Source organism: Schistocerca piceifrons, chromosome 1, assembly GCF_021461385.2.
Source record: "Schistocerca piceifrons isolate TAMUIC-IGC-003096 chromosome 1, iqSchPice1.1, whole genome shotgun sequence".
NCBI classification, from domain to species: domain Eukaryota; kingdom Metazoa; phylum Arthropoda; class Insecta; order Orthoptera; family Acrididae; genus Schistocerca; species Schistocerca piceifrons.
In genome coordinates, this window is record NC_060138.1 from 144,801,497 (window position 1) to 145,041,971 (window position 240,475).

The 240,475-nt window shown below is 43.0% G+C and overlaps 1 protein-coding gene across 1 annotated transcript; it reads left to right on the forward strand.

Annotated features, from left to right (window-relative positions):
* The first annotated feature begins 11,464 nt into the window (after positions 1 to 11,464).
* Positions 11,465 to 184,925, forward strand: LOC124790933 (glutamate receptor ionotropic, kainate 5-like). The gene is made up of 10 exons (XM_047257824.1): positions 11,465 to 11,935; positions 105,862 to 106,497; positions 118,493 to 118,608; positions 126,704 to 126,871; positions 153,272 to 153,440; positions 153,489 to 153,534; positions 170,478 to 170,686; positions 172,089 to 172,363; positions 175,631 to 175,834; positions 184,832 to 184,925. Exons 1-10 carry the CDS (start codon positions 11,465 to 11,467, stop codon positions 184,923 to 184,925), a joined length of 2,388 nt encoding a protein of 795 aa, XP_047113780.1.
* Positions 184,926 to 240,475: the final 55,550 nt, after the last annotated feature.

The window sequence follows — 240,475 nt, forward strand, 5'->3', positions numbered from 1 at the left end:
AACGCGTGTAAACAATCTGTCATCGTCCCGTAATTTCTCTTGTGCCCAGTGGCAGAACTGTACACGACGTTCAGAGTCGTCGCCATGCAATTCCAGGTGCATAGAAATATGGTACGGGTGCAATCGATGTTGATGTAGCATTCACAACACCGACGTTTTTGAGATTCCCGATTTTCGCGCAATTCGTCTGCTAATGCTGTGCGGATTAGCCGCGACAGCAGCTAAAACACCTACTTGGGCATCATTTGTTGCAGGTCGTGGTTGACGTTTCACATGTGGCTGAACACTTCCTGTTTCCTTAAATAACGTAGACGGCCGCGGTGGTCTCGCGGTTCTAGGCGCTCAGTCCGGAGCCGCGTGACTGCTACGGTCGCAGGTTCGAATCCTGCCTCGGGCATGGATGTGTGTGATGTCCTTAGGTTGGTTAGGTTTAAGTAGTTCTAAGTTCTAGGGGACTGATGACCACAGATGTTAAGTCCCATAGTGCACAGAGCCATTTGAACCTTAAATAACGTAACTATCCGGCGAACGGTCCAGGCACTTGGATAATGTCGTCCAGGATACCGAGCAGCATACATAGCACACGCCCGTTGGCCATTTTGATCACAATTTCCATACATCAACATGATATCACCCTTTTCCGCAATTGGTAAACGGTCCATTTTAACACGGGTAATGTATCACGAAGCAAATACAGTCCGCACTGGCGCAGTTGATATCCGTTCGACCTATGGCAGCGCCATCTAGCGGGCCAACCAGAGCGCCATCTGGTTTCCCCCTTCAAGCTAGACGAGTTTCGTTCTTTGTAGTTTTTTCCTTAGATGCTTATTTCGTGAGATATTTCGCCCGGTCACTATCAATGGACCACCCTGTATACACAGTTTCTGTACCCCGATTAAAACTGCTTTTTGATTGGCATATTGCATTGGGGGAGGGGGGACGACGACAGTGTTGGCGCGTGCAGCCAGCCACGCTTCGCGAGGCACTGACGTACCCACAAAACAGGCAACACAATGAGTACATGAGTTTCAAGAAACAACTACGATTGGATGGCGGTTGTCCCCTACCAATCGACTCGCTAAAACGTCAATCGCATATATGAATCGGAGTATGACTGTAATATTTGCCTTCATGTGTTGAACCTTTAACATAAGATTATGCCTTCTAAAAATAAATTATGACAGATTTTAAATTATCAAATTCGGTCAATAATTATAGAAAAATTTATTTTTTTGGATAGACCTTGTATGAAATTTGAGACCAATTCCATGGAGACTTAATCGAAAACTTTACATTTCAGATACATTTGTGTTAAATGGTATAGCACACCATACCGGAGTCAGTGCCTCCTCTCAACAACACAGTCGATATTACCTTACAAACAGTTCCTTTTCACGCCCGTGTTTCCTACATGTTTACTTCTATTACCGTATACGGTACTTTCACCTGTGTCTGTTGCCACTATTGTGATCAACCGGTACACTGATATTCCTTTTCGATGAGTGTGGTCTCACGATATTATCTAATAACTTGTGTTCCTTTTGTAAACTGAGTTGCTCTTACAATTCGTGTATTGCATTTAAGCATGATTTGTATTTTCCCTTATCTAAGCGTTTCAGATATGATAAGACTGACAATGTCCACCCAGTCTTTTCCTATACTGAAAAAACTTGTACGAAATGACAATTATATTACACATCCTGGATCAAAGATCTCATGACTGATATTTCGAGAAAACGACCCAACTGTTTTGTTAGTTACAACTCGCATCCGGCATCAGATAAAGAAGTGTGGCTAATTTGGGGAGTGCTTAAAGCAGTGAATTGTCCGTCACCTTCGTTCAGAACCGCCAGTTCATGGAACGTTTTATCTTAAGGATGTGTTATTCAACTCTCACAAGTATCTTATCTTCTGAGTCTTGAGTCCGCCAATCTTATCACCTATACGTTGCGAAGCTATTTTGGATCTGAGAGTACACCGAGATTTTGCCACATGTTCCTCAGTGACATGCGTCACTTTCGCATTCAGTCTTAGTTATTGCTCTGCTCTAGGCTAGGTGACAATGTCCACTTGTGAGGGAACGGTTACACGAAGCCAGGGAAATTTGTCCAGCGAAACGTGCCACGATCGAAGTTAGGCACTTTTATTAACGAGCCATACTCTCGAAATGGAACTACTTACTCTGCTCCGAATAGACAACGTGCTGAAAGGAATCTAGTGGTTATACTTTGCTGGCACCCTCCACCTTAGCCGCCATCGTACCAAACGCAAAGAATAACAGCATATGCAGCAACAAAAGAAGACTTTCTATTGCCTGAAGTTTTATACTACCTGTTAGCAAGTTATAAACAATTAATGAACCATAACAAAGGTGTTAAAACCAAAGCGCAAAATTTGAATTTTAAGTAGCGAAGCATTATAATATTTACTGAATTATAATTTAGACATTTGGGGTGGGGGATATGGAACAACATATCCTGTAAGTGGCCGCCACGGCTTAGGTGACAGACGCTTACTTTCCTGGAGCACTTACGATTTTGAATGAATGTCGTATTTCGTTGGTACAGCGATCAGTTTTGATTTTTAAACTTGGGAGGTCGTGGGCTTGTTGGCGTGAACCTAGCCTGATACTTCAGGAAACACTGTAGAAAATAAAAGAATAGATCTTTAAATCGCAAATCGTGATGGCCAATTCTGGTCACCAAAACGCGAGAGGGCACGACAAGGAAAAGACTCGTGCAAGACCGTCAACGTTTCGCGGGCGGTACGGTTATTCATACTTTAACCACATGCTTTCAGCTGCAATATCTTCGAATTGAGATACAAGGAACTGGGTTATTATCTTAGGACAACGTTCGTCAATTCCTGTTAATGAATTATCTTCCTTTTTTTCAAAGGTAAATGGCCGAATTTTCCTCCAGACCACGAAGCACTCCAGAGAGAGACACGTTGGGTATGCATTATTTTCTCATCAGTCATTAGCGAATTCTTGTACCTAAAAGCGGAAATTTTGCTTGTTAAGAAAGACACCGAGGTGAAAATAGGATTCGTCAGTGATGACGATTTTGTCCACAACATCGGCGAATACTTGTTGTTCAGTAATCAAATTGGTGAAATTTCTTCGCCATGAATGGTCTGCTGGCAGAATTTTACGTGTCAGTTGGATATTGTAAGCAAATAGATGCAAATCGTTAATGAGAGTGCCATTCCTCTTAGAATGCGTACCTGAAATACCACTGAAGTTACACCATTTCTCTTGTACTGCGTACTGGCATGAAAATGAAACGAATGAAAACATGTTTCGCAGCGCTCTCTTCGCGATAACTAGAAACCAGCGCCGAGTGCTGAAATGAGGGTCAGCCGCGCTACCATCAGTTCATGAGGGGAACTCGGCAAGTGCCATAACACGATTTCCCAGAAACTTCGCTCAGTGGAGGAGAGGTCAAAATAAGCGAACACGTGTCTCCGTTTGTCCATAGATATTCCTGTGAAAACGACGGTCAGAGTTTTCGACTTTCTTTATGTGCCTCTCAGCGAGTAATTAATGCAACTGAAGTGGATGCACAGTGGCTAGAGCCACGGCTTCACAGTTTTTCGCACAGTGATCGAAACCCGATTATTATTTTTCATCTACATCTATATCTACATCTACATGGATACTCTGCAAATCACACTTAAGTGCCTAGCAGAGGGTTCGTCGAACCACCTTCACAATAATTCCCTATTGTTCCAATCTCGAACAGCGCACGGAGATAATGAGCACCTATTTCTGATTTCCCTCGTTTTATAATGATGCTCGTTTCTCCCCATGTCGGTCGGCGTTCTGCTCGCTTTGCTGAATGTCAGACATTTTCTGGTATTGGACAAATGATCAAACATTTTTGTTGACGCATTTTGAACCACTTTCTAGGCCACTGATGGCTTTAATAATGGGTAACAAAGGGCTACATCTACATCTGCATCTACATGGATGCTCTCCAAATCACATTTAAGTGCCTGTCAGAGGGTTCATCGAAACACTTTGACAGTTCTCTATTATTCCAATGGCCGGCCGAAGTGGCCGTGCGGTTAAAGACGCTGCAGTCTGGAACCGCAGGACCGCTACGGTCGCAGGTTCGAATCCTGCCTCGGGCATGGATGTTTGTGATGTCCTTAGGTTTAACTAGTTCTAAGTTCTAGGGGACTAATGACCTCAGAAGTTGAGTCCCATAGTGCTCAGAGCCGTTTTTTTTTTTTATTCCAATCTCTTATAGCGAGCGGAAAGTAGGAACACCTATATTTTTCCATACGAGCTCTGATTTCCCTTATTTTATCGTGGTGATCATTTCTACCTATGTAGGTCGGTGTCAACAAAATATTTTCGCATTCGGAGCAGAAAACCGGTGATTGAAATTTCGTGAGGAGATTGCGCTGCAACGACAAACCCCTTTTTTTTGTGATGTCCACTCCAAATCCTGTATGATCTCAGTGACACTCTCTCACCTATTTCTCCATAATACAAAACGTGCTGCTCTTCTTTGAACTTCCTCGATGTACTTCGTTAATCATGTAAGAATCCCACACCGCGTAGCAGTACTCCAAAAGAGAACGGACAAACCTAATGTAGGCAATCTGCTTAGTAGATCTGTTGCATCTTCAAACTGTTCTGCGAATAAAATACAGTCGTCGGTACGCCATCCGCACAACATTTTCTTTGCAATTTAAGTAGTTCGTAATTTTAATTCCTAGGTATTTAGTTGAATTTACGGCTTTTAGATTTGACTGATTTATCGTGTAACCGAAAATTTATGGATTCCTTTTAGCACTCACGTGGATCACCCCACACTGGGTCAACTGCCAATTTTCACATCCTATAGATATCTCTTCTAAATAGTTTTGCAATTTGTTTTGATCTTCTGATGACTTTACTAGACGCTAAACGGCAGCATCATGTGCAAACAACCTAAGACGACTGCTCATTATTGTCTCCTAAATATATGAAGATGGTATCTGTTCTTTCGGCCATGTCCGAAAGAACATATACCACCTTCATATAAATAAGGCTAACCGGCGATTGACCTTCTTCTGGGCTGGATGCACACGCATAGCCCAAACTCTTACGCTACTCGGTAAGATTGCCTGCCGCGAGTAATGAGTGTAATGGGCAGGGGTACTATCAATGTAGAGTGTTGACATTCAGCTGGGAACGTGGGTCTCACGGGGAGCGTGCAAGGGATTAATCCCTGCAGTCGCGCTATCCTCGGTGCCCTCGGTGGCTGAGATGGATAGAGCGTCTGCCATTAAGCAGGAGATCCCGGGTTCGAGTTCTGGTCGGGGCACACATTTTCAACTGTGCCCGTTGATGTATGTCAACTTCTGTCGACAGCTTAGGGTCTTGATTTAATTATCATTTCATTGTCTCCCAAATCGTTTATATAGATGAGGAACAGCAGAGGGCTAATAACACTACCTTGTGGAACGCTAGAAATCACTTCTGTTTTGCTCGATGACTTTCCTCAGTTACTAAAATCTGTTACCTCTCTGACAGGAAATCACCAATCTTGTTTTTCATTTACTGTGCGAATGTTTTCCAGTGTATACTGAAATAACGTTGTTCTTATTCGTCTGCTAACTGTAAGTCTGTTGAATGAATTAAAAAATAAATAAACAAATAAATAAATGCAAATTTTAATAATAATTTTAAGTTGATTTCGGTGAAATTTTTGTAGTGTATCATGACTTGTGATCAGCTGCAAGCACCAGTTTTCGGGGAAGTGATCCGTAATGTATAGTGCGCCGCAATAGCATTGGCAACGTCTGAAATCTTCAGCATTGTTAACGACGTGTCCCTCTCAAGCGAAATTCATGTGAAGAAATGTCGCTGTGGCAAACCTGTCCTCGCACGATGTTCATAGTGTTCAGAATTTCTATGTTTCGAATATTTCTACGTTCATTATCACGCAGCGAAATGCACGAAATCTCCCTGAAGAATAACCATAACATAAGAATTGAGAACTGTTATGACAATTAAATATAAAAATATCAGAATTTAAGAAGATTGTAACCCTTGCAAATACCATTCATGCATACGTTATATAATAAAGGTATGGCACTTGTCGTGGAACCCAGTTGTAATTTTACAATTAATACAACGTCCTAGTATTCCCTAACTAAACCTTCTATGGACAAGGGTAGAAATGAAACCAAAGAACAAAATAATATAAACAATAATCGGGTTTCAAACATGAGACACAAAAAAATGAGAGGCTGCAACGCTGCACACTATGGCACCAGCTGTTCCAAGGTTATTTCCCGCTGCAAGGCATTTAAATTACGTCAAAAGACTTGTCAGTCATTTCCTCAGACACGGTCGAGTAACTACGGATAAGCCTAGACACATGTTCACTTATTATCGGACACGGTCGAGTATCTACGGATAAGCCAAGACGCATGTCCGCTTATTACACTGAGCGAACATCCTCGGACAAAGGGTTATGGTATTTGCCGTGTTCTCCTCGACAGAGAAGGGACGCGTCTGTCTGTTTTCCACCGCGCATGCTCTGTTGAGACGTCATCCCTTCCGGCACTATGAGTGGCATGTAGCTCATTGCACCAGGTCATTACTTACCTTTGAAAGTGCGTGTCACGTATTGTGCAGGTGTAGACTATGAGGATTTTCCGAGGAGCAGTTGCAACGGTGACGCGGCCGAATGTATGATTTAATTTCGGCGGCAGTCGCGTACGGATCTTTGCTGCAAGCTACGGCCGTCTACGGTAAATCTGAGCGCTTGTTAACAGCTTTCCACTGTGATGCTTGTTTATTCGTTAATATCAGAAGATGCAATTATGAGTCAGCCTAATAGAGCAGCCACTTTGAAGTTCATCTTCCATCTAAACTTTATTAAACCGAACTCTTAAGAATTTGTTTCTTTTCTTGAAGAATCTGTGAAAATAAGTTGTGAAGATTTAGTCGATATCTATTTCTCGATCGTGCCTACTGCTGGGTGTGTCAGACTGATGAATACCAATTTTGTGATAAAATTCTCGAATCTAGTGGCAGAACCATTAGATTCAAGCATTCTGACGGAAACATTAGTGGAGTTAGTGTTACCCATGTCGGTTTCGTATAAGAACAGTAAGGATTTTCGAATTACCGTTCGAAGCAAATAAATGCAGCAGTCTCGTCTTAGGGAAAGTTCTTAGAAATATTCCACTAAAGTGGTCGAACTCACATGATGGCGATGGCGATGGCGAAAGTTTGGCTACCATCCAGTGCGGACGGCCTTAGTGGCCGAGCGGTTCTAGGCGCTACAGTTTGGAACCGCGCGACCGCTACGGTCGCAGGTTCGAATCCTGCCTCGGGCATGGATGTGTGTGATGTCCTTAGGTTAGGTTAGGTTTAAGTAGTTCTAAGTTCTAGGGGAGTGATGACCTCAGAAGTTAAGTCCCATAGTGCTCAGAGCCATTTGAACCATCCAGTGGAGTTTAACTGTATTTTGGTTATTTGAAGTCCAAGTGCACCAGCGGAATTTTCTGCCTTGTGGCCGTTAGTGTTCCTGTTACGTCTCCCCTAAGCGAACGTCAATATTTCAAGTGCTGACCAAGCACCGGAAACTTCTGAGCGCCTCTGGTTGTATTGCCTTTCTTATTGGTGTTTGACTGTGTATTTTAGTGGCTTATAGTCGATGGTTTGAATTTGCATGCTTTTAGTTGGGCTTTAAAGAATGGACCTTCAGCCACTTTAAAATTGTCCTGCGGATTTAAGCTGGGCATCTCACTGGTAGCAGAGCGTGGTTGCCCCTGTGCTTGCCATTCTAGTTGTTGTCAGTTTCACTCTGGTTTCTGTCTGTGTTTGGTGGTACCGTATTGCTTTGTCTGTTACGTGTTTCAGGTGCTTACCGTAATGGCAGTCAGACAGTGCCCGGGGATCAGCTTGCTAAGAAAGGACCACCTTGCTTAGGAGTGGGCAATAAGGCACCAATCGATTGAGGGCAGTCTTCCGAAATTGGTAGCCGTTTGGGCGCTGCCGTTCTTCAACCGGTTGACGTCACGTCGGCGGTGGTGGGTGAGACAGGAGTGGCAATTGAAATTTTGCTTAAGGCCTTGAAGACACTATTGTATTTTGCAAAGAACGCAACCTACGGACAGTCAACTGGACAGGGTGCGGGCACTGTTAGTGCGTTAGTCCAAGACATCTTCTTCTGGTCTTAAGGTTCTGGCAGCTCTTTGGGTGTCAACTTCAAATAGTTCAACTTCGTCATCTTGTGAGCCTTATCACAGAGCCTTCTTCAGTATAAGAGTGTTGGGGTGCCTATTACCATGTTTCCTCTGGAGCGGCTATCGCGCTATTTTCGTTGTTGATTTAGCAATGGTTTTGAATTGCTAGTCTTGTGGGACTTAGGTCGGTCCCTTCCTGGTGCAGGGATGTCGGGTAGCCAGTGGGCGTCTTCCCTCTGCACGGGTGGGACCAAGCGAGTGTTTCGCTTGCGACTTTCCTCGGCCATTGTCTTACTTTCATTAGCAGCTGGTAGCCATTTCATTTCGGCATTTGACCCCCAGGTTGGAGTTTGTGGGGAGGGGGAAGGGGGGGGGGGGGGAGGTTGAGCCGTGCGTGACTCGTGTTCGTGCCATATCTCATCTGACATCCTGTTTTTACTGTACTACTACTCTGTTATATTAATTTCAATTACTGGCGTCAGTGAGTTACCACCTTGCCTGCCCGTGAGCGGCAGCAGTGGCGCTTATCGATATAAGCCCTGGCGTATTATCTTTGCTCACTGCTATCACTTCCTGGTTCTTGTGTTGTCGAAATAAGTTCGGCTCTGCCAGTCAGTTCGAACGTGCTAGCAGTGGAGTTCGGACCTGGCAGCGTTTGAGTTTGGATGCGGCAGAAGTTCAGTTGGGGCACGGCTGCAGTTGGGTCCGGACAGCTATGACTCACCCGACGGTTGCCGATACATATCACTTGAGTGTGGACCACCTTGGTTGATCGTCAGTCGGTCGTCTGGTCGGACGACGTGTGTGTTGGCCGACGATCGCTTATAGGTTGGCTGCGTGTGCTGAATCGTGATTCGTCCTTGTTATTGCACTGTCACTGCCTCAGTCGGTTGGTGTAGATCGGCCAGGAAATCTCCGCGAGGTGCAGTGGGCCGAGCCCGCTGGCAGTCTCTATGCAGTGTCGGAGTGTGTGGGAGCTGTTCCGATTCCTACGAAGTTCGTGGCTCAACGACCCAGGACATCAAAGAGGTTTTCTGTTTTCAGTATGGTGTCAAGCATGTCACTACCCCCCGTATTATCCCCATGGGCCCTTTGCAGAGAGAGTTAATCCGCTTTCAATATTTATCATCAGAAAGCCGCCAGTAAATGGGACTCCAGTCTTCACTGGCTTAGTTTTGCCTTTAATACCGCCAGTCATGAAGCCTTACGAGCTACGCCTGCATCCTTTATCTTTTCCTATCCAGTAAATTCCCCTCTTTCGAACTTGTGGGGAATTCAAGATATTATTCCAGCCAATATTAATCCGCATGTTATCAAGGAAAACTGGAACACGGCCAGGTGAAAAATACTCAGAGCCCATAATAAGCAAGCGGAGCGTTATAATCGTAATCTGGAAACCTTTAAGGGCAGGCTGGGGGACCAAACTTGTGTCCGCAATTTCCAGGGGAGTCAGGTGCGCGGTGGGAATCTTAGTAAATTTACTCCTCGTTTTTTGGGGCCTTGCACTATCATGCGTATATTGGGCCTGGTAAGTCTGTTGGTCAAGGAAAACAGCTCAGATAAGCAATATCGGGTTCACCTTAGTCAAGTTCAAGTAGCTCAGGGTTTGGATTACCCCCTCCCTGGGTTAAGTTTGAGAGGGGGAGGATGAGCCGTTCTGGCCCTGGCTTAAGCGTTGGTTTAAACCTTGACTGTTACTCTGCGTTTGTTTTCCCGCTGTTATTGTAGTTATGCCATGGTTTTTCATCTTTCTACGTGTGGCAGCAGTGGTGTGTATCGATATTCGCACCTTGTACTATTTTTGGTCTGGTGCTTATAGTTTCCGGCTAGCCGGTGTGCGGCAGTCGGTCGGTTGGTGTGGATCAACCATGAAATTTCCCCACGGTGCAGTGGGCTGGGCCTGCTGGCAGTCTCTACGCAGTGTCGGAGTGTGTGAGCTGTTCCGATTGCGACGGGGTTCGTGGCTCACCGACCCAGGACATCAAAGTTGAGTGGTGATGTAATTACTGAAGCGAGACTGTTCACATTGTGAGGTTGGTTTTCATGGTTGGCTGTTAGGGTATTCCCGAGAGCAACAGCGAATGTTCGAGTTAGTGAAAGTTTGGCCACAATCCAGTGGAGTTTAACTGCATTTTGGTTATTTGAAGTCCAAGTGCATGAGCGGAATTTTCTGCCTTGTGCCCGTTACCCGGTTACCTGCACTGGCTGCCGACGTAAAATTCAGGCAGTGTACTTTCCTCACCGCGTTGCCGCCCTCCAACACGTGTGTGTAGTTTTGACAGCTTTGCATACTTGGTTGTGGGCGGCCATGCCTTTTACGTTTTGGCTTTGGAGTTCCTTGTGCACTGGTCGGGTGGAAAGCACGTCGTCTTGTTGGTGGGACTGTTGACTGTCTCTTTGTATGAAATATGAAAGGAATATGAAAGGAAAGTTACCGTGTGACGAATCATCAAAGTAACATATGGTAGGATTTTTCTCCGTAATTAGACGGTAAATACCCACCAAACTCACGATAACATGTTAGAACAGTAAAGGGTAGCTTCCAAAAGTGTCACGAATCAAAAACTCTGATAATAACGGATTTAGACTAAAAACGAAGACTAACATACGGTAGCAACTCTCGCAGAAAAGACTAGCTTAATCTGAAGCAAACCAGTGTGAACAATACCCATACAGTGAAGGGAAACAAGTATAATTCTGAATTATAGACATATTATAGGTAAAAGTCATAAACTGTCGAAAGTGAGGAAAATTGATTAGGAGAAACGTAAAGCGATACGCCGAGTGACGGAACGCAAAGTCCCGATAGTAGGTCGTAGTGCGCCAGCTGACACGCACAACGCGTGAGTTTCGCAAGTAGGCCAAATTGCGCTGGCCGCAGCGAACGACTCGTGTTTCCGGGCCCAACCGCGGGAGTCAGCAGCGTACGCGAGCTCACAGTCCCCACCTGGTCCCGCGAACTATGTTGCCAGCTGACGTGCGGAGCTTACCGCGGCGCTCAGTGTCGATCGGACATCGCCGGCGAAGCCACCCAGCCTACATTCGGCCTCGCTCTGTGGCGTATTGCTTTTGGGACTTACTTCTCGCAATGTGGTGCCGCACACGCATCGCGCACCAAATAAAGGTCAATCTTTAAGAACTATAACACAAATCCGCAATCCTGGATCGAGCACGCCAACTAAGTGGTGCTAACACCACACCCAAGTCGACGAAAGGGACGCTTAGTAGAGCGCAGAGCAGCACCAGTAGCAAAGTATCGCCTATAGGAATGGCGTCTGGTGCCCACGAATATGCCGTCATGTCACCGAGCCAGAAGATCGCTGCAATTGACGAGCTATTAAATGACATTGGGGCGGAATTAAAGGCCAAACACGTATCGAGTAGCGTACTGAATACAATAAGGAATAAAATATTCCCTTTGGCTTTCCAACTCACGTCAGCAGAAGCAAAGGTCGAGCTGCTGCAAGAGCAGAACAAAGATCTACTGCGCGAACTTCAGCACTCAGCTGCCGCAGTGAAGGACCTTAGAATTGAGTCTTTCACAGAACAGGTCAACAAACTCGAGGAAGACAATACAAAACTCGCTGAAATAAACCAAGAGCTCAGGGACCAAATTAGGGAACTGACAGGAAAGGTTACTGAACAGGCACAGCAACAGGCCAAGACACTAACATACGCTGCGGCACTCTCCACCGCACCCAAAGAACATAAACGCATTGAGGTGGCAAAAGCCAAGCAGGCAACCACTCTCTTCATAAAGTCTACCAACAACCAAGACACGAAAACAATAAAACAAACGTTGACAAAAAACATCAACCCAAGACGAGACAACCTACACATTAAGTCAATAAGAAACACGAAGACAGCTGTGATTGTCGAAGCACCAACACAGGAGGACTGTAGGAAAATAATAGAAAAGACGAAAGATATTGAGAATACCGCGTGTGAGGGGCCAAGAAAGCGGCAACCTTTGGTGGTAGTCTATCGAGTGACAGACACTATCTCAGATAGAGAATTTCTTGAGTGTCTATACGACCAAAATCTCAGTGACGGTTTCACAAAAGACAAATTCGACGAAGACGTGAAAATCAGATTCCGCACAGGGCCCAAAGGAAAGGGATACAACCATCAAGTGTTGGAAGTCACACCCAGAATTTATTGGCACCTCACCAAAAAAGGAAGGGTGTACATAGACTTCCAATCCCTATCTGTCAAAGACTTTACGTCAGTGAGCCAGTGTTACAACTGTTGTGACCTTGGCCATACAACCAAAGCCTGCGCAGACACAGGTACGACCTGTTCAAGGTGTGGTAAAAAGGGCCACAAACGCGCGGACTGTCGAGCATCAGAGCCCATCGATTGCATTCCCTGAGAAACAGAAACCGAATTTGCAATAAGAGCAGGGGTGGCGTCTGCCAGACCTACAAACAGCTGCTTGATAGACTAATTGACAGTACTGACTATGGCAACTGAACACCCCCTGAGTCAACCAACATGCTCCATAAATCAACTCCTGAAAAAACAAGATCATACAAATCACCATCCACCAGGCACCGAAACCATCTACGTGCAATACTCTGGCGTAAGAGGCAAAAACTATTACCTGACGACTACCCCAACAATGGTCACATTCCAGGCTTGATACACAATACAAACCTGGAGGACAGCCATCACGCAATCACTGAATACATAGACGACCTAACACACAGGACAAATGTCACCAGAAGCCGCCAAACTAATCAAAAGACGAATAATGTACTGGATGACATTCCAGACGACCCTTATGAACAGGATAGATGAACTCGAAGACGAACTGCAGAGAATAGACATGATAACCCCAAATCTTGATACCGACAGACCAGAAAACCACATCACACATGACCAACCAAAGCAACTGCACAAAACAGCGTTGCTAACGACTCAAGATCACCCATCCACTCCAGCACAACGACGCACATACGACACTACAAAATGCGAAGGACGCATCAAACCAATCAAATTCATACAAAGTGAGACCTTGAACCCAACGGTGCTAAACGCAACCGTAACGCAAGCCAGCACAACTGGAGCCCAAACGGAAAACACCGACAAATCAGACACATCAGACTGTAATCAAATCAAACGCAAAATAACTATCTCTGACTCACTGACAGAGGAAGAAGGCGACGTCTATTTCTCCCCTTACGCCAGAGATTGTAGTGTTCATAACAATGATATTCAAAACCGTAATACCGACCTTGAACAGGCCACAGCGCCGGCAGACACCACTAATGCCACACAAAAAGCAGTAGCAACAACCGCAACAAAAGTCTGCGGAGGGTCTGGCAATAGAGGCGACAGTGCGCATAACATACCAAAAGCTGTTATGGCTGTCACAGATAGCGTAGACGAGCAGTCAAGTGTGAACCAAATCACGTCAAATAAATGCAGAATGGGGGCACAAATAACCAACACATCTAATACACATCAAGACTGCACAAACGAAACACACACACAAAAAAAAAAAAACGAATCATCACAGCCTTTAGGAAACTAAAACCGCACAGAAAACCCAAACAGCCTAAGAGAGTCAAGAAAGTGAAAGCGTGTGACGACCAGTCGCGGCAATCGCAGGCTGCCTTAAAACTTAGTGATACAAAAGTGCATAACCCTGATGATACCAACAGCTTCGCAGCCCCCCAACCAACAACGTCAATGCCGACGCCCAAGGAAGTCCCCACAACAATCAACGAGGACGCGCCCCCCGCAGAGGTGCACAGCAACGCCACTACACCATCACGACACGTCACGGCTGCAGAGACGCCAACACACGCCATCGTCACCGCTAGTTTTAGTTACGACAAGTTAGATATAAATGTAAAATTAAGTAGACTAGAAAAAAGAGACATCTTAGAGACGGCACAGAGGATGCTCATCCGCACCCTACACCCGTACGGCCATTCTGTTTGTTTCCGTACATCGGAGCAAACCGATAGACTGATTCTCAAAACGGAGAATATTCCAACAGATCCAGAAAGCCTACTAGACCTGCTCATGCAGGTGTGCGCCCGCAGGGAGGAACCATTCGATATGGACAAACTTTACAAGGATCATGTAAGGGCTCGTGGGAGAACATACTTCGATTACAGTCAAACTGGCAGCAAGTGCTACGTATACTTGTAAATTCGGAGCTCCCACGGGTCCCACGTGAACTAAAAAGTGACATTCTGTGCATACCGGAGCCCTACACTAGACAACGGCATATCCCCAACTTTCCTCCAAGTGCGGTGACAGTTGCGGAGGGGACAGGCTGCATGGCATCTGTCATTATCTTAAACAAAGAAATACATCCAGTCAAAATTACAGAACTCTGTTCCGAGCACCTAGTTACAGTTGAAGTCACACACAAGGGGGATACTTGGATCATCGCGTCGCTGTACGCCCAATTCTGCCATTGCATCAAACCATACGCAGACCTCATCAGAGATGTTGGGCAATACGCTGGCAACAAGAAACTTCTCATCTATGCAGACATTAATGCCAGATCAACCCTGTGGCATTCAGACAGAACTGACGACGGAGGTAGAATGATAAATGACATCATCCAAGCAAACAGACTACACGTACTCAACAAGGAAGGACATCACCCGACTCACATCGGACACAACGGTCATTCATCAAACATAGACATCACCCTCGTTAATACTGCCGCCATCAACCACGTACGAGACTGGACATGACCAGATCACTGCTAGCGACCACAACATCGTCACACTAACCTTAAGTGGTACACCAAACGTCAACACAGAAACACAACCAAAAAGATTATTATTTGACAAAACAGACTGGGACAGAGTCAGACTAAAAATACATGACCGCATACCGCAAGACGTTACCGGCAGTCTTGATTACAGAGCACACATGCTGACAGATATCATCACACACACACACAGAACACCTGCATACCCACACAAAGAATGACAAAACACCAAAACATTCCCTTGACTACATAATTAACACGACTCAAACAAGACTCAAAACGTAAACGTAAGCTTTACCAACGAGCAATTTCAGATAGAGAAAGACAATTACGGCTGCACGACTATGGCTTGCCAAGGACAAATATAAACTTGAGCTGAATAAGACCAGGAAAGACCACTGGAATAGCCATGTAGCAGCACAAACACAACTAAAAATTTGGGGGGAACCATACAAAATCGTGACAGAGAAAATTAAGAGCCCACTGGTTCTGGAAACGCTGCGACAGGAGGGTGGTGAGATGACTAAGGGCTGGAGACGCACAGCGGAGTTCCTGCTGAGCAAACTCCTGCCTGACGACATAGCAAACACAGACACACCACAACATGTAGCACTGAGACGCGAAGTAGACACAGTATACACCACACCAACCGTCACCTGTCCATTTGCGCAGGAGGAAGCGGCGACAGCGATCTCAGTACTCAAAAACAAAAAGCCGCCTGGACCGGATGGTATCCACTCTGAGGTACTCAAACAAATTGCACCGCAGATCACCCCGTTTCTCACAACGTTGTTAAACGATGCATTAAGGCTGGGCCGTGTGCCTGCAGTGTGGAAGACCTCGAAGGCGGTTATCATCAAAAACGCTCCAGACAAAGACCCATCAGACCCCAAGTCATACAGACCAATTTGCCTTATCAATACACTCGGTAAAGTACAAGAAAAACTACTCTGCAAAAGACTACAAGCACACCGAACACTACGGGGACTGACACCACACCAATACGGCTTCAGGGAAGAGAAATCTATAGACGACGCAATTAAGAGAGCACTCCAAATAGTACACGACACACCCTCCAAATACACACTTGCAATTATGATAGATATCTCAGGTGTCTTCGACAACCTCTGGTGGCCGGCCTTGTTCAAGAGGCTCAGACACCTGCAGGTACCGGAGTCTCTGTATAATAGTTTCATGGACTATTGCAGAGACAGAGTGGTCGTTTGGCAAATGGATAACCAGAAAGTGATTAAACGAATTACAATAGGCTGTCCACAAGGGTCGATCTGCGGCCCCATCTTCTTGGACATAATTATAGAACCGCTCCTACAGTTACTAGAGGAGCACATCTTGACAGATGGAGTTGTCTCTTATGCTGATGATCTACGCGTCGTAGTTTCAGCAAACAACCGTACCCAGCTAGAAGAAAGAGCTAATGAAACTCTTCGGACAATAACCCAATGGTGCACAGATCATAAGTTAAAGATAGCAGGAAACAAAACAGCTTATACATTGCTAAAGGGTATCCTGCGCAGGAACCCAATAGTCAAAATCGGGGACACAAACATAAAAAGACTAGCAGTCACACGCTATCTAGGAGTATACATTGATGAACGACTGAACTTCCACGAACACATGCGAATATGCACACACAAAGCAGAAAAGATACTACACAAACTGGCTAGACTAAATTCGGAACAATTCAGATTACCCTTGTCAGTCACACTAACATACCATTGCGCTCTTTTCGAGTCAGTACTATGCTTTGCTGCCAGTACGTGGGCCCACAGATTAAATCTCTCAACCAACAGAACCATTGTACGTCGAGGGCAAAGAAGTGTTCTACTTCGACTAACAGGGGCATTCAACACAACATCAAATGACGCACTACGTGTCGTCATGGGAATCTTCCCCATAGATATCACCATCAGGTACCGCGCAGCAATGTACTGGCTTAGGATGGGGAGAATAGACCAGGTTCGGCAGATCACTGGTGTACCGATTGAGGCAACACGCCAACTCAGAGCATGGCGAGTGGATACCTGGCAGAGTGGGTGGACCAACAGCGATAAGGGCCGCCGTGTGTACACCTTCTTCCCTGACATCCGGGAAAGACTAAAACTAAAACATATCGATCCCAGCCGCGGTATGGTACATTTCATCACAGGACATGGCCCTTATCCCACGCACCTGTACCGCGTGAGTCTGCAGCAGACTAATAGATGCACATGCGGGGAAGAAGATTCCCCTGAACATACTTTCTTCTTCTGTGGACAACGCACGGACAGAAGACACGCAGCACACATAAATCGCCTGAACGCACAGAACGAACTACATGCCATAATACGCGACCTGGAAAGGTGGACTGAACTCAACAAACTAACTGACGAAATCTCGAACATCCAACAAATAGAATACTTGCGCAACAGACCCTAGCGAAGGCAAGTCGGTCCAAACAGACACCATGATGCCCAGGGGAACACAGATATGATTAGCACCACGAGAAATGAAGAAGAAACAGATACAGACCAGGGCACCAATACAGATATTGAAGCGTCCAGCGCGGATGATCTATAGTGTCAACCAAGCCCACCTCAAAGAACAGGTTGGAACAACCGACAAGAGGTGCACGAGTCACACACAATCCTAAAAAAAGATTGTACCTTATATGTAAATGGTTAACCGCACCTCCATGTCTAATAAGAGCTTAAAGCTAGGTACCTCTTCAAGGGACCTACGCCTTCTGTTAAGAGGCAGCGCACAGTCTGGATGGAAGGAGCTTAATTGTGGTCCCTCTCTTTTGAGCCCAACCCGACGGATACCTATGGTAGATCGGGGAAAACCACCGTTCAGGCTGTGTTGCTGGCGGGGCCGGAAGGTGCTAACTGCCACACCACGTATCATTATAAGTCTCACTGGCTCAGCGTGAATTGTTTGTACAACCAACCTACACAGCCTATACCTCAACCTCCACTACACTAATAACTTCTGATCTGAAGCTTAAAGTTAGGCACCTCTTCAAGGGACCTACGCCTCCTGGTAAGAGGCGGCGCACGGCCTGGACGGAAGGATCTTAATTGTGGTTCCTCTCTTTTGAGCCCAACCCGATGGATACCTATGGTAGATCGGGGAAAACCACCGTTCAGGTCGTGTTGTCGGCGGGGCCGGGAGGTGCTTGCGCCTGATGTACTCTACTAGGAGCCTTGTAGGCTCAACACAAGCCTTTATCGTCATTACCTTTATTACTATTACCACAAGAACCCTTTCATTAGCAACTTTGAGCCAAGCACGAAATCAGTTACCTCTCTATTGTATATCGTAAATAGTTTGGCATGCTGGACATGGAGGTCTTCGTCTTAGTTTCTAGCTTTAACGTACCATAATCTCTTCTAGTTAAGTTAGTTTTAAGGATGGTAGATGTTAAAGGCATGGTGAGCGATGGCCAGCGTCTTGAGGGTCATTCCAAGACCCGGGCCGCCACCCACAACCAGGTGACGGGCAATATTATACCTATCTCTTCTATATTCAATTCTCTTCCTTCCTTCTTTCTAAATATTTAATTTCGTTTTGTTTATTAACATCTCACTTGATTTTGTATTAGTTATAAGTTTTTCTAATGCTGCACAAAAAAAAGATATCAAATGGATGTAAACAAATAGAGCCCGCCTCCACGTGGCGGGACACGGGCAACGGTGTGAGTGGGGACGGGAGCCGGGGTGGTGTTACTTTCAGTCACACCGGACTCCGGACCCAGACACAGCGGCTAAGTGGCAACATACGACCCACCATAAGAAATTAGACGGTGGGTCATAAAAAACAAGCAGCTAGTGAAAAAAAAATCTCTCTTGGTTGGGTTGCCGGCGGATCAGATATAGTTGGGTCGACTGCCTGTCTCCCCTAAGTGAACGCTAATACTTCAAGTGCAGACCGACCCCCGGAAACTTCTGAGCGCCGCTGTCTGTACTGCCTTTTCTTATTGGTGTTTGATTGTGTATTTCAATGGCTTTTAGTCGATGGTTGGAATTTGTATGCTTTTAGTTGGGTTTTAAATTATGGGCCTTCAGCCGCTTTAAAATTGGAGGTTCCTTGCTCGTTGAGTCTTGCATTGTTTGGGCCTTCAGCCTCTTTTAAAATATTTTTTGGATAAAGTTTGGGCCTTCTTCCTTTTGAAAATTTATTGTAGTTGTGTTTTTCAATAGCGTCTTCAGCCGCTTTAAAATTTAAATTCCTTACTTCTTAAATCGTCGATTATTTGGGCTTTCAGCCAGTTTAAAATATTGTTTAAAGATAAAACCTTGGGCCATCTGCCTACTAAAAATTATTTTAGTTGTTTTAAGTAATCGGCCTTCAGCTGTATTTAAATTAAACTTCTTGTCTTTCAAGTATCAGACTGTGTGGGGCCTTCAGCCTGATTGAAGATAAGACCTTCTGCCTTGTGCTTTTTTTTAAATTAATTTTACCTGCAGTCTTAAATCATGGGTCTTCAGCCGTCTTTCAATTAAACTTGTTTGCTTTTCAAGTGTTAGATTTGTTGGGCCTTCAGCCAAATTATAGAACTTATTTACGTGAGGCCTTCTGCCTTCTAAACATTCTGTTTTGAATCTGGATTTTAAGTTAATGGCTTTCAGCCGTTTTTAAATTTAAGGCATAAGACAGTTTAGCCTATTCAGCCGAAAACTAAGTTCAAAAAAGTTTTGCTGTATTGTTTGGACAACTAAATAAATTTATAGGTGTTTGAGTGTAACTACAGCCCCTTTTGACCCCTTTCCACAATTCCAACTATCTGTTATGTCCTGCGGACGTAAGCAGGGCGTATCAGTAGGCTTTAGGGAGAGACGGGTAATATACATTATGTACAAGAGTCAACATGGGATAATAAGAGTGGACGACCAAGAACGACGCGCTTGGATTAAAAAGGGTATAAGACAGGGATGTAGTCCTTGCCCCCTACTGTTCAATCTGTTCATCGAAAAAATAATGATGCAAGCAAAAGAAAGCTTCAGGAGTGGAATTAAAATTCAAGGTGGAAGGTTATCAATGATACAATTCGCTGATGACATTCCTGTTCTGAGTGAAAGTGGAGTATAATTACATGATCTAATGAATGGAATGGACAGTCTAATGAGTACAGAATATGTATTGAGAGTAAATCGAAGAAAGACGAAAGTAATGAGAAGTAGCAGAAATGAGAACAGCGGGAAACTTAACATCAGGATTGAGGATCAGGAATCAGACGAAGTTAAGGAATTCTGCTACCTAGGTAGCAAAATAACCAATGATGGACGTAACAAGAAGGACATTCAAAGCAGACTAGCGCTTGAAAATAGGGCACTCCTGGGCAAGAAACCTCCACTAATACCAAACATAGGTCTTAATTTGAGGAAGAAATTTCTCAGAATTTACGCCTGGGGCACAGTGTTGTACAGTAGTGAAACATGAACTTTTGGAAAACGAAACGGAAGAGAATCGAAACACAGAGATGTTATGCTATAGGCAAATGTTGAAAATTAGGTAGACTGGCAAGGTAAGGAACGAGGAGGTTCTCCACAAAATCGGAGAGGAAAGGAATATTTGAAAAACACGGACAAGGAGAAAGGACAAGATGATAGGACATCTGTTAATGGTTTCCAAGGTACTGGAGGGAGCCGTAGAGGGCCAAAACTGTAAAGGAAGGCAGAGAATACATCCAGCAAATAATTGACAACGTAGGTTGCAAGTGCTACTCTGATATGAAGGTGAGAAATTTGTGACGAGCTGCATCAGACCAGTCAGAAGAGAGATGGCAAAAAAAAAAGAAAGAAATTATAATCTAGACATGTTCTGTGTATCTTGCACACTCCATCTTTTTTTGGTTACATTTTATGGCTCAAGATGATTATTTATTTGTAATAGTTTTTTATTGAATGAACTTTTTAGCCAGTAAAAACTAGTTTTTAGGAAATATACTTTGATATATGTTTCAAGTTTATACAGTTCCTCACGTTTTGGATTTTTCTGGAACTTTATTATATTGCTTGACTTCTTGGTGAAACAAAGTGGTTTATTCTTTTTATCTTGGTGCCAGCAGCCATTGTATCAGGTTCAGGAATCATGTATAGAGCTATTCGCTGAATATTGCCCTACGTTTTTCTGTATAAAAGCTGTAGTTTCAAAAATGTATTCATCTCCTCCCCACAAAATTATTTAAATGAAAATGAACCAAGCGTAAACTCCCCACAAAATTATTAATTAAATGAATTTTTTAATATTGTAACCTCTGAACAAAATTGGCTCCCATTTACAATCTGTGTGCAGAAATGCATTCACATTTAACGTTCCCACAAATTCTTTTCTCATTTAATGTTAAGTTCGAAACAGAAAAATTCCTAAACATCAAAATAATAAAAAAAAATTTAGTAACCTGGTAAATTTTATGACGACAGCAGCGCTGCGCCTCGGCCCTGTATTCTGAATAAAAAAGCAAAAATTCTTACCTCAATAAAAACAGCAAATATATCTGCTCTTACATAAAAATTTTCGACACAGCTCCGTGCAATGCTGGCATATGCTTTGTGAATCGTGAAAGGAATAATTATTCATTGGATAAAATTTTTAAATTGAAATGAACGCTTTTTTAAAAAAAAAATTACTTTAGATTATAAAAATTATCATTGGGGCATTTTTTCAAGAAATTAAATGACAATTAATATACATTACTAGATATGCGCAAGGCTGCTTCTTTACCTTCTACAACAATACTCATCCTCCAGAGTCCTGACCAGAGTCCCGAGCAGAGCAGACAGCCGACACGCGCCGACTACCTCCGACTCACGCAGACTCACGCAGACCACTGTCGACACGCGCATACTAGCGCAGACTAGCGACAAGCAACAACTAACGACATACTGCTCTCTAGTCAGAGACTCTCCTAAGTCTTGCCTATTGCAGGCAGCGCATATAGCGCATACCTCACCTGTTACATATCCCTCCACAGTGGGGGGGGGGGGGGGGGGCAAAAATTTGGCAGCGATGGTGAGTCAATTGGACTTGCCATGAGCACAGATTTTTCCTAATTAACTAAGTTTACAATCACAGAATATATACATATATATAAGTGCAGAACATGAAATAAAATATAGTGCACATGCACTGAGTACAGAACATATCAAGCAAAGACAAAATGTGTACACAATGAGTACAAAACATATTAACAAATGACAAAAAGTGCACACGCACTGTAGTACAGAACATATCAGGAAATCGCAAAATGTATAGGCATTGGGTACAAATCATATTAACAAATGACATAAAGTGCACACGCACTGTAGAAGCCTTAAACATTTTTACAACAAATAAACATATCAAGGAGTAAAATAAACTGCACACGGACTATAAAAGTCTTTAGCATATTTACATAATATATCATGGAGTGAAATAAAGTGCACACGCACTGTAGAAGTCTTTAGCATTTTTACATAACATATCATGGAGTGAAATAAAGTGCACACGCACTGTAAAAGTCTTTAGCATATTTAGGACAACTGATCTTGTTAACAAATGAAATGAAGTGCACACGCACTGTATATGTCTTTATCATTTTACAAGAATTTAAACGCACTGTATAAGTGTTTACCATTTTACAAGAACTAGGAAAGGAATGGGAAGGATTGCGTCATGGTTGTAGCACATTAGGTTGCACGCAGCTGCACTGAAGGTCCATATCTTTCTACAGAAGCACAACACCAAGTGAGACAATCTGAAGTTCTTTTCCCTGAAGTATTAATCAGTGTAGCCAACACACTGAAATGTCGTATTAATATTCCATGTTATCATTTTGGTAGTACATTAGGTACACCAAACAGTGGGACCATAATAATATCTCCATCGCTCAAGGTGGTGGACAGCATGTCGTGTCAACACCACGTTCTTGTAAGGTACACCAACGTAGAATTAGTGCAGAAACGAAATTTAGTGCTCCATGAGCATGAGGATAGACAGGACAAACGGATATTACAGTAATTTCTGGTAATTAGGTTAGAAGGTGAAGTACATTAAGTATTATGCCAGTCATCATTGATAATTACACTAGTCTATTAACTGATTTTAAGTAATTCGTGGCACTCATCGCCCAGTTACTGAACATTTCTGTACCATGTATGAAGTATTACAGAATAATGTTCATAAGTTATCTGTTTACAGAGAACATTGGCACTCACTGGCCAGATACAAATCATCAGAGGTCATCATTCAAAACAGGAGCTAATTCATATATATAGCATAAAAGTGACATAATATAGATTTAAAGTATAAGAAACAGTGGCATTCGTTGGTCAACAAGTATTCATTATTACAAAACATTTTTCATCATTCAAGTGACATATGACATATTTAAAAATAATTATTGGCACTCATTGGCCAGTTACTAAACATGTAGCAAGTATTGAATATTACAAAACATTATTCATAACTCATCTGATTGCAGTAATTATTGGCACTCATTGGCCAGTTACAAAGTATACATATAGTTTTACAAAACATTATTCAGTATCATTCAGAAGTCATCATTCAAAACAAGAGTTAATTATTGGAATAGCATTAATGCATAAGTCATCATTCAGTATTACTCAGAACTCATCATTCAAGTGACATAGGACATATTTAACATGTAACACACTGTAACTATTACTCAAGGTCTGTAGTCGACTAATACATAGACATAATGGATTCAATACAACAGAGAAATTTGTATTATATTTAGAACCAGAAATATATCTTAAACTGGTAGCATTATTTGGTTGTATGCTGGTAATAGTTGGGACTAGTAATAATTTTTTTTTTTTGCTAGCAATGCATTGCGTTGGGATCGATAATTAATTGTTGGGACATGAAAATATTTTTCCTTTTGACTTATTGCTGGAAATAAGGATTAATAACGTCATTCGTTATGAGTCAGCTGTAGCAAGGTTATGAAACAAGTAGAGTATATGTGATCACATACATGAATGATACACACAAATGGGTAAAAAAAATGCAAGTATTAGAACAGGTTTAATAACTAACTGCTTATAGCACATTAATTTCATGAATAGCTTCTCCTGGAAAAAATACAAAATGGATTATTAAACTGAAAGAAGAAACGCATATTATGCTGAAAAGTAGTGAACTTCGAATTAACAGGTAATGAAATGTATAAAAAATATATATATGTTCTCTAGCTGTCCTTTCCAAAACCTTCAGTCATCATACCATGCGACAAGACATACTGTCAAAACGAACTGCAACAAATATCTAAATAACTACATAGCATTTCTTAACTAACAGTAAATATATAAACTTCAGCATTATTTTCATCTGCAAAGAAATAATTCATTATCATTACTATCATCACCTGCAAAGAAAAACTTCATTATCCATATCACTATAATTCGATTATTATCATCACCTGTAAAGAAAAACTTCATTATCCATATTAGCATATTCTGCATCATTATTCATCACCATTCATTATCATCTACAAAAAAGTCACTTCATTATTCATTATACAACTATTCATAGTATAGAATTCCTTATTACTAGCATATTTCATCACTAAAACTAAGATGTGTAGTTCTGTCTGACAGTCTGCATCAATCACCTCGTATTCTGAAAGAAAAAATTAGTTAAGACTGCTATCATACGATGTGTATAGTATATTCTTGTTAATGCTTGTTAATTCTGATCCATTTACTCTTCGTGACGAGGTATTGCATCTTCTTTCGGTCATTCCGAAGGTGAAATTCCCATTTCTGTTTAATGTATTTCTTTTACACGTTATTTCTTTCTGAAAATAATGAACAATGATTAATGTCTTGCATTTAAATCATATACCCATGAAATAAAAGCTGATTTCTAGTGATATAATTGAGCATACAGCGTAGCATGACAGAAAACGTAATATGTCAAAAAACATAGACAGTGTTCAGATGCAAAAATGTACACTGAATCTCACAATGTAGCAGCAAAAAAAATGTAAAAATAGTCACGATGTTGAGATATCATAAGGCAAAATGTCAAAGTCAACTGGTGTTTGTTATATCTTAAAGATTACATAGTGCATACAAACAAAACAGGAAAACAATCATACATACATGAAAAATGCAAAATGTGCACGGTCTGATGTATAACGACAAGAAAAGCGACCTGCTAACCTTACCTTGCCGGGCACTTGCCAAGAAAAAATACGATAATCATCAGTAAGTAATCACATAAATATAATTGCATAAGTGGTCATAAAATGTGTAAGTTTATTTGGAAAAATGTGCACGGTCTAATGTGTAACGACAAGAAAAGCGACCTGTTAACCTTACCTTGCCGGGCACTTGCCAATAAAAAATACGATAATCATCAGTAAGTGTTCATGTGAATATAATTGCATAAGTGGCCGTAAAAAAACTCAGCAAATGGCATTACAATGTGATAAATCATAAAGTATATTCATTAAATAAAAGGTTTGACGTTGGAGACGTGGTGGTTCCCTTTGGTTTTTCTGGTTCTCAAAGTTTCGACGTGTACTACATTGGGGTGAGGAATGCTGCGAATTCGATATGGACCTGCATATAGAAGCTCAAATTTACTACACCTACCTTTTCCTCTATTAGATAAATAATGTGTGCGTACTAATATCTTCCCCAATGTGAAAGTCACGGCGTGTACAAACCTATTTTTGCTGTCTTCTCCGGCGCTCTGCGGCACGTTTGATGTTGTTCAGCACAATGTCCATTTTTTCATGGTGTCGTAGTCGACGAGATGTAGGAAAGGTTACTAATTCTTTAGTTTTGTTAGGTGGTTCAACATTTTTCAGTGTAACAGACGGAGATAGCATAGTAGATTCATTTGGTATGGAATTAATTACATCCTGGAATGAGAGTATGTGTGTGTCCCAATCAATATGTTTTTTATGGCAGTATATTCTACATAGTTTACCAATTTCTTTCATTAATCGTTCACAAGGGTTCGAAGAAGCATGGTACCTGGATATATAGATCGGAGAAATGTTTCTAGCTCGTAACATACGTGTCCATACAGCAGATCGAAACTGTGATCCATTGTCGGAAATTACTTTCAATACATGTCCTACATGAAATAGAAAATGTTTTACAAATGCTTGCGAAACAGTTTTAGCAGTAGCTTTGCGTAACGACGTGAAGGTAACAAATTTTGAAGTGAGTTCAACAGCGATAAAGATGTAGCAAAAACCTCTATTAGTTCTGGGAATCGGACCAAAATTGTCTACAGCGGCCATGTGTCTCAATTTAACAGGTACAGTGGGATGTAATGGAAGAATATGTGAAGTCGTATCTGACTTAGCTTTCTGGCAGATTTTACATGACACTAAAACTCGTCGAATACGTTTCTCCATGTTGGTAAAATAACAGTTCTGTCTCAGTATAAGAAAACATTTTCTGGCTCCGTAATGTGCGTAACTTAAATGAGTATACCAAATTAATTTGTTAACAAGTTCGTCAGGAATGCATAATAACCAATTGTTGCTGTCAGGGTGAGAGCGGAGAAACAGAATATTATTGCGTACAGTGTAATGGTTTCTAATGGTAACATTATTCCTATCTTGCCAAAGGTGTTTAATTTCTTTCCATACGTTGTCTTTATTTTGCTCTTGTGCTATGTCTTGTAATGACGACGAAATGAAATTTTCAAATGCAACTTGTTGAATGTACATGACGCTGAAATTTGCTTTGCAGAAGTTGGTTTCGATGTCTTGCTGATTGTTGCTGAGAGAACGGGATAGTGCGTCTGCTACAATATTTTGTGTACCGGGAATGTGAACAATTGTAAAATTAAATTCCTGCAAATAAAGTTTCCATCTGCTTAATCTGTCGTGTGTAAATTTAGCCGAAAGTAAAAACTGTATCGCTCTATGATCTGTGTAGACGGTAGTGTGTCTTCCATTAAGAAAATGCCGAAATCTCGTAAATGCCCAAACAACACATAATGTTTCAAGTTCTGTGACAGAATAATTGCGTTCAGCAGGTGACAGAATGCGACTCGCAAAGGCGACGTTTTTAATTACTGTAGTACCATCTTCTTCAATTTCCTGAAAAATGTGAACGCCTAAAGCGGCGTTAGAACTGTCGGTGGCAATGGAAAAATTTCTAGTAAGATCTGGATGTGATAAAAGTGGTGCGTTCAACAAAGCTTGTTTCAGGTTCACAAATTCAGAATGTGCTTGCTTATCCCAGGACCAAATAGTGTTTTTACTTGTCAATTGACATAATCTAGGGGTGTCTAAAGCAGAGTAATGAATAAATTTACGAAAAAAGTTAATTACACCCAAAAAGCTACGTAGTTGTTTCTTCGTCGTAGGAACAGTAATGTCACGTAAAGCTTGAAGTTTTTCCAGGTCAGGCCTTCTGCTGAAATTACATGGCCAAGAAATTTTACAGAAGTTTTACCAAAGTGCGATTTACTGAGATTAACTGTGAGTCCTTGTGCACGAAAAGTTCGTAACAGTTGTTCAAGAATTAGATTGTGTCCAGACCAGTTAGCTTCTCCAATAAGAATGTCGTCTACATACGTTGTGATTCTGTCTTCAAGTTCCGTCGGAAGTATTGTATTTAAACCGCGAATAAATGCTGCTGAAGAAATAGTTAAACCAAACGGTAATTTACAAAATTGATAACAATCACCAAAACAGAGAAAAGCCGTGTACTTTCTGCAGTCCGGATGGAGTTGAATTTGCCAAAATCCCGATTTCAAATCTAATGTGGAATAAATTGCAGTACCATGAAATTTTTGTAGAAGTTCTTCTAGTGTCTGTGGGCGATCTGTTTCATTAATAATAATGTCATTGATGTGACGCGAATCAAGTACGAGGCGAAGTGAACCATCCTTTTTCTTAACAATATGGAGTGGATTTATGTACGGACTAACTGCCGGTTCAATAATTCCTTGGTCAAGCATAGCTTGCAATTCTTTCTTAACTTGTTCTCTATGAATATACGGAATGGGATAATGTTTGGCTTTAAATGCGTCGTGCTGTTTAACTTGAAATTCATACATAAAACCGGACATAGTACCAGGAACGTTGTCAAAAACTGGAGCTTGCTGTAAAAGAATTTTGCGTAGTTGTGTGCGTTCGTCGTCTGTATTTGCACTGCTCTGTTTAACTTTATCAGAAATCATCTGAATAACGTCATAGTCGGCTTCGTCTGGAGTATTATAGTTGTGTTCGTGCGTATCTGTTAACAATATGGAATGACAGTCTATGTTACGTGATGCAGAAATGACCTCTGTACGATTAATTGTTTATTCTTCTGCAGATAAAGAATGCTGAAATTCTAAAGCCAGTTGTACATTTTCATCCTTTAACATGAAATAGGAGTTTGAAAGTCAATAATTGCGTCGTGTTGTACCAGAAAATTCGTACCTGAAATAACGTCTGTCGTCAATAAGGGAACAATCAAAAAATTTGAGTGAAATGTATGACCTGCAATACAAAATGATAAATGTGTCTGTAATTTTACATCTACTCCTTTACCAGATACTGCTCCTTTTACTTTAGTTTTGCCTAATGGTAACGTAGGATAGGTATTCTCTTTATTACATTCGTTGAAAGTTTCCTCATTTATGACTGACATAGGAGATCCAGAATCGATTACTGCTGAAAATTTAGATGATCCAATTTTTTCTTCGATGACAGCGTGTGAAATGGTTTTTTGAATAACTGTTCTTTCCTGCAAACGAGTGTCTCGGATGTCATCAAAAGTAATAACATTTTCGTGAACATGAGTCTCTGTGTCAAAAGTATCGCTTACGTTGCTGGAAGATGCAACCTGTACTGTATTTAGTCAAATTCTATCTGACGTGCTATTATTTTAGGGAGGATGCTGTGGCATTTCAACTATTTGTACAGTTCTGTTATTTCGTCCTGACGTATTACGTTCAGGATGATATCTACTGTCTGGTTCATTCATGATAATATGTCTTTGCGGATGATATTGCTGCTGATAAGACCGACTGTTGTTAAACGTACGCTGAAAATTGTGCTCATTATTTTTACGTCTGTCATGATAGTCATTTCTATACGGTACACTGCAATAGGAATTGAAATAGTGTGTTTTCTGTACGTACTGGTTTCCATCTTGCTGTGCGTTACTATTTGGTGGGGCCGACGTTGTACGCGTACGCGGCGAAACATTAAAGCTTGGTTCACCTTGTACATTACATTGTTGGTTAGGTATGCTAACCGGCTGGCTTTCATGCTGTTGCGGTGAAAAACGTCTATTGTTACCAAAATGTGGTTCCTGTTGCTGATAATTTTGTCGATACTGACAATTAAAATTTTGTCTGTTATTAAAGTTCTGGTGGTTGTCGTTCCTAAAGCGTCTATTACCTTGTTGTTGTTGTGGCCTTCAGTCCTGAGACTGGTTTGATGCAACTCTCCATGCTACTCTATCCTGTGCAAGCTTCTTCATCTCCCAGTACCTACTGCAACCTACAGCCTTCTGAATCTGCTTAGTGTATTCATCTCTTCGTCTCCCTCTACGATTTTTACCCTCCACGCTGCCCTCCAATGCTAAATTTGTGATCCCTTGATGCCTCAAAACATGTCCTACCAACCGATCCCTTCTTCTAGTCAAGTTGTGCCACAAACTTCTCTTCTTACAAATCCTATTCAGTACCTCCTCATTAGTTACGTGATCTACCCACCTTATCTTCAGCATTCTTCTGTAGCACCACATTTCGGAAGCTTCTATTCTCTTCTTGTCCAACCTGGTTATCGTCCATGTTTCACTTCCATACATGGCTGCACTCCATACAAATACTTTTAGAAACTATACTCGATGTTAACAAATTTCTCTTCTTCAGAAACGATTTCCTTGCCATTGCCAGTCTACATTTTATATCCTCTCTACTTCGACCATCATCAGTTATTTTACTCCCTAAATAGCAAAACTCCTTTACTACTTTAAGTGTCTCATTTCCTAATCTAATCCTCTCAGCATCACCCGATTTAATTTGACTACATTCCATTATCCTCGTTTTGCTTTTGTTGATGTTCATCTTATATTCTCCTTTCAAGACACTGTCCATCCCGTTCAACTGCTCTTCCAAGTCCTTTGCCGTCTCTGACAGAATTACAATGTCATCGGCGAACGTCAAAGTTTTTACTTCTTCTCCATGAATTTTAATACCTACTCCGAATTTTTCTTTTGTTTCCTTTACTGCTTGCTCAATATACAGATTGAATAACATTGGGGAGAGACTACAACCCCGTCTCACTCCTTTCCCAACCACTGCTTCCCTTTCATGCCCCTCGACTCTTATAACTGCCATCTGGTTTTGTGAACAAATTGTAAATAGCTTTTCGCTCCCTGTATTTTACCCCTGTCAACTTCAGAGTTTGAAAGAGAGTATTCCAGTTAACGTTGTCAAATGCTTTCTCTAAGTCTACAAATGCTAGAAACGTAGGTTTGCCTTTTCTTAATCTTTCTTCTAAGATAAGTCGTAAGGTTAGTATTGCCTCACCTGTTCCAACATTTCTACGGAATCCAAACTGATCTTCCCCGAGGTCTGCTTCTACCAGTTTTTCCATTCGTCTGTAAAGAATTCGCGTTAGTATTTTGCAGCTGTGACTTATTAAACTGATAGTTCGGTAATTTTCACATCTGTCAACACCTGCTTTCTTTGGGATTGGAATTATTATATTCTTCTTGAAATCTGTGGGTATTTCGCCTGTCTCATACATCTTGCTCACCAGATGGTAGAGTTTTGTCAGGACTGGCTCTCCCAAGGCCATCAGTAGTTCTAATGGAATGTTGTCTACTCCCGGGGCCTTGTTTCGACTCAGGTCTTTCAGTGCTCTGTCAAACTCTTCACGCAGTATCTTATCTCCCATTTCATCTTCATCTACATCCTCTTCCATTTCCATAATATTGTCTTCAAGTACATCGCCCTTGTATAAACCCTCTATATACTCCTTCCACCTTTCTGCCTTCCCTTCTTTGCTTAGAACTGGGTTGCCATCTGAGCTCTTGATATTCATACAAGTGGTTCTCTTCTCTCCAAAGGTCTCTCTAATTTTCCTGTAGGCAATATCTATCTTACCCCTAGTGAGACAAGCCTCTACATCCTTACATTTGTCCTCTAGCCATCCCTGCTTAGCCATGTTGCACTTCCTGTCGATCTCATTTTTGAGATGTTTGTATTCCTTTTTGCCTGCTTCATTTACTGCATTTTTATATTTTCTCCTTTCATCAATTAAATTCAATATTTCTTCTGTTACCCAAGGATTTCTAAGGCCCTCGTCTTTTTACCTACTTGAACCTCTGCTGCCTTCACTGCTTCATCCCTCAGAGCTACCCATTCTTCTTCTACTGTTTTTCTTTCCCCCAGTCCTGTCAATTGTTCCCTTATGCTCTCCCTGAAACTCTCTACAACTTCTGGTTCTTTCAGTTTATCCAGGTCCCATCTCCTTAAATTCCCACCTTTTTGCAGTTTCTTCAGTTTCAATCTGCAGCTCATAACCAATAGATTGTGGTCAGAATCCACATCTGCCCCTGGAAATGTCTTACAATTTAAAACCTGGTTCCTAAATCTCTGTCTTACCATCATATAATCTATCTGATACCTTTTAGTATCTCCAGGATTCTTCCAGGTATACAACCTTCTTTTACCTTTGCTATTGAAATAGCATCGCTGATCGTAATTGCTGTATGATTGTTGACCTTGGTTACTATATGAAAAATTTTTGTTTGTAAAGGAATAATCTGATTGCTGCACCTCCAAAAGCTGTAACAGATCTCTGAATGCCGAAATATTCTCTTTCTGCTGACCCGTTAAAAGTGACACTCTTAATGATCGTGGTAATTTAGAAATACATAATTGAATAAGTGCAGATTCACTGTATGGTTCACTTAAGTACTGGTTTTGTTGGACCATGTGTTCAAAAAATTGCATGACAGTGGAAAAATTTGAGTTCTCATAATTCGGTAAACTAATTAATTGATCCTTAATTCCGCACTGTGTCGTCTTCGACCAATACGCTGACAGAAATGCATTCTGAAATTCTTCAACCGAGTAGCATTGTCTCGCAATCGGTCTCATACGAGTTGTCGGTTCGCCTTCCAAAAAACTGCAAATAAATTCAAGTTTATGTGTTATGGGCCAAGCCGGTGGAAAAGCAAAGCTAAATTGTTGTATCCAATCCAAGGGGTGAATCTGTGTTCTGTCATTTTTAAATACTTTAAATTTTCTCACTGATAGAAAATGTTTGTAATCAAAATTATCGTCTCTGTATGTCTGAACAGGTTCACGATTGCATGAGAATCCACTTGTCTGTGACTCTTCGGAATCTAACTCACATACTCTCTGTAAATTACCTACATTATACAGGCTGTGTGAGTCTGACAAATGTTCTCAAAGTGGCGTCTGCTGTGATGCGTTAAACGCTGAAACATTTTTCATCTCTGTTACCTCTTGCTGTAAAGTTGACAATTTTCTATGTAATGTCTTATTAGACGAATCTATCTCACTGATTGTCTGCTGTATATTTTGGAATTCAGGTGTTTGATTAAACGAAATTGGTGAAGTATCGTCTGATTTGCTGTCATTATTACTCTCAATAACGTCAATACGACTGGCCAATTCATCATATTTTTCAGTCAGTATTTTTACCTGATCATCGTTTTTAGTGTCACAAGCATTAATCTGTTTTTGTATTTTACGTGTGGTTTCGTTCAATTTTTTAACGTCTGCTTTGATGACATCTGGATCCTGTATTAGTTCTAATTGTTCAAGTCTGTCGGTCACTGTCTGAAAGTCTTCTGTGTGCGTGTCTGTTTTTGCTTTAAGATCGGAAATCTCATCACGCAATTCGGTGTTCAACTGTTTGATAGTATTACTTTCGTCTGATACTGTAGCAATATTGTTGTCTACGTATGTTTTTGCTTTCGTAAACAATTTACGTTTATCTTCCTGTCTCTGTGCGGTAATTGTTTCCATGACTTGTCGCTTTACTTTATTCTGTTCCTGTATGAATTTACGGTAACGCGTTTCACTGTTTTGTAAATGGTGATTAAAACCTTCGTCAATTTGACTGTTCTGTTGGTCAAATTTCGCGTCTACTTTTGCATCCAGTGTGCGTGAAGGTTCTGCTGACATTAATTTAAACTCGTCGCGTAACTGTGTTGCGTTTTCAGAGCATTGTTTACCGACTGCATTAATTTCGTCTATAAGTAATTTAGTTGTATCTGCATGTCTATTATTCAATTCTTGTGCCACAGATCACTACTGTTTCTAGCACAAGCCTTAATTTCCTCACGTAATTGTTCTTTAGTATCATGACATTGCGCGGCAATGGTTGTAATCTGTTCACTAAGCTGTCTGGAATTGTTGTCTAATTTTTCATCCAACTGTTTGGAATTGTTGTCTAGTTTTTTATTAAGGTTGTCATATTTTTCATTAAGTTGTTTGAAATTTTCACTAAGTTGTTTGTGATTGTTGTCTTGCCTTTCATTCTGTTGTAGCAATACTGCCATAATTTGATCCAAGCCAAAATTAGCGACTCTATTTTCTATGCTGTTTGATGGCGTACCTGCAATTGTCACGTTTTGTGTAACCAATTGATGATTCTGTGATTCTCGAAAAGGTTTGCCAATCGGATGTGCACTGTTAGTGACTACCTCGGAATCAAATAAATCTGTCGTACTTTGAGTACACTGTCATTTTCGTTAGAAAAATTTGTCTGTTCGTTACGTAAATTTTGCAAACCGGGTGTGTCAAACTGGGAAGCGTTCATTGTAAGGAAACGTCCCGCGTCTCCAATTATCGTTAAATTAACAGAGGACACAATTGAATTTGTTTGCTCATCATCAGCATTAAAATCATTACTAGTGGTCGGTAGGCACTGATTGTCTGTAAATGGAGGATTGTCATGATTACACTGAGTGTCGCAAGTACTATCGGTCAAATTATTCGAGTTGGCTATTTCACTCATTGCACATCACGATGTACTGTTAACAGTTCTTCGCGGCATTTTTACACAAATCAAAATTAAGCACAAATGAAACAAAGACAATGCAAAAACGCAACAAACACAATTACAAGAAGAGCAACAAATTGCCGATGATCTGTGAAAGAAAGAGTGACAAATTAGTAAATGCGTTGCGCCAGATGCAAACTACATTTAAGTAAATAAGAGCAGATATATGACTAGTTATCAGAAGATTCACAAAGAAATACGATCCTGGCCGGATGTCGCCAAGTGTAACCTCCCCACAAAATTATTTAAATGAAAATGGACCAAGCGTAAACTCCCCACAAAATTATTAATTAAATGAATTTTTTAATATTGTAACCTCTGAACAAAATTGGCTCCCATTTACAATCTGTGTGCAGAAATGCATTCACATTTAACGTTCCCACAAATTCTTTTCTCATTTAATGTTAAGTTCGAAACAGAAAAATTCCTAAACATCAAAATAATAAAAAAAAATTTAGTAACCTGGTAAATTTTATGACGACAGCAGCGCTGCGCCTCGGCCCTGTATTCTGAATAAAAAAGCAAAAATTCTTACCTCAACAAAAACTGCAAATATATCTGCTCTTACATAAAAATTTTCGACACAGCTCCGTGCAATGCTGGCCTATGCTTTGTGATTCGTGAAAGGAATAATTATTCATTGGATAAAATCTTTAAATTGAAATGAATGCTTTTTAAAAAAAAAATTACTTTATATTATAAAAATTATCATTGGGGCATTTTTTTAAAGAAATTAAATGACAATTAATATACATTACTAGATATGCGCAAGGCTGCTTCTTTACCTTCTACAACAATACTCATCCTCCAGAGTCCTTATCAGAGTCCCGAGCAGAGCAGATAGCCGACGCGCCGACTACCTCCGACTCACGCAGACTCACGCAGACCACTGTCGACACGCGCATACTAGCGCAGACTAGCGATAAGCAACAACTAACGACATACTGCTCTCTAGTCAGAGACTCTCCAAGTCTTGCCTAATGCAGGCAGCGCATATAGCGCATACCTCACCTCTTACAAACTGTCAAATCTCATTTTTAGACATATCAATGCAGTAGGCCTTTTGTAACTCCTGCTCATTATTTTGGTGGGCTGTTTTTGCATTTTCACATATTATGAGCATTTGCACCCCAGAATATTATGCCAGAACTGATGATACACTGTATATGTGTGAATATGTTTTCTAGGTATGAGTCATTAGACACTGTGGCTAGTATTCATAGGGCATAGCATACTGCACTAATTCTTTTTCCAATTACTTTGATATATTCATCCCATTTTAATTGCTGATCAACATATGTACCCAAAAATTTGGTGCTAGCTATACAACTCTATGGTCTCATTAGGTACATTAAGACTTCTTCTATTAGATTTTTTACTTATATAGAAGATCAAGTTCTTGATCTTTTTATATTAGTTGTCCTATTGTTTCTTGATCAGTTATACAAGCCATAAGCTCCTTGTTAGCTTTTACTTCTAACATTTCTAATGTCCTGTCTGTAATTATCATGTTGCTGTCATCAAAAATAACACTGTTCCATCTTGTGTGACCCACAGTAGGAAGTCATTAATGTAAATGGGAAACAGTTCTGGGGCGAAAACACTCCTTTGAGGGGCTCCAACATTTAAATATTATGGATCTGGAAGATGGCCCATCATATATTTTGTGCCACCTGAAATCTGGGAGACCTCTACCCTCTGCACTCTACTTGCTGGGTAACACCTAAAAAATTTATTTACAATCCTCTCCCTCCACCCCCCCCCCCCCCCCCCCACCAATTGCCTGTGCTTCAAGTTTAGTTATAAGTATTTAATGATCAGCATTGACAAATGCTTTACTTAGGTCTAGGAACATACCAGTTACACGATACCCTTCATCTAAGCCTTTTAAAACCAGTTTTATTCATTTTACTTGAGCAGGTTCTGGTTCTATTCCCTTCCCTACACCTGCTTCTTTGCTCAAAAGATTATATCTACTTAAATAACACACAAGTCTGTAGTAATAATTTCTCTTAGTTTTTAAAAAGAAGACAGTAATGAAACTGGAGGCTATTAGATGCGAATGACTTATTTATAATATCAGTTAACGGTGGTTTTATGCTGTCTTTTAGTATACACATTGGTACCCCATCTATACCTGTGGAAATTTTATTCTTAAATATATGCACGAAAAAAAGATTAGAGTATTATGATACCGGAGAAGGATTTATAAATGATCCCACTGATTTCCTCACCAGTGATTGGTAGCAACTGGTTTTTAGTTATAGCTGTATGTTGTATTTTTTATGCTTTTTTTGCAGTTTTGCAAAGTTGACCAGCTCTGTAGGGATATAACCATCTTTACTTCTAGATTTTCATCTTTATCTGTTTTATATTTTAACTATCAGTTTTTTGCTTTACTATATTCCAAACTGCTTTGCTTCTGTTGTTTGAGATCTGCGTGTTCTTATCATTTTGAATTCTTCTTGCATTCTGCAGCAGCTTCCACGACGTCCTTTCGTATCGGCTGTAGGGAGACAGAAGCTGGTGAGGCATTTACTTACGGTAACTCCTCTTCAGTCTGATACCAACAGTTGAACTCTGGCAAAAAAGTCAAAATCTGAATCCTGTAAGCCACTTTCATATCCAATATTTAAGTTGTTCAGAATAATATAAATCACATATGTGAAACAACCCTGACACGCCGTAATTTAAAATGTCTGTTGCTGGCAAAAAAAACACCATCTGACTGATGAGGTGAATAATGACAGCAACACCTGAATCATAGCTGAAAAGTTACATAACAGCGTCCAGGATGCAAACCTTCACCTCAATGCATTTGAGGCGACTATACTTGACTGAAGCAAAATTTAGCACAAATGTTTTTGTAAGTATGAAAACATCAATATTTTTTAAAAAGTAGTTACACGTGGGGTCAATCGAACCCTCCTGCAATTCAAGGTATAATTCATTAAATTTCTGTTAAATCATCAAATTTCAGCAAACTGCAGTACATAATTTTCAAAAGTAGCAGAAATAAGGAAAATTCACATTTGATATAAAAATAAAAAAATTCCTTAACTACACTCCTGGAAATTGAAATAAGAACACCGTGAAGTCATTGTCCCACGAAGGGGAAATTTTATTGACACATTCCTGGGGTCAGATACATCACATGATCACACTGACAGAACCACAGGCACATAGACACAGGCAACAGAGCATGCACAATGTCGGCACTAGTACAGTGTATATCCACCTTTCGCAGCAAGGCAGGCTGCTATTCTCCCATGGAGACGATCGTAGAGATGCTGGATGTAGTCCTGTGGAACGGCTTGCCATGCCATTTCCACCTGGCGCCTCAGTTGGACCAGCGTTCGTGCTGGACGTGCAGACCGCGTGAGACGACGCTTCATCCAGTCCCAAACATGCTCAATGGGGGACAGATCCGGAGATCTTGCTGGCCACAGTAGTTGACTTACACCTTCTAGAGCACGTTTGGTGGCACGGGATACATGCGGACGTGCATTGTCCTGTTGGAACAGCAAGTTCCCTTGCCGGTCTAGGAACGGTAGAACGATGGGTTCGATGACGGTTTGGATGTACTGTGCACTATTCAGTGTCCCCTCGACGATCACCAGTGGTGTACGGCCAGTGTAGGAGATCGCTCCCCACACCATGATGCCGGGTGTTGGCCCTGTGTGCCTCGGTCGTATGCAGTCCTGATTGTGGCGCTCACCTGCACGGCGCCAAACACGCATACGACCATCATTGGCACCAAGGCAGAAGCGACTCTCATCGCTGAAGACGACACGTCTCCATTCGTCCCTCCATTCACGCCTGTCGCGACACCACTGGAGGCGGGCTGCACGATGCTGGGGCGTGAGCGGAAGACGGCCTAACGGTGTGCGGGACCGTAGCCCAGCTTCATGGAGACGGTTGCGAATGGTCCTCGCCGATACCCCAGGAGCAACAGTGTCCCTAATTTGCTGGGAAGTGGCGGTGCGGTCCCCTACGGCACTGCGTAGGATCCTACGGTCTTGGCGTGCATCCGTGCGTCGCTGCGGTCCGGTCCCAGGTCGACGGGCACGTGCACCTTCCGCCGACCACTGGCGACAACATCGATGTACTGTGGAGACCTCACGCCCCACGTGTTGAGCAATTCGGCGGTACGTCCACCCGGCCTCCCGCATGCCCACTATACGCCCTCGCTCGAAGTCCGTCAACTGCACATACGGTTCACGTCCACGCTGTCGCGGCATGCTACCAGTGTTAAAGACTGCGATGGAGCTCCGTATGCCACGGCAAACTGGCTGACACTGACGGCGGCGGTGCACAAATGCTGCGCAGCTAGCGCCATTCGACGGCCAACAGCGCGGTTCCTACTGTGTCCGCTGTGCCGTGCGTGTGATCATTGCTTGTACAGCCCTCTCGCAGTGTCCGGAGCAAGTATGGTGAGTCTGACACACCGGTGTCAATGTGTTCTTTTTTCCATTTCCAGGAGTGTATGTAAATAAATTTTGAACAGTGTCTTTTGGCCCCTTTCCCTTTTCAAATGTTAACGTTAATAAATCTTGTTAGTGGCTCTCCATTTTAATTATGTATGTATCCTTTGAAATGGATTTCATCTCCATTTCTTCTTCAGGTCCTTTTACGTGTGATATTTCGAACTCTCTATCATCTTCTGTTTCTTCCCCATACTCACTGTGACCTATAGGTAGATGACACAAGACATCTGACACATTATTTTCTGTTCCTCTTCAAATGTTACATCATATCTGAACGGCTGCAGAAACGTAGTCCATTTCATTAACACATTATTATGTAATTTACATTCTCGGAGGTAGCATAAGGCCTTCTGATCGATAAAGACAATTACCAGCCTACCTTGTTAGTCCAAAAAGTTTCGGTACTGGATTAACAAAAATAGATACAAGTTAAAATTTTGGTTTTAGTGCTTCAGGTGCTCTACATAGTCTCCCGCCACTTGCTTATAGTGAACAGAACGTTCATACACCTGTGTCAGATTGTCATAAACGTCCTGCTTTGGGATATTGCTCAACTCACACGTCATATTAGTAGCTTCTTCAGTCTTGGAGAACTATAAGTATAATATACCCAGTCGTTTTGTGGTAGGTTTTGTAAATAATTAAATATATATACATATATGTAAATATGATTATTTATATTATTTTGGTTTTTTATAATTTTTGTTAAATTGAATTGAGATGGACGGAAATATTTAAAAATCAGTGAATATATTTAAACCATGATAAGGTGGCATCGGATATATACTTTAAGAATTTCGTCGCCGTAAGAAGGAGGTTCGTGGGCCACGTTATTTCTGAGCTAAAATGAGATAAATACTGAAAATACAGTATACATACAATGTGGAAATTTTAGAATCATGGATTAAACAAATAATGAAATCACAACAGCGTTAATCATAACTATAATTACTGAAGTAAAAGGTTGAAAGGTTTGGTGTTTTTTAAAACTTTCTTGCTGTCTGTCAGATTGATCTATGTTTCCTCTTCTCGTCCTTCGTCTCTGATACATTTCAGGACAAGAAGACTGTGAGTCAGAATCATTTGCGAAATTTCGGTTTTGTTCTACTTTTCTGTATTTACATCTGTCTGAGTTGTCTGAATAAGTTTCTCTCTTATGTCTGTTACGTCTCAACAATTTATGTCGGTTGTGTGTTTAAATGTAACTATCACTGTGATCTGAATTGTCTGTACTGTCAACATCGTGTACACGTTTGTTTACACATATTCTTGTGTGTGCGGCATCAGGTACTTTGCTCGCTTTCGTTACAACGCATTCGTCTACAATCTGTTTGACTACTGCCGGTAGGTTTGTCCTAATGCATTCGTCAAGATGTTTGTCTTTTCTGTCAATCCACTCATGAAATTCTTCATTAATTTTAGAATAACGTCTCTCTGTCTCTAATTTGATTGTCTGGTCAATTGTCTTCGTCATGGTTTCTAAATCCGTCTCTACTTGTGTGACACGCTTAGTGATGTCATCATGAGCAGTGACGCACTTTTCTACTTTTGTCGTCACGGTGTCACACGTGCTACTTAACTGTTTGGCATTGGTTTCAAGAACGTTGATTTTGGTTTCATTATGTTTTGCTAAAACCGTTAGTTTTGAAAACTTCGTGCCCATTTCATCGATCCTTTTGTTTAAGTCAGTACTAATTTTGGTTAATTTAGCGTCATTACCATCAAGTTTTTTGTTTATTTCCTGAAATTTTTCCGTAAACTGTTTGTCATTGTTTTGTAAACTTGTATTCATCTGGTGAAATTGTTGCAAGACTGCATTGATAAATTGTGAGAAATTTACTGGTTGAACATTATCTGCCCCCGGTAAATCGTGAGAATTTACTGCTTGTGATTCAGTTTCCATATCTTGCGACTCTATGTTACTGTCTGTTGCTACGGCTAGATTGTTTAGGTTCTGTATTTCATTTGCTGTTTCGCTTGTTTGAGCATTAGTGTTTTGAGCAAGAGTAATTTGATTCTGTGCTTCTTCATTGGATACGGAACTTGCAGTAGGCGAACTGTTTATGTTATCCATTCTATTTGGCATACTACGAGTCGTGACCATACCATAGCAGAAATGTAATAAAATTTTTGAAAATTCAGTAAAGTAAATGCGTGAAATATTTTTAAACTCGTCTCTACAGCAAATGAGTACCTACAATGTTTAGCTTGTGTGTAACTGTTATTCAAACAATGCATAGAGGTGATCTATTATTGACGATGTATCTACACGCCATGTTGTCTCTACTAAGCTGTGTATCGGCCATATTGCAATAATTATCGTCGTACTTTGAAAATCTGAATAAAATTTTGAAAAAAAAATCACACTCAGCAGTAAAAATTACTTTTTTAAAGAAACTTTTGCAAAACTTCACTATGTATCGCGAGTTAATGAAAGATTGCACCAGAGTCAAATGCGATAGATATGATAAGTCTGTCCTACCTTCTCTGTTGTGGTGATTGTTGTCAAAGTCTGACCAGATTTTCCGTTATACTTTCTGGACTTAATATTCTTTCCATTCTTTCTTGGTGATTTCTCAGAGTAATGTTTGCGAAGGAAACATGACACAAAAAAAATTATTAGCTCACAAATAACGTCCTAGCCAATGTGTCGCCAATGTAAATAATTATATATATATATATATATATATATATATATATATATGATTATTTATATTATTTTGGGTTTTTTTATAATTTTTCTTGATCTGAATTGAGATGGATGGAAATATTTAAAAATCAGTGAATATATTTAAACCATGATAAGGTGGCATTGGACATATACTTTGAGAATTTCGTCGCCGTAAGAAGGAGGTTCGTGGGCCACGTTATTTCTGTGCTAAAATGAGATAAATACTGAAAATACAGTTTACATATAATGTTGAAATTTTAGGATCATGGATTAAACAAATAATGAAATCACATAGCGTTAATCATAACTATAATTACTGAAGTGCACTATGCTACTTACATTGGGAATACAATATTAATGACTAGTGATATGTAGATTATCAGCACATCGGTATATCGTCCGTGCGCAGTGGAAATTTCCTTATATAATTACTAGTATGCGGAGTATGCGCCCTGCAGTACGCAGTGACTTTTTATAAAATTAAAGGGTTTAAATTAGAGCGGCCAGTCTAACGGGCGAGGCTCTCCCTCGACTCCATTTCAGAACAGATAACAGAAGAAGAAATAATTAACAAAAGACTAGACATCCCTCTGTGTCTTACCAGCGATAACATGCGACCGCGCACAAGATAACTTGCATTGGCTTTCATGCTTTATTAAACAGGGTTCTCTGATTAAGAAAAAATAGATTTACATGCTATGGCTAAAAATGTGCCTTTAAAGTTTGTACTGATAACACCAAGGGAAACCCCCACGCATATCAGCCGCTGGTCTGCCGGTCCTTCTCACCCAGTCAGCCGGCTGCCACTAACTATAGAAACAGTTATCTCTTCCTCTTACTTAAGAAAAAACAAAAACACTTTCTTAAAATGTGGAGAGAAAGAAAACCGTATGAAAATTTGAAATGGTGCAAGATAATCGACATTTTTTTTGAAAAGTAAGTGCAAGCGTTAGGCAAAGACAGGAAGACCAAGAGCCAAGTAATAGGATTACATATGGTTCAGTCTACACATAGGACAAATGAAGACAGAAATAAGAGGAAGATTCAGGTTTGGTACCAAAATTCTAGGCGAAAGAGTATCACTGATACGATCCATTGATGACCTCACTATCTTCAGTGAAGTAATTAAAAATTGTGGTATTCGTTCAGCGGAGTATATATGCCGATGAAAGTCAGAAATGAGGATAGCGAAAGACTTAACAACAATATTGGGAATCACGAAGTAGACTGAGTAAAGGAATTCCGCTATCTTGGAAACAAAATAACACACAACACATGAAGCAAAGAAGACATAAAAAACAGACTAGCAAAGGTAAGCAGTATGTTACTAGCAACAGAAGCCTACTAGTATCAAAAATCGCTCGTAATTTTAGGAAACATTCCTGCGATTGAATGTTGTATAGAAATGACTCATGGGCTGTGGTAAAAACGGGAAAGGAGAGTACTGAATCGATTACGATTCGAAAATTAAGTGGACTGGTAAGAAATGAAGAGTTTACTCGCAGGATCAGTGAGGAGAGGAACATGTGGAAGACACTGACAATAAGATGGGATAGTCTGAGCGAACATGTGTTAACACATCAAGCATAACTTGTATGGTATCTGTAGGAGCTGTATAAAGTAAAAATTTTGAGACAAGGTAGATACTGGAATATGTCCAACAAATAGTTGAGACTGTTAGGTGTAAGTGCAGTTCTGAGACGAAGAGGCTGGTGCAGGATAGGAAGTCACAGACAGCTGCATCAAACCAGTTACAAGTTTGATGCACAAAATAACTAACAGCTGACCCTTTTCCTTATGCATTACAGACAGACACATTGACTCTTCGGCTACAGACGTGGATGCTAATCCATATACCAGGCCATGTTTATAGTTTCATAATTATTTTAAGTGGGGCGTATATGTCCTGTTGAACTCGAGGACGAATGAATGGTTCGCTAAATTTATTCTTCCTCGAATCCAGCGAGAAATTTACGTCCCACTTAAAATAATTTTTTACCAGATATGCTATCGGCAGTAATTGACTCAAATGATGACATCATCCTTCTTATTTTCATTTAAACGTTACAATAGTAAACAGTTTCAGTTACTTGGCACTGTAATGGGATAAATATAAAGAGAAGGAGAAGGCAGGGCAATCATCACAAAAAACAAACCATGAGCTTGTGAAGTTTTCCGTTTCATATCAAAACAAGGAAAATAACATAAGATTACAGCAGTCAACGAAATACATAAATGTGAAATTTTAGACACAAATAGGAACAAGAGGCACAAATAGAAGCTCCATACACACAGTGTCCATAAGGCTAAACCATTAAACGAATTTAAAAGTGTTATAGCAATAGATATGTGCACAACTCTGTCTGTTTCTAGCACACAGTGCAAAAAACACAATAAATACCTTTACTGAGTTTATCTATTGTAGACAGAAAGAACATAAAACCGCTAAAAAAGGCATACAACGCACAATTCAAACAGCGAAGCGTCATGTCTCGCATTAGGTGCCAAATAACGAGCCTGTTGGCTGCAAACAGTTGATACCTTCAATGCTAGATCGCAGCACCACACAATATGGGACTTTCATATCGCTGTGAACTTTGTATGTGGGACAAGTGTGTCCAACTGGCCACGAAAAGTTTAAGGTTCAAATGGCTCTAAGCACTATGGGACTTAGGATCTGAGGTCATCAGTCCCCTAGACTTAGAGCTACGTAAACATAACTAACCTAAGGACATCACATACATCCATGCCCCAGGCAGGATTCGAACCTGTGGCCGTAGCAGCCGCGTGGTTCCGAACTGAAGCGCCTAGAATCACTCGGCCACAGCGGCCGGCAAGAGGTTTAAGACGTGAGGTATGAATTAGTGGCACCTACCCAAAAGCAAAATTTTTGGTGCTGTGGACAGTGAGGTCACATCGATCCATGGGGATCTGCTGGACATCGAAAAGACTGAGCAGACATCTAGATCCAAGACTGCTCAACCGCCGCCACAACTTGTAATTCATTGAATTCCGCGCTTCTTTTACCAATTTAATTACGGTTTAAAGGACTCGTTCTGCACCTAATACACTGCTTCAGACGAAAGCTGTTTGTTAACCACGGCCAAAATTTTCACGTATGAACGTAGGTTCTGATGTAGCATAACAAACACTTTCGACTGCAACATTAAATTGCCTTGAATTTTGAGTTTCTTTTCATTTGAGGCATTCAATACTATTATTTACTCTGCCAGCCTGTATTCTGTAATTCAACTTCCTCTTTTTAGGGGAGTTCAATAAGTAGTGCAACACTTCTTTTCTCCGCCAATTTCAGTTTAAAAAATGCGGAATTTGCTGTGGGACATCGTGGAATGTTCTTCCTTCAGCCACTACAATTTCATGAATTTCCAGTGCATAGCGGAGCTATACGTAGCCTTCAAAGTGCCGTCTGTAATGCAGGTACGTTCCAAGCAAACAGCTGTCACTGACTTTCATTTGGCAGAAAACCAAAGCCTCGCATATATTCATAGACACTTGTAGAATGTCCACAGAGAACTGGAAGTGGACAAAAGCACGGTGAGTCTTTGGGCCAGGCGTGTGTCGTCATCGCAAGAGGGTCGTACAGATCTGGCCGATCTTCCGCGTCCCGGTCGGCTCCACACAGCGGTGGTTCTTGGAATGTTGGAATGTGCGGACACACTCGTTCAGTGATCTACAGAACACAATCAAACACGTCGCTGGTGAACTAGACGTCTCTGTTGGTATTGCTGACACACTCGTCCACCAGTTCGCCACCTAGTAGAAGACCATAAAGCGCAACGAATACAATCTGTGCGGAACTGCTTGTACGTTACAAGGCTGATAGTGAAAATTTTTGTCGAACATCGACGAGGTGATGAAACATAGGTTCACCATTTCGGACTGAAAATAAAACAGCACTCCATGGAGTGGTCCCACCCACCTCTCCGCCAAAGAAAAAGTTCAAAGCCACATCTCTAGCCGGTCAAGTCATGACGACGGTATTCAAAAAATGGCTCTGAGCACTATGGGACTTAACATCTGTGGTCATCAGTCCCCTAGAACTTAGAACTACTGAAACCTAACTAACCTAAGGACATCACACACATCCATGCCCGAGGCAGGATTCGAACCTGCGACCGTAGCAGTCGCGCGGTTCCGGACTGCGCGCCGAGAACCGCTAGACCACCGCGGCCGGGTCTTCTGAAGAGGTTATTTTGTTTAATCTCCTCCCTCGTGGTGCAACGATCAACTCTGGAGTATGTTGTGCTATCCTCTGGAAACAAAAGAAAAGACTTCAGTGTGTCCGTCTCCACAAAAATGCAAACGAACTTCTCCTTCTCCATGACAACGCGAGGCCTCACACAAGCCGGCGCATCCAGAGGACTCATCCACCCTACAGCTCGGACCTCGCACCATCCGTCTTCCATCTGTTTCGTCCAGTGAAGGATGCACTTCACGGGAAGCAGTACATGGATGACGGGGAAGTTACTGATGCTCCGACGTCGACCAGTAGAGTGGAACCATGCAGGCATACACGTCCTTCCAGTAAGGTGACGTAAGACAGTCGCACTGAATGGCGATTATGTTGAGCCGGCCGGTGTGGCCGTGCGGTTCAAGGCGCTTCAGTCTCGAACCACGCGACCGCTACGGTCGCAGGTTCTAATCCTGCCTCGGGCATGGATGTGTGTGATGTCCTTAGGTTATTTAGGTTTAAGTAGTTCTAAGTTCTAGGGGACTGATGACCTCAGATGTTAAGTCCCATAGTGCTCAGAGCCATTTGATTATGTTGAAAAATATGGTTTTATAGCCACGTAGTGGGGAATAATATGGTGTATTGGAATCCAGAATAAAACCAACCCGCTTTCACAAAAAGAAGTGTTGTATTACTTACGCCCCTCGTAACATTTATGGAATTTCACGATCACCTTTTGTTCGCAGTGACGTAGTTGTTTTTCGTGGGACAGCTTCCATGAACAAATCCCTCCAAGATGATGCTAGAGCACTGTCCATCTTATTTTTCGACAATTTCTTTAAAAAAAAAGTCTTTTACCCAAGTTACTCACTCTACACTGATCCACATATAAAAGATTATGTTTTAATTTATAATATTTAATTATCATGGGTGCAAGTCATAGCCGGCCGGAGTGGCCGAGCGGTTCTAGGCGCTACAGTCTGGAACCGCGCCACCGCTACGGTCGCAGGTTCGAATCCTGCCTCGGGCATGGATGTGTGTGATGCCCTTAGGTTAGTTAGGTTTAAGTAGTTCTAAGTTCTAGGGGACTGATGACCTCAGAAGTGAAGTCCCATAGTGCTCAGAGCCATCTGAACCATTTTCAAATCACACCTCATGTTGTCTTTGTTCGCGGCTTCATTTAAACGACTCACGACCTACCCATACAGACTTACATCTGCCAATATCTAATCTAAAAATAAATAATGTTCACAGCACATTACGACACCGCGTGCGGAGAATCCCAGAGCTACTTCTGTCTACGTTAATGTGCGAGTTATGGAACTTTATGCTAACAACAGGGAAATAGTACTGAAGTGATTTCCATGAAATAGTTCTTTCAACGGAAGGGATTGAGTCCGAGGAGTACAGTGAATGGAACAGCCCTTTCGATCGGAAAAATCAGAAACAGCTTGCGCCACGTGCACCCGAGCATTGGCCTGCAAAATGATGGGTGGGCTTCCCAAAAATCGTCACTGCTCCTTTCTGAAGCTGATCTCAGATTGTGTTCCACAAATTAACAGTAATGCAGTTTACTGACGGGCTGCCGTCGATATCTGTTTGGAATGCTGTCGAATTAAAACAGGTGCTGCTGAGGGAATTAGATTAGTAAATGAGAGATTTAAAGTAGTAGATGAGTTTTCCTACTTGGGAAGCAAAATAACTGATGATGGTCGAAGTAGAGAGGATATAAATGTAGACTGGCAAACGTTTCCGAAGAAGAGAAATTTGTTAACATCGAGTGTCAGGAAGCCTTTTTTAAAAGTATTTGCGCGGAGTGAAACATGGCAGTGTAACATGGACTATAAACGGTTTAGACAAGAAGAGAATAAAAGCTTTCGATCGGTTGGTATGACATTCTGAGACATCGAGAGATCACCAATTTATCACTGGGGGGGGGGGGGGTTAAAATCAAAGAGGAAGGTCAATAGATGAATACAGTAACCAGATTCAGAAGGGAGTAGCTTGGAGTAGATAGTGGGATATGAAGAGGCTTGTACGGAATAAAGGCTTGTACGGAATAAAGTAGCATGGAGAACTGCACCAAACCAGTCTCTGGACTGAAGACCACAACGGCAAACAGCACCACATCCCTATGCGAGAATCATCGTAACTTACACATTGCTGAGGTTATGACAAACTTTCGATCGTCGTGGTGAGACGTAATGACCCCAGTTCTTTGTTCGACGTTTCAGGTGTAGCTGGTACGATTTGACCAACATCTCATCCTGCTTAGTATTAAGGTGTACGAAAGCTGACACCGTGGTTTTGGGGAATCGAGTGGCAAGGACTGGGAGACTTTTAGGCGGTAGAGGACGTCCAGAAAAACGCAAGAGTGCGAGACACGAATTTGTGATATCCTAGATCTGAAGAAAAGAAAACAAAAGTCTGTCGTGAGAAGATGTGGCATATGAGTGTTATACAATTATCTCTTAATAACCGTCATTCGCATAGTAGAAGCACATCTGCAGCAGTTCTATGGAAAGTCATTACACCAGCGGGAAAAACGTTTTCTAAGACGCTGAAATTACTCTAACTTTTACTTCTAAGTAGAAGAAAAAATTAATTGTTATAATTATTTTTCTTGATATGCTTTGCTTCAGTAATTACAAACCAATTGTGTGCCTCGTAGCCGGCCGAAGTGGCCGTGCGGTTAAAGGCGCTGCAGTCTGGAACCGCAAGACCGCTACGGTCGCAGGTTCGAATCCTGCCTCGGGCATGGATGTTTGTGATGTCCTTAGGTTAGTTAGGTTTAACTAGTTCTAAGTTCTAGGGGACTAATGACCTCAGCAGTTGAGTCCCATAGTGCTCAGAGCCATTTGAACCATTTTTGTGCCTCGTTGCGCTCAAAAATGAGAATGAATTGTTAGTTTAGTAGTATTGTTGTAATTTACAAGCACTCTTAAACCGAGATGGACAAATTACCTTTCTTTTTCTTTTCCGAGTTACTGTGCATGACTGCTATCTGGTAACACACAGTTAGCAGAATCATTCATTTAAGAAAGATGAGTAGCCGAGTTAATGTTGACTTCTTTATAACGTTCGAACGAGTCATCTGACATCACTTAAACAACTTCCCCGTCGTTCGTGAAGAGTGGAGCTGTGTACTGAAATGAGAAGTTCCGATAGTCTATTGCAATGAGGGACGAACAACGCAGCCACACTCGTATCGCTCGGCCTCAGGCGCACCGAGTTGCAATCGATTTCTTCCGCACAGTACAGCTGTTGCCATACTTCCCTATTATTACGATCCAGGCTTTCGTGCGCCGGCACTATATTAGCTCGCCAGTTGAGCTTGCAATAAAACATCACAGATACGTTTTGTTTTCTCGGAAACGAATAAAGGGACATGTCTTTAAGTGGGTGTACGTTTTCTGCCAGCGCCGCGCACGCGATCTACAAGAATTCCTCTTCGTTTCACAACGACGCTTACGGTGTTCTGGGCCATTAAGACCATCTGGTACAATACCTGGTAAAAATGTGCAGCAATCAAGACATGGTTGGTGGTACGCACTACTGGTGTAAGGTTGCCTGGGAGTGGAAGAATCAGCTATATGATGCTTGAAGTGATCGCTGTATGAAGCAGAAATCTACAGATAGCAGTATTTGAATGATGGCCCCTATTTTGACCGGAACCGATGTTGGTATCTTCCTACATATCGGTCAGGAGGCCTGAAGATGGCGTAGTAAATTGCCGAAACTGGTAGCCAAGTAAAATAACAGTTTGGAAATTAGACGGCTGAAATATGTTTCATACTGACCAGCCGAGTCTCACAACCATCTCTGAGAAGATGGTCATGCCGAGGCCAATTACTTGTTGAACATCATTGCTATCAAGATTTTTATTAACACTTACGCTATCCATTAGGTCAACAGGACGTTGACATATTAAGACAGAACTGTTCACTTAAATAAAATTAACTAATGACGATTACTGATAATTGAACAACAAAGTTATCAAATATTTCAGTGATATCCAATAACAAAATGTTAAAATGTTAATTCAAATACTTGCTCTCAATTCTCCAAAATCATTCATGGAAACATGAAGTACGAAAATTTAAATTTGCAACAAATGTTATTCTCTTTACCAAGATATTCAAATTTTACGTGCCACTGGTTAGTATTGCTGAAACACTTACAGAAAATTTTAATGAAAGAAGCAAGATATTACTTCGCCAATTGAAATTACATAATAATCTCTTCATATGTTCTAATAAAATATCTTCAGGTAGGTAGACTGTGTTTGACTAAAGTAGATCAAATAATTCAGGTTTACCTAAAAAGGAGTTCATTAAAAGAAAACAAAAACAATGAAACTGCTTGATATAAAGCCAACACGCATTGGGATGGACCCGATGTTACCTAGGGTGGGCGCAATACGCTGCTCACCACACCCCTCCTTTTCTAAGCCCCGAGGCATAAACATACAATTGTAGCCTAATGAACAGAGAACTAATTTTTAATTGAGAAGAGATTAAGTCAAGAGATTGTACGGTGGCACCATCGACAAAATATTTGTAAAAAGTCACTAAAAGATAACAAGGTAACTGGCCAAGGCAACCAACCCCACTTACAACTGATCGTAAAGACGTTCAGCCGGCAACCGATTCTCAGCTTCAAGTCAAGCCACGAGGCGGAAACGGTAAATACGTAACCGTCGCGCAGGACGGAAAATACGGGATGTTTATAAATGAATATCGGGGTTTTAAAGCTTTATAATATTTATTACATTAAACTTACAGTTATAAATGATATGTCAAATGAAAGAGCAACTCAGACAGTTGTGTTTGGCACCAGTGCGCATGCGCAGAGCGCAATGTTTCCGCCGAAATCCTCTAGACAGCAGTAGTAGCGAAGATGGCGACTAGTGAACAGAAAGTGTTTTGTGTTTTGCAGTTTGCAAAGACCGAATCTGTAGTTATTGTGCAACGTGCTTCCCGCCTGAAGTACGGTTGTGATCCTCCAAGTGATAATAACATTCGTAGATGGTATCATCAATTTGAAGATACCGGCTGCCTTTGTAAAGGGAAGAGCACAGGACGACCAAGAGTTAGTGAAGAGACTGTTGAGCGAGTGAGAGAGTCGTTCACTCGCAGCCCAAAGAAATCAGTCCAGAAGGCTAGTCGTAAATTACAAGTTCCCATGTCGACTGTATGGAAAGTTTTTAAGAAAACGCGTACAACTATGTTCGTACTGTTTACAGTTATTACAGGCTCTAAAGCCAGCAGACCATGGATTACATGCTAACTTCGCAAACGAAATGGTGTTTCATCACGATTAAGATTTTCTGGATTGTGTTGTCTTCAGTGATGAATCGACCTTTCACCTTAGTAGACATGTAAACACTCACAATGTGCGCATCTGGGGCTCAGAAAATCCTAACAAGGTGGTAAAAATGCAACGAGATTCCCCTAAAGTGTTTTTGTGCCATATACTGGTGGAAAGTTTATGGGCCTTTCCTACTGTAACTGGCACTTCTTACCTTGATACACTAGAGTAATGGCTCTTCCCTCAGTTGGAAGAAGATGAGCCACAGAACTTCATTTTCCAGCAAGATGGTGCGTCACCTCACTGGCGTAGCAAAGTACGCGATAGATTGAACTTCACTGTACCCAAGCGCTGGATAGGCCGCAAGAGGTCCAATGACAGGGCTTGCTTTGCATGGCCTCCACATTCGCCCATCCTAACGCCATGCGATTTTTTCTTTTGGAGCTTCATCAAGGATCGTGTGTACGTGCCTCCGCTGCCAGCAGATCTCCCTGAATTAAGAAACCGGATTGAAGCAGCTGTTGCTACAATCACTGAAGATACACTTATCATCATTTGGGAAGAACTCGGCTATAGACTTGGTGTCTGCCGTGTGACAAATGGTGCTCACATTGAACATTTATAAGGTTCTTGGTAAAACTGTTTGAGTTGCTCTTTCATTTGACATATCATTTATAACTGTAATTTTAATACAATAAATATTATAAAGCGTTAAAACCCCAACATTAATTTATAAACACGCTGTATAGATGGAAGGAAGACGTGAACAGTTGCCTGATGAACCTCTCCCGCCGGCCGCTGTGGCCGAGCGGTTCTAGGCGCTTCAGTCTGCAACCGCGCGACCGCTACGATCGCAGGTTCGAATCCTGTTTCGGGCATGGATGTATGTGATTTCCATAGGTCAGTTAGTTTTAAGTAGTTCTAGGGGACTGATGACCTCAGATGTTAAGTCCCATAGTGTTCAGAGACATTTGAACCATTTTTTGAACGTCTCCCACCAAAACACAAGCTTGGCTTGGAAGTATAAGCCACCAAAATAAAAGCAACAAAATTTGTCCCAGTGGGGCGCATAAGCTTGCAGCCTCCAAATACCTAACGAAAGCGACTTGGCCATTTAGTACACAAGGTACTTGGAAAGAAAAATGTTTTATACCTCATAAGTAATGAAATTTAACATAAAAGAAATTTACGAACCCCCATTAAGTTAAAACACACGGTCAAATTATAACTCCATGACCACCACCATACAGAAGCTATTAAGTTTTGATACAAGTGACAGGCTCCTCAAATAGCCTGGCCAGACACAGGAACAGGAAACAACAACAACAACAGGTGGCTAAACCGAGTCCAGTATGGAAGTTACAGGACACAAACACGCACACAAACAGTCACAATTATTACATTCACAGTGGGGAGGAAGATCAGTCTGTACGAATGTCACGTAGTCTCGGCACCAAAACAACGAACTAAAAGTAGTTCGCCGAGCATACAAAGCCGCTGTGGGATGACAAACAATGAAAAACCTTGGAGCCGCCATGAGATGTGTGTGGATGACGACGACCCACCGCTCGCCTCCAGACCTGGGCAACCAAAGGAACAATGTGTCCAGTCCCGTTGCCAGTGCATGTCCCGCGTGTACGAAGATGCTCAGCCGGACCAACTCGCAAGTCACACTGGCAGCAAAACAAATGGCTGGCCCATTGCCCCGCAGTCCTGCGCCATTTTCACGTAGACTATACCCCGAGCTAATATTCCCCGGATGTCCGCCCTGGATGTACCGCGCCCTTTTATAGACAGTCTAAATACTTCCTCTCGCTGTACACCAGTTATCGTTGATTAACTTAGGACTAACATCACTGCGCAACAAATCACGTATGGACCAGATATTTGATAAAGGGGAATTAAGGGGATAGACAAACATGAGAGAAACTGGGGTACCTCTGTGCGCCTCATGTCTGGCGGTATTAAAGGCTAGGTACAGCCTTGGTAAGGAAAAATCCCATTTAGTTTGAGCCTCAGAGTGGAAAACAATCAGAGAGGACTTTAAGTTACAATTAACCCACTCCGCGAACGAAGGTTGCGGGTAATAAGGTGTCGCGGGGACGTGATTAATCCCTATCGGAAACAGAAGTTCCGAAACTCTTCCGAAGGGAAACAAGGTGCTTTACAGATGACAATGACCTTTGGAGGACTGAACAAAGAGAAAACCTTACTCAGATGCATAATACTTCGCCCTGTAGTAGAATCACTACAGGGGAGCAACCAGCTGAACCGAATAAAATCATCAACAACCACAAACGTATACGGCTCCTAACCTTGGGTCCGCGGAAGAGGACCGACGTAATCAATAAAAATACGCTCCATGGCGTCCTCCGCCCGTGTGGATTGAAGCAACCCCCTACGCCCATCGGAATTCGGCTTAGCCATCTTGCATTCCCAACACTGACTAACCATTTTTCTAACATCGCGAGACAGGGTGGATCATGTTAGGGACTCACGGATCTTGTCAACTGTTTTATATACTCTCAGATCACCCCCAGAATAGATTTATGATAATACACTCCTGGAAATGGAAAAAAGAACACATTGACACCGGTGTGTCAGACCCACCATACTTGCTCCGGACACTGTGAGAGGGCTGTACAAGCAATGATCACACGCACGGCACAGCGGACACACCAGGAACCGCGGTGTTGGCCGTCGAATGGCGCTAGCTGCGCAGCATTTGTGCACCGCCGCCGTCAGTGTCAGCCAGTTTGCCGTGGCATACGGAGCTCCATCGCAGTCTTTAACACTGGTAGCATGCCGCGACAGCGTGGACGTGAACCATATGTGCAGTTGACGGACTTTGAGCGAGGGCGTATAGTGGGCATGCGGGAGGCCGGGTGGACGTACCGCCGAATTGCTCAACACGTGGGGCGTGAGGTCTCCACAGTACATCGATGTTGTCGCCAGTGGTCGGCGGAAGGTGCACGTGCCCGTCGACCTGGGATCGGACCGCAGCGACGCACGGATGCACGCCAAGACCGTAGGATCCTACGCAGTGCCGTAGGGGACCGCACCGCCACTTCCCAGCAAATTAGGGACACTGTTGCTCCTGGGGTATCGGCGAGGACCATTCGCAACCGTCTCCATGAAGCTGGGCTACGGTCCCGCACACCGTTAGGCCGTCTTCCGCTCACGCCCCAACATCGTGCAGCCCGCCTCCAGTGGTGTCGCGACAGGCGTGAATGGAGGGACGAATGGAGACGTGTCGTCTTCAGCGATGAGAGTCGCTTCTGCCTTGGTGCCAATGATGGTCGTATACGTGTTTGGCGCCGTGCAGGTGAGCGCCACAATCAGGACTGCATACGACCGAGGCACACAGGGCCAACACCCGGCATCATGGTGTGGGGAGCGATCTCCTACACTGGCCGTACACCACTGGTGATCGTCGAGGGGACACTGAATAGTGCACGGTACATCCAAACCGTCATCGAACCCATCGTTCTACCATTCCTAGACCGGCAAGGGAACTTGCTGTTCCAACAGGACAATGCACGTCCGCATGTATCCCGTGCCACCCAACGTGCTCTAGAAGGTGTAAGTCAACTACCCTGGCCAGCAAGATCTCCGGATCTGTCCCCCATTGAGCATGTTTGGGACTGGATGAAGCGTCGTCTCACGCGGTCTGCACGTCCAGCACGAACGCTGGTCCAACTGAGGCGCCAGGTGGAAATGGCATGGCAAGCCGTTCCACAGGACTACATCCAGCATCTCTACGATCGTCTCCATGGGAGAATAGCAGCCTGCATTGCTGCGAAAGGTGGATATACGCTGTACTAGTGCTGACATTGTGCATGCTCTGTTGCCTGTGTCTATATGCCTGTGGTTCTGTCAGTGTGATCATGTGATGTATCTGACCCCAGGAATGTGTCAATAAAGTTTCCCCTTCCTGGGACAATGAATTCACGGTGTTCTTATTTCAATTTCCAGGAGTGTATTTGGAAACAATCAGAACAAGTGCGGTAGGCAGGCAGATTTTTAGCTGTTCATCGTGGCGCCCGTAGCGGCAGAGAATGTCTTTACGCAATTTGTACACAGGAACTCAACTGCTTTCTAATAGAATCCAACTTGGGCTCTTGCTCTTGTTGTTGTGCAAAGACAGGAAACAGTACCGGAGCCTCGATCAGCACTGATTTAACAAGACAGACCTCGTCACAGGGGAGAGAAGAACCCTATTCCTCTTCGAACATCTGCTCAAGATATCCGCTACAATGTTATCGCACCCCCTAATGTGGCACACCATCAAGCGGAAGATGGAAATTCGGACAGCCTATCTTGCAATACGCGCAATTTTACGTCGGCAAGCCAGAACCGAACTAAGGGCCTCGTTGTGTATCTCCAGTGTGTATTCACGGTGTTCGAGGTAGTATTTAAACTTCTCTAGAGCGAAGAGGACAGCCAGCGCTTCCAACTCATAAGTAATTTCTTCTCAGCTGGAGACAGGCACCTAGAGGCGTAGGCTAAGAGCCTCTGCTCGCCAATTTGCTCCCGAAGTAACACGGCGGCAACCCCTGAGTTTTGACCACAAAACGTTGACGGAAATCAGGAATGGCCAGAAGAGGGTCATTACTCAAAACTATCTTAAGCTCATCAAATACAGTCTGCTGACTATCGGTCCACACAAACCGATCGCCCTTCTTTTGGAACAGGTTTGACGGAGCGGCTAGTTCAGCAAACTTCGGAACAAATTTTCGACGACCTTAGTCATTTCAGCGAAATGAGCTACCCCTCGTTTGGAGGATGGAAACTGTTCGGGTCCTAGACTGATCAGTCCTGATCCCCTCAGCCGAGATTAGATGCCCGAGAAAAGATATCCCACAACGACCTAAGGCAACTTGAGACGGTTTGACAGTTAGCCCCCTTGCCTCATACGCTCCAATAGCAAGTATTCCAAATGCTCGGAGACGTGGCACACACACTTGAACTTTAGATCTCTGAACATGGAACCGAGTAACCTAGAAAGTACTGCCACCCCAGTAGAAACGCCAAAAGGCACACTGTTGAATTCATACAAGTTCCAGTTAGCAAAAAAGCCATTGGCTGCCTTGGATTCATCGGCAAAAGGAATCTGGGAATACATGTGGTTAAGATCGAAAACGGAAAAATAGTGAGCTCCGAAAGGCCATGAAAAACACCTATGTAGATCAGTAAGAGGGACAGACTCCAAGATTGCTTTCTGATTAAGGACATGACAGTCCACAACGGGGCTGAATCCCTCCTTTCTAATTACTCTTAGTCACCAGAAATATCGGCGATGCATACGGCGAGGTGGACAGCGGACAGCCTTAAAACCCTCACAGCCAGGAGTTTATCTACCAACTCAGGCAATACCTTCGTCCCAGGCGAAGACAGCTGGTAGGATGATTGTCTGAATGTAAGACGGCCACAAAGTAAAATCCGCTATTAAGTGGGATTACTCACACCTACTGTATCTGTCGACACTTCTGGAAAAGCACTCAACATCTGAATGAGAACCTCAGTCTGATCAGGAGATAAGGGCGCCATGTCAACCTCCGCCCCACTAATGTTAGTATTACCGTCTAGAATGGCAACACAAGCGAAATTTCACCTCAAACCGAAACACAAAATAGAATTTCCCAAAGCCATACGCCAAAACTAGTCGCACTTTACTTACAAAATCATGCCCTCATGCCCTACGAGTAGGTCGGTGCTTAATCCCTCCCCCACCAACATCTCCATGGCCAAAGAAAATTCACGGAGACGACAAAAAATGCGCAGGTATCCTATCAAAGGAAAAGCTTGACCATTATCAGTTCTAGAAGTTCTACCCATGGACATTTAACACTTACTAATGATCCGGTACCGGGAGTACCACGTACGACTCATTACGGAAAGACTGCTGCTGGAATCCAATAGCGCACAGGGCGGCTGATGATTGACATACGAGCACACAAACGGAAGAGAATTATGTGTCACTCCTGTTACTTTATCGCACGTGCACGGCAAGGTGAAAAAGGTGCCACGCCGTCCCTGCCTATGGCGTCAGCTGTCGGAACGCCTCTTCCCGTTGACCTCGCATTGTCGAGCAAAATGACAATGCCGACCACAGCGATAACACCTACCTTGGGAGAACTCCAGCTCATTAGCGGAAACGGGGCCGGAGGTAGGTTCGAGGCGAGATAACGACTTGCCACTACTGCTCCGTCCGCCCCCGGTAGCTGAGTGGTCAGTCGGCCTTCGGCGGTGCTACGGCACGGACGTCTGTTTACGTCCCTGTCGGGGAAGTTAGCGCTCGCGCCGTTGTTTACCTATTCGGCGTACTCGCATTTTCGACGACTCGATATAGAGTGGCACATGCATACCGAAGGTCGACTCTCAAGATTAGTTTTTCGAATGAATATGCGAGACCGAAAGCCTATGAGACGAAGTTAAACTTGACTACAACGAACTTATTGGAGTACACCTCTCCAAGCCGGCCGCAGTGGCCGAGCGTTTCTAGGCGCTTCAGTGTGGAACCGCGCGACCGCTACGGTCGCAGGTTCGAATCCTGCTTCGGGCATGGATGTGTGTGATGTCCTTAGGTTAGTTAGGTTTAAGTAGTTCTAAGTTCTAGGGGACTGATGACCTCAGATGTTAAGTCCCATAGTGCTCAGAGCCATTTGAACGATTTTTTGAACACCTCTCCATAGTGAGCAGTGTCGTTTACATCAAACTGATTAACGATGCAATGTGTGACAGAATCATCCGAGATACTAACCATGGACTCAAATTTCGTCACTCTGCTGGACATGTTGGAGAAGTAACTATTGATCACGCAGGGCTGGGCTTACGAAACATACTATTTAAGAACTTCCTTTCGAGGTTCCGTCTGACTTGGTCATTGACGCCTTAACGCCCATATGGAAGAGTGCTTAGCCACGTAGAGGAAAAATGGTCCAACTTCACGACTTACCCAGTTCTCAATGGGGTATGTGAAATCAGAATAGAATTGACACAACATGTACCCTCATACTTGTTCGAAATGGTTCAAATGGCTCTGAGCACTATGGGACTTAACTTCTGAGGTCATCTGTCTTCTGAGGTCATCAGTCCCCTAGAAGCTAGAACTCCTTAAACCTAACTAACCTAAGGAGATCACACACATCCATACCCGAGGCAGTATTCGAACCTGCGACCATAGCGGCCACTTCGGCAGGCCATACTTGTTCATCGGCGGATGTAGAGCAATAGTCATCTATGATGGAAAACCCAAAACATGCTCAGGCTGCGGGAAAGAGGGCCACGTCCGTTCCGAATGTATGCAGCGGAGGGTTGTGCAAGTACCAATTGGCGAACCCGTCCCTACGTCCACGTTGACGCCGCTGACACTAACGTATGCGGACGCGTTTCGAACAGATCCCATCCCGAAGAATGACCAGCTCCAACATCCGGACAGTTTACGGCAACCTAATGCAGCAGAGACCGCCACCTGTGACGAAACAACGTACACTTCTGCCACTCCGGCCCCGACGACGCCGTTAACCGACCGGAAGGGATCGGTTGGAGGTATGGAAATTGATTCTACAGTTGTCCCGACAACTGCTTTCGTCCCTGAGCACCGGGAGTCACTTCCGCACTCGCACACGGAGGCGCACACGCGCAAACAACGATCGCCGAAGCGCCACAAGAAACGACGGCTAGCGCCGTCGGATACCTGCTTAATGCAGTCCACGTCAGACGGACTTGCGTGTAACGTCGATACAGTGCATCCGATTGCGCAACGGGAAGTTCTACTTCCCTCACAGCAGTATGACGCGAATCATTCTAGACAGGGGTTGAATGCAGACACAGCGGACCGAGAGCCGACGGAAGGAGTCCCTCCACCCACCGCAACAACGCCACCGCCTTCGGTCGGCCCGGCCGGAGAACCACGACGGGAGCTGGACCTCCAGCACCGGAACTGGGCCGACGAATCCGATACTGACCCACAGACCGACGACGCACCCGCAATGGCGAGTGCTGCGTCCACCGGACGTTAACCACGCAGAAGATGCAGACTGCCGCAGAGACAACATGTCGCCGAGCAACGGCACACAAATTAACATAAGCGTTAATGTGCGCTTTACGCACTGAGGAACAGCGGCAGGCGTATCGAACACACTCTATTAATAATACAACCAGAACGCCGGTCAAATTGCAATTATTACATGTTGCATGCGTCAGACATCCACATCGTTCTGCTGCAGGAAGTATGTGTTGAGAGCTTCCCCGACCTCTGTGAGTACGATACATACATTACACCTACTACCGACGGCGGCAGCGGAACAGCGATACTTCTACGTAGTGGCATAGTAGCCGAGGACGTGGTGTACCTGCCGTCAGCGCGAGGACTGGCGCTCACAGTGCTGGGTGTACGGATCGTTAACATCTACGCTCCGTCGGGGTCCGACAGGCGGCGCGCTCGATCCCGATTTTACGCAGAGGAGATTGCAACACTATTCTTAGGTCGGTATGAACATGTCTTATTTGGAGGCGACTTCAACTGCGTGCTCGCATTAAAATATCAACACCCACGTTATAATTCATGCCCGGAGCTGCGGCAACTGATACAGGACATGAATCTCATTGATACATGGGAGACGATACATGGCGACAGACGCGGATACACCGACAAGTCAATCTGCATGTCGTCTCGATCACATTTACGTAACACATCGTCTCAAATCTGCCATCCTCGATGCGGAATTATGGTCAGTTGCCTTTTCAGATCACATAGAATATATACGCACTGTCTCCCTGAGTCGTCAACGAGTGTGGAGGAGTCGCAGTGTTTGGAAACTGAATACAGCACACATCAGGGAACCTGAGTGCAGACGCTTAATCGAAGACACTTGGCACATGTGTGAACAACGCTTCCCGGCATATCCGACGACGTTGCGGTGGTGGCTGGAATGCGTTAAGCCTACATTGCGAGGCGCGTTAATTGCATACGGAAGAGAGCAGATGATGTGGAGGCGACACACGACGGAATTTTATTTCACGATGCTCCGCGATCTTTCTGTACAAGCGCTTTCACAGGATCGTAGTGCTGCTTTAAAACGAGCGCAGGTCCGAATAATTTCCATAACGCGCCGTCGTCTCGAGGGTGTCGCAATCCACGCAAGGGACTTTGAACGAGACCGTGGAGAATCACCGTCGATTTATCACGTTATCAGAGAAAAACAACGTAGCCGCAGAACCTTAATACAGACGGTCGTACTGCCAGATAATCGCCGTATGACAAGGCAAAAAACATTGCCAACGCTTTTATGGAACACTACGGTCATCTCTATGAAGAAGCGAAACACAATCAGGCAGCTTTTCATGAGGTCCGACGAACGCTCTCTGCGTGTCTCGACGAGACGGCCAACCGGGAGTTAACAGGGGAAGTCACAGTTCACGACGTAATGGAAGCGCTTGATAAGGGAGCGTCGCACAAATCGCCGGGGCCCGACATGATTCCGTTAGAGTTTTATCGTACATTTAAAGATCTCACGACTCCACGATGGACTGCCATGTACTGCGAATTGATGTCTCCCAATGTGCCTCTTCCACCCTCCTTCGTGGAAGGAATGATCATCACCATCCACAAACCATCCGACGGCACAGGGATACAGGCCTACCGGCCACTGACCCTTCTTAATTGCGACTACAAGATCTACACCAGGATGCTTGCAACACGCTTTAAACGCGTAATACCCAAGTTATGTCACTCGACCAAACCCAGCTAGGAGGGGATAGCAATAAACAAAGGGCACTCAGCGACTACAGCGATGTTATCGCACTGGCATCAACATGTCTTCTCCGGGGTGCACTGGTATCGATAGACTTCGATCGCGCCTTTGACAGGCTGAGCCATGCTTATCTCCTAGAAGTGATGACGCAAATGAACTTTCCAGAAAGTTATGTCACCGTCGTTATGAGACTACTCCACGGAGACGCATCCAGAGTGCTCATTAGTGGACGTTTGGTGGGGCCCATCACCATCTCACGATCGGTCAGACAAGGGTGCCCGCTGTCGACGATATTGTATGCCATCGCTGTCAAGCCGCTGCTCTGCGGCCTCCGGAATCGACTCCAAGGAATGACCATAAGGCACAACAAGTACATGCGGAACATACGCAGATGGTTCAAATGGCTCTGAGCAGTATGGGACTTAACATTTATGGTCATCAGTCCCCTAAAACTTAGAACGACTTAAACCTAACAAACCTAAGGACATCACACGACAACCAGTCATCACGAGGCAGATAAAATCCCTGACCCCGCCGGGAATCGAACCGGGAACCCGGGCGCGGGAAGCGAGAACGCTACCGCAAGACCACGAGCTGCGGACCATACGCAGATGACCTAGTGTTTTTAGCACGGTTAGGTGACGAGGCAAGACCGGCCATGCATTGGATTAATTTGTATTTTATGGCTACGGGAAGTCGCCTGAACATGGCAAAGTCGGGAGGGATGAGTATCGGGAGAGGACTCCCGACAGGAAATGCAGTACCATTACAGCCGATCAACAAGATGAAATGCCTTGGAATTATCTTCACTACGCTACGGTCGCAGGTTCGAATCCTGCCTCGGGCATGGATGTTTGTGATGTCCTTAGGTTAGTTAGGTTTAACTAGTTCTAAGTTCTAGGGGACTAATGACCTCAGCAGTTGAGTCCCATAGTGCTCAGAGCCATATGTTCACTACAGACGTTCGACGCACGGCGGCACTGAGCTACAGACATGTGCAAACAATTCGTGCGAGTGTCCGAAGTCACAGGTTAAGGGCACTGCCAACACTTATCTAGCTTCTCGCATCCCCCACCTGGCACAAGTTCTTCCTATGCCGGTGGTGTTGGCGCGCCGAATCCTGGCGGCACTAGGATATTTTGTGAGCACAGGTCTGCTTTTTAAGGTCGGATACGAAACCCTCACCCTTCCTCGTAGTCGTGGAGGCCTTGAACTAGTCCACGTACGCGACCGAGCAGTGGCTATTTAAGTAACCACGATGCTAGAGATGTGGACACGACACCGGACAAGTCTGACGGGTACCTTGATAGGCGAACTGGCTCCACGTTCTCTTTCGGCACCGGTAGCAGTGTCTCACATCTTTCTATCGCTTGCCCATATGCGAACCTTTTTTGTGGAACACAGTTATGTACATATGGAACTACCGACTACCAGAACGGCAACGACATGTGATATACATCGCATCTTGACTCGACGACGGCCGAATAATGCCGTAGAGCGCCGCCAACCAACAGTTACGTGGTCAGTGGCATGGCGTACAGTTCACCACCCACACCATGATACGGGAACGCGCGCACTGTGGTATCAGGTGGTAAATGGGAAATACGTAACTCGTTCCAGGTTGCATACAATTCATATGGCGGGCGAGCCATTGTGTCCGCAGTGCAATGTTATAGACACAGAGGAACATCGCCTGATATGCGGGCCTTCGGCGGACGTAGGTGTTTGGTCCAAAAAATGATCGCCTTCCTCCTTCGGGTGGAGCCGGAAGCAATAGAACCACGGATACTACTTCTCCCAGATATGACCTGTGATCGCCGAACAAAGACAAACGCAGTGACTTGGATTCGAGGTTTGACTGTGCTTTATCTTTTGCGAGACGGCAGTAAGAATGTACTCGACTTTTGGGCCGTACTACAAGAACATCACTCACAGCTTATGAGACAGCCGAGATATCGAACATATTACGCAAATTTTTTAGGGAGTGCCTTCCTTGATCCCCCATCCAGTTGGGGTGTCCCGGGCAGTAGAATGTAATTATTGACTATAAGTATCAGAACAAGAAAGGACCAGGACAGCGGAGGGGATCCACCACCACACGTGAAGACGTACCCGACACCAACGCGAGGTATAACGGGATTAGCGAGGTACGCGCCCAAGAAGATGAGCGTGGCGCTTTATTGTTTTGTACTAACAGAAGGAGGATTTTTTCACTATTATATAAAAAAGTCCACTTATTTACGTTTCCTAGAAATATATTATTTTATAAAGGTCATCGTCTTATATAAAAAACTGATGTTTATGTTTGTTATTGTTACACCATTATGAAAAAAAGTCCACTTATAAAAAAAAAAGTGGTCAGCGCACAGAATGTCAATCTTAATGGCCCGGGCTCGATTCCCGGCTGGGTCGGAGATTTTCTCCGCTCAGGGACAGGGTGTTGTGTTGTCCTAATCATCATCATTTCATCCCCACCGACGCGCAAGTCGCCGAAGTGGTGTCAAATCGAAAGACTTGCACCCGGCGAGCAGTCTACCCGACGGGAGGCCCTAGTCACACGACATTTACAGTTACTACTGCTCTGTTTAGAAAATATAAAATAATGCATTTTTCTTTTGAGTCATCAATCTTCTAACTGGTTTATTGCGGCCAGCTACGAATTTTTCTTCTTTGCCAAACTCTTCATCTCAGAGTAGCATTCACATTCTAGGTCATCAGTTACTTGCTGAATGTATTCCAGTCTCTGTCTTCCCCTACTGTTTTTGCCCTCTACAGCTCCCTCTAGCACCATGGAAATTATTCCCTGATCTCTTAACAGATCTCCTATCATCCTCTTCCTAATCCTTGTTAGTGTTTTCCACATATTCCTTTCCTCTCCGATTCTGCCCAGGACCTCCTCATTCCTTACATCATCAGTCCGCCTAATTTTCAACATTCGAGTGTAGCACAACGCCTCAGATGCTTCGATTCTCTTCTGTTCCAGTTTTCTCGCAGTCCATGTTTCACTATCATACAATAATGTGCTCCAAACGTACATTCTCAGAAATTTCTTACTCAAATTAAGGCCTATGTCTGATACTAGCAGACTTCTCTTGGTCAGTTATCCCAATGCTACTCTGCTTTTGATGTCCTCCTTACTCCGTCCGTCCGTGTGAAACCCAGCTTGCGCTATTCATCAACGAGACTCAGAGGGCCATGGACACGGGTTCCCACGTAGATGCCGTGTTTCTTGACTTCCGCAAGGCGTTCGATACAGTTCCCCACAGTCGTTTAATGAACAAAGTAAGAGTATATGGACTATCAGACCAACTGTGTGATTGGAATGAAGAGTTCCTAGATAACAGAACGCAGCATGTCATTCTCAATGGAGAGAAGTCTTCCGAAGTAAGAGTGATTTCAGGTGTGCCGCAGGGGAGTGTCGAAGGACCGTTGCTATTCACAATATACAAAAATGACCTTGTGAATAACATCGGAAGTTCACTGAGGCTTTTTGCGGATGATTCTGTAGTATATCGAGAGATTGGATCAATGGAAAATTGAACCGAAATGCAGGAGGATCTGCAACGAATTGACGCATGGTGCAGGGAATGGCAATTGAATCTCAATGTAGACAAGTGTAATGTGCTGCGAATACATAGAAAGAAAGATCCTTTATTGTTTAGCTATAATATAGCAGGTCAGCAACTGGAAGCAGTTAATTCCATAAATTATCTGGGAGTAGGCATTAGGAGTGATTTAAAATGGAATGATCATATAAAGATGATCGTCGGAAAAGCAGATGCCAGACTGTGATTCATTGGAAGAATCCTAAGGAAATGCAATCCGAAAACAAAGGAAATAGGTTACAGTACACGTGTTCGCCCACTGCTTGAATATTGCTCACCAGTGCGGGATCCGTACCAGATAGGGTTGATAGAAGAGATAGAGAAGATCCAACGGAGAGCAGCGCGCTTCGTTACAGGATCATTTAGTAACCGCGAAAGCGTTTCGGAGATGATAGATAAACTCCAGTGCAAGACTCTGCACGAGAGACGCTCAGTAGCTCGGTACGGGCTTTTGTTGAAGTTTCGAGAACATACTATCACCGAGGAGTCAAGCAGTACAGGGTGATTCAAAAAGAATACCACAACTTTAAAAATGTGTATTTAATGAAAGAAACATAATACAACCTTCTGTTATACATCATTACAAAGAGTATTTGAAAAGGTTTTTTTTCACTCAAAAACAAGTTCAGAGATGTTCAATATGGCTCCCTCCAGACACTCGAGCAATATCAACCCGATACTCCAACTCGTTCCACACTCTCTGTAGCATATCAGGCGTAACAGTTTGGATAGCTGCTGTTATTTCTCGTTTCAAATCATCAATGGTGGCTGGGAGAGGTGGCCGAAACACTATATCCTTAACATACCCCCATAAGAAAAAATCGCAGGGGGTAAGATCAGAGCTTCTTGGAGGCCAGTGATGAAGTGCTCTGTCACGGGCTGCCTGGCGGCCGATCCATCGCCTCGGGTAGTTGACGTTCAGGTAGTTACGGACAGATAAGTGCCAATGTGGTGGCGCTCCATCCTGCTGAAATATGAATTGTTGTGCTTCCTGTTCGAGCTGAGGGAACAGCCAATTCTCTAACATCTCCAGATACTGTTGTCCAGTTACAGTAGCACCTTCGAAGAAAAAGGGACCAAAAACTTTATTGGCCTAGTCAACAGCGCCTCAAGAGAACAAATGTACAACTAAATGAAACTTTATAGCTCCCTTAATTCGCCGACAGATAGTGCTTAGCTCTGCCTTTTGTCGTTGCAGAGTTTTAAATTCCTAAAGTTGTGGTATTCTTTTTGAATCACCCTGTATATTGCTCCCTCCTACGTATATCTCGCGAGGAGACCATGAGGATACAATCAGAGAGATTAGAGCCCACACAGAGGCATACCGACAATCTTTCTTTCCTCGAACAATACGAGACTGGAATAGAACGGAGAACCGATAGAGGTACTCAAAGTACCCTCCGCCACACACCGTCAGGTGGCTTGCGGAGTATGGATGTAGGTGTAGATGTAGACTGGTTATTTTGCTGCCTAGGGAGCAGAATTCCTTAACTTTATCTATTCTGTGACCATCAATCCTGATGTTAAGATTTTCGCTGTTCTCATTTCTGCTACTTTTCATTACTTTCGTCTTTCTTCGATTTACTCTTAATTCACATTCTGTACTCATTAGACTGTTCATTCCATTCAGCACATCCTGTAATTCTTCTTCACTTTCACTCAGGTTAGCAGTGTCATCAGCGAATCGTTTCATTGATATCGTTTCACCTTGAGTTTTGATTCTATTCTTGAATCTTTCTTTTATTTCCATCATTGCTTCTTCGACGTACGGATTGAACAGTAGGGGCGAAAGACTACAGCCCTGTCTTACGCGCTTTTTAATCCGAGCTTCGTATTTGGTCCACTCTTATTACTCCCTCTTGGTTCTTGTAAATATTGTATATTACCCGTCTCTCCTTATAACTTGCCCCAATTTTTCTTATTTTACTTTGTTGAACGCTATTTCCATGTCGACAAATCCTATGAACGTGTCTTGTTTTTCTTTAATCTTGCTTCCATTATCAAACGCAACGTCAGACCTGCTTCTCTGGCGCCTTTACCTTTCCTAAAGCCAAACTGATCGTCATCTAACACTCAATTTTCTTTTCCATTGTTCTGTATATTACTCTTGTAAGCAACTTGGATGCATGAGCTATTAAGTTGATTCTGCGATATTTCTCGCTCTTGTCAACTCTTTCAGTCTTCGGAATCGTGTGGATGATACTTTTCCGAAAGTCAGATGGTACGCCGCCAGATTCACACATTCTGCACACCAACGTGAATAGTCGTTTTGTTGCCAATTCCCCCAATTATTATAGAAATTCTGACGGAAAGTTATTTATCCCTTATGCCTTATTTGATGTTAAGTTCTCCAAAGGTCTCTGAAATTCTGATTCTAATACTGAATCACCTATCTCTTCTAAGTCGATTCCTTTATCTTCTTCTATCACATCAGACAAATCTTCCCCCTCACGCAGGCCTTCAGTGTACTCGTTCCACCTATCCGCTCACTCCTCTGCATTTCATAGTGGAATTCCATGCTTACATTTCGTAAACAGAGCGGTTTTGCGATCTCCAGCAGGTGACCAGATGTGAGTTAACGCAGAAGGCAACTAAAGACACACAGAACTGTAAGTAATCACTCACTTACATAATAAGCGAAAAGTGAACTGTTTTATATTCTACTAATAATACATATCAAAACAAAAGTGTATCATAACGGTATCGTTATAGATACCGCTTATGATGCCTTCAAGAGAAAAAAGGCGAAACGCGTCTGGAGAACAAAATTCAGTGCAGCAAGAGAAGGCGAATTCTATTTACAAAGCGAAACATTAAACACTCGCTGTGCAAGGACGCACCTACAGCTCTGCGACGTTCCCTTCCTCTGCCAATCCTCGGATCATATTTTCGTATCTCAACTGGTCCTTGCGAAAGTTGCTCACCCCACCACGACTCAAGGCTCCATGACAGACGAATGCCCCTGAAACCCAAAGCCAGAAAACAACAAACTGTGCCTAGCCAAAAGCAATGCCAGTATTTTCAGTACATGTAAAAGGACCGGGCCAAATAAAGGCTGAACATCACTTGTATTAAGATTTTTATTAACACTCCTCAGCAAAATAACTTTACGAATTAGGCCAATAGGACTCTGACATATTAAGACAGAACTATTACTTATATAAAATTAAGTAACAAAAATTATTGATAATCTGTCAGCTATGTTATCACACATCTCAGTGAGATTAAATGACAAAAGGTTACAGACTTAATTAAGATACTTGCCCTCAACTCCCCAGAAGTGATTCATGGGAATATGAAGTATTAAACATTAAATTTACAACAAATGTTGATAGGTGGAGAGACAATATCGTTGATACAGGTAGTCTGGTAAAACCAGTTATAGATGTTGATCAGTGATTAATCGTGTATACGGATGGAGTTAACCGCCTCAGCGTCGGTTAGGGACTTAAGATGGTGTACTGAAGCACCGAACACCGAAGGCACTCAAACAAATAAATAACATTGTAAGGACGGCTGCAGGTCATCCGCTTTATTGCATAACACTAGTGTCTTTCGAAAGATATACAAATCTTCTGTGGCACTGGTTACTATGGTTGAAATATTTACACCAAATTTTAATAAGAGAAGCAAGCCAACGCTTCACCATTGAAGTTACATAACAATCTCATCAAAGGTTATAAGAAAACGTTCTTTAAATAGGTAGGCCTCAAACATCTTTACAAATTGTTTGACTAAAACACAACAAATAATTCAAAATTACCTAAAAAGGAGTGCACAAAAAGGAAACAAAAATAATTAAACTGGCCTGATATGAAAACATCAAGCGTCGGAAGCATGAAATTACTTAGGGCTGGCCTAGTACGCTGCTCACTACATTCATCCTTTTCTAAGCAACCAGTGGGAACACACCGGAGGCACAAACACACAGTGGTAGCCTAATGAACAGAGAAGTAATTTTTAAGTAAAACGAGTAAAAGTGAAGTCATCAGATTATGCGCTGGCAGCGTAGACAAAACACATGTGAAAAGCCGCTAATAGGTAGTACAATAACTGGCCAAGACAACCATCCCCACTTACACCTGATAGTAAAGAAGTTCATTGGACAACCGAGACACAGCTTCAAATCACTTCACGAGGTCGAAACGGTACATACTTAACCGTCGTGCGGGAATGAAAACGTAGCTGTAAGGAAGACACGAACGGCTGGCTGATGAAAATCACCTACGGAAACACAAGGTAGGCATGGAAATATAAGCTACCAAAATACAAATGGTTCAAATGGCTCTGAGCACTATGGGACTTAACATCTGAGGTCATCAGTCCCCAAGACTTAGAACTACTTAAACCGAACTAACCTAAGAACATCACACACATCCATGCCCGAGGCAGGATTCGAACCTGCGACCGCAGCAGCAGCGCGGTACTTCGTAATGTTCGAACATAATACATTTTCCAGAATTCTGCTGCATATCGACGTTAATGAACTGGGCCTGTAATTGAGTGGATTACTCCTACTACCTTACTTGAATATTAATGTTACCTGTGGAATTTTCCAGTCTTTGGGTACGGATCTTTCTTCGAGCGAACGGTTGTATATGAATATTAAGTATGGAGCTAATGCATCAGCATACTCTGAAAGGAACCTAATTGGTATGCAGTCTGGACCAGAAGACTTGCTTTTATTAAGCGATTGAAGTTGCTTCACTAGCGCGAGGATATTTACTTCTATGTTACTCATGTTGGCAGCTGTTCTTGATTCTAATTCTGGAAGATTTACTTCGTCTTCTTTTGTGAAGGCGTTTCGGAAGGCTGTGTTTAGTAACTCTGCTTTTGCAGCACTGTCTTCGATAGTATCTCCATTGCTATCGCGCAGAGAAGAAACTGTTTCTCGCCGCTAACGTAATACACATACGACCAGAATCTTTTCGGATTTTCTGCCAGGTTTCGAGACAAAGTTTCGTTGTGGAAACTGTTATAAGCATATCGCATTGAATTCCGCGCCAAATTTCGAGCTTCTGTAAAAGATCGCCAATCTTAGGGATCTTGCGTCTGTTCAAAATTTGGCATGTTTATTTCGTTGTTTTTGCAATAGTGTTCTGGCCCGTTTTGCGTACCAAGGAGGATCAGCTCCGTCAGTAGTTAATTTATTTGGTATAAGGATGTAGGTTGCAGTAGGTACTGGGTGATGAAGAACCTTGCACAGGATAGAGTAGCATGGAGAGCTGCATCATACCAGTCTCTGGACTGAAGACCACAGCAACAACAACAAATCTCAATTGCTACCGATACTATTTCTTTGAATTTAATCCACATCTGGTCTACACTTATTATTTTGGAAGGAGTGGCGATTATTTCTCAGGAAGGCGTCCTGTGAATTTTTATCTGCTTCTTTGAATAGGTGTATTTTTCGTTTATTTTTGAAGGATTTGGGGGTTACAATATTCAGTCTCGTTACGACAACCTTGTGTTGACTAATCCTTGTATCCGTTTTGATGCTCGTTATTAACTCAGGATTATTTGTTGCTTACAGGTCAAGTGTGTTTTCACAACCGTTTACTATTCGCGTGGGCCCGTGAACTAACTGCTCGAAATAATTTTCAGGGAATGCGTTTAGCACAATTTCGGATGATGTTTTATGCGTACCTCCGGAATTAAACATATATTTTCACCAACATATAGAGGGTAAATTAAAGTCACCACCAACTATAATCCTATGAGTCGGGTACGTGTCTGAAATCAAACTCAAGTTTCCTTTGAACCTTTCAGCAATTGTATCATCTGAATTAGGAGGTCGGTAAAAGGATTCAATTATTATTGTATTCCGGTTGTCAACAATGACCTCTGCCCATACTAACTCACAGGAAGTATCTACTTCAATTTCGCGACAAGATAAACTACATCTAACAGCAACAAACAGGCCACCGCCAACCGTGTCTAGCCTATCCTTTCGGAACACCGTTAGGTTCTCCGCAAAAATTTCGGCTTTAGCCAGCTTTCAGTACCTATAACGATTTGAGCATTAGTGCTTTCTATTAGCGCTTGGAGTTGTGGTACTTTCCCAACACAGCTACGACAATTTACAATGTTATACCAATGGTTCCCGTTTCTACGTTTTTCCTGTGTTCAGCCTGCACCCTTCGTAACTGAAGCCCATCTTGTATTTTCCTGAGACCCTCTAACCTAAAAATACGCCCAGTCCACGCTACACTGCCCCTGCTACCCGCGTAGCCGCTTCCTGCGTATAGTGGACACCTGAACTATTCAGCAGAACCAGAAACCCAACCACCGTTTGGCTCAAGCCGAGAGATCTGCAGCCTACACGGCCCCAGAACCGTCTCAGCCTGTGGTTCAGACCCTGCACCCGGCTCTGTACCAGAGGTCCGCAATCGGTCCTGTCTACAATGCTGCAAATGGTCAGATCTGGTTTCATCTTGCAAGCAAGACTGGCAGCCTTTACCACATCTGTAAGCCGTTCGAAACCAGACAGAATCTCTTCTGATCCAAAGCGACACACATCATTCGTACCGACGTGAGCAACCACCTGCATTTGGCTGCACCCTGCGCTCTTCATAGCATCCAGAAGGACCCGATCCACATCTGGAATGACTCCACCCGGTATGCACAAGAAGTGCACATTGGTTTTCTTTCCCTTCTTGGCAGCCATGCCCCTATGGGGCCCCATAACGCACCTAACGTTGGAGCTCCCTACTATCAATAATCCCACCCTCCGTGGTCGTCCGGATCTTGCAGGCTGAGAGGTTTTCTCTGAAACAGGACAGGCGTCAGCATCTGGCTCAGCGACAGTGTCAGCCACAGACAGCACCTGGAACCTGTTTGTCAGACAAACCGGGGAGGTCTTACGTGTGGCCGCCTGGGACGTCTTTCGCCGCCTGCTACGCTCCGGGGAGACTTCCCACTCGACCACAGGCGAGGGGTCAGCCTCAGTGCGAGCAGTAACTAGGTTGGCCACCGGTGAGGACCAATCGGAGGACTCTGTCGCGCTGGACGTCCGTTGGATCCCTAGGGCCGGCCCACAGCAGTGGTGCCCACCCACTGCAGCCTCAAACTGTGTAACCGAAGCTTTCACAGCCTGAAGCTGAGAGCAAAGTGTCATCAACTCGGCTACCATCCGCACACAACAATCGCAGTCCTTGTCCATACTAAAGACCATGGAAAACTGAACTATGCAGATAAACAGACTACCGGCACGTGTAGCGCAGCTCTACTGCAGAACCTGACGAAAACGCAGAAACTGTCTTTAATAAAGTTGATGAATACGCAGAGATTCAAAAACCTAGCTACCTAAGCAGTCAGTTGAAACTAAATATTTCGCCCCTGATTAGAAACTTGTAATGTGTCACAAAATCGGTTTACTTTCCGACGGAAACGAAAACTCGAGAACTGTGGTTATTAGATATTAAATAAACACGCAAGAAACTAAAACATTAAATCACACAGATGGTATTATAAAATTCGCTCCTGGTTAGGAACTCGTTAAAGTTACAAATTCCGTTATTTCCCTGCTGCTGCTTGTATCTCGGCCGGCTGCTTTCTCTAGTGTTGTAGATACGGATATCACTATCCTTCTCAGGTCGTGATGGATTATTAATCTCGAATTTCACTGGCGAATGTATGTATTATGGTGCATTTAAAATGAACAGCTGATTGAAAAGGTGCCTACATGACAACTGCGGGTGAGCATCACATATTATACGCACTGCTCGCTATTTTGCAGTCAGTGCTATCTTTCTATGTGATGTGTTATCCCAGCCAATTATTCCATAAGATATTAGTGAGTGGATATATGCAAAATAAGTCGGGAGGTTGATTTGTTTGTTTCCAAGACTAACAGTTACAGGAAGAGTGAAAGTCATTGAACTTAACTGTTTGAGAAAATCAGAAATATGCTTCTTCCACCTCAAGTTTTCATTAGTACACGCAACAAAAAATTTGAATCAATCTACCCGTTTACTGACTCCTGTTCATGCCCCAGATCAGTTGTTGGTATGACTCTACTTCTTGAACAGAACTGAATATAGTGTGTTTTCTCAAAACTTAGGTGTAATCAGTTTTGAGAGAGCTACATGATAATTCATTGTAAAAATCATAAACAATCTCTTAACTTGATTTCTCTAATGGGATTCATTATAACGCTAGTTTCATCTGCAAAAGGTACCGTTTCTGCCTGCTGAATGTTAATTAGAAGATAATTTACATATATAAGGAATAGGAGTGGATACTAAATTGAACCCTTTGGGACTTCCTTTGGTGATTTCTTCCCAGTCACTAAAATTTTCTTTCTTACAATATCTGTATTACTCACCACAATTTCTGTTTTTTAAGTATGATTCAAACCAGCTGTGTGTAAAACCATCAATTCCATAATACTAAAGTTTTTCTATGAGTGTAACGTGATCTACACAATTAAATACCTTGAAAAGATAACAAAAAATATTAAATTGCGAAATTTTATGTTTAAGGCTTTTAGTACGAGGGGCGTTCAATAAGTAATGCAACACATTTTTGTCTGGCAGCAGGTACGTTTTATTCAGGATTCGAATAGACCATATTATTCCCCATTCTTTTGGCTACAAAACCCTATTTTCCAGCACTCTCCGTTCAATGCGACGGGCTTACGCCACCTTACTGGGAGAGCCTTTATGCCCGCACGGTCGATGACGGAGCCAAAATCTTAGTGCATCAACAACCTCCCCATTATCCACGTATTGCTTCCTGCGGAGTGCATCGTACATTTGGCCGACAGATGGAAGCCGGAAGCTGTGAGATTCTGCCTGTAATGTGGATGAGAAAAAATAGTCCAATGAAGTGGAGAAGTTCGTTTGCCTCTATGTGGCGACGAACAGACTGAAGTCGTTTCTCCAGTTTCCTCATGGTATATCTTTAGCGTTTATCGGTGCACCAGGAGGATGGACATCAGATTAATTCCTTCAGAGTCCCAGAACCCCGTTGCCATGACCTTACTGACTGATGGCGTGGTTTTGAGCTTTTTCTTCGGAGGAGAGGTGGTATGGAGCCACTCCATGGATTGCCGTTTTGTTTTTGGTTCGAAGTGATGCACTCCATCGACAAAAATTGTTATCGTCAGCCTCGTAACGCGCAACCAATTCCGCGCAGATGTTTCTTCGTTCCTCTCTGTGGTCTCCTGTTGAGAAGTCATGATCGCAACTTCATCAAACTATAAGGGCTGTGGTGCAAATATTCCACGATATCCCACAACAAATTCAGCATTTTGTTAACCGAAATTGACAGAGAAAAAAATTTGTTGCATTCCTCATTGAATGCCCCTCGTGTTGGACGGGTGAATGTATGGACAGCATTCTCAATTTAGTAGCCCTTCTGGAATCCAAACAGCGATAACCCAAGTAAATTGTTTGTAACTTAAAGTGAGACTAATATTAAGTACATTACTTTGTCGAACATTTTGGAAATAGATGTGAGTAGGAATATTGGATTATAATTACTTAAGTGTTTCTTGTCCCTTTTCATATGAATAGGCTGAGCAGTTGCATAAGGTATTTTAACCTGTTTGGAAAAATTCTCTGTGCCAGTGATGTATTACCTATGTTGCTAAGGGCATTACTTATTACGTTAGAACAACTTTTTTCAATTCTGTTTGAAATTCCATCACCACAATATGGGCCGTTGTTTTTTAGACTTTTTATAATTCTATAAATTTCAGTGAAGGATGTTGGTGCTACTGAAAGTTGCTTGAAGTTTTGTGGAATAACATTTTTAGTAGGTAATTTAATCCTGCTTTCGGTGATACATTTAGAAATGGATTGTTAAAAGTACTTGGAACTTGTGAATTATTAGTCGCAACACTGTCATTTAATTTAATTGTTATGATACCTTGCTCACTGATTGGCTCTCCTGTTTTCCGTTTAACGATATTCCTTGTAGTTATTATCTTACTAGTCCAACATCTTTTGAAGTCTGTAGGGCAATAATTTAGCGTTAGTAAGAAAATCTTTACGTAACAAATGATAATTTACAGTCTTCATTGGGCATCTACATATCGAAGTAGGTTAGTTACCGAAAGGACTAGGCAGTGAGGTAGTACAATTGCAACTCTTCCTTAACATATTTACTCAACATGAAAATGATGCTAGTTTATGTTATGCCGGAGCCTAGGTAGCCCCTGGGGGCCGGCAACCCATATTACACCAAAGAGGACGAGGTTGTCTATGCCCAAGGTGTATCAAAAGCACCATGGTAAACACCGGCTAATTACATACAAGATAACGGAAACAGACATTCCGAGCACTACTTCCTGCATGGAGAGCTCGAGCCACGGCCTGCAGGAAGTATCACTACTCCAAAACCTGATTGGCTGGAGACAGCTATTTAGGGATTAGAACCAGACCCAAACTTCAGTTCACGCCGGGTGCCGACCTCTTGTACTGCGACCGTTCAATATTACGTCTTCGTCTCTGAATTGGACTGTTACTAGTGTGTGTGTTTGTTACCACGAACTTTCGTGGAAAAGTAGAAGTGAACTTTTGTTTGCCTGAAATAGGAGGCTTGTATTGGCATCGTTATTGTTATCTTTCGTTTGTTGTTCTGTCATCAACCTTGTGAACTTACATCAATAAAAGTTGTGTTCGTGAAAAATTGCGAATTGTCAGTCACAACAATTTATAATCCCTTATATTTAATTTTTCTATCCCTGTCGTTATATCATGTCCAGAGAGGCATAGAACATCTATCACTTCAGAAAGTTTCACAAATCCTAAGCACACAGAAGCTTGTTTTTTAGCCTCCTATTGTTCTGGTGAAACAAACTAACTTTTTTTCTGGTAACTGTTACATGTATTATAGTCCTATTCTACTGTAACTTCTTTCAAGACAGCCCGTCTATAACCTGACTATAATCTAAAATTGCGCCTCTCTGTTCCAGTAACCACAGGGATTTATCCTTACGTGCTTGTGGCCTCCCTTACCCTTTCTGAAAGATGGTCAGCTAATCTGTCCTTCCTCCGCCTATTCATGTGCAGGCCATGATTTATTAAGCCCCATCTCCCAATTGCACTAACAAGTAGAGCACAGATATAAAACTTTGTTTCAGTCAATCCTGCCAGCTCTTACACTGCAGACAGTTGTGTTAACTAAGGTTTCGTCACCGTGCTGGAAACCTCCACAAACCCCACAAAAGAATGTGCTGTTGCTGCAACTCTTTCCTAAGGATCACCTTTATTGCTATACTCTGAATTGCTAGACAGGCTATTTCCCGCTCTTCCTGCTATAAGTACGTGGTCCTATTCTTCAAAGTCTCTGCACAAAGCCCCTTTGTTCTCTGTCACCTGGCTAAGATTGGCACTAAGTTTCGTGGTGCTTGTAACCTGGTAATCTCCACCTTGCTTTTCCTTTAGTATTTGGCGCGGGACTGCTGCTTAGCAGCAGGACTTTCGCAACACGTAAGAAAAAACAGAACAAATAAACCGACAAGGCCACTACCCAGCAACATACAAAAAGCTCAGTCTATAATAATACCATATTTAGTGGTCGTTCCAGATAAAATAAACAAACTGTTTAAAAACGAGGATACCAGAATCACTTTTGGCACCACCAACAACAACCTAAAGACGAAACTGCTCATGACATCTCACAACTATCTGAAAAACTGTGCGAGTCAGGAATCTAAAGTGATATGCATTCATTGTAACAAATACTATGTTGGTCAAATGGGCATAAATTTTAAAAGCTGGTTTCTGAAACATATTGACTGCTAACAAATCAATTATAACAAACCACACAGATGAGAAAGGACCCAGCACTGCAATACATAACGATTTCAAAATACTGTACACTCCAGAGAACAGCTGGAGATTGGTCACCTTTGGGGAAATACGTATCTTCAGCCACTGCCAAATACGGAAATACAAGATCCTATAATACTGGAGATTTCAAGATATCCCATGTCTTCACAAACTTCAGTTCATTATTGTTAAAACGGAAAATACGTACCGATGAGAGTACACATGATCCTGAGTTTCAATAAGAATATCTTTGTAGTTTTTAAAATAATTTTCATATTGTCGTTATTATCGTTACATTGTCACAGTCTCTCTTATTGTAATATGTTTCGTCGACCAAATCTGAGATGCATCAGGGAAGTGTGAAGAAGACATTGCATGTGACACATAACACCAGGGTCGACGCATCGGTAGTTCGACGGCCAACTTGCTTCTACTTCATAGTAGAGTTGATCGTGATGCTGTGTTTTAAGTGTCTTTCGCAAGTTTATAACAGGAGCTGTAGCAATGGATCTAACTGAGCACACCACAAGCAGACAACCATTTCATACGAACAATAACGATGGCAGCACATGTTAAGACTGTAAGAAACATGTTTAGTATCTATGTGCACTTCTATTAAGTGTCCTTGAATTGCCTTTGTTGCTTGAAGATGAGATCTGTGCCTCAACAATAATGTTTATTAAATCATTTAAGAAACTCAACAAGAGTTTTTGACTGGTAGCAGTCTCTGAAAAACATTTTCATAGTTTTGAAAAGGTCACAGACGATTAACTGTCAATACGGCTTCAAATTTTAAATATTAGATGTTACTTAGCAGACTTTTCCAATCCTGTTGATAAAAAAAAAACAAAGATAGATTTCCCATTTCATTTCTGCACAAAATATTATTTCATTTATTATAAAAGGGTTAGTTCATATAAGTTAATTTCATTAAACTATGTTTTAAATACAATGCAGGACTTCAGTCTTGTTAAAAGGGACAGAATATTGACATCTATCATTGACATATGACACGTGTATCGACAATCTTTAGTATACAACTTGATACACTTAATTGCATTCTAATGTCTCTTCAACAGCAAAATATACCCTGCTCTCATTAGTTTGAAATATATTTCCTGCTTTTTGTTATTGCCCTTATTCAACCTGCATCTTAATACAGTATTCTGAGACTTTGTTCAGCCGCACAGTCCCTGACTGCTGCCCCCTAGACCCCTCGATTAATCCCGCGCGGCTCTGAGACTTTCCAAAATGTAATGGAATAAGTTGGGCTCAGTGCTGAGCCTTTCATTGTTGTATAAGGGGGAAAAATTTTACTATAGATCTATCACAAATAGTTATTTACGTACTGGTTTGAGTGTATTATTGCTCCATTTTCCATGTAAACAAAACATTTCATTCAATTCGTGCTACCTCGTGTACTAAGGCTGTGTTATAGCACTGTATCATTGAAACGGTGCCAGGTGCACAGTAGGTAAAAGGGAAAGAATAAATCCGCATACTGGTGTACGTTAATTGTTGTTGTTGTGGTCTTCAGTCCTGAGACTGGTTTGATGCAGCTCTCCGTGCTACTCTATCCGGTGCAAGCTTCTTCATCTCCCAGTACCTACTGCAACCTACGTCCTTCTGAATCTGCTTAGTGTATTCGTCTCTTGGTCTCCCTCTACGATTTTTACCCTCCACGCTGCCCTCCAATGCTAAATTTGTGATCCCTTGATGCCTCAGAACATGGCCTACCAACCGGTCCCTTCTTCTTGTCAATTTGTGCCACAAACTACTCTTCTCCCCAATTCTATTCAATACCTCCTCATTAGTTATGTCATCTGCCCATCTAATCTTCAGCATTCTTCTGTACCACACATTTCGAAAGCTTCTATTCTCTTCTTGTCTAAACTATTTATCGTCCACGTTTCACTTCCATACATGGCTACACTCCATACAAATACTTTCAGAAACGACTTCCTGACATTTAAATCTATACTCGATGTTAACAAATTTTTCTTCTTCAGAAACGCTTTCCTTGCCATTGCCAGTCTACATTTTATATCCTCTCTACTTCGACCATCATCAGTTATTTTGCTCCCCAAATAGCAAAACTCCTTTACTACTTTAAGTGTCTCATTTCCTAATCTAATTCCCGCAACATCACCCGACTTAATTCGACTACATTCCGTTATCCTCGTTTTGTTTTTGTTGATGTTCATCTTATACCCTCCTTTCAAGACACTGTCCATTCCGCTCAACTGCTCTTCCAAGTCCTTTGCTGTCTTCTCCATGGATTTTAATACCTACTCCGAACTTTTCTTTTGTTTCTTTTATTGCTTGCTCAATATACAGATTGAATAACATCGGGGATAGGCTACAACCCTGTCTCACTCCCTTCCCAACCACTGCTTCCCTTTCATACCCCTCGACTCTTATAACTGCCATCTGCTATCTGTACAAATTGCAAATAGCCTTTCGCTCCCTGTATTTTACCCCTGCCACCTTCAGAATTTGAAAGAGAGTATTCCAATCAACATTGTCAAAAGCTTTCTCTAAGTCTACAAATGCTAGAAAAGTAGGTTTGCCTTTCCTTAATCTTTCTTGTAAGACAAGTCTTAGGGTCAGTATTGCCTCACGTGTTCCAACATTTCTACGGAATCCAAACTGATCTTCCCCGAGGTCGGCTTCTATCAGTTTTTCCATTCGTCTGTAAAGAATTCGCCTTAGTATTTTGCAGCTGTGACTTATTAAACTGATAGTTTGGTAATTTTCACATCTGTCAACACCTGCTTTCTTTGGGATTGGAATTATTATATTCTTCTTGAAGTCTGCCGGTATTTCGCCTGTCTCATACATTTTGCTCACCAAATGGTCGAGTTTTGGCGGGACTGGCTCTCCCATGGCTGACAGTAGTTCTAATGGAATGTTGTCTACTCCCGGGGCCTTGTTTCGACTCAGGTCTTTCAGTGCTCTGTCAAACTCTTCACGCAGTATCATATCTCCCATTTCATCTTCATCTACATCCTCTTCCATTTCCTTTATGCTCTCCCTGAAACTCTGTACAACCTCTGGTTCTTTCAGTTTATCCAGGTCCCATCTCCTTAAATTCCCACCTTTTTGCAGTTTCTTCAGTACGTTAATAGGAAGATGTTAATCGAAACTCGCTAGGCCATCAGAAAGGAGAAATGCGTGAAGGCACCAATAAGTTGTGCAGTCCTAAAGCGCTGACTGCACACCGACCAGTGCGGTGCCGTGAGACGGCATCGAGAAGTCGCTGACCCGTCAGGCAGTGGAAAGAGCGGGTAGAGCCACACCTCCAGGAGGACGAGAGTTCAGCGCCCCCTGTCAACGCTGACTTACCCAGCCGCCTATCGCTGGTGGACCCCAGTCCGGTCGCAGACTTCGAGAACATCTGTACTGAGTAATAGGGAGACGATATTTAGCCTGATTTCTGTGAGTAGTAAGAGTTTGTAAATGTAACTGCACGTAGGAGGCACATGAAGCACTTCTAGCCACCTCATATCGAGATGTTATGTTTCTTTCCTTTCAGAAATAAAGTGTTCCATTAATCTGCAAATGTTATGTGCAGATCATTTAGTTACCTGCCACCGGCCGTCACAACTTCCCTCGTTCCTTGTGTGCGTCGGTGCTGACTCCGACAGTAGCCGACACAACATAAGCAACATAAACATATTCAAACAGCCCCACAAGACTCCGTTCTGGACCTCCCTGCCTTAGAAAAATCCGAGAAGCTACCGGAAATTGAACACGGACCCTTCTGGACCAAAGTCAGTGACACTAACCATTCAGCTAAACAGGCAGTCTGAGTGACTTTAAAAAAAATTGTATGATTATTTAACATGGCTGTTAGACAGCTCCGGTACGAGAATACGATAAGTATAAAACAGCCAACTGGTTTCAACAAAATTTTACTTTTATCAGGTTTCGACACGGACTGTGGGTGTCTTCATCAGAAAACCCACGAACAAATCTGAGAGCAATAATGCTCTGGCCACATAAAATACTGCATTAATAAGTTAATATTAAAAGCACATAAAATTAAAGACACTGAAACTGACATAAAGCTGGTAACTGCTAGTAAATTAATAGCTATCATAGCATTGAGCGGCGTGTACTGTGCTACGTCAGGCAGTTATAATTTTACTGTAGTTGCCAGATTTATCGCAGTTTCTGTGTCTTTAATTTTATGTAGTTTTAATATTAAATTATTAATGAAGTATTTTATGTGACGAGTGCATTGTTCCTATTAAAGTTGTTCGTTAGTTACTATGTGTAACTGCGGATTTTCTGATGACGACACCCACATCCGGTGTCGAAACTTGGTAAAAGTAAAACCTATCATAGAAATCGTATGGTAGGATACCTTCAAAAACGCAAATAAGGACTGGTGGACTGTTTAGTCAGTCAGAGGTATTACAAATTAATACCAGGGCACCTGCTGATGTGACAGGTACCTAAAAGAAAATGACAAACAAAAGACGATATTTCCACAAAAACCTTCTGGTCGGCCGGCCGAAGTGGCCGTGCGGTTAAAGGCGCTACAGTCTGGAACCGCAAGACCGCTACGGTCGCAGGTTCGAATCCTGCCTCGGGCATGGATGTTTGTGATGTCCTTAGGTTAGTTAGGTTTAACTAGTTCTAAGTTCTAGGGGACTAATGACCTCAGCAGTTGAGTCCCATAGTGCTCAGAGCCATTTGAACCAACCTTCTAGGTCTTAGACCGTGTCACGTTGTAAAATGTACCTTTGATTCGGCCACTGTTAGACGTAGCCTTCATCAGAATGTGTAGCCTGGTGAGATCCACTTGCAACAGTGACCGGCTGATTGATACGTTTTACAACGTGAGACTGCATACAACATACAAGAATTCTATTGAAATTGACTCTGGCCTCGAAAACCTATGACAATACGAAACATTAAAAGTTTAATTCTGCAAAAGCTTTTTCAGAAGCGAAAATCATGTTTCCATCGTTCATCTGGCATGTCACAGCAAACAAAAGAGATATCGACTTAGAAAGAGATACGAATCTCCTACGTAGTACGTATCAGTTTCTATACAGGAGTTACCAATAAATTAACTCAAAAGTTCCCCATGAAATTAAAGGCTCCTATGGCTTTATTGGCAGGGAGAGGCCATCTGGGGTTTTTCGGCCGCCAGCTGCAAGTCCTTTTATTAGACGCCACTTCGGCGACGTTCGCGTCTGATGAAGATGAGATAAATGATCTCTAATCCAGTCCCAAGCGAAGAAAATCCGAGGCCCGTCTGGGAATCGAAATAGAGCCAGCTACCGCGAGCTGCTGAGGCTGTTGTTATTCATTATTCACGACGATTTCTGTGAACGGGGAAATGTTCCCAGTGACATGAAAAACTCACTGGTCACATCTATACGCAGAATGGGCAGTAAAACTAATCTGCAGAGATACTGTCCTCATCCTTTACAAGTATATGTATCATTATTCTAGAACAGTTTCTACATCTTGGCATAACGGACTTCCTGCGGCGTCTCCATCAGGTTGCAGAATTTTTCTGAACAAAATCGGAATTTTTTACAAAATCTAGACAAAAGAGAAGGTCTAAAATTCAAAAATGCAATATAACAAAGCACTGCATTTTACTTTTTCAATATTTCCGCCCTCTCCTTATTAGAACCGTCCCTTCTTCCCCGTCTAGGAAACGACGAAACTGCAGGCACGTAACTCAGTAATTTCTCTTCACCATTGATTTTAATGTCGCCATAGACAAACGGTTTCTCTCAACTCGCCTATATCCCCTTGCAGTGGGATATAGGAAAGACAAGACAGACAACTTTCAACAGGTTTTCACAGTTTTCATAACGACGAAAAAAATTCACCCACTTATCATTATACTTCAGCTTATAAAACGTCTGCTCTTCTTTCTTGAGAAAAGTGTTTGAAGGTACACATTCTGCGAACATCAAATCCTCATCTACACGAAATTCATATCGAGAAGTCACTTCTGTGAATTCTGAAACTGGGCACTGTTTACCTGTTAATGAAAATGGTTTGAAAGCTTTGCACATGCTCTCTTAAAAGTCAAATCCTCTGTCAAGGTAGTCCACACCACACTGCAAGTAATCGGCCGTTTCTCCTTTGAATGGTTTGGCACAATCATCTGTTACTGACGACCGAGGATGCCACAGAGGGAGCAAACTGCACAACACTACTTAGTTGTTCTTGCAGTGAACGATTAAGCACTGTTACGCCCGGCTTCTGACTCGCTACCCGAAAACAACGGCTGTTGGCTCAGGTTTGCCAAGTTAGTGCTCTAACCAAAAGCGCTTGAACTAAAAACAAAATTTGATGTTTTAGTAACTTTTACAAGACTTCCATTCAGTTTTTAATCCACAATGAACAACTTAAAGGGGAGACTACAATATTATATGAAATGCTGTCGATTGTTTGTGATCGGGATTTTTACCTATCCCGACAAGGTGTAATCGGGTGTCGGGTTTTCAACAAGAAATTCGTGACAATCTCGCGTAAAGCAGGATACGTGACAACCTTCGTTTCCATGGGACCAGCATGGATTCCGCAATTCCGAGCTTTAAAACCTCAACCGCTGATCTGCTCTCATGACTGCGATAAACACGACGATTCGGCATTTCTTGACATTCGAAATGCGTTTCGTTTAGTACCAACCAACTTCTAGCGAAGAAAATAAGGTCGTACAAATCCTTCAACCGGGTTTCCAAATAAACTGAGAATTTCTTGCCTGGCACAACGTAGCGCGTTATTCTAGGTGGAGACTCTTCAACAGAAGCGGACGTGATTTTGGATTAGACCCATGCAAGTATGATACTGTGTGCAAGTATGATACTGTATTTTCTGTTCACGGAGTACAAAAAGTGGTTCAAATGGCTCTGAGCACTATGGAACTTAACTTCTGAGGTCATCAGTCCCCTAGAACTTAGAACTACTTAAACCTAGCTAACCTAAGGACATCACACACATCCATGCCCGAGGCAGGATTCGAACCTGCGACCGTAGCGGTCGCGCGGTTCCAGACTGTAGAGCCTAGAACCGCTCGGCCACCCCGGGCCGGCTCACGGAGTACAGTCATGGTTTATCGAAACATACAAGAGGCAGTTTCATGCTTTTCTCAAACCATCTGATTATTTACTATAAAGTAGTAAGATACAGCCGCACCTTCAAACAAGTATGAATTTGGTTCAGAAACTGCTAATCAGCACTTAATTTGGAGAAAGGCGAACTTGTGAATTTCACGAAAAGTGAAGCGCTGACAGACTTTGACTACACAGTTAACGAATCATAGTTGTAGTAAGTCCTGTCATACCTCGGTACCACGCTGTTTAGCGCCCGAAAACCTCAAACCACACACACACACATACCTCGGTATAATAATGTATTTGGGTAAGGTGTGAACGGATTACATAGACGAGTGACAGGTAAAGAAAATGTTGAACCTTCACTTACTGACAGGATGCTGGCAAATGGCGGACTACATACAAAATACTTGTAAGGGATGCACTGGAATACTTTTGAAACATGTGCAGTCAACGTTAGGACAGACTAAAAGGACCGTCGAACGCACACAAAATACGGCAGTGTAAATGGCCACTCATTTGACTTACTGGTGGGAGAATGAAGCAAAACTGAGGAAAGCTCAGCTCGTAGACACGTGCTTAAAGAAACAAAATGAAAAAATAGTAGAAATGAGACTTATTAAACTCCAACGACTTGTTTTCAGTATGGAATGTACATTTTGGTGGCATATTAGCTTACATTTCTCTTGTTGGTATGAGTAGATTCATGAATTGACTCATGTGTATCTATTTTACACCATTGACTAACTTTTAATGAATTGAATGGGTTCCATACCATTCTTCCAGTTCCTCCTCACTTGTGTTTCGTATCGTTGTAAATGATGTGGTTTAAGCAACTTATGTCATTTTGTTACTTAATAGTGATGACGATACAGTGTTATGCAAACGTAACTCCTGTCCACCTTCCAGTATCTATAAACAATGGGATCATACGTTACATATGTCTGATTGGCAATGCATATTTTCTTTCCTGTTAGTTGAATTGTGCACACAAAGAAGGGTTTAGCGTATTACCATTCGCTTTTAGCACAATTTTAGTACTGTTTCGTGCTTATATTATTACCTTTAAGAGTAACGGTTTGTCACCTAGACTTATGTATACCCCTATTTTATGCAAATGTCTGGTATTGATCTGTAATGGAAATAACCGTCTACATATAACCGCATTTGTGCTTGTTTGTTCCATAAAACTGCTAATGTCAAGGTAAATTGCATCTTAATAAAAATAAACGGAATGTAACTACTTTTAATGAAGTCATCCTCTATATAATATGTTTATAATATATTTATTTTGTACAATAGCTCACAGACTACCGATGTCTCACATTGTTTGTTTTATGTATGGTGTTTTATATAGGGCCTGAAGGTGGCGTTGACGCAACGTCGAAACTAGTAGCCAAATAAATATGAAATCTTAAATACAGCTAGAGGAGTTTCATATTTAATAAAAATTATACCATCTGATGTCCCACCATCATCCAATTTAAATATGGATGAACGAAGATTAAATATTCTTCAGTTCCCTCCAGAGGATGTGAAGTTCGAACCAAGATACGTTCAGACCCATTCTTCTCGCATTCCGTCCATGTGTAAAACACAAACGCAGTTTATTGTATCTCTGCAAAATGTTTATACTAATTCATAGAGTATTTTTAAGTCATTACATCGCTATCTGCGAGAGACCCAATGTGAAGGTATAGAATTCAGCTGAATTAAATTTCCTCATAAACGTTAGAGGTGCTAAAGTTTCTACACCTTCCTCGTCTATAAATAAGTAAGCGTGCACAAACTAAATTTACTACGATTATAATAATAGCTAAATAATACAAAAAACTGCTATTTACATATAGATGAAATCGTATAGATTTGTTAAAATGTCTGTTTTATACTTTTATTATTTATTTGAGGTACTCCTTGTCAGCGAGTGGCTAGTTGAATTCAACAGCAGAAATCTTTATATCATAGTTGGTGTAGCACGGAGCTACCAACATCGTACGGAGTGTCAAGGAGGACCTCAGAGTACCCTACCTGTGTGTCATTCCACGGATGTGAAACACAGAAATACTAGCAAGAATATAACTTACGCAAAACTTTTAGTTAGTACGAGCTTAGCACCACTCAAACCAGATATTTTTATTCATTTATATGTAATGGAAGTTGTCGATATTCAAACGTGGAAGAATTGAACGGCTATCCATTAACATGGAAACTAAAAACGCAAGACATTACCGTGCATAATACGTTGTGGGAAACTCGTTGGCATTCGTAACACCTTCCAGTCACCTCGGAATGGATAAGTACAGCTCACATATTGTTTTCAGAGGAATCTTATACCATTCTTTCCGCGAAAGAAAGGCAAATTGAGGTAAGGATGATAACGATGATGGAGAGCGATCACGCATCCTTCTCTAGAAAGTAAACCACAGATAGTAATATTGAAATCTGGTGATCTGGTGATCAAGGGAGATGCAAAAAATCATTTTCTTGCTCACAAAATCTGTTGCGGACGATGCGAGATGTGTGAAAGAGAACCCTGTCGTCTTGCAGTACAGCATCACCACCGGAGAAAAACGTTGTATCACGGGCTGGAGCTCATCAGCCAAAGCGGTTACATAATCCTTGTCTGTAATACGGCCTTGTAGAGTAACCATGGGGCACTTCGATAACCGCGATATTTGTACCCGAATTATCATCGAACGCCCATCACGTTTCACTTTTGGCACGTAAAATCGTCCACAAGTTCGTGAAACAGAGTTGTAAACGCTGCGGAAAGGTAATTCAATGCGTCTACAATGCTCGATCATGGAAATGTTAGTCGCTTGCTAGCTTGCTTGCTATCAAGTCGTCAGAGAGCATCGTTTGTTATAGTACTACAAACGGAACGCTGCGAGATTGTTTCTGCTCAAAAAAAGTATTATTGCGTGATAGTGATGCGCGGGCTTTGTTCTCAGTTTTTCTGACTCGAGAACTTGAAATGAAGTGATATTCTAATAGTGAACGACAAGTTAATGAACTTTAATTATTGGAGATATTATTGTTGGACTCAACCTTCATCAAAGTGAACAGATACAACGAAGAATGGACGTAGTATCGAAGACTGCAATACCTGATTAGCCTTGAGTAGGAAACGTTAATACGACCACACGACGATAATACTACACCGATTGTAAAAGTTGTCGTAATTGTCACGATCACCGAACTGAAAAGAATTGTAATTGATCTGATCCATCGGTCTGCGTGTGGTGTGATGAAATGAAGAAGGAACAATAAAAATTGTTCGTCAGTGATGGAAATCTCACGTCTTGCCTCCATCATTAATTGAACTGTGTGATAGCTGATGATCAAAATCAATTAACTGTGAACATTTTAATTGAAAGAGTGACTTGATGAACATTGAGCATTGAAAGGAGTGTTTTTCCAAAATAATATTACGACGCACGAAAGCAAGATAGCATTATAGATTATCTCTGGGTTTGCGTCGTGCCGTAGTGCACAATTCTGTCTAGCAACGTAACAACTACTGATACTGTACCGCAAATGAATTTTTCCTCGCTTCAGTGGTGTGAAACGACGCCGGTGATGAATTATTCACTCAATACGGCAATAACTAACTAACCGGGCATAGCAAATCATCATAAAACCATAACAGACAATTAAAATCAGCAGTTCGCATCTCTGAGAAGACTTTACGCTCTCGCAAATGGACTTTCATACATTACACGAGGAACAATTGTCTTTAGAGATTTTCAGGTGCTGTTCCACGTTATCCGACGGGGACAACCATCACTGCGCGTCGCGTCTCCATTCCACCGACCGAGCTGTAGCAGTAGCGGATCAACATCAACAGCGACAACAAAAAGGGGAGAGGGGACGTCACAATAGTACAGGTTTTATGGCTTCGGAACCACGTTTTCCTTTTAAGGGCACTTGCATCACTGATGAGTGGTTGTGTAATTCCAGCTCGCCCTCTAATTCCTTGCATACGAACCTCTCTGCGTGTTGTTTTGGTGCTGACCTGGTTCGAGAGTGTGACATCCAGTTTTGAAGTGACTTCTACAACTGTCGTCCTCTTAATTTCATCACAAACATCTTAAATGACTGTCTGTCACTATCTCCCAACACAAGCTTTAGTGCGCGCTGTGACTTAGTGGAAGATATCTTTCTGCTTTCCCTGTATGTGGTATAAAACTTCGACACCGTGCCTTTTGAAACACCAAACACTTTGGTTACATTCGTTGCGGAAGTACCCACCAAACGACCACCAGCAATTTCCCCACTTTCAAATCCACTTCAGGTCTGACAAAGCACTTCCAACAATATAAAGACACTGTTCTGACCACGACCGTCACTTGCAACGTGCTGAGGATATCGGACAGCCTCCGTTTCGTGATCAACAGTGCAACCTGCAGGCTCGGCTAGCATCTGCATTTCTAATGAAGCATACATTTCTCGTGGTGTTTCGATGTTTTGGTCGAAGCCCTGTGTTTTAATCAATGAATACCAGAAAAGTAGGAGATCATTGTGGATTGTTGTGGTCTTCAGTCCTGAGACTGGTTTGATGCAGCTTTCCATGCTACTCTATCCTATGCAAGCTTCTTCATCTCCCAGTAACTACTGCAACCTACATCCATCTGAATCTGTTTAGTGTATTCATCTCTTGGTCTCCCTCTACGATTTTTACCCTCCACGCTGCCCTCCAATGCTAAATTTGTGATCCCTTGATGCCTCAGAACATGTCCTTCTTTTTGACAAGTTGTGCCACAAACTCCTCTTCTCCCCAATTCTATTCAATACCTCCTCATTAGTTATGTGATCTACCAATCTAATCTTCAGCATTCTTCTGTAGCACCACATTACGAAAGCTTCTATTCTCTTCTTGTCCAAACTAGTTATCGTCCATGTTTCACTTCCATACACGGTTACGCTCCATACAAATACTTTCAGAAACGACTTCCTGACACTTAAATCTATACTCGATGTTAACAAATTTCTCTTCTTCAGAAACGCTTTACTTGCCATTGCCAGTCTACATTTTATATCCTCTCTACTTCGACCATCATCAGTTATTTTACTCCCCAAATAGCAAAACTCCTTTAGTACTTCAAGTGCCTCATTTCCTAATCTAGCTTCCTCAGCATCACCCGACTTAATTCGACTACATTCCGTTATCCTCGTTTTGCTTTTGTTGATGTTCATTTCATATCCTCCTTTCAAGACACTGTCCATTCCGTTCAAGTGCTCTTCCAAGTCCTTTCCTGTCTCTGACAGAATTACAATGTCATCGGCGAACCTCAAAGTTTTTATTTCTTCTCCATGGATTTTAATACCTACTCTGAATTTTTCTTTTGTTTCCTTTACTGCTTGCTCAATATACAGATTGAATAACATTGGGGAGAGGCTACAACCATGTCTCACTCCCTTCGCAACCACTGCTTCCCTTTCATGTCCCTCGACAGCCATCTGGTTTCTGTACAAATTGTTAATAGCCTTTCGCTCCCTGTATTTTACCCCTGCCACCTTTAGAATTTGAAAGAGAGTATTCGAGTTAACATTGTCAAAAGCTTTCTCTAAGTCTACAAATGCTAGAAACGTAGGTTTGCCTTTCCTTAATCTTCCGTCTAAGATAAGTCGTAAGGTCAGTATTGCCTCACGTATTCCAACATTTCTACGGAATCCAAACTGATCTTCTCCGAGGTCGGTTTCTACCAGTGGATATGTATATTTTAAAAAAAATTGAAACGTGAAACTGCAGTAATCGGAGGAGTAAACTAAACAGGTAGAAGTACTGTCTTGATGTGCACGCATTTGTTGGTTTTAAAAATCGGGAAAGGAGTAGAGACTTCTCAAAAAACAAATACACATTTTACTCGTAATTCTGACTCTAGCCCTGGCAGAATCTCTTTTCAATAGTGATCTTTATTATTTATTACAAATTTTAGTGGTGTTACTCGCAATATAATGTAATTAAAACTTCTCATAACCTGTTTCGCCTGAGTAATAGCCACCCTCCGTTCATGCTTACAGTTTAGAATCTCATACTGGTTTCGTACGCCAACAGACGTAGTTCTATCAGCCTTTAAATATTGGTAAGTTACGCATAGTTGCTGTGGTTGACACAGTTCCAAGGTACCAATTATTTTGTAAGCATGATCTGCGGTGGCTGCTAGTTAACCGAAACCGCTTATCATCTAGTTGTAATTACATTATATTGCTATTAGGATCATTAAAATTTGCAAGTCACAGAGTACTGACGTAGATGTCTCATTTTACAAGCTTTCTGCTCCGTGTATACCGTTGTGGTGATTCTCAGGGTCACCGGAAATTCATAATTTACTCGAAACCGCGCACACGACACGGCAGACGTAGTCGCTACTGCTTCCGATGACAATGACAAAAATTACATGGCAGTGGTTCAGCTTTCAGTGAGCAGCCTAGTCATCTCCATAACAAAGAGCTCGCGTTGCTTGTTACCGAATGCGTAATGCTCGGGCTGTCGTCCCTCTCGCTCCCCGTCTTATTACCGGCCACGTTGCCCTCTGCCAACTAATTTTCGTTAAAAATGGAGGAAGAGAAAGGTCTCGAGGAAGCACCTGGAAGCGCTTTTGATGTGAGAAACGGACTAGCACAGACGGAGAATCCATTCATTGTCTAAGGTTTACGTATGTAGTGCTGAATGGGCTTGGAAACTATGACACAACTTGGCAACACATTTATAATAAGGGTGGTATTCATTCTTTGTTTAACGTCCACAGTTCTCTGTAAACGTCTAAATGATCACAGTAGCAATATTAATTTTATTCTCGACTTTATCCGCCACACGAACACAACATCCTTCATTAAGGGAGTTCACGCTTTCGTCTGCTGGAATGCAGGTATGTTCAGCGCCAAAAAGCTGCAATAGTTACTTCGTATGTTTGCATTGTGTTGCCTTTACCAGCCGGTATTAACACACTTAAAGATTTATTTGATTGGTGCTTTGGTTGTCGCTGCTTGATGAGCATCCCTTCAGCGTCCTGTCAGTTGTGCGGTTGCTGTTGTTCCGGTGTTTCCTCAGTATGAGTGGCTGGCGTTGTAGAAGATCACTCTGTCTTGTGGAGAGGGGAGGGGCAGAGGTGGACAGGAAACAAGAAACAAACGGACTTTCACGGGGAAAAAGCTATCACATCAGTTCTTATTGAATGTATTTGATCAGTCTGTCGGTCATACCAGAATCTAACAGCAATATAAACTCAATGTGACTTTGTAATTGCTGTAGCAAATCGATTACCGTGGCATGCGTCAAACGAGATTGTCCCAAACTTGTGACTATGGTTATTAGGAAGTAAATGTAAATGTCGTGAGACTAGGGCCTCCCGTCGGGTAGACCGTACGCCTGGTGCAAGTCTTTCGATTGGACGCCACTTCGGCGACTTGCGCGTCGATGGGGATGGAATTATGATAATTAGGACAACACAAGACCCAGTCCCTGAGCGTAGAAAATCTCCGACGCAGCCTGGAATCGAATCCGGGCCCTTAGGATTGATATTCTGTCGCGCTGACCACTCAGCTACCGGGGGCGGACGGTTGTTAGGATGGAAAGGAGTTTCTATTTCATCACATAACTATTTTCCATGTTTTCTATAAGTTTTTCAACAGATTCCGCGTAACAAGTATCATGTTTTCGCCTTCTGGAACTACGCTGTATGCTTTAAATATTCAAGAAAGGTACTTCGTTTCTCTTTTTCGATTATTTCAGATAGTCGGATAGTCGGGCAGGCAGGAAGCTGACGAAGTGAGCTGGGAAGTAGTGTGAGTGGACTGGTGTCAGCGTATAGATAGAGAGAGAGAGAGGGGGAGGGAGAGAGAAAGAGAGACTCGAAAAGTGATGAGATGTATTGGATGTCCCCATCTATCTAGAACACTGCAAATAACCGTTTGTCCAGAAGTAAAACGGAAAAGGTATGAAGTAAATGTTGTTTAGCTATCAGGAGCATGTTAACCAGCATGACTGCCTTTCTTGTAAATGTCTTCGTTACGAAGATATGAAGTGCAATATGCCTTTTCATAAGTGGATATATATATATATATATATATATATATATATATATATATATATATATATATATGTATATACAGGGTTATTACAAATGATTGAAGCGATTTCACAGCTCTACAATAACTTTATTATTTCAGATATTTTCACAATGCTTTGCACACACATACAAAAACTCAAAAAGTTTTTTTAGGCATTCACAAATGTTCGATATGTGCCCCTTTAGTGATTCGGCAGACATCAAACCGATAATCAAGTTCCTCCCACACTCGGCGCAGCATGTCCCCATCAATGAGTTCGAAAGCATCGTTGATGCGAGCTCGCAGTTCTGGCACGTTTCTTGGTAGAGGAGATTTAAACAGTGAATCTTTCACATAACCGCACAGAAAGAAATCGCATGGGGTTAAGTTGGGAGAGCGTGGAGGCCATGACATGAATTGCTGATCATGATCTCCACCACGACCGAACCATCGGTTTTCCAATCTCCTGTTTAAGAAATGCCGAACATCATGATGGAAGTGCGGTGGAGCACCATCCTGCTGAAAGATGAAGTCGGCGCTGTCGATCTCCAGTTGTGGCATGAGCCAATTTTCCAGCATGTCCAGATACACGTGTCCTGTAACGTTTCTTTCGCAGAAGAAAAAGGGGCCGTAAACTTTAAACCGTGAGATTGCACAAAACACGTTAACTTTTGATGAATTGCTAATTTGCTGCACAAATCAGTGAGGATTCTCTACCGCCCAGATTCGCACATTGTGTCTGTTCACTTCACCATTAAGAAAAAATGTTGCTTCATCACTGAAAACAATTTTCGCACTGAACGCATCCTCTTCCATGAGCTGTTGCAACCGCGCCGAAAATTCAAAGCGTTTGACTTTGTCATCGGGTGTCTGGGCTTGTAGCAATTGTAAACGGTAAGGCTTCTGCTTTAGCCTTTTCCGTAAGATTTTCCAAACCGACAGCTGTGGTACGTTTAGCTCCCTGCTTGGCTACGCGTGAAACTTGCCCGCACGCGTTCAACCGTTTCTTCGCTCACTGCAGGCCGACCCGTTGATTTCCCCTTACAGAGGCATCCAGAAGCTTTAAACTGCGCATACCATCGCCGAATGGAGTTAGCAGTTGGTGGATCTTTGTTGAACTTCGTCCTGAAGTGTCGTTGCACTGTTATGACTGACTGATGTGAGTGCATTTCAAGCACGACATACGCTTTCTCGGCTCCTGTCGCCATTTTGTCTCACTGCGCTGTCGAGCGCTCTGGCGGCAGAAACCTGAAGTGCGGCTTCAGTCGAACAAAACTTTATGAGTTTTTCTACGTATCTGTAGTGTGTCGTGACCATATGTCAATGAATGGAGCTACAGTGAATTTATGAAATCGCTACAATCATTTGTAATAGCCCTATATATATATATATATATATATATATATATATATATATATATATATATAGGGCTATTACAAATGATTGTAGCGATTTCATATATATATATATATTGATAAGTCACTTCATCTCCTCAAAACCTGTTCAAGAACTTATACCACTCACGTAAACATGACGTTATTAAAAACGGTAAACATGATGTTATTAAAAACATAACTGACTTTGACTATCATTTATTATTGTTATTAGAATCTTAATTTTTTATGTTAGTGGTTGAGAGGTCGTAGTGGTAGAGCAGTGCCCATACTCGAGATCAATTTCTTTTTTTGTTCAAAAAGAAACACGTCGGAGGCTGTAAAATAAGGTAAATGTCGTGTGGCACCGCGGCCTGATGCAAGTCTTTCGATTGGTAACCACTTCGGCGACTTGCGTGTCCGGAACACCAACGGCATCCGGCGTTCCCCGGAAGGTCACCCATCCAAGTACTAGTTCAGCCCAACGTCGCTTAACTTCCGTGACCGGGAACCGGTGTTACCAATGTGGCGAGGCCGTTGGCGCTGTAAAATCAAAACGGCTGAAGGGATTGCCTACGGAAGAAGCTGTGGCCTCTATAAGAGAGCTGAGGCTAAATGGACATGGGCGCATACCCAAATGTCGATAGAGTGAGAACGTGTACGCTTTGATCGTCCACTGCAATCAGCAGTGCTGAAAAAATGGAGATTTCATAAAGAGCAGAGGTTGTGCATTGCATTTCCTGACGGAGTAAGGACAATGTAAATTCATCGAAGAATAGGTGTACCAAGAGCAACAAATGTCCGTTATAAGGGTTAAGCCGTGGCAGAAGGACGGATGTAGATGACACACGGTCTAGAATGCCACACGGCGTTACCATTGTTCAGCAGGTGGATGCCCTCAGTAATGAAGACCGGTGAGTTACGGTGGCAGCCATTGCCCCAGAGATTGGAGTAAGAGTCGGAATTGGAACAGACTTTCAGTAGTCTCCGCATACTTGCGCCGCTCTTGGAGGAATTTCTGTTGCATTCTCTCTTTCTGCTACACACCACTGCTCTTCTTTTGACTCCTCCATTTCTCTGCATTCAGCAATACCGAGCGCAGTAGACGGTCGACGCGTAGATGCACTCGCTCCCTCGTCACGTCGGTGCACATCCATGTCCCCCTAGCGGCGAGTATGGGGCTTCATCACTGTTAGAGAGACAATACCTTCTTTCCTATCCTTCCCTACCTTCCTTTCCCTTCCCTTCCCGATCATTAGAGTAGTTTTCATTTTACAGTCTTTGGCTCATTTCTTTTTGAGTGCCCCTTATATTTGCGATATTATTGCTAAGGGTTTCAGCCGTGTGGCTCGGCACTGCCGTGGGGTAGACCGTTCGCCTGGTGCAAGTCTTTCTAGTTGACGCCACTTTGGCGACTTGGGTGTCGATGGGAATAAAATGATGATGAGAAAGACAACACAACGCCCAGCCCCTGAGCGGAGAAAATCTCTGACCCAGCCGTGAATCGAACCCAAGCCGTTGGGTATGACATTCTGTCGCGCTGACCACTCAGCTACCAGGGGCGGACATTGCTCAGGGTGACTCTTAGTAAGAGCCTTAATGAAATTTTGAGCTCTGGCACTCATAAACGCAGCCATCGGCTAACAAATTTATGTGAACAGTTGACGGAAATAAACTTTTTAGCTTCAACGTCTTCACGCTACTTTCCGCACCTGCTGTAAACTTGTTAACTGATAAAACCATGTTTTAGTCAGGACTGCAATCTTCTGCCAAAAATTCAAATTTATTGATATATCAAGATGGGCCAGTTTGACCACTTTCGAGGTATGTCTTTTTGGTAGCTTTTTGTTATTACTTTAAATTGGTCAAATGTATTGTGCTAATGAATTTTAATGTTTGGAAAAATATTGCAGCCCCACAAAACCGCGGTTTTTAACCTATAAAGATATCATATTCCAGAAGAGTGCTGTTGAAGTCCCTGTTACGTCACACTCATTTTAGTTTTACGTGGTTTCTGTAAATGACTTGAGAATAATAATGCCCGTACAGTGTCTACAACAATCGCCTTGTCTCGCTGTGTAAATATGTGCTGATGTTTCGACTCTAATGATTTCAATGTCGACGGGTCATAAAAGTCGTTGACTATTCTTTTCTCACTGAGTTTGATGTTGGTTTTGAAATCGGACCACGTGTGTAAGAACGGCGTAGTGGAGTAGATTATATATTACATCTGAAAAGACTAAACCTGGTTTGGGTAATGAGCTTGGGAAGAGATCATTTAATAATTACGAGACTCTGATTTATTTACATACCCTTCATAAGGTGCCACAAAACTTTTGTAAACGAATGAAACACTTTACTGCATCAATCACTTATATATTTTTCCATTGAGCATTACGTTGCTCCACATCATCATCTTTAGATGGAGAACTGTGTAGTTACATTGCTGTGGAGAGCATAGACGTATTTTCGCAGCAGTAGACCAAGTCCAAGGTAGGTTATGGTACGCCTTTTGCTAGTGACAAAATTATTTTTTCAGAAAAGGCACTGTTAAAGTTAAAGAACATGAATTTGTAAGAGTGAAGTGTACTTAAAAGATAAGCAGAGTCGAAGAAATGTTGCATACTGCCTCTTGTTGTATGTTCTCTTCATTGTACATTTGTTTAAATATCACTTCAAAGATGTTATACGAGTACATGTCAGAGTTATGCTTGCCTACATTGAATACAAATGAATGGTGCAATTTCTAGAGCTTGGCTATTTGTTTGCTATACATCACACTTCAGATATTATATTAAATGGTTATATATACATAAATATTTTTTCTTTCATTTTCAAAACACGATGGATTTGTGCCTAAGCGTGAGACAAAGTTATCAATGGTAACAGCAATAATAATTTACTGACTTGTCATCAATGGTAGAAGCAAAAATAATTTAATTTACTGACTTGTTCCTAAATTTAGGCATCTTGCTAGTTATAAATGCGTTGTGGATTTAAAGAAAGAAACGCTAAATATCTAACAATATAATGTTGCATGCTCCATACTTTGGTTATTTGCATTGTTGTATTAACAAAACGTATTCCTATGTGTTGCATGTCTATATTTTTGAAGATCTTTCTTGTGTTGCACGGCTGGTTATAACAGGTTCTGTATAAATACTGTAGGTGGAAGTTATTGAAATGTAAATGGAAGAGACTAAATAAATTGCTGTGCATTGAAACTCATCATAAATTAGGATAATGTTTAAAATGCTTTGTCAAATCGTTTGAAAATGTGGCTTCAGTAAGTTTCATTATTGTCACTGACTAGATTTTAACCACGTTTCTTTCTGTGCATTCAGGTTTCTAGTTCTCCACACTGAGATATATCTTCTGTCTTTTGTTTACTGCATGTGGTATCTTAAGATTGCTCTGTACACCATCAAATGGATGTCCAGTATTTCTATAAAGGAGACTATTGGCGATTTGTGTAGCGTGTTGTACTGGCAAGAATTGATGTGTTCTTTGAATCTGGTGTGGAAGCTACAGCCAATTTGTCCTGTGTACTTAGCTGGACATGTACTACAATTGAGTTTGTATATGTTAGACGTTTAAATTTATCATGGTTAGTTTTTAGGTTATCATGATGTAGTCTGTTGTTAATTTATTTTTTTATTTGGAATACAATTCTCATTTTACGTTCTTTGAAGACATGTGCAATTTCTTAGGAGATAACCAAGGAAGAAGATGCATGTTGTCATTGTATTTTTGTATTTCTTGATGGCTATTTTGTTCACTTTCTCTTTCACTTTTATAGCTAAACTGCTCATTAGTGTGGGTTTATGTCTATTAGCTGCAGCTAGTTGTTTTCTGATTCTCATTTCATTCTGGAGGCTCACATCAGTCAATAGGATTTTCAGAGCTTAATGCATCATTTAGTGCTATGCTGGTAGTTCGTGCAAATTGAGAGGCAGGAAGGGGCATGTACATGTATGTCAGTGGTGATTGGTTTCCTGCCAATTTATAAGGCTTTTTCACCTTTCTTCGTGATGGTTAGATCAAGTAAGCCAATGGTATTATTTATTTCATGCTCACAGATGAAAGTTTTCATTGAAGGTTTGGAGAATGTCCTGGACATAATCATTGTTTTTCAATTCAACAATTACATATTTTCTCTATAACTGAGCTTTTTGAATCAATGATGGGTTTTTTGTGAAACGTGTGTGCTCAAAGTGGTTGAGCGGCAGTATGCAGTATTTTTTTTTCACTCTACCTCTCCTGTAAGTACCCTTTACTCTGGCAAATTCATGTTTTTAACACTAACAGAGTCTTTTTTGAAAAGACATTTCTGTCAACAGCACATAATCTGCCTTGCACTTGGTCTTCTGTTGTGAAAAAGCGTCTGCATTCTTCACTAACGCCTGCGATGTGGCCACACAGTTCTCCAACTGAATTATGATGGTGTGAAGCAACGAAATGTGTATTGGAAAAATAAATAAATGACCTACGCAGTAAACTGTTGTATTTATATTTTTCACCAACTGTAGACGTCATGATGCTGTTCTTTATGAACGAAGTATTCAAGCATGTAAATGTGTAAAGAAAATCATACCCCTTAAGGTCAGCTGCTAATTGAACAAAAAAATTACATACTATCGGTTTCGAGCATACAAAAGATACGCAATGATAAACCAAAATTGCAACTGCATTGAGGCGGCATGAAACAAAGGTCATATTGACATGTAGTGTACTACATGCTTGGATAGGGAAATGACATAAGTGGTAAGAGTAGCACCATCACGTTTTGTATGTAAGAAAAGACTAAGCAGCGAGTTTTCCTTTCAGAAACTGGATGTGAGTATTGGTTATTTCTGAGAAAATTGTGTTACGCCTCGTGCAACAGGACACAGGTTATTCCCGGTTCTGTGTAAATCATCACAATACAGGTGCCCACGTGTGGATGCTCAGAAGAGAACGAACATTGCCAGACTGAGTTTGCCATTGCCATACAAACCCAGCTCCTGGCGCTATGGTATGGGATGCCATTCGGTACACAATACGATCACTTTTGTTTCATGCAGCCGGTACTTTTGACAGCTGAGTTCACTTTTAAGGTCAGTGGCTATGACCTATCTACGAGGTTTCCGTGGCATCGTTTTTCAACAATATAACGCAAGACAGAATGTTTCCGTGCTGTCCTGACCTATCTCGATAGAGAGGATGTTTGACTGTAACCCTGCCCAGCACGATTTCCGAATCTCTCACCCACTGAAAACAGCTGGTCTTTGGCAGCGGAGAGGCTGACATCCCAGCATTCGTCAGCCACTACTATCTATGTATTCTTGTATAGCGCTGAAGCAGTGACGTATTCCTGTCTGTCATCTACGGTCACTTGACTCCATAGCTGGAGTTCGAAGTTATGCATGACCCCAAATCAGATACAAATTTATGAATTCTACCTACTACAGTGTACATGTACGATACGTAAAATTTTCCTATTCGCTATCGTTCCTGATGTTTCTATTTTAGTAGCCTGCAATGACAATAGCTACCGTATACTATGACACCCTATTGCCAATCACAAAATATAACATGTGAGGTCTTGTTATAATGTAACCAGTAAAAGACCACATAGCATGGTAACTATGATTGTTGTATCCAACAGACTACATTTTATTTACAACATTGTATTATACATCGTACGTAAACTTGACTGACATTTCACGGTAGCTGATGATGATCTGTTCAATTGAAACTACTGGTAAACTTTGTTACTGTTCAATCAGTAGCTTATCTCTTTGAATATGAGTTATTTATATAGCAATTCATTTGTTTGCTGTTTCTGGTCGAAATTTTACTTTTCTAATGTTCTTTTAACCCTGTGAGCCGAAAAATATAGAAAAAGATTCATTTTAAATCTTTTCACAAAACTGAGCGTTATCATCGTAGTAAGCAATGAATACGGGAATAAACTGGCAAAAAGTAAATGACCAGTTGCCTGAAGCGGGTGGTTTCACTTTGTAGCCAATGGGGCATACAGCTTTCACTTCATGATATATAATAAAAAGCAATCTCGCATTTTTCCTAGAAACAATCCCACATCTCGTATCTTCCATGGGCTTATAATGATTAAAACAAATTATGGTCCTAAATAACAAGCAAAAATGGGCCTAAAATTTAATAAATTTGTATTAAAAGCACATACTGCGTCAGTCTTTTCATTTCCAAACCGCTCATAAAAGTATTAATACAAACTCAAATTTACTTTACAGTAACTATAGATACACTACACTCACTGTCAGTGGTCTCCTCAATATGATCATTATATGAAAAACCACTTGTCACAATCTCCTACAGTCACGTTGCACATTATTCACGCCGACCGTTGCTTTGAACGTTGTGAGTGTTACAATGCACTACATTCGTAAAAGTACCTCCGTTACCGCTAGATGTCCCTGTCTTGTAATGGCATCGGTAGTTTCATGCGAAAGGCACTGGTACTTCAAGAAAAAATTAATAAAATGATGGTTTCAGATACAAATCACTGGTACTCAAAGGGTTAAATCACTTACATTCAGTATGTCTCTGTACACGCAAAATGCGTTTCTGCTCGTATGGGACTTCATGATTCCTACATATTGCAGGTGACCTCCAACTACTGAAGGCGCTCTCACACGATGGAGTACTATCGTCAGTGTACAATGGTTGGCAGCACTGGGAACAGCTTCCCACATTTCAAATGGACGGGAATCCCCTGCTCTTCATTCTTGACTTGGAATGTAAAGAATCTTCCGCTCTCCTGAAGAAAGCAGGGGAAAACGGGGTAAGTATTAGAATAAAATAATTTTATGAGTGAATAGAGCGACAGAAAAACGTATAAGTGTATGCTGTCGTCTATTCTTTCAGCATGTCTGCTGTGTGTTTCTGTTTCATTTCACTGACTTTAACGTCGTTTGTATTATAACATACAGCATTTAAGTATTACAGTTAACTATTCTGATGCATCATTGGGATGTATAACCAACGTCTATGTCTGTACACTAGATGGCTCTGTAGTCCGTATTACAGTGTATTGTACTCAATTAGAATGTTATCAGATCTACATCTACATCCATACTTTGCAAAATAATGAAAAATTGAATGGAAGATGGCACTTTCGTTGGTGTCGTTCATTAGCGTTTCTCCCTTATTTGCGAATGGAGCGTGGGAAGAATGATTGCCTGAAGATCTCTGTACACGCCGTGATTAGTCCAATCTTGTCTTCGCCGTCTCTACAAGAGCGATATGTAGGGGGCTGTACTATACTCCTACAGTCTTCACTTAATACTAATTCTTGAAACTACGCAAGTAGGTTTTCTTGGGATAGTTGTCGGCTATCTCCAGGCGTCTGCCACTTCAGGTTTTCGTGAGGCTCTCCCGTATCATCAGTCGCCCTGCCCTTGTCTGTATGCTTTCGACCCTCTCCCCCCCCCCCCCCCCTCGATATTCCTGTTAGGCATGAATCCCATACAACTGAGCAATATTTCGGACATGTCGTGCGAATGTTTTGTAAACAGAATCCTTTGCATGCTGATTACATTTTCTCTGTAGTCCACCAATGCAGCGAAGATAACTACCTTCTTTACCTATGACTGAACCTATGAGAGCATTCTATTTCAAATCCTCACCAACTATTACACCCAGTTGAAACTTCCTGGCAGATTAAAACTGTGTGCCCGACCGAGACTCGAACTCGGGACCTTTGCCTTTCGCGGGCAAGTGCTCTACCAACTGAGCTACCGAAGCACGACTCACGTCCGGTACTCACAGCTTTACTTCTGCCAGTAACTCGTCTCCTACCTTCCAAACTTTACAGAAGCTCTCCTGCGAACCTTGCAGAACTTCTGTAAAGTTTGGAAGGTAGGAGACGAGGTACTGGCAGAAGTAAAGCTGTGAGTACCGGACGTGAGTCGTGCTTCGGTAGCTCAGTTGGTAGAGCACTTGCCCGCGAAAGGCAAAGGTCCCGAGTTCGAGTCTCGGTCGGGCACACAGTTTTAATCTGCCAGGAAGTTTCATATCAGCGCACACTCCGCTGCAGAGTGAAAATCTCATTCTGATTACACCCAGTTATTTATACGAGCTGACTGATTCTACAAGTGACTCGTTCTCATCGTAGGATATTACGTTTTTTGGAGGGCACATTTTACATTTCTGAACTTCTAAAGCAAGCAACCACTCTTGCAGTACACCTCAGTAGCTGCGTGATCAGTGCGGCTAAGGATCATACGGAGCACCCTGGTTCAATTTCCGCTACTGCCAGGAATTTTTGTTCTTCGTGGAAAGACTTGAACTGTGTGCGCTCAGCCTCTAGATGTCAATTGACGTGCTGCTTGAATGGGAAGCAGCTCCTTCACAGTCTGAATAGCCGACGACCGGGAGGCCGGTGTGTGCCAACACGCCCACCCACACAGCAGCCCGGCCGAATGACGCCATATGGGACGGCGGACGATCTTCACTGCGCGCTCCTCCAGGCCCGATCGCAGAGTTTAGCTCAGCCGGTCTTAGAAACACTCTGAAACCTGTTTGTATGTCCCTCCTTGTAATAGATGGTTACAAGGACGCAGGCTATTAACATGAAAGCCGGCCGGGGTGGCCGAGCGGTTCTAGGCGCTACAATCTGGAACCACGCGACCGCTACGGTCGCAGGTTTGAATCCTGCCTCGCGCATGGATGTGTGTGATGCCCTTAGGTTAGTTAGGTTTAAGTAGTTCTAAGTTCTAGGGGACTGATGACCTCAGATGTTAAGTCCCATAGTGCTCAGAGCCATTTGAACCACTTATTTATTAACATGAACTGAAATTTAAAAACAACTGCAGCCGTCTCTTTTGCATTTCATTTCTTTAGGCAGGGAGTTTCGGTGTTCCGTTACACCACCTTCACGCCCCTTGACGATAGTACATTGGAAGGAATCCAATCTCGTGTGCAGTCATAACAGGAGCCACTATTATCTCTGGTTTGCACGACACTATCCCTTCGTTCATCAACCGACGACTCATTATTTACTCCTGTTGTGAGGGCACGCGAGATTGGATTCCACCCAATTTACGTTGATCAAGGGGCCTGAAGATGCTGTTATGGAACACCGGAACCTATTGCATAAATAAATTAAATGCAGGTGTTTTAATTTTTATTTCGCTTTGAAATCTTGTCATTATATGACTGCATATTTGTGTAGTTTTTTTTCAGAGAATACTTCATTATAGACAATTTATCATCCGTAAAAATCTGAGGTTCTTATTAATTGTCTCCCGTATCTTTAATATACAACACGAACAGCGAGGGTCCCGAAGCAGTTCCAAGGATCACGCCCAAAGCTACTTCTACGTATGTCGACGTCTCTCCATCCCAGATAACAAGCTGCATCCTCTCAACCAAGAAATCCTCATCCAGTCACAGATTTCGTTTGACATCCTATGTGGTCGTACCATCATCAGTACTCGTGTGATACTGAGTAAATGTTTCTCGTAAGTCCAGGAATACTGCATCCGTCTGCTTGCCTTGACCCGTGTGAGAAAAGAGCTATACGAGTTTCGCATAAACCATGTTTTCGAAATCCATGCTGTGCTGGTACTGCGAACGGCTGAAAGGAAGGGAAAACTACAGCCGTAATTTTCCCTGAGGGCACGCAGCTTTACTATATGGTTAAATGATGATGGCGTCCACTTGGGTAAAATATTCCGGAGGTAAAATAGTCCCACATTCGGATCTCCGGGTGGGGACTACTCAGGAGGACGTCGTCATCAGGAGAAAGAAAACTGGCGTTCTACGGATCGGAGCGTGGAATGTCAGATCCCTTAATCGGACAGGTAGGTTAGAAAATTTAAAAAGGGAAATGGATAGATTAAAATTAGTGGGAAGTGAAGTTCGGTGGCAAGAGGAACAATGTTTCTGGTCGGGTGAAACAGAATTATAAATACAAACCAAATAGGGGTAATACAGGAGTAGGTTTAGTAATGAATAAAAAATAGGTGCGCGGGTAAGCTACTACGAACAGCATAGTGAACGCATTATTGTAGCCAAGACAGACACCAAGCCCACGCCTACAACAGTAGTACAAGTTCATATGCCAACTAGCTCCACAGACGACGAGATGAGATACAAGAAATTATTCAGATAGTTAAGGGAGACGAAAATTTAATAGTCATGGGGGACTGGAATTCGATAGTAGGAAAACGAAGAGAAGGAAAATATGTCGGCGAATATCTAATGGGGATAAGGAATGAAAGAGGAAGCCGACTGGTTGTATTTTGCGTAGAGCATCACTTAATCGTAGCTAACACTTGGTTTAAAAATCATGAAAGAAAGTTGTATACGTGGAAGAGGCCAGGAGACACTGGAAGGTTTCAGATAGTTCATATAGTTGTAAGACAGAGATTTAGGAACCAGGTTTTAAATTGTAAGACATTTCCAGGGGCAGATGTGGACTCTGGCCACAATCTGTTGGTTATGAACTGTAGATTAAAACTGAAGAAACTGCGAAAAGGCGGGAATTTAAGCATGTTGGCTATCTCTGGATAAACTGAAAGAGCCAGAGGTTGTAGAGAGTTTCAGAGAGATTATTAGGAACGATTGACAGGAACAGGGGAAAGAAATACAGTAGAAGAAGAATGGGTAGCTTTGAGAGATGAAATAGTGAAGGCAGCAGAGGATCGAGTAGGTAAAAAGACGAGGGCTAGTAGAAATCCTTGGGTAACAGAATAGATATTGAAATTAATTGATGAGAGGAGAAAATATAAAAATGCAGTAAATGAAGCAGGCAAAAAGGAATACAAACGTCTCAAAAATAAGATCGACAGGAAGTGCAAAATGGCTAAGCAGGGATGGCTAGAGGACAAATGTAAGGATGTAGAGGCACATATCACTAGGGGTAAGATACTGCCTACAGGAAAACTAAAGAGACCTTTGGAGAAAGGAGAACCACTTGCATGAATATCAAGAGCTCAGATGGAAACCCAGCAGAAAGGTGGAAGGAGTATGTGGTGTCACCGCCAGACACCACACTTGCTAGGTGGTAGCCTTTAAATCGGCCGCGGTCCGTTAGTATACGTCGGACCCGCGTGTCGCCACTATCAGTGATTGCAGACCGAGCGCCGCCACACGGCAGGTCTAGAGAGACTTCCTAGCACTCGCCTCAGTTGTACAGCCGACTTTGCTAGCGATGGTTCACTGACAAAATACGCTCTCATTTGCCGAGACGATAGTTAGCATAGCCTTCAGCTACGTCATTTGCTACGACCTAGCAAGGTGCCATTACCAGTTACTATTGATGCTGTAAAACATGTACCATCAAGAGCGATGTTCACCATTTATGGATTAAAGTTAAGTATTCCATAGCTACGTCCTTTTTTGCTAGTCTCGTTTCCTTGACCTGTGCCAGACCTCACGCCAGCCTGCGTGAGCTAAAACGCGTGCCTTTCGGCTTCCTCTCATAGTGGGTTGGCTGTCTTGCCAATCCACAACAGAGTATATGGAGGGTCTATACAGGGACGATGTTCTTGAGGACAATATTATAGAAATGGAAGAGAACGTAAATGAAGATGAAATAGGAGATTTGATACCGCTTAAAGAATTTGATAGAGCACTGAAAGACCTAAGCCAAAACAAGGCCTTGGGAGTAGACAACATCTCATTAGAGCTACTGACAGCCTTGGGAGAGCCAGCCATGACAAAACTCCACCATCTGGTGAGCAAGATGTATGAGACAGGCGAAATACCCTCAAACTTCAAGAACAATATAATAATTCCAATCCCAAAGAAAGCAGGTGTTGCCAGGTGTGAGAATTACCAGGTTATCAGTTTAATTAGTCACGAATGCGAAATACTAACATGAATTCTTTACAAACGAATGGAAAAACTGGTAGAAGCCGACCTCGGCGAAGATCAGTTTGGATTCCGTAGAAATGTAGGAACATGTGAGGCAATACTGACCCTAAGACTTATCTTAGAAGAAAGATTAAGGAAAGGCAAACCTACCTTTCTAGCATTTGTAGACTTAGAGAAGGCTTTTGACAATGTTGATTGGAATACTCTGCTTCAAATTCTAAAGGTGGCAGGGATCAAATAAAGGGAGTGAAGGCTACTTACAATTTGTACAGAAACCAGATGACAGTTACAAGAATCGAGGGGCATGAAAGGGAAGCAGTGGTTGGGAAGGGAGTGAGACAGGGTTGCAGCCTATCCCCCATGTTATTCAGTCTGTATATCGAGCAAGCAGTAAAGGAAACAAAAGAAAAATTTGGAGTAGGAATTAAAATCCATGGAGAAGAAATAAAAACCTTGAGGTTTGCCGATAACATTGTAATTCTGTCAGAGACAGCAAAGGACCTGGAAGAGCAGCTGAACGGAATGGATAGTGTCTTGAAAGGAGGATATAAGATGAACATCAACAAAAGCAACACGAGGATAATGGAACGTAGTCGAATTAAATCGGGTGATGCTGAGGAAATTAGACTGGGTAATGAGACACTTAAAGTAGTAGATGAGTTTTGATCCTTGGGAGACAAAATAACTGATGATGGTCGATGTAGAGAGGATATAAAATGTAGACTGGCAATGGCAAGGAAAGCCTTGCTGCAGAAGAAAAAAATGTTCAAATGTGTGTGAAATCTTATGGGACTTAACTGCTAAGGTCATCAGTCCCTTAGCTTACACACTACTTAACCTAAATTATCCTAAGGACAAACACACACACCCATGCCCGAGGGAGAACTCCTCCGCCGGGACCAACCGCACAGTCCATCACTGCAGCGCATAGACCGCTCGGCTAATCCCGCGCGGCTTTTGGAGAAGAGAAATTTGTTAACATCGAGTATAGGTTTAAGTATCAGGAAGTCTTTTCTGAGAGTATTTGTATGGAGTCATGTATGGAAGTGAAACATGGACGATAACAAGTTTCGACGAGAAGAGAACAGAAGCTTTCGAAATGTGGTGCTACAGAAGAAAGCTGAAGATTAGATTGGTAGATCGCGTAACTAATGAGGAGGTACTGAATAAAATTGGGGAGAAGAGGAATTTGTGGCACAACTTGACTAGAAGAAGGGATCGGTTGGTAGGACGCATTCTCAGGCTTCAAAGGATCACCAATTTAGTTTCAGAGGGCAGCAGGGAGGGCAAAAATAGTACGGCGAGGCCAAGAGATGAATACAATAAGTAGATTCAGAAGGATGTAGGTTGCAGTAGTTACTTGAGGATGAAGAATCTTGCGCAGGATAGAGTAGCATGGAGGGCTGCATCAAACCAGTCTCTGGACTGAAGACCACAACAACAAAAACATGAAAACATTGAGCAGGCGAGCATTTTTCAGAGGCAGTGATCCACTCTACTTCCAAGTGCCTTTTTTAAGCAAAATGGTGAGATATTTGCAGGATCTCCAGAGAGACGGCGTGGAAATCAAACACCAAAAATTGAATCAAATAATTGTCTTATGTTTTCACACTGTCCTGAGGCCTGAATGTGCACAGTGATAATCCGCCTTTTCTCTTATATGCTTATCATGATAATCAAAATCTGTAATTTATAGTAAAATAATGGCTACGGTTTCTAAAAGTCATTTACCACTTTCTTTACAGGAGTTCTTCAAACCTCCACATGTTTGGCTGATCCTGCACGATGCTTCTCCTGCAGGTGCTCTGGGACTCACAGATACTGTCGCTGGCATTAAGTTACCTGTATCAACACGGATAAACAACGGAAGAAACTTCGTAAAAGAACAACATATTACCGTGCACACTTTCAACAATACAATAACGACGGATGTAATAAAGCTGGGAGATAAAGATTGCAATTCAGCGGAAGTCTATGACTTAAGTGATAGGACCAGTTCAATAAGAAGCACGGGGTACACAAACAGTAACAGTATGCACGTAACTAAAATTCCTTTTCGCACCAGCAAGGAAAACTCTGAATTCAACTTTAAAGGAATTAGTGACGATACTCCAGTGGATGAGACTGTAGAAATTTGTTTTTATTGTGAAGTATTTCGTGAGCTGAACATCCTCGTTGACAGTCAGGTGCTTGTAGGTAGAAGGGATGCAGATAGTAAGTACACAATTCTGGAAGCCTACAGGCGTAGAAAACACGGCGAACTCGTTGTTTCGGAGCTGGGGCACTGGGAGAGGTCAGCTGCCGTCGTCTGGAAAGCTGTCCGCGAAGTAGCGGTCAGGAGACTGGACCTGAAGCGCACAAAGGTGGTGGCATCCATTGTGGTAAGTTTCAACATAATTACAAAGTAGATATCTTTTAAGTCTCATCCGTTACTAAAAAGCTACATAGTTCCATGCTTTAGGTGCAGGTGACACTACTATTTTTGAGAATTCATTTGTTTCACCAACGACCCTCAGACAGTTGGTAATGTCATCGGTTCCTGAGTGCAGCGTAGACTTCAATTACGTTCCCTGACTTGTGACTTTGAACATTATCCATCTATTCCATGCAGAAAACATCATGGAGGTCTTCACCTTGTTGAATGACTTCTGCTTCAGCTTCTGCCCTGTGCATCAGTGGGAACAACAAATGGGTCGAGGCGGGATGAGGGGGTGGGGGGCACGCAGTCAGCTTACTCATCTCAGAGCATAGCTTTTATTTCTTTATTTCTTATGTTCCGTCGGACTATGGGAACTCATTCGCTGCACTGGCGGCTCTCAGGCAGTTAGTGATGTCATAGATCTCTGAGTACAACGCAGAATTCCACATTCCTTGCACTGCCGGCTCTCAGGCAGTTAGTGATGTCATAGATCTCTGAGTACAACGCAGAATTCCACATTCCTTGCACTGGCGGCTCTCAGGCAGTTAGTGATGTCATAGATCTCTGAGTACAACGCAGAATTCCACATTCTTTGCACTGGCGGCTCTCAGGCAGTTAGTGGTGTCATAGATCTCCGAGTACAACGCAGAATTCCACATTCCTTGCACTGCCGGCTCTCAGACAGTTAGTGATGTCATAGATCTCTGAGTACAACGCAGAATTCCACATTCCTTGCACTGCCGGCTCTCAGGCAGTTAGTGATGTCATAGATCTCTGAGTACAACGCAGAATTCCACATTCCTTGAACTGCCAGCTCTCAGGCGGTTAGTGATGTCATAGAGCTCTGATTACAACGCAGAATTTCACATTCCTTGCACTGGCGGCTCTCAGACAGTTAGTGGTGTCATAGATCTCTGAGTACAACGCAGAATTCCACATTCCTTGCACTGGCGGATCTCAGGCAGTTAGTGATGTCATAGAATTTCACATTCCTTGCACTGGCGGCTCTCAGGCAGTTAGTGGTGTCATAGATCTCTGAGTACAACGCAGAATTCCACATTCCTTGCACTGGCGGATCTCAGGCAGTTAGTGATGTCATAGATCTCTAAGTACAACGTAGAATTCAATTCTCTCGCCCAGACTCGCACCGCGAGGAAACCTTTCAACTTGGTTTTGAGTACTTATGTGTTTATCACACTTTATTCCATTCCAGAGTAAGCCTACTGAAAATGAAACCGGCTGAATTATGCACACCTTTCCTTACAATGGCTGAGGCAAACATTTCTGAACAATGTACAGTGCTATGCAACCGTATACTCTTTTTACGTCTAGTGCTCACTGAATGAATACTGCAGTTTATTCTTAATGACTCACTATTGTCAACAACGTATGCCATGACTCAGTACGTGTGCAGGGACAGCAGAGTTAGAATTTCGAAATATCTGAACAACGACCTACACGAAGTTACCAAACTGACAGCACCGATCAGTGTGACCGCGCGGTTCTGGGCCGACAGCATTCTTGGTGGGTTAACAGAGTTCCGCAAACCGCAACACCATACGAGTAACTGAGTGAAAGTAACCAAAGTAAACAATAAGTCTTCGAGTTTCGGCGTCAGAAACAGTGGTGATCATTCTTACTCTCCGAAAGAACAGATACCGTATGAGGCTTACCGGCCAATGATCTTCTTCAGTGCGGATGCACTCACTTTGCCCAAACTCTTACGGGAATCGGTAGATCGACTGCCATGAGTAATGAGTACAGTGGGTAGGGCACTACAAATGTGTGTGGACAGTAAGTTGGAGATGTGAGTTTCACGGGGAGCGTGCCAGAGTTAAGTCTCTGCAGTCGCGCTATCCTTTGTCTCCTCGGTGGCTCAGACGTCTAGAGCGTCTGTCGTCTAAGCAGGAGATCCGGGGTTTGAGTCCCGATCGGGGCACACATTTTCAACTATCCACCTTGATATTTATCAACGCCTGTAAGCGGCTAAAGGTCTGGATTTTGCTGTAATTTTAAATAAATCTCGTTGACAATGGAGAATAACCGTCTTCTTCCTACTTTGTAGATGCGAAGTGAACCGGTTTTGAGTTTTTTCCCGTATCCCACAATTTTACAACATAAACAGCAAGTACTAAATGTTTGATCAGGTGAATATTCGCAACTGAGGAATATATATATATATATATATATATATATATCGACTGCCATGAGTAATGAGTACAGTGGGTAGGGCACTACAAATGTGTGTGGACAGTAAGTTGGAGATGTGAGTATATATATATATATATATATATATATATATATATATATATATAGGGTGTTAGAAAAAGGTACGGCCAAACTTTCAGGAAACATTCCTCACACACAAATAAAATAAAGAAAAGATGTTATGTGAACGTGTGTCCGGAAACGCTTAATTTCCATGTTAGAGCTCATTTTAGTTTCGTCAGTATGTACTGTACTTCCTCGATTCACCGCCAGTTGTCCCAATTAAAGGAAGGTAATGTTAACTTCGGTCCTTGTGTTGACATGCGACTCATTGCTCTACAGTGCTAGCATCAAGCACATCAATACGTAGCATCAACAGATTGGTGTTCGTCACGAACGTGGTTTTGCAGTCGGTGCAATGTTTACAAATGCAGAGTTGGCAGATGACCATTTGATGCATGGATTAGCACGGGGCAATAGCCGTGGCGCGGTGCGTTTGTATCGAAACAGATTTACAGAACGAAGGTGTCCCGACAGGAAGACGTTCGAAGCAATTGATAGGCGTCTTAGGGAGCACGGAACATTCCAGCCTATGACTCGCGACTGGGGAAGACCTAGAACGACGAGGACACCTGCAATGGACGAGGCAATTCTTCGTGCAGTTGACGATAGCCCTAATGTCAGCGTCAGAGAAGTTACTGCTGTACAAGGTAACGTTGACCACGTCACTGTATGGAGAGTGCTACGGGAGAACCAGTTGTTTCCGTACCATGTACAGCGTGTGCAGGCACTATCAGCAGCGACGGAGGGTGGATGCATGTACCCTCGCTAACGGAGGACATTTTGAACATTTCCTGTAACAAAGTGTTTGAAGTCACGCTGGTACGTTCTGTTGCTGTGTGTTTCCATTCCATGGTTAATCTGATTTGAAGAGAAGTAATAAAATGAGTTCTAACATGGAAAGTAAGCGTTTCCGGATACATGTCCACATAACGTATTTTCTTTCTTTGTGTGTGAGGAATGTTTCCTGAAAGTTTGGCCGTACCTTTTTGTAACACCCTGTATATAATATCCGCTTCAGCTGCCAGTAATTTTCTTAATCTATTCCACTGTCGGTTTCGGAGCTTAAAGCCTTCTCTTCAGGTGGCACCCAATATGAACAACAAGAGGGGCTACTAACGTACAGGTAACATGTAGCTAATATACTAGAATGAAAGCTACAGTTGCGGGAAGTGGTGTACCCGCATTAATTATCGGAACATACATGTGTGGCGGTCGGGCCATTGAGTCATGGGGAATCACACCACATGGGACTCGAACAAAAACACTAACTTCTCGACAGAAATGAATTCAGTAATACTGTAAATATAAGTAACTGAAATCACGAGTAGGACCAGCAGTCGCAGCGACTGCTTGGACGGCACGACACGGAAGTAACTAGTGCAAATATGGAAATTTGTGGTAAGGTACTATGGGACCAAACAGCCTTAAACTAAACTTCCTGGCAGATTAGAAGTGTGTGTCCGACCGAGACTCGAACTCGGGACCTTTGCCTTTCGCGGGCAAGTGCTCTACCAACTGAGCTACGAAGCACGACTCACGCCCGGTACTCACAGCTTTACTTTTGCCAGTACCTCGTCTCCTACCTTCCAAACTTTACAGAAGCTCTCCTGCGAAACCTTGCAGAACTAGCACTCCTGAAAGAAAGGATATTGCGGAGACATGGCTTAGCCACAGCCTGGAGGATGTTTTCAGAATGAGATTTTCACTCTGCAGCGGCGTGTGCGCTGTTTTGAAACTTCCTGGCAGATTAAAACTGTGTATGCCCGACCGAGACTCGAACTCGGGACCTTTGCCTTTCGCGGGCAAGTGCTCTACCATCTGAGCTACCGAAGCACGACTCACGCCCGGTACTCACAGCTTTACTTCTGCCAGTACCTCGTCTCCTACCTTTCAAACTTTACAGAAGGTCTCCTGCGAAACCAGGCTGTGGCTAAGCCATGTCTCCGCAATATCCTTTCTTTCAGGAGTGCTAGTTCTGCAAGGTTCGCAGGAGAGCTTCTGTAAAGTTTGGAAGGTAGGAGACGAGGTACTGGCAAAAGTAAAGCTGTGAGTACCGGGCGTGAGTCGTGCTTCGGTAGCTCAGTTGGTAGAGCACTTGCCCGCGAAAGGCAAAGGTCCCGAGTTCGAGTCTCGGTCGGGCACACAGTTTTAATCTGCCAGGAAGTTTCAAAACAGCGCACATTCCGGTGCAGAGTGAAAATCTCATTCTGGAAGCTTTAAACTAACTTACGCTAAGGACAACATGCACACCCATTCCCGAGGGAGGACTCAAACCTCCGATAGGGGGAGCCGCGCGAACCGTGACAAGGCGCCTTCGATCGCTCGGCTACCCTGCATGGCAGTAACTAGTGCAGGCGGCCCAGAAGCCAGATGACAGCGGCGACGGAAACGACTGAAGTAGGAGCCAGTGAGAAGGGGAACCAAAGAAAATAGCTGCAGAGAGCGGGAAACGGGAGTTTACTGGTCAGTCTGCTTACGTAAGTGCGGCTCACAAGATATATACAAACAGAACTACAAATATAAGAATAATATAGTAACATACACATGTGGGGAATCGGCAAAAATACCTAAAAGTGTCCGCCGGCTTAGCTGGGTGGTAACGTGCACGCCTCCCATGCAAGTGGGCCCGAGTTCGATTCCCGACCGGGCTGGAGATTTTCTCTACTGAGGGCTGGGTGTTGTGTTGTAGTCATCATCATTTCATCCTCATCACCGACGCGCAAGTCGCCCAATGTGGCGTCGACTGAAGTATTCGTATATGTTTCAATACGTTTGTGTGTGGGTGCGTTGGCTTGAAGACACGGCGCAAGCGCTCTAGCCAATAACAGCGCATGTGAATGAGGATTTCGGAAGAGTGTGGCGTGAGGGACAGTACGGCACAGGACAGGGGAAGTTTGCGCTTGATCGCGAGAGATACAAATATTTCGTAGTGCCGACTTGTGTATTTGTGAGATTTCCGTGGCTTCTGCAATGAACACGTAGTACGCATTTGGAAGTGAATATCTTGCGAGCTATGTTGTTGTTCGTAACTTATTACATGCAGTAGGAATCTATCGTTTCCCTGTTATTCAAAAATGGTTCAAATGGCTCTGAGCACTATGGGACTTAACTTCTTAGGTCATCAGTCCCCTAGAACTTAGAACTACTTAAACCTAACTAACCTAAGGACAGCACACACATCCATGCCCGAGGCAGGATTCGAACCTGCGACCGTAGCAGTCGCGCGGTTCCAGACTGTAGCGCCTAGAACCGCTCGGCCACTCCGGCCGGCCCCTGTTATTCAACTTGTATTTTATTTAATTGCTGGACCATCGACACCAATAAGTGTATTGCCGAAATATACCGCATTCTTAAAAGTACTTCTACTATCGTAGTCATCATTTAAAGTCGTTAAGATAGTACCTGCAGATTTTATTTAATTGCAGTTTTTCATTTATAAATTTATATGTTACATTCATAATTCGCAATTGCGGAGTGACAGAAACGTTCGACCAATCGACTCATGTGTGTATTCTTATCATATACTGTAGACCCAGCAGTATTGGGCTTGTAATGCGGCAACTACGTATCCCAGCCCCTAGACAACGAAACCAGCCAAATCTTTCAATATTGCAACTCAGAGTCGGAGGGTACGTAGTTGAGGGCCACCTCATTTCATTCATTTTCTATTTGGAAGCCTGCAAGCTGTATCTACCACGTCCTGATTTTACTCCATGACATGCTGTAGGCCATGGACGATGACGTAGCTCTCCTTCAGGAGGTGCATGTTGCAACTTTCTGTGCTCCTCATGGTTTTACGGCACATGTGTCTCATGCTTCCCCTAGAAGTAGTGAGGTGACGGTCCTCTTACGTGGCGGTATCCTCTCTGATGCAGTTGACTATATCCCTGATGCCAGAGGTAGCAATTTCAGGAGCCATTCTTTCAGCTGACTCGATCGTGTTTACATTTCCCGCGATATTGTCTGTGGGGTTCAGTCTACTGACGTCTGGCCCATTGCGATCTTTGACCATGACGCATATATCTGCACCATCAATCTCTGCCGCCAAAGGGTGTAGCACGGCCGTGGACCACGGAGACGGGACACGATCCACCTTACCTCACCCAACTGCCGGCAGCTCATGGAGAGCACGTGAGCAGCTAGTCGTCGACGTCATGATGCCTGTCAGTCTGCCCTGTCGCATTGGGTGCTCTGTGTACAGCCTGCTTTCCGCATTGTGTTCGTTGGTTACGGAAGAACTCAGGAATTCTATTTCACCTTTCTCCGGGAATTTACTATGATGCCGTATTCGTCAGAGCGCCAGGTGATAGAGAATCGTGCCAAGGCACAGCCCAGGTCCCTCTCTTGTCGCCACCTTGATCTATAGTCAGGTCGCGCACATACGATGGGTTAGTGCAAGAGCGTCCATCTATGTATCATGTCATAGCGGAGCGACGCCACCGTCGGAGGAATTTGATTAATGTTCTTACGATTGATGATGGGCTACGTTTTGATATCCAACGGGATATTGGTTCTCTCCTCCATGCCCATTATGTTATGCTGTACTCTGAACAACGTCATCGCCCTGCCAACATTAAGACGGTCTCTAGACTCTCATTTGGCTCGGTTCCCGTAGATACGACGATGGATCTGATTGCTAACGTCACCGAGGACGAAGTCCATGTCGCTATGCAGGAGGGTTCTATGAACAGGTCGCCTGGCACTGACGGCTTCCCACTGGAGATTTATCGGATATTTCGTCTCCATCTGGCACCAGTGTGGACGGAAATTTGTCAGAAACTTATGTCACCTTTTGTGCCGATTCCAGACGGTTTCCTAGATGGTTTCCTCATTCCCAGCCACGAGCCTAGGGGTACCTCACGGATATGCGATTATCCCCTCTTGACATTACTCAACAATGATACAAAGACCTTTACCCGGCTGTTGGCTGCGCTGCTTAAATAAACAGCTTAGTACCTGGTTTCTCCCGATCAAACTTCATTGGGAACTGCCAATAACATCCGCACTCCCCTTTGTCGGCATCTGGACTTAATCGCTCTTGCTCACATTCGTGGTATGCCTGGAATTTTGGCAGCTCTTGAATTCAGACACGCGTTCGTTCGAGTTGATCACGATTTCCTGGAAAGTGTACTCCGCAATATGGGCTACCCTGATACTACCGTCGACGTCGTAATCCATCTCCTCCGTGGAGCTACGCCTCGTGTAATCCACAGTGGCCGTCTTACTCCTCCCATCCCTATCCGTCGATCAGTGCATCAAGTCTGCCTGCTCCCTCCACTGTTGTATGCATTCGCCATGGAACCGTTGCTGTGCAGCCTCCGTCAACGCCTCTCTGGGATGTCTCTTGGTGACCATGTATTCAGTTGCACTGCTTATGCAGACGATCTCGTCACCGTTCTCCATAGCGGTGCTGAGGGCAGGGAGTCTCTGATATGGGCTACCACCTACGGCGAAGCTTCAAGTAGCTGTCGTAGCGTACGAGAATAGCACGCCATGGCTATGGGTGGGGGCTTCCTGAGAACAGTCCTGCTTCTTTCCTTGTAGCTGATACTCTCCGATGCTTAGGACTCGATTTCGCAAGTGATCTGCGGCGGTCAATTGCCCTCAACTGCAGACGTCTGCTTTCCATCTACGAGTTGGGCTCTTAGGTCACCGTTTACGAGCACTCGATCTTCTGCAACGCATAAGATACGTAAATCTATATTTGGCGTCACGTATCCCCCACGTAGCACAGACACTTCCTATTCCGCCATCCATTGCCCACCCCATGCTCGCGGCATTGGGTTCGTTTGTTTGCCACGGCTTGCTGTTCAAGATAAGGAACAAGACCCTCACCCTGCCCTGGTGCAGAGTGAGTTTAGGTCTGTGTCACGTGCCTGACAGAACGGTAGCCCATTTATTTGCTCCCTTGTGACTTTGTGACGCCGTAGTCCTACGTTCTTTACCAGCTTATTGCTGGAGACCCTAGCACCACACTCTCTCTCAACACCTATCCAGCTTTCGGAAGTCTCGCTGCCCTTCTTTTACTTCCGCCTGTTCTTCCTTGAACTGAGCTACTGCCGGCGCAATTGACATCCACGAAGGCGATCTATGGTTTCCTTCAGCAGCGCATTTCACCGAATGTGGTTGGGAGGAAGCTTCCCAACGTCGACTGGCGTGCCGTTTGGCAATCGGTGTGCGCTCCTTATCTTGACACTGACGTCCAGTCAGTATGGTACCTTACTGTCAATGGGAAGCAAGTACGCCGGTCTCGCCCTCACAGGATTCACCTCGCAGGCATCCTGTTGTATGCCTACTGTCATGTTACGGAGTGAACATCGACGAGAGGTGTCTGGTTCTTGGTCTGACAGATGTTGACCTATCTACCCGTACGACTCCTCATCAGATACCTACTCAACTGCTCCTCTTTTCGGACGCGGGATACTTACCGCAACCAAAGACTGTGAGGTTTGTTGATGGCGCGAAATGTATACTTGACTTGTGACAGTTCCTTAATGAACGCCATTGTGCAGTTATCTGCAATCCAAAATACTGACAATTTTTCTCCAGTTTCCTTTGATGTCTTCTTTAACCCACCTCAGACCTGAGGTGTTCCGGTCATGAAGAGTTCATCTCTGCCTCTTCCACACTTAGAACCGATATATTCACTGGTCACCGGAATGTTCTTCTCGGAAGAACTCTACGTTGATAGTCTCCATTAGTCTGACCTCTTACTGCGCCTTCCTCCCCCCGTGACGCCGGTTTCCTGATATTTTCGGTGGTATTAACGAAAAAATTAATAAATAAATAAATAAAAATAAAAGAAGAATGAAAAGGAGAATAAGTAAATAAACGATGTTCATTGTACCTCTGCTCCACGTTCCCTACGCTTTCCTTGGTTCCTGGTGGATGGGAGCAGGGCATGGTGGCCAAGCCTTGGGTTGCGACCCCTGCCCACTTGGCTCTCACCCCTCCCTTTCGACGCCGGGAAGGTTCATTTAAGAAAAGGGGGGAGGGGGGGTAGCCACTTTGGTTGATAATCAAATCATCCTTGGCCCCGGATTCGAAACACTGATTAATAATCAGTAGGGAGTGTGTTACTGGGAACAGCTCAGTGATAGGGTTGTTCTTATCAGAATCGACAGCAAACCAACAGCGAGAACGATAGATCGGGTATACATGCTGACGTCCCAAGCTGAAGATGAACACATAGAGAAAGTATAGGAGGATATTGGAAGAGTAACACAGTACATAAAGGAAGATGAAAATCTAATAGTCATGGGGGACTGGAATGCAGTTGTAGGGAGAGGAGTAGAAGAAAAGGTTACAAGAGAACATAGACTTGGGACAAGGAATGAGAGAGAGGAGAGTAATTGAGTTCTGTAATAAATTTCATCCTGTAATACCTAATTCTCTGTTCAAGAACCGCAAGAGGCGGAAATATACTTGGAGAAGGCCCGCTGATATGGGAAGATTTCAGTTAGGTTACATCATGGTTAGACAGATATTCCAAAACCATATACTGGATTGTAGGACATATCCAGGCGCAGATATAGTTTCAGATCATAATTCGGTAGTGAAGAAGAGTAGGATGAAGTTTAAGAGATTATTCAGCAAGAATCAGTACGCAAGGAAGTGGGATACGGAAATACTAGGGAACGACGAGATACACTGGAAGTTCTCTAAGGCTATAGATACTGCAATAACGAATAGCCCCGTAGGCAGTTCAGTTGAAGAGGAATGGACATCTCTAAAAAGGGCAATCGCAGACGTTGGAAAGAAAAACATAGGTACAAACAAGGTAGCTGCGAAGAAGCCATGGTAACAGAAGAAATACTTCAGTTGATCGATGAAAGAAGAAAGTACAAGAATGTTCATGGAAATTCAGCAATACAAGTCGCTGAGGAATGAAATAAATGGGAGGTGCAGGGATGCTAACACGAAATGGCTGCATGAAAAATGTGAAGAAATTCAAAAAGAAATGATTGTAGCAAGGACTGACTCAGCATATAGAAAATCAACACAGCCTTCAGTGAAATTAAAAGCAAGGGTGGTAACATTAAGAGTGCAACAGTAATTCCATTGTTAAATGCAGGGGAGAGAGCAGATGGATTGAAAGAGTACACTGAAGGCCTCTATGAGGGAAAGATTTGTCTGATGTGACAGAAGAAAAAACAGGAGTGCATTTAGAAGAAATAGGGGATCCAGTACTAGAATCAGATTTTGAAAGAGCTTTGCAGGGCTTCATATCAAATAAGGCAGAAGAGGCGGCCATCTTACCGTGCCGTTACTATACCTATTCTGTTAGGGTCTCATAATATACTAATTTCTGTAAGTTACCAATTAATAATAAGATAGGTACATAGGCGGCCCGAGGCACTACCCTGCAATGTCAGTATGCGGCCTTCAGCAGTAAAATTTGCTGACCACCTAATTGGCCCCAGCATTTAGTTTAAAAATGATGATGACGCAGCAGTCCTTACCTATGCCTCCTGCAACTGTCGGTCTACACCGCAGGCACAACTGCTCCCTTGCCTATCTAATTTAGGCTTCCTAATAACGTTGTGTGTCTGTCACAGTTGAGCAACTGCTGCAATTTTTTTTTTAGTTTTGTTATGGACTGAAAACCCATGAAATCAACATCACACATGAAATCTTCTTTATATTTGGATTGATTACTAGTTTCGACTAACAATCAAGCTAACGTCAGATCATGAAACGTTCTTGACTAAGTTTGGTACCATTACTACTTCTCATACCGTTATAATCTTCCTTAAAATGACAGCGTCCATACACAACACAATTAAAAACAGCTTTTCATCGTTCGTGTACCATGTAATTGAAGCATGGTCATAAAACAATGGCGTTATGTCGTTACAAAAAATTGTTCAAATGGCTCTGAGATCTATGGGACTTAACATCTTAGGTCATCAGTCCCCTAGAACTTAGAACTACTTAAACCTAACTAACCTAACGACATCACACACATCCATGCCCGAGGCAGGATTCGAACCTGCGACCGTAGCAGTCCCACGGTTCCGGACTGCAGCGCCTAGAACCGCACGGTCACCACGGCCGGCTATGTCGTTACAACTCAGTAACTGACACAATCAGAATTTACATCATCTCGTAACAGAGGTCATCATATATACGTTACTGTATATCATGATCTCTGTTACGAAATTATGTAAATACTGATTGTGTCAGTTACTGAATAATAACGACATAACGCCATTGTTATACGACCGTCGTCAATTACACTGGCTACGAACGATGAAAAACTGTTTTTAATTATGTCGTGTATATCTGTTGTCACTTTAGGAAAGATTTTAACGATGTGTGAAGCCATAGTGGCACCAACACTAATCAAGAATGTTTTATGATCTGAAGATGGTTAGATTGGTAGCCGAAAATAGTAATCAATCCAAATAAAGAAGATTTCGTGCGTGATCTTGATTTCATGGGTTTTCAGTCCGTAACACAAATTTTAAAAAAACACTCAGTGAACTGAACCAGTTACTTCTTCTCACCAACAAGCCGCTCAGTGGCTCCTTAGACCAAGGAAATATTCTTGTCGCTAATGGGAAACAAACTCAGTCTGCCGTGTAACGTTTAGACATGCTTTCATGGTGTTCACACATTTATCAATAGTCCAAAAGCAACATTTTCTCGAGTTTTTGTTGCGTTTCAGGACTTGCCTTTTACAGGTCACCAACCCAGAGACGCTAGATCACCTGAATGATCTTCACAACAGGCACATCGATACAGTCACTAAGCTCAACTACCTTCTCCTCCTGCACGCAACTGACGTTTTGAATGCTAGGTGAGTACTTACGCACGAATTCTTTATCGCGGAAAACGAACGTGTGTTCCTATGTTATTATAATCTTCAACGTTTGGTTTGCATTGTATACACAATAAAATTCTTCTACTTAATCAAATTAAATATCTTTTGAGTTATTTTTCCATCAGACGAAGTTAAATTCATATACCCATACATATTATAAAAGTGTGTGTGTGCGTGTGTGTGTGTGTGTGTGTGTGTGTGTGTGCGCGTTTGTGCGTGTGCGTATGTGTGTGTTTATGTTCCATACCTCCTCCTAACCTCAGTTCCAAGCACATGTTAAAAGTAAAAGTGCGCTACTATTTTGTTAATAACTTTGCATTAATGCTACTTAACAATGAATGACATCAAAATTTTTTTTGAAACCACTGCGAAATTTTTATGGATCGTATCATATATTATACCACAGGACGTAGGCAGGATAACTATACATACAACTCCGCGTCTTCATGTTGCTTTACTACAAAAAAATATACATATTCATACACACATTCCTCATGTTTGTTGTAGATTTCAAGATTGATCAAAATACCCCCTTGGTATCAAAACTTTCAACAATTGTAAATAAACAGATAAAAATCCTTAAACAAAATTACCGTAGAAAAATTTTTCAAAGAATTTTTGTTTTTCCTGGTATTATCACATGGATCTGTATTAAATTAACATTACTAGTGCTAATTTAATTGTAGTTTTTTGGTATATGTAAAGCAATTCCTGTCGAGATACTTCGTTCTCCTCACACCGTACGAAGGTAAGGCCTCTGCAGCCTTCTGCGTGGCATTTTGACCTGTTCTTCTCAAAATGGCAGTGAAGCCTGGTAATCAGACTAAAAAGAAAATAGCCTCACTTCCACTGAGGTAAAAATTTAGCATTGAGTCCAGAGGTATCATACATGATACCCAAAAGTTTAATGCTTATAAATCCATTATATCATCAATTCACAGTTAGCTAGTAACTGAGGAATGTCCGTACAGCTTTAATAAATTATTAAAGCATGTGAAAACATTTTTAATTGGAAAAAGAAATGTCTTTACCTTAATTTCGCCGAGACAAGCTGTGCAGTTGCAGAATCCGAATTTTGCAGAAAGTGTTGCTACTTGCTACTTTGTGGTGCTCAGCGCAAGGATTTACAGAAGAGGTTCAGCTGCATACGCACCCGAGAAAAAAAATTAAAATCTGTAGGTATATATGATACCTGGGGACAGTAGAGAATAAACCACTGAACTGGTTTCAACCAAACTTGGTACACACACACATCGTCCTATCAGGTAAAAATTGGAGTGGGAGAGGGGGGGCGGGGGGGGGGGGGAAGAACTACCTACCTATCGCAGTTCAGGAGATATGACCTCATAAACACTACGATTTATGAAAACTGCAGTATCATGCATGAAGTTTTATACATGTATGCGTTACTACTGAGAAACTCCCACAGTCGATTCAGTATAAGGCAATCTTTGACAGCTGGCAGCTCTTATAACACCTTTCAAACGTAAATCGCAATGTGATGTAGGCAAAAACAGTAGCCAGTTACAGAGCTATGAAAATGCAGTGCTTTAGAGATGTTTATAAAATCATATTGTAGACACGCGAATCATCTGCTTGCAACATTATTTTCCAGGATCGTTTCTTAATTTGGATACTACATTTATACTTTTGTACATTATGCATATTCCTTTGTATGGAGGTTTCTTGATTTCAGTGGTGTCTTTACGAATACATGCAAATGAAATGTTTTCGAAATTACACAACAAAAACAGTTTATTTATTGTTTTCGTTTCTAATAGAAATTCGGGAAATAACACCCTGTCTTTGCCAGGTTCGTCAGCTAGTTTACAATAGTTTATGGAACAATGCTCGTTGTATAAATTCATACCTTTACTACTGGTTTCCATATCTTGTGACTGTCATAATTAATTAAATATCTAACACACTATACGTAATAAAAATGAAATCACTCAAATGCGAAGGGTGCCTAAAATACCTTCTAGTGTAACCAGCAGAAGTCTTTCATCTACCCTTTGAAAAACCTAGTAATAAATATAGAATAAATCACCTATGCATTCCACTCCTTAGAATTTTTCTAATCTTTTACAGCCGCCCACTTCAGCGGACTAAAACACTGAATTACCTAAGACCACATAACAGCAAACATTATTTTGGTACGACAATCATCCACACGCACAAGGCTCTAATTTTCACCACCCTCCCGGCCTCCCGGCCGCCCCCCCCCCCCCCCCCCCCCCGCCACTGATGTTCCTCTGCTTCTCCCAAGAACTCCTTCCAAATCCTTGAAATACGTGCACTCTGCCATAAATTCCTCAACCGATTACTTTCTGCCACCTGTATCCTGTCAGCTCACCTCCTCAAACGCCTAGAACTCCCGGCCTAAATCTCCCACAACCTAGAGTCCCAACATTTGAATTGTATTCTCCATCTTTCATAAACTTGCCTCTTTCCGCCCGACCTCTATCCACAGCTGTTTCGTATGTGGTAGGAAATGAGCCACAGTTTTTATATTTGTCGTGTAATGTAGGGTTCTCACACTGAATGTATATAAATCTGAACTTTTCTCCTTCGAAGAACGCTGGAATTGTCTTTCTATATTTTGTAGTTTGGGAGCAACAAATGTTTCAAATTGTTCCTTCTTTTTGGATAGCCCTGTATTACAGAATTTAAGCACTGTTCCTTCCCTAGTTTTGTTCACGAGCCTCCTTTTAATCCTATCGAACATTATACGTACCTTCGTAGTTTCTTTTCAGGATCATTTTCATAAGAGTAAGAGATCAGCAGAAAAGTGTTTCCTATCGGAGTAGAAAAAAAGGCGAATATGGTCCTGTTTATTAAACAAGTCTGATTGGAAACTGGGACACCAGCTGCCTCATTCTACCTTGCTCAGCAGTTTTAAAAAATTTTGCAAAAGTTCTGGCATGCGAACCTGTTGGCGTTCTTTTTAACATGCAACTCACCTCTCATTTCCACAAGCTCCCCTAACCGTAACTCGCTCACGACCACTAGTCCATAGCTGTAAGTCGCTGATATCCGTCCACTTCACTTGCCCATCCTCACTCACTAATTGAGTCCAACTCACTGTCATCATCATGTCTCTGTGGCCCTCCAGCTGTCACCGGCAACTGTCTCACAGCCACCGTCTCATTCGTTCTGTCGTACTAGCACTGTCTTCTCTCACTGTCACTGTCTACCCCTCCACCGCTGAACTCGTCGTGTCTGTCTATTTGCCTGTTTGACACGCTACTCTCCAAAACTAATAGAGGAATTTTCGTGGAGCTTCCACAGGTAACGTTAGCATAGCTTGGGGCAACAAACAGGCATTATTTCATCAAAATCGGAACACGGAAAAGAAGACATCGTAATTTAAAGTTGTATCTAAAATAGTCAGAGCAGCTTAGTAATATGGATATTTATCTCAGTGATACGATCGTCACGGCGTAGTGTACCGAGGAACAAATAGATGACACTAGTAATTTTTTTAACTCAGTGACAAATGTATTCAAAGTTACACAAATTTACACATTTACTCTGAAAAAGCTATTTTGTCTTTGGTTTTTGAACTTTTTCGTATTTTTTAAAATGATTTTGTTGTTGATAAGTTCTACTTAATACGATTCAGCGCAGTGAATACAATATACAATCCTCAACATGTTTAATCCATACTTCCATGCAACTGTTACCGAATGCGAAACAAACCCTGTATATTACGTTTTCATGACTAATACGATGAACCGATTTCGATTAAATTTAGTGTGGACATAGCTTGAATCATGAGGAAGAGTACAGGCTACTTTAGAAGGTAGAAACCACATCGTCCCTTAATAGGATGAAGTAGGAAATGAAACACCTTTTTTTACATCAGTGAACATAAACACTGTTAAAAATTATTACTATCGTCTGGCATTGTGAGAAGGAGAGCGATCTCTATATCAGTGTAAAAAAGCTTCCGAAATGTAAATTTTACTACCGAGATCGCAGCTGATATATATCCTGATTACCAGTTATAGCAAAGTTATATTGCCATCTTCAGATCATGTACCAAGTGAATTATAAAACTCATACGTATGGCACACTGCCATCCAGCCATTGAAAACAATGAGGTAAACTTACATAAAAGACACTCCGTGCAAGACTAATTACACTAAAATAAGATCCGTAACTGTATCAGCAAGGCACAGAGATGGCAGATACATCAAATAGAGCACATCTATTGCTATCACAAGTGTATATGCTGGTAACCAGCTCCGCACTGCTGGAAAGTTCTGTTGACAACTTTCCGACAGTATGGAGTCGGTTATAAGATCCACACCTCTGACAGCAGTGGATGATGTATTTGACACCTCTGTGCCTAAGTGATACGGTTATGGTTTTTATACTTAGTGTTGCATGTGAAACTTTTTTTCTGTAAGTTTACCTCCATATTTTCAAAGGCCAGAAGCCAAAGTGCCACAAATAGAAGCTATATAATTCACGTATCTAATGATCTGAAGATAGGAATATACACTATGTGATGAAAAGTATCCGGACACCTGGCTGAAAACGACTTAAAAGTTCGTGGCGACCTCCATCGATAGTGCTGGTTCAAATGGCTCTGACCACTATGGGACATAACTTCTGAGGTCATCAGTCCCCTAGAACGTAGAACTACTTAAACCTAACTAACCTAAGGACATCACACACATCCATGGCCGAGGCATGATTCGAACCTGCGACCGTAGGAGGTCGCGCGGTTTCAGACTGTAGTGCCTAGAACCGCTCGACCACCCCGGCCGGCTGGTAGTGCTGGAATTCAGTATGGTGTTGACCCACCCTTAGCCTTGATGATAGCTTCCACTCGAGCACGCATACGTTCAACCAGATGCTGGAAGGTTTCTTGGGAATTGTCAGCCCATTCTTCGCAGAGTGCTGCACTGAGGAGAGGTATCGATGTCGGACGGTGAGGCCTGGCCCGATGTCGGAATTCCAAAACGTCTCAAAGGTGTTCTATAGGATTCAGGTCACGATTCTGTGCAGGCCAGCACATTACAGGGGTGTTATTGCCGTGTAACCACTCCGCCACAGGCCGTGCATTATGAACACGTGCTCGATCGTGTTGAAAGATGCAATCGCCACCCACGAATTGCTGTTCAACTGAGGAAGGCAAGAAGATGCTTAAAATATCAGTGTAGGCCTGTGCTGTGATAGTTCCACGCAAAACAACAAGGGATTCAAGCCTCCTCCATGAAAAACACGACCATACCATAACACCACTGCCTCCGAATTTTACTGTTGGCACTACACACGCTGGCAGATGACGTTCACCGGGAATTCGCAATACACATTCCATGACATGGGATCACCACATTGTGTACCGTGATTCGTCACTCCACACAACGTTTTTCCACTTTTCAATCGTCCAATGCTTACGCTCGTTACACCAAGCGAGGCGTCGGTTGGCATTTACCGGTGTAATGTGTGGCTTATGAGCAGCCGCTCGACCATGAAATCCAAGTTTGTCACCTCCCAACTAACAGTCATTGTACTTGTAGTGGATCCCGATGCAGTTTGGAATTCATGTGTGATGGTCTGGATAGAAGTCTGCCTAGTACACATTACGACTCTTTTCAACTGTCGGAGGTCTCTGTCAGTATACAGACGAGGTCGGCCTGTAGGCTTTTGTGCTGTACGTGTCCCTTCACATTTGCACTCAATATCACATCGGAAACAGTGGACCTAGGGATGATTAAGAGTTTGGAAATCTCGAGTACAGACGTATGACACAAGTGACACCCGATCACCTGACAACGTTTGAAGTCCGGGAGTTCCGCGGAGCGCTCCATTTTGTTCTCTCACAGTGTCTAATGACTACTGAGGTCGCTGCACCTAATATGAAAAACGTGTGTTTTTGGGGGTCTCCGGACACTTTTGATCACAAAGTGTAACTTTGCTGAAACTAGCAATCAGGTTACCTACCAACTGCGATCTAGACAAAAAACTTTTATTCTGGAATGTTTCGTACGTTAAAAAATTGTAACATTTTTTGCACAATGAATACACTGTAAAATGTATAGTTAATTCAATAGCATTAAGCATAAATGCTCGCTTCTACCCACATGCCTCTACAAGCATCGCTCGGCTACGATGCTGCACACGTCGCTACATCGTGCATTGGAGCAAAAGGTTGGGGGGGGGGGGGGGGGGGGGGGGGGGGGGAGCATACATCACGAGGTACGCTTATATGAACTGGCAAACATGTAAGCACAGCTGACGTTATTGCATGTACAATAGCTTACTTACCATAACTAATCATGACAAAACTACTGCAAGTGGCGACTATAGAGAGGGCGTCAGTAGGTTTTGTGTCAGGAGGCACTCTCCCAGTTGGCTACTTGCCAGTTTTCCTCTGAAGGTTGCTGGCCAATGTGGCCGAGCGGTTCTAGGCGCTTCAGTCTGGAACCGCGCAACCGTTACGGTCGCAAGTTCGAATCCTGCCTCGGGCATGGATGTGTGTGCTGTCCTTAGGTTTAAGTAGTTCTAAGTTCTAGGGTACTGATGACCTCAGATGTTACGTCCGATAGTGCTCAGAGCCGTTTGAACATCTGAAGGTAGAGACCTGTGGTCACCGGTAGGCGCAGTGAAGGAAGATTCAGAATTAGTTATTTATTTCCATAAAAATACAGGTAGTGGCCTGCCTTGTAGTTGATATCGTCTGTCAATGCCCGACAAGGAGTCACGTCGTAAGCGGCCTCAAGCCCGCTCAAAACAGCTGCCACAGCACGCTTCGCTCCAGAGGGCTGCTGCATTGGCGGTTCGCCGCTTGCGGTGGCCGCGGCACCAGTTGTATCGCGACCCCGTGGCAGTGCGTGGCGGCTGCGCGTGTATTGAACGTCGAACACGCCAACTTGGGAGGTGCACTGCCCCCCTCCCTCTTACCACCCTTCTTTGTCAGTCCGCCGTACCGCAATGGTCCAGTGTAGCCTTGAAGTTCCAGGATATTGTTTTGTCGTCCAGATAGGCCCTATTCAGTCTGCCAGAAAGTCAGGAACCCTGAAGTCCTGATCCTGGTGGGATGGAAAATATGTCCAAGTCCTCCTATCTGCGACAGAGGCGGTGTTGAACTCTGCGACTGGTGATTATGTCGAGGTAGCCATGTCCAGCTGTTGTGATCCGTAGCGTGCAGGAAATCTACAACAATCTTGTGCCAGACGTCACTTCGCTGCAATCAGGGAATCAAGTGCGAACTTCATGTACACCATTGATCCATCTGACTGACTACTACCTTGAGAAATAAACTGCTAGGCTGCTTATGGAGCAAAGTAGTGGCTAATGTGCAACCTCACCGCCCCCCCCCCCCCCCTCCCGGTCATTCGTCATGATCGCATAGGGCTTGCTTGCTATTGCGAAGGTATGAACGGTTTTCCTGCTGCCATGCTCGCTTAATGAGTTTGTTACATTACAGAGCTGGTCCGTAAAAGCCCGTGCTACCATTTGTCGCATTTATCTTAGCCTTTCTTTGATCACGAAGGTGACGTACGTGACCTTGTTTGGCTGCTCTGAACCACTTGAATTTGCTTAAGTCTGCTGCCTGGCTCGCCAGAAACGCCGATGTTGTATTCTGCCCTGACCCAGTCTCGGTGGCGAAATTTTTTCATTGCATCGTAACGTCGTTGGCGTAATGTAGTGAGATAGCTTCGCTCTGGGACTCTGAAAATGTTACTCGTTTTACTGCCCTATACAAAGTTAGCATGCAACACTACTGCTATGCGAGCGCAGCCACAAGTGTACAAAAAAATGGTTCAAATGGCTCTGAGCACTATGGGACTTAACATCTGAGGTCATCACTTCCCTAGAACCCAGAACTACTTAATCCTAACTAGCCTAAGGACATCACACACATCCATTCCCGAGGCAGGATTCGAACCTGCGAGCGTAGCGGTCGCGCGGTCCCAGACTGAAGCGCCTAGAACCGCTCGGCCACATCGGCCGGCCCACAGGTGTACAATAAGTATCCTTCCCCGTGTAGCAATTTTAATAGGCAGTAGTGTAGTGTAAGCGTTTCGAGCATGTTGCCTGTGTGTTGTCACAGCCTGGAGCTGATAGTGGCGGACGAGTGGGGCTACGAGTCGAACGGTTCGTGGAGCGGCATGGTGGGCAGCCTGCAGCGGTCGGAGGCGGACGTGGGCGGCACGGCTCTGTTCGTCACGGCGGACCGCATGCGGCTCATCGACTACATCGCCATGACCACGCCCTCCGTGTGAGTAGCGCTCGCTCGCCCACGTCACCGTCACGCCTCGTTAGCCCTGTAAAACAGACCCACCTAATTTCGTTAGTCAAAAGAATTTTAATCCAAACAGTGTCCGAAACATTTAGGGATGACACAAGTATTGCTATAAATAGTACGAGGGCTATCCACAAACTACATAACGTTTTGGAATAAAAAATAAATAAAGTATTGGAAATTTTTTTTATTATATACAGATGAAAGCCACACTTAAATACTACTTTTCTACATAGTTGCCATTTAAATTAAGGCACTTATCGTAGCGATGGACGAGCTTGGAAATTCCTTCGTCGTAAAATTCGGCCGCCTGCGCCTTCAACCACGTGGTTACCTCTTCTTGAAGCTGTGCGTCGTCATCAAAACGCTGCATAGCCAACCACTTCTTCATTGCTGGGAATAAGTGGAAGTCGCTCGGTGTCAGGTCGGGACTGTACGGCGGATGAGGAAACAACTCCCACTTAAAAGATTGGAGAACTTCACGAGTGGCATATGCCGTGTGGGCCCGGGCGTTGTCGTGAATCTGCAAGATCTTTGAGCCCAACTTTCCCCTGCGCTTGTTTTGTATTGCTCTTCTGAGGTTGTGCAGAGTTTGGCAATACCTTTGAGAGTTTATTGTAGTGCCTCTTTTCAGGAAATCCACAAAAATCACACCTTTTCTGTCCCAAAAGACAGTTGCCATCATCTTCCTTGCCGACATTGTCTGCATGCATTTCTTGGGTTTTGGGGGGAATTTGTGTGCCCCCACTGCATTGACTGCAATTTTGTCTCGCAGTTCACATGCTTAACCCATGTTTCGTCACCAGTAACGATGCGATCGAGTAATGAGTCGCCATCTTTCTCGTAAGCGTCCAATAACGTTAACGCTGCAGCCATTCGCTGATTTTTGTCAATCTCTGTCAAGATTTTTGGTATCCATCTTCCACAAAACTTGTGGTAACCAAGCTTTCGGTTATGATTTCGTGCAACAAACTTCGTAAAATTTGTGGAAAACTCATAGAGAGTTCCGTTATTGTGAAATTACGGTTTTCACGGACCGCGGCATCGACTTTTTCGACAAGTTCGGCAGTCACTATGCTGGGTCTTCCACTTCACCTTCAGTGATTATGTTGTCCCCATACACTTCACAAAGCTGCCGATAGATTTCTATCTGTGTACAGTTTTTTGCAGTCAGAAACCTTATTACAGCACGCACTTCACACTTCGCGGCATTTTCAATTAACGCTGACATTTCAAACTGTCACAGTAACTCAACGTAGCACAGCACGAACCTCTCACTAGCACGGCAGGATGCCGACTGAGCGGCGGATATCCATGACACCAAGATGGCCGCGCTAGCCCCGCCCCTAACGGACACAAACGAAAACGTAATGTACTTTGTGGATAGCCCTCGTATGTTGAGTGTAGGTCTAGAAAGATCTGCTAATGATATTTTCATGGATATTAATAAATGGTTTAAAGCCAACTCACTGACATTAAGCGTCGAAAAGACTCAGTGTATGCAATTCAGAACCTGTAAGAGGTTTCCACCCAGCATATGCATAAAGTATGAAGAAGAGCAGATAGAAGAGGTTGACAGTCTTAAAATCCTGGGATTACAACTTGATAATAAATTCAGTTGGGAGGAGCACACCACAGAACTGCAGAAACGCCTTAACAAATCTGTATTTGCAATTAGAGTGTTAGCAGACATAGGCGACATAAAAATGAAAAAGCTTGCATACTTTGCCTACTTTTATTCCATAATGTCATATGGTATAATATTTTGGGGTAACTCTTCAAGTCAAATAAAAGTTTTCAGAGTCCAAAAGCGTGTAATATGTATTATTTGTGGAGTAAATTCACGGACGTCCTGCAGAAACCTCTTCAAAGAACTGGGTATACTAACTACTGCCTCTCAGTATATTTACTCCTTAATGAAATTTGTCCTAAATAATATATCTCTTTTTCCAACAAACAGCTCAGTTCATATATACAATACCAGGAAGAAAAATGATCTGCACAAAGACTTAAAAGCACTTACTTTAGTTCAAAAAGGGTCCACAACCCAGGAACACTCATCTTCAATAATTTGCCAGCAAACATAAAAAATTTAGTTACAAATAAAGATCAGTTTAAAAGGAGCCTGAAAGACTTAATAGTGGCCAACTCCTTCTACTCCATTGTATATACTCATACTATTAGTATCGTTATTTCAGCTTAAAAAAATAATGTATTGTATATACTCATACTATTAGCATTGTTATTTCAGCTTAAAAAAAAAAAAAAGATATGTTCCACATCCACGAGGATCTCCTCAGCACGGATCTATGGAACGAAAAACTAATCTAATCTAATCATGATACTAAGAAGCGATATGAAAGGGAAGATCACTTATAATCTATATTACAGGAGGTTAGTGTAAATCTTAGAGTTGTTGCAAAGGCTCTGTGAAAATTCAGTGTATTTGTACAGAAAATTGCGTACAAAATACTAATGTCACGAATTATAGACTACTGTTCCAGTGTTTGGAGTCCTTATCAAGTAGGCGTGACAACAGAAGATTTTTGAAATTTTTGAAAACATAGTCAGCGATCTTAAAAGTAGTTAAAATTAAAATTTAAAACAATCTTGATCGCAATCTTGTTCTTACACAAATGTGGATGTGATTCCTCCATAGCACAGTTATTTCCCATGGCGCTGACATCAGAAGAGAGCAAAATTAACCGTATTTCTATGGCATCACATAACCGTAACATACGACGTATCTCCCCCTAGTACAATCTTTGACAGCACCACTAACGTCCACAGCGGAACAGGACGCCATTTCCATGGTAACCCTCGATTATCCACGTAAACGCTGGGCAACGACAATCTTTAGTGCAGATTTTGTAGGTCTGAGTTTAGCGGGCAGCATACTCTAAGCCTTATTTCATACCAATGAACTATTTTAGTAGTATAATTTATATTCATTGACGAATAATGATAAATAATTGACATTACGATATATTCCAACTGTGACTGTTCCTTCGTAGTTATGTATTAAGTTGTCTAATCATGAACGTGTTTTCTGATCGGCTACTTATGATGCCATACTCAGAACGGTGGGTGTGACCAGCCCTATTAATACATGGTCCCTCCATGCACAATCAGCAGTTACACGAGCGTCGAGGGTCGACGGAACTCATCTAGCTGTGTCCATCCACCGCTCTGGGTATAATTTATTACTATTTATTTTATTTTTATGTGCTTATTATAACGTCTATACCAGGGGCGGGCAAACGTTGCACGCGGCTCATGAGCGCACAGCGCTGCACGTGTGCTACTCACGTGCAATCGTCGAATGGGGCAGTGGCGACAGCCGGCAGGTTGCGGCACTGTAGTACCAGGCTAAGCTGCGGACGTTGATGCGAAGCGACCACTGCGTAGTGAACGTTGTATTTCAAGAACCGGAAAATGCAGAGTGAATCAAGGAAACGGAGAAGTGGAGATTTTAAAAAGGAATGGGAGAATCAGTTTTTCTTTGTACATAAACGTGAAAATTCGAAATGTTTAATATGTGGCAGTATTCTCGCTGGTCAGCGCAAGTTTAGTATTGAACGCAATTATAATAAATTTCACAAGGACGAGTACAATTTACGAGGTGCATTCAAGTTCTAAGGTCTCCGTTTTTTTTTCTAATTAACTACTCACCCGAAATCGATGAAACTGGCGTTACTTCTCGACGTAATCGCCCTGCAGACGTCACATTTTTCACAACGCTGACGCCATGATTCCATGGCAGCGGCGTAGGCTTCTTTAGGAGTCTGTTTTGACCACTGGAAAATCGCTGAGGCAATAGCAGCACGGCTGGAGAATGTGCGGCCACGGAGAGTGCCTTTCATTGTTGGAAAAAGCCAAAAGTCACTAGGAGCCAGGTCAGGTGAGTAGGGAGCATGAGGAATCACTTCCAAGTTGTTATCACGAAGAAACTGTTGCGTAACGTTAGCTCGATGCGCGGGTGCGTTGTCTTGGTGAAACAGCACACGCGCAGCCCTTCCCGGACGTTTTTGTTGCAGTGCAGGAAGGAATTTGTTCTTCAAAACATTTTCGTAGGATGCACCTGTTATCGTAGTGCCCTTTGGAACGCAATGGGTAAGGATTACGCCCTCGCTGTCCCAGAACATGGACACCATCATCTTTTCAGCACTGGCGGTTATCCGAAATTTTTTTGGTGGCGGTGAATCTGTGTGCTTCCATTGAGCTGACTGGCGCTTTGTTTCTGGATTGAAAAATGGCATCCACGTCTCATCCATTGTCACAATCGACGAAAAGAAAGTCCCATTAATGATGTCGTTGCGCGTCAACATTGCTTGGCAACATGCCACACGGGCAGCCACGTGGTCGTCCGTCAGCATTCGTGGCACCCACCTGGATGACACTTTTCGCATTTTCAGGTCGTCATGCAGGATTGTGTGCACAGAACCCACAGAAATGCCAACTCTGGAGGCGATCTGTTCAACATCATTCGGCGATCCCCAAAACAATTCTCTCCACTTTCTCGATCATGTCGTCAGACCGACTTGTGCGAGCCCGAGGTTGTTTCGGTTTGTTGTCACACGATGTTCTGCCTTCATTAAACTGTCGCACCCACGAACGCACTTTCGACACATCCATAACTCCATCACCACATGTCTCCAACTGTCGATGAATTTCAATTGGTTTCACACCACGCAAATTCAGAAAACGAATGATTGCACGCTGTTCAAGTAAGGAAAACGTCGCCATTTTAAGTATTTAAAACAGTTCTCATTCTCGCCAATGGCGATAAAATTCCATCTGCCGTACGGTGCTGCCATCTCTGGGATGTATTGATAGTGAACTCGTATTGTCGAATTCTGAGCGGATGGGCGAAGTGATTGAGCTTAGGAAGAGCGATCCGACGACACTAGATGACTCTGACGTAAGTTGATGTTGTCACGAGAGATCTGCGACTTTCTTTCGTGATGCCTCTCATCTAACTGATTTATCATTTTATGGAGCACTGTTTTCAATTTTTCAGGATGACAACAATGATAGCCCAGAGGTACGTGCAAGTTATAAGATTGTGCTTAATATAGCGAGAGCTGGAAAACCATTTGCTGAAGGTGAGTTTATAAAGGAGTGCATCAGTGTCGCTGGTGATTTACTTTGCCCACAGTTTCGAGCTATCACTCTTTCTCGTCGTATAAGTGCCATGGCAGGTGACGTTTACCGTCAATTAAAGAGTGCAGTGCATGAGTTAATTGCATTTTCCATCGCACTTGATGAGTCCACAGATATTTCAGACACCGCGCAATTAGTGATTTATGTCCGCGGCGTGGACACTGCTCTGCACGTAACACAGGATTTCTTAGATATGACATCTTTAAAAAGCATGACCACCGGCGCGGACATCCTAAAAGCCGTTTAAGAAACTGTCGATTCAGATGGCTTAAACTGGGAACGTCTGGTGCACCTGCTATGAAAGGGGAACAAATGGGATTTGCTGGATTACTAAGGAAAAAGCTACAGCGTACAGAAGAATCATTGTACAGCATCCACTGCATTTTGCACCAAGAGGTACTCTGTACAAAAGCAGCAAAACTGGGGGACGTTATGCAAGTGATTATTAGGGCAGTTAATTATTTGAGATCCCACGGGCTTACACATAGACAGTTTCACAAGTATTTAGCTGAAATTGGGGAAGAGTCGGTGACATACCATACCACAGTGGAGTCCGCTGGCCTAGCCGCGGTAACGTACTCAAAAGATTTTTTGATCTGAGAGTACCAATAAATCAGTTTTTAAAGGACAAAGGAAGGTACGACACCAAGTTAGAAAATCCAGAGTGGGTTGCCGCCCTTGCATTTTTAGTGGGCATTACCGGACACACGAATGCATTGAACACAAGTTTGCAAGGAGAAAATCAGCTAATTTGTGAAATGACTGAAAAGGTGCAAACTTTCACTAGCCAGCTTGAGCTGTGGGAACGACAGCTCTCGTCATGGATCGCAGTGCATTTCCCTACTCTGTCTACTGTGCGAGAACAGAATTGCAAAGAATATGTTTCCGTACTTTGTGCAATAAAAGAGGAATTTCTCAAGCGATTTGGGGATATATCATATTTATCCCAATCTTTTGAATGGTTCTCGAGACCATTTGCTGTTTCTGTAGATGATACTCATCCCAATTTGCAAATGGAATTAATAGATCTACAGTGTAATTCTCGTCTGGGAGACAAGTTCCTTTTGGCAAGACGTGTAATAGACGTTTATCACGACTTTCCACAGCAAGAGTTTCCTCGTCTTCTCGTGAAGCCGCAAAGATAATATCAATGTTTAGCTCGACGTACATTTGTGAGAGACTTTTTTCTGTTATAAAAATTAATAAGTCTCGGTTTAGAGCAAACATCAGTGACGAAAATTTACGTAACTGTTTACGTTTGTCTGTATGTAGAAATTTTGTTCCAGACATTAAACGTATTGTAAATTCCACCTGTGATAATTAAATACAACGTATCGTAGGTAATAGGTACTCTTCCAAACCCTGATTTCTTTCAAGCATTCCTACTAACCTTATTCCTTTTTGGAGGATTTGGGGGTTACAATATTTAATCTCGTTACGACAGTCCTGTGTTCACTAATCCCTGTATCCGTTTTTATGCTCGCTATTAACTCAGGATTATTTGTTGCTAAGAGGTCAAGTGTGTTTCCACAGCTGTTTACTCTTCGCATGGGCTCATGAACTAACTGCTCAAAATAATTTTCAGATAATGCGTTTAGCACAATTTTGGATGATGTTTATGCGTACCTCTGGAATTAAACATGTATCTTCGCCTACATATCGAGGGTAAGTTAAAGTCACCATCAACTAAATCGTATGAGTCGGGTACTTGTTTGAAATCGCACTCAAGTTTTCTTTGAACCTTTCAGCAGTTTTTATTTTATTCTGGTTGCCAACACTGACCTCTGCCCATACCAACTCACAGGAACTACCTAGTTCAATTTCGCGACAAGATAAACTTCTAACAGCAACAAACATGCCACCGCTAACCGCGTTTAGCCTATCCTTTGGGAACACTGTTAGGTTCTTCGCAAAAATATCGGAGAGCTTATCTCAGACTTTAGCCAGCTTTCAGTGCCTATAACGATTTCAGCATGTTTTTTCTATAAAAATTATTATTATATAACAACTGTTATACCGATGGTTCCTGTATCTACATTCTTCCTGTCTTCAGCCTGCACCCTTTGTGTTTTCCCGAGAACCTCTAACCTAGTAAACCGCCCAGTCCACGCCACTCCTATTCAGAGCTATCCAAAAAACTTGATCAACGGAAGGCGAGATATGACCCCCTGAAGAATGAAATTTTATGGAACATGCTGGTTCTGTGCTCTTTCGTACACGGACCGATTAACTGATATTAATGAAGACCTGTTTCATGTGAAACGATTGTCTCAGCCGAGGTATTTGAACTGCTGCTTTAAACGAGATAACTCGATGTCTTCAACTAACTATTTTAAAAAAGAGAGCATCGCGTTTCTGCCAGGCTGGTTGCCATTATATCATGGAAGTAATGTCCCACCGAAGTTATTATGTCACTGTAAATAAAAGGTGCCTCTGACTTTTAATAATTGTCAGCAATGTTAGACATCAGAACCACCTTTTATTATGTGGATATTTAGGTTATAAGGGACAAAAGGCTTTAAGTCTGAAGCAATCAATAAGTTGCTTGTAATCGCTATTTGATGAAAAGAGAAGTCAGTTCAACAGAATTATATCACAATTAATGGGACTATTTTTAAAAGCACTAGGCTGAAGAGCCGCAATATGGGTGGTGTCTGCTGTCTTTCCTCTCCATTCGTACGTGAATGAAATGAAAAACAAAGCGAAAAACAGGTGCAACAACAAAAATGGAAAGTTAGAAAGTTATCTTGTTTACATGTTTACAACATCCTGTTTTCTTTCTAAAATAACGTTAATATCCGTAGATTATTCAGAAGCCAAAGTTGTTATCCAACTGATGACACACAGTTATGGATATCATCCTCAGATTCGGTAGTTCTAAGTCTCTCAGAGCGCCACTAAGTAGCGAATAATTTTCCCAGTACTACATTGGTAGATGCGCCAGTAGAGGAGTGTACAGTTTACGGTCGGTAATCAGCCTTTGCGACACGTCGTATTTCCTCCTCCCCGTCGTCGCCTTCACGGCTCTGTAATGTAAATTTATGTAAATGGTAACGTTCTACGCAAAACACGAACGCTATCAGGGCCCGTATCATGACGTCAAGTGTGACGTACGCCGCCAATCAGGCCGCCTAGCCAGTGTGTTCCTGATCAAGAAGTCGTCGACGGTCGCTCGGCGTAGCGCTGCACTTTGCACATCACACCGTTAGCACCAGCATATGGAGCTCCAACTAGGCTGATGATTCAGCTAGTCATCAGCAATCAGCAGATGGATATCCAGGTGGCCAAAGGGTCGGTGGTGTCACTAAGGTTCTCTCATTCAAAAAATGGTTCAAATGGCTCTGAGCACTATGCGACTTAACTGCTGAGGTCATCAGTCGCCTAGAACTTAGAACTAATTAAACCTAACTAACCTAATTACATCACACACATCCATGCCCGAGGCAGGATTCGAACCTGCGACCGTAGCGGTCGTTCGGTTCCAGATTGCAGCGCCTAGAACCGCACGGCCACTCCGGCCGGCTCTCTCATTCACTCCCCCACTTCTCCACTGTTCATAATGTACATAAACGACTGATCAGTAATACCTCTCGTCGTATTAGCCCAGTCTTCCGGTGGCACTACTCTCTAAATAAGCAATAGAAGGATAAAAGCAACAATTACGCAGCTACAAAGACAACATTACAGATCAATGGGCAAATGAAAACTTAATCAAACTAAATGCAGAGGAAACTAAAGCTATAATGTTCATAAGACGTAGACCAACCCTGTGTGACAGAACGATCATTAACAACGCAGCGATTAAGTGGACACACGAAGTCACGTACATTGGTGTCTTAATAAAAAAAAAAAAAGCTTATATACGCTACTGGCCATTAAAATAGCTAAACCAAGAAGAAGTGCAGATGATAAATCGGTATACATTGGACAAATATATTACACTAGAACTGACATGTGATTACATTTACACGCAATTTGGGTGCATAGATCCTGAGAAATCAGTACCCAGAACAACCACCTCTGGCCGTAATAACGGCCTTGATACGCCTGGGCATTGAGTCAAACATAGCTTGGATGGCGTGTACAGGTACAGCTGCCCACGCGGCTTCAACACGATACCACAGTTCATCAAGAGTAGTGACTGGCGTATTGTGACGAGCCAGTTGCTCGGCCACCATTGACCAGACGTTTTCAGTTGCTGAGAGATCTGGAGAATGTGCTAGCCAGAGCAGCAGTCGAACATTTTCTGTATCCAGAAAGGCCTGTGCAGGACCTGCAACATGCGGTCGTGCATTATCCTGCTGAAGTGTAGGGTTTCGCAGGGATCGAATGAAGGGTAGAGCCACGGGTCGTAAGACATCTGACATGTAACGTCCACTGTTCAAAGTGCCGTCAATGCGAACAAGAGGTGATCGAGACGTGTAACCAATGGCACCCCATACTATCGCGCCGGGTGATACGCCAGTATGGCAACGATGAATACACGCTTCCAATGTGCGTTCACCGCGATGTCGCCAAATACGGATGCGACCACGATGATGCTGTAAACAGAACCTGGATTCATCCGAACAAATGACGTTTTGCCATTCGTGCACCCAGGTTCGTTGTTGAGTACACCATTGCAGGCGCTGCTTTCTGTGGTGCAGCATCAAGGGTAATCGCAGCCATGGTCTCCGAGCTGATAGTCCATGCTGCTGCAAACGTTGTCGAACTGTTCGTGCAGATGGGTGTTGTCTTGCAAACGTCCCCATCTGTTGACTCAGGGATCGAGACGTGGCTGCACGATCCGGATAAGATGTCTGTCATCTCGACTGCTAGTGATACGACGCCGTTGGGATACAGCATGGCGTTCCGTATTACCCTCCTGAACCCACCGATTCCATATTCTGCTAACAGTCATTGGATCTCGACCAACGCGAGCAGCAATGTCGCGATACGATAAACCGCCTCCGTACACGAGGCATCACAACAACGTTTCACCAGGCAACGCCGGTCGGCTGCTGTTTGTGTATGAGAAATCGGCTGGAAACTTTCCTGATGTCAGCACGTTGTAGGTGTCGCCACCGACGCCAACCTTCTGTGAATGCTCTGAAAACCTAATCATTCGCATATCACAGAATCTTCTTCCTGTTGGTTTAATTTCGCGTCTGTAGCACGTCATCTTCGTGGTGTAGCAATTTTAATCACCAGTAGTGTATAACACGCAGATACAAAACAAGGGGGATGTAACAGGACAAAACTATAGTAGTCAGGGCCCAGAACTGCAACGAGGCCGCACGCAGACAACAGATGCTGGACGTCGGACCACGAGCGCCGAAATCAAGCCACGGACATCAGCCGCAGGCGGCCGTCGCTCCTGTATGATCAGCACCCCTGAGCAGCATCAAGACTTCCGGACACCGTTCAAATGGTTCAAATGGCTCTGAGCACTATGGGACTTAACTTCTGAGGTCATCAGTCCCCTAGAACTAAGAACTACTTAAACCTTACCTAAGGACATCACACACATCCATGCCCAAGGCAGGATTCGAACCTGCGACCGCAGCGGTCACGCGGCTTCAGACTGTAGCGCCTAGAACCGCTCGGCCACTCCGGCTGACCCGGACACCGTCCCGGGTGTCAATGCTCCGGGGCCAGCCTTCGAGAAGCCATTCTGGCTCGACTTACAACAGACCCGAACATTTCCCTGTTCCAGATGATGCTCAATGGCTCTCAAACGCAGCCCTTCCACAAATTCTGTGTCGGGAACCAGAATTTAGCATTTAAACGCTGACCCAGCCGAGCACAACACGTTCGGCATGGTAGGGCCACACTCGGCTCCTGCCATGTGTCAGCCGGGAATCCTCGCTGTGAACTCTGCCGGCACCGAACCACAAAGGAGGGACCTCTGCCTGTCTGCCCCTCACCGTCGATCCAGACTTCGGGAAACGTCATCTTCGTGCACCGTGCGACCTCTTGAGTTAGAGAAGACCTGGTGGACGCATCCTCACATAACGGAGACACCACCGCAGCACTCTGTCTCCGGAGCAGCGCGTGCGTGCCACTTGCCATACGTCAACGTCTGCATCTACGACGCCAGAATATTACGAGGGGACTTCATGCAGCACTAGAGGATGGAGCACAATTAGTAAAGAACTAATAAAGGATTGTTGTATCTTAAACATGACCCGCCTCTGCTGCTGTCCACATCCCTCACCATCAACAGAGAACCCAGCCCACAGCCTAGCAGCCTACCTCTCTCACCTTTACAGGGAACAAATTACCAGCCTACTACATAAAATGTGCACGCTCTCAATGTGTTCACAAATGAATATCAGAAGAAACGTAAGTTCATACAAGACAACAATAGTTCCGGCCATTTCCTGCTGCTGCTGTAGGTGGAGGGACAACCAGCAGCACCAACATTAAAATTTAACACGTTCTACAGAACGAATGATTCCGAATGATAAGATGGGCACGAACACAAGATATGCACCAAAAATTAGACAGGGAAATAACCCAGAATCAAATCACAAAGCGTATACAGAAACTTCCGGAAAAAGCAGTTTTACTAAGACGGACATATTGATTACACAGGATCTGTTGCATCAGAAGGATAGCATCGAACTAAAGTGCCATGAAAAATAAAACAGGAATCCCAATAACTTAAAATATATAGTAACCTTACCAAGGTAGGTGTAAAAGGACCACTGGGCCCATAGGCCAACTAAATACGAAGAAGATATAAAATTACTCTTAAACCACTCATCCAGGAAGTCCAGCCACCAAAGGTAGTAGTATTTCTCAAACATCTCAAAAAGAAAGAGAAAGTCGTATCTAATCAACTTGCGCACATACCGACTGGCTCCGCTCTGCTTCGGAGAACAGAGAGACAAGTGACATCCTACAATGGTCAGCGGATACCGCTAAGAGGACAGTTAATTTACAAACAAGTAGGCTCTTACACTAACATTGCTCCAAAATCGACTGACGCATTTGGTACATGAAGCGTTGAATATCCTATGAGTCAAAATCGCAAATAATTTATTTTAGTTTATTACCAGTTTCAGCTACACGTGAACATCGTCAGATCATAAAAGCATTCTTGGTTAGTTTAATTGTCACGACAGCTCAAGACATCGTTAAAACCTTATTTAAAACTGACATCATCCAGATAGAAGTTATAAGTAAAATAACATTTCGTGTTATGTATGTAGACTGAAGTGGCGAGTGAAAATTTGTTCCATGGCCGGGAATCGAATCCGTGTCACCTGCTTATCTTTCTTTTCTTTTTCTTTTTTTTTTTGCAGGCAAGAGCTCTACCGCTTTTTTTAACATTTAAACAGGAACAACAGAACTCAAAAAACTACCTTTATGTTGGTATTACAAAATGAAATTAACAATTTCTTTATCATATACACATATAAGTTGAGAGGATAACTATAAACCGGACTGACGTAAAATTAACGTTGTGATAAGCAGTAAGCTTTGGAAAGGTAATCATACGTCAAATATAAAAGACACATTACCTTAAAAAGAAATGCTTCTCCAATTATGCTTCAAATTTCAATCAATATCTTTCACAAATTAAAGCAAATCCTGGTTCACATATAACATTTAAGTGAAGTTAAATTTCGGTAACAGCCACTGCATTGTCATACTACAAATAATATGTCAGTATTGCTTGAAAGCTAGTAAACTGAACATTATTATCGCATTACATAAAGAAAGAAACACACATCACAACGGAGAATCGTATTTCCAATCCCCCCCCCCGTGTTACGTCATCCGGGTATAAGTATAATGTATCCATCGATTCTTATCTTCTGTTCATTATTTCTTCGCATCGAAAATTTAACTTCTCCTATCCTGAACGTTCCAGGTATGCGGGGCTCTTGAAACGCACTCCATAGGAAGTTAGGGAAATGCTGTCGGAATTTCGGATTGTTCACGATCTTTAGATGTCGTTCCTGTAAAAAGGTCCAAAAGTCTATTACATTCTGTGGGTCATCTCTGAACAAATAGAGCACCGTCTGGCCTCGAAGCCACGTTACGGAATTCGTTTTGGTACGTGGGTATTACGTCCGTCCGGAAAGAATATAATCCCTGGTTCAATCTTGTCCCATTCGAAGAAAGAAAGCGATCATTTGTGTCGCCAAAAGCTGCACTTCTGCCGAAGGGCCGCATATGATGCGGTGTTCGTCGTTGTCCAGAGTTTGGCGCTGAGGGTACAATGGTGAATCTGTCATATGAATCGCATGGGGTCTGAACCGGGTGACATTTTTACCATTAACGCGTTGCACGCGTCTCTGTGTCTATGGAAACATGGAGTACCGATCAGCATACTATGTGCCAATTGATATGTGGATGCTTCCTCTCAATAGTTTTGCTGAGTCGTCCAGTCGTTAGTATCCGATATACGAGGCGTGTTTTTTTAAGTAAGTACCGTTTTGAAATTACAAAAAGACGTGCTAAGATATCTCAATTTTATTTTTACATGTAAGCTTGTACCTTATCTATTTTTCTACATAATTTCCGTCAATGCTGAGGCACTTGTCATAACGTTGTACCAGTTTTTTAATACCCTCCTCATAGAAGTCTGCCGCCAGACTTGTTAACCACTGCATCACCACTGTTTTGACTTCGTGATCGTCTTGAAGACGCTGACCGCCCAGGTGTTTCTTCAAGTGCAGGAACAGATGGTAGTCACTGGGTGCAAGATCGGGGTTGTACGGAGGATGATCTAGAGTTTCCCATCGAAAAGATATGATGAGATCTTCGGTCTGATTCGCCACATGCGGACGGGCATTGTCTTGCAGCAAAACGATGCCCTTGCTCAACTTCCATGGACTGTTGCTTTGATTCTGGTGTGACGTAGGCCAATCATGTTTCATCGCCCGTAACAGTTTGGCTTAAGAAATCATCACCGTCGTTGTGGTACCCCTCAAGGAAAGTCAATGCACTGTCTAAACGTTTGGTTTTGTGCACATTTGTCAACATTTTCGGTACCAAACGAGCGCACAATTTTCGGTAATTCAAGTGCTCGGTCACAACGCCATACAAAACACTACGAGAAACATTAGGAAAGTCATCCCGCAAGGAGGAAATCGTAAAGCGTCTGTTTTCCCTCACGTTATTGTCCACTTCCTGCACCAAACTTTCATTAACGACCGAAGGACGCCATCTCCGTCGTTCATCATGCACATTTGTGCTGCCATCTTTAAATGCTCTCACCCACTTTCTTACCATTTCATCACTCATAATGTTTTCTCCGTAAACTGCACAGATCGCGCGATGAATATCGATCTCTTTTAGGTCTTAAGCACTAAGAAATTTTATAAGAGCCCGTACTTCACAGTCGGTGGGACTCACGATTATCGGAGGCATCTTAAACACTTAGTACTCAACGTAAACAAGGAAGAATTATTGGGATATCTTAGCAGGTCTTTTTGTAATTTCAAAACGGTACTTGCTTGAAAAATACGCCTCGTACGTCACGCGCCGTTGCAGGTCTGGTTTCCGACAGAGCCTTATGAACGTAGCTGTACTCTATAAAAAAAAGTGCGTATATGCTGGAGTGACTGGGAAATGTCCCAGACCGCCACTGGCGCCATTCGAGAAACTGGTGCTAGTTCTCCTATTAAGATACTTGTCAGACAAGTCTGATGTCGTCTCCACAGTTTCAGCATTGTGCTGTTATATAGTGTCACCGGTCGATCACGAACATGCGCAGGACCAAGCCCACCCCTACTAAGAGGAAGGGTATGGGCGTTGTATGTTACTTTAAAAAGTAGATCTGCACTCACAAAGGAACCGAACGCCGCCAGTATTCATGGGCCTGCCGCTGTGGCCGAGTGGTTCTAGGCGCTTATGTCTGGAGCCGTGCTGCTGCTACTGTCGCAGGTTCGAATCCTGCCTCGGGCATGGATGTGTGTGATGTCCTTAGGTTAGTTAGGTTTAAGTAGTTCTAAGTCTAGGGGATTGATGACCTCAGATGTTAAGTCCCATTGTGCTTAGAGCCATTTGAACCATTTTGAACAAGTATTCGTCGTGCTATCGTCACCGACATTGGGAGAACTTGAGCAAAATGCGGATTTCGTGACGACAGGTAGGTGTTAACATACGTGACCCGCTGGATCGTGGCTGTCGCCCGTGTGATGCCTCTAACGCCCATCCGGACAGACCGTTTCTTATAGCTGTACGCTGCTGTGCGACGTATGTCGTTGGTAAAAACAATACCTAGGCATTTCAAGGTATCCATGAGGCTTAAGGGTGTTACACATTCTTCCGCCAGTTCATATTTATACGGCTGCCAGTGGCCGTTCCATATTTGCGTATCCAATCTAAAGCCACACTCATATCGTCTTCATTCCGTACTATCAGCACCCGGTCATCCGAGTAAGACTTGTACGTAAATGTGTCTCCTCGCAAAGTCAGTCCTGTCAAGCGGCGTTGTAGACCGCAAAGTAACGGGTCGAGAGCCAGTGCATGTAACGTCGGTGGTAAGGGACATCTTTGTCTGACCGATCTCGCTACGACTAGATATTTTATCGTACAGCCATTGACGAGAACTTTGGAGGAGGCACTGCTGAGTAGCCGCATCACGACAGCGATAAATGGTCGTGGAAAACGCATGTGTCTCAGGACGTCTGCAAGATAGTTACGGCTGACTCTATCAACGGCTTGATCAAAACTTATTGACGATAGTGCGCCACCGAGGCGGCACGTCTTTGCTAGGGCGATCAAATCACGATATTCAACAAGTGCCGTCTGGGTGATCTCCGCCGAGCGAAGGTTGATCGAGAGAGAGAACTTGGCGCAATACTATTCGGACACTTGCTGCTAAACTCGCAGTTAAGGAGCGTCAGTTATCGGCAGTCCCATATCCATGTACCACCTGAGGATTTGTGTGTCAGGATGATCAGCCCCTCCACAAAAGCCGGTGATAAAGGTAAGTCAGGAGACGTTAATTCGCGGCAGATAGTAGTCCATCGTGGTGCGATCACCTAGCTAAAGGTCCTGCATAATTCCAGAGGGGGGCCATCCGGTCGCGGCGATTTGTTCACCGCTCCCCTACCAATGGTCTCCATCACTTCCTCCTCTGTAATCTCCTCCATCAGTTGTGCTTTCGCCTCTGGATCAATGGTGCCGAAAATAGTATGCTTAACTTCGTAAATGGCTGAGTGTAATGGCTGAGTGTAATGTTCTACAAAGGCATTGCCTATTTCTTGTTGCGATGTTAGGTGTCTGGCATCACCCGTGTCCACGGTATGTACTAGGGCTGTTCGTCGTCTTTTGTTTTCGTCGATGATGTAACACATCGATGGGCGTTCTCCTGCAACCCCATCTAGTGTCCGTGTCGTGACCGTCGTACCTTCGGGTGGCGTCGCATGATAGATATAATTTTGGCCTTTGCTCGTTGTACCGCCTCTTGCCGCTCCGGAGAAGGCATTTCTTCGGCGCATTCCTGTAGCACCGTGAAATAGAAGTCCATCGTCTGACGTCGCCACACTGCCTGCTCACGACCATATGTCATCATTGCACGGCACAGTGCCAGTCTGGAGCAACCCATCCACCAACTTAGGGTAGTGGGATACGACCGAAGGCGTCGTTCGCAAGATCACCAACCATCTTCAATGAAGTCTCGACAAGCTGGGTCCCGTAGTCGGCGACATTCATTTTCCAAGTACCGCGGCTACGCCACACTTGCTGCCGCCGGAAGGAGACTGTACATATTAATGCTGTATGGTCGGTATAGGCTGTAGGCCACAGCTCTGCTTCCAGCACGTCAGTGTTAAGATTGCATGTGACATATACTCAGTCAAGACGACTAGCGGAGTGACTCGCTGTACGAGTGTATCCAGGACGGAGGCCATGGACGTACTCCCAGATGTCAACCAGACGCATACTCTGCACCAAGCTTCGTAGTTCTGGGCACGGGTTATATCGCGGGAATTGGTCTTTCGGTGCTAGCACACAATCAAAATCTCCGCCTAGGATTAATCGGTCGTGAAGAGCGGGGCAAATTCGTCTGCGAAGAAGCGGGAACGCTCTCGCCTCCTGTCTGTTCCTGACGGTGCATACGTGTTGATGTGTCGCACACGAAGTACTGTCATTGCTAATCCCCGTGCCGACTGTAGGTACAGTACATCCTCTGCCGTGATGCCTTCTTTAAGAAGTATTGTTATGCCGCTGCCAGTTTCGGACGCTGCTGTCGAGACGATAGCGTTCTGGATGAGGAGTCTACGGACCCTCTGTAAGGTGGCCGTCTTCCTCAGCCGTTCTTTGATCGTCTCCCTCTATACGTATTAAGGAGCCGTCCGACGGGGATAGACGTCGTTTCTTGCGCCGTTTCGGAGACCTTTGCCTCCGCGTGTGCATTTCCATATCCGAATGCGGGCGAGTGTCTCTGTCACCACTGCAGTCTGACACGAAGGCAGCCGTTGGCACTATTCGACTGTCGATGACCATTTGCTCATCCGATCTCTGTACGGGTGATTTCGGTCGGTGCTGCTCGGTGTGTGTGTGTGGGGGGGGGGGGGGGGGGGAGGGGGAGGGGGGCGTCGCCGCCGTCGTCGGCTTCTCGACTGGCCTGTCCAGCTGTTGGGCGTTGTCACTGCTCGGTGGGGCGTTCTTCCGGAACACATTTGCATATGTGACAGGGAGAGAAGTCGCCACAGGTGTTGCTAGAGCTTCACCTGTCGGTATTTGCGAAATTCATCGTTGGAGACACGCTGAGCGAACGTGGTCCTCCTGACCACAACCTGAGGAAGTTTTCGGCTGACCATCGTAAATGACTATCGCTTTGCAGCCTCCAATTATGAGATAAGGTGGCACATGTTTTGATAGCTCGATCCTTATTTGTCGCACACTATTAAGTGAGAGAGGGAGATCGTGTGACGAGGGCCTTTCGTCGGGTAGACCGTTCGCCTGGTGCAAGTCTTTCGATTTGACGCCGCTTCGGTGACTTGAGCGTCGATGGGGATGAAATGATGATGATTAGGACAACACAACACCCAGTCCCTGAGCGGAGAAAATCTCCGACCCAGCCGGGAATCGAACCCGGGCCCTTAGGATTGACATTCTGTCACGCTGACCACTCATTTACGGGGGGCGGACACATTATTAAGTACCGGGTATGGTAAAGGTTGTCCATTTTTCGGCTATGTCACTAAGTACCCGATCATAGAGTTGTAGCACGATAATCACGATCTTGGGCGGAACCTCGAATGGTAGCTCAAATACTCTTACAGTTCTCAGTCCAAGTCCTGCATGATCAATGGCTACCGTTCCGACATGGTCGTCTGAATGTTTACATTTAAGTCCATCTTTATGGTCGCGTAAGATTTTGTTACACCCAGTATCGTTGATCAGTTTGAAGTAGACCACACTGCTTGTGATAGAAAAGTGGATACTAATCATATCCTGTGGTTCACTTTTAAATTCTTCACGTATAAATCGTTCTACTTCAAATGCCTTCGATCGTGCAAAGACATTATTAAAGCTGATCTTGATAGTAGAGGGGGTTGGGTTGGGGGTTGTTTGGGGAAGGAGACCAGACAGCGAGGTCATCGGTCTCATCGGATTAGGGAAGGACGGGGAAGGAAGTCTGCCGTGCCCTTTGAAAGGAACCATCCCGGCATTTGCCTGGAGCGATTTAGGGAAATCTCGGAAAACCTAAATCAGGATGGCCGGACGCGGGATTGAACCGTCGTCCTCCCGAATGCGAGTCCAGTGTCTAACCACTGCGCCACCTCGCTCGGTTCGATAGTAGATTGTCGGCACGAATGAACCATTCTTGTTCGAAAGTGTAAGAACTAGCGAAGGCTAACATGAAGTAAACAACCGCGCAAGCGCGAAGCTCCGCGGCAGGGACGTAAACAGACGACCGGGCAGCACGACTGCGGAAAGCAGACTGCTTACTAAGCAGACGCGTTAGCCACTAAGCCACCATGGCACAGTGGTTCACACACCTACACGGATTATCCCGGCGTGCCTCCCTCTTCGATCCAAATTCTCATTGCCGCCCCACTCTACTGTAAATTCGCCGGCATTGGTACAAATTTTCACTCGTCGCTTCAGGAGACCAGTAAAGTCTCTGAAATTGTGTCATTTCATTTGTATTAGCTCAAATGGCTCTGAGCACTATGGGACTCAACATCTAAGGTCATAAGTCCCCTAGAACTTAGAACTACTTAAACCTAACTAACCTAAGGACATCACACACACCCATGCCCGAGGCAGGATTCGAACCTGCGACCGTAGCAGTCCTACGGTTCCGGACTGCAGCGCCAGAACCACTAGACCACCGCGGCCGGCTTCATTTGTATAACATTTCATCGTTCATAACCAGACAAGTAGAACGAAGGTCATAAAACTGATGCATTATGCCGTTAGAACTTAGTAACTTACACAATTTTATTAGTATTTGTATTATCATAGCAAAGATCATCATGAGTATGTTATTATAACGTGATATATGAGAATAACATTGCAGTTAATGACTATTCCAAAGGTCAAGAAATACAATGTTTGACATGTACATCGTGTAAACGTGTGACCAGTACTTCAGTGAAGAGAGGACTGAAAAGAATACTGAGTATATATTGTGTTAACTTATACTATGTATCTGGGAATTCCTTTTATTTCGTTAATTTTTGTAGGTGGTTTCCCTTGTTCCCAATTGGCTTTTCCCCTCGCAAGAAGTACACTCATTAAGGATAGGTGCGTATTTATTATCAAACTGTTGTGCTTGCACTTAACATTAATCTGACATGGGTAAACATCGTTACGCTCCTTACAGACATTGTGCGGGCTTCCAAGGCTGAGCTCGCACCTTTGGCCGAGCCTCGGGGTGTATACAAAGCGACGTAACTGGTCACATGGTGGCCAGTGTTTGGACGTCGCGGACTGCAGAAGCTAGTGCGTTATAAGAATCAGAATTATACAGTGCCTCCACATCATCCAGTCAGCAACACACACACTCATGATCCCAGAGAGTCCCGTAGCCCATATGGCGCAGGTACAAGCTGCCACCACCGCCACTCACACCAATGCCGATGGCACGGTGGCAGTGCCACCCCCGAACCCACCACAAGCCACTTGCACCCTTGAAAGGACGATTGAGGGACGATGGTAGCCAATGTAGACAGAACTATGCCCACCACCCTGGCCTCTCCTGGCAAGCACTTCCCTGAATGCAGCCCACGTTATGCCTCGCAAACACTGGATAAACCACAGCCATCCAGTGCACCGACTGGTCACGCCTCCAACGTCATCACGCTGGAACTTTAGAGCGTTACGTGCCTGTTAAAGGAGCGAGGATTTAGTACCTTAACTCAGAGACATAAACTTTAGTCAGGGTCGAAACCTTAAGATCATAGACGTGAGGCACCAGTGACAGGTATGTTGGACACGGCCACAAGCAAGCAGGCGAGCAGCTTTATGAGAAAACGTTCATGGAATTGCCCAAAAACATAAATTTCCAATTTATGTTTTGTTTATTTGTAGAACTCATCGATTATAATTCCCCTAAATTTCAGTTTTGAAATCGCATTTGAAGTACATGAAAAATAATTAAATACATGACACGAATTTCCTGCCACGCCTTCTTTTTGAAGCAACACTTCAGTACTAGCTTGGTGAACAACATTCCGTGGATTACTTTCAATTAAACTTGCACAGGATACATGTAGAAGGCTGTGATTCACACTTTTGGTTTCAAACAATGGAAAATCCAGGGTGGAATGTAACAATACCAGAGAATGAAAGTTGCTGTTCACCATACAGTGGAGATGCTGAGTCGCGATAGACGCAACAAAAAGATACACACAATTATAGCTTTCAGCCATTAAGGCTTTTGTCAGCAGTAGGCACACATACACACATGCAAACACACACACGCAAACGCAACTTGTACACACGTCTGCAGTCTCAGAGAACTGAAACCACACTGCGAGCAGCAGCACCAGTGCATGATGGGAGTGGCGAATGGGTGGGGTAAGGAGGAGGCTGGGGCAGGGAGGGGGAGGGATGTATGGTGGGAGTGGCGGACAGTCAAGTGTTGCAGTTTAGACAGAGGGCAGGAGAGGTCATCTATCCCTTTCATGGGATAGGTGATGTTATGGACCAGACTGGAGTAGGTGGTGGTAGGAGTATGTATGGGTCAGGTCTTGCATCTAGGTCTATTACAGGAGTATGAGCCATGAGGTAAGGGATTGGGAGCAGGGGTTGTGTAAGGATGGACGAGTATATTGAGTACTATATTGTGTATGGCCGAAAGCTGAAATTGTGTGAATCTTTTTGTTGTGCCTATCACGAATCAGCATCTCCGATATATGGTGAGTAGCAACTTTCCTTCTCTGGTATTGTTACACTCTTTGGTTTCATATATCATCTGTGGCTCTGTTCCATATCTTAGAAACAATAAGAAATCAGCTGCTTTGTTTATGATGAATCAAATCCGCTGGTGGACACAACAGACACACAAAGAAGACGATAGACGTTCTGCAAGTGTATTACGGAAAGGCTATCTGACAGAACTCCTTGCAGTATGAGCTAAATATTTCTACACGGTGTCAACAGATGAACATCCGATTAATCATCCGTGCCACATCAGCTGGTGTAAATATCTACGGGTTCAATGGGGTAACAACTTCCACATCCACAAGGAGAGGCTGCCAAATTGTATCCTCGATGTTGTCAAGCCCACTTACAGATTTTTGGCGGATCCAGAACTTCTATAAAATTTTCTTAAGAGCAAAACCCGGAATCCAAATTATTCATTAAATTCACTGCTATGGAAGCGAGTCCCTAAAACCACATTTTCATTTGCTACAGTTGTCAGAATTGCAATTTACGATGCAGTTCTTGTGTTAAGTGGCGGGAACGTAGAGAAGATAAATGTGTTAGAGAGAATGAGCTTTAAGACAGGAAATTTCACTCGAGAGTTATTGAGAGAAATACGTTTATAGTGCCTCTCTGTACCTGAAAAGTCAGTTGAAGACCCGGTAAACAAAAGAAGGAAGAAAACGAGAAAACAGAAGAGAAGCCTTGAAGGGAAAGAGGACCCTGAGTACAAATCTGGAACCTTCGGAAGAGGTGCCAGAAGAAAAAAGGTTAAGTTGAACTTCAAAAACTGCATTTCCTAAATATTATGTTTTCTTACATTTATGTACCGTTTTTCAGGATCTATGAAGGCCAGAATTATGAAATTTTGTACACTCTTTCGATAAGCAAAATAAATGTTGTGCCGGCCTGGGTGTCCGAGCGGTTCTAGGCGCTACAGTCTGGAACCGCGCGACCGCTACGGTCGCAGGTTCGAATCCTGCCTCGGGCATGGATGTGTGTGATGTCCTTAGATTAGTTAGGTTTAAGTAGTTCTAAGTTCTAGGGGACTGATGACCTCAGATGTTAAGTCCCATAGTGCTCAGAGCCATTTGAACCATAAATGTTGTCTCAAATTCTGAGATATGGAACAAAGGGCTTGGACTTTTGCATGAATTTTCTATTGAAGTTGCAGAACTATAATTAAAAAAATTATTAAAATTTTCCTATTCGACATATTCAAAACGCTCAACATACATAAATAAATTAAACAAAGAAAATTTTCTAGAAATCTCTTGATTAGTTTCTGAGAAAATGGTACACACATTTCTGATAATAAAATTTTTAAATTTCATAATAAGTTAAATATGTATAATCTAAGGAGAGGTTGTTATCCCTGTGAGTCTGTAAATATTTACACCAGCGAATGTGGCATAGATCGTTAATTGGATGTTCATTTATGGACACCATGTAAATGTGTTAATTTCTCGTAAAGCATGGGACAAAATTTCATTGCCGTATCTTCACAATTGTGGATTTGGTGCGTGTTCTAAATAGTGTCTGTTTTTCATTAACGTCCCCTCTTAAAGAATCACGCAGCTTGAAAAACCAGTGGGCTTACTTGCAGTATGTCTGTAACGCTATTGAACAGGAGCCTTAACGGTACCAGCACAGCGATCATGTATATTTTATCTTGGATTACACTTTCGGAATACTCCCTTGCTACTTAAGAGTTTGCCTTTTGACGACTTCGGCTTTTTTCCGGTTTTTGATCGGTCTGCCGACGTATTTCGACAAACGACTTGCTGGCCGAACGGCGTCCGTGGCTCGGGCATCTTGTGAGACCGCCAATTCACCACTTCAGCTTGTGGCTTTCGCATATTTGCTACCCTACGCAAGTCAACATACACGATTCCGTTTTTTTTTCTCTTTTTTTTTTTTTTTTTTTTTTTTTTTTGAGGAATTGGGTATGCCAACAACCATAGTGTTTATAAAACATATGAATTACGCGCAGTTTCGACTGTTTCCTTAGCCGAGTGCTCAGCGTGTCCGGCTGTCACGAGCGGGTCTGTGTTCCACTCCCGGCCAAGTCGGGATTTTTTTTTTCGCTCGGAGACTGGGTGTTACGTGGTCCTCATTATCATTTCATCATCATCGACACACAAACCGTTCAGTATGACGTCACCTGAGAAGACAACTCGGCGGCCGAACTACACCAGGTTGGGCCTCCCCACCACCAATGTCATACGATCATTTCATTTTATTTCACTTCATTCCCGTCATCTTCAGACCGCTATGCAAAGCCAATAGTGATATCCAAAACCCCGGTGCATTAGGACAGGTATCATGTACATTAGTGTATTGTTAGATGGCTGAAGTGCACGTGTTGTGTAAATAGAAATCCATGAAACCAGTGAACATACATCGTACCTCACCATTTATTTACATAGGTGCCTGAAGACGACACTAATTTAGTGTAGAAACAGGTCACATAATAACATGTTTTACTTAAAGTGAACCGTGAATTTACTTTCAAAAAAATTGTTTTAAAGAATTTTTCTTTATTTACTAGCGATTCATCGAGAACATTAACATATTTAATCACACTAGGTGAGCGTGGAAGTAGTTGCCAGGAAGTAACCGATGGAAAATGAAATTACTTTTAACAAATGTAATTTTTATTCTTAAAAGCCTTTTCAAAAACATACTTAAAATTATAAGCAGAAAAGCACCCTCGAAATATCAAGTTACAATTTTACTTAGAGGCAGAAGGAACAATATTAACAATAGGAGCCTTCGGCTCCCTTTCAACACGGCCGTAGTCATGACCGCTCACAACAACCTCTGGAAGAGTACACTGGTGCAAATCTGCAACACACCAGATTACTTTAAACTAAAAAATTTTTAACAACTCACACAAACACGTAAACTATGCACCCCGTAAGAGGGATGGAAATGGTACAACACTCAAATTATTCGCCACCGAAAGTGCAATTTGTTTTCTCTCTCTCTCTTTTTTTTTTAAGGACTCTTACAACCTTATAACTTAAAATGACTATTTAAATAAAACCCATGAAATGCAGACTTACATAAAATGTAAAACATACTCTGCAATACACATACACCACCTCGCAAGATGATAGGCAAGATAAAAACATATTTCAAGAATTCGGCGTTTAAGCAATAAATTCGTTAACACCGAATCCGACAAACATGACAGAGGCAGCTATTAACGTACGGCAGACCGACAGACAGACAGACACTAACTGCCTAACAAATGCGAATGAAAGACAGGCGAGCAAGCTGGGGACGAGACTAACCAAGAAAACATGTCGAATTTAACAAGTAAATGAAACAACTTATCAGCATTCACTTAACTTCTAATAAACTGCGATTGCTGGCAAAGACCTGGCGCAGCACCCCCAACGCTCTCCCGAACCGTCCGCTGCCAGCCGCTTCAACGGACGCAGGAAGGCGCGCCGATCTCCCGTCTCGCGGCGTCGCAGCTCGCACCGGCCAGCCCGATGTCGTGGATCCGCTCCTGTTGCTTTCTTGTGAACCGCGAAGCCACTACCCCTTTCTATATGGCGCTGCCCACTGGACTCACGTGGGGACCTCACATCCGCCGACGCTCAAGGCGGACAAGTCATCTCGTGTCTCAGTGCGCGACCGACCAACCGACCGATCCAACCGCCAATGACCGTTCCCTAACGCGCAGACTCAGACGCAGGAACTCAGCCCCGACCGGGTGACCACTAGCCGACTTCCGTTACTGGCGGAGTGGCACGTCTCTTTTTTTTTTTTTTTTTTTTTTTGGCTTTTAAGTTTGATCCAGACGACAGACATACTACCACTCCGACGACAGACAGACACTACCTGCCGCACAAAAGCAAACGAGAGACAGACCAGCAACTGGTGACGCGAGACTGACCTAGCCTCACTCCGACTGACTGCCTTAATGTACGGCAGACCGACAGACAGACAGAGACTGACTGCCCGACACTGAGCCGGCTGACCAATTGACTAGACTCAGACTGACAGACTGACCGACTTTTTTTTTCCTTTATTGTTATTTTCAAACCTGTTAACAGGCAGGCCACCAGCAGCATGCTACGCCGCTCTTTGGCCTCAGAGAACACACAAGATACAAATGAAGACATCGAGAGAAAAAAACATGGTGGACATAGAAACGTAGACAAACACTTTTTAAAATACATGAAGCCGTTCACGGGCGTAGAGTCCAAGATAAAATCTGTTCCGACACTTGGACAGAGACGAACAGTGTCACACGTGAACGTAGGTGCACAAAAACGAATAACACTGAACCACTTAAGCACAAAACGACGACACACACAGAACACGAGGCGTTGATCTCCGGCGCGCGAATGCCCGACTGCGGAGCTCATAGCGCCCCTTCAATGCACGTGAACAGGCAGCCTTTCCCCTTTCCCACCAGAGGGAGACACCAAAGCTGCGATTGCCACAGCGAGCAAATTTTGTTACGGCTCATAAAGTACGGCTATTGGCGTTTCTTTCTGCCGGCCGCGGTGGCCGTGCGGTTCTAGGCGCTGCAGTCCGGAACCGCGCTGCTGCTACGGTCGCAGGTTCGAATCCTGCCTCGGGCATGGATGTGTGTGATGTCCTTAGGTCAGTTAGGTTTAAGTAGTTCTAAGTTCTAGGGGACTGATGAGCTCAGATGTTAAGTCCTACAGTGCTCAGAGACATTTGAACCATTGGCGTTTCTACAAGTTTATGACCAGCAGCCATCCCACGTTCACTTCAGTGATGGATCGTCTAAAACGACTCTGTCTGGTCTGGTTGCAAAGTGTTCCTGTATTGTGACTGAATCTGTCTGGTCTGGTTGCAGAGTGTTACTGTATTGTGACTGACCTGCTGCGGTGTTTGCAGCGCGGCGTTCGTGTTCCGGCAGCCGCCGCTGTCGCTGGTGAGCAACCTGTTCACGCTGCCCTTCAGCCGCGCAGTCTGGGCCTCGGCGGCAGCGCTTGTGGCGATGTGCGCCGCTCTGCTGCTGGCCGCCACCCGCTGGGAGTGGCGCCGCGGAGACCCGCAGCTGACGGCCGACCTGCTGCAGTTCCACGCGGCCGGCGCGCAGCTGCGGGACAAGTGGGGCGAGGTCGCCATGCTCGCCGTGGGAGCCGTCTGCCAGCAGGGTGAGTCAGTCCAGGGACTTTCTGTAACTGGTGAAAATATAAGACGCAACAATGTGATTACTCGTCGCCCATGCACGTTTAAAAACCGTTACACTCACAAGGGGAGGCCACGACGTTTGGAACGCGAATTTACTGCGAACTTCGTACACTCGTAGTAATCCATGAGGACAACAAAATGTATAAGCAGTAGCCCGTACTTCTCAAGCGTTACTGAGAAAATCGCAAGATAATTTCTGTCGTCAAATATACAGGGTGTCCCCGCTATCTTGCCCTCCCAAAATATCTCTGGAACAATAACAGCTATTGGAAAACGACTTTCACCGGTATCAATGTAGGGCTGGGGCCCATGAATGTACATATTTGGAAACATTCTAAAACGAAAGCATATGTATTTTTAAAAACAAACATGTTTTTTTTAGATGGACCTCCTATATTTTTGCTTCAGCAGTCCATAGTATGACAAAGCACATACACAATGGCGTTGATTGCATCGTAATATTCCCATTACATCCCGAGATATTGAGACGCGAAGTTAACGCTTGAAACACCCGACATGCGCTGCTAGCGCACGTCCTGAGGCTCAGGCGTGAACCCCATGCTGCCCGTAATCGCGATGTGATTGCCATGTGTAATCACACCTCCATACTTATCAAGAGGGACACTTACTTGTCAATCACATCGCGATTACGGGCAGCATGGAGTGCACGCCTGAGCCTCAGGACGTGCGCTAGCAGCGCATGTCGGGTGTTTCAGGCGTCAACTTCGCGTCTCAATATCTCGGGATGTAATGGGAATATTACGATGCAATCAACGCCATTGTGTATGTGCTTTGTCATACTATGAATTGCTGAAGAAAAAATTTAGGAGGTCCATTTAAAAAAAAAACATAAGTTTGTGTTAAAAAACACATATGCTTTCGTTTTAGAATGTTTCCAAATATGTACATTCATGGGCCCCAGCCCTACATTGATACCGGTGAAAGTCATTTTCCAATAGCTGTTATTGTTCCAGAGATAATTTGGGTGGACGAGATAGCTGGGACACCCTGTATGTCTGTGCGTCGCCACTTTAACCGTGAAGCGGCTGCAGCCGAGTGGTGGGGGCACGGTAGCTCAGCGTGTTCCGTTAGAGCGTTAGCTTTCCTTTCTAATAAAAGAACTGAGCGAACGGACCATCGAACAAACTGAACGGGTATAATCGGACGTCCGCCCTGAACAAATTCAACGAATAGGTCAGACCAAATTTAAAAAAAAGAAAAAAGAAAAGAAAGTGGTTGGCGTTCAAGCCGCTGGATCGCTGAATCGAATTCCGTTCGTCAGTTCTTCTTTTTTATTTTCAACACAGTCATCTTCTCTATTATATATATTACAATTGATATAATGGGGAAAACACGTGTAATCGGAAGAACTTTATTAAATTTACAATGTTATTTGACAGTCTACTAATTTTTATTATCACAAATAATGTAATTTTCATATCTATCGACTAGTAAACGGCCAAACGCATGAAGTGATACTAAAAATGTATGCTTGTCCGTGATTTGAGAAACCCCTTATACTTGGGAGGAGCCCGAAACGACTTGTTACCTCCAAGTTTTGACCGGCACAGACGGCTTTCGAAAGTTGTACAATTAATCGTCGCTTTCGACTTTACGAGTACAAGTTGGAGGATGGTATTTTTCGTAAAAACATGGAAAACATGAAGTTAAACGGCACCAGCTGAATTGAATAAATGCTATGTTTCCGCACACGCAAGGTTCAAAAATGGTTCAAATGGCTCTGAGCACTATGGGACTTAACTTCTGAGGTCATCAGTCCCCTAGAACTTAGAACTACTTAAACCTAACTAACCTAAGGCCACCACACACATCCATGCCCGAGGCAGGATTCGAACCTGCGACCGTAGCGGCCGCGCGGTCCCAGACTGTAGCGCCCAGAACCGCTCGGTCACTCCGGCCGGCCGCATACGCAAGGTCTTTTGACGTTTTCCGTGGAAAAACAAAACTCGTTAACATTTTCAAAAACCTCTCTTTCAGACGATAGGTTGGAAGCAAACCGTGCATAACGCAGTATTTCCTTAAAAATCGGCGCTGATAATTGGTTATGCAGTATCGAGTGTATTTTAATAGCGTGTTCGAAGAAGTCATTTCTCTTTCGATTAAATATGAACAGTTTGGAAGACACGGACAAGCATGCACTTTCAGTATCACTTTATGCGTTTGGTCTTTTACTAGTCGATAGTTATGAATATTGTATTGTTCGTGATAATAAAAATTAGTAGACTGCCAAATAGCATTGTAAATTTAATTGAAGTCCATCCGATTACACGTATTTTTCCCATTATGTCAATTGTAATATAAATAGTAAAGAAAACGACTGCGTTGAAAATAAAAAAAAACTGACGAACGGAACTCGATCCAGCGATCTAGCGGCTTGAACGCCAACCACCTAAAAAAAGAAAAAAGAATTGTTCTATATTGTTCGCTGAATTTGTTCAGGGCGGACGTCCGATGACACCCGTTCAGTTTTTTCGTTCATCCGTTCGCTCAGCTTTTTTATTAGAAAGGAAAGCCAACTCTCTGACCGAACACGCTGAGCTACCGCGCCGGCACCACTCGGCTGTAGCCGCTTTATGGTTGAAATGGCCATGCACAGATATATATTTGACGGCCGAAATTATCTTGCGATTTTCTCAGTAACGCTTGAGAAGTACGCGCTACTGCTTACACATTTTGTTGTCCTCATGGATTACTACGAGTGTACGAAGTTTACAGTATATCCGCGTTCCAAACGTCGTGGCCTCCCCTTGTCAATAAAACCTTAAACTTTGGTAAGGATGAATAATATTTGAAACTGGTGGTAATTATATGCTGACGGGAAAAAATCGCCACACCAAAAAAAATTAATGAAGAGTAATGGAACTTCCTGGCAGATTAAAACTGTGTGCCGGGCCGAGACTCGAACTCGGGAACCTTTGCCTTTCGTGGGCAAGTGCTCTGCCATCTGAGCTACCCAAGCACGTTCTCACAGCTTTAATATCATATCAGCGCACACTCCGCTGCAGAGTGAAAATCTCATTCTGGAAACATCCCCCTGGCTGTGGCTAAGGCATGTCTCCGCAGTGTCCATTCTTGCAGGAGTGCTAGTTCTGCAATGTCCGCAGGAGAAGTTTGGAAGGTAGGAGACGAGATACTAGCAGAACTAAAGCTGTGAGGATGGGGCGTGAGTAGTGCTTGGGTAGCTCAGATGGCAGAGCACTTGCCCGCGAAAGGCAAAGGTCCCGAGTTAGTCTCTGCCCGGCACACAGTATTAATCTGCCAGGAAGTTTCATGTAAGTGCACACTCCGCTGCAGAGTGAAAATCTCATTCAATGGTAATGGAGTTTCGGGATTACATTTGTCAGATAACATATTTAAGTGATTAACATTGCAAGACCGCAGCTTAATGTCCGCGCGAGAAAATCCATTGCAGATGTGAAATACTGGTACATTTATAGCCTGTGTAACCGCCAGAATGTTGAACGCAAGCATGCAAATGTGCATTATCCTGTTGGAAAACTGCCCCTGGAATGCTGCTAACGAACGGCGGCACAACAGGTCTAATCACCAGAACGACGTACAAAGTTGCAGTCATGGTTAGGGGAATACTACGCGAGTGCTCCTGCTGTCGTAAGAAATCGCACCCCGAGACCATAATTCCAGGTGTAGATCCAGTGTGTCCAGCACGATGACGGAGTGGTTGCAGGCCTTCAACTGACCCCTTTCTAACAACACACGGCCGTCACTGGCACCGAGACGGAACCAGCTTTCGTCAGAGAACGCAACAGACTTCCATCCTGCCCTCCAATGAGCTCTCGCTTGACACCAATGAAGTCGCAAATGGCGGTAGTTTGGGGTCAGTGGAATGCACACCGCAGGGCGTCTGGCTCTGAGATGTCCTTGAAGCAACCGATGTGTAACAGTTCGTTGCGTCCCTGTGGTGCCAACTGCTGCTCAGACTGCTGGTGCAGATGCAGTTCGACGTGCCAGAGCCGTACAATGGTCTTCCCTCTCGGTGGTGCCAAGCGGCGGTCCGGTGCCCGGTCTTCTAGCGACCGCACATTCCCCTGATCACTGCTGTTTGCCACCGTGTGCAGTGCCTACATTCCTGCCAAGTCTTCCTGCAGTATCGCAGAAGAAACATCCAGTTTCTTGTAGCCCTGTTACACCAACTCGTTCAAACTCAGTGAGGTGTTGATAACGGCGTCTTTGTCACTGTAATGGCATACTAGACTAACATAAACTTACCACGTCCAATCTCAAAGGTAACTAACGCTCACGGGAGTTTCAGCATGTATTTAAAGCAAACCTGATTTGCATCCCCATAGCAACACTCTTATGCGACTGGCGCGAAATCTGAATAGATATCATCTTTCAGATGCACACTCACGGCCATAAATTAATGATAATTGCAGAATGTTGTGCCACACAACGTGGCACTACACAAAACTGGCGCTAATAGCTTAGGCACATAGGGAACACACACTTCACAGATCTTTAAGTCCACGGTATTGGTGATAGGTTGCGAAAACCGTCCCGAAACACATATGCTACAAAACGCCACTGTTTCCTGCGCATGTTCCCCGACATCAATATGGGATATGACCACAATGCACACGTACACAGGCCGCGGAATGGGTTGGCATACTGTGGACCAGGTGGTCGAGCAGCTGCTGGGATATAGCCTCCCATTCTTGCACCAGTGACTGTCGGAGCTCCTGAAGTGTCGTAGGGGTTTGAAGACATGCAGCTATACGACGACCGAGAGCATCCCAGACGTGCTGGAGAACGGTCAGGCCACTCCATTCGCTTGATATCGTTTCGAGGTACTCCTCCACGATGGCAGCTCGGTGGGGCCGTGCGCTATCATCCGTCAGGAGAAAGGTGGGACCCACTGCACCCCTGAAAAGGCGGACATACTAGTGCAAAATGACGTCCCGATACACCTGACCTGTTACAGTTCCTCTGTCAAAGACGTGCAGGGGTGTACATACACCAATCATAATCCCAACCATCAAACCATCAAACCGCGACCTCCATACAGGTCCCTTTCAAAAAGGACGTTAAGGGGCTGGTATCTGGTTCCTGGTTCACGCCAGATGAAAACCGAGCGAGAATCACTGTTCAGACTATACCTGGACTCGTCTGTGAACATAACCTGGGACTACTGTTCCAATGACCATGTACTGTGTTCTTGACACCACGCTTTACGGGCTCTCCTGTGACCAGGAGTCAGTGGAATGCACCTTGCAGGTCTCTGGGCGAATAAGCCATGTCTGTTCAGTCGTCTTTAGACTGAGTGTCTGGAGACAACTGTTCCAGTGGCTGCGGTCAGGTCCCGAGCAAGGCCTCCTGCAGTACTTCGTGGCCGTATGTGGGCACTGATGGTGAGATATCGGTCTTCGTGTGGTGTTGTACACTGTGGACGTCCCGTGCTGTAGCGCCTGGACACGTTTCTTGTCTGCTGGAATCGCTGCCATAATCTTGGGATCACACTTTGTGGCACACGGAGGGCCCGTGCTACGATCTGCTGTGTTTGACCAGCCTCCAGGCGCCCTAGTATTCTACCCCTCATAACGTCATCAATATGTGACCTTTGAGCCATTTTCAACACACAGTCGCCATTGGCACGTCTGTAAACGTCTCCACACTTAACTCGTTGCACCATACTCTGACATGCGCCAACACACCTCTGCGTATGTGGACTGCTGCCAGCGCCACCGTGCGACGACAGCAGGTCAAATGCACCGCATGGTCATACGCCGAGGTGATTTAAACCCGCAAACCACCCACCAGAGCGTTGGTTCACCATGTATCAGCATTATCCTTAATTTATGAGCATGAGTGTCTTATCACGCCAACCAGCTTTCGTTTGCGACACGCAACTCCTTGTAGGCGCTGCGATTTCTCTTTCAATTGTTGTAATGATGATGAACGCATCAAAGGTGAGCCCATTGAGGTTGGTGGTGATGGCGATTGGTACGGTCATCAGGAAGATCGATGACCAGATAAAGAGGTTGGAGGGATAGTTTGTGAATAAGGACTTGATTAAGATGTTAAGTCAGACTGCATTATGTAACCTATGTAAGGGTAGGCGGAATGTGGTTTTAATTCAGATAAATAGGAATTGAAGGACATATAACAAAGAAATTAATAAGAGGCGGTACCGATCCCCAACGGCACACAAAACAGGCCTCAACACTTTACGGAAGCAACGAAAAATCTAACAAAACTCAAATTCTCCAAAATTCGCTAAGTTTTATACAAGTTGGAAATTTAGCGCGAAATTCAAGACGAATTACTATTAAGAGCTTCCACAACTAAAGTATATCTCGAAATCAGGCAGAAAACCCAGTGAGATTCTGGTCGTATGTAAAGTATACCAGCAGCAAGTCGCAATCAGTACCTTCACTTCGCGATAACAGTGGTGATGTTATGACGACACAGCTACTAAACACGCTTTTCCGGAATTCCTTCACTAAAGAAGAAAAAATAACTATTCCAGAATTCAAATCAAGAACAACTTCCAGCATCGGTATCTTAGAAGTATATATCGCGGTGTAGCGAAGCATCTTAAATCATTTATTAAGGGCAAGGCCTCCGATCGAGATTGAATACCAGTTACGTTCGTTACGTACTACGCTAATATAATAGCTCCATACTTGACAGTCATATACAACCGCTCACTCGTCAACACATCCGTACATACCTTAAGACTGAAAAGCTGCACGGGTGACACCAGTACCAAATAATGGAAATACGAGTAATCCACTAAATTACAGACCCATATCAGTAACCACTGAATTGTAGACCCATATCGCTAACGTTGATTTGCAGTAGCATTTTGTAACATATACTGCGATCGAACATTATGTAGTACCTCGAAGAAAATGATTTATTGACAAATAGCCAACACAGATTCAGAAAATAATGTTCTTCTGAAACACAACTAGCTCTTTATTTTCACGAAGTAATAAGTGCTATCGATAGGGAATGTCAAACTGAGTTCATATTTTTAGATTTCCAGAAGACTTTTGACACCATGCCTCGCAAGCGACTTCTAATCAAATTGCGTGCATGTGGACTATCGCCTCAATTCTGCGACTGGATTCGTGATTTTTTGCCTGAAAGATCACGTTCGTAGTAAATGACGAATAGTCGTGGAGTGAAACAGAAATAATATCATACGTTCCCCAAACAAGTGTTACATAGGACGTATGCTGCTCCTGATCTACATAAACAATTTGGGAGGTAATCTAAGCTGCCCTCTAGTAAACTCACCAGATGAACAAAATGAACTGCAGAATGATTGAGACAAGACTTCTGTATGGTGCGAAAAGTCGAATTGTTTCTTCGTGGTTCTTGTACATGTTGTATATAACCCGTTTCTCCTTATAGCTTACCCATATTTTTCTCAGATTTTAGAACATCTTGCACCATTTTATACTGTCGAACTCTTTCTTAACTGTTTGTAAAACTTCACAATCTACGTGGTATGTGTGGTGTCATGAGAGACTCTGGACATGGACTGAAGTAGATTCAACATTTTTTGAACATCTTTTAACTGGAAAATACCCATATGTTGCATATTCTTACGTTCTACATACTGTTCAGAAAAAAAGAAAGATGACCCTCCTGGAAAAACTTGAAATCAATAAATATATGACCCAGGATGCTAACTTAGCATTAAAAGACCAAACCAGATTTCCTTCTTCTCCTCTGTAAAATTTACTTACTCAAATACTGACGCAGTTTTTGGTTTAGTCGCATGTACATATTTCTACATGAAATAATAATGCAATACTTTCCATTATAAACACGCTAGATGTCATCTCTTATGTATCTTTTGCATCCTCTGTACAAGTTTGTTTGTTTGTTTTTTTTTTGGTAAGCCGCACGTCATTTTTATCTTGTGTTTGGCACATTCAGTTATCACCCGAAGATTTCCATTGAAGCGAAGAGCTAGTTCATAACCAAATAAATACAATTTTTTGGGAAAGATTTACCTATTTAATATGATTTAATATGATATGTTATGGTAAACATCTACGGAAAAATTCAGTTAAAAATAGTACATCATTTGAGTATAAAAATATATACAAAGCAAACAACTGCCGCGCAGGGTAGCCCTGCGGTCTGGGGTGCATTGCCGCGGTGCGCGCGGCTGCCCCCGTCGGAGGTTCGAGTCCTCCCTCGGGCATAGGTTTGTGTGTGTGTGTGTGTGTGTGTGTGTGTGTGTGTGTGTGTGTGTGTGTGTGCGTGTGTGTTGTCCTTAGCGTAACTTAGTTTAAGCAGTGTGTAAGGCTAAGGACCGATGAATTCAGCAGTTTGGTCCCATAGGAAATTACCACAAATTTCCAAAATAAAATCAAACAACTCACATTAAAACAATATCTAGGATAGAGGGAATACCTGTCATTCAATACTACTATTTAGTGACACAGTTTATTTCAACAAACGGAGGTACAGTGGTATGATTGTAACGGAGCATTATTTGAAATAGATTATTAAGCTAATAAAACCACTTTCCTGGAATTTTTGTTGGCATAAATGTCAATTGCATCATAAAATAACTGAGAATGCAGTGTGAGACGAAGAATATTTATTACTCTTTTCAGTGTGTTAAACGATCGCTCAGGCTGAGCCACACATACAGAGAGGGAACAAAATGTTCTGAAAGTAAAGCTGACGTTTGAGAAAATGTTGCTAAACTTTTATTGAAGAATTGGATTTAGAAGTTGAAGTGCAGTCAGTTACCATAGCTGGCACATTGAATTGTTTTCAGATTACTCTTTTTTTCACTTTATTATCTTTCGGTAAGACCACTGCGTTGGGGAAATTGATTACCCTAACAGCAGGAATATATAGCTAACTTGTCAGCAATATGTCGATGAAGGTAATGGAACAAATCGGCACAGAGCAAAGGAGTGGCTGTTTTTCCGCCTTGCTTTGTTCCGTTGTACAGCAGAAAGCTCAATAATATGCATAGGTGAATGACGCAAGTGAAGGAATAGAGTGCCAAGTATATCCTTTTTTCTTAACTTTCTAAGACAGTTTTTTTCTCTCCATAAATTGTAACTTCTGTTACTGAAAGTCCTCTTTCACTCATTGCTTTGACCTGGTTTACCTAAATCGTTTACGGCAAATGCCGGGATGGTTCCATTGAGAAGATCATGTCCAATTTCCGTCCCCAATCAGATCTTACGTTCCGTCTCTAATAATTTCGTCGTTGACTGTACGTTAAACCATAATCTTCCTGTTCTACAAAATTTCGGTAGAACTGCCAGATGTCTGCAACTTCCTGGTACGATATTACGGACCAGAGTTTTCTGGCCATCTTCAGGTGAATACTGACGAGCAATACGCTAAGCTCCTCTATTGTAAATATAAATGTCGTGTGACTAGGGCCCGCCGGCCGAAGTGGCCGTGCGGTTAAAGGCGCTGCAGTCTGGAACCGCAAGACCGCTACGGTCGCAGGTTCGAATCCTGCCTCGGGCATGGATGTTTGTGATGTCCTTAGGTTAGTTAGGTTTAACTAGTTCTAAGTTCTAGGGGACTAATGACCTCAGCAGTTGAGTCCCGTAGTGCTCAGAGCCATTTGAACCATTTGACTAGGGCCTCCCGTCGGGTAGACCGTTCGCCGGGTGCAAGTCTTTCGATTTGACGCCACTTCGGCGATTTGCGCGTCGATGGGGATGAAATGATGATGATTAGGACAACACAACACCCAGTCCCTGAGCGGAGAAAATCTCCGACCCAGCCGGGAATCGAACGCGGGCCCTTAGCATTGACATTCTGTCGCGCTGACCTCTCAGCTACCGGGGGAGGACAGCTCCCCTATTGAAAATCCCATTAGCACTGCGCATACTTTGAAGCGCGTGCGGTTCTGCTATAAGCCTGTGCGCTGCTATCCGTGGTGAAAGCTCGCCTCTTCGATATCAAAACGATTGTGTCCGCTGAATGGACTGCCCAAGATCCATAAAGGAAGTGGACCTTTACGTCCTACAGTAAGCTAATGAAGCAGCCACCGATGATTTGGCCAAATGGTTCCAATGGCTCTGAGCACTATGGGACTTAACATCTATGGTCATCAGTCCCCTAGAACTACTTAAACCTATCTAACCAAAGGACATCACACAACACCCAGTCATCACGAGGCAGAGAAAATCCCTGACCCCGCCGAGAATCGAACCCGGGAACCCGGGCGCGGGAAGCGAGAACGCTACCGCACGACCACGAGCTGCATTTGGCCAAATACTTGGCATCTTTACTCAGCTACATTGTAGGCAACTGTCCGCATCATATAAGAAATTCGAGTGATTTTATCTGAAGATTCCAGTCGCTTAACCTAGAGAGCAGTGATTTGTTGATCAGTTTTGACGTATCCAGAATGAGATTTTCACTCTGCAGCGGAGTGTGCGCTGATATGAAACTTCCTGGCAGATTAAAACTGTGTGCCCGACCGAGACTCGAACTCGGGACCTTTGCCTTTCGCGGGCAAGTGCTCTACCAACTGAGCTACCGAAGCACGACTCACGCCCGGTACTCACAGCTTTACTTCTGCCAGTACCTCGTCTCCTACCTTCCAAACTTTACAGAAGCTCTCCTGCGAACCTTGCAGAACTAGCACTCCTGAAAGAAAGGATATTGCGGAGACATGGCTTAGCCACAGCCTGGGGGATGTTTCCAGAATGCAGAGTGAAAATCTCATTCTGGAAACATCCCCCAGGCTGTGGCTAAGCCATGTCTCCGCAATATCCTTTCTTTCAGGAGTGCTAGTTCTGCAAGGTTCGCAGGAGAGCTTCTGTAAAGTTTGGAAGGTAGGAGACGAGGTACTGGCAGAAGTAAAGCTGTGAGTACCGGGCGTGAGTCGTGCTTCGGTAGCTCAGTTGGTAGAGCACTTGCCCGCGAAAGGCAAAGGTCCCGAGTTCGAGTCTCGGTCGGGCACACAGTTTTAATCTGCCAGGAAGTTTCAGTTTTGACGTAGTTTCGCTTTTTACAAATGTGCCTTTCGTGGACTCATTACACCTCAATGGCAATAGGTTTTTGGCTGACATTTCAGCGTTGTTTGAGCATATTCCCTCCTCGACGTAATTTTTGTTCAACAATTAGTTTTTTAACAATCTGGCGGTGTCTCCCCTGGTGGTCAATATTGTTGTGGGGGAATACGAGGAGAGAGCACTCATCTCAGCTCTTTTAAAGCCAACACTATTTTGGTGGTACGTTGATGACACTTTTATAGTTTGGCCTCATGGTTTGGACAGTCTCTGAGAGTTAACATCTGAACTCCACACATGTAAAAATACAATTTACTACGGAAGTGGAGAAAGATGGTTTCTTGTCGTTTTCGGAGGTCTTGACGCGACGTAAGACCGATGGCTCAATTGGGCATTCACTCATACTAACCTCTATTTACAGTCTACTAGTTGCCCCCACCCTGCACAAACGATGGGCACTCAAAAGACCTTGATCCACCGAGCCCATACCATCTCAGAAGCCGATAGCGGGCAGACAGAACTGGAACACCTGAAAACTGTGTTCCTAAACAGCGGATATTCGTCTCGGCAGCTACAGAGAGCGCTACAGACGTACAAGCTACAGAACAAGGAATAAAATGAAGCCTTAAAAACGACTGCTTGCCTACTACATACTATAAATGTTTCGGCTAAAATAGGCAGAATATTAAGAAGACATAAATTTAAAGTAATCTCTCGACCTCCTTCCAAAATTCCGACGCTTTTGGGATCTATTAAAGATGGCTTAGAGTTGGGCATAGCCGGCGTTTACAGGGTTCCGTGTGGATGCGGCAAATCTTGCACAAAGCAAACGACGCGCAGTGTGGAGGATCGCATTATAGAACATCAGGAGGCTGCTCGCTTTCTCCAAGCAATTAAGTCCGCTATCGCTGAACACTGTATTTCCACTGGTCATTCTATGGCATATAATGAAACAAAAATTGTGAACCATAGTCAAACTTTTAGAGCTCAATCAGCAATGAATCAGTGGAAATACGACTGTCTCACACCCTTATGAATCAATCATGACGGCGGTGTCCAGTCAAATTCTGCATGGGACACTACTGCAGGAAAGCTGCGTGCTCTGTGTAATCGACGTAGTCCTGCGATCTTACCGTGCGAAACAATCGATCGTTTTGCTGTCGAAGAGGCGAGCTTTCACCACGAAGCCGGCCGTGGTGGCCGAGCGGTTCTAGGCGCTTCAGTCCGGAACCGCGCGAGTGCTACGGTCGCAGGTTCGAATCCTGTCTCGGGCATGGACGTGTGTGATGTCCTTAGGTTGGTTAGGTTTAAGTAGTTCTAAGTTCTAGGGGACTGATGACCTCAGAAGTTAAGTCCCATAGTGCTCAGAACTATTTTTCACCACGGAAGGTACGTAGAGCAGCGCACAGACTTACAACAGAAGCGCATGTGCTCAAGCAACGCATGTCCCGGCGGGATCTTAAATAGAGGAGCTTAGAGTCTTCTTGCTCGTCAGTATTCACCTGAAGACAGACACAAGTCTCTGCGCCGAAATACCGTACCAGCAAGTTACATGCATCCGGCAGTTCTCCCGAAATTTTATAGAACAGTCTTTACGCCGGGAAAGTTTTAAATTTCAGGTAATCTCACTTCCTTCCTTCTCCCACGGTCAGGAAAAGATTACGAACGTCCGCGCTTAAAAAGAAACAGTCAAATTGTATATAGGATATGATCATAAATGTCCCCATTTTGATGCGGAATTGATCACTAGATGTCACTACAGGCAATCCTTTCAGTATGAAAGGAGATGGGGAGTATTGTATTTCCAGCAGAACAGCAGTAACAGCAGGATGGTCGGTCAGAACACCTCAGTGACTTCGAAAGTTGACCTGTTTTTTCATTGGACGTCACATGGGCAACAAATCCATCTGGGACGTTACAACCATTCTAAAGATGCCCAAGGAGACTGTCGGTAATCTGACTGTGAAGTGTAAAGCGCGGGAACAACCACAGCTAAAGCATCACCTGCCAGTCGTGATATACTGACCGACAGGGATCCTCGAGCATTGCAAACTGTGGCTATAAAAATCAGATGAAGTCAGTAGAAAGACTCACAGGTTACAGAATGCTGCCAGTAGTCCAGCTAGCACAGTAACTGCGCGTAAAGGGTTAAAAACAGTAGTATAAAATGATCGAGCAAGTCGTAATAAGCCACACATTTCTGTAGGCAGTGCTAAAAACGACGGTTATGGTGGTGTAAAGAGAAAAGCCACTGGACCGTGTGGCAGTCCGATGAAAGTGTTTGCTGAAGAACATCATCTTTACGCCAGTGACTGTTTTAAGTTTTTATTACACTACTGCAATTTCGGCCTTAGGCCATTATCAAGTGCTGATATTATGGCTTTGATAATGACATAAGACCGAAATTGTAATAGTGTAATAAAAACTCATAGCACGCGCTGGCGTAAAGATGATGTCCTTCAAAAAATCTTTTATGAGTGTGAATCCCGGCTACAGAAAGTGTTTGTGTTCAGCGAATGCCTCTGTAAGAGTGGTTATCAATCTGGGGATAATTACCCCCTGGAGGGTAAAATGTAATTTTCTGAGGGTAAAAACAAAAGGATTCAACTGTATTTGAATGATTTTTAAAAGCTCAGCACTATTATCACTATTTTGTATGACTGTAATACTGATTATATAAGTTACCTGATAATTACCTTTTTTCCAAATGCGTGAATTAGCCTGTAACACAGTTTGGTGGAGGTTCTTGTTGTGAAACGAATGTATGAACAACATCTTCCTGACACAGTCCGTGTACTACACACACACTTTGTACCATGCATCTACGACAGTGAAATTGAAACACATATATCACATGGAGCATGCTTAAATAGCGCATGGAAATACCTTCCCCGCGTTGTAGGTAGTTCCAACAACGCATAGGAATTTGCTTCATTATTTACTCCACAAAATTAAACTGACACACAACACAAGACAGACTACTGTACTACACTGCTGTGGGGCCCGTACTGTTATTACTATTATTATTATTATTATTATTATTATTATTATTAGTGGCGGTGGTCAGACACAAAACATTGCCAGGCTCAAGTCTTCCAGTTTCCGCCAATCACGTGATTTCCAAATAGTAGGTCAAAGCATAGTAGGCACCTTTTCATGTGGTTGATATTAGGTTGTGTACAGGGGGTGAGCGAAGCAACTGTCGCTAAGGAGAGGGCCTGTGTAGGGGAAGCTTGTCTCGTAACAACTGTCTGCCCTCTGTCTGCTCCTGAGATTAGCTTCTTTTCTTTCTTTCTTTCTCGGGTCTTTGTCCCGCTCCAACGCAGGGTCGGCTTTGTTTTGACGGATTTGGCAGTGTTAATTGCAGAGGGTGGCCGGATGGCCTTCCTGCCGACACCGCGAACCCCCCAGGATGGAAGTAGTGTACCCCAGCTGTCTGCGTCTAGTGTAAGTCATGAAATAGTGCGAACGTTTTCAAATGTCTGTGAGTCGTGTAACTGAGGCAGAACTTGGGGACCAGCCCGGTATTCACATAGCGGGATGTCGAAATCCGCCTAAAAACCACATCCAGGCTGGCCGGCATACCGGCCCTCGTCGTTAATCCGCAGGGCTTATTCTGTCTGGGGCCGGCGCGCCTATCCGAGTTCAGGAAGCAGCGCATTAGCGCTCTCGGCTACCCTGGCGGGTCGTTCCTGAGATTAGCTTCATCATTCTATAAGTAGGTTGTTGGAAATAAACAGTACCAGTCATCTCATTTATTCATCAGCTCCATTTAAATAAACATCTGGAAAAACTAAATACATACCTTTCGTAATTTTAAAAATGACTGTGTTGAAAGAAAATTCTTTTTTATTTTTAAAATTAAGTTAGGCGCTAATGTTGATGATAGTGGGGGGGAGGGGTTGGGGGGGGGGGAGAAGGGAGGTAAGGCACTAGCTAATTTCTGATTGCACTTGGGGGAGGGAGGGGAGGGGGGGGGGGCTAATGGTCTCAGAAGCGTTGAGAACCACTGTCCTAGAACGTTAGTTGCTATCATGTGTAGTGTCAACGCTGAACTAGGGAGGAAGTGGTGTTACGGTATGCTGGTGTTTTTAGTGGTTAGAGTGTCATCCGCTTATTCCGCTAAAGAAAGCACTGAATACGGAAGGATATGAACACGGTTTACAAAATTTTGTATTAAGTACAATAGAGGAACAGTTCGTAGTCGGTGATTGTATTAGCATAGCTATGCACGCTGTCATAAAGCAGCATCTGTGAGGCAATGGTGTGTGGACAATAACATTCCTGAAGTGAACTGGCCTGCCCAGAGCCACGACCTCAACCCAATGAGGCATCTTCGGGATTAGTTATAATGTCGAATTCGCTCCAGACCCCAGTGTACATCACTCCTTTCGCTGATTTTCGCTCATGAGGAAGAATGGGCTACCATTCCATCGCAGATATTAAGATGCCTCAGTGAGAGAATGGACTGCCATTCCTCAACAGATTTTAAGACGCCTCAATGAGTGTACCCCAGCAGAGTTACACCGTAAAGACGAAGCGTGGACACATCCCATGTTAACGTCCACAAATAGGTGTCCGGATAATTTTGATTAGACAGCTATAATTGGACAACCTGCATCGCCTAACTTTGTTCTCTTATTCCCTCGCTTAGTGTGTTTCACCCATTAGCCTCCGAATCAGGAGAACGTTACTGCGGGTTCTTATTGTTACTGATCCTTCACGTACTCCAAAGGCATTCCCTTTAATTTTGACGAGCGAGAGATTTGCTACCTGCCACGCTGGCTTACTGGTTTCATTGGTTCACTACTCCTCGAATTCCTGCTAATTTTGACGAAGGTTGCTTGCAGACTTCTCTCCTTGCCAACAAAAATCTCTACGGATACTAGACGGGTTGTAGTGTTGAGATATCGGGACGTTTCGACGAGTGTAGTACCCAGCACCTTCACGCAAAATGGAAAAAAAATGGCTCTGAGCACTATGAGACTCAACATCTGAGGTCATCAGTCCCCTAGAACTTAAAACTACTTAAACCTAAATAACCTAAGGACATCACACACATCCATGCCCGAGGCAGGATTCGAATCTGCGACCGTAGCAGTCGCGCGGTTCCAGACTGTAGCGCCTAGAACCGCTCTGCCACACCAGCCGGCCAAAGTGGAAAGATATTGCGTATGTCACATCTGGAAACGCAAAGGCTTATCATCAGTAGAATATAACACGAAAGTCTACATTCAGAGGCAACGGCCTTGCTGCAGTGGATACACCGGTTCCCCGAAGTTAAGCGCTGTTGGGCGTGGCCAGTACTTGGATGGGTGACCATCCGGGCCGCCATGCGCTGTTGCCATTTTATGGGGTGCACTCAGCCTCGTGATGCCAATTGAGGAACTACTCGACCGAATAGTAGCGGCTCCGGTCACAGAAAACCATCATAACGACCGGGAGAGCGGTGTGCTGACCCCACGCCCCTCCTATCCGCATCCTCAACTGAGGATGACACGGCGGCCGGATGGTGCCGATGGCCCACTTGTGGCCTTTAGACTGAGTGCTTTGCTACATTCAGACATTCTCTCTGTACTTCTCACACTTTGTGAAACAGAGTTCATTTAAGATTATCGTGTGAGACAGAAAAATGGTTTCGTTTTCTGTTTCACCTTAACATCACTTCCAGTTACTTTGAGTCTGAATTGAGCGTTTCCGCCCTTAGTTACGTTAATGTAAAATTCTAGCCCGGAACGCCTCTAGCAGACATCTCATTCGACCCACGTATACCGCGTCGCGGTATTTCACACTTCGTACTCTGAACCAGTGCCGAATATTCTTCTGCAGGCGCCAGTATTTCGGGATGACGCCGTGGCAGTGGGAATCGCGAGAATCCGGCAGCACTGGCTCCGTCTCCTCTTCCACAGGTTCCCCAGCAGAGAGCCGCGGCGTGCCGGGCCGCATCGTGACGCTGTCCCTGCTGGTGACGGTGATGTTCCTGTACACCTCCTACTCGGCCAGCATCGTGGTGCTGCTGCAGTCCACCACCACCTCCATCCGAACGCTCGCCGACCTGCTCTACAGCCCGCTCGGGCTTGGCGTCCACGACATCGTCTACAACAGGCACTTCTTCCCGGTAAGAAGTCGATGAAACCAGTTAGTCAAGTAAACCAGGAGTTTCTGTCAATTTAAGTATTGATGTTTTACGAAATGAATGGCAAAGCATTATAACCACCAGCACAGTATCAAAACTCTACTGGGGATACTTTTTCCGTGAGGTGTTGGTGAAGAATAGCGGCCCATTCCTCCTCAAGAACCAAAACCAGAAAAAGAAGTGACGTAGGACGATAAGGTCTGGACTGAAGTCAACATTCTAACTCATCCCGAAGGTATCCCACGCTCTCCTCACGTATTTCTGAGTTGTAGAATTCTCGGCAGTCCAGGAGGGTCATCTCGTAATGACTCCATGGCCATACTATGGACTACAACAACACTAAAATACTTAGGGAATCTTCCTCCTTCTGGGAGTGCGTGATAAAAACGTCTTTGAAATCAGGGTCCAATATAGTGTAATCAATAAAGATAGTGGCGTACGATAGAGTCGGACGTGGAACCCTGCACTGAGCCTAGAAAAAAAAAAAAAATCTTTCCGAACAGTGAGGTCCGTATCCGACTGCGATAGCGCGTACACTGGAATCGTTCAGAGCCGCGGGCAGCTACCCCGACCACCGCCACCGTCCAACTTGGCCGCCTCGAGGATAGCATTAGGAGCGGAGTGGTGGAGGGGCTAACGGCCAGCATACATAGATCGCCGACAGGAGTGGAGTAGCGGTCATTAGGAACCACCTGAAGATGGCAATAAGTTTTTTTTTTTTTTTTTTTTTTTGCCGAATTATTGTCGTGTAATAGCAGACTAGCACTGGCAATAAGGGAATTCCTGGCCAGGAGAAGTCTACTAGTGTCAAACCTAACTCTTAATTTGAGGAAGAAATTTCTGCCAATGTCCGTTTGGAGCACAGCTGGACTGATGTTTACTTTACTATAGCACTTCTGTTTCATTAATACGTCTATGACGATACTGAACATTTACAATATGTATGAATGACTAATTAAATTTGATAATGTATATTACGATGTATTATGGAGTTTTATTAATACTAAGTTGTTTTAATTAAGTAAGTTTACATGTAACACTTGCAGCTTTTAAGCAATACGCTCTGTAAACTGAGACATGCAGGAATTAGTTTATCTCAGGATTACTGAAGTGACTCTCTTCGTTATTTGTGTGTAAGTAAAATATTGCACAAAACTTTTTACGTAAATCCAAAATTCAACAATGGCTTAGTAAACGGCAGAAAAAAGCTATATTAGCCCCAGAGGCGGATGTTCGAACCGCCCATCCACCTCCCATGTGGTTGTTCCCCTGAGCGCACTGTGTTTGTTCCTATCCAAGTGTTAATCCATCAGATCTAAGTAGAAAGGTACGCCTTGATCTGAGACTGTATCCTCACCGTACAAACCACCGTCGTGTGCCGCAGGCGGCAGATGAACCGGTGCGGCGCGCGCTGTACCGGCAGAAGGTGGCGCCCCCGGGCTCCGAACCGCACTTCATGACGCTGGAGGAGGGCGTGCGGCGCATGCGCACCGAGCCGTTCGCCTTCCACTCGGAGCTGAGCCCCGCCTGGCAGCTGGTGCAGGAGACGTTCCGCGAGGAGGAGAAGTGCGGCCTGCAGGCCATCCCCTTCCTGCAGCTCATACACCCCTACATCGCCGTGCAGAAGAACGGCGCCTACAAGGAGATGTTCAAGATAGCGTGAGTGTCGCCGCCGCTCTCAACCAAAATCAATCAAAAAAAAAAAAAAAAACTATTGTGCTTCTGATTATAAATTACCAGACGATTTGGTTCTGAAACTTCCTGGCAGATTAAAACTGTGTGCCGCACACTCCGCTGCAGGGTGAAAATCTCATTCTGGAAACATACCTAAGGCCGTGGCTAAGCCATGTCTCCGCAATATCCTTTCTTTCAGGAGTGCTAGTTCTGCAAGGTTCGCAGGAGAGCTCCTGTAAAGTTTGGAAGGTAGGAGACGAGGTACTGGCAGAAGTGAAGCTGTGAAGACGGGGCGTGAGTCGTACTTGGGTAGCTCAGTTGGTAGAGCACTTGCCCGCGAAGGGCAAAGGTCCAGAGTTCGAGTCTCGATCCGGCACACAGTTTTAATCTGCCAGGAAGTTTCATATCAGCGCATTCTCCGCTACAGAGTGAAAATCTCATTCTGGATTTGGTTCTGTTTTCTCTGACACTGAACTTTTACAAAGATTAGGCAGAAGAAAAGAATATTCTTTCTTTTCTTTTTTCAAATACGTAGTACCTTGGAAGGGGAACGGTGATATGTGTCATCCTACACCACCGACCATCACAGATGAAGTTTTGCGATTGCACCCAGGTGTCGCTGACGTCTTGGCACGAAGTTTCGACTGACAGTGATTCAGTCATCTAGAGGTGAAAATTTTACACTGGAGAATGTTGGTGCATGTTACTAAGTTTATACCAATAGTTTGTGCAGGGGCGTATGTACACGCATCAAAAAAAGTTTTGCATCACTTCGGTCCCGAGAGTTCCAGAACCTCTACAGAAAATTCGAAAATTCGAATAGAGCTCAACATAAACAACACTTATTTTATTGCTCATGAAATCCACACATTGCATGTTGTACCACAATACAGCGAAACCTTCAGAGCTGGTGTCACAGATTGCCGTACACACCGGTACCTCAAATACCCAGTAGCACCTCCTCTTGCATTGATGCGTGCCTATATTCGTCGTGGCATACTGTCCACAAGTTCATCAAGGCACTCTTTGTCCAGATTGTCCCACGCGTCAGCAGCAATTCGGCGTACAACCCTCAGTGTGGTTGGTGGGTCACGTCGTCCATAAACAGCCCTTTTCAATCAGCCCGAGACCTGTCCGATAGGGTTCATGTCTGGAGAACATGCTGGCCATTCTAGACGAGCGATGTCTTTATCCTGAAGGAAGTCATTCACAAGATATGCACGATAGGGGCGCGAATTCTCGTCCATGAAGACGAATGCCTCGCCAATATGCTGCCGATATGGTTGGACTATCGGTCGGAGGATGGATTCACGTATCGTACAGCGGTGTCGGCGTCTTCCATTTCCATCTACATCTACATCTACATACATACTCCGCAGTCCACCATACGGTGCGTGGCGGAGGGTATCTCGTACCACAACTAGTATCTTCTCTCCCTGTTCCACTCCAAAACAGAACGAGGGAAAAATGACTGCCTATATGCCTCTGTACGAGCCCTAATCTCTCTTATCTTATCTTTGCGGTCTTTCCGCGAAATGTAAGTTGGCGGCAGTAAAATTGTACTGCAGTCAGCCTCAAATGCTGGTTCTCTAAATTTCCTCAGTGGCGATTCACGAAAAGAACGCCTCGTTTCCTCTAGAGACTCCCATCCGAGTTCCCGAAGCATTTCCGTAACACTCGCGTGATGATCAAACCTACCAGTAACAAATCTAGCAGCCCGTCTCTGAATTGCTTCTATGTCCTCCCTCAATCCGATCTGACAGGGATCCCAAACGCTCGAGCAGCACTCAAAAATAGGCCGTATTAGTGTTTTATAAGCGGTCTCCTTTACAGATGAACCACATCTTCCCAAAATTCTGCCAATGAACCGAAGACGACTATCCGCCTTCCCCACAACTGCCATTACATGCTTGTCCTACTTCATATCGCTCTGCAATGTTATTCCCAAATATTTAATCGACGTGACTGTGTCAAGCGCTACACTACTAATAGAGTATTCAAACGTTACAGGATTCTTTTTCCTATTCATCTGCATTAATTTACATTTATCTATATTTAGAGTTAGCTGCCATTCCTTACACCAATCAAAAATCCTGTCCAAGTCATCTTGTGTCCTCCTACAGTCACTCAACGACGACACCTTCCCGTACACCACAGCATCATCAGCAAACAGCCGCACATTGCTACCCACCCTATCCAAAAGATCATTTATGTAGATAGGAAACAACAGCGGACCTACCACACTTCCCTGGGGCACTCCAGATGATAACCTCACCTGCGATGAACACTCACCATCGAGGACGACGTACTGGGTTCTATTCCCACTTTGCACAATGTAAAATGCGGTCGCGATCGAACCTCAGTATTGACCGTCTAGACATGGTTGAACTACAGACAAGACGAGCCGTGTACCTCCTTCCCGGTGGAATGACTGGAACTGATCGGCTGTCAGCCCCCTCCGCCTAATGGGCGCTGCTCATGCATGGTTTTTTTATGTCTTTGGGCGCGTTTAGTGACATCTCTGAATAGTCAAAAGGACTGTGTCTGTGATACAGTATCCACAGTTAACGTCTATCTTCAGGAGTTTTGGGAACTAGGGTGATGCAAAACTTTTTTTGATGTGTGTACTTAGGTTATTGCATTATTAGCGCCGTATGTCGAGTTTAGCTCCCTCTTAGAGTACTGCTCCATCTGTGGCGTGCAGTCGCTGCATAATGATGATATTGCTTGTATGCCTTCTGTCAGATTACGGGTCCGATTTAAAATTCAGATGTCAACATAATAACATTAATAGTAACTAGATTTGTCATTAAGTGTAAAACATTACCTTTCCAAAGAAACTAAGGAAGTCGCCAGATCTCATGCCTTATTCAGTTCAAAGCCTCCATCCCGATCAATAGGAACTGCCATCAAACGGTAAATGATGACAGCCAAAACAGTTTATAGATTTATTAAAATTCTTGACCACAGTTTCGGTATACCTAAATATACCTTCATCAGAAGTAAAATACACTAAAATCACACCCTGCAGTGGAGATTCACAAAACAATTGTGCCAAAGGCGTCGTCAGTAGTTAAAACATAATCTCCATTTATACAACATAATTATGGACAGAGGGTCGATGCGAACACAACTTAGCACCAGTGCTTCGCCTCACTTCTCCCGAGCGCTAGTCCAGTGGCTTGAGCAGTGTGCGCCGCACTCGGTCGTGGCGCTCGGCTCGCTGAGACACATGCTGTCCGTGCCCTGCAGGTACCGGCGCATCTGGGAGCGCGGCCTGCAGCACCGCCAGCTGTCCCGGCTGTACACGACGCGGAAGCCGCGCTGCGCCGCGGGCCGCGGCAGCAGCTTCGTGTCGGTGGGCATCGCCGACTGCTACCCCGCGCTGCTCGTGCCCGTCTACGGCGTCGCCTTCGCCTTCGTCGCCCTCTTGCTCGAGATACTATTCCACCGCAGGTACGTTGCGCCTCCTTGAACAAAACTATGTGAATACTTGCGTAGTGATAACAAAACCAGTCACTGTACTTGAATCCAACATTCCTTTTAGTACATGCTAACAGTTTCGACACCAGGTGGTGTCATCTTCAGACCTCAAGCATAACCTGCCATCCGCAACCGCTTACTTGCGCAATGAACAGAATCATATACAGCGGGCCAAAACTGTTGTGGATGGCATGCTATGCTTTAGAGCCTGAAATTGACACCACTTGTTGTCGAAACAGGTATCATGTGCTAAAAAGAATAAAAAGAATAAACGGCGTTGGATTCAAATTCAACCACTAGTTTTGTTATCATTATTCAAGTACTTCACGTCCGGCTGCAGTCCCACTTTGCTTGATGGATTACCAGAGGTATGTGAACACTCGTCGAGCTACACCGCTGAGCCAAGTCATTACGACCACCAGCCCACTCGCGTGCCCTAATGTGGAACGCAGTGTAACAGCGATTCCGCGCAGAGTAGATTCGCCAAGTCCTCTCAGGAGATATGTAGCACTAGATGTGTACATTCTGTTCATATACTTCCTGTAAATTATGGGCCGGTGTTTATGGGGCGAAGCTGACACAGGTTGAGATCAGATAGTTCTGGCGACCAAGTCATCAGTATCAGATCACTATCGCGCTCCTCAAAGTCTTGTAGCATAGTTCTGGTAGCGCGACATGCATAGTTATCCTGCTCGAAGATGCCATCACCGTCGGGGAAGACGTCAAACGTGAAGGAATCCAACTTCCCGGCAAATTAAAACTGTGTACCGTACCGAGACTCAGACTCTGGATCTTTAGCTTTTTCGGACAAGTGCTCTACGAGCAGAGATACCCAGACAAGAAAAAAGGTCAGGCACACCATTTTAATCTACTAAGAAAGTTTGAAATCATCTCACATTCCGCTGCAGAGCGAAAATTTCATTCTGGAAACATCCCCAGGCTGCGGTCAAGCCATTCCTCCACAATATCCTTTCTTCCAAGAGTGCTAGTCCAGCAAAATGGCTCTGAGCACTATGGGACTTAACATCGGAGGTCATCAGTCGCCTAAAACTTAGAACTACTTAAACCTAACTAAGGACATCACACACATCCATGCCCGAGACAGGATTCGAACCTGCTTTTTATATCCTCTTTGCTTCGTCCGTCATGGTTTATTTTGTTGCCTAGGTAGCAAAAGTCCTTAATTTCGTCTTCTTCGTGACCCCCAATCCTCATGTTAAGTTTTTCGCAGTTCTCATTTCTACTACTTCTTATTACTTTCTTCTGTCTTCGACTTAGTTTCAATTAGACTGTTCATTCCATTCAACAGTACCTGTAATTCTTCATCACTTTCACAGAGGATACCAATGTCATCAGCAAATCTTATCACTGATATCCTTTCACACTGAATTTTAATCCAATTCTTGAATTTCTTTTATTTCCGTCGCCGCTTGTTCGATGTATAGATTGAACAGCAGGGCAAAAGACTACATATCTGTCTTACACCTCTTTTAATGCGAAAACATCGTACCTGGTGTCCCAGTCTCATTGTTCCCTCTTGCTTCTTGTACATATTGTATATTACCTGTCTTCCCTACAGCTTACCCCTGTTTTTCTCACAACTTCGAACGTTTGGCTCCATTTTACATCGTCGAACTTTTTTCCAGGCCGGCTAATCCTATGGACGCGTCTTGATTTTTCTTCAGTGTTGTTTCCACTAATCAACCGCAACCTCGTAACTGCCTCTGCCTTTACCTTCCTAAAGCCAAACTGATGGTCATTCAACAGATCCTCAGTTTTCTTTTTCATTTTCAAAATGGTTCAAATGGCTCTGAGCACTATGGGACTTAACTTCTGTGGTCATCAGTCCCCTAGAACTTAGAATTACTTAAACCTAACTAACCTAAGGTCATCACACACATCCATGCCCGAAGCAGGATTCGAACCTGCGACCGTAGCGGTCACGCGGTTCCAGACTGAAGCGCCTTTAACCGCACGGCCACACCGGCTGGCTTTTTCATTTTCTGTGTGCTATTATTGTAAGCGTTCAAGCATGAGCTGTCGGCTTTTGCTGTCTTCAAAATTTTGTGGATGAAGCGTTTCCGAAAGTCAGATGGTAGTTCGCCAGTCTCATATATTCTAGACACCATCATGTGTAGTCATTTTGTTGCCATTCCCCAAATGATTTTAAAAATTCTAATAGAATATTATCCATCCCTTCTGCGTTATTTGATCTTACAAAGCTTTTTTTTAAAAAATTCTGGCTCTAATACTGGGTCCCCAATCTGTTCCCTGTCGATTCCTGTTTCATCCTCTATCACATCAGAGAAGTCCTCCCCCTCACACAGGCCTTCAGTGTATTCTTTCCACCTATCCGCTCATCTCTGCATTTAAGAGTGGAATTCCCGTTGCACTATTAATGTTATCTCCCTCGCTTCTTAATTTAACCGAAGGCTGTTTTGACTTTTCTATATACTGAGCTAATCTTTCCGACAATCATTTCTTTTTCAATTTCTTCACATTTTCCATGTAGCCATTTCACCTTAGATTTCCCGCACTTCCTATTTATGTCGTTCCTAAATGACTGCATTTCTGCATTCCATAAATTTCCCTGAAATTTTTGTATTTCCTTCTATCATCGATCAGCTGAAGTATTTCTTCTGTTATTCATGGTTTCTTCGCGTTTACCTTCCTTGTACCTATGTTTTTCTTTCCAGCTTCTATGATTCCCTTTTTAAAGTTGTCCATTCCTCTTCACCTGAACTGCCTACTGAGCTATTCTCTATCGTAGTAGCTAAAGCCTCAGAAAATTTCAAGCGTGTCTTTTCCTTCTTTAGTAGGTCCTTATTCCACTTCTTTGCGCATTGTTTCTTCCTGATTAATGTCTCAAACTTTTGCGTACTCTTCATCATTACTATATCGTATCTATACTCACTCCTGGGTACGCCTTACAATCCAGTATCTGATTCCGGAGTCTCTGTCTGACCATGATGTAATCTAACTGAAATCTTCTCGTATCACCCGGCCTTTTCCAAGTATACCTCCTCCTCTTGTGGTTCCTGAACAGAGTATACGCTATTACCATCTGAAATTCATTGGAGAATTCAGTTATTCTTTCTCTTCTCTCATTCATACTAACAAGTCCATATTCTACCGTAACCCTTTCTTCTACTCCCTCCCCTACAACTGCATTTCAGTCCCCCATGACTGAAAAGTTCACGGAATTGTTCACAATAACTCACACTCTGTCCTACCTTCCTACTCATAACGGATAATATTCCTATTATACCGTTTTCGGCTGCCGCTGCTTTTACCCTACACCCTTCTGACCAGAAACCCTTGTCGTCGTTCCATTTCAGTTCACTACCATCGCTATATCTAGACTGAGGCCTAGCATTTCGCTGTTCAGGTTTTCTAGTTTCCCTACCACGTTCAAACTTCCGACATTCCACGCCCCGACTCCTAGAGCATTACCCTTTGATTGATTATTCGGTCCTTTTCTCCTTCACTTATATTGTCACAGACCTAAAATAGTTCTCTCATGTGACCAGCTATCGATGACTCTTAAAATAATTACATTACTTCATTGAAAAAAACTGTTGTCGCTTGTATATCGCAACAGATAAGAAAGTTTTGTGTGTTCATGGAAAAATATCCTACGCATTGCATGCATCCTACGCATTGCCTGCCGCATTGCATCCTACGCATTGCGTGTCAAAATTTCGGCAGCATTATGTAGTCTAAAACGGATTAAACACAATTTCAGGTGAACCGTATATTTCATTGAAAAGTATTCAAATTGAATGCAGTATCTTGCTTAAAATGATATTAGTTCATCATGAAGCTGGCGCATGAGGTTATGAGATGGAAGGAGAATTAAATTTTTTTCAGCGAATAGTTTCTTAAAAATCGTTTAAAATCGTTTAAGAAAGGTTGCAGTACAGCCGGCGAGCGCACGCCTCCTATCCCACAATGTAGCCGAGGTGGACAGAGAATGAACCGACATAAAGGATGAAGCACATAGCTCAGTAGGTAACAGGCAATTAAGGCAGCTGCCCCTTAGGAATAGTGGGATGAACTCGTCCTGTGCTGAGAACGTGACTGCATTTCCGCGCTTGAATCATAGAATTTTTTTGTCACACAGAATTCCTATGACTTCATGTAATCCTATCCACGCTGCATTGATTCTGGCTCTAGCATCACAGTTTATTCCACCATCACTTTGTCTATGAACCTCACAGAATTCCTCCGACTCATTGCAGTTATAACCATGCAATTTAGGTCACCATCGCTTTATATACTAATGACGGACACCAGAAATTTACTGCCACCTCTAGAGTGATGTAATGGTACGAGGGATTTGCATGGTTCCCTAATATTTACTCTTGCGGCTATTTACACACAAGCTATATTTTTAGAGCAGTGTGTCCAAAAGCGATCCGTATCGACGCCCATTGGTCGACTCCGACCTACAAGGCATCCATGTCAGAGGAAACAAAAACTGGGGGATGCGTTAGATTTAAATGGGATCCACGAGAATGTATTTCATTTAGACAGGTACCAAGCAGAATTCCTAATTCTTCTCACAGAACTGAAGCTAGCTTCTTTGTACGTACATCACTATTCGTCTCATCTGCTAAGAAGAGGTTGGAGCAGCCTTATTTTCGCTTTCCTGCTCGCAACATTATTATTCTTCTAGCTCCATACCGTAAAATACTACCCCTTACCCTTCTCCAAGTAGTGGAAAAAGTATCTTGTGCAGCCCATGATGGTCCCGGAATTGCTTTGTCACTTATCAGGAGACGTATCAATTTGCAACACAACACTAAGTGGCACAAGAATCACTTCAGTATGGCTATATATGCAAGGTTTTGTGTTACATCGCTGAGGCTCACAGTGGACAGGCGCAAGACATTTGTGGGCGGAGGTCGAACTAGAATTAGGGAGCCCTCTTTCATATCTTTGTGAAGACACTATGGTTATGTACCATACGAATATTTTTTCTTTATTTCTTATTTAGTTTTCTCATGATCCATTCTGTGAACATATCGCAGGATATGGACTACGTCAGTTTTACAAATTTGTTATGGTGTTATGTAAGTAGCATTGTATTGTACTACGTATTTAAACTGGAGACCTAGAAACGACGGATAGGCTTCGTTCCGCCATAGTCCTCAGTGGTTTACAACCCCACCCAGCCGCCAGGCCACACCGAACTCAGGGTTATTGTGCGGTTCAGCCCCCAGTGGAACAACCCGGAACCCCCCTCCCCCCCCCCCCCTCCCCTCCCGGGCACGTCTCATATCAGACGAGTGTAGCCCCAGATGTTTGCGTGGTAGAGCAATTATGGTGTACGCGTACGTGGAGACACTGTTTGTGCAGCAACTGCCGACATAGTGTAACAGAGATGGAATAAGGGGGACCAGCCCGCATTCGCCGAGGTAGATGGAAAACCGCCTTAAAAACCATCCGCGGGCTGGCCGGCACACCGGGCCTCGACATTAATGTGCCGGTCGGATTCGTGCCGGGGACCGGCACGCCTTCCCGCTCGGGAAGCAGAGCGTTAGGCCGCGCAGCTAGCCGGGCAGGCTTATGTAAGTAGTACTATTATTCATATTAAAGTATCCACAGCTTAGGTCTACTACAGAAAAATAAGTTTTGCAGTTAAGTAAATATTACAGAATAAATAAACATTACAGGAATTAAATATTACATAAATTATATTATAGAAAAATAAATATGTTTGCAGAAATAAATGAATAGGATTACAAATTACGATCTGCGTATGTATCTGAAAGTTACAGTGAGTCAGTCTTACGTTGTCTGACAGAGCCGTAGAAAAGTAAGTAAATTATTTTTTTTATCAGATTTTCTTTTTGTACTATTCTCTATTATGCAGAGATGTGCTGACCATGACTTGAGTTTGACAGAGTTGATTTTGGTTGCTATGTCTTATGATGTTTACCCAAACAGCTTAATTTTGTCCACAAACTGAGAGGTGGGTAATCATTCTGGTTAGTCACATGTCATCCATGTAAGCAGTGATGGAACATATTAGTATGCTAACGACAACTGAACACGCCAATTGTACTTGGAATCTTAAAGACGAATATGGCAGTTATTGCAGGGACAGTACTAATTCTCTGTGGTTTTCTGTCCTGATGGGATTTCGTATGTATCTTATTAAACCATGTAGAGGCAGGGGCAGGCGAGCAATAGAGAGAGTGAAGGACTGGCAAGAGGGTCAGTCCCGTAGGACACAGCAGCCTGTGTCTTTTATGGGCTGAACAGTGAACCCACAGCAGAGGGAAATCAGAAGGACAGGGCTTTGTGCATGTGGCTGCGCAGTTGCCGGCCGGCAATATTCCACTGTGATATCACAGATCGATACGAGCCCCAGTGGCGTCTCAAAGCTGGAAACGCAGGTTTCCCACAGACGGCGATAGCTGTCGCGCGGGGACCAAGCGGATCCAATGATACACGCCCGCTGATCCATGTCTTCAGTGCCTCCGACTATGAACACTGTTGTGACTTGGCAAGACAGCCAAGTCACTATGAGAGGAAGCCGAAAGGCACGCGCTTAAGCTCACGCAGGCTGGCGTGAGGTCTGGAACAGTTGTAGGAGTTGAGTCTAATAAAAAAGGTACGTAGCTGGTAGAATACTTAACTTTAATCCATAATTGGTGTACATCGCTCTTGACGGTACATGTTATAACCTCACTATAAACTGGTAATGGCGCCTTGCTAGGTCGTAGCAATTGACGTAGCTGAAGGCTAAGCTAACTATCGTCTCGGCAAATGAGAGCGTATGTGTCAGTGTAGCATCGCTAGCAAAGTCGGCTGTACAACTGGGGCGAGTGCTAGGACGTCTCTCTCTAGACCCGCCGTGTGGCGGCGCTCGGTCTGCAATCACTGACAGTGGCGACACGCGGATCCGACGTATACTAATGGACCGCGGCCGATTTAAAGGCTACCACCTAGCAAGTGTGGTGTCTGGCGGTGACACCACAAACACCCTCTGCCGTCTTGATATAAGATGCCTGGTGACAGCTACACGACCCACCTCAGTTGCAGTCTTCAACAGTCTCCGCTCTTCATCAGCCTTCGACAGTTTGCTCATGCGTTAGTAGTGGAGCCTCACACTGTACCATATTCTTTAGTTTGCTTCTGGTAGTAGCTGGACCTTATTACCGTTTGTTCTCTTGTAAAATTTCTTCGCAATGCTTCGAGAAACTTACAAGTTACGTACAACTTCTCATTACTACATTTATGTTTTCGCTTATCATTTCTGCTCCTGTACAAAATAGCCACAGCCTGCCAGGGCTAGGGACTATATGTCAGGATGCAGTCACTGTGCTAAAAACGCAACCCATATAGCTCCCGCCCAGTGTAACCAGCGGGCCGTGAAATACATCCTCTGGTTAACAAGGAACCGTGGCCTGGTTGTGTGAGGAATTTCAAAGAAATGCTAAGCTGGGAGTGCAAAGGTATAGGCTCAATCTGCAGATAACATCTTTCGTTAGTGTATCAAAAACACCACTGATTCTAACTGTATTGTTTGGCTGGTCGCTCGCCAAACCGATAGCGAGAGAATAGGGCTAAAACTATTACAAAAATAAAATAAACTACAAATACAAGGATTAAAACAAACAAATGACCATGAGCCTGTAGGACTCGCACACTGGTGGTTCCGTATAGACTTAATTATGGATACAAACAGTTCAACCATTCCGGGAATCGAGAATCTGGATAATTTTTGCCTGTTATCGACATTGGCATTGGCAAGAATTGCTCTCAGAGATTTCAAGACTGTCGAGAATGTCCTGACTTTAGCAACATAAATGTGACATAAAGTCATGCAGGAGGCAGGGCAGCCATTATTATAATAATTAATAATTCTGCATTCAAGCCGAGTGCGTCGCAATGATAAAAGACAAACATCAGCCAAGGTGGTGGTGGTGGTTAGTGTTTAACGTCCCGTCGACAACGACGTCATTAGAGACGGAGCGCAAGCTCGGGTGAGGGAAGGATGGGGAAGGAAATCGGCCGTGCCCTTTCAAAGGAACCATCCCGGCATTTGCCTGAAGCGATTTAGGGAAATCACGGAAAACCTAAATCAAGATGGCCGGAGACGGGATTGAACCGTCGTCCTCCCGAATGCGAATCAGATCAGCCAAGGAATGACTCTATTGCTCATATGATGCATTTCGAAATTCATCCATTATCAGATTTCCAAGAGCCATTGCTACACGTAGGTATGGCGTTTCAAGTTGTATATGACGCCAACATTCGCAGACTAGTCTGCAAATAAAGCAATAAAGTCATTACTTGCCTGATGTTAGACTTTTACCATTGCGAACCAGTCAGCCTGAATGCAAAACTACAGACTGTATTAATTCCAAGCTTGACTTTCGATAACAAATGACAAAAGAAATATCTTTCTCGTGTAGTACAATTAGAGATTTACAGTTTTCGAATTTTTTCCTTTGATTGTGCTGTGCAACCATCCTTCTTGGCAAATTTCGTGATTCTAGGCCAATGGGACATACCTGTAGGTTTTGGTAAGTGAATTTGCGAATATCAAAATATGTGACATTAATGGCTGTATCTTTTGACTTAGACACTCGTACAACAAACTGATTTTATTACGGGTTCTGTTTTTACTGACTGAGATACAGAACCCTAAAAACAGATTGGAAGACACTGATCGAGGAGATTTAAGGTTAAATCTAACTGAATTCAAGCCATATATTCAAAATTCGCTGATACAGCGTCAAGATCCTATTAAAATAATTTATGTATGAATGTTACTAGATCTGCGTTCTGTGCCGCTTAAATTAATAAACGGATAAAATGTAACATGATTCTTTTTTTTCGGTTTTGCACTCTACGCTGACTACAGTAAAACTTAACAGAGTGAGCAGCACTGTATCAGCTGTGTGGATCTCTTCCTTTAATTTGACGCTATTAATGCTTTTAATTTATTTGCAGAAAAGTGAAGAGGACAACAACTGTGACCGTCATGAACACAAGACGTAATGAAGATCGTAAAACATCGAGTTTCTCAATACGTACACTCCAATAAATTAAAGGAAAGACATGGCATAATTATGAAGACTACTGTTACCTAGAACAAAATATTTTTTTACCATCTGATCCAAATACAAAATATTTGCTCAGAATTTTTAGGATTCTTGTTTCACGGCCAACATTCGTTTTCCTGTGTTGATTAGGCTTGTTATTACGATCACGGCCTTTAATTTAAAACTGCTGCTTATGTGTCAGCTTGGATATCAAGCACTGCTGTTATTTCTATACTATGGTTTCAATAAACTATGTGAAAATGTAATTCTGGAGGGTATTACTATCCGCTAGGCACCTATCCACAGCACTGATACGTAATATAGTTAACGTTAAATGTCAATTTTGAACAAAATAATTTTGGATATTAGGCCGCTTCACTGTAAAACAAAAAAAACTGCCGATGTTTCGACTGACTTGCTGCAGTTTTCTTCACGGCGTTTAACCGCCCTGAAGGAGACTGCAGCAAGTAGGTTGAAGCTTTGAGTTTTACAATGACAATGGCCGTGGAAGCCTACGAACTTATACAAAATGACAAATTTCTAAACTAGCGTTGGTACTGCATAATATGCTCTCTTGACTCAAATACAATAAATTGTGCATCAGCAACCTCTCAGACGTAACTTTCAGTGCATTTGAGCACTTAATAAAATGTCGATCTGGCTAGCTACTTAAAAACGAGTGTTGGGATATTACCTATATTTTCAATACATCCAACAGGGACACGGATATTTGACTTTATGTGCACAGTAAAGCCAAAGTAAACATAAGACTACGCAACTGCTTGTCCTTTACTCATGTATATAATCACCTACTACTTTCAAATTTTTCACATTGGAAATTCTTTAAACTATTTGAAACAACGCGGGTCTAGTATGTCTTTTGTAATTCATTCCTTACTTCCATAAGTTCCCTTAGAATCATAACCTGTTCTGGAACGGCATACAATGTATTTCAACCTGAAAATCAGATTAAAAGAAAGGCTGAACTATATGTACAACTGAAGCAACAGAATGAAATAAGTTTTGATCTAAAGTGTTTGTGCTATATCCTCAATTGAACGATAAACCCTATGCTACCAGGTTCAGAAAACACACAATGCTTGACGCAAAATCAAATATTTTCTCATAGCTTGCGTTATCACGCCGACGTGCATAGCACATTCTGTCAGTAGTAATACAAGAACAACCTGCTATCTAGAGAACAGCGTCTTACAACAGTGAAAAAATGCTTTGTATTTGCAATGATGGCTGTCAGTTGTGATACACTTGCGCAATACTACAAAATTCACAGACATTCAGTAATCTGCGTTCGGAATTACGACTGCATAGCAGGCCGCACGAAATTTTTAAGCGCATCGTAAGAAAGTCGAAAAATTCTCAAAAAATCTGGAAACTTCTGGAGACATTGTTTAGGCCAGATCGTAATCATTTCCTGAACCACTCTGCTTTTTAGCGGAAGCAAATTACAACATTTGGTAGCATGCATAAGCATACTTCCACACGCTACAGTAGGTGACCCCCCGACAATAGAGCCCACAAATTTCTCGCTCTTCAGACTGCGAACGATCTTCCTACTGATTGGCTGAAACGTATTGTAGCAAACCAGCTTCATTGTTTTTCACGCTGAGCCGCCTGGTAATGACCTTCTTTAACCAATCTAAATTCTAAATTTACTTACATCAGTTCCCAGAGCCTGTATTTCCTGAAATGAAATAAACCGAAATTAATCTGCACTTCGCAATTTCTGAAATTTTCCCGGTGTATTTCTTCTTCTAATAATTTCTAATAATTTTCGGCTGCGCAGCCGGATACCGTCGACATTTTGCCACGATATTTCGGCCCAGAGACGTCCGACCATTTTCAGATGAGTAGATAACTACTGAAGAGCCCAGGGGCACTCACCGTATTTATAACGAGCCTCGCGCATGCGAGATGTGCTGGATGATACACGGTGAACATCACGAATAAGTTTTTTGACGATGCGACGATATCAGTGCTTTAGAAACGTTTAAACTTCGCTCCTAAACATACTTCAGCTCCTTTAATGGATTTAATCATTTCTACTGAGGAAGCCATTAGAGCTGTCTCTGTGGATTCGACGAGAATCTTGCCGAACGCTGTTGAAATGTGCGCCACAATGTAGTAACGTCTCGCCAGCTGAAAGAGCTGCTCTCTGCTGCCTCCGAGAAGATACTAACACTGTCGTACTCCCTGCATATCAGGGTAATGCCACGGTTCTTTTGATAAGGGAAGCCTGCTACACGAAGATGTATAATCAGCTAAGTGATTCTACGTATCACAAAATCGAAAAGGACCCAACGAGCTGTAGATCAAGAAAAACTGCCACTCTTCTGAACGATAGTTCTCTACCTGAACAAGTTATCAATAGACTGAGACCACAGAGAGCGGTACCACCAAGACCACTTGGCCTTCCCAAGATTCACAAGGATGGTCTCCCAATGCGATTAATAGTAAGTAATATTGCTGCCTCAACCTACTCGAGTGCAAAACTTCTAGCCTCTCTACTCAAACTGTATGTGGGTAAGTGTTCATACATGTAATTCACAGGATTTTGTCAATTCAAAAAATGTTCAAATGTGTGTGAAATCTTATGGGACTTTGCTAAGGTCAACAGTCCCTAAGCTTACACACTACTTAACCTAATAAGGACAAACACACACACCCATGCCCGAGGGAGGACTCGAACCTCCGCTGGGACCAGCCTTTTGTCAATTACTTGAGGACAGTTAAGATAAGCAGCTCGGATTTACCAGTTATCTTTGATGTGGCTCACTTTTTGCCAGAGTGCCTTTAATGGACTCGGTACATCTTATTGGCAAGTTATTCAGTGCTGACCTGATGGCGTTGTTTGAACATATTCTCTTCTCGACCTACTTGTTATTTAAAAACGAATTCTATGAACAAACAGACGGCATCGCCATGGAGAGCCCATTGTTCTCTGTGGTGGCTAATCTTCTAATGGAGGAGGACTGTGAGGAAAAAGTACTTGAGTCTGCTGGTGTAAAGCCCACGGTTTTCTGGCGTTATTTAGACGATACTTTTGTTGTATGGGGTCATGGCAGACAAGAAATCGAGAATTCCTTTGTCACTTAAACTCATTACATGAGAACACCAATTTTACAATGGAGACTGAGAAGGATGGGCCTTTACCCTTTCTAGACCTGCTAGTATGCTGTAGTATGATGGGTCATTAGGACATTTTGAGTACAGAAAACCCAAGCACATAGATCTATATCACTAGGCGTCAAGCTGACATCAGCCCGCCCAAACCGCATGTGTTCTTAGTACCTTAATACATCGGGAGCACATAATATTGAACGATGAAAACCTCCAAGCAGAATTAGAACACTTGGAGAAGGTTTTTAAAGAGAATGGCTACACTGCACATCGAATAAGAACAGCCATGCACAACTATATAATAATAAGACGCAAAGCACTGAGGACACTGATGACGACTACAAATCAACTATGTTTTCTAAAATAGGCAGATGGCCTAGGAAAAAATGAACTCAAGGATATCATCCGTCCACCAGCTCATAGCTTGGCCCTGGTTGGATCTGTTAAAAACGACTTACAACTGAAAAAAAAAGTGCATTTACAAAATTCCCTATGAATGTGGTGCTGTATATATAGGCCAGACGATACGAACTGTCCAGGAGCGTTGTACAGAACACGAAAGATAAACCCGTCTTCGGCAACCGTTAAAATCAGCTGAACACTGTATTTCCACGAGACAATGGAATACAATAGAACAACAATTTTAGCTCCATTTTCCAATTTTTGGGGTTCAGTAATCAAAGAATCGGTGGAAATACGTCTGGCCGATAATCTTACAATTGTGACAATGGCTCTCAACTGGGTAGGCTCATGCAATTAACAATCATCTGCGAATAACTCCAGAGAATTATGACAGATAACATCGAAAACCACCGATACCTGGACCACTAACAGGTACTAACAGGAGTTTACATGTGGAAATACCGGACTTTTGAAGAATTCATCCATCTGCATTCACGGATGTTATTAGAGCATACACCATGGCGGGAGGACCTTAACTTCTCCTTGGTCACTATGTTGAACATGTGACATTCCCAATCAAAAAGATCAGGAAGTTCTCATTATTATGTATGCAACTGATAAAGTGACAAAAACATTTTTTAAGCCATGAGTCCTTAAAACTAAGAAATATTATTACTTCGTTCCTAAGTCTACATTGTAATACCACCGTCACTTCTATTAGAGCGTATTTCCGAACAATCTGGTTGTAAATTTTCGATGATAGGTTCAAGGCTTATATCCAGCACCACCTCCCTGTCAAATTATTCTTTCTGAAGCTTTTCAGCATGCCACACAGATGTGCCTACACTAAAAATGGGATGTTGTCTATTGCCTCATGCACAATTGAATCAGTGAATGTTATCTTGAATGGGTTTTTTCCCTACCATACAGCCTTATCCTTTGCCCAAATTAATTCCCTAGGGCTACATTGACAGTGACACGTGTGTAAACTGAAAACTGTGTGACAGTTTGTACGTTCTGTCACGTAACTTGTATAAATTAACGAGATGCAGGAGATCGGCACGAGTCCGGTTTATACCGTTCTTAATGTTTTTATTTTTAAGCCAGGGAAAAATATCCGCTTTTCTGGTGTTTATACTTGGTGTTTTCTCTGTACCAATAGAATTATAACGTAATGGCCAACTTAGAAGCAAGGTAGGACAAGAATTGTGAATCACGTTACGAAATTGACAGCGTTCGTTTCCGAATGATGGTCATAGCTGTTTTTCTTACACGTACATACCTGTTCACTCTCAGAAACAAAACCAGAAGAAGAGTCAGCATGCAGAATAATTATCCGAGAACCTATTCCTACGAAAATTTTAAAACCACCAGTGCTATCACTCATTTTCCAGCAGATCTTCCTGGAATGATTCTAATTGGCCCACGTTTCATCAAGGTGATACACTATTGTACTACCTCCTTCTCTTGTATCGTGAATCTTTATATGGGATGTAGTTTGTGCTGCACCTATGTCACTTCTTTAAATTAAAAACTCTCTTCTTAACATAACAGGAACCAACGCTTTTTTAAAACTCTTTAGTTTGATGAAGTATTCACCATTGAAGTTATTTTTCTCCTGCGTAACTGTAACGCGTTTTTGTGATGTCGGTCATTCATCATTCTCATGGAGCACTTTAAAACACCGTTGTTCTTAAAATCATCCATTTATATTACAGGTTCCTTGCGATTTCAATGCTTTCCAGGCTACACGAAACCAACTTTTTCAATGGTTTCTGGAACTCTGACACTTTCGTTTGCAATTCTCTTTAAATTTTTTTGTAATCGCACTTTAACACTTACAGGTATACATTCACTTCTATACAGCTACAAGTAAAAAACAAAAACAAAAGAAAACAGACGGTTGAATGAATAATTCGATTGTTGCGAAGTACGGCAACAGTTCAGCACGTAGGAGCGAGATTCTCGCTGTCTAGCTGTAACTCACTACTAGCTGCTCTGAAAGAGAATGAATATTATTGGCTGCCAGTGGTTAGTGGAGGGAGATGCGTAGAACGTGTGAAAATTGGGCCGCCTTCCAACATGACACTGGCTTAAGTCTTCAGATACTTTTAAACATCTTCAAATTATATCAAGTATAAAATTGAGAATCGTACAACAGTTACCTGTTGTTATTCCGAAAGTCTCTGCAAAAATGCATATCAATTGGTGCAAGGTAAATGACTTTATTAATTCACTGGTTGGTGTGCAATTTGGACGATCTGCAAAGCGTAAGCAACTGGCAGCCTTCGACCAGCAAGCGAGAACAGATGCAACATACGGCCTGTTTCCGTGAGGGATCGCATTCTGTAGCCCAGCCTGCCCAATGAGACGAAATTTATAGCTTCCTAAGCGTTAATGTTCTCACTGACAAGTTACAGGATGAAATAATGAGGATTTCCATACTGTAATCTAAACTTTTACATTAGCCAACAGTGAAAAAACAGCTAGGACGAAATAAATATTTGTTAGCTTGCTGATAACGAAAGCTCGTATTTTATTAACATTCATTGTCAATCACTTCCTAAATAGGTTCCGAAATATCGCTGATGGCAGACAGAATGATGAATTTGATGCAACAACAGCTGCCTGTGTTCTGTCGTTTTTTTAGCCTAGGATCGTAGCGACAAGGCGAAGTGGTAGAGAGAGTAAGGTGCGGAGCAGGTTTCATACAGGGTGTTACAAAAAGGTACGGCCAAACTTTCAGGAAACATTCATCACACACAAATAAAGAAAAGATGTTATGTGGACATGTGTCCGGAAACGCTCAATTTCCATGTTAGAGCTCATTTTAGTTCTTCCACCTACGCTCAATGGAGCACGTTATCATGATTTCATACGGGATACTCTACCTGTGCTGTTAGAACTTGTGCCTTTACAAGTACGACACAACATGTGGTTCATGCATGATGGAGCTCCCGCACGTTCCTCAACAACAGATTCGGTGACCGATGGATTGGTAGAGGCGGACCAATTCCATGGCCTCCACGCTCTCCTGACCTCAACCCTCTTGACTTTCATTTATGGGGGCATTTGAAAGCTCTTGTCTACGCAATCCCGGTACCAAATGTGGAGACTCTTCGTGCTCGTATTGTGGACGGCTGTGATACAATACGCCATTCACCAAGGGCTGCATCAGCGCATCAGGGATTCCATGCGACGGAGGGTGGATGCACGTATCCTCGCTAACGGAGGACATTTTGAACATTTCCTGTAACAAAGTGTTTGAAGTCACGCTGGTACGTTCTGTTGCTGTGTGTTTCCATTCCATGATTAATGTGATTTGAAGAGAAATAATAAAATGTGCTCTAACATCGAAAGTAAGCGTTTCCGGACACATGTCCACATAACATATTTTCTTTCTTTGTGTGTGAGGAATGTTTCCTGAAAGTTTGGACGTGCCTTTTTGTAACACCCTGCATAAGCGAAGTTTCAGCCTGTTACAAACCGTGTTCTGTTCATGCGCTAAAAAGGCGTGTTATTAAACTGTAACTAGTGCGTGTAGTCTTTATAATTCCTGTGGTTGAATGTACCTCGCAAATGCGTAAACAGTAATGACAATTTTTGGTGCATTTGCGGACAGACTGCATTGAATTGCAAAGGAGGTCAATAACGCCATACATTAGGTAATCGTACAGACTGTACTTTGGCTGCGAACACAGGGACCAGGACAAGCCATGGGCTCCTCATGTATCTTGTGTCTCGAGTCTTCATTCGTGGTTCAATCGTAAAAGATCTTCCATGGGCTTTGCTATATCTAGGATCTGGCGATAACCATCAGACCACGTGAATGATTGTTACGTTTGTATGACGACCCCATTAACACATGGTATTTCCAAGAAGAAAAAGTCTTCCTCGACGTACCCTAACATACCTTCGGCCACGCGAGCGGTCGCTCACTGAGACGGACTGCCTGTTCCTGTCCCACCAGATTCTGATAGTGGCGAAGGCGGCTGTGACACTATTGCTGTACCATCATCTTCAAAACCCAATTCTTCGAAAGATTCTGACTTCCTGTGTGAAAATGAGTGCACAGACATACACAAAATAACACAGTGTGACCTTAATGACCTAGTGAGACATCTGGAATTGCGGAAAGGTAAAGTTGAACTGTTTGCATCAGCACTGTAACAGTGGAATCGTCTTGGTAAGACGGTAAATGTGACTACGTTCCGTAACAGTCATATGCTGTTCCTCCTATTTATCAAAAGTGAAAAGAGCTTGGTATTTTATAGTGCTGCAGCTATGGGTATTGACTATAAAAGTGATCAGTGGAGTTTGTTCAACGACTCCTCCAAAGTAAGTCACAAGTGTGTGCTACTGCATAATGGCAACGTGTTACCATCGGTTCCGATTAGGTGAGCACCTTACACGAAAGAAACATATGATAAGATGAAAGAGTTGTTATTACGATTGATCTGTGATAAGTTTAAATGACAGATTTCCGGGGATCTGAAGGTCGCAGCCGTATTACTTGGGCTACAACACAGCTACACCAAATTCTGTTGATTCCTGCGCCTGTGGCATAGTCGCACCAAAGCACTTCATTATGAAAGAAAGATTGAAAGTACAAGAAAGATTGGCATAAGCGTCAATCACTTGGACCAGGATCTCACAATGTTATGCACCAAGCACTTGTCCACTTGCACTTGCAAATAATTCTCCCAGCTCTTCATATAAAATTGGACCTAATGGAAAACTTCGTTAAGACCTTGGAAAAACTGGGGAAACATTTCTCTATTTGTGCGAGAAATTCTTCGACCTCGTGAGGCGAAAATAAAAGAGGGAATTTTCGTCGGTTTCCAGATACTCAGACCGTACCGAGATGAACATTTCAACACCGTCTTGAAAGGTGATGAAAAGTTAGCTTGGGATGCATTTGTTCAAGTGTCAACAGACTTTCTAGGAAACAAGAGAGCAGAAAACTACTAGGATCTTGTGGCAAGTTTCCTGTACTGTTGCAATAAATTAGGGAGCATCATTTCATTAAAGCTACATTTCCTAGACACTCACCTGAACTTCTTTGCTGACAACTTCGGTGCTATAGCCGACGAGTACGGAGAACGTTTCCACCAGCAAAACTTCGGACGTGGAAATGAGATACCAGGAAAAATGGAGCGCATCTATGTCAGCGATTGCTGCTCGAACTAATCAGGGAATCACCAGCAGAAAACTTCGCCAGTCAAAGCGGATGCACCAACAATGACCTTCCTCCGAGGGATAACACCAAGGTAAATACACTCCTGGAAATGGAAAAAAGAACACATTGACACCGGTGTGTCAGACCCACCATACTTGCTCCGGACACTGCGAGAGGGCTGTACAAGCAATGATCACACGCACGGCACAGCGGACACACCAGGAACCGCGGTGTTGGCCGTCGAATGGCGCTAGCTGCGCAGCATTTGTGCACCGCTGCCGTCAGTGTCAGCCAGTTTGCCGTGGCATACGGAGCTCCATCGCAGTCTTTAACACTGGTAGCATGCCACGACAGCGTGGACGTGAATCGTATGTGCAGTTGACGGACTTTGAGCGAGGGCGTATTGTGGGCATGCGGGAGGCCGGGTGGACGTACCGTCGAATTGCTCAACACGTGGGGCGTGAGGTCTCCACAGTACATCGATGTTGTCGCCAGTGGTCGGCGGAAGGTGCACATGCCCGTCGACCTGGGACCGGACCGCAGCGACGCACGGATGGACGCCAAGACCGTAGGATCCTACGCAGTGCCGTAGGGGACCGCACCGCCACCTCCCAGCAAATTAGGTACACTGTTGCTCCTGGGGTATCGGCGAGGACCATTCGCAACCGTCTCCATGAAGCTGGGCTACGGTCCCGCACACCGTTAGGTCGTCTTCCGCTCACGCCCCAACATCGTGCAGCCCGCCTCCAGTGGTGTTGCGACAGGCGTGAATGGAGGGACGAATGGAGACGTGTCGTCTTCAGCGATGAGAGTCGCTTCTGCCTTGGTGCCAATGATGGTCGTATGCGTGTTTGGCGCCGTGCAGGTGAGCGCCACAATCAGGACTGCATACGACCGAGGTACACAGGGCCAACACCCGGCATCATGGTGTGGGGAGCGATCTCCTACACTGGCCGCACACCACTGGTGATCGTCGAGGGGACACTGAATAGTGCACGGTACATCCAAACCGTCATCGAACCCATCGTTCTACCATTCCTAGACCGGCAAGGGAACTTGCTGTTCCAACAGGACAATGCACGTCCGCATGTATCCCGTGCCACCCAACGTGCTCTAGAAGGTGTAAGTCAACTACCCTGGCCAGCAAGATCTCCGGATCTGTCCCCCATTGAGCATGTTTGGGACTGGATGAAGCGTCGTCTCACGCGGTCTACACGTCCAGCACGAACGCTGGTCCAACTGAGGCGCCAGGTGGAAATGGCATGGCAAGCCGTTCCACAGGACTACATCCAGCATCTCTACGATCGGCTCCATGGGAGAATAGCAGCCTGCATTGCTGCGAAAGGTGGATATACACTGTACTAGTGCCGACATTGTGCATGCTCTGTTGCCTGTGTCTATGTGCCTGTGGTTCTGTAAGTGTGATCATGTGATGTATCTGACCCCAGGAATGTGTCAATAAAGTTTCCCCTTCCTGGGACAATGAATTCACGGTGTTCTTATTTCAATTTCCAGGAGTGTACATTCATAAGCTTATGTAGAGGCAATAACGTAAAGTTATCATAAATTCAAAACGAGAGCTAATCTTTCATTTTCATTAATATTTACGTTATCAGTACGCACTAAAATTTAAAGCTTAGCTGTCTTCATGCTGGTTACAGAAAAAAAGTAAAATTCTGTTGGCTAGTATTATCGTTCAGTATTTCTTCCACCATTTATTACAAAAGGAGGTTTTCCGTTGTTATGTCAACAAGCGACGGTTAGTCGCATTATTTATCATGGCTTGCACATATACCACCAACGTTGTCTTCACCTGCAAACAGGTATGCCACCATTTTTTCAGCAACTTTAACCCAATACTGCATGACTGTCACTGATACGCCACTGATACTCAACAGAATCTTACCACCTTCTAGGCCGGTATAGAGTCCTGTATGGGGCAGCGAAATGAAAACGAAACCGATGGAAAAAGAAAGTAAACTGTTTAGTATTCTGAAAGTTATCTCTGTATTGTTAATACGTTTATCCCACTGTGAAACAAGACGGTCAGTGCCTCCATGGAAAAATGTTTGCGGTTGTTGATCGTACTCAGGCGTGCACCTCTTCGTCTGAAGTACCGGCAAAACAACAAGCCCACCAGCTCTGTAAAAGTTGTGAGACCTTTTTCTTTGGTTTAAATAATCCTCTGCTCATTGAATTTCTGGATGACGGCGGCAAGGTTACGCACAGCGGTACGTGGATACGTCGCAAAAACTGAACACGCCATCAAACACAGGAATGTTGTTTCGACTATGCTGCAGAAGTTTCGTTGGGAAGCCCTTATATATCCTCCATACATTTCCGATCTACAACCAAGCGATTTCCATATTTTTGGAACCTTGAGGAAAGACATTCATGGCCTTCGATTTGCTTTGAAAGAAGACGTGAACGCCTGGGTATAATCGTGGTTCCATATGCAACCGCAAACGTTTTCACGTGAAGGCACTGACCATCTTAATTACAGAGTCGAGATCAAAACTGGGGATGAGCACTTTTATTAGTATCTAGAATCATTCCGCAGCTGCCAATATTTCGTCCACTGTCGGGGACCCTTTGGAGTTGTCCAAAAAATACCACGTGCCATGTAATCCAGGTGACAGCACAACAGTTTTTGCACACAGCCTCAAAAATATTTTCATTGTCTGCCCAGTTGCTCTGACTGTTTTTCTCTACATGCTAGAAGTAGTTGCCCATAAATGAATTATATCTGTCAACAGTTTTTCCACAGCCAGCCACATCACTAGCAGTCAAGTGTGCTAATGCATATAAACAACATCACAGAGTCAAGGGTAGCACCATACCATCTTATGCTGTTGGCACTGGTTAATTGTATTCCCATTTTATTCATTTTTGTTACTGAGGCCTCTGTCTAAATTATTAATCAGTCTATGTTTCTCTGATTAAGGATCTCCACCCTTAAAATCAGTATCACCTAAACTGTAGACTCCCATTCATTACGAAATTCTGATATATGCGAGGTAGTCCTGGAATTAATATATAAGCAAGTAAGAAGAACCTTTCATTTTCTCTGTCGTAGAAGAACCCACAATGGAAAATATTTTCAGCCTGGATGTGAATTTTTGTCTTTGTCTTTTCTGTCCAACACTCAGTCCAAACAATTCTTAACAATGTTCCGTGTGTAAAAGTAGATTCTATATGTTTTCAGTATGCACTCTTATTTTCTCTGTCCTGGGAATGGCTTCTAATTCTTTTCACCCACATTACAATAAAGGAGTCAACAGTACTGGAATTTTTCAAAACCAACTCAATAACTTCAACCATGCTGGATGAGGTTAAAGTAGAACTCCATTGCTTAGAGGAGTTAAAAGTGCTGTCGTCAATCCCTTTTAGCAGATGAGCATCACCTTTAGTCAGTGTTAATAAACCAGGTAGTGTGTTACACCTTGTGGGGAATTAAAAAACACAGTAAAGGTGCAGTCACTTATTGACTCAGACCCCTTTCCATGTCCTAATGAATTTTTTCCAAAACTGGCAGGTGTCAGTATTTCCCTAACATCAATATTTCAGAATAATATTTTCAATTTCCTTTTGATGAAGCTTCTAAAGCCATTCTGGTATGAAGTACACCTTTTGGCTGGCCTCTGTCAATGTAACAGGTTACACTTTCAGTGTTCTTTGCATAAAAGGAGTCCTTCAGAAGTTTCTAGAACAATTTTTGCCAACATTCTACAGTGGGTTAATTATGTGTATGAAATAACAGTGACAGGAAGAACTAAGACGGAACATTTATTGAACCTAAAGCATGTATTTTCCATTCGTTGAAAGCCAGATTAAACTGCAACTTATTAAAACGTTCCTTCTTTCAGCTTTGTATTAAGTAAATATTACACATCCTTGGTCAGGAAGGCCTCAAATTGACATCAGAGGTTGTGGCAGCCATTTAATATACTCCAGTACCAAAGAACGTTAAGGACCTGCTGGTCTTTATAGGCAAGTTTATATATTATGCACAAGTTACTAACTAAATTACAATTATAGTTCAATCATTTGCAGAGCAAACAGGTTCTTTTTTTCCAGTGGGCCAGGGATTGTCACCAAGCATTTCTTATGATGAAAAAATTTCTCCAAACTGCTCTTGCCTGATTTTGTATCAGCCTTATTTACCTCTAGTGTTGGCCACAGACACATCATCCTATGGTGCTGAGGCCATTTTGTCTCTGAATGGTTCAGAATGGCCCATTGTATTTGTTTCCAATATGCTCATCAAAGCACAAAAAAATTATTCCTAGGTAGGGAAGGAGATACTGAAAATTATCTTTGGAATCCAGATGTTCTGCAGTTTCCTGTGGCAACTAATTTCATCTTGTCACAGATTATAAGCCACTGTATCCATATTTGGCCCTAAGTCAAAGTTTCCTGAATGGATATCTCAGAGGTTACTACAATCCTGAACACTTCAGTTATCAAATTACCAATACTGCATTCGTTATCATACATGGGACCAGCAAGGGAATGTAGTCACTCTGTCATTGTTTTGTATAGGTTCCACTAGAGAATCTGGTTAGCAGCTTTCACACTGATTCACAATTGGAATAGTTGATGGAAGAGTTTCTCATCATATCCAGATATGTCATGGAAGCCACTACTAGTGGCTTTGGCATTGTCCATTATGCCTACTTGCAGACTTACATAGGAAATTACCAATGTATTATTTATATATTGGCAGATTTTATACCAATATAGAAAGTTAATAATCTCCTCAAATAACTACCTTCCATGTAATCTTAATAAAACAGTGTTTACCACAGGATTCAATGATACTAACATAATTTCCATTGGATTTTGATGACTTCATATGGCAGATAAAGTCTCTCATTTGTTTGAATGTACCCTGTTATTAGTCAGGAAAGTTCAGGCAGAAGGAGTAGAGGAAATCACTCACCAAACATCAGAGGCTTTTTACATCAACATTTGCATAACTTCTCTGCAGTTCACAATTATGTACCTGGCAGAGGCTTCAACAAATCACTTCCACCTACTTCTCTACCATTCCTTTCTCAAACAGCACTCAGAAAAACAAACACCTAAATCTTTCGATGCCAGCTCTGATTTCTCGTATTTTATTACAATGATCACTTCTCCCTATGCAAACGGGTGCCAACAAAACATTTTCAGATTCAGAGGAGGAGGTTGGTGATTGAAATTTTGTGAAAAGATCCCATCCCAATGAAAAATGACTTTACTTTTAATGATTTCGACCTCAATTTTACTTCATTTCCACTCTCTCCCCATTTCACAATGATACAAAACAAGCTGCTCCTCTTTGAAGTTTTTATGTCGTCTGTCAATCATCTTTGGTGAAGTTCCCACATTGTGCACCAATACTGCAGAAGAGGACAGACAAGCATATTGCAGGCTGTGTCTTTAGGAGACCTGTTGCATCTTCCAAGTGTTCTGCCAATAAATCACAGTTTTTGGTTCACTTTCCCTTCAATATTATCTATGTGACCATTTCAATTAAAGTTATTTGTAATTGTAATTTAACCTAAATTGGACTGAAAATCCTTACAGAGGAATGCAATCATTATCACAGTAATTATAAAAATGCTGTAATGCTGCTAAAAAATATTGACTGATTTTTTGTGTATTTCTTTATTGTTTCTTGTCATGACACATTTCGGGATCATCCCATCATCTGATGACCACAGAGTACATATGTACATCACAACTTTCACATACCAGTTGCGTAACATCAATTGAAGCTTAAGCTTCATCCATTTAAAATTTAATGCTAACAAGAAACCTAACAGGCATAAGTTCTAGTCTTGACAATACACAATTGATATGTCAAAGTCATGTTGTACATATGTACTCTATGGTCATAAGATGATGGGATGATTCTGAAACATGTCATGACAAGAAACGATGAAGAAATTCACAAAAAATTCACTGTACAGATATCTTGTATAAATCATTTTACAATGTGTTTTCAACATCCGGTTACTTTAAGAGGTCATAAATGACAGCACCATCTGCAAGCAGTCTTAGAAGGATGCTCAGATTGTCTCCTAAATGATCTATATAAATAAGGAACAGCAGATCCACCGTAGCACTTCCTTGGGGAATACCAGATATCATTTCTGTTTTACTTTATGGTGTTCTGTCAGTTACTACGGACTGTGACCATTCTGACAGGAAATCAAGTCCAGTTGTGCAACTGAGATAATACTCCACAAGCACACAATTTGATTAGAAGTCACTTGTGAGGAATGGTATTCAAAAGACTTCTGAAAATCTAAAAATATGGAATCAATTTTACATCCCCAGTCAACAGCACTCATTACCTCATGTGAATAAAGAGCTAGCTAGTTGTGGTTCACAAGAAAGATATTTTCTGACTCCATTTTGGCTATTCTTATTCCTACGACAAATTGACATTAGTGGTATGGGTCTGTAATTCAGTGGATTACTTCTGTTTCCTTTCTTGACTATTCGTGTGATCTATGCAACTTTTCCAGTCCTTGGTACAGATCTGTCATTGAATGAACAGTTGTATATGATTGCTATGTATGGAGGTGCTGTACTAGCATATGCTGGAAGGAATCTAATTGATAAACTCTTTGGACAGGAGGCCTTGCCTTTATTTAGTGATTTAAGATGCCGTGCTGCACCAAGGATATCTATTTCTGAGTTGATCATATTGGCAACTGTTCTTCTGGGAAGGAACTTCAGAAAATTGTGTTTAGTAACTCTGCTTTAGTGAACTGTTATCAGTAACATTGCCATTGCTATTGCATTGAAGGTATTGATCAATTGATCATGTCTTGATGTTGGTGTACTTTACACATGGCCAGACTATCTTTGGATTTTCTGTCAGATTTCAAGAAAGGCTTTCATTGTGGAAACTATTAAACCATCGTACATTGAAGTCTGCACTAGGTTTTGGGCTTCAGTAGAAGATCACCAATCTTGTAGATTTTTAGTTCTTTTAAATTTGGCATGTTGTTTTCGTTGCTTCCACAACAGTGTTCTGACTTGTTTTGTCTGTCATAGTCAATCTGTACCATCTGCTATTAATTTATTTGGTACATATCTCCCAACTTCTGTCATCAGTATTTCTTTAAATTTAGACTATATCTACTCTATGCTTACATAGTCAGATTGGAAGGAGTGGAAACTGTCTCTTAGGAAAGTGTCAAGTGAATTTTTATCTTTTTTAACAGAAATTTTGTGTTTATTTTTGGTGGATCTGGATGTTGTAGTATTCAGACTTGTTAATATTCAGTCTTGCTACAGTAATGTTATACTCACTAATCCATGCATCTGTCCTGATGCTTCCCATTCACTCAGTTTTATTTGTTGCTAAGAGGTCAAGTATGTTTTCACAGCTGTTTACACTTCAAGTAGGCTCCTGAACTAACTGTCAATAATAAATTTCAGAGAAAACATCCAGGACAATTTCTGATGACATTTGACACCTACAACTGACTAAAAACATTTATTTTCGGTGACATATTGAGGGTAGATTGAAGTCACCATTAACTCTAATTGTATGAGTGGGGTACCTATTTGGAATGAGGCTCACATTTTCTTTGAGCTGTTCAGCAACCATATCATATAAATCAGTAGGTCATTAAAAGGAATCAATTATTATTAGTTTATTCTGGTTGTGAAGTATAACCTCAAAGGAACTGTTTACTTCAGTTTCATTACAAGGTCAACTATTTTTGACAGCAATATAAACTTCAACACCAACTGTATTTAATCTGTCCTTTCTGAACACCATTAGGTACTTAGCATACTATCTGACTGAACTTGTCTCCAGCTTCAGCAAGGTTTTGTGCACCCTTTAAACTGATACCATTTCTGTAGTTTCCTGAGGACCTCTAACATAAAAAAAATTTAAAAAAAAGAAGACCGGTCCCCTCCACTCAGCCCCCACTACCCATTTGTATTGGACACCTTGACCTATTAAGTGGGATGCAAAAACTCACCACACTGTGGCGCAAGTCAATGTATCTCAGCCTCTGATTCTGACCCTCTACTTTTCCCTGTACTGAAGGTCCACAGTCAGTCCTGTCAATGATGCTACAGACAGTGAGCTCCACCTTCATCGTGCAAGTTAAGACAGGCAGTGTTTACAACTTCAGATAGCTGCCTGAAAGCAGAGAGAATTTCTTTCGATCCCAAGTGACACACATGATTGGTACCGACATGAGCCACCACCTGCAGTTGGCTGCACCCTGAGCTCCTTGTGACTTTCAGAAACACCCATTCCACATGTTGGATGACTCCTCTCAGTGTGCACACAGAGTACAAACTGGATTTCTTCCCCTCCTTGGCAGCCATATCCCTAAGGGACCCCATTATGTGCCTAATGTTCAAGCTCCCAACTACCAATAATCTCACCCTCTGCGACAGCCCACATGTTGTGGGCTGAGTGTCTTCCCCTAAAACTGGCTAGGCCCCTAGGCTTTTTGCTTCCTGCCACACCTTGGAATGATGTCCCACACAATCAAGGTTAGGGGTGAATCTGAGTGGGGGCAATACCTGGGACAGACACAGTAGTGGACTGATTGGGAGACATCTACCAGGTATGCTGAATGTCTCTTGCACCCCACGTCTGGCCCCTCATGGTGACACCCATTGGCAATAGACTCAAGATACATGACTGAAGCCAGTACTGCTTGGAGCTGTGAACGAATGGTCACCAACTCAGTTCGCATCTGAACAGACCAGTCACGTTCCCTAAACATAATAAAGCTGGTGCTAATACACTCTCAGATAGTTATTAAAGCACAAAACTATGCATGATAAACACACAAACATGCTTGAAATTTAAAAGTTTAAACTACACAGCAGACAGAAAATTCCAGATACTTTGCCTCTTACTAGAAGCAGTGTCAACTCACAAATGAAATGGTGTGTTTCGAGTTACACTTACTAACTTTCAGAATACATTCTTTAATGAACTGGTTTATATTTGTGACCCTACATTGTGCCGGCTGAACACAATGCTGGAAGTGCATTTCAAGAGGTGGATTAAGATGGGGTGGGTAGATAGAGAAAGAGGCAGGAAGAGGGGTTGGGATGGATACCCAAGGGCTCACAGGGAGGCAGCAGGGAGAGGTAGAAGTTGCAGCATGCTAGACATGCGATATACAGGTACCAGAGTTGGTGAGGTGTGGCATATCATAAGGGTGACATGGAGGCACTGACTGGGAAGGTGTAACAGGACAGAGGAAGAGGAAATTTATGGATGGAGAGTTTGGGGACAGTGGATTAATGTAACCCACTCTCTCCATCTCCTCCACGCGGCAGTTCCCCCTTCCTCTATCCTGTCACCCTTTCCCGTCCATGCCTCCACATCACTCTCATCATGTCTTGCACCTCACTGGCTCTCATACCAGTATACCGCGTGCCAAGCGTGTGCACATACCATCCTTCCCTCCTGCATCCCTAGCCGTTCCACAGCCACTGAAGTATGACCAGAGTGTACAGTCATAATGGACTGAAAACACTCACCAGTTCCAACTGAACTGAAATGATACAGGATTTGGGCTGGACATCATTAAAAGAAAGAAGTTTTTCATTGTGCCGGAATCTTCTCAAGAAATTCCAATCACCAACTTCCTCCTCCAAATGTGAAAATATTTTGTTGACACTGACCTACATAGGGAAAAATGATCACATGATAAAATAAGGAAAATCAGTGCTCATACAGAAAGATATAGCTGTTTGCTTTTTCCGCACACTATATGAGACTGGAATAATAGAGAATTGTGAAGGTAGTTCGATGAGCTCTCTGCCAGCACTTAAATGTGATTTGCAGAGTATCCATGTAGATGTAGATGTAGATGAGAACTTTGTAAACCAGTTTCCTGTCAATAAGGAGTCATTAGAGATGGAATGCAAGTTTGCTTTGAGGAAGAATAGGAGTGGAGACAGGCCAAAGGATTTTTCAAAGGTACCATCGTGATATGTGCTTAATAAATTAAGAAAACCACAGAAAACCTAAACCTGGGTGACTAGACAGAGATTTCTGCTCTCCTCCCAAATGCGTGTCCAATATGTTATCCTTTTTTTGTCTGTGAACCCCAGTTTCATCAAATCCATACCCAGTCCAAAGTGGCATGCTAACCATCATCAAGCACAATACCAGGATATTGTTTAATGATTATTATGGAAAATATTACCCCCTCCCAGAAACATGTCTTTCTCTTTTGTTAACATAAAGCTTGACTTGTTTTATATCATCAAAAATTCTCCTTCACGGGTTCTATGGAATGCAGAGAGTGAATGAATGAATGATGCAAGACTTAGAAAGAATCAAGCATAGGAATTACTATTTATTTTCATGATTCACTTTCAAATTAATGTGGGACTCCTTGTTTTCACCTGGTGAAAAGAAGATGGAATTTTAAAAAAAGTATACTCACAATAACTATAGAATTGCTTGGTGACTTGAACAGTCAGAAAGCAGAATGAACCAGTGGAAGTGGTTGTACTAGGCGAGACTATATATTGCTATGAGACTAATAATACAAGAAAATTAATAGATAAAATTAATTAACTGTAATTTAGGTGAGCGCACTATAAGCACAAAATATGTTTGAAAAAGTATGCATCACATTAAGTACTAAAAGAATGTTTGAAGACAGAGAACATTGTTCTAGCTTCAGATTTAAACCTTCCTGCCATAATCCTATTTCCATTTTTCACCACATAACGAATATTTGCTCATCATGGAGCACTGTCCAATGCAGTTTTCTGTTTCAGAGCTATGAATGTTGTTTCTGTTAACATGGAGATGCCTAGTGATGTCACAGACTTTACTCAGGACCTTTAAATGGATAGCACAAACTGCCCAGTCTATGTAATAACATTTTTTTTTAAATTTTGTCCCACTATATAGTATCATCTTTCCACAAACCGAGGAATTTAGTCGTTATTTCTTGGTTTACAGACACATTTTCAATTCTGACATAATCTTTCATTGATGAAATTATATGTGATGGGCAAAAATGTTTATACATGGTTTCTCTTTTATTCAGTAACAGTCTGTGTTCAACCAATTTACCAGCCTGCAGCCAGAAATTGTGGTATGATGTTCATTAGCACAAAGGGTTGAATACAGCATAAACATACAGCAGTAAACATAACTGGTAGACCTTTCTGAATACTTTTTGGCATTGATAATTATAATAAACAAAAGTGAAACAAGTATGGGGCCTTGAGGAATGCCTTGTCTTACAACTTGCTAATTTGTTTGTACACTTCCAACATCTTTTTGAGCTGATTACAACTCCTTGTAACCTGTCTGAAAGATATAATCCAAACAAGCAGTTGTATTTCCATACTGTAGCAGTTTCTCCATAAGTAATTCATCGTTGATAAGACCTTCGTAAGATCATGTCATACTCCTGTTGTATGCTTTGTTATTGAGCGCACTATAAACCTCATTCAGAAATTGATACAGGGGCCCACTTATTGTTGTCCCTTTTTGAAAGCCAAACTGCTGAGGGCTCAATAAACAATTACCATCCAGCTACTTAATACCATAGTCATGTACTGCTTCCTCAAAGTCTTGGATACAGTTGATATGGTCAACATGGGTGTGCAGTCATTGACAACAGTCCTTTCACCTTTTTTAAGCAGAGGAACAACTTTTTGCTGCCTTGAAAATTGTACAGAATAGACTTAACAGTATACTGACTAATATGGCCCACAAGATAAATACCTATCACGATACAAATGTAAATTTCATTTTTTGTAGCTAATCTTTCAGTTCTTATATTGCTCTGTAGTATTAAATTAGTTCTATTCAGTTATGCTCATTTTTCTGTAATTCTTTTATATATATTCCTTAATCTATAAAATGAACTACTACCAAACAATGGGAAATCCAGGATGGAATGTAACAATACCAGAGAAGGAAAGTTGCTACTCACCATATAGCGGAGATGCTGAGTTGCGATAGGCACAATAAATATCTTTTTATTGTGCCTATCGTGACTTAGCATCTCCGCTATATGGTGAGTAGCAACTTTCCTTCTCTGGTAAATGAACTACTATAATAGGTGAAACAATAACAAGAATATGTAAGACACTGAATTGTTAATGCTACATAGAAACTTGTTAATTTTGGAAAGAAGTTGCAATTACTGGAATAATAACCATATTAATTAATATTGTAGGTCATGTGGGCAAATGTCAAGACCCAAAGAAAATAAGAAAAAATATAAAAAAAAGTTGTATGTGAAGAATCTGATAATTTCATCAAAAGAGAGAAATGTTGATAAAAAATTGGCTTTGCAATCATGTTAATTTCAAATGTCAAGTAAATTTTAATGTTAATATTGTAACAAAAATGTCTGAATTATGAAACTGTAATTATAGTGAAAGTCATGACAAAGTACACTTTTTGTTCATTGTCAAGAAGTTATAAAGATGATCACAAATGCAACTGAAAAAGAAGTCTTTTTCACCCTCTAGTCAGAGGCAGAGAATCACGTAGTCAGTGAGTCTGAATTTAGTGTGTGTCTATTACAGAACAGTTACTTTGAGTAAATGAAGAACGTTAAAAACAGGAACCGAGTTGTCACAAGATTTTTTTTATTACAAATAATCCTCAGAGACACACAAAATTTCGGAGACATAAAAAAAAGAAAGAGAGAAAAATCATCTCACGACTTCTGCAGGAAACAAAAATGATATTGTATTGCCGTCAATATTTTTGGATGTTACTGCAGAAACTAGAATCTCAGCCACAGCATTATGGAAGCCATAAGCAGACAGTGTGGGTTATGGAACCGGCATGCCATTAACATAGCAAGACAGACTGGGCCAAGCATCACAATACTGCTACCACAGCAGTACAGTGAACCTCTTGCAGAGTGAGTCACAAATATGTTGTTCCAACCGCAGCTGAAAAAGCATGTCGGCACAACAAGTGGGCTGCTAACTCATATAAGTTTCAGCAGATATATCAGCAGTCTAGTGGCACCTACCATTATTGAATGGCCTCAGGCACTAGAGTGATATGGGGCAGCAAGCAGCTGCCAAGAGTTCAGGCCTTCAACATTGCATCCTCTTCTAGCACCAAGTCCATTTTTCCAGACTCAGTGCCTCCTCACAGGTACCTCCAGGCTCACTCCAGCAGTAGCCAGTCTCCTACTCTGGAGGGCAGTAATTAATGACTTGGGTGGTATAGCCACTAATGTGTGACTGGGGCAGTAGAGCTGCACACCCTTCTGTGCTGGAAAGGGCACCATCACTTACAGGGGTGAGATTCAACAACAGAGGCTGGCATCCCCTGCAAATACTACAACAATCTTCCATGCCACTGGCACCTGGCTTGAGAAGTGATGTCATGCTAAGTGGGCCATACATTGCTAATCATGCTCCTTGGGGTCACCATTCCTGGGCACTGATGATAGAGCTGGCCACTGGCTGCCATCCGGCCAGCCACGCCACATGCTGAAGGGGGGGAATGGCCACCACATTATTGTACTACACGATTACTAGCATAAGTTTTAATAAAATTTTTGACTTTTGAAGTTGTTTATCTGACAAGAGAAAGGTCCAAACCGACATGCTGAAACCTACCCTGAATTTTTTCTTGCAGGAAGGATACACCAAAAGAAATGCATTGTCAAAATTTTAGCTGCTAAGTTGCAGTGCTTTGCAAATTAAGATCACATTGTGCTGTGTTATCTGTTTACCAATGTGTCATCAATCAAGGACATAAGCCCACTGTGTTCCTCACATGCTGTCTGCTAGAACTGTGGCAGGGATGTACAGTTCTACAGCTGTGTGGCTAGGTACAAATTCAGCAAATTTCACCATAAAAAAACTTGCAGATCAAATTTTGACATTGTATTTCTTTTGATGTATTCTTTCTTTACAAAAACTTTCTGTGCAGGTTTCAACAAGTTAGATTGGACAATTCCTTTGTGAGCTACCAACCCAACTCTGCACAGAAGTGGCCCTTCATGCTGGGTCCACTTCAATTGGTGACAGAGGAAGGATCAACAGTGCCTACAACCATCATCTGTGGATGATGAAGAAGATGACTTGACTACTTCAGGGTTGGAGTTTTGTCAACACATGGTGCGCTGAATGAGGTCTTTTTACTTTTGTTTGACTACGAGTATCATGGAGAGGCATCGGGTCCTTTGCCAAATGTGTAATTGTGTTGGTAAGCTCAGTATGTGGCAGGTAGCCATAGACAATGTTCTGTAGATATGTAAATAAGAATGTTAGTTTACAATAAGTGTATCATGAGCAACGGGTGTGGCTCACTGTCTAGGAGTATGTAAGGTGTTAACCATGTGTGCCAATTCTGGAGGTGAAGCTGAATGCAATCACGAGTACTCATTGTTTTCAGCATCTGAAATAGTGATCATGAGCAGGCACTCAGGCAGAGTACTTACATTACAGTAAGAACAAACAATAGAAAATCCAGGATGGAACGCGCAGTAAGAAGCATCGCCATCTGGCGATAATGGGCACTGTACAGAGTGTGTGGAGCCTGAGCCAGAAGTATGGGATTTTTGTGTTGTGCAGAGGGCAATAAGAATTATGACAGCATTACAGTTTGATTCTGTTTTGGTGTTTTGATGTGTTTAGTGAATAGAGTTTTCATGATGCCAGAATCTGAGAATTATAGAAAATTTGTGTGATTTGCTCCATTTGAAACAGCAGTGGTGTTGACCAAGGTATGTAGCTCTGTATGTAAGCATGTAAATTAGTGAGAAGTGTGTGTGTGTGTGTGTGTGTGTGTGTGTGTGTGTGTGTGTGTGTGTGTAACTGACAGAGGGTAATCATGTTGTGGACAGTACCACGGGGAGCAGACATTTTGATACCACAGGAGTCTACCATGGAGGACGTATTGAAAATTGTAAGAAAAACACTTCGGGCTAGGTAGAAGGAAATAGTTTTTCACAATTCTCCAGAGTAGTAGGAGGCTTTTCGAAGTAGATCAGAAGAAGCAAGGAATGGAGTAAGGAGGAAACAAAGTATGAGAGAGGAAGCAGAGAGGAGGGAGAAAATTGAAAAGGAGAGGAACAGACCTATGTCTAATTTACCCGTTCTGCGGTAGTTCTAACTGTTGATGCTGTAGTTACATCTGTCAGTCCTGTAGGGGGTTACCAAAATATGATGCCTGGTGGGACAGTGTCTTGAATAGGAAATTGAGATCATTAATGAAGATGGTAACAATTTTGTGCTGCATGGGTTCAATGTGCTGGATGCTAACATTTTGACAGTAATGGGAGAAATACAGAGGTGTCAGCCCCAAAACTGTGCAGAATAGTGGAGTCTGAAGTAACTGTAGTGCCAAAGAGAGTGAATGTGGGCTGTACCAAAGCAAATAAGTGTGTTGACAGTAACAAGGATGATTTTGAATGTACAGTAGTACCTGCCCCATCAGATGATAATGGATATTGTATAGAGGTTGTGGAGCCTGAGTCAGGTGTACAGGAAAGTACACATGCCACTGATTTTTGTTGTTGTGCAGAATGCAACTACAGATGATGATGTTGTCGTAACATTACAGTAAATGGCACAATAAGCTGTCAATGTTGATAACTATGTTGCAGATGTTGTAGAAGAAACAGTACAGATGGTTATTTTCTCAAGAGCAGGGTGAGTATAGGGAAACGCAGAGGAGAGATGTTCAGAAAGTAAGTTATTGAGCCAACTGGGTGGAACATCTTGAGGAATGCATGCATCGCAGTAGCATGAGCATTACGTCACAGCCTAGCAGAGCAACAATACACAGACAGTCTGATGTGTGTAACATGCATATGTAGGAGAAGGATATGAGGCAAACGTCATGCAAAAGTTAACCTTTGGCACTGTGTGGGGGCTTCTAAAGGAACAAAGTTCCAGCTAGGACAACCTGTGGCCATTGGATTACTGTCTCCAGGTTCTTCCATGTTAAGAGGCAAGTCAGCTAAACTGTGAACAAAACCGCTAAGGCCTAATTTGTGCAAAAAAATGCCATAAGAAAACAGGAAGTTTCATTGGGGCAGCAGTGGTAGCAGAAAGCCAAGCCTTTTGAGAGGAATTCAGTCTGTGAGTAGCACAACAGAGAGAGATAAGTGGGAATACCTGTTGACATGTTGTGAGTGGCAGTACCATATGTGGTTCATGTGTGAGGGTAAGTTTGGAAATATGTTTTTGTGGAAAGCATATGGGAGACTGTCATCAAAGGGACTCAGAATGATGTTCCTAAACAATGGGATGAGAAAACATGGATAAACAAAAGAGAGGCTGAATATAAGTGTTTAATGGAGTCAGGACATGTGTTTCTAATTTATTAAGGGAAGAAGAGATTTTCTGTATCATTCTTAGTTTGTAAGTGGAAAGTGAAAAGTAGAAGAAAATTATGAGCATGAACATAGTAGTGTTAGTAATGATAAAGAATATGTTTCCTAGTATTTAACATATTTTAAAACATTATTGCGCAAGGCATGAGGCCCTTCGGTGATCCTTGAGAGGTATGTCACATGGAGGGATGCCACGAATAACTGAAGGTGACAACAGCAGTTGTGAATTCTGCTGCATGATTTTATGAGGAACTGTTAGATTGTAAGAGAGCAGAAACAGAAAATTTTACCAACTGGTTCTAAAAGAAGTCTTGAGAGAACTGTGAAGCATATATTAATTTGGAGCCAGAGGGCTCAAACATATAGAGCAAACTCTGAACCTTGTGATTCAAGCTGCCTAGTACTTGAGGATGACGATTCTAAATATTATGCACTGTTGACCATGAGTTTTGTTGCAGACCAGTCCATGATAGAGATCCAGGGGCTGGGTCTCTTGAAGGTATTGTAGAGCTCTGCCAATATTTTTTGGGCATTACTGCAGAAACTAGCAACTCAGCCACAGCTTATGGGCACCATAAGCAGCCAGTGGGTAACAAGGGGGTGGCATGCAAGTTGCAGCAACAATATTCTTTAAACATCGCGAGTGCCATACTTCTTTTGTGTTGACTGCAGCAGAGGACACATGGCAGCCCCTAGCGGCTTGCACCTCTGTTGCATTTCATTTTAATTCTGACTATCTGACGCTGTCAGGTATGACCGCAGCTTTTGTATTTTTTGGTACATTATGCTGTAACATTTACTTTTCATTTTGTCTGAAGAAGGTGTCCCTTGTGACACCAAAACCTAAGATACAAATTAATTGTGTTCGCAACCGAGGGCTGTCTTTTTCAAAATTTTGTATTATACAACAGTCGCTAATTAACAGCCATATTAAAAACCTTGCCATAGTTCTGTTAGTGCAGTAGGACAATGGAGCTTTCACAGGATTCACTAAGAAGTTTCCCCATCAGTGGGCACAGATTTGCTATCCCAGGCATGGATGCACACAGTGCACTGGTGCAATATGTGGGCTGGCAACCCATATAAATAACTGGGAATTTCAGCAGAGGAACCAGCAGTCCAGCAGCATTTCTGGGTGATGGTGAAACAACTGGCTGCTGGTCACCAGACAGCCACCGCAATATACCACGCAATAGTCTGAATAAAATGTTTGACTTTTGAAGGTGTTTTTCTGAGCTGTCATTGGCTTGCTTCCTCATCACAACAGACTGGCACAACCCAATCCTGCACAGAAGTGTCCCTTCACCGCCCTTTGACTTCAATATACAGGTTGTCCCATGACAAGTGGGGCAGTACTCAGAGATATGACAGGAAGACTTATCAGGAGCAAAGAACTTCCTAGAGACATGTCCTAATGTAAATGGTTTCCAAGACAGAATACATTTAATGCAAATTTGTTTTTGAGCTAGTGGCACACAAATATGTTTATTATCCACCCAGTCTCTTTGATGTATTATTCTAGCCCCACCTTGTTTATTACTTTCAGTCACTTTGCTCAGGATGTCTTTCTGCCATTAAACTAGATCAGTGGACATGCAGTTGTCCATGGTGTGTTGTGAATGAAGTAGTGAGAGGAACTAAGAGTGCATCATAGAGATGTGTTGGGTAACTGTGTTTGTACAGGCATGGCTAAGATGTCATACATCTACACTAATGAAGAATGTGGTGATACAGTGTATGTTTATGTTTTCTGCGGTGGCCGTGCTCCTGCTGCTGCAAAGATTACCATCGTGTTGCATGACATGTTGAATTCCTGAATGTAGACTGTTTACTAGAGTTTTCAGTACAGTATTCTGGCAAGTTCCTAGTTTTTTCCTCAATGGGTGGTTCATCAACTTGGGTAGGAACAGCAACATATTGCTGAAATAATCAGAGATGAACACAGCAATCAGTCTCATATTAGTCTCTATTTTACTGCAGATGTAGGTAGACTTCATCTGCAGTATAGCCATCATCAGTGCATTTAGTAGAGAGTCATATGGACTCAGACAGCTCGAACAAGCACATGCTGTTAAAATGCCCTTAAACTGTCCATACCTCAATTCACACTGAACTGAGCTATGGACAGTATAAGGTCTTTTTAACAACATGTGCTATACAACCTTTCTGGGCTTATACACTATATGATCAAAAGTATCCAGACACCTGGCTGAAAACAACTTACAAGTTCGTGGCTCCCTCCATCGGTAATGCTGGAATTCAATATGGTGTTGGCCCACCCTTAGCCTTGATGACAGCTTCCACTCTCACAGGCATATGTTCAATCAGGTGCTGGTAGGTTTCTTGGGGAAAGGCAGCTCATTCTTCATGGAGTGCTGCACTGAGGAGAGGTATTGATGTTGGTCACTGAGGCCTGGCATGAAGTCGGCATTCCAAAACATCCCACATGTGTTCTGTAGGATTCAGGTCAGGACTCTGTGCAGGCCAGTCCATCACAGGGATATTATTGTTGTGTAACCACTCTGCCACAGGCCGTGCATTATTAACAGGTGCTTGATTGTGGTGAAAGATGCAATTGCCCTACCATAATTGCTCGTCAACAGTGTGATGCAAGAAGGTACTTAAAACATCAATGTAGGTCTGTGCTGTGATTGTTGTTGTTGTGGTCTTCAGTCCTGAGACTGGTTTGATGCAGCTCTCCATGCTACTCTATCTTGTGCAAGCTGCTTCATCTCCCAGTACGTACTGCAGCCCACATCCTTCTGAATATGCTTAGTGTATTCATCTCTTGGTCTCCCTCTATGATTTTTACCCTCCACGCTGCCCTCTAATACTAAACTGGTGATCCCTTGATCCCTCAGAACATGTCCTACCAACCGATCCCTTCTTCTAGTCAAGTTATGCCACAAACTCCTCTTCTCCCCAATTCTATTCAATACCTCCTAATTGGTTATGTGATCTACCCATCTAATCTTCAGCATTCTTCTGTAGCATCACATTTCAAAAGCTTCTATTCTCTTCTTGTCCAAACTATTTATCATCCATGTTTCACTTCCATACATGGCTACACTCCATACAAATACTTTCAGAAACGACTTCCTGACACTTAAATCTATACTCGATGTTAGCAAATTTCTCTTCTCCAGAAACGCTTTCCTTGCCATTGCCAGTCTACATTTTATATCCTCTCTACTTCGACAATCATCAGTCATTGTGCTCCCCAAATAGCAAATCTCCTTTACTACTTTAAGTGTCTCATTCCCTAATCTAATTCCCTCAGCATCACCCGAGTTAACTCGACTACATTCCATTATCCTTCTTTTGCTTTTGTTGATGTTCATCTTATATCCTCCTTTCAAGACACTGTCCATTTCGTTCAACTGCTCTTCCAAGTCCTTTGCGGACTCTGACATAATTGCAATGTCATCGGCGAACCTTCAGAGTTTTTATTTCTTCTCCATTGATTTTAATACCTATTCCAAATTTCTCTTTTGTTTCCTTTTACTGCTTGCTCAATATACAGATTGAATAACATCGGGGAGAGGCTACAACCCTGTCTCACTCCCTTCCCATCCACTGCTTCCCTTTCATGTCCTTCGACTCTTATAACTGCCATCTGGTTTCTGTACAAGTTGTAAATAGCCTTTCACTCCCTGTATTTTACCCCTGCCACCTTCAGAATTTGAAAGAGAGTATTCCAGTCAACACTGTCAAAAGCTTTCTCTAAGACTACAAATGCTAGAAATGTAGGTTTGCCTTTTCTTAATCTAGCTTCTAAGATAAGTCATAGGGTCAGTATTGCCTCACGTGTTCCAATATTTCTACAGAATCCGAACAGATCTTCCCCAAGGCCAGCTTCTACCAGTTTCTCCATTCATCCATAAAGAATTCATGTTAGTATTTTGCAGCCGTGACTTATTAAACTGATAGTTCAGTAATTTTCACATCTGTCAACACCTGCTTTCTTTGGGATTGGAATTATTATATTCTTCTTGAAGTCTGAAAGTACCTCACCTGTCTCATACATCTTGCTCACCACATGGTAGAGTTTTGTCAGGACTGGCTCTCCCAAGGCTGTCAGTAGTTCTAACAGAATGTTGTCTACTCCCGGGGCCTTGTTTCGACTCAGGTCTTTCAGTGCTCTGTCAAACTCTTCACGCAGTATCGTATCTCCCATTTCATCTTCATCTACATCCTCTTCCATTTCAATAATATTGTCCTTAAATACACTGCCCTTGTATAGACCCTCTATATACTCCTTCCACCTTTCTGCTTTCCCTTCTTTATTTAGAACTGGGTTTCCATCTGAGCTCTTGATATTCATACAAGTGGTTCTCTTTTCTCCAAAGGTCTCTTCAATTTTCCTGTAGGCAGTATCTATCTTACCCCTAGTGAAATAAGCCTCTACATCCTTATATTTGTCCTCTAGCCATGCCTGCTTAGCCATTTTGCACTTCCTGTCGATATCATTTTTGAGATGTTTGTATTCCTTTTTGCCTGCTTCATTTACTGCATTTTTATATTTTCTCCTTTCATCAATTAAATTCAATATTTCTTCTGTCACCCAAGGATTTCTACTAGCCCTCATCTTTTTACCTACTTGATTCTCTGTTGCCTTCACTACTTCATCCCTCAAAGCTACCCATTCTTCTTCTACTGTATTTCTTTCCCCCATTCCTGTCAATTGTTCGCTTATGATCTCCCTGAAACTCTGTACAACCTCTGGTTTAGTCAGTTTATCCACGTCCCATCTCCTTAAATTCCCATCTTTTTGCAGTTTCTTCAGTTTTAATCTACAGTTCATAGCCAATAGATTGTGGTCAGAGTCTACATCTGCCCCTGGAAATGTCTTACAATTTAAAACCTGGTTCCTAAATCTCTCTCTTACCATTATATAATCTATCTGAAACCTGTCAGTAGGCTTCTTCAGTGTATAAAACCTTCTTTTATGATTCTTGAACCAAGTATTAGCTATGATTAAGTTATGCTCTGTGCAAAATTCTACCAGGCGGCTTCCTCTTTCATTTCTTACCCCCAATCCATATTCACCTACTACGTTTCCGTCTCTTCCTTTTCCTGCTATCGAATTCCCGTCACCTATGACTATTAAATTTTCGTCTCCTTTCGCTATCTGAATAATTTCTTTTATCTCATCATACATTTCTTCAATTTCTTCATCATCTGCAGAGCTAGTTGGCATATAAACTTGTACTACTGTAGTAGGCATGGGCTTCGTGTCTATCTTGGCCACAATAATGCATTCACTATGCTGTTTGTAGTAGCTTACCCGCACTCCTATTTTTTTAGTCATTATTAAACCTATTCCTGCATTACCCCTATTTGAATTTGTATTTATAACCCTGTATTCACCTGACCAAAAGTCTTGTTCCTCCTGTTTGCAGTACCAGCACAGCAAGGCCGTTTTGGTTAGTGTTAACAAGGCCAGATCAGTCAATCATCCGGACTGTTGCCCCTGCAACTACTGAAAAGGCTGCTGCCCCTCTTCAGGAACCACACGTTTGTCTGGCCTCTCAACAGATACCACTCCATTGTGGTTGCACCTACGGTACGGCTATCTGTATCGCTGAGGCACGCAAGCCTCCCCACCAACGGCAAGGTCTATGGTTCATGGGGGTGCTGTGATAGTGCCATGCAAAACAAGGGGTGCAAGCCCCCTCCATGAAAAACAAGACCATACCATACCACCACCACCTCCAAATTTTACTGTTGGCACTAAACGTGCTGGCTAATGACATCCACCGGGTATTCACCGTACCAACACCCTGCCATCGGATCACCACATTGAGTACCATGATTCGTAACTCAACATAACGTTTTTCCACTGTTCAGTCATCCAGTGTTTACGCTCCTTACATCAAGCGAGGCATAGCTTGGCATTTACTGGCACGATGTCTTGCTTATGAGCAGTTGCTCTACCACGAAATCCAAGTTTTTTCACCTCCTGCCTAACTGTCATAGTACTTGCAGTGGATCCTAATGCAGTTTGGAAATCCTGTGTGATGGTCTGGATAGATGTCTGCCTATTACACATTACGACCCTCTTCAACTGTCGGTGAGCTCTGTCAGTCAACAGACGAAGTCGACCTGTACACTTTTGTGCTGTACATGTCCCTTCATGTTTCCACTTCACTATCACACTGGTAACAGTGGACCTAGGGATGTTTAGGAGTGTGGAAATGTTGCATACTGACGTATGACACAAGTAACACCCAATCAACTGACCACGTTCGAAGTCCGTGAGTTCCGTGGAGTGCCATATTCTGCTCTCTCACGATGTTTAATGACTATTGAGGTTGCTGATATGGAGTACCTGGCAGAAGGTGGCAGTACAATACATCTAATATGAAAAATGCATGTTTTTGGGGGTGTCTGGATACCTTTGATCACATAATGTATGTCATTATAATGACATTAAAATGTCCAGAGCTCAGTTTACACCAAACTGAACTATGGATAGTGTAACATTGTTTTAACAGTGTGAATTGAGATATTGACGGGTTTATTTTATCATCATCATCAGATAATACAGGCTTTCTGAGTCTACAAGGCTTGCTACTAAATGCACTGATGATGGCTATATTGTAGTTGAAATCTAGCTATACCTGCAATAAAATACAGACTGACATGCAACCAATTGCCGTGTTCATCCCTGGTTATAATCATTTCACAGTCACTAAGTACAACAGTTACTAACGGAATCCAACCTAATGACATTGTTGAAATGCTGTAACGTAGTTCTACTACCAGCAAAGAGCAACTCTCTGCACGTATCAATGATCCACGAATATGTGCACGTGGAACATTACATGTAGAAAACTTCTAACCATTTCACATGCAGCATGTTCACATTATCAACTAAAACACACTATTTGAATTTTGTCACTCGCTAAACGACAATTGTAATTTGCTTCCATTAATACTATTCACTGATGAAGTGATGTTTACATGGAATGGAGTCCACAACACAAGTAATAATCATCAATGGCTACAAATAAATCCAAAAGCTACAGTGGAAACCAATTTCTAAGTTCCTCTTTCGATCAGTGTTTGGTGCAGCATGATCAATAACATGTTGATAGGTCCAGTCATTTTAGAAGAGTGAATGATGGGACAGACGTACTTTCACCACTTCTTGCATGACAAAGCCCCTCCACTAGATGTGTGATGGAACATCTCAACTGGCTTTACCCTAACAGCTGGATTGGTCACGGCAGTACAATTAATTGGCCAATGAAATAGCCAGACCTTATGCCACGGACTTTGATGAAGTTTGTAGTGTATAAATGAAAGGTGAATATGGGAGATGAACTGCTTCATCGCATCATGGATGCTCCTGCTCTCATTACGGGATGTGCAGAGGCACTCATACAAACAACATGTTCTTTCTAGAATGCAAAAATGCGTTGAAGAACAGCTGTAATGTGGCATGCACAATAGTGCTCGGAGGTAAATGTGTTAAAAATATATATTTTTCAATTGATACTTTGTAAAATACATGTAATGTTTACTAACTGTTGTACATGTGTACACCTGATAATGTATTCCATAATACAGAAAATAAATAATAATGCACATTAAATGTGTCTATGTATGACCACATGAACTTCAGATGATGGTTCCTATGATATACCTTAATACTGATCATCCCTCTATGAACACCCTGTCACTTCTGATTCAACAAGATAAGTAACCAATCATAAATATAATGTTTTCCGACTCTAAAGCTTTCTTTTATCATGTGGCAAGAACTATAATATTATGATGTGGATATTGCAAATAATTAATTTTTCAATTGAAATTTTAACTTGATTTTTGTCTATATTGTGAGCAAGAACATTATGAGAGAAAGGGGCAGTTTTATTAAATATGACAGTGCATAAGAGATATAATAGCGGATATGTGTGAGAAGGTAATCAGATACGCCAACATAAACCACATGAATTGGATTTCTGCGTCATAACACTGCAGATTTCACATGGTTTGGCTGGTTCAAGAAACAAATATTTCACATTTTTCTTCAGAAACAAGGGTAACACTATCCTCGTTCTTAATGTGTGTTATTGAGTGACTCTTTCTTCTCTTATCAACTGTCTCAATGAATTTTGATTTATTCCTTGAGCTGTACAGTTTCTTTGCTTCATGAATAGCCTTGTTAAAAATTATTTTACACTCTGAAATAACTTATTGTCAGTAGTTCTGCCATATGTGAGTAACCCTTATAAATTATGTGTGCTTCAGAAGTCAGATCTAGATGCTGGAGAGATTGAAAAAGAGTCCTATTCTTTCCACTAACCTGTTGTCTTCTAAAGTTGTGTCCCCAGCCCCAGAAGACAACTCGTCACTCATGAGATCTTCTTCAGTGGAGGCTGCTATGCTCTCAACTTGAACCTGTGATTGTGCTTTTCATGGGATGCCATTTGCCCAGGTTAGTCTCTCTATCTACAGAGGACACGATCTGTACTACTGACAATGATGAAGGGAAGGGGTAAGGGAATCGAGAGGAAGTGACAGCGGAGAGTGGCAGGGTTAACGGAGTCCTTAGGGCCATGCAAAAGGTCTAGATGAAGCTGCGGCTCAGGCGTACACCATGGAGGCATATGTGATCAGACCGCAAGTAGAGGTGGTAAAGGGAAGGACTCCAGTTTGGAGAGAAGGGACTGCATGCGAACTGCAATTGTTAGCCCCGAGCTGGGCTGCCGATGCAGGCGATGGACTGCTGCAGGTGCGAAAAGGAGACGGTGATTCGGATGCTCAGGGGAACTATGAATGTGTACTGCGTAAACTGGTGAGCAGTTGTGCACGTCTGATGTGCTGTGGAGGGACACCAGCCTCCACCAGTACACTGGTCACCGGACTCATCCTAAAAGCTCCTGTCGCTAATCGAACCCCACAGTAGTACACAGGGTCAAGTAAATGCAATGCTGAAGGCGCTGCTGAACCGTAATTATCCGACACAGAGGCTCCGGCAAAGTGCTCGGCAGTTGCGTTTGTGTCAGTACATAACTCGCCATTTATGGTAACACCAGGGACAGACGTTTAATCTTTGCCCAGACGTGTGGCACCCAATGGTGGAGACGCATCCCTCCCAACACTCCTCCTTCCGTTCCTTGATAAGGTGGCTAACACATGGACACAAAGCCGTTTATAGGTTTTGAGTTGCTCCAGGAAAGGGTGCCACTTATGCTGCTGTAGAGCTCGCCGATGCTCCTTAATTGCTTCAGCGACTTCCGGCAACCACCAAGGGACTGCCTTACGCCTCAGGCAGATCGCGTTTTATGCCGCAGAAACAATTGTGCTAGCCACCTGCTCACCATCACATCGATGTTACCGTGTGGGGGAGATTCAGCAGTGACAGCAGAGGTGAAAGTTCCCCAGTCTGCCTTGTTTAAAGCCTATCTGGGCAGGCGCCTGATGCTGAGCCAGTGACAGGAAGATGGGGAAGTGATAACTACCAAACAGGTCGTCGTGTGCTCTCCAGTGGATAGATGGGAGAAGTCCTGGACTGCAAATTGATGAATCAATGGCTGAGTAACTACCATGAGTCACACTGAAATGTGTTTTGGCCCCAGTATTGAAGAGGCAGAGGTTGAATTGCGACAGTAAAGTTTAGACATCTCTGCCTCGGCCAATAAGCATGGTACCACCCCACAAGGGGGGGGGGGGGGGGGGGGGTATGGACATTAAAATCTTCAGAAGTAGGAAAAGTTTAGGGAGTTAATCAATCAGTGCAGCTAATACATTCAGGGGTACTGCACCATCTGGAGGAAGGCATACATTGCAGACAGTTATGAGGCGTGTTTTTTAAGTAAGTACCATTTTGAAATTTAAAAAAAGACGTGCTACGATATCTCAGTAATTTTATTTTTACATGAAAGCCTGTATCTTAATCTACTTTTCTACATGTCAAAATTGAGGCACTTGTCATAACCTTGAACCAGTTTTTGAATACCCTCCTCATAGAAGTCTGCCGCCTGACTTGTTAACCACTGCATCACCACTGTTTTGACTTCTTCATCGTCTTGAAGACGTTGACTGCCCAGATGTTTCTTCAAGTGCAGGAACAGATGGTAGTCACTTGGCGCAAGACCGGGGCTGTACGGAGGATGATCTAGAGTTTCCCATCGAAAAGATGTGATGAGATCTTTGGTCTGCTTCCCCACATGCGAACGGGCATTGTCTTGCAGCAAAACGATGCCCTTGCTCAGCTTCCATGGGACTGTTACTTTGATTCTGGTGTGACGTAGGCCACCCACGTTTCATTGCCTGTAACAATTTGGCTTAATAAATCAGCACCGTCATTGTGGTATCGCTCAAGGAAAGTCAATGCACTGTCTAACGTTTGGTTTTGTGCACATCAATCAACATTTTCGGTATCCAATGTGCACACAATTTTTGGTAATTCAAGTGCTCGCTCACAATGCGAACACTGGGAAAGTCATCCCGCAAAGAGGAAATAGTATAGTGTCTGTTTTCTCTCACCTTATTGTCCACTTCCTGCACCAAACTTTCATTAACGAGCGAAGGACGCCCACTCCGTTGTTCATCATTCACATGTGTGTGGCCATCTTTAAATGCTCTCACCCAATTTCTTACCATTCCATCGCTCATAATGTTTTCTCCGCAAACTGCACAGATCTCATGATGAATATCATTCGCTTTTAGGCCTTTAGTGCTAAGAAATCTTATAACAGCCCGTACTTCACAGTCGGTGGGACTCACGATTATCAGAGGCATCTTGAACACTCAGTACACAATGTAAACAAGGAAGAATCAGACTGTAATGGCGTCAGTGAATAGATTAAGGTACAGGCTTTCATGTAACAAAAAAAATTATTGAGATATCTTAGAATGTCTTTTTTTAATTTCAAAACGATACTTACTTAAAAAACACACCTCGTATTTTCTGCGTCGTCCTTATTCTGACAGCCACAGCTTCAAGAGGCGTTTGAGGGGGCACATGTTCACTACAGACCAAGTTTAGGACATAAACACAAACTCCACCTGTAACTCGATTATCGTCACTATGGTTCCTGTAATATCCCTTATAGCCGCGGAGGGCAGGGGTTCGCATTGCTGGGAACCAGGTTTCTGGCAATGCAGATAGGAGGCGTAAAGCTTAACAGTTGCCGTAGCTCAGCCAGGCGGTGGAAAAAACCACCACCATTTCACTGGAGGATGACATCGTGAGACTGGGAAGGCATGGAACATTCATTCAATGAGCGGATGCCAAAATCTCCACCCCATCCTCAGCCACAGAGCTTGTAGGTAGCGGTGGTGTGGGTGCCACCGCAATTTCCTTGGTCTTAGGATCTTTCTTTTTGGATTTCTCTCGCTGCTCCTTGGGTTTCCTTGGCTGGGTGGACTTCACTAGCTCAGTCTCCAGGACTGAGAATGAGCATGAAGCCTTACGACCAGCTGCTTTTGGGCTCTTCAGCCACGCTTCTCTGGCTTAGAAGTGGGGACGGACGTGGTTGGGGGGTGTTGCTCCCGAAGTAGGTGGTTCTAACAACCCTACCACAACAAAGTTCAAAATTTAATAATGAGTTTGGTGTTGCTCACACTGCTAAATACTGCATTTTCAGGCAACAAAAAAGTTATTATGTGGCAGGTGTCATTAGAGCACAGTTAATAAAGTCATTTCATGTAATAATAAATAAACTAGGCACTCATCTTTTCGTGTTTCCCATGCTGGTCTCGTAAAATCATTGCTCAATCGTCGAAAATCTAGGTGGTGGTGATTCCGAGCTCGGATGCAAAGAGGCCTAGGTTTTATTCTGCGATATTCAAAAGTTTTGTAGATGCGCTTCACAAACCATTCTTGAAGATTAAACCTTTCAAAGTTAGCACAATGGTGATGTAAAAAAATTATCAGCACTCCGAATTTAAGTTACACTTCCTTTTAATTGCTTTTATTGCAATATTACGTAACACACAAAACATCACTTCACAATACAAAACATACTTGAAAACATCTTCCTCACTGTTAAAGTTCACATTTTATAAGCTAACCACAATTTACGTCTTTTCAGAATGACGCCCAAGACTTGACTTTCTCAAGGTCCGACTCTCTAACAACTGCTTACGCACTCAAAAATCAGAGTTACAAGTACGTCAAAGATCATAGTGACAAAAGATATAATACACATAAGAATAATATCATGCAACATAAACATATCGATGTATCAAAGTACCTCTACATTAATGAAATCAAATCCGAATGTTGTCTCAGAAATATGTCAACTACTTCTACAGAAACACAGTAGAATATTACTGGTATCAAGAGGTTGAGGTTCAGGTCAGGTGCCGTAATGGTTACGCAATTCAAGTACCGTTACATGGTGCAGGAGCAACAGGGAGGGAAATGCCCCCCACCAGGGGGCAGGTGTAGTTTTCTGGTGCTGAGAGGTGACCAGGGTTGGCAGAGCTGATGGTGCCAGAACTGTTGTAGCGGCGGTGTAAGACGATGTCACACGCACAGGATGCAGGCATTCAAATTTTCTCTTCGCCTCAGTGTAGGTCAGCCTGTCCAGGGTCTTGTACTCCATGATTTTCTTTTCTTTCTGGAGAATCCTACAGTCAGGGCAAGCAAGGCGAATGGTGCTCTCTGCAGTTGACACAGATGGGAGGTGGGGCACATGGAGTATTGGGACGTGATGGACGATGGGTGTCCGCAATCTCGGCATGTGATGTTGGAAGTACAGCAGAAAGACATATGACCGAACTTCCAGCACTTAAAGCACCACATCGGTGGAGGGATATAGGGCTTTACATCACACCAGTAGACCATCACCTTGACCTCGGGCAATGAATCACCCTCAAAGGCCAAGATGAAGGCATTGGTGGCAACCTGACTATCCTTTGGATCCCAGTGGACACGCCAGATGAAACGTACACCTCGCCCCTCTAAACTGGCGCGCAGCTCATCGTCGGACTGAAAAAGCAGGTCTCTGTGAAATATGATACCGTGGACCATATTTAAGCTCTTATGGGGTGTGGTAGTTACAGAAACATTCCCCAGCTTGTCACAAGCGAGTAACTCCATGACTGGGCAGAGGATGCTGTTTTGATCAAGACTGACCCAGATCTCATTCTGGACAAGCCCTCCACCCCCAGACCTTGTCCTCTAAATGCTCAACAAAAAACTGAGGCTTCGTTGTCATGAAAGATTCCCTATCAGCTCTCGAACATACAAGGTACCAGGGCGAATAAGATCCGGTGCCATCCTTAGCCTGATGTTCCTCCCATGGTATGGCCACAGAGGTCGTACTTCTGAGTGTTGAGTTGAGCTCCTGATCACTTAGAGACAGCTGGTGTTTCACCACCAGCAAGAGATGATGCACTACGCTTCATCACGTGTCATCCGCCCTGATGCCACCCACTCCAACCAAGGGCACTCCACACGGGCGCCACCCAGCCGCAGCAAAGGCCACCTGGCAGGATGGCCATTGCCGGGAGTCCCAATGCCACAGGGGGATGGGCATCTACCCCTTGGCATATGTGTGGAGTTAACGGCGCAGGCATCAGCAGAGCAATCCCTGTGTGGTCAGGGGACTTACAACCAACAGGGTACATGGCAGCCCCACCACAACGGACTGCCTACCGTGCTGGATATCAGGTGCAAAGAAGACCACAGTCATCGTCGACGCAGAAATCAACACTGCATAGTGGTGGAAAATGCACCCAGGAAGGTGTCCTCGTGCAAGAGATGGAGAATGGGCTGGACTGCAATGCGATGACGAGAAAGTGGGCTAAGGATCTCAATTCACGATGGACACGATGCACCTTGTAGGGTGCCCTTCCCCAATTGGCTCACTCTTTGGGAAAATTTTGAAGAATGGAAGTCAAACTCTACAGGGGCCATCACATAAAGGCTGAAATGTGTGAGACTCCTTTTAGTTGCCTTGTACAACAGGTAAGAATACCTCGGGCCTATTCTAACCCCCGGACCCGCAGGGGGCCCACAGGATGTGCTGGTGGAAAGACTTTTTGGATGTAATGCTGGATTCAGTAGTTTGCAAAAAGTAACATTCCACATAAATGTACAAGCAGTAATTGTTAGTGTTGTTGAATATTTTTGTGTTTACTGGACACAAAATGGTCAGTGCACTTATGTAAGGCAGTGTCAAATAAACATTTCGCAAAATGTGATGGATGAAGGTTGGTTTTCAACCACTAATAAAAAATGAGATGAAATTACAGCATTTGTGAGAAAGTACATCTGTAAAGGAATGTGTCATACCCTAGTTACTAAGTTTTCAGTAAGTAAAAGAAGCAAGGTTTGTACCTATACTGCCCTTCAAGCCCTAGTTCAAAATTATATGAGGGGTACAAAACAAAGTACAGAACTCTGCGAGTATATAGTCTGTTGTATTACAAAGAATATGATTCGCTTCTTGAGTAATGTATAGTGTTAATAACACTCCACAGTAGCCAAGGTGTTTATTTATTCATAGAATGAAGGCTTTCATGACCAGATGACATAGCTGCTGGTAAACCTTTCGGGAAGTGAGGAAACTCTTTGTGCCAACAAAAGAGTTTCTTGGACCATGACCTCACATCCCAAAATGTTTACCAGCAGCTCTGTTTATTTTATTGTTTAATGAGATAATGAAGTAATGAGATAATAATCAAGAATTTTGAATATAGAGATAATGAAGCATTAGTGATAAATGAAGTCATTGCAAAAAGTAATGAGAAATATATTGGGTACAGAACAAATGGTAAGGGAGCCTGACTTTGCACTAAGGTAATTATCGTGAATGCGCTCTTCGAATTAACTAATTAAAGTGAAAGTAAATAACAGAAATAGCAAGGACAAACAAAATATTCACTGTGTACGGACACATATAGTTTATGTGTAATGGACCATCTTTTATGAGTTAGGCAGCAGGTAGTAATTTTGTATACAATAAATGACAGTGGATAGAAACAAATTGAATAAGACAGTAACACTGTACTTTTATGAGGTACTAAAAATGTCCTGTTGCATATCCAATTTTCTTGTTGTTACTATTTATGTTTCCAATAAGAATGAGCATCAGTAAAAGGAATGAGGTTTTGCTAATTAAGTGACAATAATTAAACAAAATGGTGACACAATTTGAGTATGCTGACCGGATTTGACATTAATGAAAATGATGTTATGAGGAATACTAACCAGCATTTTGGAAATTTGACTGAATTCTTTTGAGTTCAATGAAGTGAGATAGTGATTTAACTTAAAGTGCAGGAGTGCATGAAACAGTTCCCATCATTTCAGCTTTATTTGAAGTATACAAACGTGATAATTCAAGAAATATGTATGTGTATATCATGTTATGCAATGAACATGTAATTAAAATGAAATAGTTTATGAGTTTAGTTATGAAAATTATTTGTTACCTGAAAAAAGACATGGACCCATCTTCAGGTAAGGGCAACAGTGAAAAGTGTATTGGTGTCCAACAAGTAGCGAAGTGACTGGAAGATGGGAAATTTCTTCCTTTTATGAAAAAGAAAGATAGCGTAGGTTTTTTAATATGTTTTCTTATGATATGTAATTTCTTCAGCAACAAATGTTTGATAATGAAATATGGTTTTCTTCTATGTTATGTGATTCTGTACTTGAATGTTTTAACCAGTTTGAGTATCTTTGTATTGCAGGTTCATGGCCAGTTTTGGCAAAAAATAAATAAATAAATAAAAAATAAAATAAATAAATAAATGTTAAAAAAATTAGTAAACTTGTGATATCTTTAGTACTGCCATTTATATGGCATTTACATCTAAAAATTTCAAATATTGACTCAAGGCTTATCTGACTTAATTTTATTATCTATTACATTCCTTTGATTATCAGGTAAATGGGTTACTCAGTTTGTCAATTACAAAATATCGTTAACTTCTGATTTTGTTATCATCATTCACATGAGTTCACATAGGAACAATGACAATGACAATGAAATCTGAAATTACTGATACTTTGTAATTAACACTTCTTTGACAAACACATTTGAACAATGATAGGGAAACAGCTCATTATGGCCTTGATAACTAAAGCAATATCCAATTACAAACTTCTCAACAAAGCTACACAAATAACTATTGTATTCCTACAATCAATTGCAAAAATATGTTAGCAAAACATATGCTCATTTAATTCCAGAGTAATTAACATTGTTAGTTAAAACATTATTACTGAAATAGACTCCCATATTTAGGTAAATTAAACAGCATAATTCAACAGAACTTATTGCTAGAACTGAAAGTCCTTGTTAAAACGAATCTCCACCTACTATTCAGTTATCCCGAAATGTAAGTCTCTAATTGCAATTTATGAAAATCCAGCAAACAAAAACACACAAATTCAGATTATTGAAGACTTATAAAAGGAACATGTTGAAAGCTATTTTAAACTTAATCTGTTGAGAGATATAAAATATGCAGATGAGTTAGTATAAGATGCAAATCAGAAAATATATCACCTTTTATCTAAATTTTGTGCACAGAAGTTTATTGAGTGACTGTCTTAAATGGTTAATGTCACAGGCCAATGAAATTAAAAAAAACTTTTTTTACTTTGATAGCTGATCTTTATGAGCTGAATCCAAATCTAGCCTTAGTTTATTTTGTATCACCCATAGTTTTCAAGCAATATGATTTTTACTATATAGTATAAAAATCCTATGCTATACGATAAATGGGGAAATTAATGAATTGTTTGTATTTACAGTAAGTTACTTAAAACAATGATATGAGTCAATAGAGGTTTCACTTGTCAGCTGGAGTTGGTTTGTATTTCCTTTCTCTTTTTTCTTTGAAGCTTCTTGTGTAGCTTTTTTTACGATGAATCACTTGCTGAACTTCTCGGTGAAGCGACCAACAGTAGGCCCCCACCGTGTTGGTGCTCCAGTGGCCTTGGTAGCGTTTTTTCGATCGCTTTAATGTGCTGCTGAAATGCTCTCCTTGCTCCTCACTAACATCTCACATACCACATTGCCCGGAAAGTAATCAAGGTGACTGTTCAAAAAGTGAACTTTCAGGCTCATTAAACATCCTAAAGTTTTAAACTTCTTTAACATTGTAGCTATAATAGAAACATATTCTGGGTCTTTTTCATGTCCTAAGAACTCTGTAACGACTTGCTTGATTGATACCCAAGCTTCTTTCTCATTTAAGGTCATTGTGGATTCAAAGTTAACGTCAAACATCAATTTTCTAATGTCCGGTCTGAAAAATACACCTTCTTTTCAGAATGAGATTTTCACTCTGCAGCGGAGTGTGCGCTGATATGAAACTTCCTGGCAGATTAAAACTGTGTGCCCGACCGAGACTCGAACTCGGGACCTTTGCCTTTCGCGGGCAAGTGCTCTACCAACTGAGCTACCGAAGCACGACTCACGTCCGGTACTCACAGCTTTACTTCTACCAGTACCTCGTCTCCTACCTTCCAAACTTTACAGAAGCTCTCCTGCGAGACATGCAGAACTAGCACTCCTGAAAGAAAGGATATTGCGGAGACATGGCTTAGCCACAGCCTGGGGGATGTTTCCAGAATGAGATTTTCACTCTGCAGCGGAGTGTGCGCTGATATGAAACTTCCTGGCAGATTAAAACTGTGTGCCCGACCGAGACTCGAACTCGGGACCTTTGCCTTTCGCGGGCAAGTGCTCTACCAACTGAGCTACCGAAGCACGACTCACGTCCGGTACTCACAGCTTTACTTCTACCAGTACCTCGTCTCCTACCTTCCAAACTTTACAGAAGCTCTCCTGCGAGACATGCAGAACTAGCACTCCTGAAAGAAAGGATATTGCGGAGACATGGCTTAGCCACAGCCTGGGGGATGTTTCCAGACGTGAGTCGTGCTTCGGTAGCTCAGTTGGTAGAGCACTTGCCCGCGAAAGGCAAAGGTCCCGAGTTCGAGTCTCGGTCGGGCACACAGTTTTAATCTGCCAGGAAGTTTCATATCAGCGCACACTCCGCTGCAGAGTGAAAATCTCATTCTGGAAACATCCCCCAGGCTGTGGCTAAGCCATGTCTCCGCAATATCCTTTCTTTCAGGAGTGCTAGTTCTGCATGTCTCGCAGGAGAGCTTCTGTAAAGTTTGGAAGGTAGGAGACGAGGTACTGGTAGAAGTAAAGCTGTGAGTACCGGACGTGAGTCGTGCTTCGGTAGCTCAGTTGGTAGAGCACTTGCCCGCGAAAGGCAAAGGTCCCGAGTTCGAGTCTCGGTCGGGCACACAGTTTTAATCTGCCAGGAAGTTTCATATCAGCGCACACTCCGCTGCAGAGTGAAAATCTCATTCTGGAAACATCCCCCAGGCTGTGGCTAAGCCATGTCTCCGCAATATCCTTTCTTTCAGGAGTGCTAGTTCTGCATGTCTCGCAGGAGAGCTTCTGTAAAGTTTGGAAGGTAGGAGACGAGGTACTGGTAGAAGTAAAGCTGTGAGTACCGGACGTGAGTCGTGCTTCGGTAGCTCAGTTGGTAGAGCACTTGCCCGCGAAAGGCAAAGGTCCCGAGTTCGAGTCTCGGTCGGGCACACAGTTTTAATCTGCCAGGAAGTTTCATATCAGCGCACACTCCGCTGCAGAGTGAAAATCTCATTCTGGAAACATCCCCCAGGCTGTGGCTAAGCCATGTCTCCGCAATATCCTTTCTTTCAGGAGTGCTAGTTCTGCATGTCTCGCAGGAGAGCTTCTGTAAAGTTTGGAAGGTAGGAGACGAGGTACTGGTAGAAGTAAAGCTGTGAGTACCGGACGTGAGTCGTGCTTCGGTAGCTCAGTTGGTAGAGCACTTGCCCGCGAAAGGCAAAGGTCCCGAGTTCGAGTCTCGGTCGGGCACACAGTTTTAATCTGCCAGGAAGTTTCATATCAGCGCACACTCCGCTGCAGAGTGAAAATCTCATTCTGGAAACATCCCCCAGGCTGTGGCTAAGCCATGTCTCCGCAATATCCTTTCTTTCAGGAGTGCTAGTTCTGCATGTCTCGCAGGAGAGCTTCTGTAAAGTTTGGAAGGTAGGAGACGAGGTACTGGTAGAAGTAAAGCTGTGAGTACCGGACGTGAGTCGTGCTTCGGTAGCTCAGTTGGTAGAGCACTTGCCCGCGAAAGGCAAAGGTCCCGAGTTCGAGTCTCGGTCGGGCACACAGTTTTAATCTGCCAGGAAGTTTCACACCTTCTTTTGTTTAGCTTCTGAAAGGTGTGGAAACTTTCGGCAGAGGTACTTAAAACATGGCCCATCTTTAGGCAAAGCCTTGACAAACTATTTCATTAGGCCTAACTTTATATGTAGAGGTGGTACAAGTACACCATGTTTAAAGACTCCCTCAAAGGCCAATTCTTTCTGCACCAGTGTTGACCCCTAGCCCAACTGTCTGTCCCATTCACACAAGAAAGATGGAGTTTGGCAAAGCCATCTTGCTGATCAAGGAACATGCATGTTACTTTTAGATCGCCACATACAGGGTGTGGTAGATAAGTAATGAGACTCAGTCTAGAAAAACAAATTTATTGATCCAATTTGTACAAAACGTTAATATTCTTCAAAGTACTCGCCTTGGGCGTCGACACAACGTTGCCAGCATGTTTTCCAAGCTTCATAGGCCCCACTGTAGTCCGTTTGAGTTATCCCAGTTAGTGCCTTTGTGACAGCACGTTAGATGTTCGGAATATCGTTGAAAGGATGACCCTTCAGGCATCTTTTGACCTTCGGAAATAGGAAGAAATCAGGAGGACTCAAGTCAGGGCTGTATGGTGGCTGTGGCAAAACTTCAACTCCAATTTGGGTCAAGTAGGAGGTCACGAGGAACGCTGTGTGCGCCAGAGCGTTGTCGTGGTGGAGACGCCAGCGTTGAGCAAGGTCCTGTCGCTTCCGTTTGACGGCTCTGTGCAATCGCTGAAGGACTTCTTTGTAGAATTCGGCATTGACAGTCTTCCCCTGAGGGACAAAACTCTTTGTGAATTAACCCCCGCTTGTCGAAAAACACAATCAGCATCGTCTTGATGCGGGACTTTGACATTCTTGCTTTCTTTGGCCGCGGGGATGCCGGTGTGTGCCATTCCGAGCTCTGGGCTTTCGTCTCCGGGTCGTACTGGAATGTCCACGATTCGTCGCCTGTTACTACGTTGTCTAAAAAGTGTGGATTATTTTCCAAATCATTCAACATCTCACGGCAAACGTCCACTCGTTGTCGCTTTTGTTCGGCGGTGAGCACTCGGGGAACCAATTTTGCGCAAACTTTCCTCATCATCAAATCTTGCGTAACAATTTGGTGAACCGTAAATTTATTCACGGAGACCTCATCGGCGATCATATTGAGACTTAAACGACGGTCGGAGTACAGGAGTTCTTTCACTTTGGCCACCGTTTCATCCACACGACTCGTTGAAGGGCGTCCAGATCGTTCCATGTCTTCAACGGATTCCCTCCCGTTTTTAAATTCATTAAACCAACGGAACACTTGAGCTCTTGATAGGGAGTCTTCTTTGTAGGCCTCTGTAATCATAGCAAAAGTTTCCGAAGCAGTTTTGCCCAAGCGAAAGCAAAATTTGATTGCATACCGCTGTTCTATCGAGCGATCCATCTTCAGCGTTTTCACAAGTGTCACGGGCACACAAACAACGTAATACGCGAAGCTCGACCCTCACTGCACCAGAGCTCCGACGCGACTGCGAACCGGTTCTATTGTTAGCTCAGATCCCCCACCACGTGACGTACAGGTGGAGACCGCCCTGCGAGCGACTGGGGCGCCGCGCGGCAGCCAGTCTCATTACTTATCTACCACACCCTGTATCATCTAACCGTGAACAGAATAGCCTGTTTTATTTAGCACTATTTCCAGGTTTTCATAGCTTTCTTTCATATGTACACCGTGTCCAACAGGTATAGATGCATACATATTACCACTATGTAACAAAACAGCCTTTAAACTAGTTTTGGATGAATCAGTAAACAGCCTGCAATCTTCCTTTTTGTATTCAATACCAAACTCATTCATCAGACTGGGAATGTCTGAGAAATACACTAAATTACCTTGTTGAAAAAACTTGGAAAATTGCTGCTCTCTTTCTATACATGTATGTGCTGGTTCAACTGCCAATAAGTTCTTTTCTTTTAATCTAGAGCTAAGAAATTCAGCTTTTTCTTTCGTTAAGCCCAGATCCCTAGCCAAATCGTTAAGCTCTGTCTGAGTAAACAATTTGGGCTTTAGACTTTCTGTATTACAATGGAATTAATCATCATCTGGTTCATCTAAATCAGATTGTGTATCAGAAAATACTTATTTTGGAATAGAATTTAAATCATCTGGTGGTTCGGGAACTGGCAAATGAACACCAAGCCCTGCTGGTCGGATGGCGGACAGAAGGTTAGGGTAGCTTATTACCTTCTTGTTTTTCAAATTATGACCAGTAATATGAACACTACAAAAGTAGCAATCATTGGAATGATTTCTTGGCTCTCTCCATATCATAGGAACAGCAAATCTAAAGGCTTTTTTTCTCCTTTTTGGACCATTTTTGAGATCTTCAACACACCAACCAAAAAAAAGCAATCAGAATAATGTGTGGGGTCCATCAAAGACACTCTTGCAGGCACTTGTTTCGGAAAATAGGTATCCTAACAACTGCCTTACAATATATTTTTTCCTTGCTGACCTTTGTGTGCAAAAATTATTCTATCTACCAAGACAACAGTAGATTCCATGGCTATAACACCAGAAACAAAAACAATCTACATTTCGAAATGAAACGTCTCACTCTGGTACAAAAAGTTTACTACTCCAGCATTAAGCTGTTAAATGCTCTACCGCTACATATCAAATGTGTTCATACAGAACTGCCAAAATTTAAACAAGTTCTCAAAGGTTACCTGACAGAGAAATCTTTTTATACTGTGGATGAATATCTGAAAGAAAATGTATACCATCACTAAACTTACTGTGTCTAGAAGTAGTTCAATTGATTTTATTGTGCATTTGAGCATTAGCAAACTTTTTGTAACAACTAATTGGCTGTACCTGTATTTACTCTTGTAGGCCAAATATCTGATTTAACTTTGTGCTCTTATCTTTAAGCTTTATTTGAAATTCCTTTTTATGTTAAATGGTTGATATGTTATCTAGCTGACATTGTATCTATTACTGTATTTATAGTATGTCTTACTTAAACTACGTACAATTTGGCATTGAATTGCCCTTGTATTTATTGTAATTTTAAATTGAAACCTGTACAATTTGACACGTTCCATATCCTTGTGATTGACTCACTAACTGGACTACAGAACATGAAATAAATAAATAAATAATAATAAATAAATAACATACCTTATGCAGTGGCCAAGATTTATCTTGATCACCAAGTTTAGATCCAAAGTACGATAGGTAAACCTTTTTCACAACGTCTGTAATGTTTCTTTAGTGTTTTTCAATCACAAGTTCACCACAAATATAACAAAAACTGTCAGTTGTTTTTACAACCATGATTAAACTGGAAAGTGAGGTTAGGTTGACAGTAAACAAAACACCATCTGTTAACACAAAAACAGAATCGACCTTTTTTTGGCAGCAAATGTTTTTCAGCTGTGCTACCAACGTCATCCACATTCATTACACCTCCTTTTAAAATTATTTTAACTATATAACAGCTGCTAAATTCTTTAAAAAATCGTTTAATTTAATTAATGTAACTGTAAAATGTGAAGAAATGGTGGGCAATACAGTTTTTTAAGTATCATATTTGGATTTCCCACCCTAAAAACACAAGAATAAGGTATTTTCAGCAAAAAAAGTTTTTCCTTCATTGGCCTGTGTGATTGGCAGTGAACTTGTAATTATTAACATAGACAGCATAAAACTTCAAAAATAACTAATGCAAACCGTGAAAATTTTCGTCATACCGATTTCACTCTCAGTTATAAAAAGGCAGTGTTTTATGAGTGTAATTCAGTACCAATATTAATTATTTCTTTACCACACATGAACAGTTGTGATTGTACATTACATTACATTACTGCACTTAAATACACTGAAGTGCCAAAGAAACTGGTAAAGGCATGCATATTCAAATACTAAAATATGTAAACATGGCACTGTGGTTGGCTACACCTATATAAGACTACAGGAGTCTGGCACAGTTGTTAGATCAGTTACTGCTGCAACAATGGTAGGTTATCAAGATTTAAGTTAGTCTGAACACGGTTTTATAGTTGGTGCATGAGCGATGGGACACAGCATGAAGTTGGGGTTTTCCTGTATGACCATTTCACGAGTGTACCATGAATTTCAGGAATCCGGTAAAACATCAAATCTCCGTCACCGCTGCTGCCGGAAAAAGATCCTGGAAGAACAGGACCTACGACGACTGAAGAAAATCGTTCGATGAGACAGAAGTGCAACCCTTCTGCAAATTGCTGCAGATTTCAATGCTGGGCCATCAACAAGTGTCAGCACATGAACCATTCAATGAAACATCATCGATATGGGCTTTTGGAGCCAAAGACCACTCATTTACTCTTCACGACTGCATGATACAAAGCTTTACGCCTCGCCTGGGCCTGTCAACACCAGCATTGCACTGTTGATGATTGGAAATGGGTTGCCTGGGCGAATGAGTCTCGTTTGAAACTGTATCGAGTGGACGGACATGTACAGTTATGGAGACCACCTAATGAATCCACGGACCCTGTATGTCAGCAGGGGACTGTTCAAGTTGGTGGAGGCTCTGTAATGGTGTGCTGGAGTGATATGGGACCCCTGATACATCTAGATATGGCTCTGACAGGTGACATGAATGTAAGCATCCTGTCTGACCACCTGCATCCATTATGTCCATTGTGCATTCCAAAGACTTGGGCAATGTCAGAAGGACAACGCAACATCCCACACATCCAGAATTTCTAGAGTGTGGCTCCATGAACACACTTCTGAGTTTAAACACCGTTACTGGACACCAAACTCCCCAAAAATGAACATTTCTGGGATGCTTTGCAACATGCTGCTCAGAAGAGATCTCTAATTTCTTGTACTCTTACGGATTTATAGACAGCCCTGCAGGATCCATGTTGTCAGTGCCCTCCAGCACAACTTCAGACATTAGTTGAGTCAGAGCCACATCATGTTGTGGCACTTCTGTGTGCTTGTTGGGGCCCTACATGATGTTAGGCAGGTGTACCAGTTTCTTTGGCTCTTCGGTGTAATATTGCAAGACATCACTGCAGTATGTGGCTATCCATTTGTGTGTGTCTAATTCATCTATATGAGACTTGAGATGACCATAAACGTTAGTTCATTCAGCAATCAAAGAGCAATTAAACTGTCTGAACTGTAATCTTGGTGTAGCCTATATTACTGACAATAGCTTTTCAACACCAACATTTCAGCAATTTTGACAGAAGTGCAGCTACCAAGGTTACATTTGTACAGGTAATGGGCAGGCTACATGCTGAATTGATAATGCTGCTCGAATTCTCCATTCTGTGGTTAGTACCTTAACTTGCAAGCCCTCTCTTTAATAACAGGCACTGCAAACTGTTATGTGAAAAAATGCTGTTTCCACACTACCGTTACTTAAACCATCTACCTAAATTTTATTCTTTCATCAGAACATTTCTTCAGCTGATAAAATATTTTGGCATTTCTATTTCATAAGAGTTGGCTTTGGAGTCCTTGAGAAGCCTTCCTATAACATTGATTTTTCCTGACAATTTGCTTGTTTCCCAAAGTGAATAATGTAAAAAAGCAGTTCTCTGCATATTAAAGTGTAGCAGCATTTGGGAGATAATGATTTTAATGTTACAAAAGAAACAAAACAAAAAAGGAGTGTGGTTTCAAGGGATAAAAAAAAATATTGATTATTGTGTTGAAGAGGTTGGAATTGTTATACTGCAAGAAAATAATACACTTTTAATTATATGTTTCTCTCTCAGCCATGCAAAATCATGCATGTGATGAGGTCCATGTGCTTCTGGCCTTTGCTGGGCACATTAGCTCTCTAAGCAACCGAATCTTACTACTGGCAGTGAAGAAACTTCTCACCATTGTACCCAGATCAACTCCCCATGCACTTCAATTTTCAAAAAAGTTTTCAGTAAAGGTTAAGAAGTCACAACTACTTGAACTTACATTCACTGACTTTCAGCAACCTTGTTACACTCCAGTTCCTGTATCTGACAAATGGACTGGAAATGCTAAGTGTCTCCATTTAACCTCCAACTGATGCTTTGCAGTATCTTAAGCATTCCCAGTAAAGAGAAAATCTGATAAAGTTTAGCAGATATCAAGCTTATAAAGTTACCCAAATTCAAACACTACAGATTCTAACACAGTTTGCTCTCACTTGAATGAATGTTGTAAAGTGCATTTCTTTGATTATATCTCTTCCAGCTAACATCCACCTCTTTAACCTGCCACTGTTAAACTGTAAGGAACACTTTGTCTGAGTAACTGTGTGCTTGGATTTGAAAGTTGCGGCTACTGATCAGCTACCACTACAGCAATACTGCTGTCTTTAAATCAAGTATCCCCTAAAAGACGTGTTCACTGAAGAAATTCTAAACTGCCTTCTTTATTCTACATGGGTCTATGGTCATAACAATTTTTTGAGTTCAGGGCAACTATCACAATTTGTTGAACAATTGCTTTTTAACCTGGAAGTGATATTACTGTAGAATGAATGGCTCTCTTCTCACCCACTGGCATTCTCATTGGTTCACACCTGCCTTTAGCTAAAATCCACTCTGCTGAGTAGCTGAATCATTCATGATATCATTTTGCAAAGTAATGATCAGAAAAGTTCTCATGATGTCACAAAGACGGTTTGGGCCAAACGATAAACTTTAAACTCCAGAAAAGTATTTACTGTGCACTGAAACCTTTACTAAATGGTATGACTTTGGATAGACAGTATGCTTAATAATGTAATAGACTCGATTTTTGTAATTGGGGACTTCTGAAAAATTTTAAATAAATGCATGTATATGTGATAAATGCTACAACACAAAGAGCTTGCATTTGATGTCAAGGGATCTTCTTTAAACTTCAATACAGTGTTAAGCTGTGACTTTTTTATGACGATCTCTCTTCCATAACTAGTTGGTTTGGAATTCTGCAATGTCATTTTAAAATTATGTTGAAGTTCATGTGAAATAAAATATTTTGATGATAATTTTTAAGTATTCAAGATGAATATTCTGGATAACACACAAGCAATATTATCACTAATGACAACCGCTTAACAAACATATGAAGGTTCAGCACGTAGAGTTGGTGTTAGGCAGTAGATGGTCACATGAACGGGAAGTTGACTAGTGCAGCCCAGTTTCTGAACTTACACCTTTCTCAGAATCATGGCACACAGATAAATATGACGACAGACAGCTACAATATCCAGAATTTGTAGCCTGTAGTGCAGTGGTTGCTGTTACTCCATCATACACAGTTAACACTTTACTCAAGAAAAGCATTAGAGAAAAAGCTCATACTTAGTTGAACAAGAAGTAAGGAGAAATCAGTCACAAAATGAAAACAGTCCCAAATAATGTATGTGCCAAGCTATTTAATGAAATCGAAACCTCAATTCTGAAGGGTTGAATGTCCTTGAAATCCACTCCTTCAGGTCTTAACTATTAAAATGCTTCACTTTGTGAATAACTATCAGACTAAAACCGTTTTACTTAGAATCACAGTCTTCTGAATGACCCAATGTTCCTTCCAAGCAACACTGTATATGTTACAATGAAGTATCTTTTACTGCTTGTGGCATCAAATTTAATTCAGCCAGCATCCCAGGCATCTTAAACATTTACTTTCACACCAGTAAAATCTAAGAAATGGAAAGTAGTCCACTAAAAGTTATTTTTGAAACTACTATTACCTCCAAACCCAAAGCAACAAGCTGAGAAATTTTAAGAGAATTAAAGTACAAAAAAGTCAATGCAAAGTTTCTGTCTATCTGTAAATTTTATAAGCTTTGTAGAACAACAATACAATCAAACTGCAGGAAGGGTATTGGCAAAGAGAGACTTGTGAATAGTTTGTGAAAAAAAAAATAACCACAGTGTAACAGATTGATTAATTGAGAGTGTTTATGGGACCAAACGGAGAGGTCATCAGTCCCGTGATTCTGAAGTTACTCACAGAAGAAAGAGGGTCCACTAAAAGTGGATGGATCCAATCAGGGGAGTCAAATTATAAAATAATGAAGTTAAAACACACACAGTAAAAGGCATAAAAGGTGAAACCAAATCTAAAAACTAGAAAAAAAAGAAGCAGTTTTCCATGGAGGAGTAGTCATGGGGTCCCAGACTGAAAAGACATGAAGAGAGGTCCCAACCACAATCTCCCTGCCCCTGCACCAGGAGTAAAGCAAAGCCTTGTATCTGGAAATAAAAATCACTTTCAAAGAGGAAACTGAGGATCAGTTTAACCATCCATGAATCATCTGCTAATATTAAAATTAAGGAATCTGGAAGACTAACTATACTTAGCATGAAGGGCTAAAAGAAAGGGACATTCCACCAATATGTGGGATACAGTCAGTCTGGCTCCACAACCACATTGTGGACGTAATTGGTTACGCAGGAGTACAAAGTGGGTGAGCCTGGTATGACCGATTCATAGATGGCATAAAACAGTGGACTCCTTCTGAGAGCAGTGGAAGGAAGAGCCAAACTGCAGTAGACTCCTTGATTGCGGAGTTTATTACAATGAGCAGTAGCACACCAATTATGGGCAAAGAGAGATTTGGCATAGATTTGCATATCCACACCTGGAATCATGAAAGGGAACAGGGGTAAGTATCTGCTTCTCTAGCCAAATGGTCAGCCAGTTCGTTTCCTGGGATTCCCAGATGACTTGGGACCCAGAGAAAGACAACTGAGCAGGTGGCACGGCCATGGGCAGAGGGAGGGTCATGGATAACAGAGACCAAAGGGTGATGGCAGTAGCAGCAGTCAACAGCCTGCAGGCTGCTCATTGAGTTGGAACAAATTAAAACACTGTGGAGAGAGGCCTGCGAAACCAAACGGAGGGCTCTGTGAATGGCTAGAAGCTCTGCTGTGAACACACTATATGATCATGGCAATAAATGGTGTTAGAAACCAGTAGGAGACGTGAAAGCATATCCTACCTGAAACTTCCTGGCAGATTAAAACTGGGTGCCCGACCGAGACTCGAACTCGGGACCTTTACCTTTCGCGGGCAAGTGCTCTACCATCTGAGCTACCGAAGCACGACTCACGCCCGGTACTCACAGCTTTACTTCTGCCAGTACCTCGTCTCCTACCTTCCAAACTTTACAGAAGCTCTCCTTCACAGGAGAGCTTCTGTAAAATTTGGAAGGTAGGAGACGAGGTACTGGCAGAAGTAAAGCTGTGAGTACTGGGCGTGAGTCGTGCTTCGGTAGCTCAGATGGTAGAGCACTTGCACACGAAAGGCAAAGGTCCCGAGTTCGAGTCTCGGTCGGGCACACAGTTTTAATCTGCCAGGAAGTTTCATATCAGCGCACACTCCGCTGCAGAGTGAAAATCTCATTCTGGAAATCATATCCCACCTTATCGACTGTCTTAGAATCATCATTGTAGAAGATGGTGGCACCCTGGAACTCTGCAAAGGATGGCACATATAAGACACCGGAAAACCACTGCAGCGACAGAGACCTTAGGACCCTGGAATAGTCTGGTCCTAATCCATGGGCTAGGCACCATCCAACGAGGAGTGTGGGAGGAAATACATGGGGTGCATTCCAGTGAACAGAGATGGAGATACGGACAGAGGGAAATGAGGTGCACGGCAACCGGCAATCCCACCCATTGGCAGTTATCAGGTGGGAGACATCCCTCATTAGCAAAGAGGACAGTGTACACGTGATGGTCCGGGAATCAGCGAATGGTGATTGTGTAAGAAACCAGAAGTTGGTTCCATCGTATTGGTAGAGGGGGAATCCCTGTTTCTATGAGGAGACTGTCAACAGGACTAGGGCGAAGGGCATCAATGGCTAGCCACACCCCACAATGGTGAACAGGGTCGAACAGCTGAAGAGCGGAAGGAGCTGTGAAGCCATAAACCTGACTACCATAATCTAGTGGTGGTGGTGGTGGTGGTGGTTAGTGTTTAACGTCCCGTCGACAACGAGGTCATTAGAGACGGAGCGCAAGCTCGGGTTAGGGAAGGATTGGGAAGGAAATCGGCCGTGCCCTTTCAAAGGAACCATCCCGGCATTTGCCTGAAACGATTTAGGGAAATCACGGAAAACCTAAATCGGGATGGCTGGAGACGGGATTGAACCGTCGTCCTCCCGAATGCAAGTCCAGTGCATAATCTAGTCTGGATGAGACCAGAGAACAGTAAAGTCTGCACGACAAGATGTGTGGGCCAGGAGGTGGAGAGCCTTAAGTTTCCACGTGCATGTAGTCTCTAGGTGGCAAATATCAGACAGCCATGTCAGCTTTTTATTAAAAATAAGGTCCAAGTAACAGGACTGTGCTACAACATCGAGCAGCTGGTCGCCTAAATAAAGTTCCAGATTGGGGTGTACTATGGGTCGATGACAAAAATGCACAACCCACATTTTGGAGGGAGAAAACTGGAAACCATGGGAGATGGCCCACACACAGGCCTATCGAATGGCACCTTGGAGCTGGCACTCAGCAAATGCTACTGAGTGGGAGGTGCACCAGATGCAAAAATCATGGACGTACAGCATTGGAGTAACCACAGGCCCAACAGAGGTTACAAGTCCATTGATGGCTATGAGGAAGAGTGGAACACTTAGCACAGAACACTGTGGGATATCGTTCTCCTGAATCTGAAGGGCATTGAGTGAAGTGCCAACTCAAACCTGGAAGAGCCGGTGAGATAAAAACTTGTGGATAATAATCGGAAGGGGGCCATGGAAGCCCCAGTCATGGAGGGTAACTAAAATATGATGGTGACAAGTCATGTCATGTGCCTTATGTAGGACACGTGACAAGGGTCTGGCCGTTAGTAAAAGCCTGTCAGATTGCTGTTTCCAATCTGACTAAATGGTCAGTTGGAGATAATCATGCCCAGAAGCCACACTGAAACGGGGACAAAAGGCCCCAAGATTAGAGTACCCAACATAATTTGAAGCTAAACATCTTCTCCAGTAGTTTACAAAGTACATTCATCAGGCTAACTGGGCGGTAGCTGTCCAGAGACATTGAGTTCTTCGCGGGCTTAAGGATGGAGATAATGAAACTGTCTTGCCATTGTGATGGGAAAGCATCCATGAACCAAATGCGGTTGAAGACACCACTGCCTCTGCAGAACGTCCAAGTGTTGGATCATCTGGTTGTGGATGGAATCTGGGCCTGCAGCTGTATCTCGTGAAGAGGTAAGAGCCTGCAAGAATTCCCAGTTGGTGAAAGGTTCATTACAGGGCTCAGCATGTTAGGGTAGAAACAGATGGGGTCTGTTCAACTCAGTGTTTCTACTTGAGTAAGGCAGCAGGATAAGAAGAGGATGTCGATGCCATTACAAAGTAT

Bases quoted from the DNA above. Each gene is read 5' to 3' on its own strand.
- LOC124790933 (XM_047257824.1), top strand. From the start codon at position 11,465: ATGGCGTCTGGTGCCCACGAATATGCCGTCATGTCACCGAGCCAGAAG. The intron at 170,687-172,088 runs GTAAGAAGTCGA...CGTGTGCCGCAG, and splicing joins ACAACAGGCACTTCTTCCCG to GCGGCAGATGAACCGGTGCG. The intron at 172,364-175,630 runs GTGAGTGTCGCC...CGTGCCCTGCAG, and splicing joins AAGGAGATGTTCAAGATAGC to GTACCGGCGCATCTGGGAGC.